The sequence below is a fragment of the Artibeus jamaicensis genome, unplaced genomic scaffold, assembly GCF_021234435.1.
Source record: "Artibeus jamaicensis isolate MK-2021 breed Jamaican fruit bat unplaced genomic scaffold, CSHL_Jam_final contig_233, whole genome shotgun sequence".
Lineage (NCBI taxonomy): Eukaryota > Metazoa > Chordata > Mammalia > Chiroptera > Phyllostomidae > Artibeus > Artibeus jamaicensis.
The window spans coordinates 34,059,034-34,347,391 of record NW_026521486.1 but is presented as its reverse complement, the minus strand read 5'-3'; the positions used below and the strand labels follow the sequence as shown (position 1 = coordinate 34,347,391).

The 288,358-nt window shown below is 37.6% G+C and overlaps 4 protein-coding genes across 11 annotated transcripts; 2 read left to right on the top strand and 2 right to left on the bottom strand.

Annotated features, from left to right (window-relative positions):
• The first annotated feature begins 80,157 nt into the window (after positions 1–80,157).
• Positions 80,158–128,990, top strand: KRAS (KRAS proto-oncogene, GTPase). Of its 6 annotated transcripts, none has more exons than XM_037144827.2 (6): positions 80,158–80,228; positions 92,584–92,705; positions 111,127–111,305; positions 112,659–112,818; positions 119,966–120,089; positions 124,583–124,672. In XM_037144827.2, the coding sequence occupies exons 2-5, from the start codon at positions 92,595–92,597 to the stop codon at positions 120,083–120,085; spliced, it is 570 nt and encodes a 189-aa protein (XP_037000722.1). In that variant the 5' UTR covers positions 80,158–80,228; positions 92,584–92,594; the 3' UTR covers positions 120,086–120,089; positions 124,583–124,672. The 6 variants fall into 6 exon arrangements, with proteins under 6 accessions (XP_037000722.1, XP_037000725.1, XP_037000721.1 ...); XM_037144830.2 differs by lacking the exon at positions 80,158–80,228 and adding an exon at positions 88,427–88,607; XM_037144826.2 differs by lacking the exon at positions 80,158–80,228 and adding an exon at positions 88,504–88,594.
• ETFRF1 (electron transfer flavoprotein regulatory factor 1) lies at positions 125,574–139,103 on the bottom strand. Of its 2 annotated transcripts, none has more exons than XM_037144831.2 (3): positions 138,969–139,103; positions 130,242–130,319; positions 125,574–130,160 (listed from the first exon to the last, which is right to left on the bottom strand). In XM_037144831.2, exons 2-3 carry the CDS (start codon positions 130,290–130,292, stop codon positions 129,939–129,941), a joined length of 273 nt encoding a protein of 90 aa, XP_037000726.1. In that variant the 5' UTR covers positions 130,293–130,319; positions 138,969–139,103; the 3' UTR covers positions 125,574–129,938. The 2 variants fall into 2 exon arrangements, with proteins under 2 accessions (XP_037000726.1, XP_037000727.1); XM_037144832.2 differs by having other exon boundaries at positions 138,973–139,103.
• DNAI7 (dynein axonemal intermediate chain 7) lies at positions 138,681–198,257 on the top strand. 2 transcript variants are annotated; one of them, XM_053661986.1, is made up of 16 exons: positions 138,681–139,004; positions 140,955–140,972; positions 148,025–148,109; positions 149,376–149,467; positions 151,441–151,542; positions 152,361–152,498; positions 159,573–159,719; positions 162,629–162,732; positions 164,629–164,938; positions 183,563–183,638; positions 186,115–186,275; positions 189,005–189,161; positions 193,890–194,104; positions 195,295–195,462; positions 196,998–197,111; positions 197,803–198,257. In XM_053661986.1, the coding sequence occupies exons 4-16, from the start codon at positions 149,408–149,410 to the stop codon at positions 198,082–198,084; spliced, it is 2,034 nt and encodes a 677-aa protein (XP_053517961.1). In that variant the 5' UTR covers positions 138,681–139,004; positions 140,955–140,972; positions 148,025–148,109; positions 149,376–149,407; the 3' UTR covers positions 198,085–198,257. The 2 variants fall into 2 exon arrangements, with proteins under 2 accessions (XP_053517961.1, XP_053517960.1); XM_053661985.1 differs by lacking the exons at positions 138,681–139,004; positions 140,955–140,972 and having other exon boundaries at positions 148,072–148,159.
• Positions 198,195–272,555, bottom strand: IRAG2 (inositol 1,4,5-triphosphate receptor associated 2). Its single transcript, XM_037144825.2, has 39 exons — positions 272,000–272,555; positions 271,024–271,137; positions 266,283–266,463; positions 263,969–264,048; positions 263,800–263,878; positions 262,539–262,697; positions 260,259–260,376; positions 258,114–258,164; positions 255,311–255,388; positions 253,958–254,014; positions 252,630–252,689; positions 252,461–252,525; positions 251,562–251,661; positions 249,753–249,887; positions 248,858–248,959; positions 247,663–247,826; positions 239,204–239,318; positions 238,639–238,801; positions 231,922–231,983; positions 230,762–230,842; positions 227,833–227,929; positions 226,091–226,238; positions 224,992–225,073; positions 215,464–215,510; positions 215,297–215,361; positions 215,035–215,142; positions 213,166–213,236; positions 211,628–211,685; positions 210,260–210,323; positions 210,146–210,173; positions 209,351–209,491; positions 208,207–208,341; positions 205,293–205,440; positions 204,311–204,354; positions 202,827–202,889; positions 202,662–202,711; positions 202,302–202,403; positions 200,363–200,470; positions 198,195–198,776 (listed from the first exon to the last, which is right to left on the bottom strand). Exons 1-39 carry the CDS (start codon positions 272,553–272,555, stop codon positions 198,533–198,535), a joined length of 4,323 nt encoding a protein of 1,440 aa, XP_037000720.2. The 3' UTR covers positions 198,195–198,532.
• Positions 272,556–288,358: the final 15,803 nt, after the last annotated feature.

The following is a 288,358-nucleotide window of genomic DNA, read 5'->3' as shown; positions in this document are numbered from 1 at the left end:
CCCAACCTGCCGTGAGAAGTCCTGAGCTGAAAATCATGATGCAATGAGCACCCAGTACTGATAACAGCGGCCCGTATCTCTCACGTGTGTCAGGGTAGCAGAAAGGTTGAACAGGGCTGCGCTCACCTGGCAGCTCAACAGAGAAAGGGATTCCTTCCTTCCTGTGCTCCATCACTTCCCTCTGCCTGGCAAGGCAAGACCCAGAGTAGGAGACACTCAGGCCGTACTTGTACCACTGATTGGGGATGTGAGGATTAGATCAAACATGTGCCGGCACCTCGAAGATATTGTGGGTTCAGTTTCAGACCACCGCGGCGAGGGTCAATGTTTCATAAACCCTCTGTCCAATTTATTTGTTAGGCATAAACTGGGAAATTGGAATTTTTAATTGATTCATTCCTTCAATAGATTTAAATCTTCAAAATGAACAAAATGGATTTACTTAAAATTTGGCACATTTAATTCCCTGTGTTTCAAGAGAAACACCATCATTTTGCATTAACACATGACAGGGTTGAAGCCATTAAGTGTAATGTGGGGATTGTCACCTGGAAAATAAAAGAAAGAAATGAGAAAAAATGAGTGATTAATTACTAGATTTAAATCTTAAGTAAGTTTCCTCTTGGTTGCATTTTGTAAGTTGTCTTAGAAGTGAGTTGAGTAAAAAGTCAGAGTGTATATCCTGGGTCATGAGGCAAAATGTATTTCTTATTATGGGTCATGGTCAACGAAAGCTGAAAAACAATGACTTAGAAGATGGGAGCAATAGCTATGGGCTGAGACAGACAGATCAAGGCACACTTCAAGTTTCACTTCTATGACTACGAAGCACCTGCACTAGTACCTGTTTTCACTACTGAAGAGTCCAAAGTGATTCTTCACTTTTACACACCACACAGAAAAAAGGTGAAAAGCAAAAACGGCATTCAGGTTTTTGCAGCAGCTATTATGGGGCAGCCTGCACTCCGAGCAGCAAGAGCTGCCCGGCCCTGCTAAACCAGTTCCAGGAACTACACTCAGCATCTCCGCACCAGACCACCACGGTTTTGCACTGCGCCTGCGGGCGTCAGTATATTATCTTTGTTTAGCGTATGTATCCACTGGCAAGATGTGTCATGTGGTATCAGAAAAGCCTAAAAGAGCTAGTCAGAGTGTGACATTTAGCATAAAACTGGACACAATTAAGCATTTTTGGTATGACTTAGTTATTTGGGGGGGGGATATCTAGAAACACTCAAACCTTTTTTATATTAATTAATGGTAATTACTTCTTTGCTTTACACCATTTCGGTTTATGAAGGATTTCATAGCAACACTCTCCTTTGGGATGCCAGGAAAACTTCTATCAGAGAAATGTCTGAGGTCAAGTTAAGGCTACTTAATTACAGGCATACCTTGTTTTACTGAGCTTTGCTTTATTGCACTTCCCAGGCATTGTGTGTGCTATTTACACACTGAAGGCAAAACCCTCTGCCAGCGAAAAGGTGGCAACTCACGTTGTTGTGATGCTCGTTTTATTGTGGTGCTGTGGAAGCAAACCTGCAGTATCTTCGAAGTACGCCTGTACTTGGACGTGGATGTAAAAGAGAAGGAAATGAAGTATAAGGTCCTAAGTTGGGCTGCTGGGGCACTTGGGGGTATAGCTCCGTTCACTTACTTCAACCAGTATCTCTTGATAGGAAGTACAGAAACAAGGTGAAGAAAGAAGCGTTGTCGAAGCTTGAGAGGTACTCCACTTAGGTGACAGAGACTCGTAAACAGGGTTTGATGATGGAATATAATAAATGCAGTCACCAAGGGGTGTACCAGATGCTATACAAGTCCAGAGGAAGCCCAGACTGTGTCTTCACAGAAGCTCTCTAGAGACATCCTTGAGCTGAGTTTCGAAGGAGAGTTAAAGTCAGCCAAAAGTAGATAGGGAAGGAGGAAACCGTGCATTTGAGATCGGAGATCAGAGGGGTGGAACACAGGATGTGCGTGTGCGAACAGTTGTGTGCATGCATATTGTAAGTGTGTGTGTGAACCAATGTTATGAGCAGTTTGGTGTTATTAGAACATTGAAAAGCCAGAGATGAAGCTGTCAGGGGTAAAGCAATAGATTGTGAAAAGCTCAGTCATGCTAAGGAGCTTAGTTCTTGGGCGAGATGAAGAGCCGCTGAAGGAGTTTTTAAGGAGATTAGTAACAAGGTCACCATAGAATGACTGTTTTAAAAGACTCACCCTATCAACAAGGTGAAAAATATATTCAGGTGGAACTAGATTGAAGATCAAGAGACATTAGAGATGGAGGTATGGGATTATCCACATGCGATGATGGCCTGTGTTAGGATGGTGAGGAAGGGTTGAAGAGAAACAGGGCCCAAACTAGCAAGGTGTGGCCACTAACTGGATATGGATCTCTCCAGCAATCAGTGTTTGATCTGGGAAGTACAGGGTCTGGCAGAAGGCCTGCTTGAGGGAGGTTGGTAGGGTAACAACACGAGTGTAGTAATTTATAGTTTTCATTTGCACGTTTCACCTAAAATGTCACATGGTGTGCTGGAGTGTGATATTGTTATGTTACCGAATCCCATGCTTATGATTATGTCATAAAAGATTTTGTAATAAAAAAGGGGGTGCTATCTGTTCCAGAGCCTGTAGAACCCATGCCAGCAAGTTTCATAGAAGAAATTTAACATGGGGAACTATTTTAAAGGGTGTTAGAAAAAGGGCAGATAGAAAATGGAAGATCCGAGATTAAGAAGAGCAGGGCTACTACCCCTAAGACTATCGGAGCCAAAGGGACTGGAGCCCTTTGTGGTGCTGGAGCCCCAGGGCCTCCTGGAGCCCCAGGAGCCCTTTGAGGCTGCCTGGAAGGAGCCGGACCACCAAAGAGATGCGGTTGCCCGAAGCAGAGAGAGGGAAGAAATGCTCCTTCCACCCCCTGTTCTGCTACCTCCACTGGCCAGGCCTGACTAGAAGCTGGTTGGCAAGGAAGCCTGGGAGGTATAGGTTGCTGTGTTTAACCTTGTGCAGGAAGAGCAAAGCGGAAGAAGATGAGAACACAGATCGACATGAACAGTCCAATGAATAAGGCACTCAGATGACAAAGAATGCACAGATTAGTCTCTCCCTGCTGTTTTACTTGGATTGAGGTTGGATGGCAGTGTCCGAACCTGAGATTAGGAAACCGGGAAGCTGGTGGGTTGACAGAGGTAAGGGAGGAGAGACAGTTAAGGATAAAAAGAATCTGACTTTTAAAAACTCCCTCATTGTAGTATTGTTACATGTACACACAGGATTGGTAGGTAGCATTTATTTTAGAAGAACAGTTTTAATAAATGTTCAGAACAGCTTTGTAACTACAAGCGTCTTTTAATGTAGGGGGAAACACTTCAGTACTTTGAAGTGCATGAATTTTTCTCCCCCAAGTCTCATTTATAATGCTGGTGCCCAATATCTCTCTCATTTACATGGAGTTTGCAAGCCACAGAGTGCATGCACTATCTCATTTAACCCTTACAGTATTTTCATGAGGTCGGGATTGTTACCCTTTTTTATAGATAAGAAAGTTAACACAGGTGAAGGACACTGTGAAAGTTCTCATTACACCATTTTGCTTTTTTGAAAGATCTAAATTTATACCCATTTTTTGCTAACAGAAAGAAATCCAAAGAGGATTTTTTTTGCAGAAAATTGAAAAGAGAGGTCAGGGTCTGTTTTAGGGCGAGCTGTTGCAGAAGCGGCGCACACCCTGAGCAGTGACAGTGGCACTCACTGCCTTTGCTGTGTGTTAGTGTTGTTTCAGGTTTTAGGTGGTATTTCATGTAATTTGGCAGGTTAGTTTTGGGATCTGGGATTGCTCAAAAAATTTTTCCATATAAATTAATGGTAATTGGTTCTTCACTTTATGCCATTTCAGCTCACCAAAGATTTCACAGGAGTGCTCCACTTTTGTTCGGATAGTGGGGGGAACCTGGACTTAGGAGGGTCCATGTCCTGCTTCCCCTCTCTGTCTAAGCCTCTCAGGCAGTGAGTGACAGCTGGGGCTGGGACTTTTGGACTTTCTGACTCCCTTAACCTACGTACTGTAAAACCTCACAAATTCCAGTGTTTATGTCCAAACAAATAAAACTGTGAGAGGATAAGTATGCTCACATATATCCACTTGGTTATGGACTAATGAATGTTTTAACAGTTTTTCTCACATCTTGTTCCCTATAGGTTTTAACAATTATTGTGCTTTTGTTTCCCAATCTGCAACATGGGAGCATAGTTAGGACTCTTGGTGGCAAGTGAGAGAAATCTAAATCTACAGAGGTTAAACAAAAAAGAAGGTTATTTGCTCACTTTAAAAAAACAACCCCCTCCATGGGTTGGTTTGTGTTTGCCATTGCTGGGTGTGGCTCAAAGGCTGTTAGCAGGATGGTTTTTCACTCTTCTTCTCTTGGCTCTACCTCTACCTTAGACTCGTTTGTGTGCAGACTCTCTCAAGGTGACAAGAAAGATGGTCTTACTCTACTATCCTCGTTTTACGTGGACAGGCAGCTGGTGGCCCCAGAAGGAGATGTGGCCTCTGTTCTCCAGAAGCCATGCCCGTAGCCACCCTGGACTCAGCACTGTCGGAGAAGGGGTTGTCTGACGCCCAGGCCTGCGGTTGGGCAGGTTGAGCTGTCTGACTGACGGTTCTGTCAGCCTTCCCATGGAACTGAGGAGGCAAGCAGTTGCCCAGAGCAGGGCCTACAGGGCAGCAGAAAGGCACAGACTTCTACCATAGGAAACATATGAAACTCTTATTTTGCTGGGTTATGCAAACAGAATCCTGGAAGTACTTCAAGATCATTAGATAATTGTGCATTCAATTTTTCATTAGGACTAAGAAGACATTTTCTCACATTTTTTGTGTGTATGTGCGTGTAATTTTAAGCCCTTTTAAGAGATGGACTTAAAGCATCAGGGTTCTGTCTAATTCCAGAAAACATCCAGAACCTTTCTAGTAACATCACTTCTCTACTCCGCATCAACCCCCCTCCAGACTACCCCGGGTCTGTGTCTCGATGAGTGGCCATCAGGGTGGTCCAGGGTTTGAGGTACTGTTCTGCCAATCAGCCGTGCTAGGCTTTTTTTTTTTGTCTTTTATGGCAACTGAATATTGAGCACTAATGCACTCATTCTCAATCTCATGTTATTATCAAAATATTTTAGGTTTTAAAGAAATAAGAGTAGCATTTGATACATCTTCTGTTGTTCTGCCATCTTTAATCCTAGCCTGGTTTATTTCAGAAACCAGCATAATGACTTAGACTATTCTTTAAAATGCTGTGCTACCTCACAGAAAGTAGATGGGGACCCAAGAGCCAATTGTTTCTTTTATTTTTTCCATTGGCATGCAGCCCAGCTTTAAAGCATAAGTGTTACTGATGGAGATTCAAATCTGTCACTGCATGTTAAGTTTGTCTCATATAACTATTCATAAAACTTGCTATAACTTGCTAATATAGCTAGCTAGATGCTTATGTGAATGAGCTATTCCGTGTCTGAAAATTTCTGCACCTGGTACAGTATGCTAGCCTTCCCACTAATGGTTTTCCCCATAATAAATAATAGTTGGTGTATTTCTTCTTAAAAGGAAATACTTAAATAGCAATTTACCACAGGAGTTCCATCATTCACATGGAGCCCCATTTCCCTGGTATTGTCACATCGTGGGGATTCTTTCAGCTGATCTGGCTAGGTGTTTTGGAATGAAAAGGTAAAACCAGTCCTCACTTAAGAAATTGTTGTTGCAAATCTTACGCTCCTATTTATTTAATCTTATGTTGTTACTGTCTGGGTGGTTAGTCCTTCTAGGTGTAACTTGTGTTTTATTTTTACAGCAAAGAACCCTAAGTTACATATTAGACCATTTAGCTCTCTGATGGCTAAATAAAACACACAAACAAAAAACCAATTCCCTTCCTTACCGTTTTTATGCCCTACTTTCTAGCTCTTTAATAAGCCTTTGTGCTATGTTCTGTTCCCTTTCTAGTTTCTTCACCTTCTTTTAAAATATGAAACCTCAGTCAAACTGGATGTGAGTTTCTAATATGAGTTTGACCAACCCTGCGTATATTGGGAAAATAGACTTGATGGTTTTCATGTGTCGTGTTTCAGTGAACATACTGTAAGATCACGTCAGCCCTTTTCAAGCAGCGGTTCCACACTGCTGACACACTCACAGTGGGGTAACCTGAGCGCAATGGGGTTAGGCTTCCTTCTAACTATTTTAAGTTAAAGCAACATGGAGGTCGTTACGGTGGCTGTAAGCACCCCTGAAGAGAAATATCCTTCTAAATAGATCATTATCACCATCATAGTCTACATGTAAGGCTATTTTACCTTCTAAATGTTCAAAATCCTTGGCAATAAGTTCCCTAGCACCGATGAACTACATGGTGTCAAGGTACAAACATGCACTTATTATCCTGTGTGTAGTTTTAGACCCCAAAGCAAAACTTTTCCTGAAGGGTTCCCTCCTAACCCAGGACTCCCAAATACTCTTACCATTTGTTCTGGGGGGGGTCCACCTTTTTGTGGGGTTTTGACTTTTCACAGGCTTTGATGAAGAATTCTCATGATTGAATAAAATCAGCACATCTTTGAAAGTTTCTATTAAAAATATTATTTTCACATGATTCAATCACTTATTTCCCTCCCAGTTCTACTTAATCATGCCTAATATCACTTTTAAATAGCACTTTCAAAAGGAGAATATCATAAATTTACAGAGGCTGATCAATACCTTTTTATTTCAGGCCATGTTTAATTTGCACAGAATATTTGGCTTTCTCATTGGAGTTTAGTAGATTACAAACAGACAAAGAATTTCCATCTAAGCTTACAATGTATATCCATTCCTTTTACCTAGGCTAGGAGTTATTTCAGTCCTTGTATTGATTGACAGTATTGTGCTCTCATCCATTTAATTTTTGTCCAGAGATGAGTATAATTTATTTTATTTCTATATTGGCCAGGGTTCATTTGCAGAAAATAAAATCTACTCAAGATAGTTCAAGCAGGAAAGGACTTATTATGGGGTATTAAATGGCTTAAGAACTCTGAAATGGCTAAAGAAACAGCCTCAAGGTTGAGCTTTAAGGACAACTCCCAAAACCACACCACAGAACGGGACCACCATGCAAGTGAGTCCCCCCCTCCAGTCAGGACGTTGCGGGTCCAGAACACATCACCACTGGCACAGTCAAGGAGTTACTGCCGTGGCTGTCGGCTTCAGAACCCTTGGGTACTTGTTACAGTCCAAACCTGCAAGCCCAGTGCCCCACCCCACTCCCCCACCTTTGACAGCCACACACTTAGTGACTGGACAGTGGGGCTGCTTGACTGATGCTGTCACAGAAAAGCCCGGCCCCTCCACACAGAGCTTGCCAGCACAGGTAGTACACGTTTGCTCCGCTCAGTGAAAGTGCATCCCGCCACTGGCTGAGCCTGCATGAACTCCGGGACCCGGCTGCAAGGAGTCCGGGAGACTTTCCAGCCTCCGCAGACTTAGGCAGGCACATGAAAAGGATGATACAGAATGTCGGGCACCAATCTAGAAAAGCCACCACAACCACAATCAAATGGCATCTTAGATTCATCGGAGTGGAAACCAGTCATGCCTCCCCGGCTTGCATCAGCGGAAATACTTTTTAAAAAATGAAACAACCACCATTCTCAAGGATGAATTGTAAATTAACTTTGTCATTGATAAGAGGAGAAGCCCTTCATTGTAACTCAGTAAAAATACACCTCTAAAAAGATTTTGGTACAAAATTTAGTATTATAGTAGCACACAACTCTCTGTGATAACTATTAGTGAATCAGCTCGGTCCCTGTGCAATAATTTATGATTATCTGCTACGCACATCACACTGAAGCAGGTACAGTAGAGACTGCAAATGAGTAGACACAGTATCTCACCGCCCCTCCCTGCAAACAGCTCACATCACACTGGGAAGCAGAAATAAATATGAAAAGATAGATTGTCCAATTGAAGAAAATCTTGACTCCAGTCTTTCCTATTTATCAGATGTATAACATCGCCATATGTGCCTATATCAAGAAAAATTATAATGTAGGTGGTCTTCTACCTCAACAAACAGTAAAGAAGTGCTACATCAAGGGAACTAAGTCAAATGAATTCTTTTTAATTGCCATAAGTATTTGAGAGAGAGAGAGAGACTAGAACTTAGTAATCCTTTAAATTATAGCTATTAAGTCATTGTGATAATAAAAGCATTCAAAAAATTATGAGGGAGTATAGTTAATAATTAAGTGACTGCTAATTGAAGTTAACTATAAAACATTTGATCATCTGCATTGTAGAAGCTAATTCCAGTCTAAAGACTTATAATTTCCATCCAGACTAATTTTTAAAACTGTTTGTCACCGAGTTTTCTACATGAAAGATAAAAAATTTGGGGAAATTATAAAATCTCCAGTAACTATAGACTCACTTTTTTTTTGTTTGATGCCCTAGTGTATTTTCAGCATTGTATAGTTAACTTTAACAGCACACTCTGATCAAAATAATCAAATCTAACATTTCTAATATAATTATATCAGATTTCAAGCTATAATTCACTGGCATTAAAATTCATCCTTTTGGATGCACAGTTCAATGAGTTTTGGCAAGTGTACAAAGTCATGTGATTACAACCACACTCAAGATGTAGCACATTTCCGTCAGCCTAGGGAGCTCCCTCGAGTGACTGAGTGACCGTAGTCAGCGCCCCTTCTCCCCCAACTCCTGGGAACCATTCATCTGTTTTCTGTCCCCATAGCTTTGTTTTTCCAGAAGATGATATAAATGCGGTCATGCAGTAGTAGTCTTTTGTTTCTGGTTTCTTTCCTTATAAATATCATATTTTATTTTACTGTTGCACTTTCATTATACATTTTATATTTTTAAGTAAAACATACAACTCAGACTGGGATATTTGATAAGCTTTTAATTAATTTATAAAATGTATAGGTAGAATTATAGTTAAAGAGTGTTCATTATCTTTGGCCTTACTTAAGTACTAAAACTTTCCCTCTCAGAAAATGTTTATACTATAGACAGTTAACAAAATCTAGTTAATAGGATTTCTTAGTTGTTGTTACGGTGCTAGAAGTGAAAACTGAAAGTCAACAACAAAAAATAGACTTGTATGTTTTAGACCACCTGTTACATTTGTAACGTAACCTATAGCAAAACAATTTTCTTATACCCTTGTGAAAACATTAAAATGCAAAAGAACTGGTACACTTTGTTGTGGTTACAGAAATGTCTATGAAAAGCCTGCGCTTTTTACTTGTAAGAGTTTCGGTTTTGCACAGTGAGTTTGCCTTGATAGTAACTGCAAACAGCTGCAGCTGTTACCTCTTCGGTTAACTCTGACAGCAAGTTCAAAGTCTATCAACTATATGGTCCCAGCACAGGGCGAAGCTTACCTTTGAGCTACAAAAAAGCCTATTTGTTGCATTTCTTTTTAGGAAGTTTTTAAATGTATGATTGAGGCATCTTAAAATTTGATTTCAGCTTTGGCTGTAGAATTAGGAGGAAAACAACATTTGAACTAGACCCATTCTTTTGGTGACTTTTTGTGTACTGCTAATCCTTTGAATATTTTCACAGCCATCAGTGACAATTTTTAAAAACACTTTTATTAAGATATAATTTGTATAAAATTTACCCCTTTTTAGTGTGCAATTCAATGGCTTTTAGTATGTTTACAGAGCTGTGTAACCATTATCACCATCTAGTTTTAGAACATTTTCCTCACGCCTAAAAGAAACCTCACCCTCAGCCACAGGCAACCATTTACCTACTTTCTGGATGACAATGATTTTTAACTTGGTAGGATTTTTTTTTAGCTCTGTGGCTTAAGATAGGCCACATTTTAATTTTACTTATGTTAAACTCTAATTTTATTTATTAGTTTTTAATTGGTAGACACTTATTGTATTTTTCCCCGTTATCGTTTGTCCCCCTTATGCCTCCTCCCCCTGCAGTCCCCACACTGGGGTCCATGTCCATGAGCCCTTTGTCCTCTGTGCTCAGTCCCTCCACCCCCGAACCTCCCGGCCCGAGCTGCCATCCTGCTCTGCTTCTGTGTCCGCCTGTATTTTCCTTGTCAGTTCAGTTCGTTCATTAGATTCCACACATGAGTGAAATCATATGGCATTTGTCTTTCTCTGACTGGCTTATTTCACTTAGCATAATGTTCTCCAGGTCCATCTATGATGTCGCAAAGGGTAATAGTTTCTTCCTTTTTCAGACATTAACTTAGGACAATTCATGGTTACCATTGTTAAAATGCTTGGATCAGTTTGGATTTTTATAAAAATAGTTCTTTTTTACAAAAAAAAATAGATCTTTCTCTTCCTTCCTTCTATGTAGTTTTTAAAGCTCTTTCTTTGAATCCTTTGAATGTGTAGCTAAGGGACAGTCGGTGTTCAGGAAAGCAAATATTGGTACGAATGGTTCCAAAAAACCCTTTCCTTTAGCAATTAACAAGGAGTGTACATAACTAAAAATATTTCAGTAACATGCATTTTTCTCAACAAGTTACTTAGTAAGAGTAAACAACAAAAATTTTAAAATACACGAACAGCAGCGCTTTTGTTAAGTGTGTTTTTTAAGGTTTAGATCTGTTTAGCGGTTAAAGAAAAACCTGTTGGGTGGAGTGGAAAGATATTGCCTAACTGGTACTTTGTATTCTTTTACCAATGACCTCAGCTCTCCCCTGAATTTTTATTACTGGTACAGAAAACAGGATTTCCAGTTTTGTCTGCAACAAAGTTCTCATTGGCTGAAGACAAATGTTTAATTATTAGAAAAAGAGCGCTTCAGAGATATATGCACTTCTCAGAATAGCAGACTCAACAGGAAGAAGAAACCAGAAAAGATATTCATTCCATTTGTGGTAATGTGGTCTCATTTGACATCATAAAGTTGACTTCGTCTTTCAGAAGAAAAGGTTGCTGTTACATGTACTGAGATATATTTGTTAAATTTATTTTTGTTAGTTTACAATTAGTTATTTATTGCTGTGTAACAAATACTCCCTGCCCCAACATGCAGTGGCGTAAAACAACAGTGCACAGGGGCCGTGTCCCACAGTATTAACCCGGAGACCGGGAATTGGATAGCTCAGCTGCGCAGTTCAGGCTTGGTCTTCTCAGGAGTTTCTCCCAGAAAAGGTGGACATTGGGAAAAGGCTTTCTTGGGACTAAGGATGAACCACTCACGTGGCTGGAAAGCCGGGGGTAGCTGTTGGCAGGAAACCTTAGTTTTGTTCCGCATATGCCTGTCCATAGAGCTACGTGAATATCCGTGCTGTGAAATCCGACTTCTCCCACAGTGAATAATGCAAGAGGACAAGCAAGCATAGCTGGAGAGTCACCTCACCTAAGAACAATTTTTTCTTTATTGGTCACACAGATCAGCCTAGATTTGTTGTGGAAAAGATTGCACGAGGGTATAAACACCCAGGATGTGAGACTCCCTGGGGCCCCCCTCTCAGAGACTAGCTATTTAAGCTTGTAACATCACCTTGCAGATAAATTTTTAAGCCTTACCAAAATACGAAGGCATTCATTTCTTTTCAAATATAGAAATCCATGGGGGAAAAGATAGATAGATTTATATCCCCTCAGTGAACGAGAGAAGTCTGATGAAAATACATACCTATTTCTGATTCCAGGGCAATTAATCACGTGTTCATTGAGAATAAGCGATATGCCCAGATCTGTGCTACCAACTTATGTTAAGGGACATGGCAGGTGTGACAAAGTCACCTCAGAATTGTACCCAAAGGATATCTTTGTAACATCGTTTCAGAATGACGTCCTCTGCCAAAACCTAGGCATGACATTCAACCCCAGTCATCAGGGTCATGCCTGTACCTCCAAGTTCTTTGGGGAAATTCTAGTTTTCTCTTGGTCTTGAAAGAAAGCAAAATGCCACCTACCAGAAACAGGGACCTTCTTTTCCTCCTGTATATATATGAACACCAGATAAACCATGACTTGTCTTATTTTCACGGAGGACTCTGGAGTTCAACCCTGGCGTGTTTTGAATGTTGGGGTGTACTCAGCACACTCAGACACCCTAGGTCTGCCCTCTCTTTCTACATTCGCTTACAAGAGTGAAGAGTCTAGAAGGTATACATCAAACCGCTTATCTCCTTTAAGTCTTTTTTGTTTGTTTGTTTCTCTTGAAACAGCAACCCTCTCTACCTGGTAAACCTCTCATCTTCTTGTTTTGTCACCTGTTCCAGATGGAAGCTGCCAGTGCCTTTCCCATTCTTTTTTTCCAGCTGCAGGAATTGGCCAGCGTGCTACCCCAGAGCCCTGGCCACAGGCATTAGTTCAGAGAGTAGCCTGGGACCCATGCCACACTAGTCAGGGTGCCCCCTGAGGGTTTTTCTAACCGACTTCTTAGAAGAAAAAAGACCTCTTTCCTCTCCAGTTACAAGATGATTGTTGAGCTGCTGGTGGCCAATTTTACTTCAAGTGGTGAAGAATTAGTCTGAGAGAGTGAAGTGAGCAGACACCGAAAATGGAAGCAGAGGCAAAGCTAGTCAGGAGTCTCTGGTTCCAAAGTCCTCAGGGCAGCTCACGTACTTGTCCTTCCGAAGGCTTGGTTATAGGAGCAAATACTGTATTTTTCGGACTATAAGACACACTTTTTTTACCACATTTTTTGCTTTGAAATTTTTTCCCCTATTTTCCTCCTCTAAAGCCTAGGTGCGTCTGGGGTCCACACCACAGGACACACCTAGGTTTTAAAGGAGGAAAATAGGAAAAAAAATTTCAAGCAAAAAATGTGGTAAAAAACCACATCTTATAGTCTGAAAAATACAGTAAATCTCCCTGCTTGTTTAAGATGGATCAAATTAAGTTTCTGTCATATCCATAAGCTCTAACTAGTACCTCTTGAGAAGGGATTGGGGGATTCCACTTTCAACTTTATACATTAATTATATCAGATTATATGCATTAATTACATCAGATGCATTAATCAGGGTTTTTTTTGGCTACAAATGATGGTAACAAATAATGGGAGTTTGTTAGATCATGCTTCCAACTGTGGAATGGCCATGGGGGAAGCCAGCCCGAGGAACGTCTCAAATTCAGAATCTAAATGCCATCAAACTCTTTCTCTTTTTGTTTCTGGATCTCAGCTTCAATCCTCAACCGTGGGTTTGCTTTTCTCACCCAGGGGGGCCATAGCCATTGCTGGTAGATTCTGAGTTGACTCTTCATGCTATCTGAGAAGAAAGTTCTTCCTTTATTTTGAGTTAGTAAAACTTTCAGGAAAGGATTCTGATTGGCCTGGCTTGGGTCACATGGCCCTTCCTGCACCGATTTTTGGAGCCAACTCTGTAGGTATTATCATTGCCCAAATTGGTTCACGTGCCTTTTTCTCCTTGATCCTGTCTGTGGCCAGGGATGCATAGTCATGTGAGAACATGGCAGTCCCTATCTGGAAGCAATGACTAGGGTGAGGGGCAAGGACTGATCTTCAAAAAGAGAGGGAATCTGGCCTTGACATGGTCCCCAGGGAAATTACTCTAAGAATGGTAGTAGATGTCAGACTTTTGTGTTTATATTCCCCATTCTATATTGTTCATCTATTTTTATAACAGACAGGTAATATGTGAAAAGAAATTAATCTATATTATATACTTGCTTTTAGTTTTAAATGTTTCCTCCAGAAGTGCCAGTAATATCAAATCTATATGAAACTTTAGAAATCATCAGGTTTCAATAATACTAATGCAAACTACTCTTATGTTGCCATGGACCAGGAGCTTAAATATCTTCATAGCTTCAGTGATGTGAAGAATGGGTTAAAATACCCGTTCTTGGAGACAGTTGGAACATAAAAGCACAGTTGACTAAGTCAGACGCTATTAATTGATCTGCAGTTCTTGAATTACTTTGGGAAAATTGTTGTCTCTCTGATTTCCTTTTCTCATTAAAAAATGAAAGTAACATAGTAATACTATAATGTTTTAAATAGACCACAGTGGGGGGACATGATAGAGAGACCTTAAATACCTTAGAAATACCATCTACAAAGTAGCACTTTTAATTATTTGCTTTGTGCTATTATGAAAATGGCATCCATTTCATTAAGGTATAAAATTAGCCTGATATGCTGAATGGTAATTAAGTTCAACTGCCTTATTAATTAGTATTTATTAAGCACCAACTTGTTCCAGATCCCTTACAAGGCACAAAACAGGGTCTGTGTTCTCAGGACTTTTGAGTTCTTCAGCAAGAAGTCTGTTTCCTGCTCAGGGACACTGCAGTCTTTTGTCAGTGAAGAGCTTTTCCCTGAAGTCAACTGAAATTTTGAAGATGTAAGCGCTGTTCACAATCGTGGCCATTGGAAAAGACACACATCAGCTATATCTGCCATGTGTGTAGAAAGATATAGCATTAAATATAAAGCACTAAGAAGGTAAAAAGCATATACAAGTAAAAAATTAAAGAGGGCAATTTACATAGTGTTCTGTTTGCCCTGCTTGAATATTCAGGAGCAGCATCATGGTCGTCATCATAGACGGCGATCTCTGTAGCTAAGTTAGGAAAGCTCTTTCATCCCTGAAATTCTAAAGGGACTTTTGCACATCCAAGGCAAGCTTCTTGGAAATAGCCTGGGTCCAGGATGGATGGACACTGGCGGGTGAAGGGTTTGCCCAAGTGTGCTGTCCTGGTGTGGTGCCGGGGGAAGCACACGGGCCCATGTACACGGCAGTCCTGTACTTCTACCTCCTTTGTGACTTTTGACCTGTGTTGCTTAATCTGCATAGGCCTCAATATCTGCATCTAAACTCAAATATATATGCATATATATTCAAATTCATAAAAACAAATTTAAATATGTATATTGGATGGGCCAAAAAGTTTGTTTTTTCCCCATTAGATAAAAGACACATTTTTCATTTTCACCAATAACTTTATTGATTTGGATATTTTGAGTATGTTGGCTACCTCCTGCATGGTATAATGTTGATTGTTCTCAATTAATGTCTTGATTTCATTGCTATCCACTTCAACTGGTCTGTCTGGCCGTGGTGGAGCACCATCCAGCAAGAAATCTCCAGCATGAAACTTCACAACATGTTCTCCACACACTGCACAGATCTTTTTTTGTGTTTCAGTTGTGTTTTTATCTTTCTTGAAATAATAAAGCATAACATGCCAAAAATGTTGCTTATTTTCTTTCACCTTCAATATTAAAATGGCTGCACAAAAATTCATCAATTTTGGTAAGTTTTTTTAATGCATGCTGATATAACAGCTGTCACAATCCAATCTAATAAAATTGTTTCTAATGAAGTTAAAAACAACTAAGTGCTACTGCAGCCAGCTTACAGGAAAAAACAAGTGCACTTTTTCGCCAACCCAATACTCCATAACAATTCATTTGTAGTCTCGATTATGTGAAATACAGTGCCTGGCGTATATTAGGCACTCGGTGTATATTAATTGAATGGCATTTTTGTTATTCTGTCATGGGATGGCCTAACCTCATTGAGGATAATAGAGTTTTAATAGCAAACAGTAGGATTGTGAAGATGGTGAGATCGGGACCATTAATAGTTGGCAGAGCACCTGCTGGAGGATAGGTTTCGGGCAGTCGTGATAACCCTACTTCCCGTGGGTGGGAAAAGAGGTGTTCAGACTCCCTGCAGTCTACTTGGCTTGCTCATTCTGTGCTACCGGATGGTCTTCTAAACAGTTCTAAGGTCCTTCGACAGGCAACCTTGAAAGCCAGCACTTAATCCGGATAAAGCCCGTCCTCAGTTCCCCACTGCTCACCCCAGACCTCTAGTCTCCGTCAGCCGTGAGAAGCCGGGGGTGGGGGAGGGGTGGTAACATTAGGATATACTCCTTTGCATCTTATTGGTGTAATGCTTCAGCCCCTGCATGTTTGTATTTTGAATGACATTAAAACCAACAGGATGTGGAACTAGGATGGTAACATTCTTCGTGGTTAATGAGAAGAATGGTGTATTTCCCAGTGATTGCAATTCGAGAGTTATGAGAAAGAACCGCCACTTTAGGAGACTCTGTGGGGTGCAGCTCCTCTAATCCAACAGCAGGTTGGCATGGTCATGGCTTTTTAGGGACTGTTCTCCAGCTTTGAAGAGTCGGCCAAGGCACCACGGGAACAAGGAGTCTAATATTGCTAACTAAACTGGCAAGAGATTGCTGCGTTGAACAGTGTCGCATATTTTTCATTTAAATGAGAAATGTAGCTGACAAATGGAACAGAACTTCAAGCGCACTGCTCAGTGCATTTCCCTCCCTTTGAGCAACCACACACAGAGAAGGGAGCTTAGTGAGGAAAAGAAATGCAACAGGGGAGGAAGCCAGTCTTAAGGGGATATTTCACCCAGCCCAGGTGAGGCTGAGGAGGCACACTTGTCTCTCACAGAGAGCACCAAGTCTTCCCTAACCCCGTTATTTGTTAACAACTTAATAATAGGTGGCATATATCATGTGTATTTATGCTTCAATGTGTATTTCCTGTGAACAAGAATTACAGTACAGTAATCGAATTGAGGAAATCAATGCTGCTAGAATACTTTATCTATAGACCGGGTTCAAATTTTGTCAGTTTATTCAATACTGAACTTTATAGCTCTTCTCTCATCTGTAGAAGATTTTGCCCAAGATCATGCATCGTGTTTAGTGACACTTCTCTTCATTCTCCTCTAATCTGAAACAGGCCTCCAGCCTGCTTTCGTCTGTCACTATGTTAGTATTGTTGTACTGATGTCCATTTGTATGGGCTATTCCTCTGCTCAGTTTTGTTGGATGTCTCCTCCTCATTAGATTCAGGTTATACATCATTACATACGTGATGTCATGTCCTTCTCAAAGTATTCCACCCGTGATGGGCCCATGATATCCTTCTTCTTCTCACTGATAATTTGGTTTTGGGTATATGGTTAAAGCGTAATCCTTTTTCTCCCGTGTGTAGTTGTGGTTCTCCCCTCGTGACTAATACACAATCTGTGGGGTCTCATCTACTCTTTAAACCAGTGTTTGCATTACATGTAAGTACCATCATAGAATTTGTTTTTCACTGTATAATAACTTCTGCCATATTTGTTGTGAAGTATAATATGGCCAGGTACAACACTGATACATAATAGAAAGCCAGTAGAACGTAGTGATTGAGACTGTTGACTCTGGAGTTGATGCCTTACACTTGAACCCCTGTTCCATCATTTCCCTGATGGAAAGCTTGGTATATTACCTTTCTCCCTGTGCATCAATTTCATCATCTCTGAAATTTACAGAATAAAGACACTGCCCCAGCTAATGGTGTTGTTGCAGAATTAAATGAGTTGACAACAGGTATCTGACACATAGTGAGCACACAATAAATGTAGGTTTTTATATGTAACATATATTTTATACATAGTACATAGTTTTTTGGGGGTACTCTTTTCAAAAACACAGGATAGTAAGTAAAAATCCAAAGAATGAGGTAATGGTTTTAGATACAACGACTATTCTTCTACTATCAGGTCCAAAAATAAACATAGCCAGTATCATTTTTTAAAATCCCTGATGCAAGCACTTCGACTTTGCCACAAGCCCCTACAGTATTCTGAGCACAGATGGGGTACTCGGGGTATACAGTGATGAAGCAGACAGCTTTGGTGGAGATTATACCCTAAGACACAGATAAGATCCAATTAGTATATAAGATAATTTCCAGTAGTACCAAGTGCTCCGAAGAAAATGAATCAGGCCTACACAATGAAAGAAACTGGTATGGAAATAGGGATGACTTGGTCCAGGAAAGGCTTTTGGTGACACACGTTTAATATCTCTTCATTGCTTATCCAGCACAAATTTTTATAGACATATGATTTGAAATGGAACGACATGGGACAAATCTTTCCCTGTACATAAGCTCTCTATAAACAACATAGGACCACAGTTGTATGTTTTCAGTATGGCAGAACGTGCATCAGTTAAGCTGATTTTGAATAATGCTCTTCTTAATTGAAAATCTGCCCCTTAATCGTCCCCTCTTCTTAATTCAGCTGCTGACGGTGCTGACTATGTAGTTTTACTTAGAAACTAGTTGCATAAACCCTTCTTCCTTCCCTCAGTGTTTTCCATCCTAGCTTTAATGGACACAAGCTATCCTTTCAAATAGGCTTCATAGTGTCCTAAAGTAAAAAGTTGAAACTCACCTCATAGCACGCATTCTCATTCCTCAATTCTCCAGTCTCTCATTTGTCTCTTCCAGTGTTATGTGGGCCTCAAAGACTGTAACATCCCCAGATCATTTTCTGTGCCTTGCGAGATCTTACTCAGGGTTTTTCCTGTGAGCCCTGTGGACGTGAGTGATTCTGGGCTTGAAAGTCAGACAGTCGTCATTTGAAAGTAGGACGCACCACTTATCAGCTGTGTGAATTTGGGAGGGTTGTTAACCTAAATAAGCCTCATCTCTGACATGTAGGGTACCTGTGAGGTTTAGATGAAATTCAGTGAGATTACGTATGTGAAAGCCTAACACAATATTCTGGAAGAGGGGGAATCTCCCCTCTTTTCCCTCTTAGTTATTATAGCTGGTCTGATAAATTGACAGAGGCAGATTAACAAGAGAAAATAACCAAATTTAATTATGTGTGTGCAAATGATAGTTCCATAAGAACATGGGACCCAAGAACAAATCAAATCTGGAGCCTCAAGGCCGTGGAGGCCCACATGCCATCTTGAGCTAAGGAAAAAGGGGGTAGTGGTTTGAACTTGAGAGGGAAGGAGCTAATCCACAGGTCCATCAGAAAGAGCAAGTGTTTGGTAAACAGATTCTTGCCTGGCCACCCAGAAAGGATGGGGCACCGCAGGGGAGAACAAGCAGGCTTTGCTTCGTTCCTCCCAGTGTCTCACACTAGCTTGTATTAAAGTACAGTTACCTTTGGGGATAGCTCCTTTCCCGGAGCAGATCCTCTATCTGAATTCTTTCAGACAGTTAGGGGCAGGTCAAAGGTTCTTTCTGAGTCTTTTGTTTCTTAAAAATAATCAGTTCGAAACAGTCACTATCCCAATAGAGACCTATTTGGGGGTGGGAAACAATGCTCCCCCTTAGTATCTCGCCTGAAGTTCAGGTGCTCATCACATATGAAGTCCTGTTCCTCCACTCGTACCTCTGATAGCCTGCACAGAGCTACTGAGTCTCTCCACAGAGTCCCCGAAACTGGGCCAACTCTTTTCAGGACAGAGTTGGTTTTTTTTTCTTTATTTGTTCTGTTTTTTTAATCCTGGGAGGACAGCAAATACCTGGATAATGAGGTAGGTTCCCAAACTACCTCAACAGGCTGGTCCAGGACTTTTAAGCCGGGAACCATGGACTCTAAAACACAGGAGCCTTGGGGTGGGGGCAGGAGTGCCCAGAGAAAACTGAGAGGTGGGGAGGCATGAAAAGCAAGCTCCGTCTATCCCGACTGGTGTGATCTGTGTGCTGGCTGACATGGCAGACACGCTTGTCCCTTCTAGGTCTCCTCCCTCGAAGTTGTACTCCTCGTTCTTGATGAAGTCTTTATACAGCATTGCCATTTTATTACTAATAAGTTAGAATTCAGTGATTTCACATCCTCTCAGTTCCTGTTGCATACCTGCCTGTTGCATACCTTTGAGTGACTAAAATTTTATAAGACATCCTGGGATATGGTGGGAATTTTGCAAAGTATTTATGGTAGCCTAAGGCAGTAGCTGGAATGATTTTGTTGTAGCTGCCGAAACTAGATGTTTGGTTCTGATTACAAAAATAACATTCTCAAAACTGGTATAGCTAGAAATGTCAATGTAAGAAACATCCAAACCTGTAGAGAATTTTTATGAGTGTTTTTGAGCCAAACTGATGATAAGTGCTGGGAAGTAAGATCTGAAATGCTCCAGAAATAAGTTTTGCAGGTTCTTTAGGCATCTAAAATTAAGGAGGGACTGTAGGTGAGGGTGGGAGAAAGCAAGGCAGAAACTGGATTATGTGATCGTTTACAAGACTGTGTACTCTCTTGATGGTTAATACCCCTTCAAGGGGTACTGATTACTTCTGGCATCTTGAAGGCGTATTAACCTAGAGGCACAAGAACAATGGACAGGTCTTGGAAGACTTTCAGTAAAGAAGTTATATATGCCTCGGGCATGACTACCCACAATTACCTGCCCAGTTAGGAATTTATGATTTGATCACCCTGTGAGGTTACTTTCCATAGAACCCCCCCCTTTTTTTTCTTCCACAGAAAACAAGTAAAGTGATTATATGGTATTCCAGAACTGTATTTCAGAACACTATTTCTGCTTCAGAATCTCCTGGTTGCTTGCTAGCTCTGCTAATTCATGGGCTCTCCAGAAGTACTAACTCAGAATTCTGAGGGTGGGACTCAGAACTGACGTTTAACTAACTTTACATGCAGCCAGACTAAAATCCCCATAACTGAGGTTCTGACCATATATTTAATTTCCCTTGCCCTTCAACTACTGTTTTTTTCATCCAAAAATAGAAAAGCAGGTAAGATGCTGAAAATATCTGTTTTGTAAAATGATTTGTAAGTTTCTGTAAAACAAAGTGCAAGTTTCCAGTGAATTAACACTTTGCCAGATGAAAAGCTTTCTATAGTAGGGTGAGTACAAAGTGCAAAATAAACATGGATCAAGTAGGATATTAGGTGCAATTTACGTACATCTGCAAATAAACCCCACCGGCTTTATAGAGAGAAGCAGAGGTTTTAAAGCCTAGAGGGGTGCTCAGTGAAATTGCTTGGGTTAGCTCTTTTGTTTTGGTTTCAGTTCCCATGTATACACTCCCGAGTTTGCGGAGCTGTGGTGGAGTCCACACTCCACCCCAGCTGCAGGCATCCGCATTTTGCCTCCCCAACCCCAGTGTTTGTTTTGGGTCCTGTGTTTTTGAGAGAGGTGTGGTAACTAGGAAGGAGAGTCCACAGTGCACAGACTTATATCTGTGGGAATGGCTTTATCTCTCTGGATTTGGGCACCATGAGGACTCACTTTGTGCCCCCCACCCACCCCAGATGGTGGACTATGTCCAACTTTTATTTTCTCAAGTAGAGTTGCATAAACGAAAGGACTTAGAAAATGGGCTTTGGGGTCAGATAAACCTGACTTCAAGTTCTGACCCCACCATTCCAACCATGTGACCTTAGATCTCAATTTTCTCATATGCAAAACAAGCACAATTCCTAAAAGGAGAGTCAGGATTAAATGTCATAATGTGTATAAAGTGCATGGCACATAGTAGTATTAATAAATGGTGTTACAATTATTACTCTTTCCCCTAAACTTTGAACACCTACTCAAATACAAACCTCAGAAGGGAGGAAGGGTGGAATGCATGTAACATTGAGGAGTGGTTTCGTTTGGAGGGGAAGGGGAGCCAGTGTGATGGTGCTGGTCTTTTAATTAGGATCGGGTGTCCATACCCAGGTCCGGGCTCCATGCTGACTAAGCAATGACTTCCCAGGACTTCCCAGACATTACTGAAGGACACCTGAGGGCTGAAGAGGTGGAGGAAAAAGAAACCTGAGGAACTAAGGCAAAGCTCAAAGCAATTGTGTCAAACAGCAAATTTTGCTTTCTGCAACATACACACATTTATTTTTACATAAAAACAACGGTTTCCCCTCCTTAAATCTTCACCTTAAATTGGTACTCTAGGCAGCTGCACTATGTTTATCCGAAAGCCTCCAACACCAGTGGGTGAGCACGTACACAGCAGTTTGAGAAGCAGCCGTCTAAAGTCTAAAGAACAAAGCACACATTCCTCCCCAAGGCCTTCAAATCCAAATGCTGTTTACTTCTCTGACCTCTGCCCCTTCCAAACGCTTCCCAAACAGATAAGGTCCTTCGCTGCCTGTGCCTTTTTTCCTGTGGTTCCACCATTCCTAAAATGAAGGGCCTTTCTTCCAACTGCCCTCTTTCCTGCTTCTCTCCCACACCAACTCTACCTCCCAGGTCCAGCTGGAAGGACGATTCTGGGAAGCCTTCCCCAGTTCCTCCTGGCAGGGGACAAGGCTCCCCCATCCAGCAAGCTTCTTGTACATATGGCAGTAATTCTTCTGTTGCTGGCTGGGAAGATGGACCCACTTTTATTAATCTTCGTGTTCCCTAGTGCAGGGAATACTTAGTAAGCACTCAATAAATAATTATGGACTTGACTGATTAATGAAAGGAAGACAATTGGAAAAGGAGCTGTTTTAAAAAGATTTTCCCTCACACCCAGTTTTTTTCTTTGGGCCAAAAGGATAGAATAAGCCCAACATTTTAAAGAGAGATTCTGAATGATGATAGCTCGTGTTCATTAATGTGGATCTGGTACTAACAAAAGGGCTTGCATTAATTGTATGACTTTATTAGGCCCCCTCCTCACAATATGTGTTTTAGGGGGAAAAAGCTTTTAAATTAAAGTTTTTAAAATTTTCCAAATGGAACTAATGTCTTAAAAGTGAGACAAGAGAAGATTTGTCAAAACTGGTTCATTTCTGTTTTCATGTTTTTAGTTTGTCAGGTCAGGCTAAATTCATTTCTTCAGTGATTATTCTCAATTTTCTCACCTTTATAAGTCCCCATATGCCAAGGTTATAGGTTTGATCCCTGGTCAGGGCACATGCAAGAATCAAGCATAAATAAGTGGAACAACAAATCAATGTTTGTCTCTCTTCCTCCCTTCCTCTCTCTCTCTAAAATCAATCAATAAATTAAAATTTTTTAAATAGATAAATAATGATGTGACAAGCGCACACACACACACAGACACACAGCTGTTGAAAGAGGCAAGAAGTGAAACCATTGTAGAAATCCACTGCTCTGAGAGTCTTGCTGTATTTGGCTTTATATAGACAATTAGCGCTGAAAATTATTGGATGTGGCAGTTCAGTTCCTTAATTGCAGGTACTAGAAATAACAACCAAGCAAAACAGAAAAAAAATTCCTCCTCTCAGACTAGTTTGCTCAGAAAGTGTGTTACTGCCTTGGAGGTCTGCATCCCATTGTACCCACCAGCCCTTCGCGTTCCTATATACTCATCTAGTGCTAGGGCATCTCAATATCTCAAAGAAATACATGACCAGAGTTTTTAGCTTATTTCTTAATTTTTATTCCAATTCTTATCCATAGCCTTCACTAGTTGACCTAATTAGTATGTGCTTTATCTTATTAACAAAATTGTAAGCATATGTCCTTCTCTACAAAATGCAAATTCACTGGAACATGCATAAGCACTCCACAGTGATGTGTATGAGGACGCAACAAAATGGATGGGGAATTTGAGTGGTAGAGTAATATTTTCTATTGGAACATACACAAGATAAATTATTAGCCCTGGTATATGCTTAACTTTAAAAGAGGATTTCTTTATTTTAAGTAAATACTGCAATAATCATTTCCCACTAAACTTAAGAGTATACATCTAAATAAAAGAGAAAAAGGAAAAAATTAAACCCATGAATGTTTACTCAAAAATTTTACCTTAATTTAACCTTTTGAATTACCTAATGTTTTCAAACGTAGAAATTGTTGGCTTTTTCAGGGATATTTTCTGAGGTTACTTGTTAGGAAATAGGCAAGGAATTTTGAGTAATGTTACTTTCCACTAGTTATGGATCATTTCCAGGTGATTTGGGAGTATTTCTGAATTTTAAAAATGGTTTTTCTTTTGTATTAGTGAACATCAAATGGTAAACCTCCACTAAGATCATAGAGGCCCTTGACTGAAAATTGATCAAAGAGAATTCACAATGTCTAGAAAGGTGCAAAGTAAATATTAACAAATTTTTCACCCCCGTAAAATCAGAAATGTAGGCATGCAATAAGTATTAAGGGAGGCTCGTAATCTTCCCAGGAAATCAAGACAAAAAGAACCGCAGGAATGGTTTAAGAGGTTACCACACACAAGAAGTGTACAACTGGAGATTTTGCTTCCAGGAACCATAGAATGCAAATAGTCCAGGAAAAAATAAAAATTCCTTTATGAGGTAGAATTTTCCTGGAGAAAAATAGTGTTGGTATTCTTCAGCATTTATATTTTTGCACCTTTATAAAAATTTCTGCTGAGAGATTATTTATTTATTGAGACTGTAATTCTGGCTTGATATACAAAATTAATGTATTAATACCAATTCTTATTGTGGCTGGCCACACTTGGATTAGAACTAGGCATTCATATTCACACTTCTGGTTGTTGAAAGGAAAAAGGAATCATTAATTACAATAATGAGGTATTCCACTTCAAACCTGTATTTAAAATCCCAACTACTAGTCAAGTGGAATTGTGACCTCAGAAGGTAGACCCCCAATCAATGAAATCTCCAGTAAGTTACTGAAGATTTGGAGGGAAACCATGGTACTCTTGTCCCCCCATAGTAAGCACTGAATGTACTCCTGTTATGCAGTTGACCAAACTTCACTTTACTCTCCCATCTTAGCATACATTGAGTACTTTGAGGGCATGCGTGGTACTGTATTCATGAACAGATTCCCAGGAGCTAACAAACTGCCCAGTACATGTTCAGTCCTTGAAAAAATAGCTGTCAAAGGAATACATGGGCATCCTTTAGTGTGTGATGTGTAGTAGCCAGTGGACACGAAGTGCTACGTGACACGTGTGATATAATATCAAGTTGGAAAAGCTTTTTTTCTTCTAGAATCCTAGATTTTTATTACCAGCCTGTAAAATTAACATGAATAGCTAATATTATTATTGATACAATTTAAGCCATACATAAAATTGGTTTCAGTGATTCAGAGCATTATAATACCTCCTTATACATTACAAAGGTTTGCATTTAATCTTTTCATATGATTCCAAGATGACCTTGGAATATCCTCACACATTCTTTTTTTAAAAAGATATAATTGCAGGTGCAAGTGAGTGATTTTTCTGGAATGTATCTTTATACTCCCGTCCCATAAATTTTTAAAAATATCTTCAAGATTGTATTGGAAAAAAGAAATAAAGAAATACACGTTTATGAATTTTACGCTCTGCCACAAATGCTGTACTAGATGCTTTGTTTCATCCGCATAATCTTGTGAAGTAGCTATTATATCCCTATTTTAGGGGAAAGGAAAGTTGCTTATTGGTAAGGAAATCATTATTTATAACCTCTGAAGGAACAGAATGTAATCTGCTCCTCGGGTGCTGTCTGGAGCCCAACTGGGTGCTGTCTGGAGCCCAGCTGTGCTCCAGCCTGAAACGCCGCCACACTAGAAGGCCCTGTGGAGCAGGTGAAATAGATCAAAACGCTGCCCCCGGGGGAGTAACCACACGTCCTAGTATCCACCGTGGTAAACAAATACAGTTTTGTTGAGTGTATTCCCGCAGGGTCTTTTAAATTAATTGGATTGGAACTAGGAAATGTTTAGTCTTCTGGGTGAGGTTGCTAGTGGAAAATAGGTAGTCAGTTATCTCTGAGGCCAAGCTGCCCTGTTTGGGTCATAGGAAAATGCTGAGGCACTCCCATTCTCCAGCACACACAACCCTGCCCAGTCACTAACTCATCACCCTATTGTCTTTTTTTCATAGCACTTACCATTGGACAGCATTATAGTTTGCCCACCACGAAATCCACTAAGATACAATGCTATTGCATATCTTGTTTTTCTCAGGTGTCAACATACCCAGAACAGTGTCTAGAATATAGGAAGTGCTTAATAGTTATTTGTTGAATGAATGAACATACACAAAGCATTTAGATCCTTGAAAATCTGCTTACCTTACCCAGACCTAACAAGGTTCCAGAGAGAGTTGTGCTGTTAAAGGCATTGCTTTGAGTAAAGTAAGTTATATATACTCAGGGGAATCTGATTATAAACTAAATGTGCTTTTGGGCAAAGATAACACTAGCCAAGGGGTACCATTAACAGTTGAATAATTACTAATTGTCAGATGAGCAGGTTTTTATCTAATCAAAAACGAAGCAGTGCGGTATGGGGACCAGTTGGAGTAGAGAGTGTGGCTCAGAGCAGAGACAGTGAAAGCCAGATCCTGAGGAGCTAGTTTCCTGGGACCTGGATGTGAGGTGAGAATGTAGGAAGAACTAAATGGCTGACTTTGATGTTTTAAAATGTTTGCCTCAGACTTGCCTATGTCTGAGGGCTGCACATCCTCCCTTCCTTCCCATTCATCTTTGTTTTCTCAGCACCCTCTCCTAGTCATCTCTACCACCCAAGAACTGGTGGTCTCTATATATTTTAGTTTCTTTTTCCAGAAAAAAATATAATACATTAATTGTATAATGCCACCTGAGATCTAAAACACTTTTCTAATCTTCACCTATAATCTTTTTTTATAATTTAAGCTTAAGCTAATTTGTTCTTTGCACTATCTGTAATGCAGAGAAAATGTCTGTTTAGCGTTTAATTCGTGGAATAGCTCTTTCCATTTTCAGAGACCCTCCAATTCTGTACGCATCGGGCCAGCTGAAGTGTAAAAGGAAGTTCAGCTTTATTTGCTTAGGGTGAGAGAGAGTTCATCGCAAGGACTGCAACCAGTATTTATAAGCCAAATTTAGTCAAACCACTTTGTTTAGACACTTCACCTCAGTTCCCTTCAGTTAAAATATTTCAGATCTTTAAGCTTTTTCCTATGGGGCCCATTTCACAAGCCTTTACTTAGCTTTGTTGGTTCTTTCATAAAGTCATCTCATTTCTTTTTTCTCCCTAATAATATGAAAACTTTCCAACCAGTAGATTTCTTTTCAGTCTCTTAATTCTAAACATGCATTTATATACTTGCAGTAGAAAATTGTGTATCTTTAAATAGTTTATGATTTTTACCTATAATCTGTTATGTCGATCAGCTGATGTCAAAATGTGTGCCCTAGACTAAGAATGTTCAAAACTGAGTTAAATAAGAAAAATGAATTGAAAACAGAAATAAATATTTTAAATGTATAATAGGAGTAACTGTATATGATTAATTAGGGATAAAGAATTTGAAACTTTGAGCATAAACACCCCTTATGAAAGAAAATTTTTAAAAATAAAAAATTTTTAAAAAGAAAACATAACCCAATAGTTATCAAAAGTCTAGGCTTGTACATTTACATTAATCCTGTGTTAAAACTCAGTTTTTAAAAAATTATCTTTGAGGGAGGATTTTGTGTGTAGAAAAGACTATTCAGAACTTTATAAATTAAAGTTACAAATTCTAAACAGTAGTTTCATATAAAGGTGTTAGATTCCATTTACAAATAATATTCTGTGTTTGGTAAATATTTTCAGTCATATTTAAGGGCCATCAATTAATATTTTCTCTAATTTACAGTTAAAGGAACTCCTTTGAACATCTGAAACTATATTTATAAATTTAAAATATTCATTTTCTTTTAATACTATAATTTTCTGATTTAACAAAGAAAACAGTCCTGGTACCAAATAGACTATAAGTCTTTTTTTATTGAGTTTATTGGGGTGACACTGGTTAACAAAATAATACAGGTTTCAGGTGCTCAGTTCCACAGCACATCATCTGTACACTGTGTTGTGTGCTCACCACCCAAGTCAAGTTTCCTTCCACTACCATTTATGGCCCCTATACCTTCCTCCACCCACCTTCCCCCTGGCAGTCACCACACTGTTGACCATGTCTATGAGTTGTTTTCTTTTTCTTTTTTGCTCATTGTCATACCTCCACCCAGGCCTGAACTTCCCTGCCCCTGACAGCTGTCGGCCTGCTCTCTATCTATAAGTCTGTCTCTATTTTGCTCATTAATTTATTTTGTTCATTAGGTTCCACAGAAGAGTGAGATTATATGGTATTTGTCTTTCTCTGACTGGCTTATTTCACATAGCATCATGTTCTCCAGGTCCATCCAGACTGGTGCAAAAAATAAGATTTCCTTCTTTTTATGGCTGAGTAGTAGTCCCTTATGATTATGTATGTACCACAACCTTTTTATCCTCATCTACTGATGGACACTTGGGCTGCTTCCAAATCTCAGCTATTGTAAATAATGGGGCAATGAACATGAAGATGCATATATTCTTTCAAATTAGTATTTTGGGTTTCTTTGGATGTACTCCCATAAGTTGAAAGGCTGGGTCAGAAGGCAGTTCCATTTTTAATTTTTTGAGAAAACTCCATACTACTTTCCACAGTGACTACACCAATCTGTATTCCCACCAAAAGTGCACAAGGATTCTTTTTCTCCACATCGTTTCCAGCACTTGTTGTTTGTTGATTTATTGATGATGGCCATTCTGACAAGTATGAGGTAATATCTCATTGTGTTTTTAATTTGTATTTGATTAGTGATGTTGAGTATCTTTTCATATGTCTATTGGCCATCTGTATGTCCTCTTTGGAGAACTGCCTATTCAGGTCCTTTGTCCATTTTTTTAATTGGATTTTTGGGTGTTGAGTTTTGTAAGTTCTTTATAAATTTAGGATATTAACCCCATATTAGATGTAGACCGTAAATCTAATAAAATGAAGTTCTAAGTACAATGAATTTAGAAGATCTCGTAACTATTATAATATGTATATCAACTCAATAAGATTTCAAATTAAATCACAAGTCTAAATGAATTACGTATTTCATATTTTAATTGTAACTAAAAAACCGATCTGTTAACTCTAATAGGCCAAATTCCGGGCACTGAAAGTACCTAAATTATTAAGGATACACAGATTTCCTAACACAAATATGTTAACATCATGAAAAACTTTCTAAACCATGGAATTGAAAGATACTTAGCCACTAAGGAAGTCATTCTGTCATATGTCACAATTTGGGGGATTACCTTCCCATGTGATTTTTATATCGCCTTTTCAGCATGCTGAAGAAGCTTCATGAGGACCATGTGGTACAGGCCGGGTAACACTGGATCCTTGTTGGTGACACCAAAGTGGCATTCTGGCACAGAGACCTATTTATAGCCTCTGTCAGAGAGTTTATCATTTAAAACAAACGGTGGTCAAATAGCCACAGACCTTAGAGGTGAGTCATTTTATTACCTAATTTTCAAGTCACATTAGGACCAATAACAGCCACTCTTGAAATTTCCTTATACGATTGGACTTTGTATTTCTTTGTCTTTTGAGATATTTAAATGTTTTTTTTCATCAAACTCTTGCATTCTTTTCACATACTTTTAATGTCTTAGAATCACCCAACTCTTATACAGACATGAAACTAATAATCCATTGAATTTTATCTATGTCTCATGGATTTGTCTGGTTATTTCATCATAAGTTATGAGATCATCAAAGTGACACCTTACAAATTCCTTTCTAAAATGTATCCCGAGGAAATATTTATGGATGGGCAAAAGAATTCAACCACGAGGATTTCATCACAGTATTCTTTTCAGTAGAAACTGACCTAAGTGTCACACAAAGTCTTTTTTGTTTTTTAAAAATTCCTTTAGGGCGGGAACTAAGTTTGTTCATTTTTGTGTCTCCCTTTTCATGTAGAGTGAGACCTTATGCCTTTGCACATAGGAGAGTTCAGTAAATGCTTGTTAACTCAATAAAAATCCAAATAGTCTCTGAACACCTCTCTGCAGCTGTTGTATCACTGGGAGTGGGTTTGGGAGGACTTTGTATTCCCAAACCTCTCCATGAGCTGTTCCATAAAATGAACAATTTTGGTTTTCTAGGCCTCAGGTCAAGCATCATACAAACTCACGACTCTACTCCTCTCTTTATAACAACAGGACATGGCCCCTAAGACTGTCTTACATAAAATTCTGCCACTCCTCTGTAAGATGCAGTTTTAAAAAGGGAAAAAGTAAAATAAAGTTTTTGATACTTTTATCACATTTGTTTTTTAATGGGAACAGAGGATGTGGGAAAGAGTGGTAACCAGGTGAGAGATGCGTCTGCCTTGTTACCAATTAATCATATTAAAATGCTTACATTTTCCAAAGATTGTGCAGTAAATGTAGAGTTGTTTTTATAATAAAGTAAAATAAACTTTCAAATTATGCTTAAATAGTACTATAATTCACTGTTAACTTTTTTTTACCAATCATCCAAAAGCTATGGTTGGTCGGTCAGTATTTGGGGCACAGACACCACTGAGGTTGTGTTAGGGGCTGGGGCCCCTCTGAGCAGAGTGTGGCGCTCATTGTCATTGGACACTTTACCTTCTCTGCACTAAGAGTGAACCTGGTAACTCACAGATGGGAAAGGGGAGTCCAGAAAAAAATCCCAAAGTTTCAAATGCAGGCTGGTCGGGCTCCTGGGAGCTCTGGTCCCCCACCTGAAATAGAAATGTTCACGGGTTTGCAAATTCAGTATCTCATCCAAGTCTTCAAGTAAATAGGAAGTTCTGCTTTCCAAGGGGAGGCAAACTGGTAGCCAGATAACAAGGTGGACTGTAAATGGGTGTAGATCATGTTATTGTCAACATTGAATAAAGGGGTAAGATTTCCTGTGAATAAAAGAAAAGGACAGAAAGGGCAGCAGGCCAGAGATGGAAGAGAGGCCAGTGGGAGGAGTCACAGGACTTGAGCACTGCCTACAGTGGGTGACACTGCTGGGAGTCATTGATCCTTGGTGGTAGTCCTAGATGGCTTCCTGCAGGAGATATGGTTTCAGCTGCTGCTTGTCTCAAACACACATATCATAGAGACTGATCCAATACCAAATTATACCACCTCCCCCCCTAAAAAAATATGGTATTTTGTAACTAAATGAGAAAACAAGAAATAAATTTCTGGTATCTCACGAGGAATCTCAACATGGGTGAATTAAGAGCACCTTGGACAATTATCTTAGAATATAGTTGTGTGATGGTCTCCCAGTCCAGCCCCCATGTCAGTCTCACGGTTTACATGTTACACTTCCACCCCCCCAAGAGCTCCCAGTCGCCCTCCATACATCCTCTGTGCCCCTCCCTCAGTTTTCCATTTGAAATTTGAGAATAGCCATAGAAAAGGCAAATGACACCCATGTTTTCATTCTGGCTCTGAGAGGCTCTCTGAGCCTATTGCAGCATAGTTAAAAAAATAATCCTGCACACATCCCAACAATGCTGTTGGAGTGACATGAGGTCATGTCTGGGAGAGGACCAAGCCTAGATCCCAGCTTAGTGTGTGATTGAAAGATACACCAGTACATTTTTCAAAACATGAAAATATGTCCAGTAACAAATGAATTTTGTTGTAGTTTGTTTTTCTACTTCAGTCTTGCAACAGGTCTCCTCCCTTTAGCTGTTTTTCAGTTCTGGATGGGAGAAATTTTAATCATAATAACCATCTTCAATTAAACATAGTGTTAAGAAAAATGTACCCTACTATTGACCGTGAAACTAAAGAGATTTTAGATTTACCATCCTCCCCTGTGGCTTTAGCATGTAAGGGCTGTTGACATAAGAAACAGCCAAACCCACACAGAATTTTTATGAGTTTTATTTGAGTCAAATTAATTATATATGCTGGGGAGCAGGATCTCAAATGCTCCAGGAAATAACAGTTTTTCAGCTTCTTTTATGCATTTTAAATTAAGGAGAGAAAGATTGGAGAAAGCAATGCAGGGATTGCATTAAATGTTCTCTTACAGGTTAATACCCCCCTTTGAATGCCTCCTTTGAAATACTGGCATTTCAAAGGTGTGTTAACTAAGATGCACAAGAAACAATGGACAGTATTTGCTTAAAATCTGCTTACTAAAGAAGTTACAGGCCTGTCCCTGGCATCCATGGCTCAGTTGGTCAGGTGTTGTCTCACAAAGCCAAAGGTTGCCAATTTGATTCCCAGTCAGGACACAGGCCTAGGTTATGGGTTTAGGGCGTGTGCAAGAGGCACATGGTCAATGTTTCTCTCTCACATGGATGTTTTCTCCCCACCTTTTTCTCCTTCTCTTCCTATCTCTCTAAAAATAAATAAAAGGGTTTTTTTTAAAGCAAGAAGAAGAAGAAATTATAGGCCTGGGGCGTGACTACCCACCATGATCTGTCCAATTAGGAATTTATGGTCAGATAATATTATGAGGTTACTTTTTATAGAACTGATTTTGCCCACAGGGCTTTGGGTCCTAAATAAGATTAGAGAAAGTGTTCTTCCTAAATTAAGCCTTTCTCCTTCTACCATTACCAATGGCCTTGTTTTGTATTTTATTTGATTTTTTATATAATTAAATGTTATCAATTTGCTAGTACAGTTGTCCCAGTTTTACCCCCTTCACTCAGCAGCCCCCACTCCCTCAGGCAATCCCCCCACCATCGTTCATGCCCGTGGGTCATGTATATAAGTGCTCTGGCTACTCATTTCCTGTGCTGTGCTGTACTTTACATCCCCATGGCTGTTCTGTAACTACTTATTTGTTCTGTAACTACTTATTTGTACTTCTTATTCCCCTCATCTCTTCACCCATTACTCCACATCCCCCTCCCACCTGGCAACCATCAAAATGCTCCTCGTATTTATGATTCACTGTCTCTGTTCTTCTTGTTTGCTTAGTTTTTTAGATTCAATTCTTGGCAGATGTATATTTTTTGTCATTTTATTGTTTCTAGTTTTGATCTTCTTTTTCTTAAATAAGTCCCTTTAACATTTCACAGAATAATGATTTGGTGATGATGAACTCCTTTGGTTTTCTCTTGTTTGGGAAGCTCTGTATCTGCCCTTTGGCTCTAAATGATAGCTTTGCTGGGTAGAGCAATCTAGGTTATAGGTCCCTGCTTTTCATGACTTTGAATATTTCTTGCCAGTCCCTTCTAGCCTGCAAAGTTTTTTTGAGAAATCAGCTGACAGTCTTATGGGAACTCCCCTGTAGGTAACTTACTACTTTTTTCTTGCTGCTTTTAAGATTCTCTTTGTCTTTAACTTTTAATTTGCTGCTAATTCAGGTCTTACCTCTGCAAGGGCAAGGTCTTTCTTGACTGCTCTGGACTACCTAACCTTTCCATCATGGAGTATGGCCCTTAGTACTTACTAGCTGTGCAACTCCAACAGAGGCTTCACCATAAAAATAGTATTCATCATCTAAATGCCCACTTATAGGGCACTTTGTATTTGTCTAGTTCTTACTAGACAATTAGAGCAGCCCTGCAAGGTAGCTCTAATTATCCCGATTTTACAAATGAAGGCAATAGGCTGAAAGAGATCAGGTGACAATGGTAGGGCTTAGATTCAAAGCATGAGGTTTCTACTACCCCAATCTATCTTCCAAATATGCTTATTACTTGTTCATTTTTTAAAAATTTGTGGGTTAATTAATTTGTGTGTCCCCTTCCTTAGTTCAGAGGCCATGCCTCTGAATGAAGGACTTATATTACAATGCTGTTTAGTTGCATTTGTTTCCTCTTCACTTCTGAGTTACAGTCAGTCACCTACTAAACACGGCTAATGCTCTCCACTTCTTCGATGCTGTCATTGCATCCTTTCAGGACAAAGGTAGGAATGCTAAATACTCTCTGTACACACTTACTAAACTAACGGAATTAATGAGAAAAGGGGAGACCATAACAAGAAACCCGAAATCACTACTATCCCTCAGAATTTGAATCTAAGAACCTAAGTCAATATGCATTAATATTGACCCAACAAATTTAGCTCAGTGTCACCAATTTTCCAAATGAAGGACTTGAGTTATTTGTTTTTCATGATGAGGTGAGCCAGTGCAGGGCTAACTCAAATTCATGTTTCTCAAGTGTTTTTAAAAAATAAATTTGAAAGTTGATATTTAGTTATAGCCAAACACATTTAAAAGGTGGCAATAACAGCCAATGTGTTTGTCACCCAGTTTTTAAAAATAGCTTACCTATGTGTTACTTGTTTAGACACTTAGATATTACTAAATATATTCTCTTACTAAAATGCTAACTGCCAAGGTTCAGCCCACAAGCATATTTTTGTAGGCAAGTTACATATCTTTGAAAAATCATCATAGAAACACACAATACTGCCTACGTCCCTGAGGCCAAAATCCACAAGCAGCTTCGACAGGTCTATGTGGCACCAGAGGCGGCAGTTTTTCCCAACTGAAAAGAACTCAGAAAAATCTCAAAGGAGATGAAAACATCTTTTTAAAAACATGCAGCATCAAACCATCAGTCTCATCAGAAGGGAAAACAGAGGCTAAAAATATATCCCATGTTCTTTCCAATTCTGTTGATTGTACTGATAAATTAAAATGTCCTGAATTGCTTATTTATGCACATACCATAAATATTTATTCATATTTATTCAAAAGCAACAGGGCTAGAGGTTCATGACAGTACTATGGCTTCGTCATTTGTGCTTATATAATTCAGTCCCTGTGGACTTGGTTATTGTCAACAAAAATCCTGCTTGTGAATTAGAGTTGGGGCTCAGAGAAATTGTGTCAGTAGTCAAATATCAAACATTTAATGAGTGTTAATGAGTAAGGATGCAAGACATTCTGCTATGCACAGTGACCATGTTGAAAGTAAAAGATATTATTCTGTTAAAAATATGAGTTAAATTGAATACAGGTATAATTACTATGTGCTTAATATGGTATGAACAGGTAACTGATTTCTAAAGACCTTTGAAAAAATTTTTTGGGCCCTGGCTGGCATAGCTCAGTGGATTGAGCATGGGCCTGCGAACCAGAGTATCGTGGTTCGATTCCCAGTCAGGGCACATGCCTGGGTTGCAGGCCAGTTCCCGGCAGGGGACACATGAGAGGCAACCACACATTGATGTTTCTCTCCCACTCTTTCTCCTTCCCTTCCCCTCTCTCGAAAAATAAATAAAGAAAATATTTAAAAAAAATTTTTTCTTATTCTAAACTGATAACAATTTTTCAATCAATATTCTGAGATGATCAGTCTTTGAAATTTTAAGGTTCTAAATTTTAAGATTCTACTTAACAAAATGTATTGTTATTTGGAGTGGCAGTCACCAAAATACATTCTAGTTTGAACCCCATGAAGCAAAGTTAACAACAGGCTCTCTCAGGGCCTTTAATATGGTAATGATTCCCCAAACATATTCAACGGTAGGTTTTGTGAGGCACTTTTTGTGTCACAGTTACTAACATCTAATGGCACCTATGTTTATGTCCATATTTGTTGTCTCAGGAATCTGGAAGTTCAAAGAAAATTGTGTGTGTCTTTTCTGTTTGTTATGTAAAATAATTAAAGTATCTTGAATTATCAGAATGATTATCTTATATACACTGTCATGAGATTTCAGTGTCCTAATTTGCATTTCCCTTTATGATTGAGTTAATAGTAAGCCAAATGACATTGTGCTAAGGTGCACAAAGATTTCCAAGCAATTTGAATAGAGAAAAACGGTAGGAAAATTGAATCATTATGTCAAGCATGGTGCATAGACTTCAACTCAAGAGAAACTGCTGCAGCTGAGAGCGCATGATCCAGCGCAGGAGTCTGCAGAGTTTACGCTGTTCCTCTGTATATTCCAACCTATGAGAGTTTGTTAACGTTAGTGTAGATATAACTATAAAACTTTACAAAAGTGTTCTAGTGGTTCTATTTTGTGCAGCATTATTAAAATTACTGACAAATAACTGATAATAAAATAGTAAGAAGAAAAGATAACTATAATGTTAATAGCAGTGCATCAAAGGTTTGCGGCGGAAAGCAAATGAATCTTTCAAACAAGTAGAATGAAACCCACAAACACATCTTTCCACTACTTAATTCAACATTGAAAATTTAATTTCAGCAAAACATTAACATCATGTTAACATTGTGGATTTATATTATTTTAGTTTAATTTGGCTTTGATTTGTAAATGTGTTTTGGTTTTGTTGTCATTTGAGAGCCATAATAATTAGGAGTTTTACCCTAATCTTATATTTTATATAATTTAAAATAATATTGTAATAAAAGTAATTTAAGCCAACACTTGTGGCCTTCAAGATTCTCCTTTCTTCTTTACTCAGTTTTGAAAAAATAGTTATAATGCAAAGAACCTTAAAATTGCATTAAAACAGAATTGGGTTGAGACTCAACATTTAACTCTCTCTAAAGTTCAATTTTCTCATCTGCGAAACTGGAGTCACACTCCACCTTTTTCACAGAGCTGTTGGTTGAAGGTACCTACCTCAGTGTGTGACACATAAAAGGAATTCAGTAAATAATAGTTGTTTCTTCTGTAACAATGTGTCAAAAGTTGTCACGATACTGTTTTTTATAATCCAAATTTGAAAGTTATATTTTCTACTAGGCTATTTATGATATTTGAATTGGGCAGCAAAGATTATCAATCCAATAATAAAAGAATAATTTAGCCTGTATGCACATTATTATTCAGTTTATAAAATAGTAATAATAATTTATATAATTTGAAACTTATATATCACCAAATATACATTTTGGTCAAGTGGTCAAGTATTAAAATCAATAGTTGGAGAAGCTGAAGCTTATATCACCATTATAGAATGAATTTCTGGAATGCAAAAGTAATCTGAAGTGTGGTGTTGTTTTAAAAAAACTCTTTAATAATTACAATTTTATTATTAAAATTGAGATATACTTTCAAAGTTTGATATTATAATTCAAGAGCAATAATTTCTTAGCCCAGTTTGTTATTAGATTGTTCTAGAGCCTACATTCTTGTGATCGGGAAGATGCTCCTTTCAAGTGGCACATACAATAACACCACTCGAATTTTGTGTGTGCAAAGCAGAAAATGTTTTTCAGAACATGGTTTCTGGAAGAAATTTTGTACCTAGGATGCATAGCTTGGGTTAAGCCTGAAAAATCCTTTATTTTTACATAATTATCAAGCTATAACAATTATTTTAACATTTGTTAATATTTTTATTTGTATATGTTTTGAACCTATGGACTCAAAACCATAGGAAAGTATCTTATTAAAGCATTCTTAAAAAGTCTGTTGTTTTGAAATTTGAGTAATGAATACAAGGTATGTTTTGAGTACCTTATCTTTCTCTAAGATTATTTTCTTCACTGCATATACTTTATCTTCATCATAAATGTTATTGTAAGTATTTTAAGAGCTCCTTATTCCTGTGGGATTTATAGATGGTAACACTGAAATATTTTAATACATCCTTATAAGGTATCAAGAAACCTCAAATAGACAGAAGTCCCATTTCTTGAAAAATGGACTATATAGAATTAAAGAATTCAGGTTATTTTTGTTTAATGTTATAAATCTCAGCTCACAAAATAATTCTACTAAGATTAACATTACAGCGTGATGTTAACAGTACCTATATTTACTTTTCTGTCTTAATTATTATTTTTATGTTTTTGATCATTTGTTTGTGTAACATTTGTTATTCTTTCTAAAGCTATCTAGCTAATGTTTCCTTTTATCTGCAATTAAAAATCCAGAAGCTCAGAGAAACAAAAATATTTTCATAACTAACTTGGCCACAAAATCTGTCTAACATGAGGTTTACTGGCAATATTCATACATTTCACTACACAGTAGTTTTTTTCATTATTTTGTTTCTTTGTGAAAATATGGTGTATGTGATGTATTACCTTCCTAATATCTGAATATTTCTGAATTCCAAGTGACATATGAGACAAGAGATTATGGGCCTATATTCATAGTAGTTGTTGATCTATATTTGAAAGTTCTAAATAATTGAGGGGCATTTTTTGTACATAAAATTAGTAAGTTTACAAATTAATTATTGAAGCATTTTACCCTCAAATCATCAAAATGCATTTATGCGTCAACTGACAAAATTTCAACAAAGTACACAAGTAAATGTTCTACATACTTTCTAGAATGCTTATATAATAAGCCTTGAAATATAAATATTTATATAGTGTACAATGAGATACAAATAATATACAAATATATAACACATAACCATTATAAGCACTTATATTGGAAAGTGAGCATTCAGGTATTAATATAGTAATCTCAGTAGCATACCATGTCTGTGTTACTAATAGTGTGTTATGGAGCAGATATTCAGCAATTCTGCCCTTCAAAAGCCAGGTTTAAGTCTGAAACTGAAGCCAACTAATAAATTTTCACTAAATACTGAGGTTGAAGTTAGACTTCAGTGGATCCTAAATTATATATCTATATGTATTTTCAAATTGTTCTCAAAGAGCATTACTCCATGTATATTTTGCAGTAGTTTGGACCTATAAAATTTAATATAGAATGAGCATTTGCAGCAGTGGTAATTACCTTTCAAAATCAAATTATGGGACTCTCCCCTTAAGTACTTTTAAAACATAAATTTATTGAAAAGCAAGGTTTTTTTTAAACCAAGGGAAAAGATGAGACCATGTCTGGGGGCAGGGGACAGAATATGTGTGGGTGAGAATAGGAGTCCATCACTAAGAGCGTCTTATAGGATAGAGAACGTGGGCACTGCATCCCTGTGTCTATACTCAGATTTCAGCTCTACTTGCTTTTAGCTGAATGATCTCGGGAAAGTTATTTCCCATCCAGTTGATGTCTTCATTTATAAAACTGAGGCCATAGCCACTACCTTTGAAGGTTGTTGACAATATTAATCAAGTTAATTTTTGTAAATGTATAACATAGGGCCTATCACCTAGGAAACAGTAAAAAAACAATGCACTGCCCCTGGCCTAGGGGAAAAAGTTGTGAAGACATAAAATGTAAGATATAATTAAACCTCTGCCTTTACTAAGCTGAGGAAGTGGCGCTGCCTCTGCCTGGTGCGTGTCCTATGCTCATCCATATAACGGAATTCTCTGTGGGCCAAAAATGTCTGAGATCCTTGGATGAAAAATGTTACAGGGAAAAGTGATATTCTGATCAGTTCTTTCAGTCACGTTGTGAATGTGCCACCCTGACAGGCTCCCTTGCGCCGTCCCTCTAGCACTGGTCTCCTGAGTTTCCAGCAAAGATGGCTGTTGTACTCAGCTCTTTTCCTTACAGAGTTGTGAGGATTAAACCAAAGCACCTACATACCAACCTTTCTCTACGGCCAGGAAAACCTCTGAGATCACTTATTTCTCCAGAAATATGGAGGAGTGGAGAAGCACTTTCGAGGTGGTGGGCTGGAATTCGTCACATTCCACACAAATTTCAGTATCGTCCCTTTAAAGTTCAGTCCCTGACCTATGGTTTGGGAGAAGTGGGGATGCTTTTATTACTTTTATCATCCACATCCATGCTATTGTTACTTACACTATACAAAAATATTCCTTTTTGTCTTGAAATAGGGTAAATGAAGAGTGAGGAACAATTATTAACAGCAGAAATATGCCCCTCATTTTTCTAGGATAATGCTTAGAAAATGTAACAGTCATCTAAGAAAAGGATGCACCAAACACTTCAGAATTTTGGGTTCTTTATCTCAGTATTTTTATGGTAAGAGTTGTTATTATATCTTGTTTATTTATTTATTCATTTTTTGTTTTGCTACAGTTGTATCTATCCTCTTTTGGAATTTTTACTTTTTTTCATAGAACGTTAAATACATTTCATAATAGCCAGGAGGAAATGAGAACACTAAAGAGTGGGGAACCTTCTGTATCTCATGCATGATGTCAGCAAAAACAACCAACCACAAGCCAATTAAGGGAAGGCAAGGGAAATGCAGTGTCTGTCGTGGGTCATTCACCAATATGGCAGGAAAGAGTAGAAGAGAAGGGCCTGGGTTATTCACGATTCTTGTGCCCCTTGGAGGACCCTGGGCTCCTTCAACTAGACCAGTACTTGTACCTACCTACTTTACTGAGAAAACAGAGAGGAGGACACGTGGTCTTCCTTTACTACGCTGCCCTTCTCCACGAATGTTCTCGGATCTCTGAGGAGAAAGGGACTGGCTTCTCATCCAGATAAGTCTCCAAGTCCATGTAGGATCTCATCCTTCCCAGTCTCCACTGTGTTCTCCATTAGTCATCCATAAAGTTTCAGTCACCATCGCCATCTTAATAGCCTATCTATTTTCTTCCTTTATTACCAAGCTGTCACTTTTAAACCCAGTTCTGCTCCATCAACTCTCCTGAAACAGTTCTCCTGGAAGTCTTCAGTAGCCTTGTGAAAAGTTTAGGAAATGGAGACACATACAAAAAAGTGGCATATGTCCAAGATCATCACCAAGAGCTGATAAGCAGCAAAACCACACCTCTAATACAGATGGCCTAGATAATTTAGAGTCTGTGCTTTCACTCTGGCTCAGTCGGTTTGATGTTGTCCCTTATGCCAAAGTTGTGGGTTCAATCCCTCTTCAGGGCACACACAAGAATCAATCAATGGGTGCATAAATAAGTGGAACAACACATTAATATAATTTCCCCCTCTCTCTTTCTCCCTTCCTCTTTCAATCTAAAAATCAATAATTAAAAAAAAGAGTCTGTGCTTTCTCCTAAAGGTTTGCAGGGGCAGTGCCAAGGTAAGCAGTTCTAGCTGAGGTTACCAGAACCAGTCAAGCTAGACACTGATAGGCAAGACCATGATGTAAAGCTCTCTGGGTCAAGAATGAGGTGCATTGATGTGCAAAGAGGTTCAAGGCTGACAGCTGTAAGAACAGATAGGGATTACATGAACAAAGTTCAGGGGCTCATGACCACCTTTACTGCAGTGCCTATGACTTCTGGTCAAGTTGGAAGCGGTTCAGGGATCCAACACAGGCGTGTCTATTTTGTCACTTGTTCCTGTCCCTCATGAGAGATGAGCCTCCATAGAGGAGAAATCATGTGTTCCTCACCTTGGGAGGCTCCATATCTAACACAGTACCTTCATTTAGTCAACAAATATTTATTAAGTGCCCATATGTAGCAGGGAGTGTAGGGTTTAGGGGGATTTAATAGTCCTTTTCCTCAGAGTTGCTTTAGTGCTTCTTCCCTGAGTTGATCTGTAAATTGTATTTGTTCAAGACGTCTGATTGCCAGGCATTTTCTCTGCTGTCTGCAGAAGCTATACAAATCACCTGAAAACCACAAGGCTGTCTGAAAGCAAACTAGGGCCGAGATTCAAAGAAATGATGACTCCAGGGAGTTTTAGTTAAAACTGCAAATGCATGACAGGGATTCCTTGCCATTCAACAAATCAAACTTGGTCCCCATAAATAAAATGGCCACACTTGGCCTGATGACAAGTGTTGTGCCCTCGTTCTCTGTGTTCTCCATGGGGTCTCACATAGATTCTAAATGCAGCAGGCTTGCTGTGTGTGCTTGATGATAAGGGATGCTAGTGAAATTTTCATATCTGAACACTCCTTTTGTCTTTGAAGTTAAAAGTTGTCTTCCTCAGGGGGAATGTTGGCTGTTAAAACATAGAAGAGTCTGGGCTAAATGTCACAAGTCTCCAACTCTAGAATTTAACAGCAAAACAAATAAAAAAATTGAGATAAGAGTCTCTATTTTAGAAGCTCACGAAGTAAAAATCACTCTGTCCATTATTGACCGTCAATCTGGGCACTCAATGTTTGCTTCCACTTGGAATAAAAAAAGAGGTTTTTGTTGCCATTTTCCCTACATTGTGTAATTATAGGAGTTCTGAAATGACTGGATCTACTCTCTGACCTTCAGGTGGAATGATGCTTAAAAACTTTACCCTGAGCACATGAGCGTTTGTCCTGTCTATAGATACCCTTAGAGTGGATTGCAAAACTATCACCAGCAGCCTATTGTCTGCAGTGTTTAATAGCTAGAGTCTGGTGTCTAATCTTCTCTTTGACATTCGTTTCTCTTCCTCTCTTCAGTAGACCTTGAGAATGGCCGGCTGGTAACTGTGTAATTACTTCATGAAGTAATTTCTCTTTTTCCAGAAGGCACATAAAAAATTAGGAAATGGGGTTACCAAATTGCATACCCCTGCACGTGAGGCCTTCCTGGACATTGAGGTGCTTACACAAATGCAAAAAAAATTAATTGGATATATAGTGTAATGGAAGTTGGAATACCAATATTTGAGATTGAGTCCCAGTTCTAACTCTCACTAGCTATGTGGCATTAAAGAAATATACTATTGTCTTTATGAGATTAAATGTCTTTATGTGTAAAATGGGATCAAGATAAACCAAAAGAGTGATGTTCCACACACTGTGAAATACTGTGTGTGAAGCATGACTGTTGGTGCGCCAGGTGTAAACCCTCGAGTCCTTGTTCATTTCTACTTCAGATTCACGGATGAGACTGTGGTTTATCTTACATCAAGGTCAAAAACCATGCTTCTTTCGGGGTAGGAGCATGTCCATTTAGTCATCATTATTACTCAATTATTACTCAAGAATCACAGAAAAATAGGAATTATACTTGTGTGCCTACCTTCTTGGTGAGGTTGTAAGTTCTTCAGGGCAGGGATTCTGCCTTATTAATCTCTACGGCCTCCGTAACCTGCACAACACACAGCATGGGTACTTAGCAACTATTTATGGAATTCAAAAGTTGCCTTACTGAATTATTTATACTTTGTGTTAGCTGGTTACCGAAAGGGAGACTCGATGTGCCACTGATTACTACGAACTCCTTCTCATCTTCAAGTGTATAGAAAAATATTTTCCTTCCTGTCATCCACAGATACCAGCATAAAGATCCTTAACTTAGCAACAAATCAGACCCAAATTTAGTAATCTAGCATATCCTAAATCTAATGAACTCATCTTTGCTCTAAAACTGTATATTTATCCTAAAGAGACAAAAAAATCAATGATTCATGAATCATTGAGATTAATTATTAGACAAAGAAGTAAGTAAGATATTTAAAAAGAGACATCACTGAAAGAAGCAAAGCACATTGAAATGGCAAATATTTCACTCCAGGGACTTGGCTAAAGCACTTGAAAATCTCGGGGCCAATTATGTGAACTCTGGAGACCGTTGGGAGAGCAGTTAACAGCTATGTGGGTGCTGGAAAAGAATATGTCTTTTCTTTACACAAGCTTCCAGAACTAGTTCTCATGAATGCCTAAAATATTTGGTGTGGTGTTTTATAAAATCATGTCAGGAGGTTTTGTATCCCCTTCCTTTAAGAGAAACTATTGTCCTCTCAAGCCTCTTTTCAAAAACGGTTTGTTTCATACTTGTGTATGTTATTGGATATTTGTAGCAACTTCATAAATTCTTTTAAGTTTTTAAGGTCAGCTGTGTAATTTTAATCTTTTCCATTTAAAATTCCATTTAAAACAGGAGAAAATCCTTTATTTTCTCCTGTTTGTTTATGTTAACTCTCCATGGTCCGGGTGAGGGAGTGCAGAAAGACTTTCTCGCCGATGGATCCTTGGAATTGGGCATCATTCATATTTGGCTTAGATGGGCTGATGGTCAAAGGACCTGGGACGATACCAGAATCCACCAACTAGATAATGGTTTTAGGGCAAGCACAGCCTATGCATAGCTCTTGGGCGACATAAAACCATCCATACCCAAGTGCAGAAATGTCTGATCATTCTTAGAAGCTCTTTGCTACTCATAATGAATGCAGTCTTACCATTCCTCACAGTACAGCACTCCAGGCCCTTGATAAGAAAGAGTCTTTTCATCCCAGGTGCAAAGAATACTGACACAGTTAAAGCATGTGATTTCAGTGGCAGGAATTGTGCCAAGGAAAGATACATCCTGAGGATTACTCATTACAGCAGATAGAACCCTGTGATTAAAGCATGTCCTCCAGAATCTTCAGCCTTTTTTAGAAGTTCTAGATGCCATTGTTAAACTTAGTGCAACCCAGGGATATGGAGTCAGAGTTAAACCAAGTGAGTGGAAATTAATTTGGAATCTACACCTTACTTTTGAAAGGGTGTCATATTAAATTTAATGCCCATCCTAGTTGGAGAAACAATATAAAAAACCTTCTCTCAGAGTATTTGTTGTAGCCATTTTATGATTTGCTCTGGGAATTATCTTCTCAGCATGGATTGATTGAAGTTACATCAATAATTAAAATAATTATGAAAATAACTAATACAATTATATCAATAAATGTTAAAATAATAATTTAAACTAATCATAGTAATGATGGGTTGTAACCCATCCATGAGCCTGTACTGACTAACATACATACATATGAGGGGGGACTCCACAAAAAACAGAATTATTTTCTGGGGGTGGGGTCTCTTACGTACTGTAGGCTTCCCCAGCTAAATGAGTGTTCTGGGAACCCATCCGTATCAGTGTACCAGCTGGTGTTGTTGTGAGAGGCTGCATTCAGCTTCAGTGAATTTTTCTTAGGACTCTTTCAATGCATTTCCCATTTCATGACTGATGATTCGTGTGCACATCTGCCCACACTGCAGTGGGTGTTTAGCAGTTGCTGACCAAAAACGCCATGATCCCCATGCCCCACCCTCCCTCTTTACCCGATCTCACCCCAAGTGACTTTTTGTTTCCCTGGATGAAAAAAGTTCTCAAAAGGAAATGTTTTGCTGATGTGGAAGAGGTGAAACAAAAAACAGTGGAAGCACTAGAAGGCATCAAAATCAATGGATTCAAAAACTGTTCTGAGCAGTGGAAAAATGTCTGGATAGATTTATTGTATCAAATGTAGAGTACTTTGAAGGTGACTGAAGTTTAAATATGTAAGAACAAATACACAATGTTTTCTAAATCAATTTCAGCATTTTGGGGGGTCCCCCCTTGTACCTATATGAAAGCTTTATCTTACAGTAGAAAGCCAACTAATTAAATGGGAAAAATTTTAATTAAATGGGGAATAATTCATTTTGGAGAGTAGGAAATACACAATGAAGTGTTTAGGAGGAATGGGGTATGATGCCTCCAATTTGCACTTGCATCTTTCAGAAAAAAACATATGCAGCACAGACAGAATGATAACGCAAACAGGGCAATATGTGGTGAGTCCGAGTAAAGGGTACGTGGAAGATTCATGTGCTATTGCAACTTTCGCAACTTTAAAATTATGTGTGAAAAGAAGAAGTTATAAAATATAGTGTTTGGGTTGTGCTAGAGTTGATTTGTACCAGTCAACTGCTCCTAGTGAGCAAGCAGAGGTGCTGCTAGGGATTTTAGAACTATTTAGGGGAAGTTGCTGGAGTATTTACAGGAACTCTGAATGCTTGTCAAATCTGGCTGAATCTTTATGCAGCACAAGTGGTATCATATGTAGCTGTATATCCCTATGGAAAGCTGGAGAGGCCTGTATTCATTTGGGAATATGTTGGACTACTGCTGTATGTATATATCCATCTCCATAACTTTCCATGTTCTTTACTATTTTAGACGAGATCAGGAGCATTCAGGGTGGTATGGCCGTAGACTCTTTACTATTTTAAAGAAAACTTAAAAAGTGGATGTATTGGCTCAGCATATTCACTGTCCACAAACTTAAATTTCTCATTGTGTGGTATTTTGCCTGGCCTTGGGTGTGTAGGACAGATATGAGAACACAGGAAGTGTGGGAATATTGATGAGCTGTGAAAAGGCCGTATGGGTCTCAAAGCTGTAAATTTATGCAAAATGCCCCCATCTCAGCCCCCAGCTGAGGGCATAAAGGGACAACTGAGTGCTTTATGGACTTTTCTTATCCCTAAGTACCATCTCCTGTTCCTTCATACATTTAAAGCTTTGTACCACCTTAAGCCACAAGGAAAGAACAGTGGCTAAAATAAATTAAAATAATTTTTCATAAAAAATAGATATTAGCATTGTGTAATGCAAATAACACATAATTTGGTGACAAAAAATACCTGGATTCAAGGTTGTCAAACTACCCCATCTCTCTGTGAATCTGTTGCTGCATTTAGAAAAGTACACAGCTTTCTGTTTTTGAAGGTAGGCCAAGAGTTTTTATGTGACAAACAAAACAAAAAATAAACACAAAGAAAAACATTGATAATTTGGACCATATTAGATTAAGAATTGTTCATCAGAAGGCATCATGAAGTAGGTGAAAATCGTGAAGTAGAAAAAAATCTCTGTGATATAGGGTAATCAACAACAGTTATAACCAAAATATATAAAGAACTCTTACCAATTGTTGAGAAAAAGATAACCCAATAGAAAAATAGGCAAGGGATTTCAACAGATACTTCCAAAAAAATTTCCAAATGGCGAATAAACACATGAAAAAGTTCTTAATCCCATTGGTAGTAATCAAGAAAATGGAGATTAAAGGGAGACCTTACTCCACAGCCACCAGAAAGGATAAAATTAAGGACCAGCAATAGCAATACGCTAGTGAGTAGCCAGAACAAGGACTTTCACATGCTGTGGATGGGGGTGTACATTGGCGTAACTGAATGAAAACAGTTTGGTAGCCTGTAGTTAGTGCATATGCTGTGACTCGGTAACTTCACCCCCAGGTATACCCACCCTAACTTGTGCCCATGTGCGCCCCAGGACACGTGGGAGAAGGGTCAGAAGGGCGTTACTTGCATTAACCAAAACCTGGAAACAATCCAAGTTTCCATCAATAATTAATGGATAAATAAATTCTGGTATATTCATTCAATGTAAATAGTCCATTGCAATGGAAATTAAGGAACTGTAGCGAAACATTTGTAAGTCTCAAAAACACTGTCTTGAGTGAAAGAATGCAGGCAAAAAGAATAGACAGAGCACATTTCTATTCAAATCATGTTAAACAAACAAACCGAAATGACAGTGTTCAGTGGTGCATATGGGCGTGGGAAACTGTAAAGAAAAAGGAAGAAGTGATGGTCATTAAAGTGGTTACCTCTGGGGTAGCGGCCGGGGTGTACTTGGTGGGGACATGAGGGGCTTTGAGATCTGACACTGGTTCTTGGCTTGAAGGTGTTTACACAGGTGACTGTGTTCATTCCATGAGCAGTGTGTGTTTTGTGTACTTTACTACATGTGTGTTACATTTTTAATAAAGAGGTTAAATGTAAAAACTTAATTCTATCAGCCCTATCTATATCAGATGTCCACTATGAATCAAATAAGGGTTATAAAAGTGTTTAAAAACTATAATGTACCATATGTTTATGCTAGTATTATCTAGTATTATTTCTATTAATAATTCTAGACAAGTAAAACCAAAGAGTTGTTTTTAACAATGACAATCCTAGCATACTATCTCCTCAACTGAGAAATCACATTTCTTAGAGCGTAAGGACAGCCAGCCGAAAGCCTGGTTAAAATAAATTTGTTCTGTCTAGACCCAACTCAGCATCAAAAGTGAAAGTGGATGACTTAATGATTTCCTTTTCTTCTTAAATATAACTAGTAATACTCATTGATATGAGTTTGGGGTTAAATATGAGAGGATTAAAAAACTCAAGGTAAGAATTGAAAGCCAAAAAGGAAAATTCTTATTGAAGACCTAAAAGCGTAATTTAAACTATTATATTTCTTCTTGCTTCTGGTGTATAGCTGATGTTTATTTTAAACAGTTACTATTTATTATCATTCATAACACCTATAAGATTAAGAATATTAAATAGTCACTATATATGCTGAATTTCAAAGAATGTTTTATTTACTATTATTCACTCTGTGAGCTCAGTAAGGATCTTTTCTTCAGTTCTCTGTACTGTTACAAGTCTCGAATCTGCTACCTATTACTATTAATAAATTATTAATAAATTACTTTCATACTGCTCTTCTCTGTCTAGTACATAAAGATGGGAATTTTTATGAGAGAAATCCCTTGTATGTCTCTTTGGAGTTTTATACTATAACTCCAGGACTAATCCTCAACTTCCCTCTTTCTCTCTCCTGATTGTGAAAATTCTCTAGGTTCTGTATATTCTTCCTTCTCATTGGAAGTGGTTTTAGTACAGAGAGTCACCATTCCCTTGTAATAGCTATTGACCTCCTAACAGGCCCTTCTGCTCCTAATCTCTCTCCACTACTTCAATCGTCACATGAAACACTTTCCAAAACACATGACTGGATCGGGTCAGTCCCTCTCCTTGAAATTTTGATGGCTCATCCCAGCTTTCGGGTTTTCTCCCGCCTCCCATCCCTCCCTGCCATGTCTCTGTGGAGACCAGAGGCACCTTATGCTACAAATACACGGAATCTTCAAGCCTGCTTCCACCTCGGCTTTCCTGTTTATGTGCTAGCTTCCCTTTTCTTTCCACCAGCACACGGTAGGCATCTCAATCGCTGTTCATTGCCAGTAAAGCTGTGAGACCCTCGTGGAGATATATCTGCCTCCCCCATGCATTTGATTACTTTCCGCTTTGGGATCCCAAAGCAACTTGTTCATATCTTGAGTATTGTTTTGTAACTCTTTCGTCTTCAACAACAGCAGCCCTGTTTTATTGATCTTTGTATCCAAATAGCACCGACCCTATATCAGTGCTCAATAAAAGGCAACTCTTTATATTATTTTTCTAATCTTTATGAACCATAAAAGGAACTGTAGCAAATGAATGAGGAAACTCCTTAAGGGACCTGGCAATGGTTGCTGCTAAAGGAAAACTGACCCTTTCATTTGTCTTCCGACCGCACAGAAGTTCAGTAAATAGCTACTGGACATTTCCTCTGTGCCAGATACCGGGTGGGGTAGCGGGTCCCAGTGAACTGCAATCCCATTTTCATTGTCCTCTATACCTGGGGGAATAATTGAGCTACCAGGACTAGGTCTGAAAATATTTTCCCATTTGCCTCACTCATAAGAGATACCTGGAATATCCCACACAAAAAGGATTGGTTTTTCTTTCTTTATTTCTTTTTAAGTCTTAGCGATAAAATAGCCCCTTTCATCATTAAGGCGCACAAAAGCATTTCTCAGCTTCTTTGTCACTTGACCAGAGCTTTTCAAAGTATCCCCTGAAGAATCTGATTTGAAAAGAGAAATCATCAGTTGTGATGATGTGAAATTGATCCCCAGTCACACGTTTTCCTCACTCAGACAGCAACATTAACCACCAACCTATTAAGTGGCGCCAATTGTGTTCCAGAGCCCATCATGTGACCTGGTGCGAGCTAGCCCCGTCTGAATGAAATTCCTCCCATTTACCGGCCTTGTAGAAAGTAAATAATTACGGACCATCAGGAAAGCCTCACTTTTCACAGTCAGTTCTGAGGGCGGTCTGTATAAGATATGATGCTAAGATATTTCTTTGTTTAAAATTTTTTTTCTTTCTAATATGAACAATTCCATCTATGTTTAGCTCTAACAAAGAGACTTGAAGGTTTTATGTTAATTATTAAACACATACACATTAAATTCTCATCTCCCAGACTAGGTTGAAAATGAATGTCAAGCATCTTGGTTAATTATGTTCCAATGCCTATCACTCAGACATAATCAGGTTTCTAAGATTTAGAACGGATAAAAACCACCTAACAGAATAAGTATGTTGATATAATTTAGACCAGCCTCAGAAAGACTGAGTTCACAGCTAACTTCAGATTTCCCCCCACATTACCTGAACTTCTCTTCATTTTGTCACATTACTTAAAGTTTAACCCATCAAGTTTTATTTTCCTTAACAAGTTCTGCATTGAAATTATGGATGCTCTGAGGGTCTAGTCACGCTCACCTTACGATCCTTCAATATCAGATTAGTTTTTTTTCCCTAAAACATGTTAGTAAAATTAGTGTCAGATAGATTTCCCCTTAGAATGTAGCTAAGATAAAGGAAGTCAATACTGGGAGCTTTAATGAATAATGAGCTAAAAGAAGTGGTGGTGTAGAGGGAAGAAGGCTGTACCCAGTCGATTTTGTGGTTTCTAGTGAGGGGCTGGCTTTTTGGTACCAAAGGAGAATGTGAGAACATCCAGTACTTAGAGGAAAGGTTATTCATTAAGTTGCTTTTCCCAGCAAGTAGCAAGAAACTTTCTTGCCTTTGCCTTTCTCTACATGTTCACTTCATCTACAGCCTAGTAGAAAGAAGGGTGTAACAATTCCAGGGGCCAGCTCCAGATATCACACAACAGCATCCAGGGGAAGATGGCACTATCTCTGCCTGAGTGTCACTATAGGCTTGCTCAGCCTTTCCTGGAAGCCCCCAGGTGAACTTCCCCATCATGTCACTTTGGAGGGAATTATGTCACAAACAAAAATTATGTGTAAATCAGCCTCTGGAGAATGCTATAATTGTCTTAGATCAATGAGAATTTAGCCCCTGGAGATAGAGGTAGGGACAATATCCCTTGAAACATCCGGGCCTGTGGAGGAGGTGGGATAACCAAACAAACAGGGAAGTTGTGTTAGGACAAAAAAGCCAAGGATGCATGATTCTCTGAAGTGCAAGAGAAAGGGGAAAATACAAGAGTAAGGCTCCAAATACAAAGTTCATGGGTTTAAACTTTTGCCTGGAGCTCAACTCTTTTTAAACGTATCTTTAATTAATATTCATTAGCATGGTATACCAGTCACAGAAACAGCTATCAGTCAAGATTTTCAATGTACCGAGTTCCTGTGGATAGAAACAGTCTGTTAATAGAATTGTTGAACTTACTAACTAGGATATCATGCTTCCTTTTCCTCACCAAAGTTAAAGTAAAACAATTAATTTTTGTAGTAATTGCTTCACAGGCAAAATGTGTATCCTATAGTTTAATGAAAAGTCAATTTGATATATGCATGGGTGTCTAATGTTTTGTGATTTGGTGCTAAAAAGGTATTATAAGTTGTATAGTTTAATATTTAGCTGCATAGTCATTAGTTGCATTTTCTAGTATTCTGATATCATGGTCGCTATTTACTGATTTATTAGCTATATATTTTATGCCAGGCAGTACATAAAACTCTAAGAATACAAGGTTTGGCAAAAACCAAGAGTTTTCAGAAACAAATTGATGTTTTACTCAGTAAGCTTAGAATGTGTAAGCTCTTGAGGGATGTCCATATTTTAAAAATCCTCCAAGTGGAAACCAATCTTGTGAGAACTAATAAGGAAAGAAAGAAAAAAGAAAAAGAAATGAATCAGCCAAATTTTCTTCAGAGGGAGGAATGGTCTGGTGCCTAATTAATATTGTTTTAAGAATTATTTTTTTAAGCTTCTTGCAGAGGCAAGTTTGCATTTCGAAGGAAGCCGTTGGGAAACATTAGGTTCACTCAGTCCCTGTTGCCTTATCACCATAGATGGTAAACATTGAGTGTGCCCAAACGGATGATATCACCTACATTACACCTTTGCAAATAGTTATCTTATTATCAAATGTGTGTAGAAAAATCAAAGGAGGAAACTCACAGAATATAGCAAACATATGTCTGTCTAGCTAATGAAACATGAAGCATACATTTAAAAAATTACATTTGCTTCATAAAATATAGGAATTTTTGAGTGTCAAGACTTTGGAAGCAGGGACTGTTCTTTGTAATTACATAATTTATGCAACTCCCTAGTGTTTACTATAATATGTATTCAACATTTGCTTGAATATTTTATACTGAGAAAAATAAAGAGAGTTCTTTCAATTGTCCATTTGTAAAACTCACTTATGAAATCTTCTCTTTGCTTCTTTGCAGGAAAATGTAAAGTAAGGCTTTAAGGGTAGAAACAAAAATACAACTTTGAAACTACTGTCTACTAGAAGTGTATTCAAATAGCAATTTCTATTTATGTGCAAAAATCTCAAAGCTTGGCATTAAAAAATTAAAAAGCTTGGCAGGAAAAATTATGTAAACTAACAGGAAATATAAGTACATCTTTTCTATCTGACTCAGTTCAATCCATCTTGATTAAATAAATACATTGCAAAAACCCAGATGAAAGTTAATGAGGGCTTGCCTAAAGACACTAGCAATGAAAATAGACAGTTGCGCAACCGTACTTCAAAGGATAAAATACAAACTCCTTTGTATGACATGAAACTTTCTTCACGATCGCGCTTCTGATTGCCTCCTCTGCTTTGTCTTTTGCCAAACTACCCCATGTTCCACCCATTGAACACTGTCTGGAATCTCCCCACATTCTTCACATCTCCCTGCCTTCCCGCCCCCCCAACATTTCATTTTGAATATGTTGAAACTTAAAGAAAGTTTTAAAGTAGATTATAGTAAGCACTCATTTCTTCACTACCTAGATTTTATTATTAATATTTTATTATATTTATTTTTATCATATATCTACCTATTCATCCATCCATCAAAGTAAATTGCAGTTACCAGTAATCTTCCCTCTAAATACTTCACATGTATATTCCTTAACTAGAGATCAGTACCTGTTTATATGGCCTTTTATTTTTCTGCTCCAGTAAGTTTTACATACAGCAAACTATGCAAATCTTAAGTGAGTCATTTACAGAATTTTGATAAATGCTGTGTAATGTGAACCTGCCTTGAGTTGTGGCACTTTACCACCAGTCCAGGAGTTTCCCTTACACACTTTCCCAGTCAGTTCTAGCTCCGGCCTTCCAGAGGCAAATACTGCTCAATTTTTTTTCCCACTGGAGGTAAGATTTATCTTTTCTGTCATTAAACTTTATATAAATGCAATTATACAGTGTATACTCTGATCTCATCTAGCATACAGGTTTTGAACATCAAAAGTTCATTAATTTTTAATCACTGAGTAGTATTCTTTTGTATGAATGTATCATAGTTTGAATACCCATGCTCCTGTTGACAGACACTTGGGTTAGTTCCAGTGTTTGGCTATGAACATTCTTGTATAAGTCCTTCTTTGGGTATATGTTTTCATTCCTGTTGGGTAAATACTAGTAGAATTGCCGGGTCATAAGATAGGTATATACTTTAAAGTAAAAGCCAAATCTCCTTCCAAAAAAGTTGTACTGTATTATACTTTTCTGCCAGCATATGAGGGTTCTGCTTGCTCTACATACCCATCAACACTTAGTATTGTCAGTCTTTTTAGTTTTAGCCATTCTTGCATGTGCCCTGACTGGGGATCAACTCCACAACCCAGTCATGTACCCTGACCAGGAATTGAACTGGTAACCTTTCAGTTTATGGGATATTACTCAGAAAAATTGAGCCATACTGGCCGACTCTAATTTTTCTTCTATGGCTATTGCTTTCCATATCCTATCTAAAACTTGCCTATTCCCAAGTCACAAGGATATTCTTGTATATTTTCCCTTGAAAGCTTTATGGTTTTAGCTTTCACATTTAGATCTATAATCTGATTTGATTTACTTTTTGCATACTGTGAGGTAGAGGCTGACATTTTTTTTCATATTGATCTATATATATTTCAGAATGATTTATTGAAAAGAATTCCTTTTTCCCATAGGATTGTTCTGGTGCTCTATCAATGATCTAATTATCCTTTAAGTGCAAACTTATTTGGGAACTCTTAGTCTCTTATTGATCTTTGTTTATATTTATGCCAATATTACAATTCATTGATTATTTTAACTTTATAGTATCTTTTAAAATCATGTTGTATAAATGCTCCAAGTTTTTCCAAATTCCCTTTATATTTCAGGAATACAGTTTCCTTTGTATTTTCATGTAAATTTTAGAATCAGTTTGTTGATTTTTACCAAAAAAGCTCTTCTTACAATATAATTTAGATGACATTGATCTATAGGTCAATTTTGTATCATGTCACTTTTTTTCCTCCATGGTGTTTTGTATGTTATACCCCTGCCTGGAGTGTGCTTTTCCTAAAATTACTAAAAAGTCACTGCTATTCATTTTTCAGGACTCAGTTCAAAGAGTACTTCTGTTAAGTCGTTAAGTCTTCCCAATCAACCCTCTCTGCAGATAGAATTAATTGCTTATTCCTTCTTCTGAGTCCAAAACTAGTTATAGATACTTCAGTAATGTTTATCATATTATATTATTTTTGTTTTAGTTATATAGATTTCTTTCAATATTTTATTGGGGATTATTCCACATCTCCGGGGCTGGTAACTGGCATGTGGTGAACCATCCTTGAATGTTTACCCATCATACTCTTTATTGTGTGTCTACTATATACCAGAGGTTACACCCAAGCTGGGGGACCCAGAAAAAAACCATGTACACAGATAAACGAATAAAATAACTGCAGATAATGCTCAGTGACATAAAGACAATAAAACCAGGGAAAAAAGGGGCCTGGAGAGCACATGCAACTGCCTTACTGCAGATGATCAGAGAAGGACTCTGAGGAAGTGACATCTGAGCTGAGGCATAAATGATAAAAATGGAACATTCATAAGGACTGGTGGAGGAAAAAGCATCTGAGGCCGAGGAAACAGGGGGTACAAAAGCCCTGAGTAGAAATCAAGCTTATATTAAGAAAGGGGCAATTATTGAGCAATTAAGTGTGTCTAGTAGAGAAAAGTGTCTGGGAGAAATTCACAGAGCTGAGGCTTGAGAAAATGAGTAGGTATTATCCTGTCAGAGAAATCAGGGAAAATATTCTAGGCAGAGAGAATTATACTAGGTCTGTCCAGAAGGTATCCAGCCATGTAATATGAAAAATAGAGACATTTACTGAAGAAGATACAAGATACAAGAAACATTGTACAAAGGACAATAATGCCTCAGTCCCCTTCAAAGTAGGCACTGGGGGACTCACGCAGTTCTCCTTGCCATCAGCTGCCCCTTTGTATCATCCTGAATCTCATTAACAGTCTGAAATCTCTTCTCTTTCAAAGGTGATTTCAGTTTTGGGAAAAGCCAGAAGTTACAGGGCGCCAAATCTGGGCTGTAGTGGGGCTGAGTCACCTGGGTGATTTGATGTTTCCCAAAAAAAACTCTTCATGAGACGTGATGCATGAGCCAGTGTATGGTCATGATGAAGCTGCCAGTCACCAGTTGCCCATAACTGTGGCCTTCAGAATCATCTGAATTGTTTCTGTGGATGAATGTTCAAGCTTAACACAAATTCAATGCAGATTTGTTGTTCTACTTGCTATCATTTTGAATGTGACAGCCACACAGTGCCTGTGCTCACTCAACAGCAACTACTGCCCCACCCTGACTACTGCAGTGAAGTCACCATTGTTTATACATGTGCATTCCAGTCCACTTGACTTGGCTGCCAGGTTACACTGATGTTGAGCAAACCATTCTAGTCAGAGTAACAATGGCTGGACTTTTTCTGGACAGACCTCCTCATATATGGCAAGGAGAAACATGCAGGCGAAGGGGAGAGTGGAAGGAGTGGAGGTTACAGAGGTAGGCAGAAGCCCAAAAATGTAGATCTGTGGACCATACAAAGAGGTTTGGATTTTATTATGATTGTAAAGGAAGGTTATTGAAGTGAGGAGTCAGTACAGTATATGCTTCATGTAGGCCACTGTGGGTCCAAAGTGGCAAGTAGACATGGGTAAGTGGGACAAGAGTGAAAGCCCTGCCCTGGCTGGTGTGGCTCAGTGGATTGAGCACTGGCCTGTGAATCAAAGGGTTGCCAGTTGGATTTCTAGGGATGGCACATGCCTGGGTTGCAGGCCAGGTCCCTGGTTAGGGGTGTGTGAGAGAGAAATTTCTCTCCCTCTCTTTAAAAAAAAAGAGTGAAAGCCCTGAGAACAGCTGGGAGACTGTTGCAGTGGGTGGAGTAGGCGATAAGGGAGATCTGGACCAGAGTTCCTCGGTGGCATTGACGCAAAGTGGTCATCTGTGGGCTATATTGGAGGTATCAGAGACACAAGTCTTGTCTATATTTGCATACAAGACATGAGGAGAACAGAATGAAGAATAAGTGCCACTTTTTCTGGCCTGCATGTGTCATGGGGCCACTTCCTGACATGAAGAGAAGCACATTTGGATAGAAGGCATGGAAAAGGAAAAGGCCAGGGATCAGGAGTTCCACTGTGGAAATGTTAAGTTTGAGATGCCTGATAATTATCCAAGAAGAGCTGTGCAGTAGGTAACTGGATATATGACTCTAGAAATCAGAGGAAAGGTCAGAACTGGATGTACTTGGGAGTCATAAGCATATGGCAGGTATCCAAGACAATAGGGCTAGATGAGATCATGAGAAACAGAGAAAAAAGAGTTCTTAGGAACACAGGAGATTGGCAAAGAGGAACTGTTGTGATAGGACACTGTCAGAAGCCCATGATGTCAGGGAAGCTTAGAGAAGGAGAGGTTTCAACAAAAACTAAGTAAGCAAACAAATCAAATGGTAGGTAGAAAGTTGACCTGTAGGAATTATGCAAGGTGAAATTATTTGGTGACTTTAATAAACTCCATTTCAATAGAGTAGATTGAGGTGTGATTATAGAAGTGAAAAAGAGGAAACACGGACAACTTCCAGAGAGAACTTGAGGTGAGAGGATTTGTTTTAATGGTTTATTTTTTAATATCAATGACATTAGGCATATTCATATGCAGATGGAAATAACCTAGACATGAGGGAGAAATTAAAAGAAAAGAGAGATTATTTGGGAGCCAAAATCTTTGTTAAGTTCTCTCATATACATAAAATCAAATAAATAAATATGTTAGGTGATGCATATGTTAATTGATTTTATGATAGGAATTCTTTCATAATGTATATGTATATTAAATCACTGTGATGTGCACTTTAAATATCATAAAATTTTATTTGTCAATTATACCTCAATAAAGCTGAAAATTTATGAACTGTAATAACTATTCCTTATCTTTTAAAGAAAAAGCTTTTTATGAAAATAAAGTCAAGTGCTGGCCAGTGTAGCTCTGTTGGTTGGAGCGTTGTTCTGTGGACACAAAGGTTGTGGGTTTGATTCCTTGTCAGTGTTTTGTTTGCTCTCTCTCTCTCTCTCTCCCCCTTTCTCCCTTCTTCTCTTTCTAAAAAGAAATGAAAAACAAATATTCTTGAATGAGGAGAAAAACAAAAGCAGAAATTGAAAGATAATTTATATAAGACAAAGGATGGGAGAAAACCCATTAGACATATATCCCCTAAACAAAATAATGCTGATCTTTTTCTGATATTTTGAACTCCTCAGTCTTCAGGATGATTATTAGAACTCATATGGTATTACTGGTACTTAATAATATACAATCTCTAATTAGGAAATCTATCATAGCCATCTCCACTTTCTATCAGTATTTCCCTGTTGGCGTTCACTGCGATGCCAATGAACTGTTGGCGTTCACTGCAATGTCAATGGCATCAACTGAGAAAATCCACCTTCATACATGACACTGGAGAGTAAGAGTGTTCCAAAAATTTGCATTAATGTAACTCCTTTTTATTATTTTAAACTGTTATAATGCACTAGATATTAAAAAAATGACTATTTCTATTTGATTTATGGACCAAAAAAAGAAAAGAAAGGAATATAGTGCTTATTAAAATGAGGAGATGAAATCAAAAAGAAAAAAGGAGGCCTTGGCCTTAGACAGGAGAAAGGCACTTATTGATTTCATCATAAGAAGAAGGGAAGCCAAGTGCATGGTTCTTTTGTAGGTAGGTTGGTAGATTTGGTGGGGAAGAAGCAAAAAATAAATAAGGGGTGAAAAAATGGTAAGAGACTCCTTAAGACTTGAGGACTGATTAGACATTAGAAATGGAAGAGGTGTGAAAAAGCACTTAAAGATTCGCAGCATTACAGATGAACGTGTGAGGTGTAGGGGGAGGAGGTGCTGCTGACACCATTAACCAGTCTGTTCATTCATTCACTCATTCATTCACCCATTCATTCAACTAGAGGGAACGTGACCAGGACAGACACCATCCCTGTCCTCCAGGAGCTTTCAGTGCAGTTTACAATATAGTTTTTGAGGACTTCATTTTTTAAAAAGATTTTATATTTATTTTTACAGAGAGGGAAAGGGAAGGAGAAAGAGGAGAGAAACATCACTAGTTGCCTTCTGCATGCTCCTCAGGCCTGCAACTCAGGCCTGTGCCCAAACAGGGGGTCGAACTGGCAACCTTTCTCTCTGCAGGCAATGCCCAACCAACTGAGCCATGGGGCTTGAGGACTCTAATTTTTGTGAGACATTATCAGCACATGTATGGCTTAAATGTTGTTCTGTGGTCATGAATAAGAACAAGGGCTACTTGCGGTCCCTGAGATGTGTTCTTCACTTAAGACAGCTTGAGCCACTTGACTGATTGATTAATTGATTAAACATACTCTTGTGTTTTCTTTTTCCAATTTTTATTATATTTTTTCAAAGAGGTACTCCTTTTTAATAAGAATTGGTTTTTTGATGACTGTATCATAACATTTAAAGTCAGTTGGCCACAAATCTTTGTCCTTATACAGTTATAATCTTAATATCTTTAATCTTACACATACTTATGATTACATTCTCTCTTTAGATATGCTGCTGTAATCAAGGTTTTTACAATATTCTAAGCTGAGATATAGAAGAGCTTAATGATTAAGAGTATGGACTCTGGAATTAAATTGCCAGATTTGAAGGATAACTTCACTGTATACAAATCAAGTGACCATGAGGACATTACTTAACCTTTTTAAACTTCAGTTTTCTCATCTGTAAAATGGGAATAATACACAGAATGAGATATACACACACAAATATGTACCTATGAAAGAGGTAAATATGAATTAATTCTGTGAATTATCCAAATATCTGTTTCTTGTTTTTGACATACTATCATTGTGTGAGTTGTTAACATTGGGTGAGGCTTGAGGACATGCGCATGGAACTTATAGACATTTCAAAAGGAAAGTTGGAAAAATGGGACTAGTAATAGTACCCTCTTCATAGGGTTTCAGGAGGACTAAATGATCTGATATGAATATGTAAAGGGCTAGAATAGTGCTGGTGTGCATTAGCCATCATACGAATATTAGCGGTAGTTTACAGGTGGCTCTCGTTATATCTGCTGACCCGTTCTTACATTTGAACACCTTCAGGACAACTATATTTCTCCTATTAAATCATTCTTGGGAGAACTATCTATGATAAGAATATTGCATAGTAATATATATGTATAATACTATATTTCTATTTATAATTGAATATGAGTTGGACACTGTTAAAGAGAAAATCACAAGCCCAAAAGAGAGTCACTTGTACTAAAGCCCATAACCCTGAACCTAGCTTTAATGTCTGATCTAACTGCAGTTTCATACTTCTCCAGGAAAAATCTTAATCAGTCAGTCTGGAATTTTCTGGTCAGTACCCAAGGGGTAATCTGTCATGGTGACCCTCTACACACACACACACACACACACACACACACACGCACACACACACACACGAAGCTGAGGCAAATTGCCTGGTAAGACCCCACCTTCCCCTGAGGGAAGGTAGCTTTGCCTGAAACAATTCTTTCTTTTTCTTGTTAATGACTTTCTTGCCCCCACCTTCCCCACCTGCCACCCCTTTCTGACTATAAAAGCATTCCATATTGTACAGCTTTCTGGAGTACCTCTCCACTCACTAGATGGGATGCTACCCGGTTCATGAATTAATTATTTTTTTATTGATTGATTTTGAGAGACAGAGGAAGGGAGAGAGAGAAAGAGAGAGAGAGAGAGAAACATCAATTTGTTGTTCTACTTATTTATTCATTCACTGGCTGATTCTTGTATGTGCCCTGACCCTGGATCGAACCTGCAACCTTAGTTTATTGGGACAACACTCTAATCAACTGAGCTACTGGGCCAAGACCAATAAAACCAATTAGATTTTCAAATTTACTCAAATGAATTTTTGTTCTTTTACAACCTCAATAGACTTCCTACAAATGTTCATTTAACATACTCCCAGTGTTAACATCTTATGTAACCATGGTGCATTTGGCAACACTATTAACTAAACTATAGACTTTATATGATTTTGTCATTCTTCCCCACTAGCATCCTTTCCATGTTCCAGGGTCCAGTCCAGGGTACCACATGACATTTCCTTGTCATGTCTTCTTAGTCTCCTCCAGTGTGCAGTAGAACCTCAGTCTTTGCTTAATTTTTATGATCTTGGCAATTTTGAAGAGTACTGATCAGGTGTTTTGTAAATGTCTCTCAACTTAGGTTTCTCATGAGTAGACTAGGGTTATGGATTTGGGGGAGAATTCCACAGAGGTGAAGTGTCATTGTCATTGCATCATATCAGAGCATGCATGATATCCAATGACTTACACTGATGATATTAACCTTGATGGCTTGGTTAAGGTGGTGTATTCCAGGTTTCTCCATTGTAAAGTTATGATTTTTTCCTTCCATACTCCCTTTCTTTCCTATAATTTGAAAGCAAGTTACTAAGCCTAGTCCATACCCAAAGGGCAGGAAATTATACCCCATCTTCTGGAGCAGGATATCTAAATATATGATTTATAATTTCTTGCAAAAATTTTGTTTCTTATCCACAACTTATTTATTCAATCATTTATATTAATATGGACCTGTGAATATTTATTTTATTCTTTGAATTATAGACCAATATTATAATTTATTTTGTTGCTCAAATTGTTTCAGTCATCATGTGCCTCAGTCATTGGGAGTTCTTTTAAGTTAAATCCTATGCTTTTTTTCTAACTTCTTTAAACTGCATTTTTTTCTATATTCCCCTTCCCTCCACAGTCACCACGCTGTTGCCCATGTTCATAAGTCATTTTTCTTTTTGCTCAGTCCCTCCATCCCTAGCTCCCCTACCCCTGAACTGTCAGCATGCTCTCTGTAAGTCTGTCTCTATTTTTCTTGTTGGTTCATTTTGTTCATTAGATTCCACATATGAATAAAACCATATGGTATTTGTCCTTCTCTGACTGGCTTATTTCACTTAGCATAATGTTCTCCAGGTCCATCCATGCTGCCTCAAAGGGTAAAATGTTCTGTTTTCTTGCCAAGTAGTATTTCATTGTGTAAATGTTTCATAATTGATTTATCCACTTATCTAGTTGATGGATACTTGGGCTGCCTTCATATCTTGGCTATTGTAAATAATGCTGCAATGAACATAGGGATGCTTATGTTCTTTCCACTTAGTGTTTTGGGATTCTTCGGATATATTCCCAGAAGGATTGCTGGGTCAAAAGGCAGATCCATTTGTAATTTTTGGATAAAACTCCGTACTGCTTTCCATGGTGGCTGCACCAGTCTGCATTCCCACCAACAGTGCGAAAGGGTTTCCCTTTCTCTCCATCCTCACCGGCAGTTGTTTTTGTTGATTTTATTGATGATGGCTATTCTGACAGGTGTGATGTAACATCTTATTGTGGTTTTAATTTGTGCTTCTCTGATGATTTGTGACACTGACCATATTTTCACATGTCTATTGGCCATCCGTATATCCTTTTCAGAGTAGTGTCTATCTGTCCTTTGTCCATTTTTTAATTGGATTGTTTTTTGGTGTTGGGTTTTGTAAGTTCTTTATAAATTTTGGATATTAACCCCTTATCAGATGTATTGGCAAATATGTTCTCTCATTATACGGGTTGTCTTTTTTGTTGTTGTTGATGATTTCCGTGGCTGTGCAAAACTTTTTACTTTGATGTAGTCCCATTCATTTATTTTTTCTTTTGTTTCCCTTGCCTAAGGAGACATATCAGAAACAATATTACTATGAGCATTTTCCAAGATTTTACTGCTTATGTTTTCTTCTAGGATTTTTGTGGTTTGGGGTCTAACATTTAAGCCTTTGATCCATTTTGAATTTATTCTTGTGTGTGGTGTAAGAAGGTGGTCTAGCTTCATTTCTCTGCGTGCATTTGTCCAATTTTCCCAACACCATTTATTAAATAAACTATCTACAGCCCATTGTATGTGCTTTCTTCCTCTGTGAAATATTAACTGACTATAAAGGGGAGGGTTTATTTAGGTTCTCTATTCTTCCTATGCTTTTTGACATACATACATCCTTTTTTTGTTTTGTTTTTTACTGCTTTTGGAAGCATAATAAATTACAAGGTACACAAAAAATGTGTTCTGTACAAATTAAACATTTTGGCATCCTCTAGAACCTTAATCTGTGCTGGCGAGTCACTTTAATTATGGCCTTCTGCCATCGATGCTTCCTGATACCACTGTTTTCATTTGAAATTTTGTTAAAACGCAGGGTTCCTTGAAAATGTTCACATATTGTTCCAGTACAGAAAAAGAACTTGAAAAGAACTAATAGAACATCGAGTATTCCCTATACTTTCCACTCTCTGCTTCTCACTGAAGTGAGAGACCTATTAAAATAATCACTTTCTGATTTTATTTTTCTATGAAAAATAATAGTACATTAAATAGATCTACTTGGTTGGGAGGTATGACTTAGAGTGAGGAATAGCCACATGACCTTGGTGTCTTACTGCTTTAGGAATTCTAGAATAGCATTGCCAAGTGTTCTAAGAATGCCTTTCTGAAAATTTGTCTGAGGGGTTCTTACAGAGTTTTTTCTGAGCCATCAGGCATTCGTGAACATGACTATTTATGCTGGCAGTCAGGCAATTTTCTGGGGAGAAATGCAAATGCAATGAAGATCTTTGTATCATCTAAAAGTAGTTCAGAAAGAAGCTAGGAAGCTAAGCTAGAAGAGAAACAGTTTTATTTAGAAACCTACAAAACTTAGTGTATTTGTAATTTTAATATACTTTTAGCAAATATAACAGTATAAAGTGCTTACTTTGCACTAAGCATTAGAATACCTTCACCCTTAATTCTTATAAACTTACAGATGAAATCTTTACCCAAGGCTGTATTTTAGGATCATTGTTTCGAGTGACCAAAAATCTAAAACTGCAGTGGCAGGTACAGAAATGTATTTCTCTCTGTGTAAAACACTGTGAGGTGAACTGTTATGGTGCTTCAAGGTGTGCACGGCCTTCACGCCCTGGTCCAAAATGGAAGCATGTCTTCTAAATAGGAGGAAGGAAGAAGAGGTCAAAGAAAGCACACCTGCCGCTCTTCAAGGAGTTTCCCAGAAGCTTCCCCATGACACTTCTGTTTATATCCTATGAGTCAGAACTTAGACATCTGCTGTGTAATAAGCTGGAAATGTAGTAGTTCTTTTAAAAAGTGGCTTTGTCCCCAGCCAGCTTTTCTATCTCTACAGAAAGGGGATGCAAATATTAGGGGTGAATGGAAGTCTATACAGTAATCATAGTGATAAAAGTGGGGTTTGAACTCAGGTATGTCTTGCCCTCGTGTTCTTTCCAAACAAGATCTGTACATGGAGAAAGATATAGAAAATGTGGTGAATTGGCCCCACTTTTTGCATTACCAACTTAACTGAAAGAAAGAAACACACATGTGACAGAGAATAGAAAGAAGCTGAAGAATCGTAAGCTGAGCTTTCAAGCTCCCTTGACATGGGTTAAGAACAATCTTTCTAAGTATTCTGGTCCTCCTGAAAGGGAAGGGCAGTGCTTGGAGGACCACCTCTCTGTAACCTAGACCAGACCTGTGCTGTCCGGTACAGCAGCCGTTAGCTAGGTACACGTGGCTACTGAACACCTGAGATATGACTCACTGGAACTGAGATGCACTGTAAGTTTAAAACCATCTTGAATTTCAAAGGTAGTATAAATGAAAAATGAAATATATCTCAATAATTTTTATATTGATTACATGTTAACAGTATGTAATATATTATTAAAATAATTTCACGTTCTTTTTAAATGTAGCTACTAGATTTAAAATAATATCTGTGGCTTGCACTGTGGATTCTGTTCTATTTCTATTGGAAATAAATTTGTCTAGAAGACAACAGGTTGTCCTAGAGCTGCCCTATCATTGAAACAGTTTTTCAAAATGCTCTTAGGATCTGTGAAAAAGTTATCTTCAAGGATTTTTATAAGAGGAATGTGGCAAATCTGGCTCAAATAAATGACCCCAAGATCTTTCTGGGGCCTCTCTCCCAGCTTCTATAAAGCATGAGTAATATTGACTGTCCCCTGGGTAACTTGTGTGGATTGACATCCACCCTTGGATTGTACTGAGCGTCTCTAGCAGACACGTCTGAGGCATATGACTGCTCTTCTTACTAGAAGGATGAGGTGATTTATTGAGATGACTTACTGAAAGAACCTCTCTGGTTCATTTATATCCACAAGGGGAAATACTCCTGGGCTGGATTCCGTAGTAACAGTTAGTCAGCATAGCCTGCCTGAAGAACCTCACGATTTCTCAAAGATTACTGATATTGAATCCTCAAACATACTTGCAAGTTCTGTAGTAACTTAGTCTTTGGATGACTCATAAGTGTTGAATTCATTAAAGTAGTTAGGTGCTGTCTTGTTATTCTCTTATCTATCTTTATCTTTAGCTTCAGGTTCTTTTTAGCAGTGATTGGTCTACACTTTCCATTTGAAAGTTTGGTGTCTCTATGTAGAAAAAGGAAGGAGAATTTAAGGAGTTCTGGAATTTTCGTCCATTAATATTTTATTATACATTGTCAAAGCTAGCATATCTCTTTTTTGTCCTTCTATTCCTTAATATACAGTATGCAGCACAAATAATGCCACTCTTTTATCACAAAATCATAAGCAGGTAATGCTGTAACAACAATATCACACTCAAGCACACCATATGACGTATTAGGTGAAATGTTCAAATTAAAACTATAAAGTATTACATCCATATTATTACCCTACCAACTATACTCAAACAAGCCTTACTTCTGTCAGACCCCATGTTATATGTATACATGTATATAAATACACATACCTCCTTACTCTGACTGTTAGTTACATATATGTAGATGGATAAATAGAGAACCAATTTTGATGTCCTCAGAATTTTCACCAACTTCATCTCATTCTACATTTCAAATATTCTATTTGTCCATGCTACAACTGAAACTATCTTTTATTAACTTCACATTATTCAGTACTTGAATTGTTTACTTGAACTACTTGCAAATTATACTAATATAAATGAAAATGGTGCATAACCTGTAGCTTTTAAAATAAATCTTTGAAAGGGCTTAAAAGACTTTCTTGTTTAACAAGTACTGTCCTTGATGGAAATAATTTAAAAGTATATTAACGGTAAAGATAAGTAAAAAGAAGTGGTACAAGTAAGTAGAGGCAGTTGCTTACTTAGGGCGGATTAGTTTATTTTTTCTTAAACTGCCACAGTGGATGTTTTTAGGTAACTTAAGATATTTAATTTTTGTACAGTAGACTTTGTTTTGTTGTCTTTTCTTCTGGGAAGATTATTTTGAAAACTTGTCTGCCTCATACTTCAAACTGGTGTTCTTGGTGGGAAAAACCAACCATAGAACCCAAACCAATGACCACATGATGCAAGTTAGGCCAATGAGAGTTTTCCTCCAGAGCTTTTCTAGTTGGAATTAAGGGAAGAGTCAGATCTTCTTTGAAGGCAGCAAAAGTGAAAGGGACATGCCTCACCCTCTGATAGGTTTGACAGCCTACCACTGACATGCAAACAGGAACAGATGTGCAGAATGGACAGGTAGTTCTTGGAGGTTTTATGAATCTGGCTTCATTAATATCTAAAGCACAGATACACTCCGCCATTAATGACAATTCAGTATGCGAACTGATATATTCCCCTTTGCCTAAGTGAATGAGTTGTGTCACTTGAGAACTGAAAGAATCTTGGCTAACATGCTATCCCTTGGGTGTCCAGCCTGTGAGATGGCTGCCAATAATTCTTAACTCTGGTGGCCACACCCTTGTATAGTATCCTCATGGACAAAAGAAAGATTTGATCAATAAAGTATAGTGGAGGTGATGGTTTATGATTACTCTAAGTAGGTCATAGAAAGTCTATCTTGGTCTGTTGGGTTGCTAGCAGGGGAAGAAGCCAGCTCCCATGTTGGGAGGACACTTAGGTAGTATCAAGGTGAGGCCCCTATGAAGAGGAACTAAGGCCACCGGCCAATGGCCAATACAACTTGTCACCATGTGAGTGAGCCACCTTGGAAACAGATCCTTCAGCCTCAGAAAAGCCTTCAGGTGACTGCAACTTCATGAGAGACCTAATTTAAAAACACACGACAAGCCACCCTCAAATCCTGGACTCACAGAAACTATAAGAGATAGCAAATGTTTACTGTTGGTCCAAGTCACTGATTTGGGGGTAGTGTGTTATCCCAAGGAAATATGTTATTTTCATAACGACAGATAACTCTGACAGCCTTATGAGAACACTGAAAAAGGAGACAAGGTGAGTAAGAAGCCTAGTACAATAATATGGTGCTTTCCCGGAGGGATGGTCGGTGACTAAGTTGGCAGTCATTGACACTCAGCATTCCTATCTCCCGTCTGTTTTACATGCTTACCTGGGTTATATATTTTATCACTAACCATCACAGAAGCTAACAGCTCAAAACAGAAGCAGGATAGCAAATTAATTCATTTGAATTTCATTTCATGAAAAAAGAATAATCTGTTAGTTTAAATACAATTGCATATCGACACAAACATCATAAATCTCAAGTGTTATTACTCATAGAAAAAATGAATATTAACTTGTAGACATTTAAGCACATTTTTCCTAGTATTTAATTTATTAAGGGTAAGACTTTCTCTTAGGAAATGAGTGATCAAGGACTTCTGATACTACCATCTAAAGAGAACTCTATTAAATTTTCTAATTTACTTTTCCATTTGAATATTAGAGATTAAGGTTGATGTAGAATAATACCCAAATACAATATATATATTTATTTTTTTGGTATGATATTTTTAAGCTTATTAAATAACATTTATTTTGTACTATTTTTCTTTTGTTCTCCAAGTCTTTGAGTTTTGATAATTATTACTCCCTTTTTCTAAGGGAATCTGGTTCAACTCCTCACTCAAATGGTAACTCAGCAAATAGTTGTGGGTGGCTCTTCTTTTGGTCTCGATGTGAGGCTGGAGGGCTGAAAACCAACCCAGGCATGTTTGTTTGTGGCCCAAGCATTAACTGTGATATGACTTCATGTACTTTCTCTGCACTTGATTTCCTTCAGCTATTGATAAGTGCTTCCTAAAATTCTATAAATTGGGAAAATCAATGATTATTGAGTTGTAAATTATCCATCTTGTAAACTGTCAAGTCAAAAAATCACCAACATTTGTATGTGTAAGATAATACATTTATAGTCGCACTGGTGTTTGGTCCTCCTGATGATTTCACTGTTGGAAAGATTTAGAAATGGAATATTATCCATAAGGTAAAATGAATGTTTTGAAATGCTATTAAGAAATGTACATAGAAGCCAGAGTGAGTCATAATTACAAAAATGATAATACATTCCATTTGAAAAACTTTATTTTTCAAGAAATTATTTAAATGACAACTGAGTTACATGGTAGAAAATACATGTGAATAATACGATGAAATAATGTCATTTCCTCATTTTCTCCCTAATTCTTTGAATATACAGTGCAAAATATACAATGCTAAGTTTTCATAATACTATTGTTCAATCTATAATATGGTACATGTATGTTTCTATAGCACACACTGTATGTAACTCTCAGCCTGCATTTTATTTATGAAGTTGCTGAAAATCTTTCAGAACCATCAGTGAAAGATGAAATCGTGACCAGCAGAGGTTTATTGTTCAGGATCTGATGTGGACAGTCATGAGCACTTGTCTAGTTACAAGATGCCAGTGCCTGCATTATATGCTATATTTCATTAGATCCACAAATCGAACCTATCAAAGACCTACCATTGTCCCCATTTTGAAAACAAAGAAAGAAGGTGATGAATTTATGCATTTTGACACAGCAAGAGAGAGGAGGAAGTGAGAATTGAACATATTGGGTTGACCAAAAAGTTCATTTGTTTTTTTCCATAAGGTGGCTCTAGTAGTGCTTATTTATTTTTAACATCATTGGAAATGATTTTGTTAGATTGTATTGTGACAGCTGTCATATCAGCGTACATTTAAAGAAAATTACCAAAACTGGTGAATTTTTGTGTAGCTATTTTAATATTGAAGATGGAACATAATATACAACATTTCCAGCATATTGTGCTTTATTATTTCGAGGAAGGTAAAAATGCAGCTGAAACACAGGAAAAGATTTGTGCAGTGTGTGGAGAAGATGCTGTGATTGATTGAACATGTCAAAAGTGGTTTTCAAAGTTTCGTGCTGGAGATTTCTCACTGGATGATGCTCCACAGTTGGGTAGACAAGTTGAAGTTGACAGTGATCAAACTGTGACATTAATTGAGAACAATCAATGTTACACCATGTGGGAGAGAGCTAACATACTCAATGTTCAATAAAGTTATTGCTGAAAATGAAAAATGTATCTTTTATTTTACAAAAAACTATTTGAACAACCCAATATATCTCTAAATATAGACTTCAACTATTTGTTCAACTATGGAATCTTTTTTCAAGCAAAAACTTTTGTGCATATGAAAAATATGGGTGCTCTGTTTGAGCTGCTGGTCTTGCTGCTTCCCTTCTCTTCCTGCCTGTGGCCCTGTGACACCCTCAGTTTGAAACTACTGGGTTATGCCATTACGTCTTATTCTAATTTTTTTTAAACCAACAATCCTCATTTCATGCACCAAACTAAATACTCTACTAACAAGAGTATTTGACAAACCAGAGCAATACATTGTGTAAGATAATACTTGTCAAAGTTTAGATATTATATGAGTTACAATATATAAAATAATAATTATGAGAATGTTGACAATGACGATGATGATGCTAGAATTTACTCTTTATAAAAACTGTGCATTTGCTACCATATGATCTCACCTATAAATGGAATCTAATCAACAAAACAAAGAAGCAAGCAAAATATAACCATAGACATTGGAATTAAAAACAAACTGACAGTAACCAGAGGGGAGGTGGGAAGGGATAATGGGGGGCGGGGGGAAGGGTTTTCAGGAGCATTTATAAAGGATGTATGGACAAAACCAAAGCAGGATAGGATCCAGGGTGGAAAGTGGGGATGGCTGGGGTGGGGGGAGTGGTGGGGTGAAAATGGAGACAACTCTACTTGAACAACTATAAAAAAAGTTAAAAACAACTGTGCATTTGCTTACTTTCAGAGTTAAGTAATAACATATGTACAGGCCTTCTAGGGCACCTAGCTGGTTTCATTGCTCTCTCCTGAAAATCACCAGAGTAGTTCTTTGTGAGAAGTTCCTCTTAGGTGTGTTAACCTTGTGTTTTTTGCCATGTAACCCTACTCATTCGACAGGATGGCCTGTGATGAAGCCTGCCACAAGACGGAGTGCTCTTTCTTCTCTCTACAGAGTGAGAGTACAAAACATCCAGGGAGGGTGAGCACTGGTTAAATGCAGAAGTAGGGAGAAGGAAGACAGGAAACAGAAGCCATGAGTAAGCAAAGCCATGAGGCAGAGAGAAAGTGAGTGCAGCGCAGTCAGTCGCAATAGTTGGAAAAATAAGCAGGTAGAGACAAACAGAGAGAGAAGAGCTGAGTCATGTGCATGGCAAGAAGCCAAGAGTTCCTATGAAGTCACCAAAGGGGAGCTTGTCCTACTAGACTAGAGCTATTTACTCACTTGTTGCTGAGCGGCTGTAATGAAAATTTAGTTTTCTACAAGCCTGCCAATGAGAGATTTATCTGTTTTTTCTGCTTTCCCATATCATATCCTTTTTAATAAACCTACATTAATTGAGCCTCATTTCTCTGTTATTGTACCCTGAAAGAATCTAATGAACACAATACTGAAAGCTTGCACATGCCTGGAACTTAAGAGGGGCTCCTTACATTGTGGCTATTATTATTTTAAAAGAGGTCCTGTGAGGAAAAGCGAAAACTGCAGACTAACACTCAAATTCAAGAGTCACAATGGGTTTGAATTTGTAGTTTGGAGGTTCTTTTTCCTTCCTGCTTTAAAGGTTTATTTTAGTTCTAGGAGAGGCCCAAACTGGATAAGTTTAGGTGTGGAAATAAAACACATGTTCTAACAGTTTGAGAGAGATGAACGATCTCTTGGGATGTGAGGCTTCACAAAATATTTCAAATTATATTTCCAATATTGTAGGCATGGCAAAAAACAAAATGATTTTCTAAGAGAATTTCTCTTTTTAACATTCAAAAGTTCTCAAGGGAAATATAATGTACAAATTTCTAAGCGTCTTACATAAGTCAGTATTATTTCATAGGAACTGATTGATATTTATAAATTCGAAAAGTTTTAATTGAAAGGTGTTTCCAGACAGTGAACCTGTCTCCTCAGAAAAGAGTTGAATTAGATGTCTTCTGAAAAAGGTTTCAGAGCTTTGCTTCCAACTTTACCAAATATTCTTCTATTTGCGTATCCCACTAAGGAAGTGATCTCTAAAAAAATCTCCCCTCCAGTTAGGAACAAAAAGAGTAATTTAAATTCCAGAAAAGTAGTGGGCAACAAAGAAGAAACCACCTATATCCTTGATCTAAGTGTAAAATAAAAAGGAAAGAAAAGAAGGAAGAAGGGGAAGAGGGGGAGAAAGGGAGAGGAGAAAAGCCCTGATATAATGAAGGGTCGCAGGTTTGTGAACTCAGTGACATGTGATAAGCGACTCAAATTCCTCTATGGCGTGCATGAAATCTCAGACCGATCTGGAGAGCTCTGCCAGGGTAAAATTTTATTTTGACTCTACTTCCTTGATACCCTATTCCATTATAATATTTATCAAAGTTTATTGAAATCACTTGGGCATTCTCTCCCTTTCCTTTGTACTGTAAGCAGTGTGAGCTTAGGGTCAATGCTTGTCTAAACTCCATTATCCTCCGAACCAGCATAAGACGTAGCAGAGTACATGCTCAGAATTGTTTGTTAAATAAAACCTTATAACACAGTAATGTCTACGGGGTAAAGACACAGGCTCTGGAGTCAAATTCAGTGTTATTTTCAACACTGACAGAGTGGATACACTGGCACTGCCTGAGTTGTAGTGAGTATTCTATGAGGAAGTAAATGTACAGCCCTTGACCTGGTACCTGACGTATTGTTTGTATCCCAAAAATGTTCATGAGAGAAAGACTCATTAGTATTTCCCCCATAGCAATGAATCTAAGCATTTTTCTTCAAAAAATAAAGTTTGTATAAAAGTTAAGTAAAAATAAAAAATTTAAAAACACCCATTGTGATTTAGCCACGCAGTTTATCAACACAGTCTGAAGCATTACTGGTAATGTTGAAATATCTTGAAATATCTCTGTCTTTCTCCAATTGGCCGGTTGGCCATTCTCACTATCAATGAGTCATTTGATCTTACTCATTTCTGGCTGAATTCAGCTGGCTGTGGAGCAGGCACGCCAGAGAATATGAAGGGTGGTAATTCTGGATTCTTTCAGCCTCATAAGTATGTCACTTGTCTCAGAGAATGGCCGTGATTTAACAGTTACATAGTCAAGAATTCCTAGAATAAGATTTTTCTTTTTCCAGCCCTGGCATGACTCTGACCTTGAACAGAGTGTACTTGGGTTACTCTGGAGACGTGGCCACTGCCCAAGCATCCCTTGGACAGAGATTGAGAGGCTGTGAATGACTGCTAGCCAACGTGTCAGCCCGGGGATGGCCTTTGTCTTTGACAGAGCCACAGCTGGAGGGCAATATCAAGAGCTGGGATTTACTGAACACCTATCAAGTGTGACGTATTTTATAAATATAAAACCTATGAATAGGTTCATGAGTAGGAATATTTCCCACTTTACAGATAAGCAAACTAGAGCCCAAGTAGGTTGAGTCACTTGCTCAAAAGTTCACAAATGTAAAACCACTGGACTGTACCATCGTCATAATTTTTGTGTAGATCAGAAACTTCTGAAATGTAAATTTTACTTTCAAAGTAAAAGATTTCCCTTGTGAATGAAAACCCTTGGAATAGAATTAATTTTGAAATGAATTTCTAAAGCAAAGAACCTGAAAAAAACCACTGCACCTAACAATAAACCCAGTTCTGTCTTTTTCTCATTTATTTATTTTTTATTAAATTTATCGGGCTGACATTGGTTAATAAGATCATATAGATTTTAGGTGTACAACCTTATACTATGAGGTGTAAGTGACATCCGTATCCTCTAATATGCAGTCACCACCCCAAACCTGGTCTCCTTTCATCACCATGTATTTGAAGCTCTTTCCTCCTTTCCTCCTACTCCCGGCTGCCTTCCCTCTGGTAACCACCATTCTGTTGTCGGAATCTATGAGTTTGGTTTGCGTTTTGTTTTGTTTGTTATTTTGCTGCTTTTTGTTCTATATCTCACATATGAGTGAAATTAGAAGGTTCTTGTCCTTTTTTTATCTGACTTATTTCATTTAACATCATACTTTCAAGATCCATTCATATTGTCACAAATGGCAGTATTTCATGTTTGTACGGCTGAGTATGATTCCATAGCATATACGAGGTCTGCCTGGAAAAAGTCCAACCGTTATTAATGTAACAAAAATGGTTTGCATGACGTCAATGTAACCTGGCAGCCAATGAGAGTGGGCTGTCATGTGTGAACAAGGACAACATCAGTGTACTAGTCAGTGGGGGCAACAGATGCCATTGAGTGAGCATGTGTACTGTGTGGCCATTGCATTCAAAATGACTGAGCGAGTAGAGCGATGAATCTGCACCAAATTTTGCATTAAATTTGAACATTCCTCCATAGAAACTATTCAGATGATTCACAAGGACACAGTGATGGGTAACTGGTGATTGGCAGCTTCATCATGGCAACATGCCCACTCATGCATCACATCTTATGCAGAATTTTTTGGTGAAACATCAAATCACCCAGGTGACTCAGCCCCTCTACAGCCCAGATTTGGTGCCCTGTGACTTCTGGCTTTTCGCCAGACTAAAACTGCCTTTGAGACCTGGTGTGGCTCAGTGGATTGTGCACCAGCCTGCAAAGCAAGGGGTTGCCAACTTGATTTCCAGTCCTGACTGGAACACATGCCTGGGTTGCAGGCCAGGTCCCCAGTACACAGCATGTGAGAGGAACCACACGATGATGTTTTTCTCCCTCTCTTTCTCCACCCCCCCGTCCCCTCTGTCTAAAAATAAAAATAAATAAAATCTTTTTTAAAAATCACCCTCGAGCCCTGGCTGGTGTAGCTCAGTGGGTTGAGCGTGGGCTGCGAACCAAAGGGTTGCCAGTTCGATTCCCAGTCAAGGCACATGGCTGGGTTCAGGACCAGGTCCCCAGTAGGGGGCTTGTGAGAGACAACCATACATTGATGTTTCTCTCTCTCTTTTTCCCTCCCTTCCCCTCTCTCTAAAAATAAATAAATAAAATCTTTTTAAAAATAGAAAAAATAAAAATCACCCTTGAAAGAAGAGATTTCTGTCAATGAGATTCAGGAAAATATATGGGGCAGCTGATGGCAATTGGGAGAACTGTGTGAAGTCCCAAGGCGCCTACTTTGAAAGGGACTGAGGTGTCATTGTCCTGTGTACAATGTTTCTTGTACCTTCTTCAATAATGTCTCTATTTTTCATATTTTGTGGCTGGATACCTTCTCAACATACCTTGTACGTACCACATCTTCTTCATCCAAAAATTTGCTAAAGAACAGTTCTGTTGTTTCCATGTCTTGACTATTATAAATAATGTTGCAATGGACATAAGGTATATACGTGTACATATAAAAATCTTTACAAGTGTTTTTGAATTTATCTTTAGAATAGAACTTTACCCTTTGTATTTTAAGAAAGCTTCATCATCTATTGTCTATCTCCATTTCCTTCCTCCCTTAACTTTTATTTCTAGACAGAAAATGTAATCCTAGTAGGATAGAATATTTTCCATCACTTCAAGAAAAAAGTTGCATATTTTAGACCAACTTACCCAGCTCCAACCAGGTCATTGGCTTCTTCCCGGCTATTTAAGAATCATGACACTCTCTGGTGGTGAAAGGAAGTTTCCTGGTACGTCTCAAATGACTTTTTTATGTCCATAACCATCCCTATCTCTGCTCAGCTGGTATCCTGAGCCTGTCTTGTACAGGCACAGGCCATGTAACAGCAACCCTGTGCCTCACCTGATGCTCTGCATACCTGTGTCATCACCACAAATGGTTCTCTCTTTTCAGGCTCCACATTACCTTTGAATGGTTTGGAATTGCACCTTAGGGATGCTGCAGACTATGTCTCCACTGAAAATGAAGACACAATTATTCAATTTAATAACCACTTACTGAACACCAGACACCAAGCAAGACTGGGTTGGACAGAAAGTGAAGACATTCAGATGAAAAAAACCAAACCATTTAAAACATAGAAAACACACAGGCAAGTAGGTCTGAAAAAGGCAATGAAGCAGAACAATGAAACTCTTAGACTATAACCTACATGAGGGCAGGGGGTTTCGTTCTGTTTTGTTTTTTTACACTGATGTACTCTACGTGCCCCAAATAGTGACGGTATTGAGTAGACGTTTGATTAATATATGCTGGATGAATGAATGCATGAACAAGATATGATTCTTGTCCAAATGAAGTGTACACACTAGTACATAAGAAATAAAAACTGTGCAACAAAAGCACTCCTAGGAGAATAAGCAGGGCGGGAATGAAGGCACCAAATCCAGTCTTGAGGTGGTTTAAGAAAGTTGGGGACTACAGAATTTGATCTCCCCACTTTTTTACAGGCTCTAGTAAGGCTAGGAGGGTCCTAAAACAAATACCTATATTTCCTATCTAAATAGTTCTGTTCAAGAGACAAAATGAGTTGAATTAAGTCAAACTTTTCATAGAAGCCAGTTTCCTGCTAGTGTGGTTGTGACTTAAATTTTTCTTCATGGCTGAGCATATTTTTAATATGTCTATTTTCATTTTATTATTTATTATTAAAGTCCAACTATTAGTCTGTAAATAATTTTAAATAACCTTTTTTTATCATCAGTGTAGGCTTTGTTCTTTCTGATCAGATACTAAAGTGAAGTAGAGAAAAGGGGAGAACTGTGTAGGTCCTTAGGAATGGCAAAACCAGAGTGAGAGAGTCTATGAGTTACTCAGTTACTAAGGGAACCTAATGCTGAAAATGCTTGGAATATTTAAAGAAATATTTTCCCATTAGAGAACAAACTAATAATTAAAAGTGAGGTTACCAAAGACTTTCACTGTATCATTCTACTCTGAAGAAGTGAATGAGAAAGTTGAGGATCAGACTCAGTTGCTGGTTGTGCTTCTATTTTATACTGTCATAACATAATTTATGTTCTACCCTGACAATCCCCTTGACTTGGGCATTAAAAATTATTTTTACAGGAAAGTAAATTATTGCATTAAAGGAATTATTTTTATAGGAAAGATAATTATCTCCTAAAATGAAAGCAATAATGCTGTTAAATGTCACATTACAGATTCTTGTTCCCAAGTAAACACAGAAAAGGATTTTTTAGTAGAAATTTTCAACTACAAGAATACCTCTGACTTTAAACATATTGTTAGCTCCCACAGATTCCTGCAAAAGCAATGCACAGATGGTGTATTATATTGAGATTCTTGAAGGGTTCTCTGTATGTTGATAATATTAACTATGCACTGAATAACATAGCTTAATTTGCAAATAATAGGCAACAAGAACATTTAGTGATAAAATAGAATGGCATTTGGACTATTAATGTTTTCATCATAGAAAATGCAGTGTGGTGTGCAAAGTTTTGGGTAAATATGTTTATCTATGTTAATGGTATGGATGCTTTGCAACAAAGACTTGATGAATATGAATTGGGGCTGATGGTGGTCATACATTATGTATAATGTTGAAGTGCTATGCTACAAATCCCTGAATTTCCTGGTTAAAACAACATTTAATACAGAAATTACATATATAATTTCTCAAATCAACTCAAGAAGTTAAAACTGACGGATCATATACTCAAATAGAGATATCTAAAAGAATTCAACTTCATTTGTTTTCCCATTTAAAAGGCAAAATATTCATTTCTTTATTTTGTTAATGCTTTAAACTAGAGTCATTCTCTAAAAGGGTCTGTTTCACACACCAATAAAATTTTTCTTACTACGCATGGAGCATTCATTTCTCTTACTCTTTCAGTTCAAGTAGCAAGGCTTGTAATGAAAAAGTTTCATACTAAATGTCTAACAAAATGATTTTGTGTTTTTGTTTTTATACACTGAAGTCATCATGCAGAAAAGGAAAATAAATCATTCTCTTTTGGGGTGAAAGCATTCATATTTGATAAGTGATTTGAAAGTAAAATGAGATTTTACATAAACATTTTACATTTTTTATGGACTTATCTTTTTTGGTATTCTTTTCAGGAAAAAGTTACTACTAAAATAAATGTGTACATATCAAAATATGTATGACAAAGTATAGTTACAGATAGTTTGTGCTGGAGAAATGAAGAAACCTTGTGAAAAATGTATTAAAAAAACCTAATGATAAAAAAGGTTGTAGGAGAGTATTATTAAAGACAAGAAAAGTTTTGTTTTATGTGAGCATAGAATTACAACTTATAAATACTATCCAGAAGATATAAAGAAAAGGAAGTAACAAATTACTCAGAGATGAAAAACTCCAACGTAAAATGCATAATAGATGTTTGATTTTTGAATGTCAATCTATATCTTAATGCTGCCCCTCTGGATAGCTGTCAAGTCAGAGCTGGATGAGAAATATTGTTAAGGGATCTAAGATAAACTTTGTTTTACATTCTTGCTCCACCCCTGAAATTCCTTTCTACTACATTTAAAGCATTGGTTGGCAATTAGTTCAGCCTTTTTTTTTAATCTATTCAGAGGCCTTAGGCTCTAGCAAAATCTTATAAAACTGTTTATGACATATTCCACAGTGGAGAAAAAAAGCTGACAAATGCCCCACCCCTTCACTCCCACCTTTGGCTTTTCACCCTTCTGGCTACAACTTTATACAAAAACAGTAAACTCTATTGTAGTGTTATTGCTGTTGAGAACAGGGTAATACATTACCACCTCAGAGAATAACTAATGACAGGTATACTTGATAGCATCTTCTTGGAAGGTATAGGATTTATATTCAGAATATAATCCTGGCATGTATCAACATATATTTATTGAGCATCTACTGTGTGTCAGGTACTAAACTACTATCTATGGAGGATGCAAAGATGAACAGAACACAATTATGTCTTTAAGGCACTTGCAATCAAGTAGGAATGTGAAACATTACAAACAACTACAGTAACGGTATATGTGCTAAGAAGCTTTGATTGCCTGATATATTCATAGCCACCTCAAAGAAAAGCAGTTTAAGATAGTTTCTTTATGCATATGCCTCACAGTGCTTTGAAGCCTGAATCTGAGACTAACACCTAAAACCAGAAGTGGCCTGAGGCACAAGTGCTTTCAGAGATGGGAGTTCAAAACTGATGAGTCCTTCACTGGCTCTCTTGATTCAATTCACCTTCCAGAAGTTTGAGTGTGAAGCATACAGAGAGTTGGTAACATGCTGGAGTTGAAGAAACAGAGATAGAAATTTACAAAGTCACCGGGACAGCAGAAAACTACAATAAAGAGCTAGTAATGATGTGTTGCTTGAGTTGAAAGAATGGGGGTAACCAGCTGAACAGATGGATAGAACTTCTGAGGCTGGAGGGTCCCAAGCACTGTTATGTCTTGGATTTAGGTTCTGTTCTCCACTGAATTCACTGTTGAGACTGTTTTTCCTTTTACTCCCCTCTGGAGCTTCCTATCACTTAGGGGCTATTCTGAGTATGGCTATTCCTTGCATACTGAGAAGATCCCTCTTAACACTGCACTATCGTAGGAGGATTCAAGGTTAAATGCTTAGCAGCATGATCCTTCTTATCTTGTAGTTCCAACACCAGACACAAGGGCACACAGATAATTTGAATGAATATTGATTAAGGAAAGAGGGTAAAATATAATGAGAGTTAAGAGGAGTAGAAATTATTTGTTTCTGAGAGAAATCAGACATAAACTTTTGTGCAGCCAGTGTCACCTGAGCAGAGTCTTGAAGTCAGAGGGCACTTCGTTAGGAGTGACAGGAGGGACTTCATCTCCAAACATATGTTCTAAAGATGACACTTTTTCAACTGTTTTTAAAGTATTACGTTGCCATGAAAGTTTTTAAGGCTAAGAAGAAAATACAATGGAGAGAACATTACGAAAAGAGTAGTTAAAGGTTGCACCTTTGGAAGTATTTACTTCACCATCAACCGAAGGAGTAAGTGTTATACCTGAGTCTGCCCCTTCCCATTACAACCTGTCCTAGCAAATGCTTGAGGATTAGGGAAGATGTACACCTGGAAATAAGAATCCAGGCAGCAGACAAAGTCAAAACGGTGCATCAAATAGGGAAGTGAAGAAATTTTGCTTCAAGTAAAGCATCTGAAGAGGAATATTAATGAGAAAAGATGTTGGAAGTGTAGATTCAGGTTTGAACTTCATTCTGTAGGTATTTTTGCTGTAGGCATTTGTGGATTCTAAACAAGGGGGGATGCCACATTGTGCTTCAAGAGGATTAATCTATAAATAGGATATGAAGTAGTTTTGAAGAGGGTAAAACCAAGTTAGGAATCCAGTGCACAGCCCAGGTGAAAGATCACATGGATTACTGTCATTGTAAACCACATGCACTTTCCAGCGTTACTGTCTAGTATTTGTGTTCATGTTTTGTATTTTTACACATTTTTATTATTTATTGACATACTATAGCTCCTTATGATAAGTTAGTAACACAGCAATACTACACATCTTTCTTTAATTTATAGCAATGAGATTGCATACAAGGTGCAAAATTGCCTAACAGCCTGTTTCTTCAACAGCACATAAGGACAAATGATAACTACTCCACGCATTACGTACTGTTTTGGGTAGAGATGGTACCGAAATCTAAACAATTCCAAATTCTTTTACAAAGTAATACTCTTTTCTCAGATGCTCTGACAATTCTTAGAGTTGAGAGCAAACCGAAAACAATATACCTTTGGTCGTTCAGTTTCCTATGTCAGGGTCTCAGTGCATAACACTGTACCTTTTGGAATTTTATAAATTCACATTTTACACTGTGGACTCACACGCATTGCAGCAGCCTGCCTCGGACTACCTGAAACAAATCTTATGATGAGTGATTTTCAGTATTCCATTCTAGAAATATTTGAGGAAAAAAATGGTCCAAATGTCTATGGATAATCATGTCACCAAAGCTTCTTTTCTTTTTCCTTTTTCTTTATTTGGCAGAATCTCTGATTTTTGTTAGAAAGAGAACCTGCCTGATGATTCTCAGTCTTTTCTCTGTGAGCCACAAACAATTGACGATAATCATATTTATCATATCCTCCAATGGGAACTAGTTGAAACTTTCACTCAAGAAAGCATATAAGAATTTGCCCTGGCTGGTTTGGTTCAGTGGATTGAGCACCAGCCTGAGAAACAAAAGGTTACCGGTTCAATTCCCAGTCAGGGCACATGCCTGGGTTGCAGGCCAGGTCCCCAGTGGGGGCATATGAGAGGCAACCACACACTGATGGTTCTCTCCTTCTCTTTCTCCCTCCCTTCCCCTCTATCTAAAAGTAAATAATAAAATAAAAAAATTTTAAAAGAACACACATCAGCTTGAGAAATGTGCTAAGGATAACTGAACATGAATTAAATTTTTGGAAGCCAACTCAAGTATGAAATACTTTTAATATTATATAAAAGACTTGTGTATATCCTCACAATCAAACACATCACAATCCCTTGCTTCGTGGAGAACTGCTAGACTGACGATGGTGTCACCATCAAGCATCACTCAGTGTCGGTGAAGCACACACACAACACGCTCCCTTGACATCCACACACGTGCATATTCCCAGCATTAACTAGACACAGACTCTTCATTTCTTCATGTGCTACCCCCGTTTTCAAACTCTGTCAGCAATTACATACGACTGCATAAAGTTTGCTCTTTGATTTTATATGTAAGCAGATTGAATCACACACAAAAAAACTGATTTAGAAAATTGGATTTACTACGGAGTACTCACTTTGTTTGTTTGTCCTCCTGACCTAGGTATTCAAGCCAATAGGTATTCTAAACCACAAAGAGAAAATAAGAAATATACAAACTATGTTCAAAGTAGTTAAATGCCTTTTCTCATGTAAAATCTGGAGAATTTGCACTCTGATCAGAATTTTACCCATTTGTAGAACTAATCTGGGTAGTTGTACCATTGACTTAAAAAAAAAAACAATGCAAGCTGCAAACCATTCTGAAGCCAGGAGACACAGCCGAGTGGAGGATCCATTTGTCCTTGCTTGTTCAGTTAATAGTATGTTTCAGGATGATTTTCTGGAAATACATGTTTATATTTTAACATATTTTCTTGGTTGGCCACATTCTTATTTATTCTGACACATGTCAAAGTGCATTTGAGGATTTCTTTATTTTTTATTCAACAAGTATTTTTTGAATATCTGCTATGTGTTGTACTGATTTCAGCAGTGAACAGAACAGAAAAATCCTAGCTCTTGTGTAGCTAAGTTTCTAGGTGAGGAAAGACAGATTGTGAGCAAACAAATGAGACATATTGTGTGACAGTTGGTGATATGTTCTGCAGAGATAAGAGTTCAGATTCTGGGAAACCAGAGTTCTGGAGTGAAAGTTACAGTTTAATTAAGGTCAACAAGAATGTCACCGAGAAAGCCGCATTTCGGCAGAGGCCTGAAGGAAAACAAGGAGAGAATCATATAGTTACCTGAGCCTTCCAGGCAGGAGGAACAGCAAGTTCAAAAGCCCTGAGGTGAGTGTCTACTGGTGTGTCCAGGGAGCAAGAGGAGGCCAGCGTGGCAACAAAAGAGCAAGCAAGAGAAAGGTGGGGAGGACATGTGATTAGGAAGCTAAGGGGGTCCCTTGTGGGTCATTTTGAGGGGTTTGCCTTTGCATGAGTGGGGAAGCTGTTGGAGGTTTTGAACAGAGGAGTGACAAGATTTTACTGTGACTGACTTGAACATGTGTGGATGGGCTACAACATGAATTTGAAGTCACTTAAGTGATGACTTCTAGAGAGCCAAGGTGTTGTATGGAGCAGGGCTAAGATTTAGTGTCTGAGGAATTTCATAGTTTTGGTATTTTTTCCTGGAAAAAAAAAGGAAGTAAAGAAGGAAGGAAGGAGGGAGGGAGGAACAAGGAAAGGAAGAAAGAAAATGAAAGACATCAAGTACGTTGAGCCATTAAGAGTAGTAACTTTCATTACAACATTATCCATGCTCCTGGCAAACCTGATAAATAAAAACAACCTGGAGAATACATAACCTGTTAACAGTCACAATAAATACATGATAATTCTTTCCTTGTGCTCACAACTTTCTGTCAAGCCAGGACAAACTCTGCTACTCTGTTAGTTAAACCATCTGCAAAAGACATAGAATTTGTATTTGGAAACATTTCACTGATGACCTGGGAAGCTCAGCTAATCAATGTTGTAACGTACTTGAAGATCAAGAACACAAAACTGACCTAAAAGCAAGAGTTTTCAAGTATTGCAAAGATGGACATTATTTGGGGTATCTGTTTTACCTTTATGCATGATCTCAGCAATAATTTCCTTTGGTCACTATTATCAATCACTGCTGTCCTACAGGGGTGCAGAGAGCTGGTCCTCAGTTCATCATTTACTATGATAAATTTGGAGAAGCTAATTATTGCATTGGTCTCTATTAAATTTGGCCTTGTTTTTTAGGAAAAAAAATAGTAGTTCTCAAAGTATACCCAGGCACCCCTGGGGTTTACAAGGTTTGTGAGGTCAGACCTGTATTCACAGTGACACCAAGATGTCATTTTCTTTTTTCATTTTCATTTCTCTTATGAGTGTACAGTGGCATTTTCTAGAGGCTATGTGTGATATCTAAACAGACAGGATGATGCAGGAGCAGATGTGAGATTCTAACTTCTTTTTTTAAGCCAGAGATTCAAGAGATTTGTACACATGTTAAAACAATGTTATTCTTCTCATTACTTTTTGAACTATAGTTATTGTCATGAAGATGTTATCTATGTTAGCATGTATTGAATTTATTTTTGTTATTTTAAATGAATTAAATAAGGAACTGAATAAATTTTAAGTGTGTGAGAGGATTCTGAAACCAGAAAGTCTGAGAAGCACAACATTGTAATGCACATCTATGCACCAAATATCCCAAAAAGTGCCTATCATATAGTATGTGCTTAATAAATACTTGTTAAGTGGATGAATGAATTGTTACTAAGATTTCAAATGAACTAACATGAGCTTCATAAGGGCCTGAGACAAATGGTAATATTTGTATTTGTTGAGACTTGTGCATACATTAGGATAGAATTATTTTATACAGACACCAGAATTATTCATGAAGGGAATTCATAATAAAGTGAGATACTCAATTGTATTTCCCTTTACAACCTCCCCACATAGTGACAGACCCCCTGATGTAAGAATTATCACCTTATTAGTGAAAACAAAGATGTTCCTTTGAGTTGTCAGCATGTGAATGACTGGGCTTCTATTCTTTTTGGTTCATTCACAAACTCCTGTATCTTGGTTTTCACTGGACTTTAGACAAGGCAAACAATCTTCCACTGAGACTAGAAGAATTTAGCAAAAAAAGAGGACCTGCTTCTTTCAACTGAGGACATATGAATACTAAACTAGATGCCTGGTTCCAAAGGGACCTAATGCTTCTAGACTCTAGAACTCAGGGGCAAGCACAAGGCCCTCCACCTTGTTTAATCTGGCCTGGCATCTGGTTTCTACCCAGCGGCATTGCTGACCTCCTTGACCCTAATTAAGGAGCATTCACATTTATACAGTCCTAAAATTGCATTCAGCCCTGTAAAGGCAACCATGAGGCTGATGTGGCCCCCGGTGAACATAGTTTGACAGCCCTGCTCTAGAAGGTGAAATGGACGTGCACAAGTAAAACTTTGTTTGCATGCACATTACCCAAATAGAAGTGAAGCACCTTACAAATGTGTTTAATGAGTGTGATTAAGAAGAGACGAAAACTAGGAAAATCAGTCTTGTAATCAATAGGTTGTCCAATGAGTATCTCCTCTGGGAATTAAAGAGAAGAAATTTTTAAAAATACTTCTGATTTTTAATATTTCTTTAAAAAACACAATAACAAGCATTCAATGAAATATTATCACATAAGGTAGAGAGAAACAAAAGCAAGACACTTTAAATGACCTGTAAAGTCCTCTCTTAGAGTTGACTATTAGTCCTATTATTTTCTTTGTAGCAACGTATCCACAACTTTTATTAAGTGACTACTGTGAGCCTAGGTCTCTCTGGTGTTCCCTGGCTCACGAAATGTATATTTTGGGAGAGAAACAGACAAGCAAACACATAAAACAACCAAGATAATTTCAGGCATGACAAGCATGATAAAACAAGCCTCTGTGTGGAGTGATTTGTTGGGGAGTAAAGGTCAGGGAATAGGGTGGGGAGTGCTGATTTAAACTAGGTATTGGGGAATCTCTCACTGAAGTGGTGCTATTAATCTGACACCTGAAAGGCAAGAAGAGGCTTGCTGGCAGGAGCATGCTCAGCTGAGAAAACTGCTAGTTCAAGGCCCCCAAGCAGGGAATGGTCTTGGTACATGAGGGGAAGAAAAAGATAGTGTAGCTGGAGCCTAGAAAGGGGCCACACATGGTGTGCTGTGAAGTAGGTAAAAACTATGGTATGAAATGACTTGAATGGATTTGAATTTTCTTTTGTGTTCAACGAAAAGCCTTTGGAGAACTTGATCTGGTCACACGATTCAGTTTGCACATTGAGAAAAATCAGTCCCGCAGCTCCAGGGAAGTGGACTGAAGGGAAACATGCAGAGAACTGAGGGATCCAGTAGCAGATGACTGTCCCCTTTGGAGAGGAACAATGGATGGTGGCTTGGAATGCAGTGGTAGCAGTGAAGAAGGGAAGTGAACAGATACAAATTGATTTGTTCTTTGTTTAAAATAGTGTATGAAAACTGTCTGGCTCATTGGAGCAGTTTAACAGATGGTAACTGTTATATCATTGCTCCATTTATTCATTTATTCTGTTTTTTAGAGAGAGGGGAAGGGCGGGAGAAAGGGAGACACATCGATGTGGGTTGCCTCTCCTACATGCCGCAACCACACCCAGACCAGAAACGGAACCTGCCACCCGGGCATGTGCCCTGGCTGGGAATGGAACCTGCGAACTTTCACTTTGTATGATGACATCCAACCAACTGAGCCACAATGCTCATTGTTCCATTTTTAAGCATAAAGCTTGCGGAGACTCACGAATTGCACCAGCTCACACGACTAGTAAATTCAGCCAGTGTACCCTTCCCACTACCACTGGGTACTGTTTTACCACTCATAAAAACCTTACCTGAGGTCTTTTCCCTTCCAACCTTTTCTGCATTTGTTACCACTCTAATCTTCTTTAAGCATTGCTTTCATTATGTTTACCTTGCTGATAAGAACATTATCTGTACTTGTGCAGTTATTAATTGCAGTGAACCAGGCTCCTATGGATGGGTTGGGTTCACAGATTTAAGATATGGCTCTTGCCTCTAGGATTTTAGAATTTACTTGGGGAGACATAAATAACCCATATGAAATAATTGAGATAAAAAAGATGACATAATTAACAAAGCTTTCATAAAGGAGGTAGGACTTGTTCTAGATCTTGAAAGGGGAAATTTTAGCAAAGAGAAAGGCAGAAAGCTGTGGGGTGAAAAAGGAGCAAAGACACAATACCCTAATTTTGTGCCATAGAGATGGGAATCTGCCTGAGAACAGGAAAGCATCACACTTTGGGAAGGTGGGAGACAAAGTGACAGACGGGATGGTGCCAGACGATGGATGCTATCAAACGCTGGACACCAAGAATTTGACCTTGATTCAGTTGGATATAAAGAGTTATTAAAGATTCTCAAGTAAGTTTCACTGTTAGTGAAGGCTTAGCTGAGACTGAGGATCATTTTCTACTCTAATTTCTAAGGTATTTATCATCGTCTTTAGGTGCTCACTAGGTACTTGGCTTGTAACTCTTCGTACTTCTAAAATATATAATCTGTATGAGTGCAAACTATGTGGAGTAGGTACAGAGGAAATGGTTGATGGTGTTGCAAGACATGTGTAAGAAAGATTAATCTGGCAACGGCATATGGCCTGCATTGAAAAGAAGGAGGCCGGGTAGGAAGGTCATGAGGACACTCTTCTAGAAGTGTAGGTGTGAAGAAAAGAATGTGGATGAGACAGATTGAGAAAATGCTTAGGACGTATAATTAAAGGGAACTGTAATCAATTTGAATGCAGAGTGGGTTAAAAATTACTTTAAGCTTTGTAATAAAAAGTTTCGAAGGACCACGATGACCCTCAGTCAAGATGGAAAACTTGGGAGAAGGTCTTAGTTTGGGGGGGATTAAATAGGGGAATTTGGTTTGGACAGGCATTTGAGAGGATGAAAGGGCATCCATCTAGAAATACTCTAGGAAACCAGCTAGTCGAGAATGAAGAGGCTATGCAGAGACAGGGCCGAAGCTTTGTTATAATTTCATTTATTTCAACAAATACGTATAGAGATCCTATTATGTCTAGGAACCATGGGATATGTTGTTCAAATCAGCATGAACTTTGAGGAATTAACAACTTACTAGGGAAAACAAGTATACAAGAAAAGAATACGAAGTGTAATGAAATAAGGGTCCAGAGGATATTATGTGCTGGGTAAGCAAATTAAATAGTATCTGCTTAGCAGCACAAATTTCCCACCTGAGAAAACTGACATGGAGTCCATGAAAGCACCTGGGGTGGCTCCTCCTGCTGACTCCCCCTGACTGTGTCTTGCTACTCTGGCCACCACTGCCTGGACTCAGGATGGCACCTGAATAAAGGCAATGATCTCTAAACCAGGCATAAACAAGGCTGGCCACCATCAGGAAAATTGTGTCCCCTAAGGGCCCTTCTTATTGAATAGTGAATGACAGGTGCCTTCAGATTCCCTTTCTTAGAATGTCTTAAATGTAACTCATGGAAGGTTGTCTCTAAAAGCAGTAGAAGCTGAGACCTACGTGAGAAAGAAGGGAGATGCTGATTCAGGAGAATGGCAAAATTATTAGAGTATAATAGATGCTTATTAATGAAAGGACGAGCAAAGCACCCCCGCCTGTTGCTGGACAGCAAAAATTGCAGTTGATTCTTGGAAAGAACAGTAACTCTGGCTGATGATATGACTTCCTGAAGTTTCCTTATTTCCTTAAAATAAACCCTCAGCATTGGCAGTGCTCTGAACATGTTCTAGCATTCTATATCTTATAAGAGCCCAACTAACACAAGGGTATTCCTGTTGTTTGCTTTGATTATGTCTATAGAAGAGGGTGTCTTGTGAAGGAAAGGGTCGGTATGAACTTCATAAAGCAAGATCAAAAGAATGTGGGCATGCGCACGTGTGTATGTGGCTGCCTCCCCAGAAGAGCATTAAGAGGAGATGGTAGACATACAGTTACATCTTAGAGCAAGCCTGGAACCCCAGGGTTCTTGCTTTCTGTTACCCTCCTCTCTCTTTTCCCATTGTGATCACCGGACCAGATTGTGTACTTGTCCTGGGGGAGAGCCAGGGAGACTGTTCAATGCAGCTAGCAGGCTTGAGGAAGAGAAACCCCAAGAGGCGAAGTGAGGAATTTGAGTATCTAGACGAAAGTTTCTCAGTGTACAGAGTGGTAACCACCAGTTTAAGATAATCTGATTTGATAAAAATGAAGATTTCTGGTTCACCTTAAATGAACTGAATGGTATATCTGGGTGAGGGGCCAAGGAACTTGAATTTTTGTAAGAATGTCAAGTTCTTCATGAAGCGCTGACCTTTGACACCCACTGCTCTGAGCCCTGGCTGAAGAAGGTGTTGGGGAGGCTGCTGGCTTCTGAGAAAGCCCCCAGGACTGGATGATGGAAAGACTTGCCATAGCACATGTGTACACCGCATAGAAGTTAAAGGAAGAAATCAAATGTGTGAGGTGAAGCTAGGCTGTCTGGTGCATGGAACAAGTAGTGAGGTTCAGATTTGCTTTGGGAATCATGAGCCTAGATGACAACTGAGACCCTAAGAATGGACTGGGTTTCTGCTAATGCCAGAAATTTTATAATTGGCATACAAGTGCAATACAAAGCTTTTCCTCCTCTACATTTATTTATTTAAGATTTATGGAGCACCAACTACTGAGAGAACATTGTATTAACAGCGGTTAGAGATAAATAGAGCTCATGATATACTTGAAATTGGACAAAATAAATCAGTGATTCATATTTAAGTGACTACAAAGTAACATACAAATAAGTGCAAATTCATTCACTTAATAAAAACTCATTGTGTCCATTATGTGCAGAATTTTTTTCTAGACTTTGTACAGTGTGGTTTATCAGAAGGTAAGGTTTTGTAAGAAGGTGATAACAGATTATGGAAAATTTAAGGCACTCAGTCTAAGTAAGGATTTAGAGTCACTGAGTTCCGGAGGGTACCCGACGTCATTCAACATTCCACAAATATTTATTGAATACCTATTGTATTGTAGGCACTAGAAATACAGCAGTAAGTATTATTAACATCCCTGACTGTCATGGAGCTTATATTTCGGTGGGAGAAACAAGAAAACAAATAAGTTATATAGTATATTAGAAGGTGATAATTGCTCTGGAAATAAAGGAGGAAGAGAGAGAGTTGGGGAGATGGGAGCAGGGAGAGATCCTACATCACAGATAACCTTTTGGAAGAACTCATTAGAACACATTTGAACAAAGATTTATAAGTTGGTGTCAGAGGAAGCTTTGGGGATTTATAGTTAATGTGTGTTTCACTTCCTCTCTTCTTCCTCTACTACCTGGTACCAATTACTATGAGAGGGAGACAGCAACAAGCCTTGCAGATTACAGGCCACATAAGGAGTAAGAAGAAAGGGTAACAGTCGGTGTAAAGCCTAGATGAACAAAGTAGTTGGGATTTAAAACAGTGCTTTATTCTTGTTTTATGATGTGGACCATTTACCTTTCTAGGCAGTTTAACCAAAGAGATTCTGGCTACGCTAGCAGGTTCAATTGTCACGTTGTTCATTCAACGTGTTAACTCCCCGAATGTTAACTGATTAATCTCAATCTTCTAATTAATGTTTGAATGATTCTCCTCAGGTCCAAAGTATCAAGGGTATATCTACTTCAAAGTAATTTGCCTTCTGATTGAGCTGTCAAGGGTAATAGGTATTATCCGAGGTCCCTGTTTAGAGTGACCTGTGATGGCTTCACAATATCCACAGAAACAACAAAAACCCCAACAGACTCCTGACACCTACCCGCCCGGCCCCCGCGTAAGATTAGTGATAAAAAGGATTTGCCAGGTTCCTTTGGGCCTGGGGCTCTGTTCCCAGCGCCAGCGTTAAGGCTGGTTATCTATTATCCAGCCCAGATCGGAAAGCCCAGGGCAGGGGGCCCTCCGCCGGGCCTCTCCCTCCCACGTTTGGTAACCGCTTGTTTATTTACACGCACTGAATGACACTAAATGTGAACAAGTGCAGGCAAATGCCGAGACATGGCAGGATTTTCGCAGCTCCTCCGCGCAGACCCGATAGGGGCGCGGCAGGCTCGCTCAGGGTGTCTCTCTAGTGTGCGATTAGACAACCACTTGCCTGCAGGGTTCGACTCAGCGGCGAGACCTGGGGGCGGACGGTCGCGTGGGCTCAGCAGTGGGTCCTAGCCTAGCCCAGGTGCCGCCCCGAACCTCAGCACCCCCGGCTGGACCCCCCACCCACAGCTGCCACGGTCAACTGCTTCCTTCGCCGGCCCAGCCCCCGCCCCGCCTCCCGGCTCACAGCCTTCCCTCTTCCCACACCGCCCTCAGCCGCTCCCTCCCCGCACGCCCGTCTGCGGAGGAGTCGAGCGCCGAGCGCGTCGATAGCTCTGCCCTCCGCGGCTTTCAGGCCCCGAACTCATCGGTGTAATCGGAACTCGATTTCCCTAGGCGGTGGCCGCGGCGGCGGAGGCACAGCGGCGCGGCGGCGGCGGCGGCTGCTCGGCCAGTACTCCCGGCCCCCGCCATTTCAGACCCGGAGCGAGCGCGGTGCGGGCACTGAAGGCGGCGGCGGGGGCCAGAGGCTCTGCGGCTCCCAGGTGCGGGGGAGAGGTACAGAGCGGACCACTCTTCCTGGGCCCCTGCCCTGGACCCGACCCTCCGCGCCCGCGACGGGCGGGGCGGCGGCGAGTGAATGAATTAGGGGTCCCCTGAGGGGCGGGGAGGGGGCGCGGGCGCGGAGCCCGGGAGGGCGGGTGGGCGGTCGCTGTGGAGGGGTCCGCGGCGGAGGCGCGGGGACGCGGCGACGCCGGGAATGTGGAATAGGCTGTGCGGGGCTGAGGAGGGTGAGGCTAGAGGCGGTCGCCGTTTGTGCTGCTTCCTGGACGGGGAACCCCTTCCTTCCTCCTCCCGAGAGCCACGACTGGAGGCGGCCAGGGACAAACTCGCGGGCCGGGCGGCCGCCCCTTGGGGCGGCGGGGTGCGGTGGAGGTGACTCCCGGGCCACTCCAGTCTCCCCTCCCCCTCGTCGTCCGTCCTTCTCCCTCTCCCCCGTCGCTCCCGCACCTCTTCCTCCCTTCCCTGCACTCAGCTGGCCGCGGTGACTGCCTGCTCTGCTGCATCTAGCATCTCTAGGACGGAGGGATAAACTTCTCCCTCGAGCGCAGACCGGCCGGAGAGTGAGTGGTCCTTCTCAGTGTGTCAGGGGATATATGAGTAAGGGGAGAGGTCACATTTTGAAAGACCACAGGAAAGTGCTTCGAGACCACTCTGTTGAGGTTATTGTGTTTGGGGGGGAAAATGCATCTGCAGCCCAGTTCCTGACTGCTTCCCCTCCCCCATGCATGGGCTGTGACATTGCTGTGGCCACAAAGGAGGTGGTAGAGATGTTGGTGGAAGAACAGGTGGCCAACACCCTACAATGTAAAGTCTGTGACTTAGTGAAAAGGAAAAAGTTAATCCCAGAAGGTCTGTTTTGCTTTGTCAAGTTGAATGAAACAGACGCAGAAAATCCGCAGAGCAGAAGCAGGGTTTTTTTTCCCTTGCTAGTTGAGTGTAGACAGTAATAGCCAGAATCAGCCTCGAAGTTTAATTTTCCTGTTGTCTTTATCTCTTTTATGTTACCCTCATCCTTAAAATTTGACCTCCATCCCAAGAGTTACTACAGCCCTCTTAAACAGCATACAATTTTAAAACTGATTACAACAGGGTTAATTGTAGAAATCTTCCAGCCAACTGCTTAAAATACTCTTAGGCATGTGCATGCTGAATGTAGCTGAAGTCCTAAGCTAACCTTCTTAAATCTTTTTTTTTAAGGTTTTATTTATTTTTAGAGAGAGGGGGAGGGAGGGAGAAAGAGAGGGAAACATCAACGTGTTGTTGCCTCTCGAGTGCCCCCCACTGGGGACTGGACCACAGCCTAGGCTTGTGTCCTGACTGGGAATCCAACTGGTGAACATTTGGTTCACAGGCAGGCACTCAGTTCACTGAGCCACACCAGCTGGGCCCCAGCCTTCATAATTCTTGATATCCATCAGAACAAGGTGTTAACAACAGAAAGGTATTTTCTAATTTTTACACCACATACATGTTATATTTGTAATGTAAAAGTCATTTAAAAAGAAATTGGAATTGGAAAAAGTCTGTTCATGATAATCATCTCAGAATCAACCATATGTGACGTATCACTCTTAGGTCCAAAATGCTGACTGAGACCTAGACATCAAATGTGGTTGATATCAGTACTTCTTGCTTTGAAACTGTAGCCATACTAGAGGCATACTTGGTTTTAAGAGATGGTAGATGACATGATAATTCAGTTTTATGACAAATAAAAATGATCTTTATTCTGCTTAACAAGACGTTGGGTCCTGGCCCCATTTCTACCCCTTGCTAGTTTTTTAGCTTTGGGTAAGGGGACTACTTCTGGCATGTGATCTCTAGTAAGACTCCTTGGGAACCCAGTCCTCTCTAGTGGACTTACATATCCTGTGATTTTTATAATCAAATTTAAGGATTTCTTTTCTCTTATTTTTCTAGAAACAACCACTCATAAACAAGTAGACTGGAAGGTGTGTTCCTCTCAGAGTTCACACGTGTATATAAAACTAAGCTCTAATCCAATATATGTCCACCATATCTAGGCTAGCACACTTTTGGTATGTAAGGATCCCTTTATACTCTTCGAAGTTATTGAAGATCCCAACATGGGGTATGCCAGTATTTACAATCATAGAAAACAAAAACTGAGAATTTAAAGCATTTATTAACTCACTTCAAAATAGAAATAAGACCATTACTTGGTAACATAAGTACACTTTTAATGAACAACAACTATTTTTCAAAACAAAACCAAAAATCAGAAGGGTGTTATTGTTTAACACTTGCAAATCTTCTTAATTGTATGACTTAATAGAAGACACCTGGATCCTTATGTCTGCTTCCGTGTTCCATATATTGTGATCACACATCTGGAAAATTCTACCCTTGGGAAAGAACAAGAGTGGAAAGGGTAATCAACACTGGAGTGTTTTTATGAAAACAGTTTTTAACCTCTGGGACCCTCTTCCCCACAAAGCCTTAGGAACCTTAATGGGTTCCTGGACTGCATTTGGAGAGCTACTGATCCAGGCTATCCAAATTATCTTGTAGGGTTTAGTGGGCAGGGATGCATTGTGGTGTGATCTGTTTCATTTGCTATGGCCAGTATTTGGAATAAGTAAGATACATGTTTGTAGTGGCTCCCAAGGTGGCCTTAGACAAAAACAAGTAAGCTAGGTGACACTGAGAAGGCCTGGGAGCTGTAATATAACAGTCTGTGATAACAGCAGTTAACGTAGCCCGTCTGCTCTTTGTGAGAGGGCTCAGGAATGGGGGAAGGAGTTGGATAGTGTGTTATCATTTGGAAAACCGCATTTTATTTTTTTGTGCCTATTTGGATACTTCTTGGTCTTCAGTGAGTACATGCTGCATGTATAAAGTGCTTGTATCTGCACATTCATTAACTTGGGACTACTTATAAATTGTGCATTTACTGCCATTCTTTCCACAGTTTCTTATTTATAATAGCATCATGTAGTTATTGAGGAAGAGGGGATAAGAATAAATTCGATTTATTTCAAAAAGTTTGAAACGACTAAAGAATATTTCTGTCTTGTACTGTTAATCTTATAAGTTGTATTTACTGCAGTTGTTAGGAGATGATGTGCAAGATGCAAAGAGTAAAAGTTACATGGATTACTGAGAGATATTCACTTATATCTCTTTAAAATTTTCTCATTAAAAGCAGTGCTTATATTTGAAGTTTATATAATTATATTTTCAGCACTAATATAGAATTAGCTATTGTGATTGATGATCAAATCAACTGTACTGAATATTTCAAAATTCTTAAAGTTCTCTCAGTTTTTATACCATTATTTTCCCCAACAGATATTTACACATTAAAATGTTGATCAGATATTGTCCTTACCTGCTTTGGGTCTCAATTTTTATTTCCTCATTACACAGTGCAACTTAATTTGACAATTCTTCCATATCTTCCCCCCCAGTTCCCATCTGATTCTTGCTAACTCTTCAGGAGAACTAACTATGATGATGCTTTTTAAAAGTTTTCTGTAGCTCTTGGCTTCAACAGAGACATACAGCAATACCCACTTGTAGCTCTTAAGGGGCCATAGCCAGCTAGCAGAGATAGCTGTCAACAGTTTTGTGGGTGTGTCCACAGGGTATAGTGCTAGACACTTGTACTGAGTAAAATCATGGCATGTTCCTTTGAGAGTCATTAAATGCTACAGAACAGTAGGCTGGCTGTTCAGAATGAACAACCTGAATATAAGATAAAAGAACTTTGTACTCTGGATGTATTTTTCTGAAATGTTGATGGGGGCCTTTGTAAATTTAGTGCATTTCATTACAGTGCACATCTTTAGTCAACTGAAGTTTTTGCCATGGACTTTTCTGAGGTATTTTGAAATTTTCCATAATGTGAATTTGTGTTAAAATGTATTGATAGAGTATTTGGATTATACTAGCCTCATGTGTGATACATGTTCTAATTTGGTCACATTTTCATTATTTTTATTATAAGGCCTGCTGAAAATGACTGAATATAAACTTGTGGTAGTGGGAGCTGGTGGCGTAGGCAAGAGTGCCTTGACGATACAGCTAATTCAGAATCACTTTGTGGATGAATATGATCCTACAATAGAGGTAAATCTTGTTTTAATATTATGCATCTTGATTTGTGCAGGTCCATCTTTGGGGAACCAAGAAAGTTTTCTTTGATCATTCTTTTGTGACTACTCATTATGAGACAGTTATTTGAAAATAATTTTATTAAGTTATCAGAAATGTACTTAGGCTCCAAGGCTTTGCTCTGAGGTTACACGTAACTGTAACTAACTATGGACAGCCCTCCTTTCAGGAGAATCTCAGGATTCGTTAACATTCATTCTGTGTTGGTATGTGTGCATTTTGATTAGAAGTCTATTTCAGAGTTTTTGGAGAGGTTGAAGATATGAATTTATATCTTATCTGTACCACTACTAATTTTTTTAAAATGTGGCTATTTTCATGGGGTTTATTGTGATATTTTGCTTTTCTTCTTTTCATATTGAAGCAGTAGAGAACCTATACCTACCTGATATATTTTAAAAATTCATTGTTTGCATATTTATCTATATGTATCTAAACCTATATATAGATAGTATATATCTATAGTGTGTGTGTATGTGTGTATATGTGTGTGTGTGTATATATATATATATGTACCACTTCTAATCCTTAGCTTCGTTTTGCAGCCCTTTTTAAATTTACTCAAAGAAATATTAGAATTATTTTTATTACAGATCTATTAATGAATAATTTTCAGGCTTTTATTTTAATGAAGAAATTACCAAAGTAAAGACCAATAGCAAAATGATAGCTAGAATAAAGGCCTGAAAGAGACCTTGAGAGGTCAGGTAGTATCAAGCAGATAAGGATTAACTTAATCCTAAAGAGCTATAGAAGGGGATGGCATGACTGTGCTTATTAACTCATTTCCAAAATTAACTGTATTTTGTGCATAATCTGAATCTACATGTTAACTTTAACATTAGTGGAGATGGAAATAAGTGTACTGCCTCATCTTTGAAATAGACTTGTATAGTTGTTTATTTCTTAGACTTCTTAGGTTAAATAATCCTGACCCCTTAGCTTTTATTCTAGATCTGATATACCAGTTTTTTAAAACAGCTCTGAAAAATTTCCCAGAACTTTCTCTGAGTTTCAAGCAGTGTAATGCCTTGAAGAAGCACTTTCTGACTTCACTGAGTTAGATTCTGAGGCCATTGGTGGCCTTAGGAAGGTGTTTATGCAGTTTATAATTTTGCAGATTGATTAGGTAAGTTTTATAAGGAAATGTCAAATGTTTTTGGTACTGGAGGGAAAAAATGGAGAAATAATGCTTATTTGCAAAGATTTGATTTAAACATGGAAGCAATTTTCATTTGGTTGCCAAGTTTAAGAATTTGCATTAGTAAAGGGGAAGAGTCTAACTGAAGTGGACCACCTATAAAATAGTCTCTATTTTCTCTTGACAAATCAGTTCATGCTGTATGATGGTTATGTTTTATTTTCTTCTTGTCTGCAAGGAGGATTAAATAGTTAACTCCTTTCTAAAGCCAAGGCTACTTGGCATACTTCACCATTTAAATCAGAAGTGAAAGGAAGTTTTAAATAGAATTCAGGTTAAGCACTGAAGTGTTCCTGGGATTTTGGAAGATGGTTTTAGCAGAAGTACCCACCATCTCTGAAAATCTGAGGAATTTCGTTACACTGTTTCCTATGAGATCATGAATATTTTATGTATGATAATGCGATAAAATGGGTTAGGAAACCTTTTGGTCACAATTGTTAAAGCGCAATATACACTTCAGAGAACTAAAGCTAAAAGTTAATCCTTGTTTTGGGGGGTAGGTAGAAAATGTTTATAAACTCAAGTCCATGACTCTGATGATGATTTCTGCCATACCAGACTTGACTCTGAGAACATTGATTACTTATGAACTTTGAAACTGACATTCCCTCACTAGTTCAGCCACCAGGGAAAAGGTATGCAGAGATTGTCTCTGAGGCAACTGGCCCGTTAAATTCTTGGTGTGTAGTTCAGCTACAAGAAAGACAATATAGTTCGTTAGTTTATTTTAATAAATAGTTAAGCAAAAATGCTGACTTGATGCTTTTGTAAAAAGTTAAAAAGGAGGATGGGTTATCACTACTGTTAGGTTTTGATTAGTGAATAATGTAGGTCAGAGAGAAAATGAGACATGGACTTTGCACATTTGGAATTCTCATCAGTTTTTCTGTGTTAAATGGAAAGAAACTGAGAAAAAATTTTAGTCTGGTACTACCATATTTTCTAGTGGTTTAGAATTTGCAAAGATTTATATACTATGAAATAGATAAAGAAGGTGGTCATTGCTTCTTTCATTTGATAGATAAAAATGGTCTCTGAAAGGTGGTAACTTTCCTAAGGATACTTGGCTAGTGAGTGGTAGCATTTTAAGTTTTCTGAGAACTGAGTTAAATGGAATTTCCGCGGTATCCATGTACACCTTTTTAAAAATGAAAAATTTTTTCTTCAAGCAAAGAAATATGTAGTATTGGAGGCTGATTCAAATTTATCAGTGTACCAACGTTTGATCTTACATACATCTAATGGCATGTTAATGGATAAGATAGGATATAGAATTAGGTAGGTATGGCATTTGTAGAGCATGCTTGTTTTTGAGGCTATGCACGTGATAACCACCTTCTCTCTATTCTGAAAGATTTTACCCTTATCTTTTATGGAGTCTATCGGAGTGTTCCAGAGATCATGAAATCCTCATTAGTGGTACAGGATTATTAAAAACTCCAAGCAGTCCCCCAAACATACCAGGCTAGAAATAATATGTTCTTATTATTAGAGATCCTTCGCTATTATGAAAACATGTTCTCTGAAGGAAAATTTAATGAAGAAAAATTTGGTTTTAAAAAATACAAGTAGTTATAGACATAGAAATCAGAATGATCAGTTAATCATTTAGCAGATACATATTGTATCTACTGGATATAACATACTAGTAAAAATAGATGTAGAAAGAAGTATTTTTTTCCGGGCTCTAATTCGCTGACATCTGCATGCTTTTGTTAATGTGACACTTACAATTCAGTACAAGTTTTATACCCTTCTCAGTGAGGAAGAATTGATTTATAATTAGATTGATTTGTCATCTTTAGTGCTCTGAGCTGTAAACACCAAGGTTTATCAGTGTGTCTATTTTTTATTTTTTAATGTTAATTATGTAATTTATTTTTCTTGCTAAATAAGGTATTTAGATTAAAGAGAGAAATTTTGTAATATTAAGCAGTATTTAAGAGTGGTGTTAAAAAAGCATGTAGACTTGAAAGCTGTTATTTTTCTGGCTTTCTGTAGTTATCAGTGAGTTGGTGAGTGACTTTGCCTTTAGGGGACATTTTACAATATCTGGTGATATTTTTGTTGTCATAACTTGAGGCACTCCTGGCACCTGTGGGGAGTAGTGCACAGGTTAGCCCCACAGCAAGTAATTTCCTGGCCCAAAATGTCAGTAGTGCTGAGGTCGAGACCCTAAGGTATGCAACATGTGGCTTTAAACATCCTTAAATTGTTAAACGCCAAGTACCTAAATGAGATTTATGTTAGATTTTTTAACATAATATAGACTTAAGCTTTACCTCTTCAGTAATACATGAAATATGTTAAAACATTCTCTTTTTAAAATAAGATAACATATAGCAGTTTTGTAAATGAACTTCTCTCCAAGGTTGTAGCCAGCTCTTCCCCCCTTTCAAATGAGTGCCCTCTACTGGTCAGCTTGTTTGCTTTTATAAGAAATAACAATGCAGTACCTACTAAGTATGAATATTTTTCCTATTTAAATTGTAGGTATAATAATTTTATAAATATATACAATTTAATTAAAAGTTTCATTTTATTTAATTATTTTCTTTAAATCTAAAGTATCATTTTATTTTCTGCTAATATTAAGATTACTGTATGGGCAAGTTAAGCCTAACTAAATATGTAAGTGAATTTTTTAATTAAGAAAAGCAATGCAGCCCAGTAAGAAAAAATAGGGGAGGTTATTTTGTTTGAGGGAGTGAAGGGGCACAGTGGCTCTGAAATTCATTACAAGTACACAGGAGGATCAATGCTTAGTGATGTGTTAATGGGGTGTTAGAATAAGGCCTATTCAGAAGTGGCAAATTGCAACAGTTCACATTTTTGTAGATTTTTATAGGTGTAGAATAGTTGTGAGCACCTGAGTTTTAGAATAAACTAACACAAAATTCAGGTGCTTTATTTAGGTCAATTTAATAATAAGTATTTACTTAATAATAACTATTTAGGCCTGAATCTAAAAAATTATTGGACATGTTTTATTCTCAGCTTGAATTTTTATAAATATAAAGCTTTAAAAATATACAAATGAAAGCTGATAATGGAAATAAGTGAAAGAAAAAAGCATTATGCTTTGGTATTTCTTAAGATTCTGCTTTTAACAATGCAATGAATTTCTTAACTCCACAAATATTATTCAGTGTCCACTTTATACCATACAGCCTTCCTAGGGGGTGGAAGGGACACACTGAGAGGCAAAAGGGACCAAGTCATTGCCTTCATGGGGCTCATTAGTCTCTTAAGATGTATTCTGAAGAGCAGTGTTTCTAGACAGGGACCCTAATTCTGTATAACTTAACTAGAGGCCTGGTGCTTTAGGAGGGCAGGAGATTTCTTGCATTTCTTAGCCGTAGTATTTATCACAGTGCCTGGGTTTATGGAACAGTTGCATTATTGTGATCTTAAATTCATAGGCATGGGTAGTAAAAATAAAATATTTGAGAGGATTAAGTAGGGACATAGTGCTTACCTTGTATAATTTTTCAACTTTTTATTTTGAAAACTTTTCAAATCTGTGGAAAAGTAGTAACAAGTAATACAGTGAATACCCTTTATTCTTAAATGAGACATACTTCTTTGTATATGTGTTTATGGCTGTTTTCAACTGCAGTGTGAGTTAAGTAGTTTTCACCAGAGACTAATTACTATCTGGTCTTTTACAGAAACTTTACCGACCCTATTCTAACAGTAAGAGCATTTCCTTGTATAACCACAGTGCAGTGGTGAAATTTAGGAAATTTGGCATTGATACAAAAAATTACCTCATGTATAGTCTGTGATCAAATTTTGTCAGTTTTTAAAAAATATATTTTATTGATTATGTCATTACAGTTGTCCCATTTCTCCCCACCCTGCACACCCCTCCCCCACCTTCCCCCCTTTTAGTTCATGTCCATGTGTCACAAGTTCTTTAGATTCTACATTTCCCATACTATTATTGCCCTTTCCCCTACTTTCTACCTACCGTCTATGCTACTTAGTCTCTGTACCTTCTCCCCCCTTCTCTTCCTCCCACTCCCCTGTTAACCCTCCATGTGATCTCCATTTCTATGGTTCCATTCCTGATCTAGCTGTCTGCTTAGTTTGTTTTTGTTTTAGGTGTGGTTGTTAATAAGTGTGAGTTTGCTGTCCTTTCACTGTTCATCTTTTTTATCTTCTTTTTCTTAGATAAGTACCTTTAACATTTCCTAGAATAAGGAAATGATGAACAGTGGTGCTGATGAACTTCTTGAACTTGACCTTATCTGAGAAGCACTTTATCTGCCCTTCCATTCTAAATGAAAGCTTTGCTGAATAGATCAATCTTGGATGTAGGTCTTTGGATTTCATGACTTGGAATACTTCTTTCCAGCCCCTTCTTGCCTGTAAGGTCTCTTGAGAAATCAGCTGACAGTGTGATGGGAACTCCTTTGTAGGTGACAGTCCCCTTATCTCTTGCTGCTTCTAGGATTCTCTCTTTCATTTTAATCTTGAGTAACATAATTATGATGTGCCTTGGTGTGTTCCTTCTTGGGTCCACCTTCTTTGGGACTCTCTGAGCTTCCTGGACTTCCTGGAAGTCTCTTTCCTTTGCCAGATTGGGGAAGTTCTCCTTTATTATTTGTTCAAATAAGCTTTCCACTTGTTGGTCTTCCTTTTCCCCTTCTGGTACCCTTATTCGGATGTTGGAATGTTTAAAGATGTCCTGGAGGTTCCTAAGCCTTTCATGTTTTTGAATTCTTGTTTCTTCATTCTTTTCTGTTTGGTTGTCTTTCTTCCTTCTGGTTCAGTCCATTGATTTGAGTCCCAGTTTTCTTCCTATCACTGTTGGTTCCCTGTGCATTTTCCTTCATTTCACTTAGTGTAGCCTTCAGTTTTTCATCTAATTTGCAACCAAAATCAACCAGTTCTGTGAGCATCCTGATCACCAGTGTTTTGAACTGTGCATCTGATAGGTTGGCTATCTCTTTGTCACTTAGAAGTATTGACTCTGGAGCTTTGAGCTGTTCTTCTGCAAGAGCCATAACGTTTTGGTCTGTTTGCACCTGTTATGTATGAGGGGCTGGTCAACCCAGTTGCTGGGTTATGACTGGGAGTGGGGTAGGAAAGGGAGAAATGGCTTTTTTTAAATTCTCTCTCGGATTTTGGTCCTGTCTGCTGCATCCCACAAGCAAATTGGGCCTTTCTGGTGCTGGTTCCTGGGTGGGTGGGCTTGGGTACATTCTAGGATCCTGTGGGTCTCTCCAGCAAACTCTCCTGTGAGGCTGGGAGCCTCTTCTGGCACCTCAACCCCCAAAAGTTTTTTCAGTCAGTGCTTTTAAACTTTAATTCCTGTCACTGGGGCCCTGGGTTGTACAGTGTGTCTCACTGTTTTTTTGTCTGATTTATCTGTGTGCAAATGTGTGTCTGCGGTCATCCAGCCGCCTTGCAAGCCTCACTGGGTCTGCTCATTTCATCCCCGCACCCACCTTGGTCCACTAACCACCACCTTTTCCTGCCAGGACCCCTCTCCACCAGCAGCCTACTCCACCCCTCTTACTGATCTTCAGTTTTCTGTGTGTTTTGGTTGTGTTTTTGTTTCTAAATCTTTGTGGTCCTTAAATTTGGTTGTGCGAGGAGGTACAGTGTTTTCACCTATGCTTCCATCTTGGCCAGAAGTCTCAAATTTTGTCAGTTTTCAAAATGTTCGTTTCTTTTTCTTTTTCTTTTTTTTTAGCAATTTCTTCTTTTCCCTCCTGATCCAGGATCAAAAAATAAGTTGTCATGTCTCAAAGTCTCTTTTAACATACAACAGTTTTTATTAGGTTTTTTTAGTCATTCATGACAGTGGTACTTTTTAAAGAATTCAGACCAGTTTTGTCTGATTGTTTCCTCATGATCATACTCCATTTAAACAGTTTTGGCTGGAATACTGCCGCAGTGGTGGTGTGTCCTCTGTGCAGCACGCCAGTAAGCGCAGGTTTGTCCCATTATTGGTGGTCTTACCATTGGTTGTTAGGTTAAGGAGACGTGTGTATTCTCTCTGTAAAGCTGTCTTATCTCCCTTTTATAATTAATATGTACTCTATAGGGAGATATTTTGAGAATATAAATTTCCTGTTCAACATATTTGTACCCAGTGGGGTGCGGCATCCACTGATCATTCTCACCAGAATAAATTACTTCTGTAGTGATTACAAAATGGTAGTTAAATCTTCTAACTCTGTCATCACTGCTAATATATTGGTTGACATCTACCATAAATAATGGCCCTTTACTTTCTCATCGCTTCCCTTTTTTGTTTGGTGTTTCTTATTTGTATTAGTGTGGACTCATGGATTCTTTTTTTAGTCAATGTGTTAAAGTTTCATACTATAGTTACTGATTCTCAGAGTTGTTTTTGGTATAGCCAGTGGACTCTTTTTCACCTGGTCTCTGTATCCTTTTGACATGTCCCCATCAGTTTTTGAGGTCTTCCTTACTTGTGTTAGATTTAGTTTGGTAAGTGTTTAAGGTGAATATACAGGGATGTTTATTGCAGTGTTGTTTGATTTTTAAAAGTAGAAATCTATTGTCTACCAGGAACATGTAGATATGGGAATAGGTCAAGTTATTTATGGTTATCTGCACAAATCATATTATGCAGTTGTTGAAAAGGACTAGGTACTGATATTGAAAAATGTCTGTTATATAAGTTAAGCTCTGTCATACCACATTGTGTAGAGTCTGATTCCATTTATGTAAGAGAAAATATGAACAAAATATTGTAGGACTTATGTCAGACTTCCATTCTCTGTAGTTTATTTGTTTAATTATTTTAGAGCAAGGGAAAGGGAGGGAAAAAAGGAGGGAGAAACACATCCACATGAGATAGAAACATCAATTAGTTGCCTGTATGTGCCTCAATTAGAGACCAAACCTGCAACCCAGGCATGTACCCTGACCAGGAATCGTTCCAGTGACCTTTTGCTTTGCCAGATAATGCCCAACCAACTGAGCCACACTGGTCAGGGTTGTAGTATTTGTTTCTTAAAAATAGGCATTTATTGTTTGAAACGTAAAAAGTAAATGTTCATTTTGCGGGATAAAAGTCCCTCATGTATTAGATTATTTCATATTTACTTCCTCCTATTTAAAGACTCAACAGATTGGATAATGGGGATGTATCTTGGATAAAGATATTAGTATCTGGCTAAGAAAAGAAGAGTGAGAAATATATAATACAAAATATGAAAAATAAATTGGCATCTGTAATCATTAGGATTGGATCCATGATTGATTAGGCCTCACATTCTGACCTTGGTACCAAGTGATCATTTGTGGGAGAATATCACATGACTTCAGCAGGTTACAGATGTGTGCTTATTATGTCTTTATTTTTAAAGTTTGTTGAGCAGCTTATCCTTGAATTTATTAGAATTATTGAACCAGTTTTATCTCTTGGAAGTGGTACAAATTTTATTTTCTCTAGTCTTAAAGTAAGATTTGACATTCTCATTATTTCAAGTATTTGTCATTGTGAAGATGTCTTTTTTTCTTTATCCATTCAATGAACATCTTAATAAAAATTCCCTCATGAGAACAAGCTCTTTTAACTAAACTCTTGTTCCCTAGTCACAACAGAAATCCTTCATAACTCTCAGAGTTTTAGCTTCCCTTCCCTGGAGCTCCATTATATTTATTTTGAAACACAGTGATTTGTTTTGCAAAAAGTAGTCCAAGTATAGATATCCATTGATTTTATTAGGTACAGTTAGTTCTAGTAGCCAGTGGCCTGCCTTCTACCTTTTGCTTTATAATAGCATGTACAGTGTAATATATAAAATAATACAGTTTTTATGATACTTTTCATTTTATAAAGGGATTTTCATAGTTTTTAATTCTGATATGTATACATATACAAAATCCTGTGTGTTATTTACCCACTTTCATAGCTGATGGAACAATGTCTTAGAGTAGATGAGAGACTAAGTACTTCACCCACACTCATAGTACAAGTGGTGTTTCTGTGGCTGCCCATAGATTGAAGATTCAGGAGTGTATCTCTAGCCTAGACTTATGTCTAGTCTAAGCATCATAGCTATATATCAAGCTGCCTACAGGTCATAGCCAGAGAACAATCCACAAACATAGGGAATTCAACATGCCCCAAATTGAACTTATCTTTTTTTCTATCTTTCCTTTTCTGTTTCTCTCCCTATTCCATTAGCTCTGCCATTTAAGAAAATTGAGATATAATTCACATAGCCTAAAATTCATCATTTTAAAGTATACAGTTCAGTGGTTTTTGGGATATTCATAGAGTAATGCAACTATCACCACTGTCTAATTCCATTACATTTTCATCACCCCATAACATTTTCATCCATAACATTTCTTCTTTTAGAAAAGAAGCCTTATAACCCCAGTTCCTCCAGCCAGCCTCTGGCAGCCAGTAATCTACTTTCTGTCTCTGTATTTTCCTGTTCTGAATGTTTCATATAATTGGAATCATATATGAGGGAGAACCCCCCCCCCAGAAACCCAGAATTTATAAAAAATTTTGTTTGTATTCTTACTTGTTTAAACTTCAGTCACCTTTAAAGCACTCTCCATTTGATGCAATACACCTTTCAAGACGTTTTTTCCACTGCTCAAAACAGCTTTTAAACCCATCATTTTGATGCCTTGTAGTGCTTCTGCTCTTTTTCACCTCTTCTACATTGGCAAAACATTTCTCTTTGAGGATTTTTTTTCATCCAGGGATACAAAAAAAGTCACTTGGTGAGATCAGGTGAATAGAGAGGATGGGACATGGGGCTCATGCTATTTTTGGTCAAAAACTGCTGAACACTCAGCCCCGTGTGGATTCGTAAATCACCTGTCATGAATTGGGCAAACACATTGAGTCTTCAGAAAAGTTCTCTGAAGCTGAATGTAGCCTCTTACAACTTTCGTTGGTCCACTGATACAAGTGGGTTCCTAGAACACTCACCTAGAGGAGGAAGCCTTGTACCACCTGGGGCCCACCCTCCAGAAGATAATTCCATTTTGGCACTGCCCCCTTGTAATATGTGGTTGTTTTGTCTGGCTTATATGAAAGATAGTATTTTCAAGGTTCATGTGTACTGTCACATATTGCAGTAGTTCATTCTTTTTTGACTGAATAATAATCTGTTGTATGGATATGTCACTTTGTTTATCCATCAACTGATGGACATTTGGGTTATTTACTTTTTTGGTCTATTTTGAATGATGCTGCTGTAAACATCTGTGTATGGGTTTTTGTGTGAATGTAAATTTTCAGTGTTCATGGAAATACCTAGAAGTGGAATTGCTGGGTCATATGGTAGCTCTATTTTTAACTTTTTGAGGACGTGTCAGACTGTTTTCCACAGTGGCTGCAACATTTACACTCCTACCAGCAATGTATAAAGGTAGTTTGGCCAATTTTACCCATTAAGTATTTCTCAGAACTATTTAATCTTTTCTACCTGTACTGCTGTTGCTGCCTTAGCTCAGATTCTGTCATTTTTTGTAATATTGGGTTGGCCAAAAAGTCTATGTTTATTTTCCATAAAATAAAAGACACATTTTTTATTTTCACCAATAACTGTATTGATTTGGATATTTTGAGTATGTCAGCTATCTCCTGCGTGGTATAACGTTGATTGTTCTCAGTTAATGTCTCGATTTGATCACTATCGACTTCAGCTGGTCTACCCAACAGTGGAGCATCATCAGCGAGAAAACTTCAGCATGAAACTTCACAAACCACTTTGACACACTCGATTAGTCACAGCACCTTCTCCATACACTGCACATATCTTTTTATGCCTTTCAGTTGCATTTTTGCCTTTCTTGAAATAATGAACCATAATATGCCAAAAATGTTGCACATTTTCTTCAGTATTAAAATGGCTACAAAAAGTTCACCAATTTTGATGTTTTTGTTTAAGTGCACCTGATATAACAGCTGTCATGATATAATCTAACAAAACTGTTTTGAATGAAGTTAAAGACAACTAAGTGCTACTAGAGCTATTTTAGGGAGAGAACCTAGCAAACCTTTTGTTTAACCTGATAGTTTCCTAACTCATCTCCTAGCTTCTGCTTCCTTAAAAAAAAAGATTTTATTTACTTTTAGAGAGAGAGGAAAGGGGGGAGAGAAACACTGATTGGTTGCCTCACACCTCCAACCAGGGACCTGGCCTGAAATCCAGGCATGTGCCCTAACCGGGAATCAAACCAGTGACCTTTCAGTTTATAGGCCAGCACTCAGCCCATTGAGCACACCAGCCAGGTCTGGCTTCTTTCTGTAATTTGCTATGATAATGCTAACGCTGAACCTGGTAAATCTGATCTTCCTTTTCTACTTAAAAGCCTTTCATTATTTGGTATAAGGTGAAGTTCAAAACTCTTTAATACAGCATTCAAACCACCCTCTGCTTCATTGTCCAGTTTCACTTCTTCTACTTACCTGTAATTCCCTCCAAGCTATAGGTCTATTGAACTTCTTGTGCCATGTATTCCACATACTATTGCATGTTTTTGTGCATTCTCTTTGCTCTTTTTTGCCTGCAGTGGCCCTCCCCGTCCTCTCTTTCTTAATTCATACAAGCAAAGTTGATCCGTTCTTCCTGTGTGTCACTGTTGTACTTTGTCTTGCATATAGTGTTGCAGTATTTCATTGTATTTTAATTATTTATTTACATTCATACCTCCCCCATCATACCGAGCTCTTTGAGGTCAAAGTTTATAATGCATGTGACAGTATATGACACTTAGTAGATTGTAGTGTTTTGTGATGCAAGGGAGAATGGAGTAGGTAGGTGGGGATAAACTAATAAACCATTGTACACATATCCCAGTTTCCTTGTTTTTCCCCTATTTTAGTTCTAACTAAAGGCTATTGTACATGTTTCTAACAGTTTCTGAGAATTAGCTGTCCACAACAACCTTTGGTGGCTTATAATCAATAGTGAGGAACATACTCTATGATGGATTTAAATAATCTTAAAAGTTACGCCCTAGCTGGTGTGGCTCAGTGGATTGAGCAAGGGCCTTCGAACCAAAGGATTGCGGTTCGATTCCTAGTCAGGACACATGCCTGGGTTGCAGGCCAGTTCTCAGCAGGGAACACACAGAGGCAAGTGTACATTGATATTTCTTTCCCTCTCTCCTTCCCTTCCCCGCTAAAGATAAATGAGTAAAAATAAAATCTTTAAATAATCTTAAAAGTTACAAAATACTTCAGCATTAAGGGAGTAAAGATTTCTCATTTTTTCCTATAGGTGTTACTTAAGAGTATTGCAAGTATTATAATAATTAATACATTAAGAAAAAGTTACAGGTATTTCAAGTTGTAAATCCTCAAATAATACGTTTGTTAGCTGACATTTTTAGCAGTTCTGTTCATATTTACAAGAGCATCTGATTAAATCAGCAGCATGAAGATGGAGATTAAATGGGATAGTGCTTTTAATATGCTTATCACAGTATCTGACATACAAGTAAGGGCTCCTGTAAATGTTGGGTACTATACTTACTATTAATAATAATATGGTTGCCTTTAGTTTGCATTAATTTCTTTATGGTTTTTGTTGTTGTTTACTATAGTATATCTTCCAGTTGTCAGGGTTTCTGCCTGAGTTGGAAAACTAAGTTGAGCATGTTGAAAGATAACATACCGAGTAACTGGTGATTATTAGTTATAACAGAAAAATGACAAAACAATGTCCTGGTAGTGAATTTAATCTCATTTTGAATCATTTAGTCTTAACTTTTAAACTCCCCTACTGGGTCTACAGAAAAGTTTCTATACATAAAACAATCCTTAAAGGCATGTTAATAAATTGGAAAACTTAAAAAAAATTATACAAGTCAGTGCAAAAAAAGATGAAAAATCTAAATGGGCATAGGACATAGGTGATAGGAATAAATATTAAAATAAAACTATATAATATTATTAGTCCTCAAAGAAATGAATATTAAAATAATAAGAATTTTTAGCCGAATGAACTGACAGTTTAAAGAAAAATGAAAATATAAAATGTATTGATGAGTGGTGATAAAATGGGTACACTCTTTTTTTAAAATGGGCACCCTCTTACTACCGTATGAAAAAATACAATGAACATGTATGCACCAAGTACCTTTTTTTGTGTTTTAGCGTACCTTTGGTTTAAATCATTTTTCTTTTTCAATATGTAAAACCAAATACAATTGAAAGCTCCTGTGTTCTTCTCTGCAATCTTTCTGTCTTCCCTCGCAAAAATGTTTTTAAAACTCTGTATTGTTTGGTTTATATTTTTACATTAAATGTTTCATATTATGTAAAAGTTGCTTGAATACATTTACTAAAATAAAAATACTCTTACTATATTATAACTTAAAGATTATAACTTAATTGTTTACTATAATTTAAACTCTGTTAAACTTGTATTTATATTGGTAAGATAGTTTTATAGTGTCTGCATATATTTTCATTGAATGGATTCTTTCATTTATTCAGCAGACAGTGCTGATTACTTCCTGTGTTCAAGACTTACATACAGGGTCTAGTGGGGAGCAAAACAGATGTGAACTCTAATGTTGTGGAGTTTAAAGTCTAGGAAGGGGTATGGACTTAAAGAATTACATGATAAATACTTAGTTATAGATTACAATATGTGATATAAAGGAAACATAGAGGTACTAAGGAAGGACAGTGATAAGTCCTTTGGATTTTATTTTTAAGAATGAAAGGATACTATTCCAGGACTTTAAGCAAGCCAGTGACATTTAAAGCGGGTGACATTTAAAAATAATTACTAGCTGCAGTGAGCAGAATATATCTTATAAGAATAACAATGGGGCTCCCTGCTAAGAAGCAGTTGCAGGATATTGCATGAGACACAACAGGCCCTAGGGTGATGGTGCTGGTGGGTACTTGGATTTGGAATATATTTTGAACATGGATCAGTGGCGTGAGATTGTAGGTCAGTATTAAATACCTATCTAATTTTTCTTGGTAAGACATGTTAGGGTGCCTGCCACGTTAAGTGTATTGCTATTGTAAAGATCATTTAAAAGGAAATAAGCCATATTTTCTTACCATCATTTACCAATAGTGGCATTATTGTGTCAAAAGCTATGAACATTTGTATGGTTCTTGATAAATGTTGGAATTGCTTTCCAAAAGGATTTTGCCTGTTTATTGTATCACTAGAAATGTTTGAGTTCTATCTATGATAAGCTTTTGCCAGCACAATATATTTAGAAAAGGTTTTTTTTTTTTAACTACTTAATAAAGTGAAACAATAGTACTTCAGCTGGGAAAGAAGGAAAATATGTGGAATAACATCCTGCATTTAATATTTTATTACGTTGAGCTAAAGTGCTTTATTTTATCATAGTTTCCAAAGGATGTTAGTAACCTATGTACCTGATCTAAAAGTTTATTCTATTTGAAAGGATGGAAATAATCCTAATTAAGAATGTTTGGTCTTGATCCTTTTCTAGTCTTAATTAGTTTCTTTTTAGAATCTCTGCTTTTTAAAACTGCTTGTGCTTTGATAACCTGTACTTTCTCAGAATAGTGGTTTATTTTTTTAACTATAAAAGGAATAAATAATATGTGTTGAGAATACTTCAGATTTGTGAAAAGGTATTTTATTAGCCTAGAATAGGATTGGTAAACTTTTCCCTGAAGGGCCGTATGAGTCTCTGTCACGTAATCTTTTTTTTTGGCAACTATTTAAAAATGTAAAAACTATTCTTAGTTCATGGGCCAGATAAAAACAGGTGGGCAGGATTTGGCCTGTGAAAAGTAGTTCGCTGAACCCTTATTTAGATCGTAATCTTGGGAAAGACCTTACTTACACTGAGGACTACATTTTTTTTCTGCCTCCATGTACTACTTCTGTCTAATGGTTAACCTAAAGTTGGAACAAAATCTGTAGTATTTATATATTGATTTTTGTTGTGCTTATTTTCTGCTTTGTTATTAAACCTGTCCGTTTTTTTCCCCCCAGATCATGATTTGGCTTTTAACAGTTTTATTCTTATGTTTTTATCAGTTTGCATTGCTTTTTTATATAACTCAATGATTTTGTGTTTCTAAGGATGACTAGTTAAGATTAACTTTAGAAATACTGAAGTTTTAACCTAAATCTAGTATTTCTAATCACAGATTCTACTCATTGTTTACAAGTAGGTTTTAGATTACTTTTTTCAGTAACTAAATGTGACACAGAACTTACCTGTTAATATTTTTAAGGTTTGGAAAGGAAAGCTAATAGGAGTAAGATAGATGGGTGAATAGAGGGGGACTGCTTTCCCAGTCTCTCGGTCCCTTTAATGGAGTATTCATTATAGAAACGTTATAAAATACATGTGAAAACTGCTAATACTCCACACTAAATACTTTTGAAACACAAAGTATTTGAAAATTTTGTAAATGGGACTTCATTGACCTACATCTGGGAGGCATTATATATGGGCAGATGGTAATACCCACAGCCACCCCATTAAGTATAGACTTGTACGGATCCAGAAACTATTTTATTATTGGTAAAACATTTAATATGTAAAGAATAAGGAAACTGTCAACTATTAGGTTGACTTAGGTTAGTATTGATGAGTAAAGAATGGGAGGTGACAGCAGCAGGTAAGGAAAAGTCTTTGGTTGCCAGTCATACCTGGGTAATGAGTGGATTGCTCTCAATTCCTGCTCTTTCATTATTCTTCAAAAACACAAAGAATTGGTTTTCAACTTATAATATACCAAGAGTTCTTTCAGGTAATTAAAAGAATAGGTGAAAATAATAAAATGTCAACTAAACATTTGAATTTGTAGTAAAAAGCTTCTTGCTTAGAAAATAAATACCCATCCTTTATTTCTGACTAGTTTATTATAGATAGTATGGGAAAATATAGTTTACTTTAAAAGGTAAGCATGAGATCATAGTCTAATATGGTTGCCTTTCATGCTTTTAAAAATTAAAAGCCAAAAAGGGAAAACATTTAACATAGCATCTAATACCAGAAAAAAGAGAGAAGCAAGAGATAAATTATTTCTTAAATCATCTTCATCAAAGACAGCCCCTATTAACATTTTTATGTAATACCATCAGTTTTTAAATATATGTACAGATACATTTATACTGATATGTACATATATTTGATTGTGATCATGCTACGTATATATGGATGAGCAAAAGTAGGTTTACAGTTGTATGTATGGAAAATGATACGATAAAAATAATCAAGAATAAACTCGGTTTGCATACTCATTTGCCCACCCCTAGAGATACCTATCTTTGTATTCTCTGACTATAAACATTTAAAAAATATATCAAACGTATAATTTTTAATGACCATTTATTTTTAGTGATGGAATGGTCTATAAAGTGATTTATGAAATGAAGACACTTCGGTGCTAAGCCCTCATTGAGTGGAACATAAACCAACAGTGCCCTTGGTTTATGCTTTATACCCATCAGCAGCCCTGTCTCTTATTCTGTGACTTCACATTGCAGCATTTCTTTTTCTTTATCTTTTTGGAGGTCTGTTTTGGCAGCCAGTGTGTGAAATCTTTAACCATGAGTGTTAATCAAAAGTCAAGAAAAATTCGAGTTTCATTTTGAGATTCAGTTGTTACCTGCTCCCTTTTTCTTTACTCAGTTTTATAGTTGTTTAGTCTCTTTAAGATATCCATGTCTCTCCCCCTCCACCTTGTCTTTAACAGAGACCCCAAAAATGTGCAGATAGAATAATCATGCTTTTTAGAGTTAGCATAGTATTCATCTGGTTGTTCCCAGGATTTCAGAAATGGATAAGGGCAGTAAAATCCCCATTATTGACCATTCTCTTTGTATTCCTTTAACTAAAAGTAAAATAGATGCATGACTTCATTTGTAAACCAGTTGAATTTTTCTTGCCATCTAAATCATCCTGAATAATGGAGTTCATAGAGCTATCCCATTTTTGTAATAACGATTTTTTTGTAAGAATTTCGGTCTTTTTATTACTAATGTATGCACTTGCATTGTTGAATCTCTGTGTAACAGCTTTTAAGAATTGTGGGGAGAAATATATACACACATACACTTATATATGTGTGTGTGTGTATATATATATAACAGAATTTACCATTGCAGCCATTTTTAAGTGTACAGTTCAGTGACATTAAGTAAATACAAAATATTGGGTAACCATTAGTTCTGTTTTCATAACTTTATCATCCCAAACTCTGCTCCTCTGAACAGTAACTCTCCAACCACCCTAGCCTCAGGTGACCTCTATTCTACTTTTTGTCTCTTGTCTCTGTGACTTTACCTATTTTAGTACCTCATTTAAGTGGAATAATAGATATTTGTCCTTTTGTGTCTGGCTTATTTCACTTAGCATAATGTTTTTAAGGTTCATCTATATTGTACTACATATCAGAATTTTATTTATTTTTCGAGAGATTTTATTTATTTCTAGAGAGAGGGGAAGAGAGGGAGAGACACATTGTGTGGTTGTCTCTTGCGTGCCCTCAATTGGGGACCTGGCCCACAACACAGGCATATGCCCTGACTGGGAATTGAACCAGCGACCCTTTGGTTCGCAGTCTGGCACTCAGTCCACTGAGCCACACCAGCCAGGGCAAAATTTTACTCCTTTATATGACTCAATAATATTTCACTGTATTTATATACCACATTTTGCTTATCCACTTATCTTTTAATAAACACTTGAATTCTTTCTACATCTTGGCTGTTGTTAGTAATGCTGCTGTAAACATTAGCATGCAAGTATCTGTTTGAATCCTTGCTGTCATTTCTTTTGGTTATGTATCAAGGATTGGAATTGCTGGATCATGTGTTAATTCTGTTGTACTTTCTTGAGGAACTCCCAAATTGTTTGCCATAGTGTCTGCACGATTTTACATTCCCACCAGCAATGGGCAGGAATCTAGTTTCTCCATATCCTTGCTAACATTTGTTATTTTCCCTTTGAAAAAAAAAGGCATCCTAACGGCTATGAAGTGGTAGCTCACTATGGTTTTGATTTGCATTTCCCTGATGATGTGGAACATATTTTCATGTGTGTATTGGCCATTTGTCTGTCTTTAGAGAGATGTCTATTCAAGTCATTTGCCTAGTTTTGAATTGGGTGCTTTTTCTTGAGTTGTGTCTAACACCTTTATAAAAGTAAAAGTACACCGTAATAATCTAGACTGTGTTTCTCCCTTCTCAGGATTCCTACAGGAAACAAGTAGTAATTGATGGAGAAACCTGTCTCTTGGATATTCTCGACACAGCAGGTCAAGAGGAGTACAGTGCAATGAGGGACCAGTACATGAGGACTGGGGAGGGCTTTCTTTGCGTATTTGCCATAAATAATACTAAGTCATTTGAAGATATTCACCATTATAGGTGGGTTTAAATTGACTATAGTAACTTGACATGGAGAAGTTGTATCTTCCATTTATTGAGTCTTTGCTAATCACCATGGATAAATTCTCTAAGTTTTAGAATAATTATGAGGTAGATAATATCCCTATTTACAAATGAACTTCTTGAGGATTAGAGAAGTTGAGTAACTTGCTTCAGATTGAGCAGTGAGTGGTGGCACTGGCATTGAAGCCTAGGCCTCTTTGACTCTAACAGCTGTGCTCTTAACCACTGTGCACTAAGGAAACAAAGCTTTATGCTAGACCATCATAAACATGAAAACCATCAATAAAAATATGAAAATAGAATTGGGGCAGTGCCACTCAAATAGCCTTAAAGATAATCTAGTACAGTTAATGTAGAATTTCTTGGAATTGTATGTTAGATATTTAAAACCCACCCCCCACTCTAAAGTTGTAATAGATTGAAGTATTAGAACAATTAGTTTTTAAAGAAACTGACAAATCAGCTAAAAACTGACTGCTTTTGTTAAAATAATCACTATTGTACTAAATATAGTTTATATTCTGTTTTTTGAGGGTTTATAGTTTTTATAAAACTTCACATTATGCAAAGATCCCATTCATTGGCTATGTTCATTTAACAGTGAGTTAGCCTAGTTAAGAGCTTTACCATATTACTTCATATTTCTTCCTTTTTTCTCTGTTGTCTAGTAATCAAGAAAAAGAAATTTGGATGGGTGATAATATTTTTGTTGATTAACTGGCTTTTTATTTCATGCTGCATCTTTGAAATTCACTTAAAAATTTGAAGGAATATAAATTTTACCCCACATGTAGAGTTTATGCACATCTTATTTAAAAAGGACTTTTACAGAATAAACAGTGTAGCAACATCAGTGTTGTCCACATAGAAATCAAAATCTTTTTCCACTTGGCACTCTCTTCTGTGAGAAAAATAGGAAAATTATGTTAATGTTGTAATTAATGCTTTTATAAAAATAATTCTATACATAAAAGTTTAAGAATATATATGTTTCAAAGATTATAAATTTAGAAATTAGGTGTAGCATCTTTTTTGGTCTAAAATTTTCAATATTTATTTGTTTTATCAGATGACGTACCAGCATATGAACCTATTAGGTTGTAGTTTTAGTATATTTCTAGGTATTTGATCTTTTAAGAGATACAGTTCTCTGTTTAAGATGGAGAAAAACAATAATGGTAAGGAGAAACAAGGAAATTTTGGTGTGGTGTGAACCAGGAATTACATTAAAAGTTTTCTTCCAGCCATATTTTATAAGAAAAGGTATGTACAATTTTTTAAAGAGTTTTGTATTTTTAATACCTCTCATGTAATTTTTTTCCTCCCCAGAGAACAAATAAAAAGAGTTAAAGACTCTGAAGATGTACCTATGGTCCTAGTAGGAAATAAATGTGACTTACCTTCTAGAACAGTAGACACAAAACAGGCTCAGGATTTAGCAAGAAGTTACGGAATTCCTTTTATTGAAACATCAGCAAAGACGAGACAGGTAAGTAAAACTGTAATAAATACAAATCTATTTTCTGCAAACCATATCAAGTGATTTTGAATTATGAATCGTAGTTTACTAATACATCTCCTAATGTCATTTTGGGAGCAGGAGGGCAAGAACATAAATAAATGTATATATGTGAGAGCAAAACTGTAACATTATTTAATGTAATTTATCAGTTTTTTTTTCCATTATGTTAACATAGGGAGGAAAGCACTATTTATTTGGTAAATGTTCCCTTAAGGATATGACAGGGCAGTGCCGCCTAATCCAGGCCATGGTATTACTTTTGGCTTTGGTTTTGTTCTACATTGAACATTCTCTTTAACTCAGGACATGCTACACGCAGGACTCAAGAAATGTGGGAATTTTCTTTTGGCTGCTACGTTTCTAAAGTGAAAGAACAGGGGAACAAATATTGAATTCCTATTTCAGAAGTGCCATTAAGAGTCTTATGTCATGTTTCTAGATTAAATTTTGTCATATTTGAAGTATTTCACTTAGGTAGAACTTTTTTAAGGATATGTTTATTTTTGGAGAAAGTGTTCATTGAAGCAAGCGAATGCTTAGAAAATAAATAGAAATTTTCAGTTATTCATTCAGTATGTTGTTCTGACAGAAATTAATGCCAGGTTGATCTTTACTTTTGTTTCCAAAAATACCCATATTTTAAAAGTAACTTTTTTCTCTAGGTAAAATAAAGTATTTCAGTTTATTATTTATGTATGAAATAAGAGTTTAATGTATAGGAAAAATATAGAAAATAATAAATAAGGATATGATGGAACACAATTTTCATATACTAAGAAATTGGTTAGTTTATGTTCCATACAAGATGAACATTTGTTTTGGGCTTTGTCTAGTTACATGTAATTGTGAGTCCAGAAAACTGTAATATTAGGAGTTAAGAAAATTGATGAATTAATTACAAGTTAAACTTACAAAAACTAGAACTTTCATTGAATTTTGTAGAGGGGTGAAAATTTAAAAGTAAGCCCTCATTCAGCGAGGGTGTGTGTCTATTTCCCAGGTGGAAATGTACTGCTTCCTAGTTGTACAAAGTTGGTACACAGTGAGAAAACAGTGAAATCTATTTTAAGTCTTTGTTTTGGGATTAAAAGCTGAATTTCTGTAGTTTGACCATAGTACAAATATCTCATTTTAAAACCTGTTTTATAGGGTAAAGAAAGACTTGACATATAGCACTTTAGAAGAATTAAGATTTTATTCACATTCATTCCGAGGTCCAGAGGCTGCGAGGAGGTCTCATTTTCTTTTTCTCTTTTTCTTTTGACTGGTCTTCTCTGACCAGATTCCTTGTTTTCCATTAAGAGAGGAGGTATTAAAAAAACATAATTGTAATATTTATAACTTTCTCTCCCAGCATTTTTTAATGAAAAATTTACTAATATGGAATTAAAAGAATTTCATTGAAAACATCTGCAAATCTACTACTTAGATTATACCGTTAACATTTTAACTTGCACTATTTACTATTTGTAACTTTTAAAAAATACTTTTGTAACTACTTAACATTTTATTTTAAATTTTATAAAGAAAAAAACCTAAGAGGCTTTGCCTAATGTAAAGAATTGCGAATAGAGCAGTGATCCTCATACTTTAATATGCATATGAATGAACTGGGCTCATTCAAATCTAGATTCTAATTCACTGGGTCTAAGTTGGGACCTGAGATCCCGAGTGTTTTAACAGGCTCTCAGGTGATGCTGCTTTTGGTAGATGGACCATAGTTGGAGTAGAGAGACCATAGAAAACAATAAAAGGAAGTCTTGATATTCCCGCAGTGTGGCTCTCCACTTCTCATTTGATGAGCCTAAAAGAGCTGTGTTTTCTTTCCTTGTTCTATGGTTTACTGTCTCAGAAGTACTAAGTGTTAATTCTTAGTGTTCGATGTTAATGCTTTAATATACCATAGCATTCATAATTAATCAGAAAACTACTTGGTTTTCCTTTTAAAATAGAGCTTTAGGTTTTATACTTTTTTGTGGAGGGGTGGTTGGGAAAGATGTATGATATATGGAAGTGAATTAAATTTGCTTTGTAGACATTTATGTGGATCATCTAATTAAAATATTGAGTGATATAAAGGAATACTTTATTTCTTAACCTAAGTATGCAACTTTTCTTATATTTAAATCCTGTTTTATTGATATATTTATGTAATTTATGTTGCTAAAATATAACTCGATATTTAGTTTCTAATCTTTGATTTTTTTTTATTACATAGACTTGTTGATTTGTCTTTCAGATATTTTTTCATTTTCTGTTGAAATTAATATATTTGCATGCTTTTGGAAGACTTTGTAAAGATTTATTCAAGTATTAATTGTGGAGATTATAAAATGAAACATTTAAATTTTATAAATTTTACATTTCCAGTGTTTTGTGAAAATTTTAAGCCCTATTTTCTGCAGAATATTTTGTTAGTTACTTGCTAATTTTTATTTTATTTGAACAAAATAAATATACATATCCTTGTTGTATTTTATTAACAGCTACTTATTTCATGTCCCAAGTTTTGGTCTTGAGCATGAACCTAAAACACAAAAACCAAAGAGAATTAATTAGGAACAGGACATTCATTTAGAGCTTCTCACAGATATAAGTTAAGGCTGGCACACTTTCTCTGTTAAGGGCCAGATAATAAATACTTTAAGAATTGTGAGCCACAAAGGGTATCCATTGCATTTTTTCCCTTATAAACCTTTATACATGCAAAAATCATTTTTAGCCTTCGGGCAGTACAGAAAAATAGACTGTGGCTACATTTGGCCTTCCAGTTGTAGTGTATTGATAGCCAATTTTCTGGGAAACTGTATTGTTTGATTCAACACTAGAAGTTAGGGCAGTCTTCTCAACTTAAAATTACTAATGTAAGCCTGTAAAATTTATAGTAAAACCTTCTGTTCTGTGAAAGGGAAATAGAAGGGGGGGGGAGGGAAAATTTCTTCTAGTACTTTTTTAAGATAAAGGGTTGCTGAATATATATTTTACCAACTTTAAAAAGCCCTCTACATGGCTAGGATATGATGACATATTTATTTACGATCATTTTAGTCCATATCTGAACGGCTAAAGTAATTTTTATTTTTTGCTAGTATGCTGTATGTGGTCCCTATGTCCCTACTTTGTAAAGACTGTTGCCTAGTATATGTTTATCTAGGCAGTTAGGAATTGCCAGGTTTTCCTGGCTTCCTTGGGTAGTGCATGGTGGTGTGGGCAAAGGCTGTTGAAACCAAAACATTGGCACCATGGTAGTTGGCTGTGTGTTTTCCAGTCAGCTAAAATCAAAAGTGGGGAGGTTCAGTAAAGTGGATGACAGAAGCAGAATTCTCAGCATATCTGCTACTCCTGATTCAGCTATTTTGCTTTCTGGAGGTCTCAACTTGAGCATTATGTGAAAATTAGTTTTATGAACTTAAAAAATTTTGAGTGATTGCATCCTGGTTTTTGTTCTTAATTTCTAGATACCTAAAATTAGTTGTTAAAGACCTCCATTTAAGAAAACTTTTGACCATTTTAACAAACCAAATGGAAGACATTATGTGCCATATTTTTGTTTAATGGTAGTCGAATTTGTGTACATGAGGTCAATATTTTGGACTTTAGCTTTTTATGAGTTAAAAATGGAACAGTTACTGAGCACTGCTGTGCACCATACCAAGCCTCCCAATTAGGGGTACTGCTGCATTTCAGTACCTAAGATGGGCTATATTTGAAAGGTTTCTTTAGAAATTTGGCATTGAATTTGCTTTTTAGAATACACCTTGTTCTTCCCATTCCTCTCCCTCAAGAAAGCTAGTATTCTTGCATGTCTATAATTAGGGTGTTTGAAGTGTTATTTCCCTGAAAGAATTTGGGAGAGTTTTTGCAGATAATAAGCCATTCACTAGGAACAAATACCGGTACTTGTTTAAAAAGAAATCTCTTAGTGAAAAGCACTATAGCCACCAGAATATGGAATGGTGCTGTTAACAGTTCTTTCTCTAATATGGAATGCTCTATTACCTCAGTCTCACAAGTATGTTTTCAGATAATAGCTGAGCTGAAAATATTGTCAAATGGCTTGATTTAAAAAAAATTTACATGTACAAATTTGTACACTTTTGTTCCTAATAAGTACTTTCAATTGGTCTTAAAGTTTGGTAACTGACATTTGAAAATGAGTGTGTGTGGCTATAAGCTGTATTCTCAGGAATAAATCATTAAGTGCCAGTTAAGAGTTTAGCAACTAGCCACAGTTGGATATTGAATATGTTTCAGCCATACTTTATCTTTTAAAATTACCTACAAATTTTGGCATATGAAACCAGTGTTCTGTGCTAGTGCCAGTAGTTTAAGATATATACACAAGGATAAATAATCTCTTATGTCTGTCTGATCTTGAAACATGTTACCAAAAAATAAGAAATATTAAATCTGAGAAAATATGGTAAATAATTGATTCTTTAAAACATAATTTAAATTTCCTAGTAATAAAAATTAGTGAAAAGCCACTTTAGAGTAACTGTTTCTCACTGATATTTTAGCCACTGAGGTCCTAACACTGACTTGTGGTGGTGGGTAGTAGTCTCTTCTTTTTAATCATTGGCTTCCAACTCTCTCTGCATTGCTGGAAACAAAATCATATATGTTCTGGTATTGGTGATGGGGATGTGCACACCTATAGACTCTTTCAAGCTGATTTTAGAAATAAGTTGCAATCAAACTTCACCTCTGCTAAATTAATAGAGGACCAAAACCCTGTTTTTCTCCTCTCCTAGCATGTTTTAAGTACTTCTACATTGACCTTGTAACTTTAAAAACAGGAGAAAATCTTTACATTCTTAAAAAATATGAGCTTTTACCTGGTTTGTTTAATTTATACATTTAAATTTCTTTCATTAATTTTCAAATTGAAAGAATTATTTGTGAAGATTTCAAATGCTAGTTCATGCTTTACATTTTATATGCCATATGGAAAGTCATTTTGATGCCTTAAGTTATTTATATTATTGAACATTGATAGTTTTAAATATACCTATTTTTTCAAGGACTTAGGAGTAAAAATAATTTCTCCTTGAGAATTAATAGTAAATACAAAATGTTAAAAATTTTTTTATACAGGTACAAATGGTTATATAATTTAAAGTACCAACATATTTGATGACTTCGGAAAGTGGGAATTTTTATTTTGCAGTGAGCTTAGCTAGCTAATTGATTAAATTGATTTCATTAAAAATAATATACAAATTTTCTTGAGCTATGGTGATTTTTACCTGAGATCACTGGATGGCATAAGCAACTTTTGAGATGTACTTTTTTTTAAAGATTTTATTTTTTTATTTTTAGAGAGAGGGTAAGGGAGGGTGAAAGAGAAGGAGAAAAACATCCAATGTGAGAGAGAAACATCGACCGGTTTTTTGTCATATGCTCCCAGACAAGAGACTGAACCTGCAACCCAGGCAGGCATGCTGAAGCAGGAATCGAACTGGCAACCTTTCGCTTTGAGGGACAGTGCCCAACCAACTGAGCCACACTGGTCAGGACTTGAGATACACATTTTACTTATAATGCCCACTTCTTAACTGAAACTGAGTTTTATGAGTTTAAAGTTTTACTTTAGTGGTAAATTAACCAAACTCTAGTGAAGGAGCTCTTGATATATTTTTGAGATTTATAAAAAAAATTAATATACCCTAAAGAATTGAAGTACCTTTTTTTCTTTTAACTATTATAAATAAGCAATGGATGTGCAATGACTTCTGCATACAAAAATTAAGCCTTAGCTGTCAACTTAACTTCAGTTAATACTTAAATGGCCAATTCTCTGTGCCTGATTTCATTTAAAACTACAAATCATACAATTGATATGTGTTAGCTCTTGGGGTGCTGAGAGCATTTGGTCACATTTAGTTCATAGAAAGACTGGTGTTACAATCCCAGAGAGTTAAAATATTCTCCTCCCCATAGTAATTAATTCATTCCTAAAATTAAAATAAAAAAATTAAGCAAGTTAAATGTGCAATAAAATAGACCAGCTTTCCTAAGCACTTAATTAATTTTTTGAGGAGAATGCACACAGATATTACATCTTTCAAATTAATTTGCACTACATGTAGATTAATATTTGTGTTTCTTTTTTTAGATGTAAGCTGCTACTTTGGTGGTATAGTTTTCTGGACAAACTAGCAGTGCATGAGTTTAACTAAACACTTTGTCCTTTTTGGACTGGGAAAGACATAAAAAACCTTGTTGATCCCCATGTGACCATACACAATTGTGTTTGTCATCATAGCTTTCTTTCCGTGGTCTTACGCAGAAGTCCCTTCTCCCTGTTTAGAGTATTTGAATTAAAATAGAAAGTATGAGGCCAGTATAATTGGAGACTGTTCCAAAAATTATTAAAACTTGTAATCAGGATGTAGAATGCACTGCTACTGTTTTATGTTAAGCAATTCATAATGTTTAGAATTTTATGATAAATAGCCCTCATTTAGCAGTTTTTTTTAAAAATAATGTAGTTATCCATCTGCAAAAGTCCCAGTGTCAGCTCCAGTTGTCCATCCTGGAAATTCACTGGACAGTGTTGTCACTGAAGGGAGAACTCAGGATTCCAGTCTGTTCACCTGACTCTTCCCCCCCCACCCCCGAGATGTTTATGTGTGGGTTTTTTTTTTTTTTAAGAACAAAGGTTAAAATCCTTTTTGTGCCACTTTTCTCCTTACTTCCCCTTCAGGGTTGGAGTGGGAGGGGTAGGGATCAGTGCTACTTCATGAAGCATCTATCTGGTCTCCCTAAGTTAAACAATTTAAATCTAACTTAGGTTTTGATTAATTCAGTGACTAGCAAAGTAAAATGATTGCACTGATACAAGTAACTGAGTTTTTCATCATGTCCTCTAATTGCTAATTTAATTTTTTAAACTTCTAATTCCTTTATAAAACTGACTTTAAAGAACAAACCAGGATTCAAGCCATATTTTAAATCTCTATCCCCAGTTTTATTCAAGCAGTTTGATGTCTGTTTTAAAAAGAAATTCTCAAGTAGAGCTCATAATTTCAAACTTCTTGCACATGGCTGTCCCAATAAATTATTATTACCAATGAAACAGACTTTAAAGAAGTTGTGTTTTACAATGCAGAGAGTGGAGGATGCTTTTTATACATTGGTGAGAGAGATCCGACAATACAGATTGAAAAAAATCAGCAAAGAAGAAAAGACTCCTGGCTGTGTGAAAATTAAAAAATGCATTGTAATGTAATCTGGTAAGTTCAGCATATTAATTTTGGCAGAAAGCAGATGTCTTTCAAAGGTAACAAGGTAGCACCCACTTTAGAACTACCTAGGTGTGGGCTTTTAATTTGAAATACTGAAAGAAACCCCAGAGGGAGGTGGGTTGGGAGAGACAGGTGAAAATGGTGAAGGGGAATAAGAGATAAAAGGAATAATTTTAAAAAATTAAATGTCTTTAAAAAAGAAATCTGTAGATTGTTTCCATAATTGGTATATTTTTATTTTATGGATATTAATTATAATTGAGTCAGTTTTGATGGCTATAGACTAATCTACATTTGTCATAGGGTCTAGAAAGAAAAAATGCTAAGAAACCGTATAGAGTAATGAGGCTGAGTGGCCCAGAAGGCGGAAAGGGGCCACTCTTTCACAATTCTAACTCCATGGTGTCAACATCACTTTTTACCCAGGTCAAAAACCTGGGAGTCTGTGGATGACCCCTTCATACTTCTTTTTCACCCCCATGTGGAGACAGCCACAGATTTCTATGATATTACATTGTAACTTTTTCTACATTATTAGTTCAGGCCTCTTTGGTTTCTTTCTGGAACTATTAAAACCTCTTACTTGGTTTACATGTTGCTGCCCTCCTTCACAGTGCAACGGGAGAGATACTCTTAAATATCATTCTCTTATCTTTAAATCCAGGCACTGACTTCCTCTTAACTATGGAATAAAATCTCACATTTCATAGCATGTTACAGATGGCTCTTAACATCTTACCCTCCAGCCTTTGGCCTTAGCTCTAAAAACTCCTTGAAAATTTTTTTGTCCTTATGTAAATGAACACCAGGTATTTTGCTTATCTTCCCTCCAGGCCTGGCTGTTGCTCTCTGTTTGGAATAATAATATTCTTATCCTCTAGCCTTAATTAACTAACACTTATCCATGATTCTCTAAGAATCTTTCTTCAATCCCTTAGACTGACTGTAATGCCCTTCTTGTGTATCCCCAGTATACTGTTTTTAACCATTATGCACTTACCCTGTTATTTTGAAATAACCTCCTTTATATTTGATTGCTGTACTATAAAATCTTAGAGAGCCAGAATCATCTATTTTTAATTTTTGCATGACTATGGCCTAATGAGGTTCCTGGCACTTAGTAGCTGCTCAATTGGATTTTGTGTGTGAAATTTCTCAATTTCCGTTCTTAAATCAACCCATATTAAATTTGGTCTTGCTCAGAAAACATTTTATTCAATAGATGCCATAAACTTTATGCCAAAGCTTAAGATTTTGATGTATGTTGTTTGTAATAAATAATGTTCTGTGAGAATGTGAGGTAAAATTGTAATTTATCATTTATTATGCATATTAAACTAAAGGTAGGTAGTCTTTATTATATGGATTTAAGGTCAGAAATAATGTAGCTCCCAAAAGTATAACATATACATTGGAATAGATTTTGTTCCAAAAGATATTATGTGGTCTAGTACTAATCTAAACTCAGAAGAGGAAACAAAGCATGACTGGCATTAATTGTTACTGAAACTATGTACCCTTGATGTTTTTTAGTATCATTATCTAAAGACTATATTATTTTAGAAGGTGTGGTAAAATTTAACTATTGCAATGCATTTTGGAAAGTCAAACTTCTTAAGTTACAGTAGTGGTGACTAGATTTAAGCGATTGTTTAATTTTTAATTAAATTAAATTTAAATTTTTTATTTTCTCCTTATTATCTTACTATTACATCAGTTTTTAAAGTAGAACTATTTAGAATAAAATAAGTTTCATGCTTTAATTTTTACTTAAACAAAGGTGGAATTAGATACTTTTCTAAAATACCTCATTTGTGCAAACCGTAGTTTCAGTGCCTATGTATTGTGAATGTCAGATAATTGGGCACGATGAGTTGAATCCTTGTTTTTTTCAGTGGACATGGATGGCAGGAAAAAAGTGTACTTGGTAATACTTAACATTTTAAATGAAAATGTTTTTACAAAATTAATTTTACAATGATAAATAGATACCAGTTAGTTTTCTTAGTTCAAAAATGGATGAGTTTAAACAAAATAATTACGGGGACAGTACTTTTGTCTTATATATGTGTGTATGAGAATGACTAGTTCCTAAAAAAAAAGGCATTTACTGCTTTGTTTTGATTAATTGTAACATTTCTCTAATCATTGAAATTATTTAATTTTAGTAACATTGGATAGAAAGGAAAATTCAGTGCAATATGAACCTAAAGTACTTGTCAGAATCTTAGAAGTAGATAATGTTAACAGATATTTGGGTTTTGTTGTCTCCTAAGTACTTGCATTGTTTTCAACTTAAAATGTGTTCTTCTCAGCTCTGGCTGGTGTAGCTTAGTGGAGTGAGTGAGGGCCTGTGAACCAAAGGGTTGCTGGTTTGATACCCAGTAAGGGCACAAACCTGGGTTGCGGGCCAGGTCCTCACTCAGTAGAGGGGGTGCACGAGAGGCAACCATACATTGCCTCTGTCTCCTTCCCTTCCCATTTCCGAATCTAAATAAATAAAATAATTTTAATGTGTTTTCTGTATCCATCATGTGGCTTTTCCTTTCATCTGCTTTACTATTTTAGTACCTTTGATATTTTTCTACATGATAAAAGTTGAAATAGAGTAGACTGCGTAGGGATATGTGATCAAAGACTTTGTGATGGTTAACTGAGGTGGATTAGATCCTCTCTTAACTATTCCTTCTGAGGGTTTATGGTTATAAATGAGGGGACACTGAGCTATGAAATTATTTTTATATCATTAGAAGTTTTTGCTATTTGTTAAGATGAGCATGAAGGTTTGCGTATATTAAGCTTTGATTATATTGATGATAAATTGTCGTACCATGTTTCCTCACTACTTTGGGGGAAACAAAACCTATATTGTATTAGTAATGGTATCACAAAGTGGGGAGCATTCAGTGAGTGCAGCGTGGCAGCTTTACTGAAGCACTTTTAATCACTGGTATTCAAATCAATAATGCTGGTTTTTATCTTGCTAATATGTGTTATAATGTGAGCAGACCTCATTACTGTTCTTTTCACTTAAATTATTGGTAATACTTTTTGAGTTTTAAATCTGTTGTGAAAATTAGATAACTGTAACTGGAAAATGCCCTCATTTAATTTTGCTATAATTTTGAAATACTAATTTTGGAAGATTTTAGTAATACAATAAAGGAGAAACATCAGTTAAATTTTAAATTATTTTCAAGATAACATAACAAATGTGTTTATATGAATGTCAGCAGAGATGGCCAAAATGAGTAAAAGCCCCATTTTCATTGTTTTTAGGGTGATGTGATTTATACAATTTCACTTGTTGGGTATTTGTTTCCTAGCACTCCCTCTAGTGTCTAGGTTGAAAAACATCAGTATGTTAACAAGCTTTTAAAAATAACTACTGAGGTGAAGAGATTTTAAAGTATATTGAGGATTACATTTTTCTTTAATTTTTAAAATTGTACTTTTATATTTAATTTGCTCTCACAGGGACATGAGAAGAGTTGACATGCACAAATCTTGTATTATTTCAGTATTGCACGGTCAAAATCTGTCCTGCTACTATATTCAGAGTGCCACTTTCACAGTATGAATTGGGTTGAAAATCACTGTTTTAGAATCATTTTCATCCAATATTGATTTAGATACATTACCTTGATCACAAATAGATGTTGGCCAAATGGATCACAATGACCAAGTGGGTATTTCTTTGAAGATGAAGCATTTGCTTTATATGGCAAACTTTTGAATACTTAATATACTAAAAAGAAACTAAGACAATAATAAATAAAAGAGAATGTTCTTTAAATTGGTAAATTACACCACTATTTAAGTAATTTAGCTCCATTCTCCACAAATCTGAGCATTACATTCTCAAAGTAGTATCTTGTGTTGGGATTACTTTAAATTTCTTACTTAAATGATTGAGTATAATCGAAACCAATGCTTTAACACACCTCTATATAATATTTGAAACACTGGAAGTATATTCAAATACCGTTCACTGCTTTGTAATTATCTAAGTCTAATGATTTTAAATAAGTATTGAAACAACACAAATGTTGTTACTGTAAGTATTTATGAAATAGTTTATACTTGCATGGCTTAATATCTAATGTTTAGAAACTCAGGGATAATTAAGTATAAATACATATTCACACACATGCATATGGATTTTGGTTAACAAGGTGTGTCAATATGTAAAAATTGATAGCAAATTAAGTTCTAGGAAAATGTCATTTGTGAAGCTTATGTAAGATTCTGTGCCATTACTTTTCATTGCCTTTGAGTAAAGTCAGTGTTCCCTATAATATTGACAAAAATATTCATGAAGAAGACATTAAAGAAGCATAAAAATGCGATAAATATTCACTTGCCTAAAGAAAAATGTAAAGTGTCCTTATTCTTTCTCACTGTTGATGTTTCCATTAGTTTATCTGTACACCTCAAATCATCAGATAAATTCACATTTTAATACTTGTTATATATTTCAGGGTGTTGATGATGCCTTCTATACATTAGTTCGAGAAATTCGAAAACATAAAGAAAAGATGAGCAAAGATGGTAAAAAGAAGAAAAAGAAGTCAAAGACAAAGTGTATAATCATGTAAATACAATTTGTACTTTTTTCTTAAGGCATACTTAAGTGGTAATTTTTGTACATTACACTAAATTATTAGCATCTGTTCTAGCATTACCTAATTTTCTTTCTGCTCCATCCAAACTGTTAGCTTTTATCCTGAATGCTTATTTTAAAATGACAGTGGAAACTTTTTTCCTCTAAGTGCCAGTATTCCCTGAGTTTTGGTTTTTGAACTAGCAATGCCTGTGAAAAAGAAATTGAATACCTGAGATTTATTTCTTGGGTTTTGGTGCATGCAGTTGATTACTTCCTATTTTTCTTACCAATTGTGAACTTTGGTGTGAAACAAATTAATGAAACTTTTGAATCCTCCCTATTCTGTTTTATCTAATTACATATATGCTAATTATAATTTCAGTTGAAATTTCACTATTGGTTTTACAGAAACATTGAGGGAACATGAATTTCTGAGCTTCCTATAGATTCTTCTTGTAGGCTTCATGTCCTCTAGTTTCAGCCACCCCAATGAATGTAAATTTACACTGTTCATAAAGGTTTTCTTCCTCTTTCCACTGATATTTGTTATAGTCATGTTCCTCCAAATATTATATTTTTTCTATAAAAGGAAAAAATGGAAAAAAAGGACAATGGAAAATTATTAAAAGGCCATTTACTTTCCATATGAGATAAATTCCTATAATACTCTGAATAGCTTTTTCTGTTAATGGAGATTTGGTATGTAATGAGGATTATAGCAACCATTTGTGAGCTATATTTACATGCTACTAAATTTTTGTAATAATTTAAAACATTTTAACGTGTAAAAATTCTCATAGGAATTAAATGTAGTACCATGTGTCAGATTGCCGTTTCCTAGAGTAATTTTAAACCTTTTCTTGAACTTCAGTCTTTAAAAATAGTTTTAATTCTGGTATTAAAGATTATTTGAGCCAGTTAGCTTAGTAGGTGTTAAAAACAACAAGTTGAAGTCCTGTGTGAACCCGTGAGCTTCATTGTGAGTTTCACAGCGTGGAGAGCATCCCCATGGTCTTCCTGTGTTGTCAAGCATTGGTTGGTCAAAAACGGGAACTGGGAGAAGTTTGGCTAGCTCAGCAAGATACGTTCTCACTGTTGGTGGCTCTGCTTGCAGACCAAGAACATCACTTTAAAAAAAAACAAACCAAACTTCTTAAAATAAGTTATTTTAAATAAGATTTTGGGGTGGGGATGGGGAAGACTAATTTTTTTAAATAATGAAAAGGAAGAGTTTCAGAGTGTCTAGTATTGGCTAGTTAACATAGCTAAAGTGATATTTCATAAAATTTTCCAAAGTCTGGTCCATATTTGAAGAATATCTAATGCTTAAAACTAGGTAAATTAACAAAATGATTATTTTAGTGCAGCTAAAATCTTCCATATTTAAAGATATTTGAAGTGAGAAGGTATGTTGACGTGAAAATAATCAGTGGACTCAGAGGAAAGTGACTTTAGATTCTGGTGTCTTTACAACTCCAATTTTGGGTAAATCACTTACCCATTTCTTTATGTTAAAATAAGTCATCTCAAGGCTATAGCTAGCATTACAATGACATGATTTACATTCAGTTTACATAAAAATATGCCTATTTGTCAATTTCAGCATAATCTACAAGTTCTTACCTGTGTTACCATCTTCAGTGCCAGTCTTAGGCAAAATTGTACAAGAGGTGAAGTTTATTTTTGAATATCCTTTCTCAAAATTTAACACCCTTCTCCCATATAAGTGTCATCTTGCCAGCCTACCCTTCTGTATGACCCACGACTTGATGCTTTTCAATATGTCTAATTCCCCAACATTCAAGAATCATGCTGCTTTAGTAATCTCCTTGAAGACTTCCCATCAAGTCACATCAAAATGCCCTACATCTTACTCCCTTCCTCAGGCTCAACATGACCTGACAGATACTACCATGAGATTGGACCTAATGGCTCATTTTGAAGTGGTGGCTGTAGCAATTTAACCTTGATCTTTTGAATATTATCTGTTTGCTGCCTGGTCCATTAGTGACCATGTAGGAGTTTTCATATCTTCTATGAGTAGACAGAACCCTATCCAGTGGAAGAAGAATTTAATAAGGGTAATGCTGAAAATTTTCCTTTGATAATTTATACTGCAGTGACAGTAACAGTGACATACTGCATTGTTTTAATAATTAAAAGCCTACAATGAAAAATACTTTAAAATTTAATTCATAAAGCTTACCTTTTAGCATGATTTATTAATTCCACATACTTGAGTGCCCACTAAATGCCAGGCACTACACAGGCACTGGAGATACTGTGGTAAAGGGGACTTACTCCCTTTCCTGAAGTAGAAGTGCTGATATTCTAAGTGGTCTGACACCCTCCTGAGGCATCTGGCACATGGTGCGTATTTTAGTTTTGTGAGGAAGGGAGTTGGTCTCTTTAAAGTTTCTTCCATTTCTGGAGTAATTATTTTGCTCTGATTCCATTGTAACTGGTTAATCAAGCTACTTTATATAAATTACTTTTATTTCATTGTTTTAAAGGAGGAAACTTGATTATATATTTTTTATTTGGCATAATTGTGTGATTCTATTGGGACAATTATAGTATACCTTAAGTTGTATGACATAATAATATTAAAATTCCCAAATGTATAATATTCTGGTTGGTCTCCTTGTGTAAGTAATTAAAATGGACTTTTAAAATTAAATATTGAATTCTTAAAGTTATGTTTAAGTAGGAATAAACAGATGCCTGAACTAATTTACAGAAAAGAAAATTTCTTTGTAGAAATCATTATGATTTCTGAAATGCTTTGCTAAACTACAGACTTGCAGAATATCATCTAGGTGGGATGTTAAGACTTGTATAGAACCTCTTCTTTTTTCTATCCAAGAGAGAGAAGTGGCCAGACTTTAAGAACAGCAGTGCATAATTGAGTGAGGGAATTTTAGGACTCTTGCATTTTTAACATAGGACAATTTTTTAGGACAGTTTTTTTAAAACAGTGGTAATTTTCCTTTATCATATGAATTTTAAATGATTTGATAAAAGGTTGTTTTCATAGAGACTTTAAAGGGGGAGAGATGATTCTAGAAGTAACATAAATATTATTTAATTATTACAGCCTTAAAGATAAAAATCCTTGTTAAAATTGAAAAAGTGCTAAATTACATAGTCTTAGACATTCTAACATGTTTGTGGAACAATGTAGCAGAAGTCTGTAGTATAATTCAAGTGGATATTCCTAATTAGGAATTCTAGGCTCTATTTTAACTGAGTCACACTGCATAGGAATTTAGAACCTAACTTTCATAGATTATCAAAACCTTTGCCACCTGCACAATTTTGTCCTAGTATATAATATAAAGAAATCTTGTGAGGCATGTTAAGTTGCAGTTTGCACAAATTCATCTCATTTGTATTCCAGTGATGTTTTTTTCTCCTAGTCATTTTTTCTAAACAATATATACACAGTTTTTTTGTAGGCAATAAAAGCTGTCCATTTACATTATTACTTTACAAAGTAATAATTTCTTGATAATTATGTGCTAATGGTTTTTAAAACCTATCAGTTACTATAAAACCAAATTTATATTTAATAACTTCATGTTAATATTGGGTAGCATGAAATCTGTTTTGATAAGTTTGACAGCATACAACTGGGTAGCTGCAAATTCTTTCAGAAAATGAAAATTACTTTCTAGAGATATATTCACATCAGTTCTTAAAACACAGTCATAACTAGATTAAAACTTGTTTTAGTTTAATAGTTTTAAGTGCCTGTTTGGGATGATGCTAGGTAATTTAGATGAATTTAGGGAAAACAGTTATTGCCTACAGAAATGTGGGTTACAGAGGGTCCACCCCCCCATAGAGCTAAATGGGTTGTGTAATATTTTATCCAAAAGTTTCCAGTTCCACTGTCTTGTGTTTTCATGTTGAAACTACTTTTGCATTTTTCCTTTGAGTGCCAATTTCTTACTAGTACTATTTCTTAATGTAACATGTTTACCTGGAATGTATTTTAACTATTTTTGTATAGTGTAAACTGAAACATGCACATTTTGTACATTGTGCTTTTTTGGTGGGGCATATGCAGTGTGATCCAGTTTGTTTTCCATCATTTGGTTGCGCTGACCTAGGAATGTTGGTCATATCAAACATTAAAGAATGACCACTCTTTTCATTAAAATTAACTTTTAAATGTTTATAGGAGTATGTGCTGTGAAGTGATCTGAAATTTGTAATATTTTTGTCATGAACTGTACTGCTCCTAATTATTGTAATGTAATAAAAAGTTACGGTGTCTATGACAGTGTGTATTTCTTGACAGAAATTTGAAACATTTGCCCCACAATTGACATGGAGTCATTTATACGCCACTGACACTACAGTGTACTAGTAAATCTTCTTTGCAGCTTGTAAGTTAGAAATATTCTTTATTTATGAAAGATGCCCTGCACATTATGTAAAGATTTAAGTGTTTGCATATGCTTAAAACCATCTTAGGTTTAAGTCTATTGCCATGTCAACTCATTTAGAAGTATGTACAAAACAGATCTGCCTTTATGACAAAAAATAACAATATTTATTATTTTATCAAAGAAGGTAATTGATACACAACAGGTAAAATTGGTTTTAAGGCCTAAAGGGAGCTAGCAGCAAAATAATGGAAATATTGAATATGTTTTATGAAATGACAATTGCTGGCAGGCTATTTCAAGATCAGAAGTAATCTTCATATATATTATTATTCTCTAACTGCACTAAAATCATGAGCAGAAGCTATTTGATTTGTAGTGAACCTTCCTAATGTACCAGATGGAGTCAAAAATAAGGTGCTCCTTCAAAAATTAAGAGAATAGTGTTCAAGAAATTATTTTGCCTAGTTACATGTGAATTAAATGACATTGTCAGTAAAATGGAGAAATGGGTTAAGAATAATTGGCAAAAAACTATTAAGTTAAAACTGTTTCAAGTACATTATTTTTTCATTAGAAATTAGGTACCCATGAATTTATAATTTGTAGTTGGCAACATTATGTAGCTAAGTTTCTATTTTAGTATAAAATTGTGCATAAAGGATTGCTGATAAAACTGCGTATGAATAGAAGTTGAAACCTGTTTTTAGTTCAGTAGGGCAGTTTAAGTATTTTTTACATGATGTGTATATGTTGCCATTTGAAGTTAGAATTATTTTTGTTTGTTATACCTAAAGAGATGGCACTGGTTTTCAGCCAAATAATAGTAATGATCAGTTAGTTAGTGTCTTTGGTATCTGAGTAATAGCGTTGTTTCATAGCTCTGTATTTCCTAAGGAAATATAAGGCTTCTAGCTCTTTCATTACAAATTCGCCCCGTCTGATAAGTTCTTTGATCTTCTCTGGGTCCTTCACATCTTTGTTTTTAAGGAAAGCATTCTTCAGACGCCTTTTAAAATAGTCTGCTCCTTTTGGATACTCTCGTCCAAGGTACAGCAGCTTAAAAAAGAAAGATTATATATTTCTAAACAATCCATGTCATATAATAATATTTATAAAATTGGCAACATAATTACTTACATTTTTATAAAGATTCAGTACTTCTCCTCGTAAAGTGTTGGCCATTTTCATTATCGTGGATAATAAACCACAGCATACCTAAAGAAAAGAAAAGTTTCTTTGCAAATAACTATTGTAGTTAAAAAAGGAGCAAAGGAAGAAGATTTTACATTTTGGGAAAATTCTAACTTTTTTTTTGATCACATTGATACTTGGAGCACTTTTATGTTCCAGGTATGGGGATACAGCTATGAACACTGGTCAGATAAGATACCTGCTCTCCCAGAACTCACATCTCCTGAGGGAGACGTAAGCAAATTTCCTTATCATCAAAGAAAGACTATTCTGCCTGGTCAAATCTAGAAGGGTGCTATCTTAAGAAAGGCTAAAGAGGAGAAACTGGCGGTGTGAGTCAACAAGGCCCATGATAATGGCAGATGGGCAAGAAGGTGGGTGGTGAAGAGGCCAAGTGAACAACCGGAGGGGTTCCGTGAGCAGGCAGCATTCAGTAGGATTATACTGTCTTACGTGTGATTCGCTGGTGCTGCATGGCAGACAGCTCCTTAAATGCACCATGACAAACTAAACATAGAAAACAGTTCACAATACTTGTTAATAATTGTGGGGATTAAATCATAACATTCCTAACATCATAAGCAGGCCCAAAGTAAATGTCATTTACGGCCTCCTTCAAAATTCTCTAATTCCCATTTTCCCAATGACCTACAAAAACATTTTTATACTTACTGGTCCTCATGAACATAATTTTTCTTTTGAAATAATTTCATTCTTGCAACATACTACTAGTATTTTTTCCTGAAGTATTTGAGAAGTTGCTAACATGCTATTTGATCCACTTGAATACTTTGCAGAGCCATCCAGTAGAAATACATGAGCCACCTACATAATTTTGCATTTTCTAGTAGTCCATATTAAAAAATAAAATGTGAATTTTAATAACATTTTTATATTTAAAATACTATTTCAACGTGCCATGCAAACTACATTTTAGTGCTTATGAGTACCCGTGATTTAGTTGCCACCACACTGGGTAGGACAGCTTCAGAGTGTATTTTCTATGAATGAGGGCATTTTCCTACAGAACAATAAAACCATCAGCATCAGGAAGTTAACATTGCTATGTTACTCCTGTCTGATCCACAGCCACTTCATGTTCTTGCAATTGCTTTAAAGGTGCCCTTTATGTTTTATAGCAAAAGGATCAAATCCAAAATGACACTTTGCCGATTTATTTTGATGTTAATTTATGGCTAGACTCGGGCTGTGTAGTTTGGGCAAAAATAATAGATATGATGGTTCGTTTATTTTGCTGTATTCTATCAGGTGGACACAATCCCAATTTGTTAGAGTTGATATTAATTTTTATCATTAAGGTGGTGTTTGGATTATTCACTGTAATGTTACTCTTATTTTTTCCCTTTGAAGTATTTTGTGGGAAGTACTTTGAGACTGCATATATGTATTCCTAAAAAAGCCTTTCATCATTAAAAATAACAGGGCTTATGGGGAAAATCGGTTTGGGACAGACCACTCAAATCCTATGCAACTAAACAACTATTAAACAGAAATGAGTACCTGGAGAGCTAATTTGGATCACTTGGACTGCTCTGAGCCTAGTTGCAGACTCATGGAGATGTTTAAAATGCTCAAAACTAACAGAGTAGCGTGGGAATGGGCGCCGGGCTGGAGACTAAAAGGGACCAAAAGAAACAGGAGGAAATCTTTGATAATGATGGGTGTTCATTATGATTGTGGTGATGGTTTCATAAGTGTATGTGTATGCCAGATTTATCAAATTGTGTTTATAATTTAAATAAGTGTAGTTTATGTCAGTTCCTCAGTAATAGTTTAAAAATGCTAAGAGTATGATTGGGAGATGCTGGTGGGATGCACATGGCAGTAGGCAGCCATTAGTGGTCAGGGTAGGTGATTCAATGTGCTACCAGTCAGCTGAATAATATGGGGTGTTCCTCTCTGGGGGAGGAGCCCTGAGTGTGAGCACTTAGTGAAGACTTTTCTTGCTGAAGTTAATAAATCATATAGGAGCCAACATCCATGTTAGAACTTGTATAATCCCCTTTTTGTACTAGTTTATGAGCTAATTCACATGACAAGCATACAATGTAGCAGAACAAGTTCTTTTCCTTTTAGTTCACAGATGTTAGCTTGCTTTCAGTTTTGTTATTTTCTTCCAAGTTACTCTTTTTCTGCTTGCCTCTGCAGCATCCTTTCCGAGCTTTCCTCCAAAGACTGGCAAACCTTTTCTGTGCTCTTAGAAGTGAAAGACCAAAAAATGCATCTTAGAAGGGCTGCATACATGGTCGCAACTTACAGACCGAGCTTCACTTAGGGCGATCTGAGTGAGCCCCTCACCGGGGGAACCTCTGCTGTCAGTCTTAGATCTTTCCTCTGGGACTGGTCAGATTCCCCAACCCAAGACTGGAAGAGTCGAGTCTTCCATTCTTCTGAGGCTTTGCCTGTTCAGTGGAAGAGGAATGTGGGCCTTGCATTCAGTGTTATGTATATTCAAATTTACTTAATTTATTTTCACCGTGGTTCTCATGTACATAGTATGACTAAAAACACCCCAGTCCAGAGACTAGTACTATTTTGTCCACAAATAAGCCTCCAGTCTTCTGTGGGAGTGACGGGGTGCAGTCACTTAACAAGTGTTGCTTAAATAGCTTTCATTTAATCCTCTTGACTTCATTTTTCCTTTCCAGTTCCAATGGCCTTCTTTCAGTGCCTTTTGCAAATAATGCAGTATATATTGAGATTTAATGGTGTGCTAAGTCACATTCACCTGCTCTGCGGCTTCCAGTTTTATTGTCATCTCTTTCATTTTTCCAACTTTTTATATCTCTTTCCTGAAAATTTAGTGCATTTGGGGGGGTGGGGGGGTGAACTTAGATGGGTGTATTTATCCCATTATCTTAATACCTAATTTCACTTTATAAACCACCTTGTTTGGCTGAGAGCCATTTTCCAAATACAGTCTAATTTTACTGAAGACTGACTCTTAAGAACCAGGTGCTTTTAGGGCTCTAAAATGGCTACAGAGTAGCTGGAAGCTCCATCCACTTGCTCCCATCCCCAGTCAGGTCTTGCAGCTAAACCACAGAGCAGTCAACTCAAAAATCTGGCTGAGTGTGGATCACAGCATGTGTGACCGAGTACGAGTGTGGGAGTGCCTGTGCACCTGCAAGAGCACTCGGGGGCAGGCGGCCCAGGCTCTCCTGTGGAGCCGCCATCTACTGCTGCCCCAACTACCACCCAGCCTTCCGCTTCTGGCTCACAGATTTGGAGCAGCAGCCCTTTTGTGGAATTGTCAATGTCCTCCTTCCTCCTCAGGAAGAAGCTGCCAGAATGACTGTGCCTGAGCACCCAGACTTGTCTCTCTGATTTCTGCACTGGCCAGGCTGTGGCCGTGCCCACCTCCTGCCACCAGAAGCCAGGACCTGGGGGACTATGGATCTTGCTCTGGAGGGGGCTGTGGCTTCCCCAGCCCCAGGCACCGCTGGAACCTCAAATAGGACAGGGTCTCAGTGAGGAGGATGCGGATCAGCTGAGGAGCTGGGAGCACCAGGGGCAGGACCCCAAGGCTGAGACTGGAGGGAACGGTGTGAGCACCTGACCACCATCCTGTGTTACAGTTTTGGTGGACTCTTCCCTCTCCCACCCCATCAGGACGATATGAGACTTAAAAGATGATGCACACAGTATATATTCTGTTGATAGGGGAAAAGCAGGGAGAGGTAGAGGTGTCAGTATGAGACAGGAGTCCATAGGTAGCCTGTATGTGCCCAGACTGGGGATCCAGCCCACCCCTTACACACCCTCTCAAAGTAGAGGCTTAGGGATTGAGCCCCTTAGCCAGATGGGGGAAAATTCCCACCAAGGAATGAGCCAGTGGAAAATCAGCTCCCAAACAGAAGAGTCCACATAGCCTACAAAAGTACATTCCTAGAGCACCCAGATCAGGAGACCAAGGAGTCTGCACCGTGGGGGCCCTCTGCTCTGGGGAGAGAGAAAAATGGCTGGAGATCTTTCCCCCCCTTAAATGGCAAAGCATAGGTGGTGTGTTTGCAGCTATCCACCTTGAGCCCCAGTGAAAGGAGGGTGGCACAGACTGGAGGTGTGTGAGGAAAGTCTGGAGTGGGAGGCATGGGGAAAGTCGGGGAGTCATTGAGAAGAGCCGGCCCCTCCCAGGGCTAATCAAATACCGTCCCCTGTGGGGTACACTCCCCCCACCCTGTGGAAATCCCCTCCACACAACCTCTGAGATCCTGTTTACTGCACTTAGCAACTTTTTTTTTCCTTTTGGTAGTTTTACTCTGTCTTGGTGTTATGCTTTGTTTTTTCTTTTCTCCCATTCTGCATCTCAACCCTTGCTGAGGTGACAGCAAAGTAAACATACTCAGGGGTCATCAGAGACTGGCACTAGAGTGCAGTAAACACACACACTATCATGGGAAACAGCCTGGTGCCTCCCCTCACAGGAGAGCCACAGAGGCACCATCGAATCACCCTCCTGGGATCTGGCAGACCCAAAATCTGGGCTCTGTAAACCTGCTGACTACAGGGAAATAATCCCAGACAGACTCAGATTAGTGGCTCGGGGGAGGGGGAACAAACCCACCACCTTCCCTAAAGTCTGAAAGGCACCTGCCACGGGAGATCCAGAAACCACAGCCCCATTTCCGCCAGAAGCCCTCTCAGAAATAGTGGCTCTGCAACTAGGCTAAGATGGACAGCAGGCCGGCCGGCAGGCAGAGCGGTTCCTGTGATGACTTGGGACATTTGCTGACACCCCTGGACCCAGTGCTGATAAGAGCCAACTTTGCAGAGCATTTTTGGCCCACCCTGGGAACAGCCGAGCCTGGAGGAATCAGCTACAAACTGAATCACCAGTATCTTCGAAAAGACGGCTGAGGGCTGGACGTGGACAGCACCTGTAATTGCCTTACGTCAGACTCGGGAGAAACCGGAAGGCAAGATCTGAACTGTGCTGAGACAAATACTCTTGGCTCTTTTCCCATACCTTAGCTATTTTTTCTTTTTTCATAGACGTTTTATTTATTTTTTAATCTATTTTTTCTTTTAATTTTGGTGCTCTAATTTTTCTTTCACATCTCCTACTCTTTTGATCACTGTTCCCTTCTCTCCTTTTATTATTTTATTTTTTTTTCTGTGCTCCTTTTCCCCATTTTCTTCTTTCAATTCATTACAAATAGTAGATCTCTTCCCATTTCTCCTCATAATCACTTTTCTTTGGTCCTTTCCTAGTCTTTTTCCTTTTCCCCTTTACTGCTCCATTTCTCTTTCTGCTTTTACTATTCCTTGCTCTCTCATTGTTGATATTGCTGTAGTGATCAGGGAGGGGTTGCTTGTTTTGGTGCTGATTTTGTGTTGTTTTGCTTTGTTCTGCCAGCACCTATACAACAGCATACGACACCGGATGGAGGATGAGCCTCATAGCCAGGTGGAGGGCAGCTCCCACCAGTGGACAGGCAAATAGCAATCAGGACCTAAACACAACAGGAGAGTCCCCTTAACGCACACAGAATATTCCCAGAGCATACATTCAGGAGATCAAGGAGTCTATACCACTGGGGTCCGCAGGACTCCTAACACACAAGGCCACTCCACAAGACAGAGTCAAAGCAAAGCAATCTAATACATAGAAACAAACACAAAGAGACGAGTAAAATGGGGAGACAAAGAAACAACATCCAAGTGGAAGAAAAGGAGCAATCTCCAGAAAAAGCTAAGTGAAATCAAGGCAAGCAATTTATCAGACATAGAGTTCAAAGTAATGGTTATAAAGATGCAATTCCTATTAAAATACCAAGGGGATATTTCACAGATCTAGAACAAATATTTTTAAAAATTATATGGAACCAAAAATGATCCCAAATAGCCTCAGCAATCTTGAGAAAGAAGAATAAACTTGAAGGGATCACAATACCTGATATCAAACTATACTACAAGGCCACTATAATAAAGAAAAGTCTGGTATAGGCAGAACAGGCATATACATCAATGGAACAGGACAGCGAGCCCAGAAACAAACTGTCTCTGTGGTCAACTAATATTAGATAAAGGGGGCATGAACATACAATAGAGTAAAAATAGCCTCTTTCCATGTCTCTGGTTCTGAGCAAAACAGAATCAGAGACATGGAAAGAGGAAACAGACCAACAGCTGTCAGAGGAAAGGGGAAGGAGGGAAGGGTGGAAAGAAGGGGAAGGGATAGTCAAAGAACATGTATGAATGACCCATGGACAACAGTGTGGGAATTGGCTGTGTGAGTGGCAGTTGGGCTGGGTGGAGGAGGGCAAAGGGGGGAAAATTGGGACAACTGTAATAGTATAAATAAGAATAAAAATAAAAATGCTTAAATTCAGCAAAATTTTTAAAAACCATATGCTTTTAAACTCTGAATTAAATCTACATGGATGTAATTTCCAATTGTAAATTATAGCCTGTTTAATTCCTGGGAAAGAGCATAGTTTTATTTAATAATTCACAGCTTGTAAATTTCTGCAAGCTTTTATGGATGTGCCTTAAATTGTACTTTTTAGCTGTTGTTCTTTTTACAAATTATGCATTACACAGGATTTTCCCGGCAAAAAAAGTAGCTGGATGTGGCTAAGGCAAATTTGCCCCATTCATTGATATGTTAATTTAAACAAATTAAGGCAGTTAATCTTTATTAGTGTACACTGACATTCAGCCATTTAAGTTTATTTTAGTCTTTGGGAGAAATAGGTCTCCTTGGGTCTGCAATTGTTGAAATGAATTGTTCAAGTGCAGCCAGGACCTGGGACTGCTCCGTAACTGTGCATGAAATCATGAAGTTTTCTTTGTAAAGAGTCAAAAGAGTTAGGGATGAAAAGAAGTCCCTCATGATTCTGAGAGTGTGGATGTGTGTGGTAGGAAAGGAGTGGGAGGAACAATCCCCACTGACGGCTTTTTTTTCTAGTGACTGGGCTAACAAGTGAAGACTCCAGTGCTGGGTTAACTAAGAACTGTCATTTACTAGGGATTATGACATTCAAAGCTGTTGTTAGTCACTCTTCCCCATAACGTTCAGATGGCAATCAAAGCTGAAAGAAAACTGGCAAAGAAAGGCAATGCAATGTTATTATTTATTGGGTTCTAGTAGACTTGACTCAAACAGATGAAGCACATTTCCCCAAACCAGTTAAACCTAAAAAGTTTCACACAAAAACGTACTCCAACACACTTGCCAGCACCAAAGGATATGTAATCAGAGAGGTAGGGAGCCTGAGATTTTGCCTCCAAAGGCTGGCATACACTTTGATCTAATCCTAACTGGAAGTCAGATCATGTAAGTGAGTTGAAAGGAGATGGTTATCCATGTTCGGACAGGTAGATACCTGTTCAGACAGGTAGATACAACACCTGTCTGAAGGTAAAGAGGAGAGAACAGGGCCTTCTTACTCTATGCAGATTGCAAGAGAAGTACTGGAGGAGAACCAAGCTCACCAGCATAATCTCTTGTAGCACAGTGACTCCGAGAACACACCCCACCCAGCCTGTTCTATCACATCCATATCAATTCCTCCTCCCAGAAGAGAGAGACCTTGGGCAAGTCCTTTCCCCAAGACGCCTACCATTTAAAGGTAATTCAGAACTAATACCCGCTTTCCTGCATGAATCCTAGTTCAGTGGACTGAGGTTTTGTACCATAAACAATATTTTAGTTGAAAAATAATTTAAAGCAAAAGCATACTTCCATACCATTGACTTCAGACCTATACGAAGTCAACATTAACATGTTTATCTAACCACCAGAGATTTGGAGGTGGGATGTCAAAAACGTCCCACAACCTGGATTTCTGTTATGATAGGGATAATAACACTGTAACCCACAAAGACTAGCTCAGTAATATTTATTAATAATACATTTAATCAATGACATTGGGGTAGATTTAGATAGAGCATTGGGACAGAACAATTAGAATTCAGAGATGAGAAATGGTGCCAGTAATTTTAAAGTATTTCCTGTCATGTTATGCTAAAACAGGGTTTTGGGTCCTAAAATCATGGAGAAATCAGCTGGGCTTTGGATGGAGCTTAATATCTTAAATTACTAATTTCTTCTAGTTTTCTGTTGGTCTAAGTTGCCAGTGAGTGTTTCTTCACGTGGGGAGGAGACACATTCTGAAGGTTGTGTTCCTGGTAATCACATTTTTTGATCTTGGGCAAATAACCTGCTGAGCCTTGCTGGGCCTCAGCGACCGTCAACGGTTAAGAAATAACTTTGCCCAGGAGTTGCTTCAAGTCCTTTCCAGTCCTTGCTTACAGCGGCTCTGAGAATAACGGGCATATACCTTGCGCAGGCACTAAAGAGAACCATGTGCAAGGAGAAGAGTCCGAAGGTCACTCATATAAAAATAACCAACCCACTTGGAGCCAATTCTTTATCTAAATTGCCAGTTGAGCCCGTCACCCCACTGGCAGCCAACCCGGGTCATTATTGGACCCAATCGCGTAGCTGGGGTGGCCCCTTTCCTTCTAGAAACCCTCGCAAAGATTCTTCGCACTCCAGGGAAACAACGGGGGAGAGCCTGTCAATGTCAGAAGACGCTCAGAAACCCTTTCCCACAACGGAGAATATCCTCGCCCAGAGAATACTTCACCGTCTGCAGATCCCAGGGTCCGCAAAACGGAACGAAACACCCCGGTAGCGGCACTCACGCACTTTCCCGCACGACACAGCCGGAAAAACTTCAGGTAGCTTCCACTCCTCCGTCGGTCTAGTAACGAAGCAAGGAAGGCAGGGGGAGAAACTTGTCAGGGGAGGGGCGTGGCGCCATCCGGAAAAATCCAGCGCGACTGCGCAGAGGGTGGAGGTTTCCCCCACCACCACGCGGGCCGCGGGTGGGCGGGGTTTGTCGTCGTGACAACCCGAGAGCGTCTGTCCACACAACTCAACTTGACTTTTGCAGACAGACCTCTGAGGTCGTGCTTCGCTCAGCATGGTGAGGAGGGAAAGAGGGGGATCCAGGTGAAGGCGAGAACATTGAATCTCCTTCACCAGTGTTAAATGATGTAGTAAGAGCCTGTCTTATTTTAGAGGGGAGCGGGTGTGTTTAGCAAAGAAGCCACACCACTGTTGGGGGAAAGTTCTTCCCCTGACCTGCGGCCTCTGTGTCCAATATCCGGCGGACAGGTCAGATGATGTCCTAATCTCTCACTGTGGCTAGGTTTAAAAATTAGTCTCAACCTAGTGGAAATAGTTTTGTTTTATTTTGTTTTTTTGATTCAAGGTACTCAGCCTGCCGTGAATTTATTAAGTATGATAAAGCGTCTCGGTTTTTTTTTCCTGCATTCAGCTGTCTTCTCCAAGAACGCAAGCCAATGTGTACCTATGAAATAATTTGTTTTCCTATTTTTCTTAAATGTGATTTCCATCTCTATTATTAAAATCAGAGGAAGTGGAAACGTAATTATTTAATTCATTCATTACCGGAAAATATGAGTTCATTCTTTGTGCTTATGCTGTCTCAACTACCTGATAGTCTTCTTGTGATTTGCAAGGAAGTGGGGATATGTACAGTACTCATCCCTAATCTGCTTTACGTTAAAAGCGCTAGTGAGAGATGACAGTTTGCCCATCTTTAAAATATGGCTACTCGGCAGCAGAGGCAATGCTATTTATATAGTCTGTTCTAGAGTACTTATTTCAAAGTGGAAGTATGTTAACCGTTAGTTGATAGCAAATATAGTACTAAAAATGGAACTCATTTGTAAAAATTATATGAGAGAAAAGTCTCTTCTATTCTTTATATTCTCCAGCATTTTAGAGTGCCTTGTAAATCATTATGAATATTTGCTGAATTAACTAAATATTTGAACTTTTCAATAAGATGTAATCTGCTTTGTGTCAGTTTTAGCATTTATATTCTATACAGTGACAAACTTATGGTTTGAGTCAGTGATTTGTCCTGTATAAGACTTCAAATGTAGAAAATGTATAATGTTATATAGTTGCATGATCCCCCACAAATTTCTTACCACAAATCTAAGGGACACATGGGCCTGATCAGGAAATTAGAAATAGCGTAAATGAAAAATAAATACTTGCAATTGTAATTAATTATTGAAATACTGTGCTTTCCAAAATAATTTTCACATGCTGCCAAAGAGTATCATTTAATCATAGCTTTGCCTGCTTTAAATAATTGCTTCTCTTTCTATAAAATAAGCAATCTAATTTCACATAAGGTAATTTTTTATGAGATGATTCCCCCACTTTCAAACTTGACATTAATACCAATACTTAGTCAATGACTTATTGTTCTTTGGAGCCCTTTAAACTAGTGTCTTTCTGACTGGTACTCTGTTTAGTGATAGGGAATTTCATTAAACACGAATTATTGAATGATTGTCATAAGAAACAGTGTAAAATTTACTTATAAAAGATGCTTCAGTGAGTAAAATATTTTATTTTAGTTTTTCCTAGACTTGCTTATAGTTTAGTCTGAGTTCTTTTTTTTAAAGACTTTTTATTTTAAGATAATTTTAGATTTACAGAAAACTTGCCAAGTTGGTGTAGAGATTTCCCGTATACTCTTTACCCAGGTACTTCTAATTTTAACATCTTATATAATGAGGATACTTTAGTTTAAAATATTTGAATTAAAAAAAATTTATCAGTTCTTTTGTTTTTCCAAATTTCAGGGTCCCAAAACAACGAAGGTAGGTAGAAATTTTCTCGAAATAGTTTTATAAACACCAACATTGTACAAACAGAATTTTAAACATTTTTTAGTTTCATTGTAGTTTATAGCGTTTACTGAGCTTACTTTGTAGACATTAATGCTGTTTTAATCATGGGTAAATCATAAATAATCTTTGTGAGGATTTGACATGTGCATATATTATGAAATAATTACCAAAATAAGGTCAGTTATCACATCTGTCACTTCACATAATTACTGTTGTGTGTAAGTGAGTCTGTGTGTCTGTGCCTATGTGTGTAGTGAGAACACGGAAGATTTGTCTCAGCAGCTTTCAAGTACACAATGCAGTATTGTTAACCATAGTCACCATGCTGTTCATTAGATCCCCAGAACTTACTCATCTTATACCTAAAATTTATACCCTTGACCAGCATCTGCCCATTTTCTTCAGCTCCCACCCCTGATAACCACACATTTACTCTGTGTTTATGAGTCTCTTTTTTTAGACTCCACGTATAAGTGAGATCACACAGTATTTACTTTTCTCTGACTTGTTTCACACAACATCATGCCCTCAAGGTTCATTCGTGTTCTTGCAAATAGCAAGATTTTATTCTTTTTAATGGCCCAATAATATTCTATTATGTATTTTCTTTTTTTATCTGATCATATATGGGTAAACACATTTTTCCAAGTCTTGGCTATTTTGAATAATGTCTCAATGCACAGGGAGGTACAGATATCTCTTTGTGATAGTTGTTTCATTTCATAAAGTTTACATTCTTTCTGGGGAGGGAAAGTGATGAAATAATCAGTTTCAGGTAGCTTTCAATATCCAGAAAACCAAGAAAGGTTGCAGTGAGAAATACGTGGTAGGGGATCGTGTTGATGCTGTTTCATACATGGTGGATAAGGAGGTAAAATTTGAGAAGAGACCTAGATGAAACAAGGGATTAAGTCAATGATTACCTAAGGGATCACCATTACAGGCAGAAGAAACAGTTACTGCAAAGTTCCAAAGTTGGGAGTAACCTTGTGAGAATTAGAGTGGTCAGAATAGAGCAAGGGAGGCAGAAAGTGAAAGCTAAAACATGAGTTGTGGGTGGGGGAGATGAGCAGGAGCCAGTTCAGGGACAAAAAGACTAAGGTGAAATGTTTGAGTTTTATTCTGAGGGTAAAGGGTAGTCTGGGAAAGTTATAAGCAGAAGAGTGATATGCTGTGATTTACATTTTTAAAGGGTCAGTGCATCCCTGACCAGTGTGGCTTAGGTGATTGGGCATCCTCCTGCAGAGCCAAAGGTTGCTGGTTCAGTTCCCTTTGGGGGACATGCCTGGGTCCCCAGTCGAGGCAATCAGTGTTTTTCTCTCACACTGATATTTCTCTCCCTCTCTTTTTTTACCCTTACCCTCTCTTTAAAAATTAAAACATAAAATAAAAAAAATAAATAGTCAATGGAAAATTCACTCTAGTAGGAAGGAGACCAGTTAGGAAGCTATTGCAGCAGACTACATCAAAGTCTTCACGATGAAATAAATCAACTTCTAGAAGGAAGGAAAGAAGGATCTCAGAGGTACACAGATGTTTTCTAAGGATACAAGAATACAGGTAGCTTTATGGAAATCAGTATATAGATCATCAACTTCCATATTTATCCTTTCCTGAGAAAAATCTAAGTCTTGAAGTCCTGCCTTATGTCATTACCTTTTTAAATTATTGGACCACGGACTTATTTTGTCTTGTTGTGAGTGGTAAAATGTAGCATTAGGAGTTTTGAGGTGTTCTGTATTCCTTATATATTGTAGTGTGGAGTGGTGGGACTGGTAATAATTTTTGTTTAGTGACATCACCCATGAAATTATTCTTAAATGATGATACAAAAACTATCATTATATAACTTATTGACAAAAATAAGACTCCAAAATAACTATTTTAATAAAGATTAAGAGCATTAGTAAAAATATAAATGAGTTTAATATTTTTACATTGCCTTAAAGTTGTCTTTGAAATTTCATATAACTTAAATCAGTATTACTCATTGAAAAAGCTAGGAAATTGTCTAGGACTACAGAAAAGGTTAGAATACCAGGCGCAATGTTGAAAGGTCCACCAGTGCATTTAAATCAATATGTTTTCTCCCCCAAAACTACTGCACTTCATAGAAGATATGAAATAGCAGAAGACATTAATAAGGTTGTAGGGGAAAATTCCCTTACAGATTGATGAATACATAGATTATTCCAATTAAGTTATTCCCAGTTAATTTATTAAAGAAATTTTGATATTTGAATTCTTTTTTAGAAATACAACTTGTGAAGAAACTTTACAGAACTTAGTATATATATATATATTTATTTATTTATATATTATATATATATTTTTTTCATTCTCACCTGAGGATATGTTTATTGATCAGAGAGAGAGGGTGAGAGAGAGAGAGAGGGAGAGAGAGAGACATAGATGTGAGAGAGAACGTGGATTGGTTACCTCTTGTATGTGCTCTGACTGGGGATGGAACCCACAACCTAAGCATGTGCCCGGCCTTGGAATTGAACCCACAATGTTTTGGTGTATAGGACAACACTTCAACCAACTGACCACCAGCCTGGCCAGGATCATATATTTTTATGTGAATTGATTTTATTTAATATTTTCAGAATGGTAACCAAGTACATCCAGGCATGGAACTGTAAAGAATGGGCAAAATGGGGGCCTATTGCTCATAGCTATGTTTTAAATCTTATTTTAATTTAGAAATACTATATTCACAAACAGGCTTTAGTTGCCTAAAATTCGAGTTCTGGTTTCTATGGAACATTCCATATTGACCCTTAAAACATAAATGGTGTTAAGTCCAGGTCATTAAAATCACATCTTCTTAAAACCATATGTAAATAAATGGAATCAACTTATATCTGGCTCATCATAAATATTGAGGTAGCTTGTAAACACATTTATTTGTGCCAAAAATGAAGTCAAACTGTCTTCTGTAACTGCGATAGGGCCAGTTGGCTTAATTTTGAAAGCTGGACTTTGTTAATAAGGTAAATTGTAGACATTTTTATACTTTGAGCAAAATCTGCAGCTTTAAAGTCTTTATCAATTTAAAATTAAAGCAAGTGTTAAGAAAAATAATTTTATCAAAAATCTTTATTTAATTTCCAATAATATTGGGCTTAAAAGATTTGTGAATCAACTTTTATGCTGAAAACAAATAATGCTGACCCAAATATAAATATCAATCAAAATGATCATCTTAAAAGCATTTAAGAGCTGATGAGATAGTAAGAAATAATCAGGAGAAAACCTGTATAAAGACAGGAACTGAAGAACAGAATCACTGGGTTTATCATGAGGTCATTTATAGAACTGGCAAAACTTGAACTTTGGTCTTAACAGCAACAGTGGAAGCCAGTACAGTGGAATGATGTCTCCAGTGTACTGAAAGTAAATAACGGCCAATTTAGAATTCTGTAGCAGCTCAAATAGTTTCCAAGAATAAAAGTGAAATAACATTTTTTTGGGCAAAACTTGAGTTACCCACCTACAAAACAGATTATACATACAAGGTATAAAACAATAATCATAATAATAAATGTGGATTTAAAAATAAACTAAGATACATGGCAACAAGCAACCTAAAATGTCCATTAGTTGATGAATAAAGAAAATGTCTCTTACATACATACATACATACATACATACATACATACATACATACATACATAAAATGAAAGCCCTGGCTAGGTAGCTCAAGTAGAGTGTTATCCTGCTGTGCCAAGGTTGCAGATTGGATCCCCAGTCAGGGCACATACAAGAATCAAACCAATGAATGCATCAGTAACTGGAACAACAAATAGATACTTTTCTCTCTGTTTGTGTCTCAAAAGAAAGAGGGAGGGACGGAGGGACGGAGGAAGGAAGAAAGAAAAAAAAAGGAAGGAAGAGAGAGAAAGACAAAAAGAATATGTAGTATATCCATACAATGGAATATTTTTTTAGCCATAAAATGTAAGTATTGATGCTGAAAATATTATGCTAAGTGGAAGAGGCCAGTCACTAAAGAACACACATTGGCTGATTCCAGTTATATGAAATGTCCAGAATAGGCAAATTTACAGAGAAAGCGGATGAGCGGCTTCCTAGAGCCGGAGTCGGGAGTAAATATGGCAGGGCGACTGCTAATAGATATGTGGTTTCTTTTATGTGGTGATGAAAATGTTCTGACACGGGAATAAAATTTAAAATTTTATACCTTTTTGGTAGGAGATAAATATAATAGGAGGATCAACAAAAGTTTTCAAGTACGTTACATTAGGATAAGATTTCTGTGGGGGAAGTGGAGTGGGAATACCAGTTTAAGGAGAAAAAAGGATTAAACTTTTTACTAAAGAAAATATTGCTCATATTTTTAAAACTAATGATATTAGCCATCAAATCCCATGGTATATAGGATATATTTGTGTATATTTTAGGCAGTGATTCCACTGGATATATTTTAGGCAGTGATTGATACATTGAAAAGAGTGATATACCAGAATTATTTTATGTCATGTATTGGAAACATTTGCAGCCATTATGCTTGTGATGAAAAGTTTTCAATGCCAACATAAAAATGTGTGAAGGGGTATATAGTTTTCCAAAATTATTTTAGGGAATATGTAAACAAATATTTTCAAAATTTACTGGTCAGCTACAGCTGAGGAAGAGGCACCAGAAAAGAAGTCTGAGAAGGAGAGACCTGTGGGACAAGTGGCTAAGTCAGTACTAACCAAAGACCAAATGAAGGAAGTACTTCAAGGGGGAAGAAAACTTTGTAAAAGGACGATGGCAGATGAGTAAAATGAAGGCTGAAAACTGACCGTTGCCATTGGAAACAGCCATCTGCAAAGGTCTTTAACGAGAGAGGTTTTAATGGAGCAAGAGAAATAAAAGCCTGTGCGGGCCACACAGAAAATGGGGAAATGAAGGCAGGGCCAACTCCTTTCAGGTGGTTTGACATGAAGGGTAACAGAATTGGAGCAGTGATGGAGAGGATGTGAAGTCTGGGGAGAGAGAACTTCGTGGGTAACTGAACTTGTTAGTTACAAGCACCAAGCCCACACAGTTCACCCCCCGTAAAGGGAAGGAAGGCAGACAAAGATACAGGGGGGTTCCAAGATTTGCTGTGTAAGGAGATTGTTTTCTTCTCAAATGTTCTAGTAATATACAAGGCAAGGGCAACAGCTGAGAATAGGAAAGAGCAGGGGATTTTGGAAGTTTGAATAGTGAGGACAATGAAATAGTAGTAAGAATACTGCATGGTGTTTAAAGACTATTAAAACTTGTGCTCATAAATTTGAACTCATGTGTTTTTTTTTCTGGCAGGGTTCAGCTGCTCATATTGCTAGCACAGATTAATGGGGAGTTGAATTTAACTAGAGGTAGGAATTCACCAGCTGAGCTTCTCAGAAGGAGAGGAAAATAGGAGAGGTGGAGATGTATGTTGGTGATAATGGTGATGAACCAACTGTGAAATTTATCTGAGTAGGAAAAGAAGTGTGGGATGAGAAGGGTTGATGAACAGTGGAAAACTGGTAGGGCTAATGGAATGGAGATTCCGATGGACCACCCTGCAGTAAGTGAGCCCAAACTTGAAGATGGTCATCCAAGAGCATGTATCCCGAGGATCAATCACTCTTGATTCCTCAGTTTAGATGATTGTCTTCTATTCATTGTAATCTTCCCTTCGGGAAAATGGAGGGGAGGTGGTTATCACCAAGATGGTTCTCAGATCTGTGCCCTGCAGGTCTCATCTCAGTTTTCTAATTTTAATGCCTGCAGCATTTCCTGGATGCTCTAGCACTTCATACTAATTGTATTTAAACCTCTTTAAATACTTTCTCTTACAAATTGACTTGCTCTGGACTACCATTCTTTCTGTGCCTTGCCTTCCCTTCCCTTTCCTTCTTTCCTTTCTTCCTTCTTTCCTTCCTTCCTTCCTTCCTTCCTTCCTTCCTTCCTTCCTTCCTTCCTTCCTTCCTTCCTTCCTTCCTTCCTTCCATCCATCCATCATTCCTCTTTCTTTCTTTCTTTCTTTCTTTCTTTCTTTCTTTCTTTCTTTCTTTCTTTCTTTCTTTCTTTCTTTCTTTCTTTCTTTCTTTCTTTCTTTCTTTCTAAATCTTCTTTGTCTCCTTCCTCTCTTGCCTCTAATTTAATCATTATCCGATTATTGGATCCAATCTCCTGTCTGCATTTTGGGTCACGATTAACTACTGTTAATAGGGACCAAAATGGTATCTTCTTTACAATCATTTTTTCCCTAAAACCAGGTTAGTTTTCAAAATTATATTCTTAAGCCATAGCCCTTCTTGAAAACATGTAGGGGGTTTCTTTTAGTATAATGTCCAAACTCTATAGCCTAGGCTCCAGTTGTCTTTCTCATCTGCACATCACCTCTTCTTGGAGTCTTCCAGGTCCCACAGAACTTGTTGGCCTCTCCAGGGCTCTCTGAACTCTGTATCTGATGCCCGTGTTTCCCACTTTGGGGATATTTTCCCCTCATATCTGAATGTTAAACTTTTGGGGGCACATACTTAAGTACTATACATACTCCATACAATTTTACTGGATCCCAGCTGTTGAAAATAATCTCTCCTTCCTCCAAACTTGCAAAATAATTCTCTATCTGCTAGTCATAAAAATGTCTTTAATATTTATTGACATATTGCAGTATTAAAACTGTTTTTACACATATTTTCTTTTAATCCTTACAACAATGAAATCAGGTTCCATTTAACATCATTTTAAAGATATGAAAACTGGGGAAGAGAGGGCCACTTAAATCGTTTATGCTTGTCACTATTACTCTTGGCATCGAATGATTTCTATGCTTATTTTTGTTATTTGGTTTCATATGTTGCCCTTAAGGCACTGAGTCAAGGCTTTGCACGTAATGGGTGGTCTTATTTGAATGAGTGAAAAACAGGATTTATGGAAATATTTTTCATAATTATTATTTGAGGGATATCTGTTTTTAAGGTACTTGGGTTAGTAGCCTTTTATTAACATATGCTGTTGCCTTTGTTCAGCCTGGCAATAAGAAAAAGAAAAACACCAAAGCGGAATACTTGAAGCTGCTACAAGAGGAGGAGGAGAGACGCCAAAAAGAGGAAGGTACAGAACACAGTGATGCTATTTTTACATGCAGGTGATGCCGACCACAGGTTGGTATTTCTGTAATCCAGTCAGTATATTTGCAAAGACTTTTCAAAATTCTTTAATTTTTCAAATTCAATTTTTTATGATAGGTTCCTACTATGTAAAGGGCACCCACAAAGGTGATAGTGCACACAAATCACTTTCAGATGCATTTCAAAGGAGAGTTGCCAGATAAAATATGGGATGCCCAGTTAAATTTGAATTTCAGATAAACAATGGGTAAGTTATCCATAAGTTATAGGGCATAATTTGCCCCATGCAATATTTGGGACATACTTAAACCAAAAAAAAGTTTATTATTGATCTCAAATTCGAATTCAACTGAGCATCCTTTATTTCGATATTAATTCCGGCAGTCCTGCTTGAAGTGGTCACACTCACTAATAATGAAATAGGGGCATTGGCGCTGACCATACAGGGAGAACTCTGAAATTCAAGTTCATTAAATAAGGGAAGTACACACTAGCAAGAAAACATACAGTGGCTTAGATTTTTATAATTTCCTAATTTTATTTGCCAAATGTAAAGAGTACTGTCACTTGTTAAAATATCAATTAAAACTATTAAAACTATTATTATTAAAAACACCAAAATTTATTTTAAAAATCTGAATGTTTCAAGTGGTTGTAGCTTTTAACATTAAGAACATCTGTGGATAAAATTCAGGTTTTAAAAATCGGTTTTTCAGGTTTCATGCTGATTTTTTATGTATAATCATATAAATCCTTTTTAGATGACTCATGATAAGAATAAAACATCAGGATGTAGGTCTTGGGAAATGTTTTATGGTAATTGATTTAAACTCAGATTCTTCAGCATATGTATCCTATTTTTCACAGTGAAAGCAAGAGAAATTTAAGGTTACTGCTTTGATGATGTGCATATAGTAAGGTTATGGAAATCTTATGAAGATGTGACCTTTCTTACTTACCCCCAATAGATGTGTCATTTTTTTATTGGCTAAAGTCATTATTGGATCATTATAAACTTTTGAGAGAAGAAAGATATCATTATGAGCCTATTCTTTTTAGCCAGAAAATTTAGTCATGTTACATTTTTGAAGAAATCTAGCATTTGTCTTAGTTTTAGTACATAATAAAGGTTGTGACTTCTATAAAATATATCACCATCACTACATCTTTCAAATATTTGAATTAACTTTTAGGCTTTAAAAATAGATTGATTTTTATCACTGTGAAAAAAATTTTTTTTGTCCTTTAGAGGAAGCCCGTGTGAAACATGAAAAAGAAGAAATGGAAAGGCTTGAAATGGAACGAATTGAGAAAGAAAAATGGCAAAAACTGGAAGTAAAGGTAAGTAAACATTAATGATGTTATCAATGAAGGCAAATTATATGACTATTGGATGTGTTGTGCTATTTAATATCATTCTCCTCCAGAAGCTACCAATAATAGTTAGGCCTGTATGAACTGGCTTAACTCATTTAATCCTACTGTAAAATTAATGACATTGTCATCCACATTTCACAGATAAGGAAATTGAGGAATAGAGAAATCAAGCTAGGTCAGAGCCAGGACCTAGACAGAAGTAATTTTGCATTGGATCCCATGCTTGTAAACATTAACTTATTATTCTCAATCTGTTTTGTAGAGAATTAAACAAGGACCAAAAGGAAAAAAATATTTAAGTTCTATGTCTCCTTTTTTGGTTTCACTTCTATTTTTCACCAGAATTTTTCAAATCAGTAGTTGTGAAATATTTTGATTTCAGGAAAAAAAAACCTCATTGTTCTTAAAAATTGAAAACCCTCACCAAGGATCTTTTGTTTATGTGGGTACATCTATTAATATTTACATAGTAGAAATTAAAACTGAGAAATCAAAAAATATATTAATAGACTTAAACATTGTTAAATATGAACATTAATATAAGTAAATAGGATTCACATATTTTAAAGAAAATAGGTATATATATAATTATATATATGTAATGTATATTATTTAGCTATGATTGACATATAGCATATTAGTTTCAGGTGTGCAACATAATGATTTAGTATTTGTATATATTGTGAAATGATCACCAGAGTAAGTCTAGTTAACATCCATCAGTACACATTATATATTTTTAAATTAGGGGAGTGACATTGCTTATATTTTTAAAATCCCTTTGATGTCTGACTGAACAGAAGACAATTGGATTCTTATGTCCACTTCATTATTCCATTATGATATGTATTTTTGATTGGAGTGTATGAAGAAAATCTGGCCTCACACAGATATGTAGCTAGAAAAAGGAGGAGTATTTTATTAACCTTTCAGATAATTGTGGGTATTTTTTATTACTGTACCAAAAATAAAGAAGTGGTAGTTTCTTAATGCAGCATCTGAAACCATTGCAATGAACTTTTCATACTCTATTACACTAAAACCTTGACCTATCTTACACACTGAATAGGTCTTGTTTCCATGCATGATTTTGCAGTATCCTGTATTGGTTGCTTGGAAATTTTGGTTCACTGAGTTATTTGCTCCCAAATATTGACACATTTTTATTATTCATTATCAAAAAATCATAAGCATTACTATCTACAATCAAATCAGAAAAGTCCTTAAGGATTGGGAAATTCTCAAGCTCACATTGATAGATAAAAGTTTTCTAAAATTTGAAAATTATTTTAAAGCTTGGATTTTATCATCAGCAACAAATACTTTAAATTGTTTCCTGGAAGTGACATGCTCAATTCATTCATTTTTGAGAGAATATCTGCCAACGTACTCAAATAATTGCACAAGACAGTGTTGTCTGTTGCTAGGCAGCAGACATGCTCTATGCATACTTCCCATTTTATCACACAGGATATTACAAAGACAGACCCTCAAAGCTTGACTTGTTATGAAATGAATATTTTTTACTGGTTCATCAGGTCATTCTTATGTGAAACTGGCTGTTCACGACTTCTGCCCCTGAAGAATGAGACCATGAGTACAGTTTGTGCCTTGATTCGTGCTATCTCCATGGTTTTACACCAGCTCGCACTATCAAAGCAAATGTGTGCACAGTGAAAAAGACAGAGTCTTAGCACTATTGTGAAAATAGGGCTAACCTCACAGATCCCAAAAGGCCTTGGCGGATACACCATGAGTGTGCAGACCACACTTTGCAAACCACTGTCTCAGAGGCAACCTTTTAGAAATATCAGATACATTCAAATGAACTTTAGTGTTCATTCTGAAACGAAACACTTTGCCAAGTAAAATTTTGATGCTACTATGAAACAAAAGCTGAAATTAAAGGACAGATTTAATGTATCTTCATGCAACAGGATCTAGAAAGAAAAAGTGAAGAACTTGAGGAACTATTTTTGTTAGAGAGGTGCTTTCCTGAAGCAGAGAAACTGAAACGAGATAATAGACTGCTTTCTCAGGTAAGGCTGAATGTTTTCTTTTTCTTTTTGAGCCAGTACTTTTGTACCACAAGAGGGAGTTGTAGTCTGATATCCTTTTTAGTTCCAAGAAACTTCAAATTTGTCTATAAGAAATCTCTGATCTGACAGAGTTGTTGTAGCAAAATAAATTCACCTAGCTTTGCACCGAACTATTTGTCAGTAATAAGATCCTTGAAATATTTATATCCTTTAACTCAATTAATTTTTGGAATCTTCACTGAGGAAATAGTCCTAAATTAAAATATTAAAATGTTGGGTTTAAGGCAATCTAGCTTTAAAAACAACATTGGTGATTATCAGGAGAAAAAGGAAAAAATGTAATAATAAGATGAGAGATGATTATGGTATAATGTTAAGCAAAAAAATTATAAGTGCAGTATGATTACAAATGTAGAATTTGCATAGACTAAAAAGGAATGGAAAGGCTCCTACTAAAATGCTATTGTGGATTAACAGTTAGTAATGATTTGATTCGTAGAAATTAGTCCAACTGTTGTCTTTTGTAAATACAGAAGCTATATGATAAGAAAGGAAAGCAAAATAAAACCAACTGATACATGGTATGAAAAATTAAAATATGACAAAACTTTGTATTTATTTGAATTATTGAGGCTTACAAATTATTTTGCCAAAGAGTAATTTGGATACTTTAGAGATAAGTAACTAGTTAGGGTCCTGATATATTTCTGCCCAAATTGAGAAAACTAGGTTGTGAGCACTCTTACTTAAACAAGAAGTGACTTAATCTTCGGTTGAATTTTCATCGGTGTGAACCTCCAGGTGTCTTTCTTCTGCAGTGGATGCACTACATTCAGTGTGACGGCAGCCCCGACCCTTCAGAAGCCCAAGAAATCAATACTTTCATTAGCTTGTGGAAAGAGGAGACAAATGAGACTTTTGAGGAAGTCATTGCCAAGAGTAAACTAGTGCTGCAGGTGAGTACCTAAGTATTTATTACTCCATAATTTAAAATTATTTAAATTACAAATTGATTTCAAAAATATAGAAATAAAATATGGCATTTGCCATTAATATTTGCCCCCTTGGCTATGGAGAAAAATATTTGCTAATCTTTTCTCTTTAACTCCTAAAAACCCCTTGATACCTTAGATGAGGTCAACGTAACATAAATGTGAAATATTTACTGTATGTGTGTCTAATTCAAGTAAAAAAATTAAGTTGCACCCATTTATGTTAATAACTTAGGGAGAAAGTGAGTAATTTTATCTTCAGCTGCATCATTCACTATTCATTGATACAGTACACATGTATTTATTGTTAACTATGTACCAGGCCCCAACTCGTTCAGGCAGTGAAAGTACCAAGATGAATAAGCATATCCTATGTTCTGTTTCTGCAAACAGGATGCATAGACTAGCCTAAGGAACTACCACTTTACAAACACTTAAAAATGCTGGAAAATATTTTAAATGACATTTAAGTCCATTGCCTAGTATAAAAGAAAATAAGGGAAAATCTTGGAGGTCATAAAACAGTTTAGAAAAGTGGGCAGGTGTAGAAGTCAGGGGCTTCCCAGAAAGTATCTGTTAACCCCTGGTGCCTTAGCTTGGGTTTAAAGGGCTATCAGAGGCAAAGCCAAGGTTATATGCATGGTGACAAATGGATCAGAGACCTCCTGTACTGCTGGGAGCCGCAGAAAGGTAATGTGTTTAATAGGGGGAAAAAACTCCTCTGCAAAGGGAGGTGATACGAACTTGTTTTGCTCATCTTTAGCTTCATAGAAGGAAAATAACATTTCTAGTGAGAATTCTGAATTAGGAGTGCATCCTAAGTGGATTGGACAATTTACCAGATTACAGCACAGAGAGATAAAGAGATGGAAAGAGCAGTTGACATATATGTATGATAGAGGAAGAAGGACTAAAAAATGATTGAAAAGGGAAACAAGGGAAAGAATAAGGGAAATAAGCCAGAAGAATAAGGGAAAGAAAGTAGTCAAACAGATATGGCTGGCAGTTTTTCAGAATTGAGGAAAGAAGTGAACCCTCTGATTCAAGAAATATAACAAAATGCCAATTTGGGTTAAATAGAAAGAAATCCACACTTAGACACACTTACATAATATTAGAAAGTAAAAGTAAAGGATTTCTTGATCCTGTTATACTTTAGGCTTTTTAAAAATTATATTTTATTAATTATGCTATCACAGTTATCCTGATTTTGACCCTTTTCACACTTCCACCCAGCAACCCCCCCCCTCAGGCAATCCCCCCACCATTGTTCATGTCCATGGGTCATGCATGTAAGTGCTTTGGCTACTCCATTTCCTATGCTGTACTTTACATCCCCATATCTATTCTGTGACTACCTATTGGGACTTCTTAATCCCCTCACCTGTTCACCCATTCCCCAACTACTCCTCTCATCTGGCAATAATCAAAACACCTTCTGTATCCATGATTCTGTTTCTGTTTTTCTTTGCTTAGTTTGTTTTTTAGTTTCAATTGTTGATAGATTTGAATTTCTTGCCATTTTGTTATTAATAGTTTTGATCTTCTTTTTCAAGAAGTCCCTTTAACATTTCCTATAATAAATAATGATTTGGTGATGATGATGAACTCCTTTAGTTTTTTCTTGTCTGGAAAGCTTTTCATCTGCCTTTTGATTCTAAATGATAGCTTTGCTGGGTCTAGAAATCATGGCTGTAGGTCCCTGCTTTTCATGATTTTGAATATTTCTTGCCAATATTTCTTGCCCTTCTAGTCTGCAAAGTTTCTTTTGAGAAATCAGCTGACAGTCTTATGGAAACTTCCCTGTAGGTAACTAACTGCTTTTCTCTTGCTGCTTTTAAGATTCTCTCTTTATCTTTAAACTTCGGCACTTTAACTATGATGTGTCTTGGAGTGGGCTCTTTGCATACATCTTGTTTGGGACTCTCTGTACTTCCTGGACTTACATGTCTATTTCCTTCACCAAATTATGGTAGATTTCTTTCATTATTTTTTCAGTAGATTTCCAATTTCTTGTTGTTTATCTCCTCCTTCCAGCACCCCATGATATGAATATTAGACCACTTGAAGTTTTCCCAGAGGCTGCTTATACTATTCTTGAGGTTTTTTTAAAATTCTTTTTTCTACTTGTTGTTCTAATTGGTTGCTTTTTGCTTCCTTATGTTCCAAATTATTGATTTGATTTTCAGCTACTGTTGTCTCCCTGTCAATTGTTCTTTACTTCAATTAGTATATCCTTAGTTTCTGACTAGATCTTTTTTATGCTGTTGAGGTCCTCACCAAGTTCCTTGAGCATCCTTATAACCAGTGTTTTGAACTCTGCATCTGTTAGATAGCTTATCTCCATTTTGTTTAGCTCTTTTTCTTGAATTTTGATCTGTTCTTTCATTTGGGCCATGTTTCTTTGTCTCCTCATTTTGTCAGCCTCCTAGTGTTGCTTCCGTGTATTAGGTAGAGTTGCTTTCACCCCATGTCTTGGTAGTGTGGCCTAATGTAATAAGTTTTCTATAGGGTCCAGTGGCACAGCCTCCCCTGTCACCCAAGCTGGGTGTTTAGGGTATACCCTCCTCCTGTAGTTGAGCCTTGATTGCTGTTGACAGGTCAATGGGAGGGATTTAGCCAGTCAGCTGCAGGGACTGGCTGTGACCACCCACCACCAACTTCCATCCTCCGTGGAAGATCAGCTGTACAGGTACAGGACAGTGGTGTTCCACATGGTCCACTGGGTGTGCTGGCCCTGGGGTTTTCTAGGTGGTACAGAACAAAGTCAGCCCCTGCTTTTGTTTTGCCCAGGGCCATGCTGCCTAAGCTATAAAGCGATCTGAGATAGCTGTTAATTGTGCTGGGTATGAAGATTTTCAGAAGAAGCCAACCTGTGAATCTCTGCTGGCTGCTGCTTGCTGGGCGAGGGTCTCACTGAGGCCAGCTGTTGCTTATTTTATATGATTTAGCAAGTTATGAAGCATGAGCCAAGTCCAGCTATTCCTATGGAAAAGCAGTGTGGGTAGGCCCATAAGTTGGGCGGGGTGGAGTCTCTGAGGATCACGAAGGCAGGGCAAACAGTATTAGCTGGGTTGATGGAATCTCAGATATGGCACTGTGGGCTGTCAACTGTGGGTGCAGGGTTCAGACAAGGGACAATTGTCTCTGCTCACCTTGATGCTAGAAACCTCAGTTTCTTCCCATATGCCACTGGTGCCTTTCATACTGCTACCTCAGTATTGGGGCTCAAAGGGAGTGAGTTTGAGTAGGTGAGTCTGTGTGAGGGTTCTTTAAGAGGTACTGCTTGGGGCTCTAGAAGATTCTTCCACCAACTCAACCCCTGCTGGTTTTCACAGTCAGAAGTTGGAGGTACTTATCTTCCTGGGCTGGGGGCTGTGGTGTGGGGCTGGGACTTCTCACTCCTGGAATGTCCCTCTCGAATTTTTATCCATCACACATGGGTGAGGGACCAGCCTGTTCCATGTCTCTCCATCTCCTACCAGTCTGGATGTAGTTTCTTTAATTCTGTAGTTGTCAGACTTCCATTCAGCTCGATTTCTGTTGGTTCTCAGTGATAGTTGTTCTATATTTCAGTTGTAATTTTGATGTGGTTGTACAAGCAGGCCAGCCATGTCTGCCTATGCCACCATCTTGACTGGAAGTGCTCCTTTATGCTTTTTGTTGTAATTTGGGGGTGTCAAACTCATCTTCACTGGGGGCCACATCAGCTTCATGGTTGCCTTCAAAGGGCCAAATGTAATTTTAGGACTGTATAAATGTAACTACTTCTTAACAGTTAAGCGAGAGCTCGGTATTGCCACTGGGTAGAAGCAAGGTGGAAGGCCGGATTTGGTCTGTGGGACTTGTGTTTGCCACCTGTGTTCTAAGTCCTCTCGATACTTTTTGTGCCTCTTGTCACTGTGGTTTAACTCTCCTCCATGTTGCTGTGCAGTGGAATAATTCCGGACTCTTGCAAACACATAACAAGCATTGCCTATTTTAATCTGGACAACATGCTGATGAGATTTTTTTACATATGAAGGACTACCTTTTTTACATATGAAGATTGCAACCTGCTTAGAGTCCCCTATGAGACCTTAGATGGGGCTTGCTCTGACTTTCCAGAGACTCCAGAGAGCCTCCCACACACTGTGAGGTATTGCACACCCGTGGATTCATCATAGGGTGTCTTGCCATTGCACATGCCCTTGACTGGGGAGGCTGCCCTAGCATGGTGCTGGTCCAGGAGTCTGGTGCTCTGCTGTTAGCTGGGAGGCAGGGGAAGGACGCACTGGAGCTCATCAGGGGTGAGTGCAAAGTGGCATCTTCCTGTTATGAATGAATATGGTGTAAAGAATTACGAGTAATAAATAGTAGGGAAGAGGAGAGGAATCACAGCAATAGGAAACTAAATCAGGAAGCCACAAGAGGAACAGAAATAATTGGATAGCAGTGACCCCCTGGTAAACATCAAATCCTAGATTATCAAGTTCATTTATTTGACAAACTCTTAGATAATGCTTACTATGCCAGGCTTTAGAAATACAAGAGTAACTTGCTGAATTTTCACAATAACCCTGTGAGTTAGGCACCATTATCTCCATTTTACAGATGAGGAAGTCGAGGCACAGATAGTAAGTAACTTGCCCAGGGTCACACTGATAGTAAGAGGTGGCTGGAATGAAGCCCAGCATCTGGCTTGAGTCCATACTGTCCCCCATTACCGTGCTGCCTCTCTTAATTCAGAAACTTTCTGTTTATTATCCGTGTCAGTGTCCCACCCTAAATTCTGCCACTTACTAGCTGTTCCTTGATCATGCCGTGCCTCAGTTTCTCCCAACATTTTAATGATCTCTCCATTCTTCTCTTGCTCGCATGGTTTCTGAGCTGTTGGATGTGATTCTTTGTTCCTTTAAAGGTGTGGTGTTTTATTTTTCCCCTCTGGCTTTCATCAGGATTTTTAAATTTATCTTTGATTTTCTACACTTTGAAAATGATATGCCTAAGTGTAGTTTTTTTGTTTTTGTTTTTGTTTTTGTTTTTTATTTGGTTGGGGGAGCATTTATCCTCCTTGGTGTTCTCTGAGCTTTGTGGATCTGTGGTTAGGCCTCTGATATTAATTTGGTGAAATTCTTAGTCATTATATGCAATATTTCTTCTGTTCCTTTCTGTCTTTTTTCTCCTTCTAGCATCCCCATCATGTGGGGGTGACCTTAGTCATTGTCCCAAAGTCCTTGGATAGTCCATTCTGTTTTCGTTTCAGTCTTCACTCCCTTTGCTTGTTGGTTTCCTGGGATTCTATTGACATGTCCTTCTAACTCAGCATTTTTCTTCAGCTGAGTGCAGTGTACTAAGGAGCCCTTCAAAGGCATTCTTCATTTCTGTCACACTGATTTTTATCTCTAGCATTTCTTTTTGGTTCTTTCTTAGGATTTCCATCTCTCCCCTTATGTTAGCCATCTGTCCTTGCATGCTGTCCATTAGGACCCTTAGAATATTAATTGTAGTTATTTAAAAAATTTCCAGTTTGATTAATCTAACATCCATGCCATGTCTCTTCAAATCGTGGTGGGTTTTTTGTTTCATTTTGTTTTTTTTATATTCCTGGTGGTAATCCTGGTGGTCTTTTCTTGACGGCCGGATGGAATGTCCTGAGTAAAAGGAGTTGCTGTAAATAGGCCTTTAGTTATGTGCTGGTGAGGGGCAGGGGAGGAGATCTGCAGGGCCTGACTCAAATAACGCCCCTTTTTTAGTACAGAATCTTTTATTCCAAAATCATAAGCATGTAATTCTGTAACATAACAATATCACAGTTGAGCACACCCTATGGCATTTTAGGTGAAATGTTCAATTAAAAGTATAAATGATTACACCCCCATTATTACCCTGCCAACCACACTTGAGCAGGCGTTGCTTCTGCTGGACCCCATGTAGTCCTGTGATTAGGTCTCAGTGTTTTAGTAATCCTTTGCCCCGGGGGCGGGGCCGGGGGGGGGATGATTTTCACAGGTGTTTTTAATTTCCTCATCCTCTCTTCAGTGGGAGGGGGTGACGAGAGCCAGCTGGAGTTGGATATTTCCTTCCCCCAGGTGAATCAGGCTCTGATAAAACTCCAGCAGGTTAGACTCTTAATTAGTTTCCCGAGATCAGGCCTTACTAAGAACAGAATGCTCGGGCGTATCTCAGAATGGTTCCCTTTCCCCTTCCACTGCCGGAAGCATGAGAGGATTTTTCTTCCACGTTTAGTGTGTGAACCTTGTCGAGACACTGCAGGTGAATGTCACAATACTGAGGGCCCTCCTGCTGCCATGGCTGTGTCCTCCTGGAGTTTCTTTAACTCTCAGAAGTGTCCACACCAAGCTTCCAGCAATTTATTATTTACAGCTCAGGTGTCCCGCCAGGCACTGGTTCCTGCAGTGGCTTCTGCTCCTGAGTTTGTCCTGGTAGGCCAGGACTCCCTGGGTCCACCTGTAGGTCTCTCTGTCCCGCACGTACTGGTCAAAGAAGAGTCCCTGACTTTGCAGTCTGCCTACCTTTTTACTTGTTAGAACAGAATGGCGTCTTCCAAGATTCTTAGAGGTGAAACCAGATGTTCCCAAGTTTACTCACCTATAAAATAGGCACCGTGACGGTATCCACCTCATAGAGGTACGATGAGGATTGAATGAATTAAAATATATGAAGCATTCAGAATGGCTTCTAGCACATAGTAACTGTTCAGTAAATATTAGTAATTTTACTTTCTCCTTTTCACTGTTCTGATATTGTTATCGTTTCTATTGCTCCATATTCTTAGGTAATGAAAGCCCTGTTACACATGGCTGAGAATTTTTATAATGGAATTTTGGGAGGAAATAGTCTTTTTCCAGGGTCTTAAATAATATAAAAATCCTTCTTGGTATTTATTTATTTTTCTGACAATAAGATGTGTTTTATTTTTCCTCAAAAACGTTAGAATATCCCCTTTTCACGTTTTCTTTTCTTATTGGTCAGATTTGATTTGCTTTTAGAGTAAATTTTTACTTTATATGTTTATTTTGTACTTTTGCTTTATAGTTAATTAGTAAGTTGAAACTAATTTTATTGGAAACCCCACCCTATGATTTGCAAGATAAAAATATAGCACAGTACCGGGGGTCAATTCTGGAGCTGCAGGAGCTCCTTCACCTGAAGTTTAACACAGCCACAGAAGTACTGCTCCGAGTAAGTGTGATACTTTGCTTATGTGTTATTATTAACTTTTATGGGCATTACAATTTTATGCTGTATAATTTTAAAAATTCGGTATTATTTTTCAAAAAGTAAAAGGTTACAAAAAAGTGGCATAATTTAAGGTACATCTATCTATCCTTACTTAAGAGCTGTAAATATTTTTAAAGAAATAAAACATCAATAGAGCTAAAATCTAGTTTTCTTTATTATACTTGCCAAGGTTCCCCAGGATCGCTATGAAAATAAATTCACAAAACCTTATTAATTAGATATTCATTTTAGATACATTAGTTGATACAGAATTACAATTATTGTAGTCACTCTATTTTTTCAAATATCTTAGCACTAATGATCATATTCAAGTAACCGTGAAACCATTATTATACCTAAGAGAATTAATAAAAAAGTAACTTTTAACATGGTTAAATCTCTATTTTAAAGATTATAAATAACTGCCTCTATTTTTGTTTGAACATGCAGAGGATTAGAAACATGTTCCCCAAACCAAGAATAGTTATTTATTCATGTATTTATTTATTTATTTATTTTAATTGTTGTTCAAGTGCAGTTTTCTGCCTTTTACCCCCATCCCAGCTCATCCACCCAGCCCTCCCCACCTCCCTCCCATTTCCATGCCTCCCTCGTTATTGTCTCTGTGTCCTTTATACTTGTTCCTGCAAACTGTTCCCCTTTTCCCCTGAAATTCCCTCCCCTCTCCCCTCTGGTCACTGTCAGCCTGTTCTCAATTTCAGTGTCTTTGGTTATATTTTGCTTGTTTGTTTTGTTGATTAGGTTCCTGTTAAAGGTGAGATCATATAGTATTTGTCTTTCAAAAAGTATTTTATTAATTATATAAATATAGAAACAGTATATTCTATATATTATTTAGAATATAATACTATATTCTAAATATATTTAGAATATTCTAATATTCTAAATAGTATATAATGTATTCTATATTATTTCTATAACATTCTAATATACAGCCCATATTTCAGTTTTCCCTAATATTTTATGAATATCCTCTGTAACTGGTTTTGTTTTATTTATTTTTTAATCAGAAGACAATCTAAGGTCACACATTACATTTGGCTATTCTGTCTCATTTTTTGGTCTAGACAACAGTCCTCACCTTGGTATAGCCTTGGGAGAATGTGTTGTAATTACTAAAAGAAATGCAAAGAAGGCTTAAACATCACTAAGTTTATTGTTACCAAAAATATATTATGGTTCTACAACTATTTTATGTTGTAAGATAAAGCAAGTAAGGGAATATGTTATAATTATTAATAAAGATTTTTATCGTAAGATAAAAATATAGTAAAATAAAAGACTAAACATGCTGTAACATTATATTTAAAATGGAAATATCAGTATGAACTATATTTCTTTTTATTCCATGAAAAAGAAGCCAGGTGTAATTGGAGTAAAGGGCTGATTCTGGGTCTGGGGAAGGGAAAGTGAAAGGTGAGGTTGTTATTGAACGAGGAGGTTGAGTCTTTCTGTGCTAGAAAGCACATGAATGCCCAGGTCTAATGGAGCCACATCCAAAGGGACAGGACTCCCTTGAAGAGTCTCCCACTAGTCAGATTTGGGGCCATGTGGCTATCAGAAAGGATAATGACTATAATTGATTATAGCACACTGAATAAATAAAAATCCGTGAGTCTATAGTGAGACTCCAAAAAGGAAGGAGGAAGGTGGTGTGGGGAGTGGGGAGAATTACGGAAGAATGCTATATAATAAATAAATGCAGGAGGAATGGGCAGTTATAAGAATGACCATATTTCAATCCCTAATATAATAAATGATAAGGATCATCAACGGCTACCTAAATAATTAGGTGAAAAGTGCCAAAGAATTACTGATTCCTTACAGATTACTTACTGATTGGGGAAAAACGTGCTTTGAAATATGGAGCTGTGGGTGACTTCACCACCTTAACTGGGTGGTGAAATCCACATAATTAATAGTGGGACCAAATACACCTCCTGAAGGCTTGTAATATAAGAACACAACAAAACCTATGATGCCTTTTTTACTAAAAATGATTTGCCTGAGTCTAATTAAACCTACCTAGACCCATTACATGAAGAATAAGGAGACAGAGGAAAAGGTCAAATGATACAATGAGGAAACAATTAGATAAATCCACAATGTGGAACAATTATACAGAGAAACTATCCTGGATACTTCAGAAAGTTAATTTCACAGAAAAAAAGAAGTAGGAGCTGGGACAGTTACTTTAAAAAAAAAAAAAAGCAATAAGTCAATCTCCAGTCCTTCTAAGTTTTTACATTATAGCCACCAAATACATATTAACTTACTTAAGCCCATTAAGAGTGCCTATTTCTTGAGCAATAGGCATCAAGCTATGTTAATTTTTACTTAACATTTTTTAAGAACATCTTTAATTGTATGTTTAATGTTATATACCAAGTACTGGACTAAATGCACAACTCATCTGGATTTTGTATACTGGATATTTTGTTTTCTAACCTTGATATGTTCAGAAATAGGCAAATTTTTGCAGTATAATAATCTATGTCTTAATAAAGATAAAGAAGTCTGTGTATAATTAAAATGAAAAGTTATGATAATGTTAAAATTGAAAAGGTTAATTATAATAGATGGTACCTGAATATACAGGAGCAAATTCAGTCCTTAGAGAAATCAAGTGGAAAAGGGGGAGCACATTTAATTAAGTAAATATACTTGTGTAATTTTGAGAATTTTTAAGCAATTCTTTGTCGTTTTGATTGAACCTTATGTTTACCCAAGTAACTTTTTTAGTGTTACTAAACACTAAAAGTAGTGTTGAATCCAACACCCTAACTTATTTAAATTGTATAATTTATAAGGCCTCTGATCTTTTATAGTATTTTCTTTTTCTCTTATAGCAAGCTAGTACTTTGGCAGATCTGGACACTGGAAATATGGAAAAAGTCATTCAAGATGAAAACATTACCCTCTATGTGTGGGCAAACCTCAAGAAGAACCCAAGGTATTCCCCTGGGCGATACTGTCGGTTAAAAGACATTAGAATCACATCATGATTACCAGGCACATTCTTGTTGAATAACAGCATGGTACATGATAGATATCCTTGGAAAAATTCATGTCGAGAAGTCAGCCAAACGGGGTTTTGAATCATTGATCTGCCATTTACCTTAGGCAAGTGTCACAGGTTTGTTGAGTTTCAGTATATCAACAGGCTAACGATGATTATATTACTTAATAGGATTGGGCTGAGGTTAAATAGTAGCGCACATAAAGGTCATGGCATAGTGTCTAGTACAAACATATGCTGAATAAATATCAGGTGTTTCCCTTCTCTTAACCTTCCCCCCACAAAAAAATAGAAGTGGTAGGTACTTTCTACATGGCTAACTCAAACTTAAAAAAAGAAATTATCTTTGTGAACTATTAAAAATAATACTTTCTAAAAAATAATGCTTAAAAAAGATTTTATTTATTTATTTTTTGAGAGAGAGGGGAAGGGAATGAGAAAGAGAGGGAGAGAAACATTGATGTGTGAGGTACATCAATCGGTTGCCTGGCGCACACCCCTGACTGGGGACCTGGCCTGCAACCCAGGCATGTGCTCTGACTGGGAATCGAACTGGTGACCTTCTGGTTCACAGGCCGGCACTCAATCCACTGACCCATACCAGCCAGGGCAAAAAATAAGACTTTTATACTTACCATTGTTTAGATGTTCAAGGGATGTTTCCCCAATTATTTTTAACAAAGTAACAGCTTTCTGAGGAATGACAGTGGTAATGATAAATTCCTGAGCACTCAGTTGCTGCTTGATCTCAAACATTTCTAATTAATTGAGTTAGTATGGCAGTAAATTTAAAAACACAATTTACCAGAATAAAAAATTAGGAGGTTCTGGTCTCACTTCTGAAAAGACTAGTCATATTACAATGGAAGAAACTGAATTTTATTTTGGATATTTAGTAAAAGGAAGAAATAAAATATTTTCCATATTGTTTTTGCTACAAAATACTCTGTGGTTTAAATCTAAATTAGAGACAATATAGTAATAGAACCTTGTATCATAAAATATGTCATATGTAGAAGAGTGAAGAGAATTAATATGTATAATTTTAAAAGAATAAAAGTAAAATGACTAGCTCTGCATTAATTATCTGGGTCTAAAGAAGAGAATTAGGTGTTTCTTTTACTAAGATAATGAATAATGGAGGCAGAAAAATGTCTTTTTTATTTTGGTGGTGATGGCAAGGGGGTCATAGGGATGGACTTGTTGAGTCTGAAGACTTATGAAATGTCAAAGGGCAACTCTCTGAAAGACTTCAGAGAATCTGAGTTGGAGATATATTTTTGGGAGTCATTAGCATGTAAATCAGGAGTTCTGAACTTTTCAGGCATCAGATTCTTATGAACGTTAAGTCATACTATATGCTCACATTTAAGGGCACTTTTGGACTCCTTAAAGTTCATTCAGGATCTTTCTTCCTGCTACGTACCCTCAGGAAACATAGAACTCATATCAAAAGCTCCTGATAATTTAAATAATCATTGAAGCCTAGAAATAATATCCAAAGAGATTATGTAGAGAAGGAAAGGATGGGGGGCTGAGTGATACCAACGTTTAAGGGATGGTTAGGAAGAAGTCTGTGCAGAGGAGACAGAAGGAGCTGCCGGTGACAAAGAAGAGTATTGCATTATGGAATATCCTTCCCAAGAGTGTCCATCCCAAGAGCATGTTTTGGGAAGGATAAAATTAGCAACTGGGTCCAAATCCTGCAAAGACTATATTCTAAATTGTGGGGAAATTAAAGTGAAGACAAATAGTACTTAGGAGTAAATTTGCAACAGACCTAGTGTTTCCCTGGGCCTTTCCTTTTTTGTTAAAATCAATTATTAACAGGTACAGAAGTATCAGATGCAGTGAAATACAAGCTACATTTGAAATTCCAAGGATATTAGCAACAAGCGACATTGCTCTACGTCTCCTGCATACTCACTATGATCACGTCACACCGCTGCACCCTGTTCCAACATTATTTCAGCTGCCTGCTTCAGCGGAATCTGACTCCGTCAAAGACAAAGCTAACAATGTCCAAGGAGAAATTAGCAAAGAGTTCCAAGAAGAGCACAAACAAGCAGAACATGAGCGTAACTCAGTCCAGGAGGAAGTAATAAAAGTTGAAGAGCAAGGTGATACTGAAATACAAATGGTAAGACACAATTATATGTATAATTCTTTTTCCTTATATAACAAGTGTTCTTAGATTCCCTGTCTTTCTCAAGATTGTTTTGGCTATTAAAGGTCTTTTGTAGATTCATACAGATTTTAGGATTTTTTTTTTTATTTCTGTGAAAAATGCCATTGGAATTTTGAAATGAATTGCATTGAATGTACAGATGGCTTTGGATATTAATTCTTTCACTCCGTGTGCACAGAAAAATCTTTTTATTTATTTTTGTCTTCTTCAGTTTTTTTCATTGATGTCTTACAGTGTTCAGTGTACAGCTCTTTCACCTCCCTGCTTAAATTTATTCCAAGGTATGTTTGTTTGATATAATTATAAATGGAGTTTTCTTTATTTCTCCTAATGATAGTTTATTATTAGTGTATAGAAATGCAATAGATTTTTATGTATTGATTTTTTTAGGAGGTAAAACACGTATTTTTAGAAAGATTTTATTTAATTTGATTTTACAGAGAGGGAAAGGGAGGGAGAAACAGGGGGAGAAAACAATAATGTGAGAGACAAACACTGACCAGCTGCCTCCTGCACCAGCCACCCAGGCAGGCACCCTGACCAGGAATGAAACCTGCAACCCCTTACTTTGCAGAATGACTGACGTCCACCTAACTGAGCAGTACTGGTCAGGGCTAGTCATTTATTTTTGAAAATCTCAATTGAGCATCTACCATATGCTACACACCATACTAGAAAGAGGGTATTCACCAGTAATGAATGAATAGTATGAATTTTTTCCTGATAATTTTCAGGAATCAAGACCTGAGATGATTATAGCTTTTAATATTTTGGTGATAATGAGATTAGGGAAACTGTTCATCCATCTATTCATTACCTTACCAACAATCACATATAGAAAACTTATATTTCAGGGATATAATGGGAGGCAGAGGTCATGTAATGAATGGGATTCATATGGCCCCTGTCCTCATGGAAATCAGAATTTGGTAGGTAAAGATATCAAATACAGAGCAGCATTTTTTTCCTTGGTAAAAAAATTTTGAAGTATAACACAAACCACAAATGGTACATTTTCTTTATGTATTGATTTTGTATCCTGTAACTTTCCTGAAGTAATTTATAAGTTCTAACATTTTTTTTGGTGGAGTATTTAGGGTTTTCTAAATGTCATCTGCAAATAGTGACAGTTTTATTCTTCCTTTCTGATTTGGATTTCTTTCATTTTTCTCTGTTGACTAACTGCTCTGGCTAGGACTTCCAATAGCTTGTTAAATAGAAGTGGCAAGGGTGGCACTGACACTGGCTGGGTAGCTCTGCTGGTTAGAGCATTGTCCTGATACGCCAAGGTTGTAAGTTTGATCCTCAGTCAAGGCACTGACAAGATCAACCAATAAATGTGTAAGTAACTGAAACAACAAGTTGATGTTTTATTCTCTTTTACTCTCCCTTTCTCTCTCTAAACATCAATAAATAAAAATTAAAAATAATTTTACTATAAAAGTGGCAAGAGTGGTCATCTTTGTTTTATTCCTGATAGTAAAGGAAAAACTTTCAGCCTTTAACCATTTAGGAGACAGCCAGCTGTGGGCTTGTTATATGTGGTCTTCATTATATTGGGGTACATTTCACTATGCCCACATTTTTAGAGCTTTTTAAATCATAAATGACTTTATGTCAAATGCTTTATCATATATTTTATTTTATTTTTAGAAATATATTTTATTGATTATGCTATTACAGTTGTCCCATTTTTTTCTCCCTTTTATTCCCCTCCACCCTGTACCCTGCCTCCCACCATCTTTCCCCCACCTTAGTTCCTGTCCATGGGTCATACGTATAAGTTCTTTGGCTTCTCCATTTCCCATATTATTCTTAACTTACCCCTGTCTTTTTTGCACCTACCAATTATGCTTCTTATTCCCTGTACGTTTTCCCCCATTCTGCCCCTCCCTGCTCCCCACTGATAACCCTCCATGTGATCTCTATTTCTGTGAATCTGTTCCTGCTCTAGTTGTTTACTTAGTTCATTTTTGTTTTTGTTTTTTAGGTTCTGTTGTTGATAGTTGTGAGTGTGATGTCATTTTACTATATGTATTTTTCATCTTCCTCTTTTTCTTAGATAAGTCCCTTTGACATTTCACATAATAAGGCCCTGGTGATGATGAACTCCTTTAATTTGACCTTATCTGAGAAGCACTTTATCTGCCCTTCTATTATAAATAATAGCTTGGCTGGATAGAGTCATCTTGGATGTAGGTTCTTGCCTTTCATGATTTGAATTACTTATTTCCAGCCCCTTCCTGCCTGTAAGGTTTCTTTTGAGAAATCAGCTCATAGTCTTATGGGAACTCCTTTGTAGGTAACTGTCTTTTTTTCTCTTGCTGCTTTTAAGATTCTCTCTTTATCTTTAATCTTGGCTAATGTAATTATGATGTGCCTAGGTGTGTGCTTCCTTGGGTCCAACTTCTTTGGGACTCTCTGAGCTTTCTGAACTCCCTAAAAATCTATTTCCTTTGCCAGATTGAGGGAGTTTTCCTTCACTGTGTTTTCAAATAAGTTTTCCATTTCTTGATTTTCCTCTTCTCCTTCTGGCACCCCTATAATTCAGATGTTGGAACATTTAAAGTTGTCCCAGAGGTTCCTAAGACTCTCCTCATTTTTTTCAAATTCCTGTTTCTTCATTCTGTTTCAGTTGAATGTTTCTTTCTTCCTTCTGGTCCAAACTGTTGATTTGAGTCCCCATTTCCTTCCCTTCACTGTTAGTTTCCTATACATACTCCTTTATTTCACTTTTCATAGCCTTCACTTTTTCTTCTATTTTGCTCAACCACTTCTGTGAGCATCCTGATTACCAGTGTTTTGAACTGTGCATCTGGTACGTTGGCTAGCTCTTCATTGCTTAGCTGTATTTTTTATGGCGGTTTGATTTGTTCTTTCATTCGGGACATTTTTTTGTCTCTCATGATTTTTATCTTTTGTTAATGTGGTGATTGGTTTGTGGGTGTTGAACTTTCCTTGTATTTCTGGTATATCTCCTACTTGATCTTGGTGGATGATCCTTTTAACGTATTGTTCAATTTGACTTGCTCATATTTTGTTGAGGAATTTTACATTTATGTTCATTGCAGATATTGGCCTATAGTTTTTTTCTTGTAGTATTCTCATCTGGTTTTGGTATGAGGTTAATATCAGTGTAGTAAACTAAGTTTGGAAGTGTTCCTTTCTCTTCCATTGTTTGAAGGAGTTTGAGAAGGATTGATACTAATTTTTCTTTAAATATTTATAAATTTACCAGTAAGCCATCTGGTTCTAGACACTTGGTTGTTGGGGAGGCTTTTGATACTGATTTACTAGCAAGGATACTATATGTATCCTTGCATAAATTGCATTATTCAGATTTTGTATTATTTCAGGACTCAGTCTTGATGGTTGGTAAATATCTAGGAATTTATCCATTTCTTCCAGGCTGTTAATTTTGTTAGCATATAGTTGCTCATAGTAGTCTCTTATCATTCTTTGCATTTCTATGGTATCAGTTGTAATGTTTCCTATTTACTTATAATTTTATTTTAGTCCTCTCTCCCCCTTTTTTTGGTGTACCTAGGTAAAGTTTTCTTAATATTTTTTCTTTAAAGAAAAGCTCTTAGTTTTAACTGATCTTTTCTACTGTTTCTTTTAGTCTTTATTACATTTATTTCTGCTCTGATCTTTATTTGCTTTGTTCTACTAAGTTTGGGCTTCATTAGTGTTTTTTCTAGTTCCTTAAAGTATAAAGTTAAATTATTCATTTGAGATCTTTCTTGTTTCTTAATATATAAGTATATTCTGTGAACCATCAACTGCTTTCGATTCATCTGATAAGTTTTGGTGTTTGTTTCCATTTTTATTTGTTTCAAGGTATTTAACATTTTTTTAAATCTATGACTCATTGATTGTTCAGAAGCATGAGGTTTAATCTTCACATATTTGTGAATTTTCCATTTTTCATCTCATAATTGATTTATAGTTTCATTCAATTGTGGTTGGAAAAGATGCTTAATATTATTTTAATCTTTTAAAATCTATTAAGACTTTTCTTGTGTCCTTATATATGATCAATCCTGGAGAATGTTCTATGTGCACCAGGTAAGAATATATATTTTGTTGCTTTTGGATGGAATGTTCTGTATATGTTCTTTAAGTTCATATTATTTAAAGTATGATTTAAGGTCAATATTTTCTTACTGGTGTCTGTCTTGATGATCTATCCATGGATAAAATTGGAGTATTAAAGTCCCCTACTATTATTACATTACTATCTATTTCTCCTTTAAATCTTTTAATAATTGCTTTATTTAGGTGGTCCTATGTTGGGTACGTAAGTATTCACAAATGTTACATCTTCATGTTAGATTGACCCCTCTATGCTTATGTAATGACCTTCTTTGTCTTTTATTACAGTTTTTGTTTTAAAGACTATTTTGTCTAATAAAAATATAGCTAACTCAGCTTTCTTTTGTTTTTGATTTTCATGGACTATCTCTTTACATCCTTTTACTTCCAGTCTGTGTGTGTCCTTGCATCTGAAGTGAGCCTCCTGTAGGCAGCACATGCATGGGTCTTTTTGTTGCTGTGGTTCACTACCCACTCTATATCTTCTGATTGGAGAATTCAGCCCATGTGCCTATAAAGTAATTATTGATAGGCATGTACTTATTGCCATTCTGTTGTTTTCTGTTTTGTAATTCCTTTGTACCTTTCTTTTTTCTTTCTCTCTTCCCTTGTGATTTCATTATTTTTTTCTCTACACGTATACTTTGTTTATCCATAGTCATTTTTTGCTTTTTGGTGACTCTGAATTTTTCATAAAACAACTTATTTTAATAATATTATAAGTTGATCACAACTCTCAAGTTTTCATTCTACAGCTTTACATTTTTACTTCCTTGCCAATTTTATGTTTTTGATGTCACGATTGACATCTCTTTATCTTGTGCAACACTTAAGTTATTGTAGTTATAGCTATTTTTACTCTTTTTGTCTTTTAGTCTTCATACTAGTTTTATAAATAACTAATCTACCACCTTTGCAACATTTGATTATTCTGAATGTTACTCTATTTTTACCTTTACCAGTGAGATGTATACCTTCATACATTTTTCTGTTACTAATCAGTGCCCTTTTATTTCAGCTTAAAGAAGTCCCTTTAACATTTCTTGTAAAGCTGATGTACTGGTGATAAATTCTCTTAGTTTCCACTTGTCTGAAAAACTCCTATTCAGAATGGCAATTTTGCAGGATAGAGTATTTTTGGTTGGCAGTTTTGTTTTTCTTTTCCTTTCAGCATACTGAATATATTGTTTCACTCTCTTCTGGCATGGAAACTTCTGAAAAATCTACTTAGAGTCTTATGGGGATTCCTATGTGTGTAACAACTTGTTATTTTCTTGCTGCTTTTAAAATTCTTTCCTTGTCTTTAATTTTTGTCACCTTAATTATAATGTGTCTTGGTGTGGGTCTCTTTGGATTTATATTTTTTGGGACTCTCTGGGATTCCTGGATCTGGATGTCTTTTTTCTTCCCAAGTTTAGAGAAGTTTACAGCCATTATTTTTTTCAAATAAGTTTTCTGGCCCCCCTTCCTTTTGGAATCCCTATAATGGAAATGTTGGAACACTTGATAGGTTTCCTATAAATTTCTTAAGTTATCTTTTCCTCCTCCTCCTCCTTCTTCTTCTTCTTCTTTTTTTTTTTTCTGTTCTGATTAGGTGAGTTCCACTACCTCATCTTTGAGTTCACTGATCAATTTTTCTGCTTCATCTAGTCGTTGTCAGATTTCTCTATTGTATTTTTCAGTTCAATTATTTTATTCTTCAACTCTGTAACTTTTGTTTGGTACTTTCTTGTATTTCCTATCTGTGGACATTTTCACTTTGTGTTTTTATTTCTTCTCTCAAGCTTGGTTAGCATGTTTATAATCATTAATTTGTACTTTGTAACAGGTAAATCACTTATTTCCATTTTATTAGACCTTTTTCTGAGGTTTTATCTTGTTTCTCATTTGGGATATGTTTTTCTACAGTGGCCCTCAGTAGTTGAAGGTGTGCCAGAACTAGTCGGTGCCCCTAAGGAAAGATCTCAGTTACACCTCAACTCAGGCTGATGGGAAACCAGACCTTTAGGCAGCAGCTTTTAAAGTATGCAAGCATACACTTTCTCAGTGTAAGACTGGGGGACGAGTGTTTCTCTCTGTGCCCTTTGAACTGAGCCTTGGGGTGATAGCCAGTTAAGAACTGTTTCTTTACTGCTGTCTTATTGACCTCATGATACCAGCCCTATTGGCCAACAGATCCAAGCCAGCAAAGAACATCCCTTCTGTAGAATCCACAAAAATTAGGGCATCAGATACAAAAGCTGGGGCACCAGGCACACATCTTCTAGTGTGCAGCAGAAGGACCATGCAAAACAAAGATAGTGCTCACCTTTGATATCTCTTGGGAGAGTCACTGTTGGCCCTTGAATGTATTTAAAACTTCTGGTCAAGATCGCATCAAGGAAGACATAGCTTGCCTCCTTGTACAACCACATCAAAATTACAGCTAAAATACAGAACAACCATTACTCAGGAACATCAGAAATTAAGTCGAATGGAAGTCTGACAACTATGGAATTAGAGAAACCACATCCATCCAGACTGGTAGGAGGGGTGCAAATGTGGAATGGGGTGGTCCCACATCCATGTGTGGTGGATAAAAATTTGGGAGGGATATTCTGAGAGCAAGGAGCCCCAGGCCCACACCAGGCCCATTGGCCCAGGATACTAGTACCAGGAAGATAAATCTCCACAACTACTGGCTGCAAAAACCAGCAGAGACTGAGTTGTTGGAAGAAACTTCTGGAGCCCTGAGCAATTCCTCTTAACCCACACACAGCCCTGGCTGGTGTGGCTCAGTGGATTGAGTGCTGGCCTGTGAACCAAAGCATTGCCAGTTCAATTCCCAGTCGGGGCACATGCCTGGGTTGTTGGCCAGGTCCCCAGTGTGGGGTGCATGAGAGGCAACCAGACATTGATATTTCTCTCCCTCTCTTTCTCCCTCTCTTCTCTTTTCTAAAGATAAATAAATAAAGTATTTTTTTAAAAAGTATTACCCCCACACAGACTCACCTACTCAGTTTCATTCCCTCTGAGCTCCAGCACCATGGTAAGAGCTTGAAAGACACCAGTGGCATATAGGAAGGAACTGAATTGTCTGGCTTCAAGGTGAGCAGAGGCCATTGTTCCTTGTCTGAACTTTCCACCCACAGATCCACAGAGCCAGCAAGCTGGTACCATGTGAGACTCCATCAACCTTGCCCTGCCTTGAAGATCCCCAGAGACTCCTTCCCACACAACATACAGGCCCCCACCCAAGCTGCTTTTTCATGTGAATGGCAGGTCTTGGCTCATGCTTCACAACTTCCTAAATCCTATCAAATAAGCAACGGCTGCCCTCAGTGAGCCCCAGAGCTGGCACTGGCTGCAGCCAGCCTAGATTCACAGCCTGGCTTTCCCTGGGAATCTCCGAGCCCAGCACAACTAGCAGCCATCTCAGATCGCTTCATAGCTCAGGCAGGGTGACTGCAGGAGAAACACAGGTGAGGGCTGACCTTGGCCTGCACCATCTTGGAAACCCCAGGGCCAGCACACTCAGTGGACAGCTACAGACCATGTTGAAACCCCACTGCCCTGTACCTGCACAGCTGATCTTCCATGGAAGATGGAGGTTGGTGGTGGATGGTCATAGCCAGTCCTTGCAGCTGACTGGCCTGGGTACATCCCTCCCAATGACCTGCCAACAGCAGTCAAGGCTCAACTACAAGAGGAGGGTGTACACAGTCCACATGAAGGGTGCACCTTGAATATCCAGCTTGGGTGACAGGGGAGGCTGTGCCACTGGACCCTATAGGACACCTACTTACTACATTAGGCCACACTACCAAAACATGGAGTCAAAGCAGCTCTACCTAACACACAGAAGCAAACACAGGGAGGCTGACAAAATGAGACAAAGAAATGTGGCTCAAATGAAAGTACAGATCAAAATTCCAGAAGAAGAGCTAAACAAAGTGGAAATAAGCAATGGATCAGATGCAGAGTTCAAAACATTGGTTATAAGGATGCTCAAGGAACTTAGTGAAGACCTCAACAGTATAAGATTCAGTCAAAAACTAAGATTTACTAATTGAAGTAAAGAACGATTTACAGGGAGACAACAGTAGAGTAGGTGAAGCTAAGAATCAAATGATTTAGAACACAAAGAAGCAAAAAGCAACCAATTAGAACAAGTAGAAAAAAGAATCACAAAAAACCCAAGGATATTGTAAGCAGCCTCTGGGAAAACTTCAAGTGGTCTAATATTCATACCATGGAGTGCCAGAAGGAGGAGATAAACAATAAGAAATTGGAAATCTACTGAAAAAATAATGACAGAAATCTACCATAATTTGGTGAAGGAAATAGACATGCAAGTCCAGGAAGTACAGAGGGTCCCAAACAAGATGGATGCAAAGAGGCCCACTCTGAGACACATCATAGTTAAAATGTCAAAGTTTAAAGATAAAGAGAGAATCTTAAAAGCAGCAAGGGAAAAGCAGTTAGTTACCTATAGGGGAGGTCCTGTAAGCTCATTCTCAAAGCAAACTCTGCAGGCTAGAAGGGATTGGTGAGAAATATTCAAAGTTGTGAAAAGCAGTGAACTACAGACAAGATTGCTCTACTTAACAAAGCTATCACTTAGAACCGAAGGGCAGAGAAAGAGCTTCCCAGACAAAAAAACCTGGAGAAGTTCATCATCACCAAACCATTGTTATATGAAATGATAAAGGGATTTTGTGGGGGTGACTTTTCCCTCAAGTCCCCCTGTCCCCCACAGATGAAAGTAAACACTACCAAGACATGATCTGCTTGGGGAGGAGAGGTAGCCGATCCCTCAAAAGGGAAGGGTCTTGAGCAGTGGCCAGTTTCTCAGAGGAAAAAGGCCTTGAGCTCCATCTTCCAGGGGCTTTTATTGGGTTGTAATACACAGAAATACGGGGGGGGGGGGGCAAGGCTCAAACAGTAGATAACATTTCAAAGAAATCTGAGGGCTTAGTTTGAGTCAGAGTCTGTCAGGAAGGGAGTTTGCAGAAACTATAGGGTTTCCTGCTCAGACTCTTAACATATAAATGAAAGCACTCTTAGCAGAGCAGGTTTCACGGGATTTTGAGGAATTCTTTGTGATGCCAGATTATTCCCCCAGGATCTGCTCTAGCAAGGCAAGGAGCTGCACCCCTCCCCATCAGGTATTCAGGCTTAAGTGGAAGAGCCAGTATATTTATTAAGTGGAAGAGCTCTAATATTTATTAGAGTTAGGAAGCACTTCTCCCAGAGGATATGGGGACTCGGGCAATGTCACATAGCCAGGGGGCAAGGGTCCATTGCTTGCCATTTGTTGCAGCCCCCGAGTCCTTCCATGATGGCCTCCCAAGTGATCATGTCTGGCTTAGGTTGCTCCCCACTGTGAAGAGACTTACCTGTCATCAACACAGATCATGCTTTGGGGACAGGGAGAAGAAACTGAGGCAGCATTTGCTACCAGAGACAAGCTTTGTCTCCTGTGGCTCACATTCCGGAGGTCACTTGCTTATCCTTAGCTATGGGGGTAGAGTTACAATTCCTGAAACCAGGCAGAGCGGTCCACAACAGGATTTATTTAAGAAAAAGGAGATCGAAAGTATAAACAATAAAATGGCAAAAAATATATATCCATTAACAATTGAAAGTAAAAAACAAACTAAGCAAATAAGAAGAACAGAGTGAGAATCATGGATACAGAGCATTTTGATGGTTGCCAGATGGTCAGGGGATATGGGGAATGGGTGAAGAGGTGAGGGGATTGAGAGGTGCAAATAGGAAGGTACAGACCAGCCATGTGCATGTAAATGAAAACATAGGAAATGGACTGGCCGAAGGACTCATACACATGACCCATGGATATGAAGCTGGTGGGGGGATTGCCTAAGGGAGTGGGGGCTGCTGGGTAGAGAGGGACAAAGTGGAGAAAAATCAGTACAATTGTAATAGCATAAGCAATGAAGTATAAGAAATATATGTTTAATTAGAAACCTGCCCCTCAGGCCGTAGCTATGAAAATATACAGATTGGCCTCTCTCACAGAAGGGCCACGCTCTTCGGGCTGTTGTCTCTGCTGTGTCCTGGGTGCCGCAGCCAGTTAGTTACTTGCTACTTTTTTCCTGTTTGTTATAGGTGGGATTTGTGAGTGTGAGTCCTACCATCAGAGCCAGGATATCTAGAGGTATCCAGTGACAGCTGCCATAAAAATTGAGATGCCAGACTAGTGTACAAGCTCCTTTCTGGGAGATATTTGTGGCTGGCAGCAACACAGAGGGAGACCCCAGAGGTGGTGTCTACTGGCCTCTGTTTTTGGAGAGTAACTCAGCAGGACCCTATATGTGTGTTAAATTAGGTGCCTGTCTCTGAGGTCTGTTCTCAAAGATAAACAAATCAGCCTTCTTTACAGTCTGGGTGATTTGCAGTTGACCGTCTCTGCCACCGGCCCTGGGTCAAGCATGCAAGCCCTTTAAGGACTGTTGTAGGTTGAGGGGATGCAAGCCCTGGAGGCTTTGGAAGGTAGATGTTTTGGGGCTAGTCTCTCAGATGCAGGTCTTAAAAGTTGGCAGGCCAGATGTAGGATCCAAACCCTTCACTCCTCAGGGAGAAGCCTGCGTTGGTGAGTTCCCTTCGATTGTGGGTCTCTACCTGGGAATTGTACCCCAGCCTCTCCTACCTGCTTTGATGTGGGTTTTTTTCCTCATTCACCTAATAGGTAAGATTCACTTAGCTAGTTCTGGGTATTTTTCAGAGGAAATTGTTTCATGCGTAGTTGTATACTTAGTGTGCGAGTGGCAGGCAGTGGGTTCGGGATTCTCCTGTGTCACCGTCTTGAACCAGAACCTGTACACTGTCATGTAGAAAGATACCTAAGATGCATTTTTAAGATACTAGTTTTAAGTTATAAAACTGCATTTGCAATAGGATTCTGCTCTTGTGAGGGAAAATGTTCTTATTAGTGAGTGCACAGAAAAGCATCTGATGCCTGGTCATCAAACAGTGGCCACTGTAGTGGTGGAGGGGGTGCGAGAAAAATAGGGTGGTGGGATGGTATGAGCGACTCTAAATTCTCTTTACAGTTTTGTATGGTTTTAAAGATATTTATTTATTTATTTATTTATTTATTTATTTATTTATTTATAGAGAGTAAAGGAAGGAGAAAGAGGGAAACATTGATGTGTGGTTGCTTCTCGTGCACCCCCCACTGGGGACCTCCACAACCCAGCCATGTGCCCTGACTGGGAATCAAACCAGTGACCCTGTGATTCACAGGCTGGCACTTAGTCCACTGAGCCATACCAGCCAGGACATATGATTTTAATTTTCAGTAAATAATTTCTGAATACACATTTTCTTCTTCATAGAAAATAAAACAATGTATTTTTGTTTTTGGTTTTAAAGTGGGGAACTTCGTGACGGGCCTCCATGCCACTGCACTGGCGGTTCAGTCACTGCAATTCTCCTCGTCGGATCGTCCTCATCCACCTTAACTTCTACTTGTCTTTCAAGTCTTAAATTTTACATCCAGAAAGTTCCTTCCTTATCTTCAGATAAAACCAGATCTCTCTCCACTGTGCTCTTATCATTTTATTTAATTCTTTCTTATCTTAAACACTAAATTATGGTCTTGAGGGCAAAAAAAATCTTGATAGACTTCATATTAACAGTAAGCACAGGGCTTCGTACAAGGTAGGGGCTCAGTAAATGTTTACTGAGTGGACAAAAAGGTAAGTGAGTAACTGGGTGGTTAGGTGATTCAAGGTAGGTCCTGACTTGAGTCTGATTTGTTGCGAAGAACTTACATAAGAACCGTTAACAGAATGTCAGCTATGACTGAAAAATTAAAAAATAAAAATTTTTAAAGAAAAATATCATACAGCCGATAGAAAAAAGAACAGTCACCCATATTTCTTCCAGTGGAAGAAATTCAGCCACTACCCACATTAAAATCATTCTGTGTTTTGGAGACACTGAAGCCTTTTTATTACAGTGGGTGTCTGGGGACCATTCCTGCCACGTTTAGCGAATCCAGAAGCTTGTCACGGGACCCTCTCCTCAGTAGTTCTGAGCCCTGCATGCCCTGGTGTATAGTACAGGTGGTCAAGTGGTCGAGTGGTCATAGGAAGGCTGCACCTGCCCCAGCACAGGGGTCTCAGGAGGAGTGTGCTCCTGCAGTCCACTTGGAGCCCCGTGAATCTGAGGCGGTATTTGTGGATGGTGGTTAGGTTTGGGTTCCCTTATAATCACAGCAACACAGGGACTCTCATAACCTAAAATGTCATTTACAACACTGTTTCCCCTGCGTGGCAAAATGCATTCTAAATTTTAAAAAGCCGGCATCTCAATTCATGGAATTTAACTTGTGTGTGTGTGTGTGTGTGTGTGTGTGTGTGTGTGTGTGTGTGTGTGCGCGCGCACAAGCTTCTGTGAGTGTGTAATACAGGGCACTACCTGCGAGATTGGTGGGCACATTTACTGTATTTGGGTTTTAGAGGAAGATATTTGTCCACTTTTACAACTTTTTTTAGGGTAAAATGCTTACCTTTATAATTTTAGGTTGCCATATTTAAATACTACATTTCTCATATTTTTTAAATGAATTTGGAGGCTGATTGCAAGAAAATTATTAGCAAAATACTGTAGGACTTTATGGCCAAAATACCCGAGTTGTGCTTGATATGTGATATGATCACAAATAACAAGTATCTAGTACTTTGTTAGTTTAGAAATTACATAGATGTAGAAGATGGTCTAAATTATCTTTCCCTTTTCATGGGTCTATAAAGAGCTTGGCCACTAGAGGGCTCTTAATACCATATTTTAGTTAATGTTAATGTATAATAATCATAATACTGTAGGTAAAAGGTAACAATAACATAATTTACAAAATTTTTAGAAAGTTCTAATTTAAGTGTATCACATTAGTGATTGATGTGTTCTTAATGATCACCAGCTTCAGAAATATTGTAGTGATTTAAGGGATCATGCATGATGATTGTATGTGGACCTTTGGACTTTTTAAAATTCGGGTTAAACACAGTCTTTGTCTTTAAGATACTTTTAAACAGCCTTGGCTGGTGGCTCAATTGGCTGAAGTATCATTTCAAACACCAAAGTGTTGCGGATCCTATACCTGATCAGGGCACCTGCCTAGGTGGCGGGCAACTGGTTAATGTTCCACCCCTCTACTCCCTCCTTCTCTCTTTAAAATCAGTAAACATGCCCTTGGGTGACGATTATAAACAAACAAACAAATAAAAGATACTCTTAGATAAGAGATTTATCATAAACGTGGGCATATATTATATATTTAATATAAATACAAATATATATTTGTATATTTATATAGAGAGAACATTTACCAAGAGCCTCCTGTCAGGGATTCAACATGATCCTTGTTTTTAATGAGCTAACGATCTTGTGGAGGAGTAACAGTTATTATACATTCTGCTATGTGCAATAAAAGAGATAATATGTGGGAATTGAGGTAAAAAAAAAAAAGCCCACAAGAAAAACACAGAATGAACAGATGGGAAGTCTTCTCCGATGAGGTAACATTTTCCACTAAATCTTTTGACAGGCAAGGAGGAGTTTATGTGTGAAGGAAAGGAAACTATTCTGGTTAGAGAGAAAAGTACAGAGAAATGAATTAGCCTCAGAGATTTGGGGACTTCGTGGCATGATCATTGGACAAATGAAAAACCTGTGGGTCTGGTCCCTGTAAAAAAAACAGCATTAGCCCTGGCTGGTGTGGCTCAGTGGATTGAGCGTCAACCTGTGAACCAAAGGGTCACTAGTCCGATTCCCAGTTTAGGGCACATGCCTGGGTTGCAGGCCAGGTCCCCAGTGAAGGGCGTGCTCGAGAGGTAACCACACATTGATGTTTCTCTTCCTTTCTTTCACCTTCCCTTCCCATCTGCCTAAAAATAAAAAGTAAATAAAATCTTTAAAAAACAACCCCAAAACCTAGCATTAACATTCAACAGCTTTCAACTTCCCACCAATTTACTTCAGCGATCCATTTCCACGGTCATACCCTGGACCTTGTTCTTATTTCTTTACTTGTTCATCAGGTATTTATTGAATGCCTACCTATGTGTGCTAGGCACTGTTCTGGTCCTCAGGGGGCAGTGGGGAAAGGAGAAATGAGATTCCTGCTCTTGCAATGTACAAACAAGTCAGGAAATGCCAACAACAAACAAGAAAAACTGAGAAACAGCAGATAGTCATACGAGCCTGCACAGAATTAAACAGGATTATGTGATCAGGAGTTACTTAGATTGGGTGGTTAAAGGGGACCTGTATGATGAGTTATTGTGTGAGCTGAGACCCGAATGACCAGAAGGAATAAGCAATATGATGAGTTGGTAAAAATATTGTAGTCTGAGTGTATAATTACTGTGAAGGTCAGAAAAGAAGACCAGGAAGAAGGCCAGTGGACAGATGTACGGTGGGCAAATAGGGAAGTGGTTATGGGACGATGTCAGGAAGGGAAGCAGTGGCCAAGTGAAGGGGAATCCAGGCCGGGGTAGCAAGTTATGATTGTATTGTAAATGCAGTGGGAAGCCATCAGAGTGGGATGATCTGATTGATGGCTTTGAAAGGTTATTCTGGCTACTCTGCCACAAATGAGTTGTGAGGGGCCAGGGCAGAAGCACGGTATCCAGTTAAATAGTACTTGCGAGGCATAGTGGCCAAGGTGATTCGGACAAAGGTGGTAGGAAGAAGCAGAAAGGTGGATGTTTGGGATACATTTTGGTGGTGAAGTAAACAATCCTTCTGAGTTTTTATTTGGGTAAACAACACAGATGGTGGTTTACTTTACTGAGATGGATAGGAACAGGCAGAATTGGTTGTGACAGTGCAACAAGAGTTTCGTTGTGGTCAGGGTAAGTTTGGGATACACAGATGGAAATGTCAGGTAAGAACATGTGAGCCTGGAGTTCTGAGGGAAGTCAAGCACTGCTACCTTGTCCCTGTGCAAATTCTGCACATGTCGAGTTAAGCAGTACAGGATGTGTGTGGCCTAAAGAATGTCATGAGCATAGATTTGGGAACCGCAGGTCTGTAGATAGTATTAAAGCTACAGGAATGAATGAGATTTCAGCACACTTCAGATGATGATTTTTAACAGTTGCTCAAAATGAAGCAATGATACAGAATTTTCAAATTTCATCTTTAATTCCTTATCAAGAGCCAGTTCAAACAATTCTTTTGATGGACAGTAAAATTCGAGGCATGCTCTCAAATTTGTAAATTATTCATTGTTATGTTTTCACGTGTACAATACCCTGATTACCTATGTCATTCGTGATTGTTTACATCAGTCACCTACTATCTCTTCAAATACTTTCATGATTTTTGTTGCTTTTCATTATTATCATTTTTTTACATTTAAGTCTTTTTCCATCTGGAATATGTTTTAGTACAAAGTGGGAAGAATCTAAATTTATTTTATTTCAAATTTTAGCCAGCTATCCCCAAACACTTAACATATAAACAAACCTAGGCTTATTGATCTAAAGTGTCATATACTAGGTTCCCAGCGGATCCTAGGACCTGTTTCTGGAATCTCCGTTCTGTTTCTAGTGATCTTACGATGACCCAGGTCATGCTTTTATATCAAATTCAAACTGCATATAGATTAAAAAAATTCCATGTTACAAATCTGTGCATTTATCAAGTTGCAGTGAAAAATGCTTTGCTAGTGTTCCATGAAGTTCTTCCATACCATAAGCCAATTCCTGTGTCACTGAAAAGTTACACTTTAGTTAACTTCTCTGCTTCATATTCTGTCAACATTTCCAGGCAAATGTTTTTAGAAAATGTAATTTTTTATAGATTAATTATAAACCTATTTTATTTTTATTTGATAAAATAAAGAAGATTATAAAACACTGTCAGAGTTTATGTAAAAGGAAATATATGGAAAATAGCCAATTCTATAAAACAATTATGGAAAGAGGACTTTTCACTACCAAATGTAAAACATGATAATATGAAGGAAAAACTATTTTTTCATCTCCATTACTACAAACACAAGGAGTTTTATAATGTAAAAAACTATGACTTATTATATTGTCAACAAATGTGGTCTGGAGTTTAAGTTTGGTCACGAATAAGTTCTGATGATCCAGCTGTTAGAACAGGAAGAGGTCCTAGAGTCGTTTTCAAGATTCATGAGCTGCACCAATGTGTAAATTGACACATTGCCTCCTTCAAAAAGCCAGTTGAACTAAAGAGTAACATAAAATAGAAAATTTTTAATCAGTGTGTTAAATATAAGATTATGCTATTATGTGAAGGTGTAGAAGAAGCTGATAAATTCCTGTTGTTACATGCTGAAGAACGGTGGTTATCAGGGGAAAGTTCTGTTAAGAGATTATAAATTCTCAGTTTTCTGCAAGGCATGAAACCAGTTGGGTCTAACTTCTAAAGAATTTTCTACTCTTTGAAGATGTTAATCATAATCCCTGTAAGAGAAATGCAACTGGCTTTTTAATGGTAGATAATATCAAAGGCCACCTGGATGTCATAAGCACCTTAAATTTACATGTCCACAATCAAAGTCACTACTTTTTTCCCACACCTCACCTTCATACTTTTCTTGATAATTATACCACCTCTACCTTGTAACCTAAACCAGAAATACAAAAATCAGGCTTTGCCTCTCCCTTGCCTTCTATATCTGATTGCCATGCAAGTTGTGTTGATTTTACTTGCTTATCTCACATATGCTCCTTCTATTGGTCTTGATTGCTTTTATCTTGAGTGGAGCGCTTATCTTACCTTGAACTTCTTTCTCTTCATTAAGCAATCTCTTCATCATCTGTCCACCAGAGTATCTTTACCAATGCAAAGTTCCTCATGTTATTTTTCTATCAAAAGCCTCTCTTTTGTGGGCTTTCCTTTACCCATAGGAGAGACTGTAGTCTTCAGAGTGGCATCCAAAGCTCTTCCATAATGTGGCCCCTGTTGTCTGTAGCTTCAGGTCTTTACACCCTCCTAGCATACCTCACTCCAACCACACCTGACTGCCTGGGGTGCTCGGAGCCCTCTGTTTGGCTTCGGGTCTTGCTGCCTTCACTTCCCCTTGGAATGTCCTCCCACCATTTTTTGGACAACCTAATTATCTTTCAAGATTTAGTTCAAAATTCATCGCCTTTAGCGGTGGCATTTTCTATCATCATCCGCCCACAGAATAGTCATATTCTCCCGTTGTATTCCTGCTGTGGACCCCCTTTTTACTACAGCACCCACAAAACTGTTTTACTTATTTGTTTGTCTGCTTCCCTAACAGACTGGAAGCTCTTTAAGTCAGGGACCTTACATATATTTTTTTCTGTTTTCCTTAGCTTCTAGCAATGCCTGCCTAACTTAGGCACTCTGTAAAAATTCTCTGAGTGAAGGAGTTAATAAGTGAGAAATCTCAGGGGCATGATGGAATGGGTTGTCAGAGCATGCAATAGTGTTAAAACTGGTCAAGAGGAAGACCCAGGGCAATACAGTGATAAGAGGAAGGAAAATAGAAATTTATTAAGGGGACGTGGCTTTGTGTGGTGATTGAGAATGGAGGCATGGTGTGAGCAACTGGCTTTAAACTTCTGATTAGAATTCTGGTATAAGGTTATTCCATTGCTATAGAAGTTCAGGTGGCAGCTGAGATCAAATGAAGTTAGCTAGATATCATCTAGTTTGCAAATATTAGCACATATGCCAAATTTTTACAACGGAGCTTCATTTATCTAGCGCTTTACAGTATGCAAAATTTTCTGCTTTATTATTTGACCCTTGGAACAGTTAACTCCCTAAGCTTCCATTTCCTTTTTGATAAAATGAAGATAATAGCTCTTAGGATTGTTTGCAAGGTATATTATATGTCTGGCACACAGCTGAGTCCTAAATATGTTGTTAGATTAGAAATGTATGACCTCTGTTTGTTAAATGACTTGATCAAGGTCACAAAGATAACTTGGTGGCAGATTTAGGTATAAATTCTAATCATCTTGTCCTCCACCTGTAGTATTTTTATTACACTCCAATATAATGAGATCTCTTAATGAGATATCTTGTATTTACTTGGCACACAGCACCCTGAGTTTGCTCGAGAGGTTTACTCAAAAGTAGGCTTTGTAATTACTCTATCAGAGAGCTGATCGCCCAAATCAAGCAAAATCTATAACATGTCAAAAAACAAAATGGAAATATAAACAATGTTTTTATAGTTTGCATTGCTTCCTAGTGTCTCTGTTTTACACTTGACGGTTTTCAGCAGAGAATCTGAGCAGGCTGTCTCCTGACTTCCTGAAGTTCTGTGAAGATGTGCTCTCATTTCAACTGACTTTTCAAATGTGGTTTTTAAGCCCAGTATTATGCCAGAGCAAGTATCAGTTTGGGGCCTTAGAATTAAGGTAACAGGCACCAGCTGTGGGGCGGGAACAGCAGGAGAAGGACTTTGAGCCGAATACTGACAGCTACACACATCTGTCCTTGTGTTTTCTGTAGGATTCTGTCCAGGAAGAATCTGAAGACACAAAGCGTAAACTGGAGATGAAATTACTAAGTGAAATAGTTTCAGCAGGTAGTCTTCTAAGTTACATTTTTAGAATTTAACTTTATTGGGATTTGCTGCTTACAAAAGAAATGCAAGGTTGTTGTAAAAAAGTTCCAATGTTGCAGAAATATATTTAAAGTGAAAATCCTTCATATTTCTTTTATTTGTGCTTGATCCCTCTCCTGTTTCTCTCTTGATTTTTAATAAAACCATGGGATCATATCATACAAATATTTTTGTTGAAAATTACTTTTTTCAACCTAACAGTATTTGTTATGCTACATACATTCTACATACACACATAGAACATAATACACATACTACTTAAATGAATAAGATTCAACATAACTCTAAGTCAGGACCCATTGGCAACTCTATCTTTTTAGTAGCTCTATAATTCCATCCAATAATGGAGCATTATTTAAATCTTTATTGATAGGCAGTAAGGTTATTTTAAATTTTTTATCATTACAAACAGTGTTGTAGCAAACCTTGACAAGCACACATATACAATCAGAAATTTCTCAGTCTAATTCTGACAAATAGCAATTAGATATCATTTAAAATGTCAAAATGATAGTGATGTATAATTTTCAATCTTTTGAGATTAATTGCAAAGTTTGAGGTTAATGTACATCTTTTCCATTAACTTTATCATTATGCTGCTTTCCCAGTAGCTTCTAATTAATCTATTTTCTATATATTTCTAAGCATACATTTTCATAACAGGCTTCCTGTCTACTTTAATTTTTCCAACACACTTTTATTTCTGCAGTCAACTGGGTTTGTATGTAATTTTCTATAACCTTTATGAGGTAATTTTCCTGTTGAAAATATGACCCCACAGTGAATTCATAACCTTTGTTAATAATACCAAGGTTTTCTACATGAAGATCCCCAATTAACATATATCATAGATGTCTAAATTTGGACATAGTCTGCTTTCTTACTTCTTTTCAGGTAAATGGATTAGTAATTAGGTTCTTTAGAAAATTAATTAAAGCCTGCATTATATTAAATGTACACAAGTAAAAAGGGGGAAAGCACTGAACTGGAATTTCCTTTGGCTGTATCCATTAATGTTCAGCACCTGATCTCCCTGGGTTAAATTCAGTGTCATCTCCGTGGACTTCCTTGTGTGGGTGAGGATCATTGTAATGCTCAGTAATAAGGTCACCATTCCTGAGTTTTTACTCTGTCTGGCACCAGTTGTAAGCTCTTTACATGCATGAACTCACAATTCCCCCTAATTCTGTTAGATACTACTATCATATCCACTTTGTAGAGGAAGGAGCTGAGATGTTAATTAGCATATACTGCATAAGGGTGGAATCTGCCCCCTTTCTTACTCATTGCACTGTATTAAAAGAATTTTAGTGGAATATAGGAATAGTCCCAGTGATATACGTGACTTCTGATAGTGCATTGGAAATTATGGAACCATATAGAATTTCCCCATAAAATATCTTTTCCCCAAAAGATAACCCAATCCAGCTTCTTCACTGTCAAGCTTCTGTCCCTGTTTTTCTATGAGCTGGGGCTCTTTTTGTTGAGAAAAGATATTAGCTTTTATTTTATATATGGACCAAAATTTATTTTTTTACCATTTCATTTTTTTGTTTCAGCTATTTAGCTCCATGAGGTTGAATTTTAAGAAATTAATTTTGCAGTTATCAAATTTTGTGTGAAGCCATTTTTGACCTTTTGGAATAAAGGGTAGCAGAATATAGTGCCCCCAAATATGCCATGTTGGCGTAGGGATTATTTTGAGCTGAAAGCAGTGGAAAAGATACAGATGCAAGAAAAGCTCCCTATCCTTCCATTTGCTTACAAGCAGGATGTAAATATTCAGAGTAAATATGCCTCCTCTCCTCACTACTGGGAAGGACGAGGCTTAATAATTATCAGAGACAACTGTAGATCCCATTAGCCTGGAGGGGGGACCAGAGGAATTGACCTAACAAACCAGGAGCTGGCCTTTGTCTCTACCCTCAGAAACCTCAGACTGCTTTTCTTTGCCTGTCATTTTACTGCAAATTTGCAAGTCGCCATGGAAGCTGGAGTTCTAAGCCTCCTCTTCAAATTACTTACTTTTCCCTGGGGATATTTCATGTATGCGTGAGACATGCATGTTAATAAAATTCTGTTTTTCTCTTATTAATATGTCTTTTACTACAGAGGTCTCAGGCAAGAAATCACAAGAGGGAAAATTATTGTCCCTCTCCTGCAATAAGATATATTTTTTAAGTTTTTCTTTTAATAACACGTGTTTCTTCTATACAAATTCCGTAGCCTTCCCTGTACCCTGTTACACGTGCCTGTTCCCACTCCAGCGGTTGATCAGCTTTGTGAATAGTGTTGAATTAATTACTTTTTGGAAAAGTTTTAGTAGCTAAGTAAAAACTTCCTTTACCATCACTAGATATTTTTCATTTCCCTCCCCCCCCAAAATACAAAAATGTTATGATCTGTTTAGAAACTCAACTAATCTGATTAATTTTAGCACAGTTGCTGCTGCTAGAGAATGCTCCTGAAAGGACATATTTCTTTGAAGAAAATGAGGTTGATATATTCCAGTTCACGTCTCTGGGTGGAGTGTATCACTTGGATATTTTGGAGCTTCCCCCACAGTGTAAGCCAGTGAAGGGCTGGATGATCATGGAAGTAGGTTGATTTTTTAAATTTGTGAGTAAAATAATTTCTCACTCTTTTCCTTTATCTCAAATGCACTAACACCCAATGAACTTTAACTCTATTAAGCAAGCACAAAAGGAAAAAATATAATTTTAAACCATCTTGAATTTATAAAATTTGAATCAGTACAAAAGGGATGGAATAAAAAATAATATGGATTTTAAAACTAGAATCATGCACGTTAACTTAATTGGGAACCTATAGCACTGTGTTTGCATTGGGTCAGTTGCATTGGGTCACTTAATAATGATAGTCTGTTTCAGAGGCTGGAAAACTTTTTCTTTAAAGGGCCAGGTGGTAAATATTTTCATCTTTGCTGCCGTACAGCTCTGTTGCAACTTCTCTGCTCTGCCATTGCGATGCTGAAACAGCCATATGTTAATGAATGGGCATGGGCGTGTTCTAGTTAAACGTTATATACAAAACAAGGGTGGTGGGCTGTGTTTTCCAGGGACCGTAATTTGTGGGCTCTGGTCTAGATGAGCGGTTCCCTACATATGGTCCCTTGACCAGAAACATCAGTACCGTCTGGCATCGTCTAGGACTTCACTAGAAGTGCAAATGCACGGGTCCCACCTCAGTCGTGCTGAATCAGAAATTCTGGAGGTGTGAGACTCAGCAGCCTGTGTTTTAGCAAAACACACCTAAAGAACCACTGGTCTGGATCCTTGATGTACAAAATGTGGTCTATCAGTCAGAAGCATCTAAATGCCTCATTTGGGGCTTCACTCTGATCTCCTGAACCTGCATTCAGCACGACCCTTGGGGGATTCATATGCACACTGAGGCTTGAGAAGCACGGATCCAGGTGTTGCCAGTGCTCCTGATGCTCGGACCACATTTGGTGTAGTGAGGACGCTGATAATAGCAGCTGTTAGATCATCCATCACGGAGTTTCTCACTCCTGTTTTAACAAGTAGTAAGATTTGCACTAGTACTGACTTGGTTTCACTTGACCTCACGGCTGCCCTTCTCTTCTCTCTTCTTTCTCCTCGAGCACGTCAGGTACGTAGATTGCCAGGCACGTCTTGACTATATTTTAGGACATCGGCGCATTCTTGTATTAGAGCAGTATTCTCAACTTTTATTTTTCTCTCATTATCACCTCTCTAAGGAGCTCTTGTAAATATTTTTTTTCTAGCCAATGCCAACCTCACCCCCACTATGGAATTTTAATGCCAAGGGGGACTGTATCTGTGTGCACGTTGTGTACATTTTTGCTTTATACATAAAAGAGTAAGATTTCTCCATACTCTCCCAAACTGATCTTTACCCTATTGGGGATGATATTGTCATTCCTTTCCCCCTTTCCCCTCAAACAAGAATGCATTTATTGGAGCAAACCTGGGGGAGATAATTTGATCTGTTGCCACTTTGAAAAATCTGTTTTGATCAGCCTGCCCTGCCTTGGGGATACTTGAAGGATAGTGGGGAGTCCAAGGAAGTTATTCCTGTGGTGAAGGTAGGCCTTCAAAACTTTGTTTACAGGAAGGTCTTGGCCTGATCCGGGTTTTCAAGGCTTCATCCAAAGGTCTTTGTCGGGATGTGCTAGACGACCACTCTGCTCTCCATCTGAGCCCAGAGTCCCCTCCCTCACACTCGTTTTTTCTCCCCTGCAACAAAGGGGCCTTCCCCCTTGTTTTCAAGTATCTTTTCAATAATTTTCCTTCTCCTCTAGAATTTGTCCCTCATCCAGTTTTTTTCCTCTGTTTTGTAACATTTTTAACTTTTCCTAGATCTTTTTCTACATTTAGGTATGTGTTGCCTTTAGAGAATGGACAGATCTCCCTTATCCCAGAGAAGTTGTTGCTTGGTTTAATTTATTTTATTTTTTTCACCAGCTTTACTGAGATATAATTGCCATGTAAGTCTAAGGTGTACAGTGTGATGATTTTTACTTTCATCCATTCACTTCTATGCTTATTACACTGCTTATGCTTGTTTTTCTCTTCACCTGCACACCATGACCATGGCATTGGGACGTGGGATCTGGGGTCCCAGAGCTGTTTTTGAGTTCTGATGCCTTTGGGAGGTAATTTTGTAATCATTGGCAAATTGCCTTGCTTTTTGTTAGTCCAAGTTACCTTCTTCGGTTTTTAAAAAATACATTTTTAAATTTACAGTTTACATTCAATAATATTTTTGTTTTAGCTCCAGGTGTACAGTATAGTGATTAGGCAGTCACATACATTAGGTGATCCCCCTGTTATTTTCAGTACCCAACTGGTACCATACATAGTTATTACAGTATGTAATGACTTTACATCTCCATGACTATTTGTAACTGCTAATTTGTGCTTCTCAGTCTTTTCACCTTTTTCACCCAATTCCCAGTTACCTTCTTTGTTAACCATAAGCCTGTAGAACTGCTTGGGGAAGTATAATACTGAGTAAGTCCCAGCCTAGAACTTGGCCCATAAAAGGGTTCTTTAATTACATTCAAATGTAGTGATTTTTTCCCTTCTCAATCATTATCTTTTAATTTTGTTGTGATATTTTGTTAGTTTGTCTATAATGAAATGGCAGTGAACTTTAGTGTGGGGGGCAGGAGCTGAATGGAAGGGGGATAGGGCATGGAAATGGGGGATATCTCCAATAGTGTCAACAAAAATAATAACCATACTATTCAGCATATATTTACATCTTTAACTGTTACTGGCCAGCTTCTAACTTGGGATTGTTATGGCTATTTCTAAAAGATACTCAAAGAAGGATTACAGAAATATGTATATCCTCCAGCAACTACAGAAGACTTGGAAACAGAAAGTGCTTTCCCACCTATAGACGTCTGTCTTGAGGTTCATAAGAACGTGATCTTTTTTGAGAATCCTATGATTGCAAGATGGGATGCTGAAGGTACAGCAACACCTTTATCCAGCTTTGATTATTATGTAATGAAAACAGTATACTAATATAAATCCTTAAATCAATACAGGAAATGCAGTAAGTATTTATATCCTTATGTATTTCTGTACCAGGTCTAGGGTCTATGTTCTACTTTGCTCTCTGTGGAAATAAATAGGGTTTGGAGTTTAAAAATTTATTGAACTTCATGACTCAGTGTTTATACTTGTCATAATCTCTGAAGAATTACAATTCAGATTGGGGGTAAAATTAGATTATTTTAATGTTAATGACTTATCAATTATAAATTTATTAAGTATATTATATTGATTATGCTATTACAGTTGTCCCATTTCCCCCCCTTCCCCTCTGCCCTGCACACTCCTCCCGCCTGCATTTTCCCCCTTTAGTTCATGTGCATGGGTTGTACATAAAAGTTCTTTGGCTTCTAAATTTCATATACTATTCTTAACCTCCCCGTCTATTTCCTACCTACCATTTATGCTACTTATTCTCTGTACCTTTCCCCCCTTTCTCTGCCTCCCACTCCCCCACTAGTAACCCTACTTGTGATCTCCATTTCTGTAATTCTGTTCCTGTTCTAGTTGTTTGCTTAGTTTGTTTTTGTTATTGTGTTTTGTTTTTTTCTTTTTGGTTTGGTTGTTAATAGCTGTTGTCATTTTACCATTCATATTTTTGATATTTTTCTTAGATAAGTCCCTTTAACATTTCATATAATAAGGGCTTAGGGATGATGATCTCCTTTAACTTGACTTTATCTGAGAAGCACTATATCTGCCCTTCCATTCTAAATGATAGCTTTGCTGGATAGAATAACCTTGGATGTAGGTCCTTACCTTTCATGACTTGGAATACTTCTTTCCAGCCCCTTCTTGCCTATAAGGTTTCTTTTGAGAAATCAGCTGATAGTTTCATGGGAACTCCTTTGTAGGTAACTGTCTCTTTTTCTCTTGCTGTTTTCTAAGATTCTCTCCTTCTCTTTAATCTTGGGTAATGTAATTATGATGTGCCTTGGTGTGTTCCTTCTTGGGTCCAACTCCTTTGGGACCCTCTGAGCTTCCTGGACTTCCTGAAAGTGAATTTCCTTTGTCAGATTGGGGAAGTTCTCCTTCATTATTTTTTCAAATAAGTTTTCGATTTCTTGCTTTTCCTCTTCCCCTTCTGGCACCCCTATGATTTGGATGTTGGAATGTTTAAAGATGTCCTGGAGGTTCCTAAGCCTCTCCTCATTTTTTTGAATTCTGTTTCTTCATTCTGTTCCAGTTGAATGTTTCTTTCTTCCTTCTGCTTCAAATCATTGATTTGAGTCCCAGTTTTCTTCCCGTCACTGTTGGTTTCAAGTACATTTTCCTTTATTTCACTTTTCATAGCCTTCATTTTTTCATCTAGTCTGTGACCATATTCAGCCAATTCTGTGAGCATCCTGATTACCAGTGTTTTGAACGATGCATCTGATAGGTTGGTTATCTCTTCATTGTTTAGTTGTATTTTTTTCTGGAGCTCTAATCTGTTCTTTCATTTGGGCCACTTTTTTTTGGTCCTGTATGCCTGTTATGTAGTAAGGGGCAGAGCCTTAGGTGTTCCCCAGGGTGGGCTAACCCATAGCACAGTGTTGTGATGCTGTATGTGGGGAAGGGGTCAGAGAGGGAATGGTGCCACTTGCTCTGCTCTCTGCTGGCTTTCAGTCCCTTCCCCCACTTTTCACAAGCAAAGTGAGCCCTTCTGGTGCTGATTCCTGGGTGGGTGGGTTTGTGTACATTCTTGGACCCCGTGGGTCTCTCCAGTGACCTCTCCTGTGAGGCTGGGAGTTTCTCCTGGCTCCTCAAACCCCCACAGGTGTTTTCAGTCAGAGGTTTGAGGCTTTATTTCCCCAACCTGGGACCCAGCTTGCAAGGTCTGTCTTGCTCCCCAGGTGTTCCTCCCCATTTATCCTCAGGCGAATGTGGGTCTGCCCAGTTCACAAGCTGCCTCCTCCCGGCCCTCCAGAGGCCCAGGGAGTCCTCTCCGCCCAACTGCCTGTCTCCGGCCCTCTACAGGTCTGGGTGAGTGTTCGTTCTTTAACTCCTTGGGTTGTCAGACTTCCACACAGTTCGATTTCCTGACAGTTCTGGTTGTTTTTTGTTTTTAAATTTGTTGCTGTCCTTCTTTTGGTTGTGCAAGGAGGTGCAGTGTGTCTCCCTACACCTCCATCTTGGCCAAAAGTATATAAACTATAAATTTTATTACAACCAAGTATTGAAGTATTGGAGATGGGAAGTGGGCATACGGGGAACCAAAGAAAGAAGAAAACTAGCTACTGTGTGCCTCTTTAAAACTTTTCATTGTTGAAACAGGAAATACTGCATATTCAAATGTTAAATAAGTATCATAAATCAGAGGTACTAATAGAAATACTAAGTAGTGATTCGCTAATCATTGACATATACTACTTTGGCTTGGCCGGCTGAAGTTTGAAAGGTCTTGGTCTTGTGAATTAACATATGCAGTTTGGAGGCTCCTAGATGAAAGCCCTAAGCTTTGTTTTTAATGGGAGTTATTTTACATTCATCTATTTATTTGTGAAAGAATTTACGTATTTGGTGATAGGTTGGAAACAGTTTAGATCACTAAATAACAGAGCTACTATTTAATCTATTTATTTTGTGGGGACAAAGAATTTAGGAACTTCTCTACCAAGAAGGATAAATGTTTTAGGGTTTAAACAATTTTATGATTGCTATAATATTCCATGCTTTTGCTTGTGTACACATAGCTACAAGATAACATGTATATTCTAGAAATAGTTTATGTACTATAAACAGTAGATTTCTAACAATACACTAAACTATACAATATATTCAAAATAAACAATTAGGTAATTTCCTTTTATGTTGCCTTAGTTTTACTTATCTTTTCCTTTAATGATGATGTTTGTAAATATTTGTTATATTAAAAATCATTCACACTAAATTAGAATTAGACAAGATAAATTATTGACATGATTTAGCAAAATATAACTTGTAAAATTTGATTCTAACTGTAGTCATTAGAGAGCGTGGAACTCCAGTATTTTTTAAACCATGAGGGACTTTTTGCCTGGAAGGAACAGAAACTTGGAGAATCTATTTATAGGTGATACTTAATTTTGACCTTCACAAATTAAATCATTAATGTAAAGTTGTTAATGTAACAACAAAAAGGGGAAATAAAAATAACTTCATCAGCATAATTGTATTTGTTATCTTAAAGAGTCAAACATAGTCAGTAGAACTGTAAGTGTGAGAAGAGGAGAAAGCCAAGTGGAAATGGAGAGGGCATTCTGGGAGAGTGACAGTTGTTTCACTTGTTGCACAAATACGCTAAACAATAAAAGTGCAGAGATAAATGAGTTCTGTCCTCTGGGAGTTTTTGCCGTTGAAGGGGAGGCAGGTAGGGAGAACCTCCCAACGTAATGTAGTGAGGTGCTACCGTAGATAGAAGTGCTACAGAGCAGAGCAGTGATTGGTCCGTGGAGAGTTTAGGACGAAACACTGGACAGGTCCTTAGGAGACTTTGCATGGCCTTTGTCTTCCTTTCTTGGGTGTGTGCCTAGGAGTGGAAGTACTCAGTTGAATGATAAATTTATGCTAACTTTTTAGGAAACTGCCAAAATATTTTCCAAAGTAGCTGTAATGTTTTATATGCCTGCTAGCAATGTGAGTTTTCCCACTTCTCTGCATCCTTGCCTGCATTTTTTATTCCGTCTTTTTTATTATAACCAATTGTAGTAGGTATGTCGTGGCATCATGTGGTTTTAATTTGTATTTCCTTAATGACCGATAATGTTGAGCATCTTTTAATGTATTTATTATGCTTTCATGTATTTTCTTTGGTGAAATGTTTATTCAAGTCCTCTACCCATTTTCAAACTGGGTTGTGTTTTTTATTGAATTTATTGGGATTACACTGGTTAATAAAATTATATAGGTTTAAGGTATACAACCCTATAATACACCATTCCTATGGCATAATATGTGCTCCCAACCCCAAGTCATGTTTCCTCTATCGCCATTTATCCCCCCTTTAACTGGCTTGTGCTGTATTATTGAGCCGTAAGAGACACAAAAGACCATATATTATGTGATTGCATTTACATGAAAAGTTCAGAAAACACAAATCTTTAGAGACAAGGAGTATATTAATGGTTGCCTGGGGCTGGAAGGTGGGAATGGGAATTAACTGTAAGTGGGCACAGGGAACTTATCTGGATGATAATCATGTTCTAAAACTGGGTTGTGGTGATAGTCGCACAACTGAGTAAATGTACTAAAATAATTTCATCGTATACTTAGGACAGGTAAGTTTTAAAGCTGTTTTTAAAAAGATGAAAAGAGGTTCTTTAAAATATTAAGGAAGATTACTCTAGGAAAAAAGAACTGCATTTGCAGAGATACACAGGTGTATGAGGTCATTGGGGAAGGGAAAAACGTGTGGCTGAAATCAGGCGTGAGGGACGGAAGGGAAGAAGCCAGAAATGTGGGTCAAAGTTTCATTGAAAGGCCTTATATACTGTGCGGGGAGTTTATACTTAGTCCTCCCCAGGAGACAGGAAGAAACTTCCAGCAAAGTGGACTTTTTGTTGAGATTCTATTCTAAATGTAAAAGATAAATTTATACACAATGCTATTATTCCAGTGGTTTCACTCAAGTTTTTGTATAGGAAAAAAAGGAGACATGTCATTTTCTTCACTTATCCTAAAGGTAAACATTGGAAAACTGATGGCATCAGTAATGTATATTACAAGTCAGAGGAAGGACTTATAACATTCAGCCTGGAGACTTTTGGCCCTGTTGCTTTGATTCAGGATACTCATATTAACATGCCGTACCAGTCATGGGAACTAAGACCACTTGATGTGAATCAAGTACTGTTGACTGTGACTACAGTATTTACTGAGATTGAAATACAAATTAAGGTAAATCGCTGTTACAGCACATCAAATTGTATTTGTATTTGTTATAAGCAAATACGAATTTACCAAGAGGTAAACCTCAGTGAGGACTGTAAGAGTGTGTCAAAGTTATCGATCACTGGTAAATTACATATTGAATGTTTTTTAATAAATATATTTAACATATACCTTGAGCTATAATTTGTAAATGAAATATTCATTGAGTAGATAGAAAATGATATGTAAAAAAAGTGAGGCACAAATTTGTACCCTGAAGTTATCAGGAATAGACCCATTAATGAAGCTACAAGCCTGGTAGTAGTATGACTTTCAGAGAGTTCAACCCATTCCTGAGAGGCTTCGTGATCTTTATCACCAAGCCACTTGAAATCCCCTCTCAGATTTCTCTCTGAAGGAGCCTCTATTGCCTGTCACTCATAAATGACATGACCTAGATTTAGAGACATAAAGTACATTAGTGATTACCTGAGGCTGCAGGTAGGCATGAGGGATCTCATGCGGGCCGGGGCGGGGGCGGAGGGAGACTAAGAAAATGTTCTAAAACTGATTTATGGTGATAGCCACACCATTCAATAAAGTTACAAAAAATCATTATATGATGCACTTGAAATGGATAAATTTATGATATGTAAAATACACCTAGCTAAAATGGTTCTAAGAGAGATGGCCTGAAATCCCTTATGAATGTGGCAGGAAGACTAGATATCATCAAACTTTGCTTTTAAAAGCAGATGAGAGGTGTGAATTCTCTATACCTTCAAAGAGCCAGTTCAAACTTTGTAAACTTTAAAACTGTATGATGATTTTACATTATTATGTTAAATCTTATATGGGTAAAAAATTATCCTTAAAAGATTGTACCATGGCTGCTGTCAAATAGCTATTATTATTCAATAGAAACACATGCAGTTTTCTTAGGTTACAGCTTATAGAATAGGAGACCTGCAAGATCCTTTAGTCCAGTCCCTTGATTGTTCAGATTAAAGCCCAAGAACTGACAAACTGCTTAAGGTAACACGGAGACTTTGTGGGGGAGCTGTCAGAGTGGCTCCAGAATATGTCTGTCTTGCATTCTTTTTGATGTAGAATGAAATAGGATTTTTGAAAAGTGGTATAAAGAACCCCAGAGGCTAGAACACAAATGATAATGAAGTAATGACTTATTAAAAGCTTTTTTTCCTCATTGAAACTAGGGAGACCTCTGCATGTTAGCTTCAATTAAACTAAATAAACAAAAGCATTACTCTATTTTGGAAGGAAAATGGATGACTCTTATTTCTTTCATTATTGCTTTGAAAGAAGCTGGACTGAATATCTTTCCTACTGCTCACTCTCATTTTTATGTTGTTACAAACTATAAGGTAAGAGTCTTTCCAAATTTAATATAATGGACATTTAGGATGCTAGCAAGTTTTAACTTTTATATAAATCTTATGGTCCATTATGGGTTTTCTGTATTCACTTACATAAGATTATATATTTAGAAGGGAAGGAATAAATGGCAAGACCAGAAACTCAGGGTTCTCCCAAGTTTAACAATTTCCCCAAGAAAGTAAGCCTTAGAGTGATCTTCGTGTTGACAAATGGAGCACATCTGGCCCCACAGCTGGCTGGGGTCAGCGCAGAGATAGTCAGGGCAACTTCACATCTTCTACAGCTTCTTGCTTCTTCCAGACTGGATACATGTGAGATTTCTTAAAAGAGTAAGTGACTCAGCAGTTTCTCAACCATGATAAGTCATGTGCCATTAAACACACACAAACAACCAGTAGACAAAACCCACTTCCGCTTGTTTCTGGCAGAGCCTCCCTGTCTACAAACTGCTTTGTGTTATAAGGCTTTAGTTAAATGAGATCCTTCCATGCTAAGCTGTGAGCTCTTTGAGGATGGGGACTGTTTTCTAATCAACTTTGCTCGATTCTTCTAGCATCTAGCATACTCCTAGAATACAGCAGACATTCAATAAATGTTTATGACATGTAAATGAAGACAGTAGTTTCTAATCATGAAAGGTGTTTTGGGCAGACAAGTTCAATACTCAAGAACAAGTTCATAATATACCAGAAAATGAAAATGTAGGCAGACATTCATAAAACATCTGAAAAGAATTATATCAATAAGAATGTGTATATGTGTAGGACAAAATAAAACCACCTTAGTTTTAGTAACTCAAATGACCAGTTACTCTGCATATGCTGAATGTAGTGTACTATTAATCTTTTCGGAATATTCAAGAATTTCTTTTTCTGAACACCTATGTTCTAGGCATTGTTTTATTTGCTTAGGGTACAGTAGTGAATTTTTTTTTAAAAAAAGGTTCTTGTCCTTGTGGAGCTTATATTCTAGTAGAGGGAGGCAAAAATAAGCAACAAACATAAAAAATAAAATGGTCTCACGTCAGAGATGGATAAAGTGCTATGGGAAAAAGAAAATGTAGATCAGAAAACACTAGGCTCAGGGTAGTGCACAGTCTCAAATAGGATATTGGGGGCTCAGTGAGAAGATAAGATTGGAGGTGGGGAATTTCACCAAGTGGTGTCATAGGAAGCAGCTTCCAGGCTGAGTGGCCGGGGATGCTTGAATAGTGGAGGAGCAGCAAGGAGGCCAGGCGCCTTGAGCTGAGAGAGCAAAGGGAGAAGAAAAGACAAGGTCAGAGATAATGTGGTGTACTCGGGGGAGCTCAGGTCACGCAGATCCTTGTAGACCACTCTCGGGACTTGATTCTATTCTGAGAGAATGGAAACACCATTGCTTTGTTTTGAGAGGAATCATGTAACCTGACTTACATTTCAAGTGGATTTTTCTGTGTTGAGAATAGACTGTAGGAGGCCAAGAATGGAAAGGACAGTTGTTGAGAAGGCTCTGTGATCAACTGTTTGTTTGTATATTGTGACAGGTGCCTTTGGTAGAAATGAAAGCTTATCGACAAATGGCTCTGCTAAGTCCTGCTTTTGCATTTGGTTGGAGCAGGTGGAATATGCAGTGTGGTTCTAAAAATGTTGTATTTAAGGTATAGTATGCAAAGACCCGCAACACTACTTTGTCCTTTAAAGGAAAAGGTACTCAAAAGATAAATGAATGTAGACCATGATTTCTATTCTTAATTAAAGGTGAAAAAATTGCACTCAAAATAGTTTTAAAACTTTTTAAAAAATTGTCAAAAATATAAAACTAAACAATGAATAGTTCTACTTTCATTATCTATTATGGTACCAAATGCTCTTGATTTCAGACTAGAATAGTATCTCTTCATAGTGCCTCAAGAACAATAGAAGCCTTTAATGTGAATGTATTTATGATTCACAAACTCCTCTGAGAGAGTGAGGCCTCCAGAATTCTAAAAGCTGACTGACAAATGTTTTAGTGTAAATTAGCCACCATATTTATTTGGTTTCTCCCAGTAGAATGTAAGCTCCTTGAGTTTACAATCAATGCAAGCTATTGATTAACTTGATCAATCATCATTATTGATTAATATTCTTTTTTTCCTTTGTTTTGTTGTTATTGTTATCACATCCCCAGCAACTAGAATAGTATCTGGCACATAATAGCCACTCAATAAATATTTCTTGAGTGAATTAATACATTTTGATAAGTTCTATAAACATCAATATTTAAGGTACTGAGTTGAGCCCTTTATATGATACTATCCTGCCCAAAATAACTAATAGAAGAGGATTTCTCTGATTTTCTTTCTTTAGGTGAGTGAACACCTTACTAATGAAGAGAAACCTATTCCAGACCCTAATTGGGCCCTTTTAATGTTTAATGGTGACAGAGCACAAAGGCTCAAGATTGACGAGTATAGTGAGGTGTTCTCTGAAGCCGTTAAGGAAGACACTGAGTTTCACTCCACTGTCTATCACATGGTTAAAGATTTTGCTTCTGAAGGAGCAATAGAGAAAATCAGGAGCTCCACCTGCCAGTTTATCGATTCTGTGTGCCATATGCTACTCTCGATTAGATTACTCAGCTATTCTTAGTCTCTGTGGATACATTTTATGCAGTATGAAGAATCAAGCAACTTGGAGAAAAATCAGGTATTTCCTCAATAAAATGTAGCAAGTGAATGTATTTCAAATAGGCTGCTAAAATGATCTAATCAGCAATAACACTCAAATTTTGTTTTAAATGTGAGTTTTTTCCCCTATGAGTACCAGCCCACTGAGAGTTAGCTTTCACTGTATGAAGATTTAATGATTCTTTATTTCAATAAATTTTAACAAATAATATATAATATCTTCTCAAAAAGCTCATTAAAAGTACATGGGGAGGTATTCACACACAAAAAAAAGGGAATTTAAAAATCTTATAGTCATTCTGAGAACCTCTAGTTGCAGTCTCTACTCTCCTAGCTAAAAGTTACCAATTTACAAAATTCAGATACGGAAACTTTAAAAATCGAGATACACACGTTAGGATGTTCTACGGTCACACTGGCGGTGGACCATTGTGTCGGAGTTGGGTAAATGGCCACAAGAGGTGTTCTAGAGACATCCAGGAGTCCCCGTCCTGGGTGGGAGCAGCATCCACAGACTTCTGGAAAAATCGGCCTGTGAGGAAGCTTATCAAAGCTGCAAATAGCACAATTAACACCACAGAGAGCCAGAGAGCCCTATTCGCCTTCCCGATGGAAGTCTTGAGATTTGTTGCCCAGGAAGCCATCGTGTCGTAACTATAAGGGAAACAAATTCAGAATTTGGTCGTCACAGCAGTCTGTTATTAGAAATACTCCCTCTGTCAGCCATACCAATCAGGTCAACGACCTGCCATGTATAACCCCAACACCGCTCTGTAGTGAACTACATAATGTAATCTGTTGTTTGGCTTTGGCCGCAACCTGCCTCACTGCCTGATCATTGTTAGAATTAAAGAAATAACGTGTTATGGCGAGAATCTGAAAGTTATATGATTTAGGCATTATGTTGTAACTCCTACCAAGTACCTACACACAAGTATATCATTCTTTCAATCAGGCAGGATGTGTCCCTACAGTCTGAACAAGTATTTATTGAGTAGAATACATGTGTACATATGAACACGTCACTTATTTCTTACCATACCTTAGATTTTTTTTTAGTGAACTGAAATTTAAACTCTCTTTCTTTTAGAAACACCCACCAAAAAACTTTTTACAGCATCATTTAAGTTTTTGAAAATCACTAACTCTGGACTAAACACTGTACTAAGCATTTTACACATACTAATCCATTTAATGGTGACAACAACACAATGGCTTAGGTACTAGTCTCACCCCAGTTGTTTTGTTTTGTTTTTAATATCTTTTTTTAAACATACTTTATTGATTATGCCATTACAGTTCTATTTCCCCCCTTCATTCCCCTCCACCCTGCATACCCCCTCCCCCACCCTTCCTCCCTTTAGTTTATGACCATGTGTCTCAAGTTCTTTAGATTCTATATTTCCCATACTATTCTTGCCCTTCCCCCTATCTATTTTCTACCTACCATCTATGCTACTTATTTTCTGTACCTTCTCCCCCCTTCTCCTCCTCCCACTGCCCTGTTGCCAACCCTCCATGTGATCTTCATTTCTATGGTTCACTCCTGATCTAGCTGTCCTCTTAGTTTGCTTTTGTTTTAGGTGTGGTTCTTAATAACTGAGTTTGCTGTCCTTTCACTGTTCATCTTTTTATCTTCTTTTTCTTAGGTAAGTCCCTTTAATATTTCATATAATAAGGGCTTGGTGATGATGAACTTCCTGAATTTGATCTTATCTGAGAAGCACTTTATCTGTCCTTCCATTCTAAATGAAAGCTTTGCTGGATAGATCAATCTTGGATGTAGGTCTTTGGATTTCATGACTTGGAATACTTCTTTCCAGCCCCTTCTTGCCTGTAAGGTCTCTTTTGAGAAATCCATTGACAGTCACCCCCGTTTTATAGATGAAGAAGCCAGTGCTGAAAGATGGATGAACGGGCCCCGTCTCACAGCCAGTTAGAGAGCTGGAGTTGAGCCGGGGCCATCTGGCCGCAGGGCCAGGTTCCAGCACTGAACGCTCCTGCCTGTTGTAACTCATAGGTTCAGGGATAACCCCTGGAGATCATATGAAGTTCGTTATTCATCTTAAATTTAGGGATAACCCCTGGAGACCATATGAAGTTCGTTATTCATCTTAAATTTAACAACTTGGCAGGCCTTTCAGTAAAGTGATTTAATCAAGAGGAATAAATACTGTTAACCCTGCCTTACCCTTCCCGATTCCACTAAAATGATACAATTTGGCAGACAGACGACTTACATTGAAGAGGCATCCCATTTTGATGGATTATTTCTCTTTTCAGAAAAACTTGGCTTTCTTGTCCTTTCTTCTATTTCTTCTCCAGGTGGTTCTGAGTCATCTTTAGTTCTGTAAATAAGTATTTTTTCAAAATATTCAAAGCTAAAGATAAAATGCTATAAAGCATTGCTAAATTTTACTGCATTAATAAACATACTCACAAATATTTGCTTTGCTTTAGAACGATTTGATAAATATCTATTTATAAATATCAAATCACCAAATTTATATATTTAATCATTTTGTTTTCATTAAGTAGAATTCTACCACATGGGCTTCAATAACCTATCTTAGTTGATTTTACTCTTTGTAGGTTTTTTGATGAATGCTAAATTGGAATAACTTAAGTGTTATTTCTCCTCTTTTTCCAAAAATACTGACTTTAAAATTGCTTGTGAAAATATTCTCAGTGTAAAGCTAGTTAAGATATGCTAGCAGTATTCAGTGATCTGGCAAATAGCAATTGAATTGATGTTATTTGAAATAAAATCATAGTGTCTATAGGAGGATTCCCTTACCTGAACAAAACTTTGTTGCATTACTATGTTTCTGGATGAATTCCTAGTTTGATTTGAGTTTTGTTATCTCCAGCTCATAATGCCCTTGCAATTGCCAAAGGGAACTGTGTCTCAAAGACAGTGCTTTAGTCAAACAAACACAGGGAATGTATGTGGTTTGACCGCAGTTTAGCTTTGAAAGGAAACAAAGCCCAGAAGCCAGGATCAATTGCATTCTTGTAAGATTCTCAAGGCTTCAGTCTTTTGTTTACAAAGACTTCCCAGTAAAAAAAAACAAAAAACCACACAAAAAAACCATAGTAACTAAAAGCAAGTAATAGATTGTTTTATTTTGTAGGGAAACTCTTGATTTTTTCCCCACCCCGGATCACAGAATATCTATGATGGTAACTCCTAAAAGAGTTTTCAGTGCATGCAGCAGGATTATTTAAACACACACAAGAAACACAAGAAACTTTCAGGGGTGTCCAACCTTTTGGTGTCTCTGGGCCACACTGGAAGAAGAGTTGTCTGGGGCTACACATTAAATACGCAAGCATTAATGAAAACTGGTGAGCGAAAGAAAATGGTTTTAAGTAACTTCACGATTTTGTGTTGGGCCACATTCATAGCCATCCTGAGCTCATGCGGCCCGTGGGCAGCAGATTGGACACCCCGGAGGTACTGTGTCTTTACTGTGTCTTGTACTCATCTTTGTACACCTTAGCTTGAGTGCAGTGTCTCTTACATAGCAGGTACTCAGTGAACATGTGTAACATGAACGTAAAATAATTTCACTAAGCTCTCTACAGATGAGAAACTGAGACCAAGTAAGTTTAAAGCGATTTGTCCAATGTTACCCAACGACTTAGAGGCATTCGTTCATGTCTCTGCTTCCTGCCCTCGCCCTTGTGCTTTAGGAGTATGTTTTAGTTAACTTGCTAGCTATAGAGATAGTAATGTAGAGTTTTATGTTTTCCCTGCTCTTTATGTAAAGGAAAAATATATGTAATGCACATATATTACATATGTGCCTACATTTTATATACTATATATATATATTTCATGTATTTTTTTAAATGAACATTTTACTTCTGTGGCTCTTTATTCACCTTCCCCCCTGCTCGCCAGATACCTAGACAGGAAAAAAATTATCTTCACAAATCTGGCAAATTTCAGGGTTTTTTCTCACTTAAGATCCCAACCCTCACAGTTCTGAGCACTGCAAGAGTGAATGTGTTCACAAATAGCATTTACATAGTGCCTTATGGTTTGTACGTCTTAAACAATGGCCTGTCCTTTTGATGATGCAGCATTGATCTCATTTCCATAGAATTACAATGACCCCCTCTGTTCATGCCCCAGCTCACATCAGGTTAGCAAACACACCAAGCTTCACCTACTTTAGCTCACATTTTTCTTCTTCACCATCTGCCCAGGAATAGGTGCTGATAAATCGATGTAATGAGGGACGGTGTTCACTCTGCTTTGACCCCAAAATACGCCTACATAAAGATGATTATATCCACTTGTCAAATCACATACATCCATAGCCATTATTAATTTATTTCCCACTGCCTAAATCAATATGACAATTATATGTTCTAATTATTTTCCTTGGCACTCATACAACACTTCTAATAAAACAATTTCATGGTGTGCCAATTTTTATAACTGTTCTGCTTATACCAAATTCACACATTTACTTTAGCACAGTTCAAAATAGCAAAGTGCCCAAAGAGCAACAGTGTAATCACACTTACCAACTGCTTGACCTCCTACTGAATCGGTCATTGTTTTCCAGCCCAGCCACCTTTAATGTTCCCGTGTTAAAGAAATGACAAAATTTGAATTTAGTGAAATAAGCTTATATTTTTGTTACATGAAAATTAATTTGCTTTTGACAGAACATTTAGGGCACGGCTTACCATTGCTGCATTTCCAATATTCCTGGGTAAAGAAGCGATTGTCACTCTTCGAAGAGAAGATGGCTGTTTAAAAGGGGAAAATAGACATTTAGAAAACTCCTAGTATTTTATCCTTGAATGCAACACTGATGAATATCCTTGTACATACACATCCATGCACTTGAGTACTACTGAGGAAAACAGTAGACATTTTTAAAAGGATTTTGTTATGACCAAATTGCCTTCTAGAAATAGCCATTGACATTGCACCATCCCAACTGGGGTGAGTATGATTTTTGCCAAATAAGGAGTATAAGCTTTCTTGTTTAGGTTGTCTTGTAGTAACACCCAATACTTTCTCTATGTTAAATAACCATATATCTCTATCTATGTGCTCTGAGAACCACCTGCTTATGATCTATGGCCATACACCATCATCCTTATCATCTATGCCCATACACCATGATGCCTAAGTTAATTTCATAGGTTAGTTGAGCATCAAGAATATCAAACTGTGGTCCATGAAACCTGGGTTCAGATCATGTCTCTACCACTACATATATCGTAATTAATCACTTCTGTGCATCTATCTTTCTTCATGAGTGAACAAGAGATTTAGATGGAATGATGTTGGAGTCACTTGCTTAAAAATGCTATTACAAAATTCTGAGCAAACTTGATTTTCAAACTCCTTTCAGCTAGGCATACAGCCTCTAGAAATTAAAAAAAAAAGCAACCCTGTTATTTCCAGTTTTATCTGCAAGTAAAGTAAAAAGAGAAATGTTATCTGGGACCTCTGGGAAGTTATCTTTAAAGGGCAAGGGAATGCCTGGCTTGAAAATACCTGTCTCCGTCCATAGATGGAGAGCAGGATGACAGTGCGTGTGTGTGTGTGTGTGTGTGTGTGTGTGTGCATGTGTGGAGGGTGCAGCGTGTAGAAGGTGGTCGTGGGGAGAGGGAAGGGGTTGAGCAAAAAGGGAAAGAGACTCCTGGACATGGGCAACAATGTGGTGGTTGCTGGGGGGAGGGGAGTAAAAGGGGACTAAAAGGTAATATAAAAAATACAATAAAGATTAAATTTTAAAAAATACTGTCTTTGCTTTTTTGTTTTTCTTGGAATGTGAGTCAGGGAAATGACCAGGACTATGTGCCTGGAATGGAAGCAGCTAGAGAGGAGGAGACTGGGCCCAGTGGGATTTGTGAAGCTGCTCTACCAGTTGTGTATTTCCAGCTCCCATTTTAGTGAGAGGGACTGTTGTTTACAGGTTCTTCTCACTGCCAGGCAAACTTAATTGGTATGTCAACATAGCAGGAAATATAAAAGCATACATAGAAACAAATATACAAATAGCATATGCATGCATACATATGCATACATATATGTGGATGAAAGTTATTATTTTATGACTTACATTTAAAGCTATATTGCTTCAAATATTTTGAACTATCTCCCATATAATTTATTGACATTTTAAAAGTGAATCAGTGAGTGAATTATTAATTACCTTGGAGTTTAGAGAAGCTGAGCGTTTTTTAACTTGGCAGTCATCTGAGGAGAAAACATTTGCACATTTTAGAAATTACATTTGGGGGGGGTGGGCTGAAGACAGAGAACTGTACTTGAATGACAAATAAATAAAACAAACAAAAAAGAAATTACATTTGTAATTTCTGTTAATGCAGTGATTTTAACTCTTTACAAAGAAAATATTTATTAAGACCCTGAAGTTATAAATTTCCAGTTATCATTTATTTGGTGATTCATAACAATTGCCATCTTAATGAGTGGAAATAGTCCTCTGTGTTACTGCCTATGACAAGGACGCTGACCTAGCACATAGTAGGCACTAAATGAATATCCACTGAATAAATGAATCCAAATTACACACAGGAGATAATTAAATACGGTTACTTTGCTAGGAGAGGGACCATGTCATTAAGAATTTTCAGAAGTTCATATTGCTTATTTAAAACATACTATTATAAGATTTACATAAACTTTCTATTAAGACATTTTCCATGGCCTTATAAGTGCCCATATTTTTCAGTTCATCAGTCAGCTTTACTGGTCATCCAGGGTTATTCCTTCCATGAGGAATATCAAACCACCATTGATGAGAGAGGCTCATTTAAAGCTCTTCTGTGGTGCTGTACATGTGGAGGAAGAGCGGACTCCAACATACCTAAGTAGGGTCAACTCAGTGGGTCAGACTAAATGTATCCTCTGAGTTTAGCGATTTAAATTAACTTAATGAATTTTTTTATGTCAATATCAAGGAATCCTTGTCTCCCAATCTGTTGTCTAACTGACATCCTACTCTTGGCTATATAGATGACAGGAATGAGTTATTCTTTTAATATAACATTAACCTAAGGGTCTTATATTAAAGACATTATAAAAATTAGTAAGAGAGAGAATGAGAGAGAATGAAAGAGACAAATGTTAGAAAAAACATAACTAGTACTATCGTCTTAAACTTCTGTTACCTTCATCTTCCAGAGGGTTAAAAGACCTTTCATTTTGCAAGAGAACCTGCTTCAGTTCTTCTAGTTCAGCATGTTCTTTGGCGTACATTCTCTTCAGGTTTTCTACGTGCTGAATCATCACTTCAACAGCTTTACTAACCCGGCTTTCCTAGTAGAGAAAAGAAAAGAAACACCAATTTATATTGAAAATATTATTCTTGATACCTAGTTAAAAAGTGGCAATTGGAAGCATATATTTATCTCCACTCCATCTCTAAATTCCACTAAAATGATAAGAAAGGTATTTCTATTTAAAAAAAAGACGTGTCCACAAGGGCAAATAGAACAGAAGATATAATAGCTATGAAATGTTGAAAGCCTGGTAGAAGGGCTAGTGGTAAATGACTAAAACGTAATAAAGCTGAACCCTAAAATAAGCAGTAAGAAAAGCCTAGAAGCAACCTAGCTGAGCCCTAAAGGATCGGAATTCAGTGGTGCCTCTGGAATTAAGCTTCAAGATAAGTGTATGAACAGAAGAAATGGTTGAAAATCTCTGTAAAAAGTAATTCGATTCACAGATGAAGCTAGCCAAGTAACCACCCCTCCACCACTTTGGTGAAAAACTACAAAGGTTGAATATCTAGAAAGAGTTAAACCAGAGGGTCTGTGGATTGGATAGTAACAGATTGTTAATGCTGGTTCATACTGAAATGAATAGATTTAAGCAAAAGTCTATATACATATTGAATAATGAGATACCCGCCTTATTCTTCCTTCCAGTTCCCAAACACTGGTAGCCAGCCTTATACCCCCTCAAGGCAGGCTGAAGAATTCTGGGGAATCTAACATACCAAAATGAAAGTCCTAAAACTCCTGACATAACGAATATTTCAGTGAAACATCCTAGCTCGTGCGAAGCTCGGGGCCCACAAGAACCTTCCCCACTCTGCATACACAGAGCTCCCAGTCAGCCATAGAGTGCATCATGAGATGTCTGAAGGGAACCTCTAGCACAAAAGAATAAAATAAAAAACAGAAAAAAGCAAACTGGTGGAAACAAACCCCCAAAATGAAAACTTCAAGGAAACGATCAGTGACTTCAGAGAATTAAGAATTAGTATTCTATCCATAAAATAAGAATAAGGTATTAGTTAAAATACATTCTGAGAGCAACAGGAAAAAGTCTGGAAATTAAAAATATGAGAAAACTTTGACAGAGAAGATGGGGAGGAAATGATGATGGTTTAAAGAAAAAGTGTGAAATGAATATTTAGAAGAGAGAGGGTGAATGATGGGAGGCCCTACGGAGCTGCATGAAGTTTATGCTGATGAATTTCAGGAGAGCGAGTGAGCACAGAGGCGTGATGTTTTCCAGCTATGCAAGTATGAGCAGGCAGAGAAGTGGATTGAAAACGGGTTGTAGATTTTCCAAATGAGTGGGGTGGGGGGAAAGAGAGGGAAAAGTGTTGAGGGGTTTGTGCAATGGAATGAATGTTGTGTTTGATCATAAAATTTAAACTTGGTCAGGAAAGAAGAGAAGTCCACAGCAAGGTGAGAATCAGGGAAAAGGTCTGAGGGAACAGAGATTGATTAAAGAAGTAAATATTCATCTTTGCAGTGGGACACCCACAGAAATCTAAAACAACATAATTCACTAAGTGACAGTATATACATGTTATTTAGAGATATGAATATAAATATAAAACCAACTTAGAGGGTTGAAAGTTATTTCTCTTGAACATGGAAAATGGGATAATAAGCCTTGTTCTTAACTTTAAAACTATGAGCATACATAAGTTTAAAATAAAAATACATAAAAAATAAAATATTATTACATAGTGAGGGGATACAAAGAAAATAGGATATTAAAATTGTATAACAAATGATCGAACTACAACTATCACCACAATTGGCCCTGACCGTCGTAACTCCATTGGCTGGGTGTTGTTCTGCAAAATGAAAGGTCACCAGTTTGATTGCTGGTAAATGCCTGGGTGGCGGGTTCCAACCTGGCTGCGGCCTGTATGAGAGGCAGCCAAGTGATGTTTCTCACATCAATGTTCCTCTCCCTTTCTTTCTCCCTCCCTTCCCCTCTCTCTCAAAAATAAATAAAATACTAAAAAAAAAATAAAACTGTCACCACTATTCTCCTTATGAAAATATATTTTAATGAGTTTGTTTAGGTACAGATTAAAAACATTTAAGTCTTCTCACATTTGCCCACAAAGAAATTTTGAAATTCCACTTCTCTATGAATAAGTATGCAAAGATATATTCACAAGGATTATCTATTGTAGCATTGTTTATAATAGCAAAATATCAAGAACATTCTGGAATGATCAAATATAGGGAATTAGTTAAATAATTTATGATCTATTCAACCAGTACAATAAAATCATGACAAATGTTGGAATTTATATAACAGAGATTTCTCTATTACCATATGTTGAATAAAAAAGTAGATTATAATATTATATAAAGGGAATGTCTAGAAAATATTTCCAAAAATTTTAAATTAATTTATTTATTTTTAGAGAGAGGGAGAGGGAAGGAGAAAGACTGTGAGAGAAACATTAATGTCTGGTTGCCTTTCATGTGTCCCCTACTGGGGACCTGGCCTGCAACCCAGGCATGTGCCCTGACTGGGAATCAAACCAGTGACCCTGTGATTCACAGGCCAGTGCTCAATCCACTGAGCTACACCAGCCAGGGCCAAAAATTTTTAATGACTGTCACTGGATAATACTGTTATAAGCAATTTTCCTTTACATTTTTATTCACATATTCCATTTTCCATTTTCCTGTATTAAACACATATGTCTTATGTAAAAAAGAAGTGTTTCCTAAATCTTAATCCTAGAAATGTAATCTATAATCTCAGGAAAAATAATTCTTTTAGTAATTCATTATAACTAGAGAAGTAGACATAGGTTACCTGGTTAATGGCTCCCAGCATCTCGGCCCGACTGGCCACCCGTGCTGTGCACTGGCTAAGGAACGTTATACTCTTCTCCAGCTTCTTGATGACTTCCTGGGCCTGGTTGTCATCCTCACAAAGAGCTGTTAAAGACTGCACAGGAAGCAAGGTATTAAAAAGTACCCCACCCCCAAAACTGGGCAAGTGATGCCGACCCTGTGTTGTAAGTGCAGGTGACAGTCAAATCTCAATTTTCCTGGTGAATGAAAAACAGCAGCTAAGATCAATCATGAATGATATTGAGATATTAATATCTTTAATATTAATCAAGTAGACCTATGCAGGGGTTCACAATGTCTTTATATCTATTCTTGATTCCTTCCTTCTTACCCCCCAAATTTGCCATTCCCTGTGTATTGATATTTTTCTTCTATGACAGAATAGGATTAAGTGGTAATGGTAAAGAAAGGATGCTTATAAATGAGTTGACTATGTTATAGGAGGGGCACAGTTTGAACTTTTAAGAAAAGTAATGAAAACATACTGAAATTAGACATGGCTCTGACCACTGCACTTGCTCCTGCATTGATGACAGAGTGTGACTGGACTGGCTCCATGGGTTGCCTTCATTGCCTTATGAATATTTCTCTCCCTGGATTAGCCTTCTTAATGTTTCAACCCAGCTCTGCATTTTTGGTGACTTCACAAATGGAAGCATAGTGGTTGTTACACTGCTGTGTACCTCCCTCGCAGAGGCCTTGCCCACCATCTGACAAGACCCATTCTCTTTTTTCAGTTAATTAAATGGAAATAGACTCTGATTCTCTCCTTTGAGGCTTAAAATTGATGTTATCTCCTATTGCTCAGTTTTCCCCCTGATTACTTTTCTGCCTGAAATCGATTTAAAAATCCAGAGAGAAAGCAGAGGACTCATACAACTACTTTAAAGGCCATTTATTGTTTTATTATTTATACTTTTCTATGAGTGAATATTTTTTATTTTATCCTGATCCTGAACTTTTTCCTTTTATTAATTCACATTGGGGTGAGGCAGAGCTTGATACCTGGTGCTAGTTTCAGTTGTATAAATAAACTGATATGCAATTTTGAAAATATTATTAACAACATGGCCAAATGGATAGTTCCCAAATGTGATTCTTACCTCCAAAAGCTTTAAACAGTTAGTGATTTCTTTCTTCAAATTTTCTTCTGCCAAGTCACGGGTTCTTTCTTCAAGTTTCACTCTTTTCTCCAAGGTAAACCAGTCACACTTAAATCCCAAAGATAATCTGAGAAATTCAGCCTGTAGTCAAATTAACACGAGTGTGAAGGGTGAAAATTGGAATGGTAAAACATTGGGCTGGCCAAAAAGTTCATTTGGTCTTTTCCCGCAAGATGGCTCTCGTAGCATTTGGTTGTCTTTAAGTTCATTTGAAACAATTTTGTTAGATTGTATTGTGACAGCTGTCATATCAGTCCATTTAAAAAAAACTTATCAAAATCGGTGAATTTTTGTGTAGCCATTTTAATATTGAAGATGGAAGAAGATGTTCAATACTTTTGGTATATTATGTTTTGTTATTTCAAGAATAAATATAAAAATGTAACTGAAAAATAAAAGATTGTGCAGTGTATGGAGAAGGTACTGTGACCAAAAATATCCAAATCAATAATGGTACTGGTAAAAATAAAACTTGTCTTATATTTTACAGGAAGAACTAAAGAGACTTTTTGGCCAGGCCGCCATCCCGGTTTAACACCGAATTACACTGAGGCATTTCTCTCTCTCCTGGCAACATGAGGTTGCGTGCACAGACTTCAACCTGCACTTGGTCATTGCCAGGCCAGACAGACTCAAATGCATGACAGGTGTGCAAAAGCATGAAGTGGCTGTAGGCAAGCAAGTCTGAAACACTTTTTAAAATTAAAGTAAAAAAAATATTTACTTTATACTCACCTCTACCTCCTTCTCATTAGCAGAAGTGCTGTAGGATAAGACAAAGAACTTACTTAAACATAATTCAACAGAAAGACAAAAAAAATGTTAGATGCTACGTGAAGAGGAGCTTACTTGTCACTTTGTTTAAAGTTAACTGATTTCACAGTGGTTACAGGAAGAGAGGAAACAGCGGTGTCTGTGAAAAGACAACAAAATGTTATTTGGTTAAAAAGGCTTAACAGCAACAGGTAAAAAAGCACATTCAATCTAATGTTCTCTCCTCTCTCCACTAAACAAAGGTGTTTCATTGAAATGTGTCAGAGATGATAGCCAGGTAATCATGCATTTGCTGAAACACAAGATTATATTGTGCTGTGTTACTAGGATCACAGTGATCTTAAAGTCACTAGTCCAGACTTCACCATGTGAATAGTCTTTGAAACCTGAAGAGGTCAGAGTTAAGGGACAGTCTGATTCTCTTTGCATTTGAACGTTTGTTTGACTTGATTCTGTGGCTAAATGCATACCTTCCTCTGGTACCTGGTCCTCCTTTATAGCAACGTTATAACAGCAGCAGCAGCATGAGTAATCGTGATTGTAGGGGTAGTAGTAATAATACTGGTGACAATAACAGCAACAATGCACATGGTCTCAACCATTCTGTCACAGGTTTACTACATGACAGTCCCACAAGAAGGCTCTTTACATATACTAATGACACTCTCAATGGCAACTTTGCAAAGAGGAAAAGTAACAACTTCATCAAGTCATCTATAATAAAGATTTTTTTTACAGTAGCTAACTTTTATGGGAACTTCTCTGCCAGGTACTTTTCTAAGTGCTTCATACATAATTTACTCAATTCTCTCAGCTAACCTTCTGTGATAGATCCTGTCATTATCTACATTCCACAGGCAAGGAAACAATCACACAGAGATTTGCCTATCACACAGAGATATTTGGGAGAACTAAAAAAAAACTATGTACATGAAAAATTTAGCCAAGTATTTAGTATATAGTATATTCTCAATAAAGGGTAATTATTTTTATTCATCTTTCCCATTTTGCAGATGAAGAAATAGAGAGTCAAGTTAAATAACTTTCCAAAGTCATAGCCACCCAGTGTAGAGTCTGTGTGACTGCAAAGCCTGAGTCCTTCCCACCAGCTCCTCCTCATTATTAGCACTTATTCTTTAACTACTGGTGTGTTCACTTTTAGGTGCAATAATGAAAGAGATCTCAAAGGACAGCTGAGAACTCACTACCAACGTTGTGGTTCTTAGTTCACAACAGGGCAGTGGTGCTCTGGAACAGTCAATGGCAACATATGTGTGGCTTTTTGAAAGACACCAATGTAATCAAACGTCACTTTGATTAGCTAAATTTATCTAGAGATGCAGAACTTGTAGATGCCATGTCTTTACTCAGAAAGATTTCACCCATAAAAATACCAGCCGGGAACGAAAGTTCACATGGGGACTGGGAGAGAACATTCCTTACCTCCTGCAATACATTCTTTTCTGTGCTCATCTATTGTTTTTGGTTCCATTTTGGCTTCCTAAAACCATAAAGAGATCTTATTGTTGTGTGGAGAGTGGATATCCTTTATAACAAATTATTTCCCAACTTCCTGCCCTCCCCTAACTCTACCTGGTCAAAAACACTCTAGAGTATTCCAAGAACTGTACTAAGGGTTAAAGAATAAAACAGGACTAGCTCCAGTGGTATTTCCAATCTAGCTGCAGCAAAAAGGACAGAAATACATGAAAAACTGAGAACGTGGTACAAATGACCACAAAGCAAAATAGGAATAATTGCCAAATGAATGGGATCTGGACAAGCAAGTGCTCTGCAGAAGAAAGAGAAGGAGACACCCTGGCCTGAGCAGCATAAAAAGTCTCTGCAGACAAGGAACATGCTGAAGCTTGATGGGGAGGTAGGATAGAATGGATGGAGAGGTAAAGTGGGGGTGATCCAGGACTATCACATGCAATAGGTTTGGGGAGGAACTGTGGCAAAAACAGCTGCTAAGATTGTGCTATTGCGCTTTGACGCCTATGAATATATATTTAAGGTCACCGATCAACTTTTTGACAAAGGTACCTATACAATAAGAATCTCCATAATAAGAGGGTTGTACTCTGCTGCCTGGACAAGCTAATGGGAAAGCCGTTGGTGTGCAAGTTTAAGACACATTGTCTTGGTAGAGCCATTATCCCCTCTTTCTTGAAGAAGTTTCTTCCCTTGGTTCTGCTCTCCCCAGGCCTCCCCATCATGACAATACCTCCTTCTCAGTCTGCTCTGCATGGCCTTTTCATATTAGAAAATGAAATCACCAAGAGCTCGTTATCCTCAGTGCTCTCTTCCTGACTGCCAAATCCTTGGGAAATCTCATCCACATACTTGGTTCTTGGCTGATAACTTACCAAGTTATCAGCCAAGATAACTCACCAAGTTACTGCTAAAACTCCCATTGGTGAGTTTAAGAAAATGGGTATATAGTCACATATGAAATCTCCTCCCAGACTGTTGATGTCTCACATCGATTTATCTCCAACTGATCGTACTTTGCACTGCAAATCCTACTCTTCTTCCTCCCACCCTCCTCTCAGGTACCTCCTCCATGACACCTCTTCTGGCCTCTCCCCAGAGCCTTTTTCTGTCATGTCACTAATCACAGAAGCAAAAGCATATTTCTTCCCCTAATTAGAACATATTTTTAAGATAGATATCACTGTTTAATCAACCTTATTTATTCATGCTTTCACTTACTTGAAAACCCTCGCTTGTTTTTGGTAGATCTCTGATGAATAAATGAATGAATTAATGACTCTATTGTTGACCTTGGATGTCATAAGGATGCTTTGGCCTCAATGTCTTTATAAAATATTGGTGTAATTAAATTATTTTGACCTCAGAACATTTTGAAAGGATAAAATGAGGTAGTGCTTTTAAGAGTATTTTGCCAACTTAAAGGCACACTTCCACCCCTGTAATATATTATATCTTTTATTGTTAACATGTGTCTATTTCCTTACCAGATTTAATATGGGTTTGTCCTCATTCACAGAGCCTTGGAGTGTAATATTCTCATGAGCTGGACTTGTGTCTATGAGAAAACAAAACACACTAAAGAGTTGGGGAACTGTTTCAAGTAAAAGAAGAAAGAGTGAGGGTAGTGATATGGGCAGACTAGTAAGTAGCACGAGTCTTAACATGCGAGAGATAAATTCATATTACAAAATCTTAAATGTTCCATGATTCAGAATCAAGACTAGAGGAGCTAAGATTCCCAAGGAAGCAAGCCATAGAAGCTTTCCCAGTGGAAATAAACATCTGTATAAATGGCCTTCAAGGAGTTAGGTTATTAATATCTTTTTAAAGGCTGTGGCTGCTTTTTAAAAATCAAACACATTACTAGTTTAATTATAGAAACTGGATGAAGGAAGGATGAATAATTAGTAGCTTAGTAGATTTTTTTATAGCCTGACAAACAGGTTTTTTTTAATTGCTTATGTAAAGCTGGCAACAAAAGATATCCTTCTAAAATATGTATCTTTCTAAATAAAATGCCATCAAACTGAGAAGCAATGGTGCACTTTTAAGTTATGCCACTCCTTTTTGTAAATTTCCTTTTTGTGTGTGTACCATATTTGCATTGTAATAAACGTGATAATGATTTTCTCTTCACATGATCCATTGTCCTGAATTCAGCCCAGTGCAGGCACAAAAGTTAGCAGCTCTGGGCAGGTTTTGTTTCTCTCATATTAAGAAGAACAATAGTTGAAGAATGTGTTATGTTTTTAAAATGTTTGTGGAAATAAGAAAATGGTAATCACTTTCTTCAGGTATATTTTTTCCTTATGGATATCTTATTTTCATTTTTCTTTAAGTTTTAAGACTGATAATAGATTCAAATGGCCCATAAGTTTAAAAATGTAAAATGTTTCACAGTGAAAATTTCCCCTCCCATCCAGGCCATGCAGAAACCCACTTTCCTTCTCCATAGACAATGTTATCTAATTTAGCTTTCCAGAGATATTTAATGCATACACAAAAACTATTTCCTGTCTTTTTAAACCAATTTTCACATGCAATACATAATATTTTGTACTTTGTTTTTTTTCAAGAATCAATAGTTCTTTGATATCCTTCCAAGAAGAAAAGATTCTTTATATATGTTTGATGTGATGCACATAATGCACTTTATTATGTGGATATGCCAAAATATATTAACTAGTAAATTGATAGTTAATGTGTTTCCAATATTTTGTTACTAGACAAAAATACAGGAAACAAATTAAACATATGCATATGGCATGTGTGTACTTAGATCTATAGAATAAATTCCCCCAAATCAAATTGTTTTTATCACAAGATATGTACATTTAACATTTTGGTAGATATTGGCAATTCCCTCCCTGTTATTTACAATCAGTGGTGTTTCACTGGGAATGGTCGAAAATAACTTTATTTTCAGGGTTAAGTGGTAGAAAGGATCTAACATACCATCTAGGTAATTCTTTTGCCTCCTGAATGGACCATCACTAACTGGTCTATCTTCTAACCTAATAGATTCTGATTAGGATTCTGTAATGTCATACATAGGCGATTCCTCATCTGAACCACAGCTGGACCCAGCTGTGTCCAACCAATCTTTGCCATAAAGAAATTTTTAAGACCTATTAATATATATTGTAACTTTGGCTATATGGACAGAATTGAAAAAAGATTGTTAACATTATCATGTATAAAGGCAATAGGATTTTGCCTTGGACTTTTTCTCCATACTACGTCTCCATATTCTTTTATAAAGGAATACTACTGAAGATAGTTACTCTACTAGTTTACAGGTCTGCTTAAGTGTTGCAGAATAGAAATTGTACTCGAACCCTAAAAGATCTTACCTTTGACTTTCATCATAGCAGAATCCGATCTTGTATTCTCCTCCTCATCACAGAGTGATTTACAGTCAAGGTCACCAGAAGCCATATTCAAAGTCTCTGATCCAGAATCTACCAACAGGAAGAAACTATAGCATGAGTACTATGCAGAAGTATTTGCCTATGTTTTTTTTTCATTTGCACACCTGTCATCAGGTCACAGAACACCAAGCTCATAGTTATAATATTACCACTCTATTTTTATATAGTTTCCAAGTTCACTCACCACTCTTAGTTACAGTACTCTCAGGAGATGAAGTGTGTACAGGAGATGAGAGTGTGGAATATTCCCTGCCAAAAGAGTAGAGGAAGTATTTGGGGGTATCCAGAGAAATCTCTTAAAAGTAACCGAATATGCATACAAACGCACACACGTACAACAGACAGGCAAACCTGGGCTGTGGCAGGCTCTCAGAATGCAAGTGTTCAATACCATTCTCCTTAAGGAAAGAAAGAGGAGAAATAAGTTCAACAATTTGACATTTTCCTTTCCAGAAAGGTGGTTTTAAGCAAACATTTTCATATAATTTTAAATGAGTCCATATTGACTTTGCTCTTTTGGGGAGGATATGGGGATGGGATGATTGATAGACATACTTCCTCAGAGCTCTACTTGCAAAAAAATCCAATTTAAGTAAATTTACAAGTCTAATATTTAAAGAAAACCTGGTAAATTCTTGTGCAAAACAAATTCTAAACTTAAAGGGCAGATAGAGTTTATTTCATGAAGTTAAGTCAAGTTTTCTTTAAAGAGAACTTTCTATGTGGGCATAAAACATTTCTATTTATGGAAATATTACTCAACCTGAAACTTTTCACCCGGTAATTTTTAAATGATCTTCAATTTGCTAGACAAATCATATATTTTTAAAATTAATCAAATTCTGAAAAAGATCTGAGGGATTGTATCTAAGTCAGCACCTACTACTTGGTGCTCAAAACAGCTTCATATGTTCCAGGCCTCTCAGTCAAGTGTTTGAAAATCCGGGTTCTTAATTTAGGGGAAACTCTGGCATATGAGGGTTGATTAGCTCACTTATTCTATTCCAGAAAATACAGAGGGAACATAGGTTTCTCTTTAATAATAAGATTTTCTAATAAGCATATTTTCATTATTATTTGACCTATTTAAGAAAATAAATTAAAATTTAATAGATTAAAGCTGAAATTACTTGGACACATCAAAAAGGTACAAAGACAATGCAAAAATGGAGATATTTAAGTCTTCCATAATCAAACATAAAACTTAATAACTGCCACAACCAAACAGGTTCAGTGGCGAGATGCTGTGTATCATAACACAGTATTTAGAATCTTTTCAAGACAATACTGACGATAGCCACAGAAGAATAAAGACTTAGCAAGCATTTGCTGAATGAATACATAGTTACCCAATACAACAGCAGCAGCTTATGTCTGTTCAGCACATTAAAATTTACAAAAGCCCTTTTATGTGTCATCTCATTTAATTTCCCAACAACTCTATGCAGTGGGTCTTAACAAGAAAAGATTTATTTATTTCAGGTAAGGAAAGTAAAGTCAATGAATAAAGTAATTTCGCAGGAATATCCAGAGTGGTGATTACAGCCTGTAAACCCAGATCGTACTAAATGTGGTGTCCCCTCCTCTGTAAACAGAATTGTCTTGGGTTGCCCTAACCTGGATGATTGAAATACAGACTTTTTCAATGTTCAACTTCAGACATTCAGAAAAATCCACAGACTATGCAAAGGAAGATTTTGTAGTTAATCCTCCTATATGTCAATGTTGGGCGATCATTCCTTTATTTCATTTCATCTCTGCTTTAAATATCTTTGGGCCAGATTAACAATGCTACTAAAACCGCTCATGATGTCAGTTTAATTTAATTCAACAACTGTCATCAAAGGCCCTCTTGGTGCTGGGAACAGTGACAAAGGCTGGAGACACAAAAAACACAGTGTTTGTCCCAGGAGAGCTTGGAGGCCAGTCAGCTAGACAAATATAAACAACAAATACTTCATAAATTAGAGGCAGCATTCCCCAGAGGAAAGTAATGTGCACAGAGTGGGGTAATACTAGAATTAAATTTTAAAAGGAAATTGTACCTTATACCCTATAGGTAGTGAAATATTGATGGCCCTATTCTTAAAATATTGTAATAAGTTGCATTGGCAATATTATATGCTTATTTAACTATATTCCAATATATATAAGAAACCTATAAAATAAAATATCCTTTAGTTTCACTGAATATCATACTTCATAAAAGTCGACAAAGATTGATTCCTTAATAATAAAAAAGACCCTTTAAATACACCATATCATATAAAAATTTGTTGTTATGTGAGGCTTAAGGTAACACTTATATTGTGCTATAATTAATAAAGTACATTAAATAAAATAATAATTATATTTCACTAATTAAAAAGCTAATTTTGTCAGAAAGAGACTTGTTATTATACCTATCAGGGTCATGAATACTTGTATTTGAATTTAAGAAGTATGAAAGAGAACATAGCTATTTACTATTTAATTAACCTCATTTCCAATATGGGGGTGGAAGTACCCATCATTTCTGTAAACTTTGTTTTAAAAGGGTCTAATTATTTAGTAACAAAATAATGTATATAGGACAGCAAAAGTACAGTTTGCCTCTATTATATTACAAATGTCTCATTTGTCATAATGCTCTGTTTTGGCCTTTTTTTGTCCTAAGTCTCATATGTAAACATTTTAGTAAAAAGATTTTTAATAGACATAAGATATATATTAATTAAATAAGCAATAGCTATATGATTTTGGAGAAATGTCATGTGTTTGGTAGTCACACATCACCACACTGTTCTGGAAGAGTTGCTAGGTCAGCAACTGGCTATTACTCCAATTCATTACTATGTATAACCACACTGATCAGAAAACAACCCAATATACAATATCTCCAAGTGAGATTTTTATAAACTTAGTCTAACAACATTTTTACCCTTCTTACAAGAATAGCCACACAAAGGAAGATTTTTTCAGCTTTAGGATTATAGTTAGTGGAAGTTGGAGATATAGCCCCTTAGGGTGTGTGCATGTGGACAGGGGGTAGGAGATAACTCAGCAAAAACTTCCCACAACTCCGCTCTTTTTTCCCAGCTTCAAAGTTACCCCTGTTCAAACCAGCATCCTGGAGCTATAGGAGAACCTAACCCGCACACAGCTGTGAGTCCTGGACAGATTATGAAAAAGATCATCTACTGGATGCATTTTAAAACCAAGGAAAATAAATTGACTGAAAGCAAGAAAAAGACAGTTCAGACAAGGGACTTACTTCTAAAGAAGACGGCTCAAATCAATGAGTCCAACACATGCCAACGAGACAGCCGAGAGCAGGAAGAATGTTCTTCCTGCCTAAGCCATTCAAATACCGACCTGCATAACATTTACATGAAAATCCATGGTTCAGCCCATACGCCTTTGACAGTGAGAGTCTCATACAGGGTGGGGTGGCCAAGGTGCTCGTGGAACAAAATGAGACACTCCCCCATGGGCTGGGTCAGCCAGTGCTATTGTTTCCATATTGAGATAGAAAATACGAAGAACAGTAAGAAATAATTTCCAAAATATTACTAAGGGCATTGAATAGACCTAGATAATACCTCTGGGTTATTTTATTTTTGCTCTTGTAGATAAAACATTACTTTTATAGACTTTATGATCAGAAACCCTTCCAGTCATAAACTTTCATGTTACTATTACTATTAGATCTGTTTTAAACAACTGATGCTACGCAAATGAATTAATAGGATTTTCCTGAGAAAAACAAAAAATTGAATGAAAGACATCTACAAGGACTTATTTCATTCTAACTTAAAAAATATATCCTTGACTTGATTCAGTGTTAGTTTCAATATACCAAAAAAAAAAAGGCGGGGGAGAATGTAAAATTGAATGTCAAAAGATTACAACTGCTGTAACCTAAACAAAACTAAATTGCCTCACAGGATTTTTTTTTCCTATTTCTTAACTAAAAGGACACCACACCCTCATGTCTCCAGGACACACCCACCACTGTGAGGTTTATTTATAATGCAGTTATCAATCAACTTCTACCCGTTCCAACTCTGCAGCTGGCAATGTTATTTATTCTCCAAGGTTACTGATGCTGCACCCACCCACAGCGTGAGAGAGCAGAACAGGATAGACAATAGCCAGAAACTCTTCTGAGATATTTTAATATTAATTCTGCCCTTTGCCTCACAAATCACCTCCTCCTAGTGACAGTAGATCTTAGCCAAAACCATGTTATAACATGAAGGGGACTGCAAAGGGATGGCAAGACACTTAACATTTGCTGGATGTGATTTTTCTTTAACAGCCAAAAGAAAAACAAAAATTCACCTTCATATCCCCTGACCTGTGACAAAATGTTCTCTGAGCTCAACTCTGCTGACAATTCTGATTCTGGGTGATAGCTACAGCTATTTCCTGAGGGTTTACTATGAGCTATGGATTTTACATATGGTATAGCAGTGGTTTTCAACTTTTTTAGTCTCATGGCACACATAAACTACTAAAATTCTGTAGCATACTAAAAATATATTTTTGCTTATTTGACAAAAAAAAATAGGTGTAATTCTGATTCATTCACACCAGATGGCTAGTGTTGTATTTGACTGTTGTCATTTTCTCATTCGACAATCTGAGGGAAAAGAGGTCAGTGCCCCTGACTAACTAGTCAGGTATTTAGACAGTTTTAAAATTTCTGTGGGGCACCAGTGTGCCCGCCTCAATGCACTGGTGGGAAAGCGCTGTGTTACGGTGGGGTCAGGTCTGGGACTGGGGTAGGTAGAGGGGAGACCCAGTTTAGTTCTCAGAGAAATTCGCATGAAATTTTTTAGTTCTTGGAGTGTTTGGGGACACACACAAGCACCTAATCTCTCATGTCTAGCTTTGCAAATGTCTAGAAACCCTTTGCTTGCTATTCAGACTCGATGGCAGGAGCAGTGAAGGAAGAAAAGAATACAGACTATAAGGAGAGGCAACTGGGCTCCAGAGAGAAACTGCCACGAGTGAGAAAAACTGAGGAAGTGGGCACTACATACAGCTGGGTCTGGCTATCGAGGGAACAGTGACACTGGATTCTGTGGAAGACCGTGCCCTGACCACTGTGTCCCCCCAGCCCTGCTGGATTATCAACTTTGCTTGAAAAATAGAGAATGATTTTAACAACCATATCACAAGGCGTCTACCCAACTAACACCACAGTAGGGCCCTGCTCTGACCAGGGAGAGGTCACCAAAGGCCCCAACACAGAGTTCGAAGGAAGTGAGTCGCAGAGCGGGTGGGGCCTGTGGGCAGAGAGGACCACGGACAGAAGTGCTGCAGAAATGGAAGTGCTGACACCAGCTGCCTTCCCCCTCCTAGTCTCTCAGGAGGTGCAGTGTCCTTCCCTGGGACCCACTAGTTGGTGAGGCCTGCAGGACACTGGGATATATTGGCATACACCCCTAGAGAGTCTTGAAAATGTTAAGAAGGGACCCGGTGAAACTTAAAAAAACTTCCTGTTTATCAGCAAGGGGAGAAACAGCACCAAGATTTGTGTTCCCTCTAAATATGACCTACTTGTTTCATTTCCATAGACTGGTTAGGCCAGAACTTTGTTGTGGTAGATATGTGTATGTGTATGTATATACATAATATATATATCGGTGTTTGGGTCTATTTGAATCCTCAGAAGAATCCTGCAAAGTAATATCTGTTTCACATAGGAAACAACCAAATTGAGAGAGGTTAAGCCACTTGTCCAAGTTCATACAGCTAAATAGTAACAGAGTCAATCTGAAGTCCAGACCTGTTTGATTCCAAAGCTTTTGCTAAATGGCTAAAAATTTTAAGTCCTCATAGAAAAATTTCAGATAAATACAAGTGTAGACAGAATAGAATATTAAACTTTTGTGTACAATTATTTAGACTCAACAATATTCAACCTACACTCAATCTTGTTTCACCTATACTGTAGCCCACTAAACAGCTCTGCATTGTTTGAAGCAAATCTCAGATGTCACAAACATTTCTTCCACATGCATTTCAGTGTGAATCTTGAAAAGAGAGGAACTGGAAATGACTGATTGTCTTCTTTCTTCTTTATACTAAAGAAGAAAGGGATATTTATTTATCCCTTTTTTGGGGGGATATTTATTTGGGATATTTATCCCAAATAATTGAATTTCACTGGGTCAGTAAAGTACCTCTATTCTCCCTAAGAATGCCCCAAATGGAGCCCCAAATTATGGGATATTCTCATTAGAGTCCTTTGCATACCCAGGTACCCTTTTATGAATACTGATGTTTACTTTTCATCTCACACTTTGCTTTCCAAATAAGAGTCTAAAATATAGCTTCCTCTGTGAATATGGGAGAGGAATAAGAAAATGAACCTCAGGTTCTCAAGAGCACCAGTCTGGAGAAAGGAGTCAGAAAGCAAGGCTATCAGCTCAACATGTTCATTGAGTATTCACTCTCCATGTCTTCAAAGGACCCTGAAGTGGGGACAGAAGCACATCAGTAAGTGGGCATTCAACAGATATTGATGGGGAAGCTGCTGTTCACCAAATTCATGTAAGGATCTAGGTACACATGGCTCAATGGCCCTAAAATAGAGGTGACAATGAGGGGAGGACAAGTTACTGGGGCTTAAAAGAAGTTACATTTTCCCGAGTGGGATCATTGAGAAGTGAGGGAACTGAGGCCTGAAAGACACAACTCTTCTACAGTTACACAGAAACCTCACCAGGGAAAAACCTGACCTCTTGACTTCTAATGGGTTGTGATTTCCACCTCAAGAAGCACTAGAGATGCTTGACTGTAAACATTTCTTACTACCACAAGAAAGGTTTTGTGGAACCACTGGCTTTTGAAATGGGACCTGACAGTCAAATAGAACTTGAGAAATGGAGATGTGCACAGTGTTTCTGGGTAAATAGCATAAACAGGTCTGTGTGACATATTCTGACAGCACACTACTTAGTTGGCCTGACATGGAGGCACAAACAAGGCCATGAGGAGGAAAGGGTGGAAAGCGAGGCTGTGACCAGATTAGAAAGGGGGTTAGTATCAGTGTATTATGTTTCTTATGAAGGCTCTCATACAACAAAAATTCTATAGTTTGAAGCCAAAGAGTTTAAGAAAACGACATGATTTATGGGTCACTGGGATGAACACAGATTATGTTTTTATACTTTTTAATCTTATATTTCATTCTAATTCCTTATATTTATTATTAATGAGGGTGCTTAGAAAAGCATTTTCTAAGGAGAGCCTTGTATTTGTTTAAGAGATGGGTGTGGGGACCTGAAGGGGTGAGAGGTAGAGATTTCCTCAAGGGGCAGGCATGAGGATGTAAAATGTACCAAGAACAGACAGTGTAGATTCTTCAGTGGATCAGAAACCTGGCAAAGGAATGATGAGAATTGGTGGTCACAGCCACAAAGTGCAGCCCTAGGTTTTAGGGACTGTAAAAAAAAAAAAAACCAGCACAAAATACAACATGGACACCAATATACCTCCCCAGGAGCATCTCATAGGAGTTTCTATTATGATCTCTTTTAGATTCTATTTCATAATAGGTGTCAATACCACAGACAAAACCACTCAGTCATGTATTCTAATGAGAATGGATTAGGAGTTCCTTTTAGATACATAAGCCAGTATATTTTTTAGCTGAAAAACTACCTTCAGGGTAACTATGAGTAATTATTATGCTTAAAATGCCTAAATTTGGTATTCCAAAGGGGGGCAGTGAGAAAGGCTTATCATTTGAAGGTAGAGAAACCTGAATTTGGATCCCATGTTTGCTACTTACTAGATGAGTAACCTTGGGTAAGTTATCTAACCTCTCTGAACTTCACTGTGTCATCTGTAAAAGTAGAGGATAGCTACCATCAACATAGAGAGGATTGATAACATGACATGTAGAAATGCTTCCCTATGAAGTACCTGGTATACAACTGGTGTTTGTTTTTTCCTCCTTCTGGTGAAATCAGGGCTGGATAATAGGAAAGTTACTAATAACCAAACATCCTGTAAGTTTCCCAAATATCCTGTAAGCTTCCAAGTTTAACTTCCTTTATTAAGACTTTACAAGAACTGCTAATAGCAAAATAGATTCATTTCCTTTCTTCTTTCCTCTTCTTAGCTACTGAGTGGGATAGGTACTAAGGAACAGGAAAATGTCAGATATATACATTTAAAAGGAAGAATGAGACCAACTTGCATAACTCAGGGTAAGAAGAAAAATAGCCCCCTTTTTAAAATGAGCAAAACATCTGAGTAGACATACCTCTAAGAAGACATACGAATGGCCGACAAGTACAAAAAAGATGCTCAACATCACTTGTCATTAGAGGAATGCACAGCAAAACCACAATAAGATACAACTTCACACCCACTAAAATGGCTATGATCAAAAAAGACAAAGTGTTGACAAGGAAGTGGTGAAAATTAGAATCCTTATACATTACTGGTGGGAATGTAAAACAATGTAGCCACTCTGTAAATCTGTTTGAATTTCTTCAAAATGTTAAACCTAGAGTTACCATATAATGCAGCATTCCACTCCTAGATATATATATGTGTGTGTTTGTGTGGGTATATCGATCTCTATATCTATATCTGTACCTATATCTATTTCTATATCTATATCTATCTATCTATAAACATTCCAAAAGAATTAAAAACATGTATTTCCACAAAAACTTACATAGGAATGTTCACAGTAGCATTATTCATAATAGCCAAAGGTAGAAACAACCCAAATGCTCATCAGCTGACGAATGGGTAAACAAAATGTAGTATATTCATACACCGAAATATTATTCAGTTAAAGAAAAAGAATTAAATACTTATAACATAAATTAACCTGGAAAACATTATGCTAAGTGAGAGAAGCTAAACACAACAGGTCATATATTGTGTTACTCTATTTACATGAGAGACCAAGAATAAGCAAATGTATAGAGACAGAAGGTAGGCTAGAGGTTTGCCTAGGGATGAGGGTTTGGGGGAGGGAGGAATCAGGATGGACTGCTAATGGGTATAAATGTTCTTTTGGGGGTGATCAAATGTGTTTAAATGGAATGTGGTGATGGTAGTACAACTCCAAATATATTTAAAAGCATTCAATTGAATAATTAAAATTGATGAATTGTTTGATATATAAATTATATCTCGATAAAGCTGTTTTTAAAAAAGGAAGAAGGATGGACTGCCATCTCCTGAAATAGAACCGTCTGCTCCATTTGACTGAGAAGCTCATGAGGCTCAGGTTCAGACTATAGACCACAGAAGGAGCTCAAGACACAGCTTCATGATGTGGGGAGCTGCCTGAGTGACCTTTAGTGTTACTCTCTTCTTGGGTGGAAAAGTACCATTAGCACTTCACTTCAGCAAAGGATACCCTCCAGGCACTGCCCTACTTTATGATTTTTTAAAAAGTACCATCACCTCAAAGAACTAGGCTTGAGCTTAATTCCTAGAGAGTCAGTTAATTCGACTTAAGACATCTTAAAGTCATTAGTGAGTTTAAGTCTCAAACCAGCCTTCCTCGCAAACAAAAAGTTCAGTACTCTTCATCAAAATCTTCTTTTGGTTATTTATCTTTGAGTTTATACAACAGAGGAGGTAGATAACCCAAAATGACTGAATTTTAATTTCCTGTCATCAAAGGTTGACATTTCTTATGCATTTGCATTCTGTGGTATAAGACTCATATTTGCTATACAAGTATCCATAATCCAGCTGACCCTTGAACAATGCAGGGGTTAGAAACACCATCCACTTATGAGGATGAAAATATTCATGTAACTTAAGTCACCAGTTTTTTTAAAAAAATATCCATAGAAGAGCACCAGGATATGGTAATTCTAAAAAAAGTTTAAAATATACTCTCATACTCACTCCCATACTTAGGTCATCATTCATCTTGATGCAACTGGAAAGATCTGTTCCTGGGTGGGGGCCAGTTGTAGGTCCTGGGAACCTAGCAACAGAAAGTAAAGTTCCTTACTACAAGTGGAAAAATTGCAAATTTCAGCAGATACCCAACTACAACATAGTTCTCCTACCCAGCTTTACCAAACTGCTAATTACATTCTATGGATTCATGGATTAAGTAAGGCGTAATGCGAGAGAGCTCCATTATGTGGAGAGAGGTTACAAAGTCCAGAGAATCAAGCCAAAAAATGAAAATGAAGAATTTGCAATTCAAAGCCTTGCTTCCTCATCCTCAATACAGAACGGAAATTTCACTGGCGTGGAGAGTGCTCATAAACTCCACTGACATTTCTGAACTTTTCCTAGGGAAGATCAGTCTGTTTACTGAGAATGGTGCATGAGTGCAGTTGAGTTTCAGGGGAGGATGAGTGTGAGGGCAGATGTGGATTGCCAAAGGCTTGAGAATGCTGAGTGCAAAGGAACAGATAGATGTGCAGTATGATCAAAACTTTTCTGAGTGAGTTAACTTAGCAGTATATAGTATATTTCTAAAAACTGAGAAACATTTCAGGTAGCCTAATATGTCTCTCACATTTCCAAATGGATATTATGAAAATCAAAAGAGTAAGAAAACTGCACTTCAAGAAAACTAGAGAGACTTTTTTTTTGTACTAAAACTGTGATTGTTTAGAAAGTTGGAGAATTTGTACAATAAAGATGTTATTATCTCAGGATATAAAAATATAACTGATTAAAAGTTTAGGCAATGGGAATAGGCCACCCATGAAGAGAAGGGTAGGTATATTTTTCCCTTTTAACTTACAACAGGCTGGTGATTGTGGGGAGGGAGAGATAGGGGGTGAGGAGAAGTGGGGGAGGACATGGGGGAGTTAATAGTGATGGAAGGAGACTAGACTTGGGGTGGTGAGCACACAGTGCATTGTTACAGTGTATAGGTGATGTGTTGTAGAATTCTGTACCTGACACCTCTATAATTTTGTTAACCAGTGTCACCCCAATAAATTCAATAAAAAGGAAAAACAACAAACCCCCCAAAACTTACTTGTGTGTTCTAGTCACATCCAAAGCACCATCCTCTATTTTTCCATATTTGGGCCTTTTGCATGAAGCATGGATTCCATTAGCTATACATGAAAACGGTGTCAGTGATGGTTGTGGAATCGGGGTGAGACTATCCAGATGCAAGGCATCTGTAGAAATGAATAAAAACAGAAATTTACTTTTGGTTTACACTAATTTATATGTTTTCTGTTTCTCTTGAGAGATTGGATTATGTCTGAAAAAGCAGAGTTAATAGAAATGTCAATTCATTTCTATTAACATTTTAACATAACCTTCCCCTCCCTTGATGCCTAGTAATATAGGGCAGAAATGCTAAAGGTTGTGTTTTGTTTTATTTTTAAAGTAGAGAGGAAGAGGTTGAGGTAGGGACAGGAAACTCTTGCCTACTGAGTAGGTAGAGGGGTTAACAACCTGCAACAAGAGGGCAAAATCTGTTTTTGTAAATAAAGTTTTATTGAAACCTGCCTACACTGATTTATTTAGCATTGTCCCCCGGTGCTTCTGTGCTACACCAGCAACACCTGACATGTTTACTCTCTGGCCCTTTACAGAAACAACTGACCATCCCTGAAGGAAAACAGTCACGTTGTTTTCTATGCTGCGATGGGAACATGTCGGAGTACCAAACTGTTTTTGTTTGTTTTAATGATTATAGGAAGAAGGAACAAACCTAGGCTTTGCATCAATCACAGATTTTTAGTTCAAATTCTGGCTCTGTCACATACTAGTTTTGTACTTTTGGACAAATAGCTAAACCACCTGGAGTCTCCATTTACTTACCTATAAAGTGATAAGTGAGCTTAGGCTAATCACTAACTCAGGATCCCTTATCTTTAAAATGGGAAGTTGTAGGGATGTGGTGAGGGTTAAATGAGTTAATAAACATGTTAAAAGCAAAGCATGGTGCCAGGCACACAGCAGTGCCATCGTAGTTATTATGTTGCTGTTGTCACTGAGTTAGTGGGAGTAAAATCATCTCTTTAAGTCACTGAGCTATCGTCATTGGTAGTGAAGGCAGTTTTCCCTTCTGTAGCTGAAACGATCCATAAATCACTCTTCCTTTTCATTCACTCTTAAATTTATTTTGATAATCATCCCATTCCTTGGGTCATTTCCAAGTCAGCCATTAACTTTTGCTTTCAGACACATCTGAGTTGTGATGAGAGATGTCACTGCTTCGAGCAATTCCCTAAGATAAAGCTCGTTATCTTCAGCCTCGCATTGAGCAGTGGCCCACCATGTGACCCACCACCTGCTCCACACTAAATTCTGCGAATCCCAACCCAACTCCTCTTTTTCCAAAGTGACTCGTCCATCTTTGACTCTTCTAACACTTGGGGCTTTTGCATCCTTCTAGGATTGGTTATTTTCCCCCTCATTTTCATTTTCCCCAGTTAGAATAGTTTTCTCATGAGTTCTACTTTTCCAAATGCAACCCACCTTTCAAGGCCTGGTTCAATTCTCATTTCTTTTTTAGAGACTGCTCTGAGCCCAATAATCTCTGAGTTATTTTAGGACTTATTTTCTGTTATACATAACACAGTGCCTTTCATAGAGTAGGTGTTCAAACATAAGCTGATTGGCTGAATTCAAGGATAAATATCCAAGTACTCAATAACTCTTCCTATACAAATAAAATAGTCATTAATTATTTTCCCTTTGAAAAGAACCTTAACCCAGATATGTCTGATAAGGTATAGGAGAGGGGCTATCCAGGCTTACCCAGCAGAGGTGAGTACCGGCATGTATGTGTGAAGGTCAGGGGTGTCTGATGTATTCTTGGTTCTTGAGTACTACACTGTTTATGGAAACACAGCTTCTGAAAAGAAAGTCAAGTAGTACTAGCTATTTGAAGTGGTGTAACATGACATATTTTATAATCAACTCTCTTCATCTCCAATCGTACAATATCACTCATCTCAAATAACCTTGCAAGAAAGAGGTTGGTAAAAAAATTAAGGATGCCATATAACAAAGCTTTCATGCCTTTGATCAAAAGGTATCTCTGTGCATAAAGTACAATTGTTATTAAAAATCACAGTTCAATAATTTAACAAAATGATAACATCATCAATTCCCAGTAAAGCAAATCTTTCATATAAACAAATACTCTGAGGAAAGAGGACTGGGTGAGGAGAAGGCTTAGATATGTTATTCTTCTTCTTCTTAATACTGCAATCAAAAATTTTTAAATATTGGAAAATGGTAGTCAAGATGGAGACATAGGTAAACACACCTTGCTTCCACATACAACTATAGCAAAAAATACAACTAGACTACAAACCATATACCACCCAGAGTTGCCAGAAATGTGAGCTATGTGGAAGTCCAAAACATAAGGGTTTTAAAAAGCCATAGTCATTCAGACAGGTAAGAGACTCAGGGCGGACACGCAGAGAGGCGCAGAGAGGTGAGGAGACAGACACAGGCAGTCCCACACCCCTGTGTGGGGATAAGAATTGGGATGGAAATCTCGGGAGTGAGAGACCCCAGCCCTAGGCCAGACAACCTGCCCAAGGTTCCAGCTCCAAGAAGATAAGTCCCCATAACTTCTGGCTGTAAAAACCAGTGGGGATTGGGGTGGCGGAAGAAACTGTGGGATTCTCAAGAGACTCTTCTTATAGGGCCTGTAGCACAGTTAGAACTCATGCAGAGCCACCCCCTCTGGGATTCAGCAACAAAGCAACAGCTGGAAGGGCACCAGTGGCATTCAGGGAGAAAGTGAAGTGTAGGTGCTAGGAGACAGCTTCCTCTGGGCCAAACTCCAGAGCCCAGGCAGCAGCATTGTCCCCTCTGTGAGTCCTCCCCCACACAGAGCAACAGAGTAGTGGCACAGGTTGTCCAGCCCTGGTGATTACCTATGGTTCCATCCCAGGTACAACTTAACAGGTGCCTTTTCTATAATAGGCCGCACTACTAAGCTGGGGAGTCAAAGCAGCTCTACCCAATACACGGAAACAAGCACAGGGAGGCTGCCAAAATGAGGAGACAAAGAAATATGGCCCAAATAAAAGAACAGAGCAAAACTCCAGAATAATAACTAAGTGAAATGGAGATAAGCAACTCATTAGATGCACAGTTCAAAACACTGGTTATCAGGATGCTCCAGAAACTCATTGGGTAATTCAGTGGCATAAAAAAGATGCAGGCAGAAATGAAGGTTGCATTAAGTGAAATAAAGACAAATCTATAGGGAACCAACAGTGGGAGGATGAAGCCGAGAATGAAATGATTTAGAACACAAGAAAAAAGAAAGCATTCAATCAGAACAGCAGCAAGAAAAAAGAATTTAAAAAAACAAGGATAGGCTTAGGAATCTCTGTGACATCTTTAAATGCACCAACATCCAAATCATAGGGGTGCCAGAAAGAGAAAAGGAAGAGCAAGAAATTAAAAATTTATTTGAAAAAATAATAAAATAAAACTTCCCTAATTTGATGAGGGAAACGGACTTACAAGTCCAGGAGGCACAGAGTCCCAAACAAGTCGGACCTAAAGAGGACCACACCAAGACATATTATAATTAAAATGGCAAAGGTTAAAGATAGAGAGAGAATCTTAAAAGTATCAAGAGAAAAACTGACAGTTACCTACAAAGGACTATCAGCTGATTTCTCAAAAGACACTTTGCAGGCTAGAAGGGACTGGCAAGAAGTATTCAAAGTGATGAAAAGCAAGGACATACAACCCAGATTACTCTATCCAGCAAAGCTATCACTTAGAATTGAAGGGCATATAAAATGCTTCCTAGATAAGGTAAAACTGATGTTTATTCTCACCAAGCCAGTACTATATGACATGCTAAAGAGAATTATTTAAGAAAAAAGATCAAAACAATGCACATTAAAATGGCAATACATTCACACCTCTCAATAATTGAATCCAAATAACAAGGTAAACAAATAAGCAGAACAGGAACAGAATCATAGATCTGGAGATCATTTGGAGGGCTATCAGCTGGGAGGGGGAAGAGGGTCAATAGGGGTAAAGGTGCAGGAATTACTAGGCGCCGGTTGGTAGGTATAAAATAGACATGATGTTAAGAACTGTATAGGTAGGGGAGTGGCTAAAGAACTTATATGCAAGACTCATGAACATGAACTAACTGGGGGATTGCTGGAGGGAATGAGGGTACCTACTGGGTAGAGTGGGAAAAGGGAAAAAATGGGACAACCATAATTGTATAATCAATAAAATATATTTAAAAAATAAAAAGGAAGGAAAAAATTTTAAATATTGCCCTGACTGCTGTGGCTCATGTGTCAGGCATTATCTATCCCACAAAGTGCAAATTCATCGGTTTAGTTCCTGATCAGGACACATACGCGGCTTGCAGGCCAGGTCCTCAGTTTGGAGAGAGAGGCAACTGATAGTTGTTTGTCTCACATAATGATGTTTTTCTCCCTCCTTCCCTTCTTTCTAAAAATAAATTTAAGTTTTTTTAAAAATATTAACATTTCTTAGGGTCTACCAGGGTTGTGTTATTGTGAACGATAAAAGTAAGTAAACAGTAATCCATTTGCTTCATCTGATAATCTCTCAAAGAAGAGCAATGTAGAGTTCTAAGGCTACTAATACATACTGGACTTAACTTTCTCATTTGGCAAAGCAATCGATTCACACTCAAATCACTTCAAGAACTTAAACTTACCTGTTGTTCTTGAAGATGTTGTTGAATTGTATCTCTGCAGGACAAGGGATCATAGTGCGGAAATTCCTCATCTAAACATCTCTGTCATGAGAAAAGTAAGCAGTGCAGTCAAGGACAGAATGATAAAAGAGTCAGAGATACAATACTTAAGGGAAGAAATGATGCTACCTGAGGTGTGTAAAAGTGACCAGTTCTTTATCCTGTGTTCTACTTTAAGGAAACAAGTTTGTCATTATTTGTCATTGCCATTTTCCCTCTTACGAAAGGAATAAAGGCCAAAGATTAAGAATAGAAAACTGACTGGTCACTGAAGTCTTTAGGCAGAGGCCAAAGAAGCTTGTTGGAGACATAACTCAGAATAGTAAAAATGGTGCCTGCCAAATTTTATAGCAATAAAATCGTGGCCTGAGTCCAAGAGGTAGCTACATATCTCTCAGTTATATTATAATAGAAAATTTTACAGGTGTTCTTAAAATGATTAAAACATATATAGATATGGAAGTTTTTCTAGTTCAACTTATTGCAGGGGGCTTTGTAGGAACCCTGCCTAGCTTAATCTTCCACATGATTTTTTTCCTTACTTAACCAGATGTGCCTACATTATGCCCAGAAAACAGATACTTGCAAATAGCACCCTCCCTCTTTCCTCCTCCAGTGCCAACCCTGCTGTTCCTTATGTTTTTTACTTGTGAATAAAAAGAAGAAATTCACCAAGGGTCATAAGGAAAAGAAATACATTAAATTCAACCACAGATATTTTTAGATACACAGACAGGTGTCGAGAGGTTATTTCAAATAGGAGATAAAAGAGGTAGTCACTGTCCGAGCCTGTTCAAGAGTCCACATTCAAGGTGATCAGAAAGGAGGTGCCAGAGACAGCAAACTGGCCACAGTAATGTCTATGTCTATTACACACAGACAGAGTAAATTCTGAAATGCTTCCTCTGTGAAAGATGTAATGTCTTCAACAAACCATTCATTAATGTGAGTTCTCCCCTCATTGTCAGTGCCTATGAGAACAAAGTCCAGCAGAGCATTTCCTTCTAAATTGGTTATTTAATTTTATGATTGAAATATTATCCACTGTAAATTAGCTTCAACACCTTACATAATTAGGACATCATCTCCACACTAAACACACACACATATATATGTTTTACCTGAAATAACAAGCCATGGAGTCGCCCTTTAATGAACTTCTTTCTTACTGACTTGATCGTTGCTGTAAAGAGAATTTGTAGTCAGCTTAATGTGAACATTCCTTTTCCCTTAACTTATTTCATAAACTTATAACAGCTTTACATGAGGGGCCTGAGGAGAGGAGAGAGAAAACAGTGACTTCTGAGACTGACATACTCAACTCAGGACTGGTGAAAACAAAGAAGCAGGAGGACAAAGCTGGCTGGACAGCAAAATCATGACCACCCTTGGGTATTTAAACTTAACTTTGATAGATGCAAGTGAATTGTGATGTAGAAGTGAGTCTCAGAATTATTCAGTCTTCAAATGGGAATTCACCTTGGAGGTACCCTACTGATATGGAACTCATCTCTCCAATAAGCCTGTGCTTGAGCTACAGGGATGGGAGCCCTTGAAGTACAGGCTTAAAATCCCAGAATCCTACAAGCAGCCTGAGAGCTCGAGAACACTGATACCCAGAGGATTTAAATAATAACTGCTTATTCATGGAGCTGAGATCAGACTCACAGGACAGTGCTTAATTCACTATACTCTTTTGTGAAAATAAAAATATGTGTCTTTCTACTTAACTAAAACCTACTTCCCAGTAACTTTCCAATTCTCATCTCTGGAATAATGGAAATGGAAAAATAATGCCTATTTAACTCTGTGAGCTACATAGTAACATATTACTTATTTGACAATCCGTACCCTTTCAAAATATAACCAAGAACCACAAAATAGGCCCAAGCTTTTGAACAACCTAAATAGATGGTGATATCCATGCCCTTTCTTCATGTGGGACATCCTAACATTTTCACTCAGAAAGTGGGTTCTGAATGCACACATAATTTTCACAAGCTGACTATTTTCTCAGGCCCCAGATGATTAAAAACAAAAATTAAATGAGGGTACAAAGCTCTGTTATGGAGGCATATGAATACCTGCCATGATTTTTTAAATCACTAACAGCCAGGAAAATTAACAGCAGATACTCTGGTGTCCAAAACATAGAAATATGGTGTTTCTTAAATACCAGCTGTTTGGTATCTCAATGGCTTGAAGAAATTCTGAACCATGAAAATGATGCTAATATATGTGAAAATATATACATAATCTAATTTGAGTTTTTCAGGGGGAAAAAGGCTTAAAAAGTATTAATTATGGAGAAATTTATGCATGTAAAATTCTATTTCATAGGAATATTTTTTGTGAAACTCATTTCTCAGCTAAGCTTGAGATAGTGTTACCAGCTGCACTAAAAGGAAAGTATATATTTTAAAAAATATTTGAACATAAGTAATTTACATTTTTAAAATTTTCTAATACTTAGAACTCTAGTAAAGATTCAATTTAAAAAAAAATTCTCTCTGTTAACTGTATTAAGAAATAGGGTCCCATCCTCCTCCTAACCTACATCTAAGCAACAGCAACAAAGCTTTCAAATGTTGCCAGAAACATGTTTCTGAAGGTTGTATAACTCCAAAACACTTCTCTGAGTTTCCAAATTAAGCTTGTGTTTCAGAAGAAATAACGAGTTAGTATAAGACTGTCTAAATTGCCCATCTGCTTTCCTACAGGGCAATCTTGGGTTTTAGAAATAGTCCATCTCAAAACATTCAAATTGTAAACCTTATTTCAACAGATGTTTTGTGCAATGTGCAGCAACCATTTCCATATGTTTCGTAAGGGAAAATAAGCTGGCTTATGACCGTAATTTGCATTCACCTTTGCATTCTTTTTTTATGTGTTTGGAGCTGGACCTGCCATGTCTCTAGGACATTTAGGTTTCGCATGGAAGCAAGAAAAAAAAAAGGCCACTCTATCCCCTGCTGTTGCCATCTGTGATGTAGGATGGGACCAGGTGTCTTAGATACATTGCTTTTGGAGGAAGCTGAGATAAAGTGGTTTTCCGAATGACGGTGCAATGAGGCTTTTATACAAAGGCTCACAAATGACTGTTGAAAATCAAAACCATAATATTAGAGCTACAATAATTTCAGCTATCCATGATGGTTGACTTTCAGGGAGTATGGATTTTTATAACAAAGTATATGTGTTACCTTATGCTCTATAAAATTGTGCATTAAAAATAGCAGGGTTCACTGAAAACCGAAGACAGAGAAAATAATTCACAAGGCATGTATCTGCTAAAGGACTTGCATACGAATTATTTAAGGAAATCTTGTGACAATAAAAAAAGGACAAATGGCCTACTTTGAAAATGGGCAAAAAGACTTAGATATTTCACGAAGAGTAGCCAATCAGCATAACAGAGGGAAATCACAATGAGATACCGGGAAGAGCGGTGAAAATGTCAGTCTTTTGATTCACTCCACCAAATGTTGGAGCTGCGGAGCACCTGGCACTCCCACACACGGCTGGTGGGAGTGTGAAACGCCACACACACTATGGAAAGCTGCTCGGCAGTTGCTTAAAAAGTTAGAGTTACGACTACACAATGATCTACAGCTCTGCTCCTAGACGTTTATCCTAGGCTAAATAAAAATGTCTGTCCGCTCAAAGACCCAAGCACGGGTATTCACAGCAGCTTTCTCTGTAACAACCCCAAACTGTAAGTAATTTAGATGTCCAGTAGGAAAAAAGATGATGAAATGGTGGACTGTTGAAGCAACGAAATACAACTCAACCATGAAAAGGGCATAACCACTGATAAACACAACATAGATACACACTATCCTGAGGGAAGGAAGTCACACACACACACACACACATACACACACATACACACACACACACACACACAGCACATACTGTATAACTCAGTTCTAGAACAGGCTAAACTCAACCATCAATGACAGAGATCAGACCAGTGTTTGCTCCTTGTGGTGGAGGTGGGATGAGGCACTGACTGGGAAAGAGCACAAGGGACGTGTCTGGGGTTTTAGTTCTGTGTTCCTAATTTGCATTTGTCGAATTGATTGCACAGTATCACTAAGATCTGAAAATTGTATGGTATGCTAATTGTCCATCAATAAAAGTAATTTTAAAACTATAACATGAACAAAAATAACATTGCTTGTGACTTAAATAGAGGCGGGTAGAAACCAGAGCACTAACAAACAGTTACTAAATTATTATACCTAGGAAGACATTTGGATCACCGAGACATGCATGTTAAAATGGCTAAAGGCTACCTCACAGGATACTAGAACCACACAAAACCGGAAGAGTGTAAAAGCTGTTGACACTTGAAGTGGAGGTGCTGGTGGGGTGCAAAGACAATGCAGATGGCAGTGAGACTCTGAGGCAGCGGGGCTGCTGACAAGCATGCAGGAGGTAGCACAGTCTGCCGCAAGCCAGAACCCTGCAAGGCTGGGCGGTGCTTCTCTGGGGAGCAAGGCCCAGGTGCAGACACTCGTTTTTAATTTTCTTAAAGCGCAGCTGAAAGGGCTCCAGCTGCCTGTCGGCAGCCAGGGAAGGTTATAGTTCTATTCCTTCCAACCCAATTCTATTCCCAGGAAAATTATGAAGAAGATAATGTAACTTCCATATTAAACTAACATGTCATTACCCATTTGCCACTCATGAATGAGGCAATTCATGTGATAGAAACATACTCTAGCAGAACCGTCTGTAGGTACTAAGAATAGCCAAGTACTGTTTTGCATTTGTCACAGTATTTATAAAGCGACAACTACTGCACTTTCTAGAAGAGGGTACTGAGGCTTAGAGAGGTAAAGTGATTTGCCCAACTCTACCCAGCTGTTCTTTCGCAGACTTATAATCAAACCATAGGTTTAACTTCAAATCCCATGCTCTTAATCCTTAAGCTATACTGCCTCCTAGATGGTTTCATCCATACCTGCATCCTTCATCTGGGAAAATTTAGGCCCCCATCCCATCAGAGGTGTTGAGCAAGTTATGTTTACTTTGGTTTTCTCCTTGGTCCTCACTTCAACATCTATTTTTGAGTCTCAACCACCCAAATCCCCCTTTCTTGTCTCACTTCCTTCTTGTAAACTGACTGTTCAGGACATGTGGCTCTCACCTTGAACCCGTCCTCAAAGCTGTTAACGCTGTTGTCTGTCCTATATGTCATGACCTCCACACTAAAAATAGCACGCTAGAAGAGTTTCCAGTGAGATCACCCAAATGAAAGCCTTCTCTCGGCTACAAAGTTCATATATAGACACTATGTTCCAATAAGGAGTTAAGATTACAGAAGGCTCTTAGGTTTTCTCCCCAAGGAAATATTCATGGTTTCTAAAGGTAATTCTCTCACAGTTCAGTAAGTGAGTGACTCAATGATAATTTCATATCAAATAGGCCAAAAAAAAGGATGAATAGTAAAGGGCTTATAGTTTGGATTACATCAATTAGTTTATGTTTCATATACATTCAGTTCAACTTTGTATGCAGAATGTACACCCTAGACTTAAAAGTTTTATTTTAAATATGTTTTTAAAGCAAATATTGATTTATACATCTAGTATTGCCTTTGCTAACAAGACATTTAGAAGGTAAGAAGCAGAAGAAAGAAAATATGTAAGTAACCGTTCAAAAACTTCAGCAGTTCTAATGCACGGTTCCTGGAGGCAAACATATACATTAATTATGTCATGAACCATCCAGTCCTGGTGGTAATTGGAAACTTGAACAATATTACTTACTCAGCATCTGAATAAGTAAGATCTGAATTTCTGCTCAAATGTCACAAACAGCTGCCTAGTTCCAGCTTGTGAATAGTCATTGACCCAGACCTTTGAACAAAACAACTACATCCCCACACACTTTGCCAATGAGCCTTTCTTAGATATAGCAGAAAGTAAATTGCCTTAAATACTTAATGAATTAATTAAGCTAACCTGAGAGTTTCAGAAGAACTAAATGGATTTTAGCATTTTAATTTTCTGACTCAGAACTCAAATGTCTGACTCAAAACTCATTCGGCGTGTGGTGGCAGTCATGGTGGAGGAATAGGTCAGGATGTGTGTGTGACAACTGTCTTCCCTCAGTGACCTTTATTCACAGCCTATCTAAAAAGTCTGCTATTTAGCACATATCCAAAATATCTGCCAGCTAAATTTTCTCTTCTTGCAAAGGCTGATTTTTAAGGGTATTACTGGGAAGAGCTTCAGAAGCAAATGGTGATCAGAGCAAAAGCTTGACATACTTGCCTTTTTTATGTAGGAAAAGTACAATTATAAGTACAGGAGGTCATAAAGCCAGGCAGCGTGTGAGCAACTAGGGACAGAAAGGAGGCATCCACCCTACTTTGTCGAGCCAGAAAAAAAAATGCATGCACTCAACCTAGGGCAGCTGGGTTAAATATTTTAATACTTTCAATAATATTTGGACCAATTATCTCCTGAGGACAAACTGTGAAGACAAGAGCAAGTTCATAATATCAGGAATTTACATTTTGGGAGAAGTTATGAAAGTTGACTCTTCAAAGAAGAAATCACAGGGGGTGTGGAATAGAGATACATTCTTAGTTTTATAAAACTATGGAAGATGTAGTATTGATTCAATCAAAAGGCAAATTTAACTGAACAAAAAAAGCAGTCCTCTAAGCACAGTGTCCAAAGAAAATACACCATAAACTAAATTTGGTTTTTATTCACGTCTCAACAAGAACACTTCTAATCATACGGGAACCTTCTCTCAGGCCCTCTGAGCAAAAATAAAATAACAGGTAGATTATGTCATCTAAAGTATGCCTTACATTGTGTGACGAGGTGAAACAAAGCAATCCAATAGTTAGAGTGATTAAAAGCTCATGAGTTCTATGAGATTTAAAACAAATAATAAAAGGTTGAATAACCACTGCTATTTCAGAGCTAGCCAGTTCCTTTAAGCACTTACACAGCCCCTCAGATACCAGTAGAAAGGGTGCCATAAATCCAAATCAAACACAGGTCTGAAAAATTTCATCTCTGGTTTGCCTTAACCTTGTGTTTGGTTGTTTACTATTCAAGCTGATAGATTTCTATTAAAAGAACATTTATGTTGCTAGAACAAGAAGCTGGCTGAACAAACGCGGTTGTCTAGTAAGTTGCCAAATACGTAAGCTTCATTTTTTATGGTTCTAGAATAAAATAGGCCTATAAATAATCTGACATCTATAATTTGACAGTTGCCTTCTCACCTATATCCTTCGTAAACACCCATTTTTAGGTAATACAGAAAAATGGAAAATATTCTAATTTGTAAAGCAAAATATATACATTAAGAACATGTTTAAAAAGAACTTCCATACCTACTTAATAGTTGGTACACATGAAATTCTTAAGTTTTTTTCCCAACCCTAAAATCACTACTAAAAAGAAAGCAGAGAGGCACAGGGTTTTCTACCATATGATGAGTAAAAACTAGCCAACAAAATCAGAGTAGAATAAGAAAAAAATTTGCAGGCTCAAATATCCCATGTGAACAAGATTTTTTTCCTTGTTTACTTTTACAGATACAGAGATGTTGTATTTAATTTTTAAAGAAATAACAGCCACAGACAACTCTGGCTTGTAATAAACAAACAAGGAAAGTCAGTGGTTAAATCCATCTAGCTAGCTACTAGGCAAACCTCTCTGAAAGCCCATAAGACCACCTTCTGGAATGATTTCATTGTCATAAATATCTTAAGAACACAGCAGCTGTAATCTATAAAAATGGCTGGAGTTCTCTTGCCACATCTCAGAGTGGCCGATATTGGGACACGACAAATATTTGCTACTCACTGTTCAGTTTTCTTGTCTTCCACTCCAGTGTCTGGCAAGTGTTCACTAGCTCAGTATTTATAGTCTGGAGACTTAGTTGTTCCGAAATTGCTTCCTCTAATTTATGCAGCAAAGACTTAGCTTTTTCACTGGCAGAATGGGCTGTGCCATCTCGATCCTCAACCTGGAGGTATACAGTTAATACTGGATTTTCACAGTGTGGCCACGAAAGAAAGCAATTGAAAATGTGCACAGGAAGCTGAAAATGTGCTTTTCTTCTCAGGGAAGTGATAAGCCTCTACCAAACTTCTGCAGTTCTGTGTTTGCATGGGGTTTGTACGCCTGAGCTCTATCTACAGCCCTGAGTGTCTTGATATGTCAAGTTGCCTCTTTCTGCAGCACTGGCACCACCTCTCTTACAACGCCCCCTTTACTTCCTCCGCTCACTGCTAGTCTCAAGGGACTGAACTTCACAGTTCCTCTTTGGGGTTTGTTTTTTTTTGTTGTTCCTTCTCCATTTTTACTTCATGGTTTTATGGACATCTGAGAAGCCTTCCCCTAAATATAATGTCAAATGTTGCCCTACCTTCTCCTCTGCATTCTTCTGCCATTGACTGGCTTCTTGGACCTTCTTCCTGAGGATGGCTTCCTGGTTGACAGCATCTTCTTGCAGTTGTTTAAGGGCTTCTAGTTGTTTCTGTCTGCAGTTTTTTAAAAAAAAAAGCCCAAACCACAAGCTGTCAGTGACATTTCAACTAAGAGTCACCCCTGGAAGTTGCGACAAATTCAGGCTTCATACACTTCCTCAGAGATCAGAGGAAAAAGTGAAAGTGTTTACATAGCTATAAATGCTTCACCAATATAGAGTTTTAATTGAAGCAATCATATTGAACCCTCAGCCCGATACCTTCGCTTTATGATAGGACATTTAGTTTCCTATTTTATGTTGGAATATTCAGTTCCCCACAAGCTACATTCATAGCACTTTGTACTGGTGGCCAATTGCTTAGAGGATGGAGCTAATACAATGGTGACCAGTGTATTATTCACACAGCACAGCTAGCTTTTTCAGAAAAAGAAGGAAAGAAAAACAAAAGTGACGGAGGGAAAAAAAAAGAAACAGGAGTTTTGTTTCAAAAGAAACTTGGCCTTTCCACTTAAAAGTTGTTAATCATGACAGAAATATGTCCACGAGAACAGGAAGGGCTGCTTCCAAGCACCAGCGAAAGCTGCCTGCCAGTATTTCCTCTGCATGTTCCCTTCCTGGAGACCTTCCTCTCCATTTCTTCCTCACCCCAAACTTCTTAGTGTTGTCATGTTGCCTTTCCTTTGGATCTGGCTTAATTCTCAAAATACATAAAAATGCATTCATGTTCTGATCACTGAAGAGATTTGAACATGCTATGTATCAATATACCAATTATTATGTGGAGACAACTTGACCTGAATAAGAACCGTAGCTCAAAGGAATGATGAACATTGGGAGTTTCAAAGCAGTGAGGAAAATGTTGTCAGGTTTAGCCCTTTTGTGTCCCTCTCAAATGTTAACACAGAATCCCATTGCACATTGTCATAAATCCTGCCCGGGTTACAAAAAGGACTACACGAGAGACAAGGATGGTCTTACAGAATGTGTTACCATTATAGTAAACCAGCAAACAAAACTTTAAACAGAACTGAAACTATCTAAACATATATTCTACTAAGATTGTTCAATCCCTTATAGTCAGATTTTTCTATTCTTAAATTGTGGTGAAAACATTTACCATGAGATCTACCCTCTTAACGTGTTTCTAAGTCTACATGTCAGCTAGAGGCACAACGTTGTAGAGCAGATTTCTATATCTTATCCGTCCTGTGTAACTAAAACTCTATACCTGTTGAAGAACTGCAACTCCCCATTTTTTCCTTCCCTATACCCCAGAAACCACCATTCTACTCTCTGCTTCTGAGTTTGATCATTTTTAACACCTCATTCAACTGTAATCACTCAGTATTTGTCCTTTCACAACTGGTTTATTTCACTTAGCATAATGGCCTCTAGATTCATCCATTCTGTCACATGCAGCAAACTTTTCTTCTTTTTTAAGGCTGAATATTTCATTGTATGTATATACCATATTTCTTTATTCACTCATCCTCTGATGAACATTTAGGCTGTTTCCACGTCTTGGCTATTCTGAATAATGCTGCAGTGAACATGGGTGCGCAAATAGCTCTTTGAAATTGTGCTTTGAAATATTTTGGATATATACCCAGAAGTGTGATTGCTGGATCATATGGTAGTTCTATTTTTAATTTTTTAAAGAATATCCATACTGTTTCCACATAGCAAATGTACCATTTTACATCCCCATGAACAGCATACAAGAGTTTCAATTTCCTTTGTCAACACTTGGTATCTTTTGGGGGCTTTGTTTGTTTGTTTTAAATAATACCCTTCCTAACAGGTGTGATTCATTCATCATTATGAATGACTCATTGTGGTTTTTATTTGCATTTCCTTGATGATTATTGATTTTGAGCATCTTTTCATTTACCTGTTGGCCAATTGTATACCTTCTTTGGAAAAATGCCTATTTAAGTACTCTACTCATTTTTTGTTTCTTTCACTAGGCATTTTTTAAATTCCCCACCCCCAAGTTTGGTAATCATCAGCTTGTTCTCTATAGCTATGGATCTATTTGTATTTTGTTTTGTTTATTCATTTGTTTTGTTTTAGATTCCACTTATAAGTGAAATCATGTAGTAGGGGTGTCAAACTCACTTTAACTGGGGGCCACATCAGCCTCGTGGTTGCCTTTAAAGGGTCGAATGTAATTTTAGGACTGTATAAATGTAACAACGACTCCTTAACAGTTAAGTGAGAGCTCAGCACTGCTGCTGGGTAGAAACCAGGTGCCGGGCTGGATAAAACAAGGTGGAGGCCAGATTCAGCCCGCGGGCTTGAGTTTGCCACCTGTGTCATATAGCATTTGTCTTTCGCTGACTTACTTCACCCTTTAGGCCCATCCGTGTCATCACAAATTGCAAGAATATTCATATATAAAGTAATATTCATATGTATTCATATATAATTAAATATATATATCACATCTTCTTTATACATTCATCTGTTGATGAACATCTGTGCTGCTTCCCTATCTTGACTATTACTAGTAGTGCTGCAATGAAGATAGGAGTACATATATCTTTTTGAATTATTGATTTTTTTTTCTTTTTGATAAATACCCAGAAGTGGAATGGCTAAATCACAAGGCAGTAGCACTTTTAATTTTTTAAGGAATCTCCATACTGTTTTCCATAGTGGCTGCACTAATTTACACTCCCAACGATGTACAATTCTTCCCTTTTCTTCATATCTTCTCCAGTATTTGTTGTTTGTTGTTTTATTGTTAGCCAGTCTGACAGGTATGAAGTGATAGCTCATTGTGATTTTAATTTGCATTTCTCTGATTATTAATGACATTGAGTACCTTTTCATACGTTTGTTGACCATCTGCGCATACCATTGAATAAAGTTCTATTCAGGTCCTCTGCTGATTTTCAAACTGGGTTATTGTTTTTGTTGTTGTTATTGAATTGTGGAAGTTTCTCATATTATTTGAATATTAACCCCTCATTAGATATGTAGTTTGCAATATTTTTCTCATTCCATATGTTACCTTTTCACTCTGTTAATTCCTTTTTCTGTGCAGAAGCTTTTTAGTCTACTACAGACCCACTTGTCTATTTTGCTTTTGTTACCTGTACTGTTTGGTGTCATATCCAAGAAACCAATGTTGTGAAGTTTTTCCCCAAATTTCCTTCTAGGAGTTCTATAGTTTTAGGCCTTATGCTTAAGTCTTCGCTCCATTTTGAATGGACTTTTGTATGTGGTATATAATGTTTTCAACTTCATTCTTTTGCATGAGGATATCTAATTTTTCCAACACTATTCACTAAAAACACTATTGTTTTCCATCATGTATCCTTGGAACACACTAGTCAGAGTTCATATATGCATGGATTGTTTCATTCTCTTATATTGGTCAATTTGTCTGTCTTTAGACCAGTACCATACTGTTTTGATGACTGTAGCTTTATGATACATTTGAAATTGGGAAGTGTAATACCTTCAAGTTTGTTTTTTCTTAAGAGTATCTTGGCTATTTCAGCTACCTGGTGGTTCCATATGAGCATTAGGATTATTTTTCTCAGTCAGGATGGCCAAGCAGTCTAAGGAACTGCATTCAGGATTATTCTTCTCTGTTATTGTAAAAAATGCTATTAGGATTTTGATAGGGACTACACTGAATCTGTAGGTAGCTTTGAGTAGTGTGAACAACTTAACTCCATTAGGATCTTCTAATCCATGAGCATAAAATGTCCTTCCATTTCATTACATCTTTAATTTCTTTCAGCAATGTTTTGTAGTTTTCACTATACAAGACTTCATCTCCTTAGTTAAGTTTATTCTTAAGTATTTTATTCTTCAGGATATGATTTTAAATAGGATTGCTTTCTCAAGTTTCTTTTCAGCTAGTTCATTATTAGTTAATAGAGCTGCAACTGATTTTTGTATGCTGATTTTGTAGGCTGCAATATTGCTAAATTTGTTTCTTAGTTTTAACAGCTTTTTTGTGGAGTCTTTAGGGTTTTCTATATATAAAATGATGTCATCTGCAAACAGAGATGACTTTACTTCTTCCTTTCCTATGTGGATACCTTTTATTTCTTTTTCTTGTATAATTGCTCTAACCAGGGCTTCCAGTACCATGTTGCTTGGAAGTGGTGAGAGTGACCATGCCTGCCTTGTTTCTGAACTTAGAGGAAAACCTTTCGGTATTTCACCATTGCGTATGATGTTAGCTGTTGGCTTTATGAAAATTATTATAATAATGTTCATTATTGTATTGAAGTAGTTTTTATTTCTAGGTTTTTGAATGCTTCTATTATGAAAGGGCATTGCGTCTTGTTAAATGTTTTTCTGTATCAATTTAAATGCTCTTGTAATATTTATCCTTCATTTTGTTAATGTGCTGTATCACATTAATTGATTTGTGTATGCTGAACCATTGCTGCATTTAAGAGATAAAATCTTACTTGATCATGGTGCAACAATGATCTCTTGATCATGGTTGAAATTGGTTTGCCAGTATTTTGTTGAGGATTTTTACACCTGTATTTATCAGGAATATCGACCTATAGTTTTGTTTTTGTTTTTGTTTTGTAGTGTCTTTAGTTTTGGTGTCGGGATAATGCTGGCCTCAATAAATGAATTGGGGAGTGGTCCCTCCTCTTCAACTTTTTGAAGGAGCTTCAAAAGAATTTACACTAATCGTCTTTTAAATGCTTGATAGATTCACCAGTGAAGATATTTCAGATTTTACTTCTTTCTCTCTCTCTTCTTTTAGTCTAGCTAAAAGTTTGTCAATTTTGTTTATCTTTCCAAAAAACCAACTCTTAGTTTCAGTGGCTTTTTTTAAAGAATTGTTTTTCTATTTTCTATTTTGTTTTTTTCTGCTCTGATTTTTATTATTTCCTTCCTTCTGATAAATTTGAATTTTGTTCTTTTTCTAGTTACTTGAGAAATAGTTAAGTTCTCAAGATTGTCCATTATCTTCCAAATGAAAGCAAAAAGACTGTAAGGATGCATAGAAATCTATTCTTAATAATATTAAAATTTTAATCACATATATGTGCTTACATCTATAAAATAATAAGTTTTATGTATACTATTTTATTTTGTTTATAATCCTCACCCAATGATATGTTCTACTGATTTTTTTTTTGAGAGAGAGAAACATCAACGTGAGAGAGGAACATCCATTAATCAGTTGCCTACTATCTATGTCTTGACTAGGGATTGAACCCTCAACCTATGTATGCACCCTGACTGGGGATCAAACCTGCAACCTTTTGGTGTACAGGACAATGCTCTAACCATCTGATCCACCCAGCAGGGTAAGTTTTACATACTTTATAAATCATAACAATATTAGAAATAGCTTTTTAAAAACTTAGATAGACCCTCTACTGTATGAGTGATATTTAACAGATGTTGAAACATTGAAGATGTTTCTTTCATTGAGATTTTTATTATCACATTAAGAGGTAAATATTAGCTTTGGGTGTGTGTTTTTAAATTCAAAAATTCTCCTTGCTAACATGTCCAAGATTCTGAATCTCAATTTCTACTCCTGCCAAGTCTGAGTCTCCCCCAAACTTTCTCATCTTAATAGCTTCCCATTTACTGAGTTTCACACCAAAAATCTCTAGGCCAAGGATATCTTTTCTCTTTTTTCCATTCTCACAACTAACTTATTAGCATGTCAGATATGATCCATCCTCAAAATATTATTTGAATCCAACCATTTCTTGCCATCTTTACAACTGTCACCCTAGCTCTTGTGACACCCTCACCTCTACTATCACAATAGCTTTGAACTCAGTGTTTTGTATTTTTTTTAACATGCCTCAGCAAATATTTTGTATTTCAACCAATTACACACACACCGCTGCAACAAGAATTTTGTGAAACGTTACTCCTACTATATGCAATACACTCTGATAATTTGTATTTATTTTTAAATGGGTCATAATCTAGTAAATTGATATTAGGATCTCTAATTGGTGATCTTTGATTGAAAACACCTTTTCTCATTAGTCTCATTGCTTTAAATCTTGCCCCTCTATAGATAATATTCTACCCAGCAGCAAGAATGATCTTTCAAAACACAAGTTATACCACTTCTCTGCTTATAATCCTGTGATGGTTTCCCATCCACTCAGAATAAAATCCCCATACCTACCTATGAACTGCAAGGCTGTGGACCTGACCGCTTCCTATCTCTCTGGCCTCATCTCCTACTACTGACTAGAACTCTCTCCACCCAAGCCATGCTGGCCTCTCACTGATGTTCAAACATATCCAGCTCATGACAGCTGCTGGGCCTTTGTACTACCTAGTTCCTTAGCTAGAACACTCTCCAGATCATCACATAGCTCACTCTGACTTCATTTGACAATCCACTCAATTCTTCACTCCTCAGACAGGCCTTTTCTAGGCATTGTTTCTAAAATTAGGTCTTCCTGCCCCCTATCATTCTTGGTCTTCTTATCCTGCTTTAATTTACTTTATATCATCCTGGTGTTATAATATATACTTATATGTTTATTTGTTCATCATCTATGTCTCTCAATAGATATTAGTTTCATGAGGGCAGAGATTTCTGCCTTATTTCCTATAAGTCCCTAGGACCTGGGTGGTGGTGGGGAGTCAGGCAAAGGCTGAAACTTGGATGTTGTACAGACGATGACATGCTTTTCTCACCAAGCCCTCAGAGAACCATTTTTCTCTCACTGTCTCTCCTTGACTCCTTCAATTCTGTCCATTCCTCAGCTCTGGAGCCTATTATCTTGTCCCAAAATGGGAGCCTTCTCCTCCTAATCTTACAGCCCCTAAAGTTGCCTTTAATAAATATTCCCTACCTCATCTAAACATAGAACCCTCTCATGTCCATAAAATTCTCCATTCATTTTCTCATGCATAGTTAAAACCCATAACCAAATCATTTCATGTGTGGCCTCTATATGCTTTTGTCTGTTTTAAATCATATCTAGAAGTCAGGGGTTGACCCATCCTTACACTGATAGATAATGTTTACCCATTGCTAGGTCTCCAGAACATTTTTAGTGAATGTTATGTCAAATTTCAAGAAAAAGGTAGTGGGGAGTTAATAGCTGCAAGAACATAGGTTTTGAGGCCAAACTTATCTAGATCTGATCCCAGCCATCACTTAATCCTACTTGGGTGCCCTTGGGAAGTTATTGAACCTCTCTGGAGATAAATGTACATCAAGTTTGTAGCACTGCATGCAACACAGTAAGCTCTCATCAAATTGCACCTACTATTATATAACTAGGTTTCTTGCATGCCTAGTAGATAATACAGAAGACACACTTACTCAGAGATGACTCTAGTGCAGGCCTCTCTCCAAGTAGTTCTTTGTTGCTAAATAGAAGAATTTCAATGCTCCCTTTGTTGGGGACGGTATCTGTGTAAGGAAGCTGCATATCCACTTAACCCACGACTTTACCACTAAAGGAAGCCTGGGCTCTTGGCTTCTTAGAAAAAGCAGAAGACCATTTTCTTCAGAGTTCCTTCTGGTATTAATTTACCTTTGGCGTTAAGTTTCCTTATTCAGGGGGAATAAAATGGGTTTTTGTTCTTCTGGATTTTTGTTAAAGCAAACTTGACCTCCAAGTTTGCTTTAAACATTTTTTTTTACTTTGTTAAAATTCAATATACACCCATGTTCATTCTTTCCTTCAAAAAGCATTTCTTAAGAAAACACTTAGTATAATACTAGCAGCTATATAAACGGAGGTCCACAAAAGATAGAATCACTGCCCTTGTTTAGTACATGTGGTTTTCAAAGTGTAAAATTTCAGGAACTTTCCCTTAATCACAAGAATTAAAGTGAGAGGAAGAGTAATAGGGTAAATTATTTCACATGGAAAGTCCTCTATTCCTTATGACTTTTTTCACTTGAAATGTAATTAACTACCACCCAATGTGATGCATTGTAGCCTGAGGTGGACCATGGAACATGATGGCATAGGAGTCCACAGACCCAGCATCCAGTTCTTCCATTAGTAGATCACCCTGTGGATTTGCCAGTAACTCTCAGGCCTTCATCAATTCACTTTGTATCCTTATGACTCTGCCTTATGTAGAAGTATGAGGCTTCACTAAATGATATCTAAGGCCCCTGTGGTTAAAAGGATTCTATAGTCTGTAATGCCAAATTTCTTCTCTAGAGAAAATAACATTATACTGGCTTTGACAGATGTTAAAGTTCACTATTTGCAATTTTGAATATGTAAGCCAATTTCAAACAATGCTATGATTCAAGATTATTAGACAAGATGTGCCCTCTCAAGAAGTGTCATCTGAAATCAATATATACAACTTGGAAAAAATAAACTGAAGGCCATGGCACAATCTCAAACGTGTCATATTTATAAAGCATGGGTTTCTTATATATAAATGATTGTCACCTGGAAAGATATTCTTTTCTGAAATGAAAATATTCCAGCCTGAATCTCTTCAAAATCTCTATCAATTTGACAAACTCTTTTTCAAGAGATAATTTTTGGTTTCCCAAGCTGTTCAGCATTAATCTGCAAAGATTTAGTTTCTCTTCCATGGCATATCTGAATTCCTACAAGGAAAAAAATCACAACACAAGCTCTACTATTTCAGTGTTAAATATAACTATATGGTAGAGGCAATATGAAATGCTGTGGTCATGCTCGTCTCAATAGTATTCACTGTTATCAGTCCCTAAAATTCTAGGTGAACAGACACTAATTCTCAATTGCCCAAAAGCTGATTATCCTTCAAGTTGATTATCTCAGTTTAACAAGTACATATTGAGTAATTATCATGTGCCTAAAATTGAATTTCATTTCTTTTACTTAAGATTGTGGGTCCCTGTCTTTTTCACCAATCATCAGAATTGCTTTAGAATAGGATGGGACAAGGAAATGCAATTAAGTCAATATTTGTTGATTAGCATGTTCAAAAGCAACTTTAAAAAAGGTTAGTTTGTCAAAGAGGTTGAAATGAATATTTCAGAGTTTTCAGAGTTTCCTTCTTGCTTTAGCTTAACTTAGAGGCTGATGAACATTAAGTTGTCTGGCAATCAAGAAGTAGAGATAATAAATGATGGATAAATTAAAGAGATTTCTTTTTGTGGTTCTTTTCTAAAACTGGAAATAGCTGCCTAAGATGTTTATGCTTTTCCAATGTTCTGCAAATTTGGGGGGTAATAAAATGTCAGAGTCTCAAGAATAAGATTCTTTTGTACAATGACCATTCTACCAAAGTCAGAGAACTTTATTAGGCCAATTTTAACTGGCTTAAACTAGCCAATTCTCACAAGGATTCAAAGAAAATACACTCCTACATTAAATCATCTTATTTATTCTTTGTTTCTCCAACACACTGCACATATTCTCACACTCACTCACTTTTTCCTCATCCTCTCACCCACACATGCATTTATACACACTCCCTGTCCCCCACATACACATTTATACACATCCCCAGATACACAATCTTCACACGTCATCAGACTAAGACAGCAGAAGATGACTAATTCCTCAGAAATGTTACCATACATAGTAAGTATTACCTGGGTTTCAAAAGTAGAAGGAAAACTGGGAAAATATCAAAATACGGAACACTTACAGTAAGCTTCTTCTCCCACTTGTCTTTCACGGTAATTTCTGGATTAGTTACCCACTGTAGAGAGCTATCAATGAGGGTTTCCACTTCAGAAACTTCTTCATGCTGGAAAAGAGTTTCATGTCTTCAACTAGGAATTCAGGTAAAAGACATATACAATAGTATATATTTATTGTAGCATATACACATACTACAATACGTAATAGCATGTTACATATGCTATTATATAAGAAGTACAGGTTTACTATGAGGGTCATTAGGAAGACACCAGAGAAAGTTCCTTCTCATCTGATGCCACCCAGTGACTTGCCTTTAACCCAGGACGTATCCATCTGTAGATGCCGACTCTCGTCAGGTTCTCTGTACATGCCGAGTACACATGGACAGAATTGTTTTCCAGAGTGAAACCTGCATATTTTCCTTCTCCTCTCCAATAGAAGGAATCAAGCATTTTAATGCATTTTTTTCATCCATTAAACTAACTACTACCATACATGCTGGGAACTGTGAAAGGGATTAGAAATACCAACATGAGGATTCACTGCTTTCTCTGACCATCTAGAGTTTCCAGTCAAATATCACAATCAGGAAAGAAGTACTAGCCATTAGCTAGAAGGAAACTGTTCAATAGATACCATACCCTTGGTACTAAAGAGTGACCTGCAGGAAAACTATGTTCAAGGAATCCATATCTAATGGCCAACCTATTGTCCTGATTGACTCAGAACTGTATCAACTTCAAGAACGTTTGAGAAAAATCTTCTCTTTCACAGTAGGATTAATTTGGGGCTTAACAACACACACACACATACATTTGTGCTCTGCAAGCAGGTTGTAGGTCAGTTATCTGCAGAGATTTCTAGCCAGTGCATCATGAGAGGTGTGTGCTATACAATACCAGCTTCTGAAGAATAGCTGTGAATTCCACTCCCTTTTGTTCAAGCTCTGTCAGTAATGACAGCATCTCTTGGTCCATCATCGTGTCCAGAGATGACAGGCTGATTAAACTGCATTCCCACTCAGCTTCAGTGTTCTGAAACAATTACCAAAATGTTCACAACTCTGTCTTGCTAATAATGAATATTCATTATTTTTCTTTTATGAAAATAGTCTGATGGAATCCTTCTATATCACTAAAAAACTGTTTACATTTTTTCTCTAGTGTGCCTTCAACTTACCATTTATTTGTTCTTAAGAAAATATCATTTATCCCAGAGATAACATTTACATGTGGGTACTGTCCACTGCTATGGCTGTAATTCTGTGAACATAAGGGAAGGTAAAGAAAATCACAGAAAAAAAAATGTTGGGGGCAGGGTGCTCAGCAAAACTCATTGAAAACAAACTGGTTTCTTTGGTTTTACTTGCATTTATAGAAGACGGTCTCAGATAATGTTTCATTAAGCACATTTCTTATACTTCTCTCAAAGTCTCTCTCATCATATTTTAGATAGATCTAACTTTCTTCTTGCCATTGGTTGGAAAAAGGTCAGAGGACTCTCATGTCCAGATTGCAGTGCAAAGGCAATCTTCTTCCCCCGTGAGTGGGGTAAACTTCAGAGCCAGAACTTGGCCAGCTGTTGACCGCCCCTGCTCAGAAGTATAGAATTTCCCAGCCTGGCATCCTGACATTATCATTATCTCAGAGGCCTGAGGATGAAAACACACTGCCAGGGCACACTGGCCATCATGTCATTGAGTCTGGCAGTTTGGCTCAGTGTCAAAAACCTAGGAAAAAGTGATGAGTATTTGAAACAGAATGTCAGGAAAGCCCCTCCCTCAGCAGAATGTCCAAGGCTGTCTGAGACGCGTCAGATGAAGGCAGCATATGTTGCCCCTGCATCCTTGGCAGAGGAAGTTCAAACGGCATTTTGCCCGAAGACATTCTTCCTCTCCTTCCAAGGTCATATCACAGACAGCTGAAAACTGGAGGACATTCTAATATACCTACTGTCCACAGACATAGAAAGACCATCAAAGTGGCGAAAAAGCAATTTGCTAATGAAGCATTTCCTAACATAATCAGCACAAAACTGGAAAGTATACAAGAGTGAAAATATGGTGTTGGGGGGGAGTGTTGGGGGGTCCCAACATTTCATCCCCAAGAAGCCTTTTGATTATTTCTTCACATGGTGTAAAGACTTGGGTTTACCTAATAAACAGATATTTTTTTAAAGTAAGAATTCATTTTGCCATTTTAAAATTAAACATATAAAAATGCTAATTTCTATTCAGAATGTAATAATCACTGTCATTGAATTGGATTTGGTGCAATTATGTACTGAATTTCATGCTGTTTCTGAGCACCTTTATTTATGGTTGATACATTTACCACAGGGGATTGGGAAAGTACTGGAAAATAGTTCCTGGATCTCTACTGCTACCTTTAGCGCCCCCCCCCCCATATTAGAGAACATGAAGGTAGTTTGTGCTGAAAAATACAAGAATATGAAGGTTTCTGAAGCCCAGATTCACTGAATGCGCAGTTCCACAACCCTATGCTTGACCCTCCCTACAATTTTCGGCCATAATTTGAAAAAGGTCCGTTCTTCCAGATTGAGACTTTAGACTTGGATTCTAAAAACTATCAGTAGATTCTCTTAAAGTGTCAGAAGTGCTTTTCAGCAAGCCATGAACCTCCACTTAATAGTATGTTACCACAAGTAGTGATTATTTTTTAAAACTTTCCAATCTAATAATTACCTACCTCTGCAGACTGAGCAAGAATGAGTTCACAATGTAAAGATTTTTCTCCTTCAGAGATGATACTCTTATGCTCTCCACTGACATTCAATTGGATCCCATTCCTTGAGAAAACAAGAACAGTAATCCCATCGTGTTAGGTGTGCCTCCAACATTATGTTCTGAGTTCCCAGAATAGGCTATATTTATCAACAGTCAGTAAGCCTGTGCACGTACCAAGGCTTATGTAAAGGACTTAGGAGCACAGAGACAAGAGAAAGTGCCCACCCCCCAGGAGCTTCACAGACAAGCAACGCTAGGTGGTTACAAGCAAGTAGTCCACAATGATTTTTTTTAATGAATTGGGGCCAATAGTTAAAAATTTTAAAATTTCACTAAAAATCTAGATTTCTGGCTTTTCTTTAAAAAAAAATTCCAGAAGGTGTGGTCACATGGGGTTCGTATAGTCTTGATTTAACAATGAGCTAGAGCTAGGCAGACCAGCCCCTTCTGCCTTTATTGGGGTGATGCACTTTCTCATCTGGTAACTCTCACAATGTAAGTATGTGCACTCATCCCATTGGCTTTACTCTTGTCACCCAAGTGGCTCCTGTGGACTGCCAGACCAGCATATTATACATATTCAGAAACAAATGATTGTAATAGAAGATCATGTATGTTAGAATAGAGGTAAGAACAGCATGCCCTACATGCACTCAAAGGGTTACTTCCATCTTAAGGTAAGAGAAAAGCAATGGAAGGCCATGAAAAAGTTGTAAAAAGTTTTGTTAGAGAAAATGTCATGTACAAATGTACAGAAGAAAAGAATGTGGCATGGTCAAGAACTGTGCATAGCTCAGCAGACCAAAGACGTAGGGTGGAGGCTCACAAGAGAAGGCTGGCCAGGCGGTGCTGTGGACTTACAGGATGAGTTCCTGTTGCAAGTGCTGTAACTCACAGGCCAGTTTGTTTTTATCCCCTCGTAAGTTCTGGAATCACACACAACATTAGGCTGGACATGTCGCTCTGGTGGGGAGTTTATATTTACATTTACCAACCCCACCGTGCAAGCTGAGAGATTATTATGGTATACCTCTATCATGTTTCCATATTCTATGAGAGTTGACTTAAGTTCTTCTATCCTTAAATCCTTCTGCCAAGTAGAAGAGAAAATTAGTAGCTAATAAATGCATTAATTTACAAAATCATGTTTATTAAAATCCCTATCAATCTGAGTCACAGAAGAACTGTAAATGCCCAATGAGATAAGATCTTCTATCAGTCTCATAATGAAAACAAAACCAGTCTGTTTTTGTGATTAAAACCACACACAAAGTACGGGGCAAAGAGGCAGCTATAGCTCACTGGTGACAGCACGCTCTGTGTTTTTGCCTGACCAATGGGATCAAACCCTCAAAGATAATTCTTAAGGCCGAGTCAAAATTATATTTATTATTATTATACATTTAAGAAAAAAATCAGTCTTTACCAATTATGAAGACACCCAATTTCATTCAGCTCAAATGACATCTCTGTTAAAAAGTCACCATTTTGTACTGCAAGACCAGAGGCTACAGGTGATGTCTGACGTATAATTTGATCCCATGACTAGCGTGGTGCCTGGAACATGGGAAGTGCCCAGTCGATACCTTATGAACACTGGGCAGGAGTGCAAAGTGGTGGAAGTCAGAGCTGTGGAGGAAGGGAATGGCCACCCCTACCACAATATCACTATAGACAGACCAAGGAAAACACGCACAGTGACGAGATACATTTTTACAGTATTCAAAATCTTGGACTGCAAGCTATCCAGGACTTTGAAATGTCATAACATGAGGAGAAAGGAAGAGAAATATTGCTTTTCCTTTACTTCCTTATCTTGAAATGCGGAACTTTATTAACTCAGAACTGTGTCCTTCCTGTATCTCTTAAAGCCACCATAACAAGAATCCTTTGTTACCAGATTGGCAGTGATCCTAGGGTACGAGGATAAATACAATATCTATCATTCTATCTGTCTATCTAGCTATTTGCCCTATCTAATCAATCAATCAAACTAGGGAAAAAAATTTTCTTCTTTTTGCCCAAAATGAATGACTGCACACAGTTGTGTTATTATGCATTAAATTGCATCATTGTATCTGGCCATTGACTGATGAATTGGCACACTAATATTTGCATAGATTAATGAATACCACCAAAATTTAGAGGATATGATAAAACTTAAACCAGATGGAAAAGTCATTATTTTCATTCAAAAATATTTTTGTGAAGTTTTTGAAGGAAAGTCTAATATTCTTGACAAAGTATTAGAATCAAGTATTTTAATAGGGGGTAAAGTTACACAAATGTCCATCTCCTTTATCATTTGGATAGAGTTGGCCAATCCCACCGAACTTCATGGGGAGGGACAGAACTAACCTTCTGCAAACTTGCATCTTTATTAAGCAAAGTGCTCTCATGCATTTGTAACTGCATCTGAAAAGGAACAAAAGCAGCTCAGACCACTAGGACGTTCCTTTGGTAAAGGACAGTGCCGCAGAAACCATTCCAGTGGGGAGACATGTTTCTGAAGCACCTTTAACATGCATATGTTTTTCACTGTTAAAAGCACTTTCACATAAGCCTCACAACAATCCTAGAGGTTGTAGCCATTGGTCTCGCTTTATCAGAGTGGAAATCGAGACTGGACGCTCGTCAGAGACTTGCTCAATGTCATACACAGTTAGTGACAGAACTGAGCCTAGCATATGTCTCCAACTCTAACCAAGTGCCTTCCCCAGCAATTCATACTCCATATAATAAGAGGACATGTAGAGTCTTTAATTTTTTTTTGCTGAAAATATAATTCTAGATGAGAAATGAACACAGACTGCATGTGGACATTCAGAAGGCTCTTCCTCTTTTAAAAACTTAGTTTTAAAATGCTCAAGATTTCTTTTAGCAAGGTGAATAGTAAGGATATGTCAGTTCATTCAAACCGAAAGCGAGCTTGTTGGCACAGGATTCTAAATATAATATAAGTGATAAATATGTATATTCATTGAATTGAAAACCTGGAAAAATAGTCTGCATAGTCAGAAGTAGAATCATTATAATTGTACATGTTTGATATGACTTTATAGTTCTAAAAGTATTTTCACATAATCATTTATTTTGAGTTTACAACAAGCTCATGTATTAGAAAATATATCCATTTAGTACATGAGAAAATTGAGACTTAATGAAGTTAACTACTTACAAGGAAAAAAGAAAAATAGACACACACAACAGTATTGTGATTGGCAGAGGGAAAAGGAGATGGGGGGGCAGGGTGGGGAGGAAGAGCCCAAAGGGGGCAAATGGTGGTGGAAAGAGACTTAACTTTGCGTGGTGAGTGCAAGATGCAATGTGCAGATGATGGGCTACAGAGTTGTAACACTGGAAACCTGTGTAGTTTTATTAACCGAAGTCACCCCAATAAACTCAATTAAAAAGAAAAAAATAAAAAGTAAAATTGGTTTTGGTGATGCTTGCACAACTTTGTGAACACACCAAATGACACTGACTTGTCCATTTTCAGTGTGTGAATTTAATGGCATGTACATTGTTTATCAGTAAAGCTGAAACATTATAAAATAGAAATTGCCCTTTATGTAATTCAGACATCTTGAGAAGTACAAATGTTAAAATTTGTGACAAAAGATTATTGGATCAATGAATCACATACATCTTCATAGAGTAGTATTTACTTGATGGAAGAAAATATTTTATCAGTATTTGGGAAGTGCTTACTTGGTGCTCTGTGACAGTTTTAGACAACTCCTCAATATTCTGTTCCAATGTATATATATCCATAATATTCTTGGTGTTCTAATGCAAAAGAAGACAGTATTCTTAGATTTAAACCAAAAACTAAACAAAAATAAAAGAACACAAAGTTTTTTTTAAGGACGTAGTATTTTCATCATTAACATCATAGTCCACTTAAATCTAAGGGACAAAACTTTAAATGTTGTCCCAAAATAACATGATCCTTTTAACAGGACCATCTGAGAAGTCCCTGTTATCTTCCATTCACCCCCTAGTCATAGCTCTCACACTTATCATCACCAGCAGCGTGGCCTTTCATTATAGTAACTGCAGCATCTCACTCTCCAACCACCACTTCTCGTCTTTCCAGATTATGTCTTTCAGCAGCAACAAGCCTTCAATCCTCACTGCAACCTGCAATCCACTGATACAACCACCTTCTCATTATTCTTCCGTGGTCAAGCATTATAATCACTCCTTTTCACATTCCCTCAATCTCCTTGCCTCTCGCCTGCTTCTGAGTATTTGCTTAATTCTAGCTTGCCATTCACTCTGCGCCCACATCCTTTCAGATAAACCTTGTTAAAAAAAATGAACCAACAGCTCACATGTTAAATTCATAAACTTTAACCTCAGTGTTTACTGGTGACTATATCACATAATCCTAGTCCATTCATCGGGCCATTCACCTAAACCAGGGATTTGCAAACTACACCAACTTCTCCACCCCACTGGCACAGGCCAGCTCTAGCTGACACCCTGGTTTTGTAAATAAAGTTTTATTAGAACATAGCTATGCTAGTTTTTTTTTTCTATCATCTCTTTCTGCTTTCACACTACAATGGCACAAGGGAGTGGATGTGACAAATGCCTTTTAGCCAGGCAGCCCTAAAAATATTGACTATCAGGTCCTTTATAGAAAGTCTGGGAATTCCTTGCTTATTTTATCCCTTCTCAGTCCTTGAACTTCTAATACCTCTACCAACATCCTTACTCTCAGTCAATAACTTTGCTTTGTATGACACTGAGACATTAGAAACAATGAAAAGATAACTTCCCGAATATATAATAAATACCTTTTACTATAGAGAGAGCACTTGCTGATCTGCACACTTCTCTCCACCACTACTGTTAACTGCTTCATTCTAAGCTTCCATTGGCTTTTGCCTGGATTATTAAAAGGGCCTCTAACTGGTCTCCCAGCTTCCATCCCACTCGGTGTAAACAGCCAGAGTCCATACAATGCCCGTATAAGACTCTGTGGGTCTGGCTTCCAGCAGCTTTCTGCCAAACCTCTTGCTATGTGTCCCCTTTGCTCCAGCCACAATGGCCTTGCTGTCCTTCAAAAATAGCTGGCAGGCTATAGCCCAAGGTCTTTAAGCTTGCCATTTCCCTGCCTAGAATGCTTTTCCACCTGTAATCCTCCTTCTAATTTTAAACCAAATGATTAATTTCACAGTGCTACTTTTATCCTAACCACCCTGGTTTAAATTGCACTCCCCCACAATTCTGTTTTCTTTTTTTTTTCTCCACAGCTCTAGTCACCATCTAACATGCTAGGTTCACATGGGCTCTCTTGCTTAAGTTTGTCTTTTCAGCATCTAGAATAGTGCCTATGCCTAGCACATAGAGGTCTCAATGAACATATGTTGAATGGGTGAATGAATGAATGAGAATAGCCACCCAAACCATTATGCTGTTTGTTACTCTCCACAAAGCATCTGATTTTTGCCTCCTAGAGGAATCTTAGCTAAGAGTGACGCTTGTATGTGCTATGTCACAATGAAAGGTTCTAAGTCTCCTTTCTTCCTTCTTAATTCTAAACAGGTTTGGTACAACTCTTTGATGCTAGTCACTTGTCTTAATATATGAGAAGAAAGACATCTTACATTGGGAGCTTAATTGTATAGCACTAGCTTTATGAAAACTGACCTAATAACTATAATATATCCGAATCTAATGTAGGGTTGCTTTTCAATCTTTAACTATTTCTTTCCAATTCACTGTGAAACTTCTTTAATGTCTACTTGGCTCTTATTTTGGATAAATCTCCAGATTGTTCACCACAGCTTAATAAATAGTTTTGATGAACTTATATGAAGCCCAAATAAAAAATGTGTATAACACTTAACATTCAAAAGGTACCTACACAGAATTTCCCTCCAAAATAGTCACTTATGAGTAGCTTTGTTACCTCTTCTTTCAAAGATTTAATGCTGTTGCTTAAAAACTATATATTTTGCAAAGAATTATTTATTTTTAAAGATTTTACTAATATTTCCTAACATATATGAGGTACATTATGGTTAAACAAATAAGTTCACATGCATTACCTTAATCTCTAAAATAACTGAGGGACTAGGTATTATTAACTCAAAAAAGATAAATGGCTTTTCCATGATGAGACTTTCAGTGTATTTAAGATCTGCGTCTGAGACTCGAGATATTATGTAATAACAGAAAATTATTAGATAATGTCTACTTTAGATGTCTACTTTCCTTTTTGATATGTATAGTTTTTAGATGACTTAATTTCACTTCATCTTCAATCTAAATCTTTAAAATCCCATTTTTTTCCATGGATATACGCAAAGGTAATAGCATACTTCTGTCTGGACATGAAAATCCTACCCCTTCTTCATCATTTGTCATTTCAAAAACAACCTGGCTTTCGGCCCCAAGGAGTCTGAATGCTTCCATGATTTCTACTTAACCCGGGTCAGGACCCAGGACTGTGTGATTCCCAGAGGTTCCCCTGTGCCCGTATTTAATGATGTCAACATACCTCCTCTTGGAGACTCCGAATCTTAAGAATCAGAGACCGGTTTTCTGTCTCCTGATTTTTAAAAAGAAAGGTATTTAAGAATAGTTAAGAAGATTATGAAATACTACATATTTCTTTCTAAGACTATCATCATTCTTTCCTTTTATGAACTTTAACTATGGCATTGACATATTGCAAATGAATTTTGTCTGAAAATATTTTCAATATAGTTCAATATGTTTTTGGCTTCCAGTTTCTTGGGATCTGTGAGAAGTCACTATTCTCCTTGAGTCAATCTAACTATAAACAGTACAGAGGGAAAGACACAGCCTGGCTTCTTTCCCTGTTACCTACTGCCATCAACCTATGACAGGTGATGTGAACTCACCTACTTAAAGAGCACTTAAAAAAAGATTTTATTTATTTACTTTTTAGACTAAAGGGGAGGGAGTGAGTTAGAGAGGGAAAGAAACATCAATGTGTGGTTGCCTCTCACATGGCCCCTACTGGGGACCTGGCCTACAACCCAGGCATGTGCTCTGACTGGGAATAAAATCAGTGACCCTTTGGTTCACAGGCTGGCTCTCAATCCACTGAACCACACCAGCCAGGGCATCACTTTGAAATCACAGATTCTAGCTTTCTACTTTAAGTTGTTGATATTCTTAGGTTCCATATCACCAGAACATATGATTATTAAAAAATATTCTATAATTAAGAGTCCCAAAATTCAGAACCATCAGATAAAAAAATATTTGAAGACAAAATATATGCCCAAATATTAACAATAAATCTTGTTGATATGGTAGAATGAGGATTTTGTGGAATTTTTGTCAATATGAATTTCTTCATTATATATGGTAAATAGGCATTGCATTTATAATGTAATAGTAAAAAGGGAAAACATGTCAGACTAGGATGTTACTGGTACAAGAATAAAGAAACACGCATCCCACATAATTGGAATCAGAAGACTTGAATTCAAGTCTAGATTTATCATTTATTAGACAATTGAACTTGAATAATCAAAACATCTCTGGACTTTACCTGTAATTCTATTAGTTTTTAATGAAAAAGTAGCTACTTTTATTTCTACCTCACAGAATTTTTATGATGACTAATGAAATAAAATATTCAAAATTTAAAAAAATTTAAAACACTATAAAATGCAGAGGATTAAGATTGTGTATCTAAGATTCTGCACTTTTAACGATAGCTAACATTAACCATCCCTAGGAGGAATGAGGACATTGAATCTTTACATATATTAATTCATATGACCTTTCTAGTCCTAGGGTTTAAGGATGCTGAGACTTAAAGAGGTTATGTGGTTTGCCTAAAGTTACACCACCCTAGAAGTCAGGACTTGACTGCTGGCCATCTGACTTTCAAGCGTGGGCTCCTGACCATTTCTCTATATTGCCTCCATGTAAAAGCTCCTCACTGGTTCCAAAGTAAGTCTTTCCTGTAGTGCATTCATAGAGACTTGCAGCATCACCTGACACTCAGTGAGTGTAGCCACCACATTTTACTACTGAGGTAAGAGCTAAACTAAGCTGTGCTGGTTGTGGGAGGTCACAAGTGACTGACACAGGCCTGGAGCCCAAGTCTCTTGATGAATTACATACCCCAAAATAAATTAGTCTGAAGGACTTTCAGCTGGCCCCCACCATCATTAGCAATGCTAGAATACTGCTGGTGATTATGTACTTCTCTGTTGGTTGAGTTAAAACTCAGTCTAAATAGCAATTCACTCTAAAAATTACAAGCCTGTGCTTCTTTAGTATAAAAACTGATTGATAGAACTTCTCAGTAATCTGAAAGTATTGAAAAAACCGATTTTTTTAATTGAGAAAAAGCTGAAAGTTTGACAGAGAATTTTTGTTTTTAGAAAACATAAGTGGTTTTGAGTATCGGGTATTTATGAGTTCACCTGTGAACTTCAGGATGCATTCCAGAGCTCTTCTAGATATTCACAAACCACTGTGAATATGACTGAGCAATTTGTAAAGAATATTAACCTTGGTTCAAGAGGAAAACACAGGGTTTTTTTTCCTGCCTTAGTTTTTCTAAGGTATTACTATTACTTGTTTATCAGCCTATTGACTTCTGGTTTATGCCTCCACATAAATCCTCTTGAGGTTTCAAGGTCCTTGGATGACTTACCAATTGTTTGTTCTGGGCTAAAATTGCAGTCTTCTCCTCTTGTGAAGCATTCATACTGGTTTTCAGTTCCTCTAGCTCTTCTTTTAACAAATTTGTTCTCATAATAGCCTGGTGGGCACTGTGGAGGTAGGGGTGGGGAAGGCAATGAGCAAAACCTCAAATATAACTGCCAAACATACTAACAAGAGCCAAGGACTATTTTTGGATGCACTTTGAAACCCCCTGAAAATATAAACCAGATGTCAACAATAGTACAAATATACTTACTATCTTTCATAGTCCTTGGAAAAGGAAGGGATTTGAAGGGGGCAGAAATAGGATATAAGAAAAAAAGCATATTCCTAAAGATAAAGATTTGGAGAGTCCCTTTGAAATCCTCATTGGCTAAACCTCACAGTTCTTACCTCCTACTAATAAGGTGTAATATGTATTGAATAACACCAAAAGGGGACAGAGGCTCTTTCTGAAAAAATTAGAAGCAGAAAAGAGAAGGACGAAAAGCTTAATTTTCTAGATACTGGCATTCTGGCTGCTCATCTAGATTCTTCAGCCTTCCTGTCCTTCTGTGAGTAACCCAATTTCCTTCTAATACATGTCTTCACTGTTTAATTTAACCAGCTTATGGTGCTTGCAACCAAATGTTCTGACTGGCACATTGATCCAAGGCATAGTTGTTGTGTTTTTTTTTTTGGTTTATAAAAGAAACACTGAATTATTACATTGCAAACAAATAATAAATAAGCCAATTGTGGAATGGAAAGAGCTTGAGGTAAGCACAATTTGTTATTTTATACATTGGTTTGGAGGCTGGACTGGCTGGTCAAAAAATTACAAGGATTAGAGTCCATGGTCAGAATGCTTTACCATCTTTTCAAGTTAACTTAAAGCTTTTCTCCCTAGAATACTAGCACCTACATCTTTTTAAAAAAATTTTATTTAGTTATTTTTCAAGTACAGTTTTTTTTGTCTATTTCTCCCATCCCAGCCGTCCCCTTGCTCCCCACCTCCCTCCCATTTCCACCCCCCTTAGTTCTCGTCCCTGTGTCCTTCCTATTTGTTCCTCCAAATCCCTCCCCCTTTTTCCCCTTAACTTCCCTTCCCTCTCCCCTCTGGTTGCTGTCCCCTTCTTCTCTATTTCAGTGTCTTTTTTTTTTCTGCTTGCTTGTTTGTTTTGTTGTTTAGCGTCCTGTTAAAGGTGAGATCATACATCTTAAACAAAGACTTTTTGAGAACTTGTCGATTTCCCAGAAGCTCAAGCGTCTTCCTGCAAACCACTTTACCAGCGTTTGACACTGTGTTTCGTATGTCTCTTAGGCCCTTTAGTCCTTTCCATCTTAAGCTAAGGTCAGGAACTTATCATCCTTCTAGGGTGTAGGTTTCCTGAGGACACATTTCAAATCTGATTCATCAATACATCTCTTATAATTCTTAGCATGGGACTTAGCATAAAGTAAGAGTTCTACCAAATCACAGACCTGCTTTGAATAGGTCTACATGAGGCTCCTGGGTAAAGTGGTCTTACACAGAGAACACTACCCCGAATTACACAAAGAACATCATTGCTGGGAAAGAACTGACAGGCATTGCCTGTAGAAATGTAAAACGGCACAGCTGCTTTGGGAAACAGTTGAGCAGCTCCTCAAAATGCTGAGCATAGGTTACTACCCAGAAATTCCACTTCTAGGTATAAACCAAAAAGAACTAAAAACATGTCTACACAAAAACTGGTACACAAATGTTCATAGCAGCAATATTCATAAGATTCAGAATAACCCCAAAGTCCATCTTCTGAAGAATGTATAAACAAAATAGCATCTCTCCATACAATTGCTCTTCAGCCATAGAAAGGAATGAAGTAGTGATACATGCTACAACATGAATGAGCCTTAAAACTTTGTGCTAAGTGAAAGAAGCCAGACACAAAGGGCACATAGTGTATGATTCTATTTATCTGAAATGACTAGAATAAGCAAACCCATAGAGACAGAAAATAGGTTAGTGGTTGCGAGGTACAGAGGGCAGGGGGGAATGGGGAGTGACTGCTAACTGGTATGGGATTACTTTTTGGAGGATAAAATGTTCTGGAATTAGATCATGATGGTGGTTGCACAACCCTGTGAATATACCAGAAGACAGCGAATTATACCTTTTAAGAGGGTAAACTTCATGCATGGAAATTGTATCTCAATAAAATATAGATTGTTATTAAAGTAAAAGAAAGAAAACACAAATGAACAATATCTCAAAGCTCCCAGCACACAACACCCCACACTAGCTCACCTTTTTATCTGAAGGCGCAATTCAGTACAGTCCTCAGATAATTGACCATTAGCTTCTTCCAAGGTTTCCACTGCCAACTTAAACTTACTATTTTCCTTCTCTAATTTCTGCTTGTTGAAATGTAGTTCTGCCACATAGGTAATCAAATCAGACACCTCCCTGCAAATGAAATCAGGAATGACAATGAATAATCTTCAACATGTCTAATGCCTTCCAGTCAAAATAAGGCGTAGAGTTAAGCCCAAAAGGCTGAATTATTCCTGTGATATTTTCTACTTTACTCTCTTCCATTTTCATAAATATAGTTTATTTATACAATAAACATTTATTCAAGTATTTATTATAAAAACAGAACATCAGAGATTGGTCCAAAAATGCCAGGTATTCATCATCTGCCAGTTGTAAAGTCAACTTGCACTGCCTTTGTTTACTACTTTCCACGTCACTCCCAGTATTTGTCTCCATCCACACTGAAGAGTCCCTGTTTCTGCCTGGGTTACGAGAGATCCTCAAGTAAACTGACACATTACTCTCTTTGTGAAGGGATCTTGCCAGGTTTTAAAGGGCCTTTAACTAGAAAACTGTTCTTAGAGTCTTATATTTGTAGCTCTCAATTTAGTATTCATGTTCCCTAATATTTTCTAGAGTGTGTTAATGTTTGTGTGACCAACAGTAGATCATAAGCCCTGGGAAAGTCTGGAGTTCATGTTTCATGGAGTCCTGGGCCCCCTCTTGCTCTTTACCATCATCGTACCCCAGTTCTTAGCATAGATTGGGTGCATGCTTTTTAAATCCCCTTTTTGCATGAATAAATCTGAAGTGGCGAAGATAGAATAAAGGAGAGAGAATCACCTTTTCCTAATATTTAAATTCACACATTTACCAAGAAAAAAAAAGCTTTTTTTAAAAAAAAAACCTATTAAAGAAGTGCTTTAAAAGTAAACCCTTAAAGAGCTTAAGGTCAATGTCATAACTCTACTTCAAATGGAACTTGTTTTCCATGGAAAACACATGATGTCATGAAGGAGAAGGGTTTCATGAGTGAGAAAATGTTATTTATGTACTACTAGTCTTACATAATTTGTGTTCCTAGTAGAACTAGTTCTAACGCAATTCGAATAGTTAAGAGTTCAAAATAAGTTATGTTAGCTCTACCACAAAAAAGGGCAAAGTGACTTTATCATAAGTAAAATACATAAATCAATAAGATAAATAATAATATTTGGGCACTCAAGAAAGCATTATAACTCAGAATGCTTACAAGACTCCTTTAGACACATCCCCGCCCAGAGCCTCGAAGATCCGTGCTGTAGATTCTGTTGTATCTGTGGTCATATTAACTGAAACACATACAAGAGAGTTGTATGAAAAATCCACTTCTCCAAACCACAGCCAAGTGGCAGAACAATCACAAGGAAACACATACATACTTGCTCCCCCTGATTTTATGTTGTCCTGTTCAAGAACAGAAGCGTCGATGCTGCTGCCTGATCCACTAGTCGCTCTTCTCCTATAGTCAAAAAGCAAAGCCAGTGACCTAGGATTCTTTGCCACCCTGAAGCTCAGCTCAATTTTCAGACGTGCTGTGTACTTTCCACTTCAGGTGTTTGTTTCTGGATTATAAAACCTTCCATTCATTCAGCAACTATTTGAAGCCCAACACTCTGCTTAGAGAGTGTAATAGAAAAGACACAGGAGGCATTAATTCTTCCCACCTTCCCTAACCTCTTAACCTAACATGATGTACAGCAGCTAGGATTTCAATGGATTAGAAAGTTAAAATTGTTTGTAGTGATTGGTGGACACTTGTGGAGGTAGCAAGATCGTAAGACTTAAAAAGATGGGGAAGAAAAAGACATAAACACGTAATACTTTGAGATACATTGATGGTGTAATAATTTTCTCTCTCACATGGAAAACCAGGTTGAACCTACGCTAAGTTTACTGTGAGCATTTCACTCTTAAAATCTGAGGAAGACTCTGTTCAGTACACAAATTCTAGCTCTAACCCCCCAAATAAACACATTAAAATTCAATTATTTTTTAAGAGTCCCTACACTATAATTTAAGTTTTGTTACTTACTATAATCTTTCTAAATGCCAAATCCTCTCACTGTCTCTCTGGAGCAGTCAGAAAAGTCTCTAAATCTGTACTTATATCTCATTGTGTCTCCGTATGGAATGCCTGTCAGAAGGTGACTAAGTAGAACGACTCATACACCACTCCTACTATTCCTTACTACGCACCCATCACTGTCTCTGAGTTTTTTCTTATATTTTGTATTTCTATCTCCATATTTATGTTTTTTCTATACATTTTAATAAAACTAGAGTATTTATTTGCCCTCACTCCATGTAAATGGATTATTGATATTCTTATTATGTAATCAAATTTAAATATTTTAGAAAATGACAAAACTCGTAAGAAAAAAGTTAAAACCATCATGCAAAAGATAATAATGTTATATATATTTTTTATAAATATGGGATTACACTACACATATTGATTAATGGCCTAGTATTTGAAATACATATGAATATTTCTCTTATCAAATATTTATCTAACTATAATTTTGAGTGACTATTTAGAATTCTATTGTATGGAAGTATTATAATTTATTTTTCCGACCCTCTATTTTAAATTATTTAGGTTGCTTATATTTATCACTATCATAATATTAGTGTATACAATTGGTTATTTTCCTTAAAGTTACATTATTAGCTTGAACACATTGCATATTTTTAAGGGGTTAGTACACATTCCAAAATTGCTCATGGAAAGACACCATAGCAACCTGCACTACTACCAACAGTGGATAAGAGGCGGCTTAATTCTGCACCTGCCCTGACAACATGGGATGAAGCAATTCTTTTAAAACTTTGCTAAACTAAAGGGCAAAATGGCATGTGGTCTTTATTTGTATTTCTTTGATTACTAGTAAGATTGGATGTTTTTATGTATTTATCTTGCCTTCACCATTGACTCATGTCAAACAACATTTCAGTCATTTTAAGTCATCTGTATATCCTGACCCTAGGTGAAATCTAGCAAGTTTTGCCATGTTCTGAGCTTGAAGTTTTCTTTAAGCAAATTTCTAGTATTTATCAGTTGATAGCTAGAGATCGGTGACTGAGTAAAAGCCACAGGAATTTGGCCTCCCGTGAAAGAAGGTTGCTCTTCTGCAGTATCCACCAGGGGCACCGGACATGGTGCCATTCACTTTCATAATTGCTTTCTATCCCCTATATTTTTCCTTTCCCCCTTTGTTTCCCTATATTTGAGGCTTCTATGTTAACTCACTGCCTAAACATCCCCATTGACCTCAAAAGGCTGTTCACTCCAAGTGTAAGTGCACTTGGGGACTTGGTGGTCAGTGTCAATTATTTGCTTGAATCCTGTGCCAGCTCAGTTCTTTGTGAGAACCTGTGCTGCCCATGCTCACAATAAATGAACGTTATCATAATTAACATAATAGTAACCTAACAGGTTCTCAAAGTGTGCCCATCACCTGGAAACATGTTAGAAATGCAGACTGTCAGGCTTCACCCCAGACCTACTGAATCATGGTATGGATGGGGGTGGGGGGCCCACAGTCAAGTATAATATTGTTCAGGTGATTGCAATGAATGCTAAAGTGTGAGAAGCACAGACTACAATATTTCCGTCAACAACAAAAAAAGCAGTGATTAGTATTAATTGTAATCAGTTGTTGAAACAACCTGACAGCGCTTCCTGCTGATTACCATTTGTTTCTGCAGCAAGCCATCCATCCTTTCATGGTGGTGTGGAAAGTTTCCGGATCCACAAGCAGGTCTCTGTGTTCAGGACCAAACACGTTCCCTAGCTCCTCAAAGGCACCGTCTTCAGAATCTGGATTAGTTCTTTGTCTCAGGTCATCTATTATTTTGGCAATTCTTACTGAGCCTTAGGAATAAAGAAGGCAAATTAGTTTTGAATGATGGGTTAGGATTATTTTTTATAAGAAAGTCCCTTATCTTTCTCATGTTCCTTGGGTCCTGAGAACACACCACGTAACCCTCATAGTCCTGCTGAGTTGGCGTGGTAGAGTGGTTAAGAGCACTGGCCTTGGGTTGGCATCTAATGGAGCTGGTGTCAAATCTTGGCTCTGGAATGTACCAGCTGAGTGGATTTGGGAAAATTACTTAGTCTCTTTGAGCCTCAGTTTCCTTATCTATGAAATGGGAATGATACCTATCATACGGAGTTGTTGTGAAGTTTAAATTAGGATGATACATGTTATCAATAATCAGTTGTGGCAAGTGATCAAAACATCGCTTTAGTTTTGTCTCCCCTTCTTTCCTTAAAAAGCATTCAATAAAGTTTTTTCTCTGCTCTGGCAAAATTTCAGGCTTAAGTACTCTGATTTGTTAAGGGGGGGGAGAGAGAAATCAGGGTATTGAGGTCATTCTTAAATACAGTCAGCCCTACTATCACATTCAGAAGTTAAAATCATCCAGATTAAACTTCTAATTAACACACCAATATTCTTTAAGACATCTCTTTTACATCTGACTAAGGCATGCCTTGGTCCATCGGCCTTGGGGGAGGGCTGTGGCAGAGGGGGAGGAAACCCGACAAGGTGGAGGCACAAGAAAAGATTCTTCTTCCTTTAAATAGGTAAATATAGAACATGATATAAATATATATTTTTAAAAGTCTAGCCCTGTCTGGTGTGACTCAATGGACTGAGTGCCAGCCTGCAAACCGAGAGTTTCCCAGTTCTATTCCCAGTTGGGGTACCTGCCTGGGTTGCAGGCCAGGTCCCCATTTGGGGGCATGTGAGAAGCAGCTGATAAATGTTTCCGTCCCTCTTTTTAAAAATAAATTAATAGAATCTTTTTTTAAAAGTCTAATGATTAAGAAAAGGAGATAGTTGTAAAGAAAACTTAACTTTAAGGAGATTATTACTTTAATGACACATGTTATTTGGCAGTGATAGAAAATATTGGGAAGGGAAAAAATATTAATTCAATTACTTAAAAAGATGATATTTATTGCTTAGGATCAATTAATTAATTTGCTAGAGTGGCTCACATGACTCAGAGAAACATTTTACTTGCTAGATCACCAGTGATTAGAAAAGGATATGATGAAGGAACAGCCAAGCAGAAGGGATGCAGGGGGTTAGGGATGGGAAAAGCACTGACCTTCCAGGCTCTCCCTGGCTCACCTCTCTTTCCAACTCTCCGAGTGTTTGCTCACCATCTGGAAGCTCTCTGAAACCTCCCCTTTGGAGGCTTCATTATTACACAGGCATGATTGATGAGATCATTGGCCCCAGGTCAGCAGGGTAGGACTGAGAGTTCCAACCCTCTAATCATGGAGTTGATGCCTCTGGCAACCAGCCCACATTCTTAGGTGGGGTCTAATTGTCACTTCATTAACATAACAAAAGACAGCTTTATTGCTCTCCTACCTGAGGAAATTCCAGTGTTTTAGGGAACTCTGCGCCAGAAATGAGATAAAGAACAAACACCTATTTCTTATTATAAATCACAATATCGCAGATGCTGAACCTAGTGACTGAAGTTTGTTGAGGAATAGAATATTTACATGGATTCAATGTATCTTCCCATAAATTACTTAATAATTACATAGGAAAAATAATAATTTTACAATAGGAAAACAGCAGCCACTGTTAACATCAGTAGTTAACTAGTTATTAATGAAGAAAGGGAAGCAAAGGGAATTAGACATTGAGCCTAATAAACTGGGGGGCATGAGCCTGCTTGTTTCATCAGGAGACCACAGCATTGCTGCACCAAGGGAATCAATACTCCTTCCTTCCCCACTCCAGTACCAGACTGTGGATTGTTCCAGGGCACAGGGGAAGATTCTTGGCAAAAAAAGAAAAAAAAAAAAGAGAGCCAGTCAGTCTAACTCAGGGGTGTAAACCTAACAAAAGCCAACAAAATCTTCAGAAGTGAACTTTGTTCTTTTGAAAAAGCACCTGGTTGTGTTCCAAACCTAAACTAATACAATCCCAGGGGAACAAAGAAATGCTTTTACTTTCACTTGGTAAAAATGCTTTTACTTTCACTTGGTATCTCTTTCTCTACCTCAGCAACCCCCCCCCCCCTTAGTAATGCACCCGTCCGTCCATTTGTTTGTGTATTCTCTCTCTCCCAGGAACACCCAGCTATTTGGGTCTAGCAGCTACCAGGGCCTATAGCAGACTGTGTGGGCTCCAAAAGGACTAAGCTTTAACATGAAGCAGAAACTCTGGACACTGGTTTTTTGTCTTGGCCTTGCTGAAGAAATGGCTGGACTTTTTCCATGGCAGGACCAACAGAGATGGCACGCAGAGGCTTCCTACATTGGAAACCCACTCAAATCAATCTTGCCCCACTACAATCTTCCATGCATGGGTCCTTGGAATGCTTTCCTTGTGATCTCATGGAAGAGTCTAATTTCCATAGAAAACACCACCACAGTAATCAAGTAAAGTTAAAAATCCTGATACATGGTACTGAGAAAAATACAACATCCCCATGTAGTGCCTGTGAAAGAGTATAACCTGAGTAATCCGGAGGAAACATCAGATGTTCCACAAAGTAATCGGCCTATGCTCTCCAAACATTTCAAGGTTATGGAAGACAAGGAATCTGAGCAACTGTTTCAGGTGTGAGGAGACTAAAGAGAAGTGACGACAAAATACAAGAAGTGGTTCTGAGTTTGGACCAAGAAACAAAAAGGCTATAAAGTACATTCTTGGGACAACTGGCAAAATTTGAATATAGAATTTTGGTCGTTGTTCTGTAGTCATGCAAGCAAATGCCCTGGTTTATAGGAAATACACATTGATGTACTGAGGGGTAAAAAAGCCACCACCTACTCTCATCAGGAACATGGTCAAGCTTTTACCCTGCCTCTCTTTTGGGAAACAAGACTCAGGACTGCCAAGTAGTTGACAGAGCAGGGCAAAGCTTCTCTTATAAGCTATTACAACTCATAAATTAGGAAGGAATATCAGCATGAGAATGTCACCATTTGCAACACCCAGTGAAGGAAGAGATTTAAGCTTCCATTGTCAACAGTTCTGCCTTCTGATAAAACTATGTAGAATTCTTGCCAAAAAAATAATAGAAACCAATGTTTTATCAAATATGGGGGACAGAGAAGTAGGTTGTGTTCCTACAGTCACACTATCACCAAAATTCAGATTGGGGGAAACACTGAGATAAAAAAACTAGTTTTGTTAACAAATAACTTAAAATACAATAAGAACAAGAGATGGCAGGGTAGCATAGATATAAGCCAGATTACTAATTACTATGAACAAATCTTTCTTGGATATCAATTTGAACAATTAAACTGTTTAATAAAAAATAAATTTCTGCCCTGGCTGGTGTAGCTCAGTGGATTGAGCATGGGCCTGTGAACCAGAGTATTGCGGTTCAATTCCCAGTCAGGGCACATGCCTGGGTTGCAGGCCAGTTCCCAGCAGGGGACTCACGAGAGGCAACCATACATTGACATTTCTCTCCCTCTCTCCTTCCCTTCCCCTCTAAAGATAAATAAAATCTTTATTAAAAAATAAATAAGTAAATAAAACTCTCATACAAATGAGAACTTTTGAATATTGAGAAGATATTTGATATTAAGAAATTATGTTATATTTTTATCATAATAACATGGTAGTTATGTTTGAAGTCAGTCTATCTTTTAGAAATATGTATTTAAATATTTACAGATGAAATGTTGTAATGTCTTGGATTGGTCTCAAAATAATCCAGAATGGAGATAAAAATGTCTTGGTGGGGTTAAAAATGAGACATAATTGGTTATGACATATGTTTAAGGATTCAGCATACTATTCACTCTACTTCTGTATATGTTTAATTTGTTCTAAAATTATATATATATTATATGCATCATATATTACATAATATATATTCCAAATATAACAAAACCATATTGGCAGAGGAAATTGTTGAAGGTTATAAAACAAATCACTAACAACAGGATTACTGATGGTTTTCTCATTTCCTCTTGCTTATCTATATACTATTAATTTTATTACAGTGAGTATGAATTATCCATATACTAAAAATGACCTGCAGAAATTTTAAGAAGAACCCATCTCTAAAAAAAGCAGAGGTGGAAATCTAGAATGGAAAATTTGAGCTGCATGCATTTTGAAGAATCTATTTCTTCAGTGGCAACACGGATGACATGTCAGTAGTTCCAATCCGTGGTTACAGCTCTTAACGCAGTTGATAAGCTCAATGAAGTCATTCAAAACGCTGGTAAAACATGCACCATAGGTACAAAGACAGGCTAAAGAAATAAGTGACACCTAGCACAGCCACCTGCACTCTCATGTTAGGCTGCACCCCCCAGGTGTGCTGACGCAGGTGGGTCCCCAGAGCGCTGCATAGAGCCATGGCCCTTTCTCTCCCAGTAGAAAGGGTGATAGCTTGATGAATATTACAAACAAGGAACAGGTAATTTTCAACTCACCTGTGCCCCTTGTGTCACAGGCATGAAAAATGCTGGCAAAGAACTCTTCTTCCCAGGTCCTGTTCTGGCAGTAGGTGACACCGTCCTTGTCATCATCAGTTCCCGGTTTCCATTCTATTAGAAGAAAAAGTTGGCACCTCCAGACACATATTTCTCTGCTATGATGATGAACTATTTTTTGTTTTAATTTTAACAAAGAAAACATTTAAATAAACATCAGCATACAATACTGGTTACTTAAGTAGACCAAGCAAAAAAAGTTGTCTTGAAAGGTCTACTTATCATTTCTTCTTTTAAAGTTTTATAAAAGTAGGAAAAAAGGAGAGAGGAAGGAGGGGGAAGTGGTGGGATTTTTTTGTGTGTGTGCTGTAATATTAAATGTGCTCTGTGAGGAAGCAAGTAGTACAGCAAACAGAAAAACAGAGGGAAAGCAGAAACTCGGGTGTCAAGAACGTGTCACTTTGCAGTGTCATTTTGCAGTCTCTCAGTGCATGTCATATATGGGACTCTGTAAGCAATCCTATAAAGGGACTTCCCAAAGTTTCAATTGAAATTGGCCCGCAAAATTTATATTCTCCCCTTGATGGACTTACTGGCTGTACTTACAATGTGCACTTTCTTCTTACATGTTTTAGTTGCTCACACACACAAGTAAAATTGCCAAAATGATAGTTTTTAGCAAGGCATCTGGGAACTATATGAATTTTAACTCCCCTCTATCTATGTATTCCCATCATGATGTTCTAATTTACCATGGAGAAAGTTGGTTTTCAGGTCAGTAGAAATGTCAATAATCATAATTACCATTATCATCCAGAATTTCTATCAGGTTTTTAATTGAAATCATGTAAAATACTATTTTACATATATAATTTTCTTTTAACACTGAAAAAGAATTTAAAAAGGGAAAAATGGATGCCTCCATCCAAACTTTAACATGGCTTTATTGAAAGAACATTAAAAGATGAATATTTACCATCTTCATTCCAAGACCATTTTTTCACCACTGAATCCTGAGGAGTAAAAATTTTAGAGCTTTGATTGGAGGTGGCATCAAAGTCAAGTGTTAAAGTACTAAAATGATTTTCATTACAATAGTTATTCAAATCCTTATTAGAGAAGGGTTCCCCCTTTCTGATCTGTGATACCAATGATATACAATCCTGGGGGCTTTGCCATCTTGGTCCTGAGATATTTTCAGAACTTGCGAGGATAACAGAGTATGAAGCTTTCTCAGGGGAGTTGGGATGAGAAGTGGTTGTGGTTTCTGGAGACACGTGAGGAGATGAAATGAAGGCATCATCCTTCTCAGAACCTGAGGAGTGAGTGTTGGGGGTAGTCATTTTCTTCAGTACTGCCTCCAAATCTTCCCTGGTGTGAGTCTGTGGACTATCAAAACTGCTGGATTGGAATTTGATAATCTGTTGAATTGGATTTGAAAGCTCTTCTCTCCTTTGAATGGCTCTGATTTTTCTACAAATGCTTTCCACTGGGTGATGCCGCTTCTCAGTCTCCTTCCTTGCAGAAGCCATTGTTGACTTTCCTCCAATTATGCAGGTGAAATGGCTGAAGTACAGGCAAAAGTAGACAAGGGGTTTAAAGTTAGCTTTGTCCTGACAACAGTTTAGCAATAGGCTATTTATTCCTAAGTTAAGTTTGGAGGGCTCAAAAATAAAATGTCTTTAAATAACTGTTCCTCAAAAATTGCTTTACACAACTTCTCATGTTTCACTTTGGCACTCAAATTTCTAGAAGATAGTAACTGTTAACACATATAAAATATTTACCACATGCAAGGGATGGTCCTTAGTCCTTTATAATATCAACTCACTTTATCCTCAAACCACTCTATGAGGTAAGCATTATTATCATCTCTACTTCAGGCAAAGAGAGAAAAGGAACACACCCCAAGTCAGCCAGTAAGTTTCAGGGTCCAGATCTGCAGTCCTGCTCCAGAAGTTGGGCCTGTAGCCATAATGCTTTCCATTCATCATTGTATTTCAAATATGATGATGATGGTGAAGATGCTAACAGCTCCCATGTGAGTACTGTTCTGATTCTCAGCTTTGGAGAACTTCCTAAATATGCCCTATATTAGGAGTTTTGCATATGTTATATCTAAACTTCATGCAAACAATGTCAGATATGTGAAAATATCCTTTTTTTTCTTTTACAGATAATAAAACTGAGGCTCTAAAAGATCAAGTAACTTGCTAATGGTCACATCTTTAAGATTCGAGCCATAGGGTGTCTGATTCTAGCATAATTTTACTTAATGGCAGAATATATGACCTGAACAAAGACTTCTCAAAGCCCAGAATCATAAGTATAGAGGGCTCTGGGGCCAAAGCAGGTGAAAGCAATTAAGAAGCACAAACTTCCAGTGATAAAATAAGTCAAGGGAATCATAATGTACAGCATGGAGCACATCATAGTCAATAACTCTGTAAGATGACAGATGGAACTGGACATACTGTGGGAATCATTTTGCAATGCATACAAATGTCAAACCACTGTGCTGTGTACCCGAAACTAGTTAATGTTGCATGTCAGTTGTGCCTTAAGGGAAAAAGGAGTTTCTTATGAGACAGTAATTAGGGAGTTTGAAAATAAGTCCAAAATTTTATCTAAATTGATAAAATGATAAAATGTAAATTATTCTAGGCAAAGTGTTACAGTAGTTTGAATAGTTAAAAAGAGTTTGAATATTATGATATTTAGCACCTTAACAAAAATTTCTACTCGTAGAAATTTAGGGGAGAAATTCCTGAGATAGAATGAACAAAAGCTACAGAATTTTTGAAAGAGCTCTACTTGGATAAAGTATCTAGAAAGACTGGGAAGAAGAGATATTTAAAGACCTCTTAATTTGCTTTCATTTTATCTCAACATAATGGCCACCAACTCCAATGAATAAAATTTCCACCAATACCTGGCTGGTGTAGCTCAGTGGCTTGAGCGCGGGCCTGGGAACCAAGCAACCATGGTTCGATTCCCAGTCAGGGCACATGCCTGGGTTGCAGGCCAGTTCCCAGCAAGGGATACACGAGAGGCAACCATACATTGATATTTCTCTCCCTCTCTCCTTCCCTTCCCCTCTAAAGATAAATAAATAAAATCTTTAAAAAAAAATTTCCACCAACAGAATCCTTTACCATTTAAAGTAATAATCATCTCTGAACCTTTTTGTTATCACTTGACAATACCCTTCTTTCCATGTACTCAGGGTCCTCTTTCAAGGCCAAGTCTAAACACCTTCCTTTATCCAAATCCTGGAAGCCATGTTTCATTGGACTGAACTCTTTTTGTTGTCTCCTAGGATGTATAATTGTACTGTATATCTTGTCATTTAATTAATTTTTTCTTTTATTCTTGGATTGTTTCAAATGTGGATGTATGCATGTTGCCTTCTCAAAAACACATTTAATTTTCATACCCAAAAGTTCTGAGGTGATTCTTTTCTAAAAACTCAATGCATTATTATTAGCATAATTGATAAGGCACAATTACATATCATGTAATTACCAGGATTATGGACTAGTCCTCTAGCTATAGTGAGTGTTGGCCTTCAAATAAGCAGCTATTCCCTTTTCTGAAGAATTTGCCTTGGCCATTCAGGAGCTGCTCATTGCTCCTCTGAGAAGCTGGAAGTAAAGTAGTGGTGATGACAGGAAAAGAGAATCAGCCTGTGAATGCAAAGCCATTCCAAATCTACTGCCAGCTGTGACGGTGACAGAGCAGGAGCCATCTGACCTCCCCATGTCCAGTAAAGGGCCTTCGGAAAGACTGGGTAAAGGTCTGTTGGTGTTCTCAGTGTGATGAGACTGTCACCCGTCCAGAGCCAGAGAACTGAGGCACAGGTTGAGCGTGCGGCTAACAGATGCCTTGGGATTGGAACATCAATCAGACTCCCAGGTCCTGTTTGCCCTCCTTGTTGAACATTGATGAGATGGTCAAGCCACAGGGAAAGACCTTGCTTTGTGCGCCTTTGTGACTGACCCGGATTAATGTTTCTAGCATGGAAGACGTGCATTTCCATTTGCTTTTCCAAGGAATTCTTCTCCTACCACCTGTTTTCTGAAAGTCTGTACCTCACCGAGGGGAGCCCTGCTCCACAGTTTACTAACTAAACCTTATGCAGAGTGTACGTCAGATACTGACTCTTTATGAGCTAGCAAAACTTCACAAGAATAACTGGTTTTGCTTTTCCTAACACAGAACAGAACATTTGTGGGAGGGAGTTCAGTAAGTACAATGACGACGATGAAGATTTCAAAATCTGTGCTACCTTCTCAATGTACGTCCCAGAAACATCTCCTGGCTGTCCAAACGTCTTCTGCAGTTTTCGATCCTGGTAGGAAAGATTAGCAGCAGTCTGTCTAACACTTAAAAATACAAGTCTAACTTGATTTATGCAGTAACTGTTTTTGAAAAAGTACTAGCTGGAAACTGAAAACTGAAGGTTAATTGCACCAGAATTAGTTGCTTGGAGTTTCTCTTTTAAAGGAATTTCCTCCTTATTTATCAATTTTAGTTGATTGCATATTTATTAGGTAAAGATGGTACACTCACAGAAATCCCAGTGGCAAAGACTTGCTTTTAAGTTCTCTGAATCTTCGCGGCTGGCATTTCATATCATTCATCCCTTTGGATGTTCAGCCAATACTTACTAAGTATGGAGAGTGTAAACCCTGGGCAGATACTGAAGGTACAATGATGAGCAAAACAGAGTATCTGCTTTCCTAAAGTTTGTGATCCGTGGGAGATACAGATAGGAACAAGTAAGCTGGCAGGATCACTAGATAAAATCTAGGGTGCCCATTGTTTACTTGAATTTGAATGTCAAATAAACAATGGCTCATTTTTTAGCACACATATGTCACAAAAGTTGCACAGGAAAAACATACAGGAAAATTATTTGCTTTTTATCCAAAATTCAAATTTTACGTAGCAGCTTATATTTATTAGCTCAATCTAACAGCCTTAAAACCTATAGATAAATAATTACATCTTGGGAAAGAAAAGTGCCAGGGGCTATGAACATATAATAGGAGGTTATTGTAGTTTGGTAGTGAAGACAGAGAAAAACCAGGGACAATGCTATACATATTGTTTGCTAAATTCATGGTTATAAATAGAAATTTTAAAAGTAGAACCATAAATCTGCTATAAGAATTCCCATTTGGACTCCCATAAGCTAAATGTGAGCGATTACCCAAACCAATTATTTTGCTAATCTAATTTCTTTCTTTTATTGATTGAACTATGCCTCATTTTTCTTATTTCTAGAATCTGAGTCCTGTTGTTTTTATTGCCTGAGTTGCCTTGTGGTACGTGGTAACCACACCACGTGTGGCTTCAACGTGATCATTGAATCAACGATTCCCAACCGTCTCCTTGACATAAAACTCGACAGCAGGAATGAAAAGCCCCTGCTGCGTGGCAGCATCTGCAAAGCAGGTGTGATGCGTTCTTCACTTAGAGTGAGGCTGTTCATTACATATCCATTTCCGCCAGTGATGGAACTGCAGAGTTCAGCATTAATCTCTGATCATTTTGCGCTCTGAGATTTACAGAAATCTTCTTCATTTGTTCTCACTTCCTGAAGTAGTCAATAGGTTAGAATAAAACCTCTGTGTAGGTGCCATGTAGACAATATTTCATTATTCTTTAGGAATTTACAGACAATATAAGGGCATTATTTGTGCTTCTCAATATCCATATTCTTCCATCACTAAGAAACAGTTGAATTTCTTTGCATCCTTGAAAAAGTTAGTAGATTTCAGGGTGATTCAAAAAGATCTTTACAAACTCTTGTGCATCAAACTCTGACTCAAAAAAGTTATGTTGACAATGTTACCATCTTTCTTTTACCAACCATTTCCATTTCTCTCCTTTTACTAATTTTTGCTTCTTAAACATTGAACTTACAAACTTTAAATTAGGTAGCTTATCTTAACAATCATTCAATACTTAATTATGAAATCCAGGCAAAACTTTCACCTGAGTGAGTCCCACTTGGTTGTTTAATTAAAGCAACACCTGGAATTAATGTCGAAAAAAATTCAGTATATATCTGCACACAGGCACACCTTGGAGACCTTGAGGCTTCGGTCCCAGACCACCACAAGGAAGCAAACCCTAATCTTCTTGCTGGGGGAGGGTTTTGCCTTCAGTTTACAAAAAAAATACAACATCTGTGAAGTACAATGAAGCAAAGCACAATAAAACCAGGTATGCCTGTATATGGACCTAGGTAAATAAAGAATTCTTTTTGCCGGAAGAGCTCATCCCTGACCATCAGGTGCCAGTAAACTCTTCATCAAAACACAAGAAGAAACATCTGTTCACTGAGATGTTCCCAGAACACTTGTCGTTAGCCAGCCCAGTGGGTGAGCAGAGCATGGTGTTCTACTTAACCAGTAAATTTTACATTGGCCAAATTACACTGTTTTTAGTTTCTTTGTGACTTATTTCCATGTGATAAAATAATAACGCTTACTTTTCCCTGCCCTCTCTAGGATAGATGGTGGCAGCTGTTCAAATGATCTGCAAACCACAAGTTCCAGATTTAGCAATGCTCAGCGGAGCTGCCATCTGCAAAGCTTTGTGATTACTAACAAATGCAGACTGGTGTAGAGCGAGAGCTTCTCCTCCCACCATTCCCTTAACCTCGCTATATTAAGCAGCTTCGCTGGGTCACACCAAGCTTATTAGAAACATCTCACATTGGAACAATTCCTGAAATAGCGCAGTCACACATATGCTTCTGAAAACTGGCTGTGTTCTTCTGTTTCAGTTCTTGTTGTACGAAGCCTGGTTTTCTTCTCAGAAGCCAGGAGAGAACCTATGATAAATCTCTAACTCCAAGAACTCAGGTGCTCCTACCTTCTCACCATCTACAAAACCCCATGACCAGTTTCCACTAACACACATTCCAAGTGATCAAGGCAGAAAATGACAAGTGAAGACTTGAGGTACCTAAAAGCCCCTTTGAAAACAGTTCTGGGACTTCCCTGTGGTGAAAGCAACATTTCTGGGGAACCTAGCTTGATCACTTCCGGCTACCATGTTTTTTCCCATTTGTTTTAGTGTTTTGGTTTTATTCCTAGATTCGTTTCAAGTTTTTTTTCCTTTTTTAAAATATTTTATTTATTTTAGAGAGAGGGGAAGGGAAGGAGAAAGAGAGGGAGAGAAACATCAATGTGTGGTTGCCTCTCATGTGTCCCCCACTGGGAACCGGCCTGCAACCCAGGCAGGTGCCCTGACTGGGTATTGAACCATGACCCCCTGCCTCACAGGCCTGCGCTCAATCCACTGAGCTACACCAGCCAGGGCTCGTTTCAAGTTTTTGATGAACTCTGTCGAACCCTCAGTATAGATAGATCTGGGAGGTTTGTCTTTGTCTCATTTGCCACAAGTGCAATGAGTTTGTTTTGGGGGTAAGGAGACAATAGAACAGCTACATCTGGGATTGCTCTTCCCTGTTGAGGACAGGACTCATTTGACCTTAGATGACCAAGGGCTATAGCATCCACCAAAATGTATGTACTTGGGGAAACTCACCACCTTATTTTCACTTCACCAGCACGCGAAGAACCCTCTTCTGAAAACTGAGAATGAAGAGGGGAGGCCTGCAGGACCAGGTGGTGTGGGCAGAGCTCACTTTTACAGGGTCCTTTGGAGTCAGGTGGAAGACAGAGGCCGGAGAAGAGAGAAGGCGCTGACGAGTTACATCTGCCTCTTCGATTCTAGCCAAGACCATGAAAAGAGGGGTCTGAGGTAAGACACGTGGAGGGATGGAGGATGACCCTTTTGGGTACATCACTGCCATTTTGGGGCACTTTCACCATGGTGATCGCAGTGAAATAAAGATCACTCAGAATATACTCTCTTGAATTTGAATGAAGGAGAAGTCACTTTTAAAGTTAAACTTCATACATTTCTGTTGGGCCAAGTGCTGCATGGTTTCTCAAACAGTAACGCTATTAATCATTGTCCTTTATGGGACCATATCTGGTTTGGGAGACATGATATATAAATTATATACAGTGCAACAATTAAGCAAAGAAATACATGATTGGTACATTAAGCTCCGTGGGAGGTCAGGACAGGATGAGCTCGGTGTGGGTTGAGAAGTGTTTATAAAATAGATGGGACGTAGCTGGGCTTTAAGTGATAACATATTTTGGAAAGCTGATGGCTCGGACAAACCTGGGAGGTGGGGAGAGATGGAGGAAAGAGCTGTACTGAGACTAAGCATGCTGTTTGGACAGCATTAGCTGAACAGTCTGATGGAACCATGAGGTAGGTGGGAGGTCACGGATCAGTGAACATATACATAAATTCAGTTAGGTAGGATACAGGCAGATTCCGAAATGAATGAAGTCTTGTAGGATGCCATTTCCCATCCAAGAAAATTGGGTTTAGCTGTGACAAACATCTTAGCAACAGAATAAAAACAGAACAACAATAAAAAAAAAAACACAAAGCAAACAAACAAAAAGCAAACCGGGATCAGGGCTGCAAACACACAGCCCAAAGCATCATAACTGGAACTGAAAATTTTTTCTCCAACTGGCAGTTTTGCTTACTACCCACGGGGCTTCTCGAGCCTGACCTCTCTGGCCCCGATCACATGCTTTACAGACCTTAGCTTCAGTGATTTCCTACTTCCCCCCCCATTCCCCTTCTCCCTTGCTCCTTCAGGGGTGCTCTAAGATCTATCTTTTGAATATCCAGATTTTCATATATGCCCCTATTCCTGTGGGCCATCGTTTCTGTCACCAGGTGAGAGGGAGGGCTGTCTTAGTTAAGAGTTGGGGCTCTGGATTGAAGTAATCTGAGTTGACATCCCAGCTCTGCCCTTACTAGTTCTGTGACCTTAGATGATTTATTTCACTCCTTGTGCCCGAATTTCTTCACCTGCTAAATTTCATCATGAATGACCTCCTGGGTTTGCTGCAGGAATGAAATGAGATAACACATGCGTAATGTACTTGTGGAAACTCCTTTAATTTATTCGCATATTCAATGACCTCTTAAAGCACAAACTACTGCCCGGAAGGATATGATCAGTTCACCCCATTCCCCTCATCACTCTTGCTGTGTTTCATTTCTCATCAAATGAACTATCATAACATCCATGTTTGTGAACTTGTTATCAACCCACTGATACTGAAACCAGCTTCACCCAGAGATTTCCCTCCTAGTCATAAAGGAAGCCAGTGGTGGAGCCAGAAATAATACTCAAGTTCTGAATCCAGTAGACCATATCACCTGTCTGGCAAATTATACTCTTAGTTCCTACTCCAATTAAGTGCCTCACACCTGACGCTCTCAGAGCGGTGAAAGGAATAACCTGAATAAAGTCTAGTAGCTCAGCAATGAGTTGAATGAAGATGTTATATTGCATTATATACTGATGGATTGCCCTGCACTTACTGTAACTGTGATTTCCAACTGGTGTGCCGTAAGAATTTTTAAAACATGCCATACCTGACTATTTAGTCTGTGGCACTGACCTCTTCTCTCTTAGATGGTCAAATTTTTAAAAAATGACAACAACCCACACAACAATCGCTGTCTGATGTGAATGAATCAAAATTATACCTACTTTTGTCAGATGGGCAAAAAAATCTATTTTCGGGTGTGCTTCAGAATTGTCATAATAGCTCACGTGCGTCGGGAGAGGACAGAGGGTGAAAGTCGCTGCTCTAAGGGCGCACCTTCACTGCAGGCTCTCTGCCCCTGGAGAGCACTCGCAGGTGACTTCTGCGCCTGCCCGAGAGGCTGCCCGAAAGGTGCGGTATCTACCGAAACAGCTACTCACTGGCGTGCTTTGTTAACATGAGAAAGTAACAAGAGATAAAATGCAGACTTTTACCCAAAGAAACCCAGGCTGGGGCTTTGGGTTTTGGATAAACTGTAGGTACAGTTGCTAATAGCATGTGTACTTGACAAGTCATTTCTCCTCGAGGTGGGGACCCTACTAGGGCCAGCCCCGAATGCAGTCATCTATCTTGTTATAATCAGAGAACGTCTAAGGGACTCTCTCCCCAGTGTTTGAAATAACCTTTCAAAGAGATAAAATGTTGTCATGTAAATAGAACAAAAAATCTGTTTAAATAACACACATCCCCTTCTCTCTAACATCAACAGAAATTAGCTAGTACCTGGATCTCAGGGATCGATCTCTAGTTGATACAAGGGACTCACTTTGTCTACCAAAAGTAGGATGGAGGGGGGAGGGGCACTATTAGAAGAAAACCAGACAGTGGAATCCTCCTTAATATAGGCTTGGCCAAACATAACATACATTTTTTTAAAAACTGGCTCTGTGTAAGATGCACTGTTTCTTATAATGTATTCTATAGCACTCTTATATTCTAGGAAGTATTATCTTAAAATTGCTTTCTGTTAATCAAACTTTAATAAGCAAATGCAGTGTCTTCAGACAGCCAATTTCATAGATACTGTCCCCAAAAGAAAGCAATTGAGAATTTTAGTGAGCTATGGGTTTCATTCCAAAAAGGGAGAACGCAGAAGTGAATACTCTGAAAGAAAAATTGGCAACCTATTTTTGGAGGGAGTTTAAAATGAAGCAAGGCCCTGAAGATATCACTAAGATATGTATCTGGGGAATGAAAATCATCCGTTGCCCTTCCAGATCGACCCTCTGGGAATAAAGCAGTGGTACAGTCCTTTCGCAGAGTCCCAGGAGACTGACTTCTACTGAGTTCCCTGGAACCTGGACACTGGGAGGCTCCAACAGAGAATGGGCAGGCAGGAGGGGACAAAGCCTGGGATTCTTACTCCCTTGACGCCCACCCTGCCAGGCCCATCTGACGGTGGCTCCCGTCAGGTGACCCTCTCCTGAAGTCACAGTCCTTACCTGGCTCTGCACGTCTTTCCACCCGGCTTGGCTCCCTGCACTCTCACCGACAGAATGTGTTGGTCTTTGTCAATGTCCTAGGTAAAATATGGATGGCATCTCATTTGAATTTACATTTCTCTTATAAACATGGTTTTATGTGCTTAAAGCTATTTGTATTTCCATGTCTATGTTCTATTTTTATTCTTGGTCATTTTTCTTTTTTTTTAATCCTCACACAAGGATGTATTTTTTCATTTTAGAAACAGAGAGAGAGAAAGAGATTAATGTTGAGAGAGAAGCATCAGTTTGTTGACTCCTGTACATGCCTCAACTAGGGACCAAACCCAGAATTCAGGTATGTGTCCTGAGTGGGAATCAGACCTGAAACCTTTTGCTGCATGGGACAATACTTCAACCAGCTAAGCCAGCCCGACAAAGCTTCTTCATTTTTTAATAGGAGCTTAATTTTACTAATTTATAAAAGCTCTTTATATATTAAGAAATTTAGTTATTTGTATTGTATGTTAAATATGCATTTGTACAATTTGTAATTTCTATTTTCATTGATGTATTTTGTTATGAAGATTTAAAAAATATTTTTATTTATTTTATTTTTAGAGACAGGGGAAGGGAGGGAGAAAGACAGGGAGAGAAATATCATATGGTTGCCTCTCACATGCCCCCTACTGGGGACCTGGCCTGCAACTCAGCCATGTGGCCTGACCGGGAATCAAACTGGTGACCTTTCAGTTTACAAGTTGCCACTCAATCCACTGAACCACACCAGCCAGGGTATCATGCCGATTTTTTAAAAAATACAGTCAAATTTTGATCTTCTTGTGACCTCTGAGTTTGTGATAGCCATAAAAAAGCTTTTCTTTAAAAAAAAATTTATTTTATTGATTATGCCATTATAGTGTTCCCATTTTCCCCCTTCATTCCCCTCCACCCTGCATACCCCCTCCCCCACCATTCCCCCCCTTTAGTTTATGACCATGTGTCTCAAGTTCTTTAGATTCTATACTTCCCCTACTATTCTTGCCCTCCCCCCCATCTATTTTCTGTCTACTGTCTATGCTACTTAGTCTCTATACCTTCTCCACCTTCTCCTTCTCCCACTCCCCTGTTGCTAACCCTCCACGTGATCTTCATTTCTATGGTTCACTTCTGATCTAGCTGTCCTCTTAGTTTGCTTTTGTTTTAGGTGAGGTTGTTAATAACTGTGAGTTTGCTGTCCTTTCACTGTTCATATTTTTATCTTATTTTTCTTAAAAAGCTCTTCTGACTCCAAAATTACAAAAAATTCTCCCATATTCTTTTCTAGTATTTTTTATGATTCAACACATTGAGAATTTATTGGTATACAAGGAGATAGGACTCTACCTTTATTATTTTTCAGATGGCTATCTGTTTTTCCCCCCTAGGAACTTACCCTACATATAAACTTGCACATATTAACAAAGATACATGTAAAAATATATTTATTACAGTATATTTAGAATGGCGAAATATTGAAAACAACCTTTGCATCCTTCAACAGGGGACTGATTATATAAATTACAGTTCACTCACACACTGGAATAAGATACAGCTGTTAAAATAAAGAGGTTCTTTAAGGACTGACACTGAATTCCAAAGTTCTGTGGTCAAGTTATAAATCAACCCTAAGGCGAAGAATGTGCTTATGCCATTTCTGAGTTAGAAACATGTATTACAACCAAAGCAAAACACCCATACACGTGGAGGCAGAGGGAACCGGAGACACTAATAGCCTTGGGAAGGGCAAATGGGGGACGAAAGGACATGAGCAGAGGGGAGATTTAATTAGACCTGTGTATATTTTTATGCTGTACTCGTGTACAATATCATAAATTTAAACAAATGAATCATTAAAAGGGAAAATAAGAGGCTTTTAAGACTCAAGTAGTTATGTTTTTGGTAGCTAATGTATTACCATGCAATGTAGATATTTGTAAGATAATGTCATTCACAGCATTGATCTGCCCCTCAGTTCAGCAACTTTTTTTAACGTAGGTGCAAAAATGTGGGTCCGTAGCACCCTCTGCTGGTAGCCAGTTGAAATCTAATGACCCAGAAATCATGAATAAATCTATGAGTTTTCTTACGCTCTTTGATTTTATGGTGGTCTCAAATAGTATATCATAACTAATACTTCATATAATTAAAAAAATCATTGGGAAATTTATGAAGTTAAAAATCATACATTTTTGTAGGACTCCACACTTCTAGTGTTTTAACTGTGTACAGATCTCTACTTTTGATGTCATGGGGACATGGAGAATAAAATAATAACCATTTTTAACTGTAGTTATCACAAAGTTGTATATAATTAAGCAATACTGCATATGTTTGTCATGTCAGCCTATATATTTCTCATCATATTCATCACCATTATAATTCATTCACTCAACAAATATTAAGTATTTATTGTATGTCAGTGCTGGGGATGCACTCTGAACAAAATGGATAAATTTCCTGTTCTCATAGAGCTTACTTTCCTACCAAAGGAAACATAAAATGAACATAACTGGCCCAAGACATAGTATGTTACAAGTCTTATATGGGCTTAAAAGGAAGAGTAAAGAAAATGTAAGAAATGAGTTTGGAGGGAGGGTTGCAATTGTAGATGGGGGAGCCAAGGGAAGGATCACTAGAAGGTACATTTGAACACAGATCTGAAGGGAAAGAGCTAGCCAGGAGATACCTGTGAAAATGCATCAAGGCAGAAGGGCAAGTGCAGAGGTCCTGAGGTGCAATTTGCTTGACATATTTGAGAAACAGCAAGAAAACTAGTGTGACCGGAGTGACCAGAACACAAGAAAGTAGTATAAAATGAAGTCAGAGCATTAATGAGAAAGAATTAATTGACGTGTGCACCAGTGTGCAGTGCCTGTGGTGTCATAGATGAGACATGAGACAAATTCACACGGACTGCTGAGTCCTGTGGAGGAAAAGGGACAGCGCGGCTACTCCCTCAAGGGGAGAGCACCTCGGAACGGCTTGGCCACCCTCTCAAGGGGAGAGAGCGCTCTGACCCTTGCCTAGACAGGCTTTTATTGGGTTTAATTTGTGCAGGAATACAGGTAAAGCTCATTAATCATCGTCAGGCGTTAAGGATCAAACAGTAGACAGCATACAAAGAACTATTAGGGCTTTTTCTGAGTCAGGGTCTGTTAGCTAAAGGGCTACAGAACTTTGGGAAACAAACTCATTTTCTGCCCGGGTCTTTATCATTTAACTAAGAGCATTCTTAATAAAGCAGGCATCACAGGATTTCACATATCCTTTCTCAGGCCTGATCACCTGGGGAGCCTGCCCTTTCTATCACAGGGCTGCATCGCCCTCTGTCATTGTTTTGGGCTTAAGTCAGGCAGAGGAGGCAGATAGCCAAGGAATTTTCAGAGACTTCTCTCAGACTCAGACCAGTCAGGCTTGGTCAAAGCCTAGGGGTGAGGGTTCATCACCCCCTTTCTCCATAGCCCCACAAGTCCTTCCCTGGGGCCTCCATGTGATCGTGCCTGTCTTAGGTTGTTCCCCCCTTGGGGAATCTTACCCATCATTGGTTAACTGATCAAGCGTTGGGGGCCAGTTATGAAAAAAGTAGCAGAAGCCTTGCTTCTGCCAAGGAGATAAGCTTTGTCTCCTTAGTGGCTTATGGTCTGAAGGTCGCTCACTCAGCCTTAGCCATGGGGGATTTACAGCTCCTGAAAACAGACAGGGCAGTTCCCAGCAATTAATTATGTAGGATCTTAGAGTTTACTCTGAATGGGATGGGAAGCCGTTGGATGATGTTAAGGAGAGCAAATACAAGCTCTGAATAAATGAATACACTGAAAGAAGTCAAGGGCAGAAACAATAAGATTAGTTATATTGTTTATAGCAATAGCCCAGGAGAAGAAACAATAATAATGTTATACATTGAAAAATAATGTTATAGATAGATTGATAATAGATAGATGATAGATGATAGATGATAGATAGATAGATAGATAGATAGATACCGTTAGATGAGAAAGAATGTGCTGGCTGACCAAATGTGAAGTATCGGGGTAAGAGAAGAATTAAGAATGACTTCAAGATTTTGGCCTGAGCAAGTAGAAGAATGTAGCTGCCATTAATTGAGATTGCTTAGAGGAAGGGATGACTATCAGGAGCTCAATTTTAGAAGGCTGAGTTTGAGATGTTATTAAATATCAAGTGGAGGTTGTCAAATAGGCAGTGGAAATAGGGTCTGGATTCAGCAGAGTGGTTTGGCTTGGAGACCTAAGTGTGGAAGTCCTCAGCACGAAGGTGGCACATAAAGTTGTGAAATCTACTGAAACCACCCAAGGAGTGCAGGTAGATAGGAAAGAGAAGTCCAAGGCCCGAGCCCTATGGCAGGTCAACATCTATCAGCCTGGGTGATGAGATGACAAGGAGCAGCAGAAAGGTCAAAGGCGGAGGAAGGTGGAAAGTCGGAGGAGTGCAGGGTTCCAGAAACCTAGTTTCAAGGAATACAAAATGATCAACTGCCGACAGCAAAGTAGAATGAGGACTAGAAAATGACCTTGGATTGGCAGTAAGGAAACAGGTAACAGGTGATTTTGAGGAGAGCAATTTTATTATAATGCATTCTAAACCGAAGGAGAGGAGAGGAATTAGAGACTGTGAGAATGGACGACACTGCTTTTTAAGAGTTTGCTGTGTTACTGTGACGTATTGCGGTTGTGTGCACTTAAAACATTAAGGGGGTCAATTTCCTGTTAAGTATTGTGACCACACACACACAATAGCAAAAGTGCATAAGGAAACTTCTGGAGGTAATGGATATGTTTATTTCCTTAATTATGGGGATGGTATCACTGGTGTATACATATATCAAAACTCATCAAATTGTACAGTTTTTATATATTACCTTAATAAAGCTACTAAAACAAGAGTTTGCTGTGAAAGGAAGAAAAGAAATGGACAAAAGCAAAGAGAAATGGAGTCAAGGGTGTTTAGTGTTTTGGTTTTCGGGTTTCTTCTAGTTGGAAAAAATAACATGTTTGCATGTTTATGGAAAACAGCTGATTTGAAAGGAAAAATTGAGGCTGCAGGAGACAGCAATGGGGATGATGAACCCGACCACTCAACATGGGTCGGAGGAGGAAGCCAGAAGCCAGGTGAAAATGCAGGCTTCTCTAGCCACAGAGGCAGCCCAGCCGCAGGGTGGGTAAGGTACCGAGTGTGGGCACAGTGCAGTTAGGTAGGGTCGTGGGGAAGAGTCATGGATGTTTTCTTCTGATTGTTTCAATGATCCCAGCAAAGCCAAAAGGGAAATAGTGCTGGAAGTCTGATGAGCAAGGAGGAAATATAAAATGACCTAGAAAGACTGGATTAGGAAATCAGAGCACTGTTGCCAGACAGCATGAGAGCCAGCATGAAGATGCATCCATGGGATGTGAGACCAACGAGCATGATGACGTGCTTTTTTCAGCTGCATGGGTACAGACACGGAGAAGGTGGAGAACTGGAGTTAACGAAGGCTGTGATTTACCCGATCAGGTGCTGTGTGAGCCATGAAAAGGAGTTAGTAGAGTTGAGAGTATATGCAAAGCAGTGACTCTACTGAGGGACCATGGGGCTTAATCCTGCTGGGGAGAAAACACAGGACGTAAGTGTGGCAAGGAGAAACAGGGCAACGGTGATGGGACCAGTGGGTGGGGGATCCCGGCAGAGTCAAGAATAGTGAAGATGGAATAGAAGATGGCAGTCGGTGAGGAATCCAGAATTGAGCTATGACAGGGCTGAGGCTATTGGTAAGGACAAGATCAGTGCTATGGCCAACACGGCAGCAACTGGCTGTGGCAGAGTTCACATCGCTACACAAGCGCAATCAATGTGTATGACCTTGACCTTTCTTCAAGAGGAGGCCTCGTATGGCGTCTAGCAACTGAGCTATTGAGTTAGATGCTTTGAATGTATATCTGCCTTAGGTGTACTTTTGAAAAGAAGAAAAAAATGACTTTGAGTGGTTCATATATCCATATCACACACTAGCATAACAAATAGAGAACATGCCAGTATTTTTTACATGGAAGAGGTATTTCATTCTTCCCAAATGTGAGATCTTAAATACTTTTGGTTAGAGCCCTATTTATTTTGCAAGACAAATATATTTCTATTACTCCTTCCTGGCAGAGCAGCGTTAGTGTGAAGGTTGTGCTATACAATATTGCATTCACCTTCTTGTTTTTATGGTATACAAAATGAAATCACTTATTCACCAGGACTTTTCCCCTATAAATTATTCATAAAGCAACTAGCACAGGGAGTTGAATAGTAAATCAAACACTCTATGTGAAACCTAGGCATTCTCTACACCCCCAGATCACGGCACTGAGCTTTGTACGGGAGATAGGAAGTTTCTCAGACAAGAACTTCTACTGCAAATCAGCAGCCACGTGTGACACCGTC

What these genes read in the sequence shown, in the direction of transcription:
- KRAS (XM_037144827.2), top strand. Translation starts at nt 92,595, where the DNA reads ATGACTGAATATAAACTTGTGGTAGTGGGAGCTGGTGGCGTAGGCAAG. An exon ending in AATATGATCCTACAATAGAG is followed by an intron (nt 92,706 to 111,126) that starts GTAAATCTTGTT and finishes CTCCCTTCTCAG; the next exon opens with GATTCCTACAGGAAACAAGT. An exon ending in CATCAGCAAAGACGAGACAG is followed by an intron (nt 112,819 to 119,965) that starts GTAAGTAAAACT and finishes TTTACAATGCAG; the next exon opens with AGAGTGGAGGATGCTTTTTA.
- ETFRF1 (XM_037144831.2), bottom strand. Translation starts at nt 130,292, where the DNA reads ATGAAAATGGCCAACACTTTACGAGGAGAAGTACTGAATCTTTATAAA. An exon ending in TACTGAATCTTTATAAAAAT is followed by an intron (nt 130,161 to 130,241) that starts GTAAGTAATTAT and finishes TTCTTTTTTAAG; the next exon opens with CTGCTGTACCTTGGACGAGA.
- DNAI7 (XM_053661985.1), top strand. Translation starts at nt 148,138, where the DNA reads ATGCAGGTGATGCCGACCACAG. An exon ending in AAGTGAAATAGTTTCAGCAG is followed by an intron (nt 183,639 to 186,114) that starts GTAGTCTTCTAA and finishes GATTAATTTTAG; the next exon opens with CACAGTTGCTGCTGCTAGAG. An exon ending in AGGGCTGGATGATCATGGAA is followed by an intron (nt 186,276 to 189,004) that starts GTAGGTTGATTT and finishes TATTTCTAAAAG; the next exon opens with ATACTCAAAGAAGGATTACA.
- IRAG2 (XM_037144825.2), bottom strand. Translation starts at nt 272,555, where the DNA reads ATGGCTTCTGCAAGGAAGGAGACTGAGAAGCGGCATCACCCAGTGGAA. An exon ending in TTCGGAGTCTCCAAGAGGAG is followed by an intron (nt 255,389 to 258,113) that starts GTATGTTGACAT and finishes CTTTTGCATTAG; the next exon opens with AACACCAAGAATATTATGGA. An exon ending in CAGCTATTCTTCAGAAGCTG is followed by an intron (nt 248,960 to 249,752) that starts GTATTGTATAGC and finishes ACTCTTTTCCAG; the next exon opens with CATGAAGAAGTTTCTGAAGT.